The 288,358-nt window shown below is 43.0% G+C and overlaps 2 protein-coding genes and 1 pseudogene across 4 annotated transcripts; 2 read left to right on the top strand and 1 right to left on the bottom strand.

Moving 5' to 3' along the window:
- Positions 1 to 81,400: 81,400 nt before the first annotated feature.
- Positions 81,401 to 83,839, top strand: PPP1R3G (protein phosphatase 1 regulatory subunit 3G). Its single transcript, XM_047732055.1, has one exon. The coding sequence runs from the start codon at positions 82,170 to 82,172 to the stop codon at positions 83,229 to 83,231; it is 1,062 nt and encodes a 353-aa protein (XP_047588011.1). The 5' UTR covers positions 81,401 to 82,169; the 3' UTR covers positions 83,232 to 83,839.
- A 20,658-nt stretch (positions 83,840 to 104,497) lies between these two features.
- Positions 104,498 to 264,888, bottom strand: LYRM4 (LYR motif containing 4). Of its 3 annotated transcripts, none has more exons than XM_047732056.1 (3): positions 264,581 to 264,888; positions 224,920 to 225,040; positions 104,498 to 104,923 (listed from the first exon to the last, which is right to left on the bottom strand). In XM_047732056.1, the coding sequence occupies exons 1-3, from the start codon at positions 264,664 to 264,666 to the stop codon at positions 104,855 to 104,857; spliced, it is 276 nt and encodes a 91-aa protein (XP_047588012.1). In that variant the 5' UTR covers positions 264,667 to 264,888; the 3' UTR covers positions 104,498 to 104,854. The 3 variants fall into 3 exon arrangements, with proteins under 3 accessions (XP_047588012.1, XP_047588014.1, XP_047588013.1); XM_047732058.1 differs by lacking the exon at positions 104,498 to 104,923 and adding an exon at positions 158,289 to 158,471; XM_047732057.1 differs by lacking the exon at positions 104,498 to 104,923 and adding an exon at positions 210,292 to 210,372.
- Positions 216,067 to 218,076, top strand: LOC125102520 (E3 SUMO-protein ligase PIAS2-like; annotated as a pseudogene).
- Positions 264,889 to 288,358: the final 23,470 nt, after the last annotated feature.

Below are 288,358 nucleotides of genomic sequence, written 5' to 3'. Positions count from 1 at the left end.
CCCTGTACTAGATTTGAGTTTAACATATTCTTCTTTTTCTAATTCCTTAAATTGTAATGTTAGGTTATTGATTTGAGATTTTCCTTTTTATGTAAAGATCTATAGCTATAAATTTCTCCCTTAGCACTGGTTTTGCTGGGTCCCTTAAGTTTTCATGTGTGGTATTTGTTTTCATGCATCTTTAAGTAGTTTCTAATTTCTCTTGTGATTTCTTATTTGACCCATTTATTGTTGTTGTGTGTTTGTTTTTAAGATTTTATCCACTTATTTGTCAGAGTGAGAGAGAGAGAGCACACATGAGCAGGGGGAGTGGCAGGCTGATGGAGAAGCAAGCTTCCCACTGAGCAAAGAGCCCAATATAGGAATCCCAATCATGACCTGAGCCAAAGGCAGATGCCTAACCAAATAAGCCCAGGCATTCTCTACTTGTTGTTTAAGAGTTTGTTGTTAAGGGGCTCCTGGCTGGCTCAGTTGGTTGAGCATCTGAGACTAGGTTTCAGCTCAGGTCATGATTTCATGGATCATGGGATTGAGTCCTGCATGGGGCCCCATATTCAGCACAGAGTCTGCTTGAGATCCCCTCTGACCCTCCCCCTGTTTGCATGCTCACTTGCTCTCTCTCTCCCTCTAATAAATAAATAAACCTTTAAATAAAAAAAGTGTGTGTTAGTTTCCACAAATTTGTAAACTTTTAGTTTTTTCCTTCTTTTTTTAAAAAGATTTTATTTATTTAGTTGTCAGAGAGAGAGAGAGAGAGCACAAGCAGGAGGAGTGGCAGCCAGAGGGAGAAGCAGGCTCCTCACTGAGCAAGGAGCCTGATGCAGGACTTGATCCCAGAACCCCAGTATCATGACCTGACCCAAAGCAGACACTTAACTGACTGAACCACCCAGGCACCCCTCTAGTTTTACTTCTGTCTTAATTTCTAACTTTATCCTGTTGTGGTCAGAGAAGATATTATATATGATAGTTATATTGTTAATTATACTGAGAGTTATCTGTGTCTTAAGATTTGTGGCTTATCCTGCAGAGTGTCCCACATATACACGAGAAGAATATGCATTCTGTTATTTTTGGGTAGAATGTTCCATTTATGTCTATTACACCTAGTTGGGATATCATGTTGTTCAAGTCTTACTTATCCTCTGTCTGGTTATTCTATTACTGAGAGTGCAGGTATTAAGTCTTCAATTATTTTTGTAGAACTCTCTATTTCTCCCTTTAATTCTGTCAATTTTTGCTTCATATATTCTGATGGTTTGTTGTTATGTACATAAATGTACGTATGGCATATTGTCTTGCTGTTGGATGAGGTAGTCTACAAGATCTGTTCACTTGAAGTAGTCAGATCTGCTTGATTGATCATGCTGTCCCATCAGTCCTTACTGACTTCTGCCTGCTGGGTTTGTCAATTACCAAGAGAGTGTTGCTGAAGTCTCTCACCATAATCGTGGATTCATCTATTTCTCATTGTAGTTCTATCAGTTCTTACCTTGTGTATTTTGACACTTTATTATTAGGTGTGTACACATTAAGGACTGTTATGTCTTCTTGCAGAATTTATCACTGTGATATCACCTGTGATCCAGCTTGAGAAGCATAACCTCTTACTTGGACACAAAACACTGAGCTAAATGGTGCTGCCAGTGCAGAAGCAACATAGGATAACATCTCCTAACCTCATGGAAATTAAAGCATATTTTGGGATACAAAACTAGAAAAAAAATCTATTGGGCAAGGTGGTGGCTAATCAAATGGGTCTTAGAGATGTTCAAGGAAGGGAAAATCACAGAAGGAAGAAATTGAGATCTTAATGGATGGGTAAGATTTAGTAGAGGAAACACTGGCACCTTAATCATGGCAGGGCAATGAACATAGTCAAATCAGAGATATTGGTGAGTTCATTCTAGTTTTACTCACATTCATAATTTCCTACCATAACTCTGATGTTGGGAGAAATTGAACTCAGGTGGGTCGCATAACTTATTTTAAAAATTGGTATGCAAAAAAAATTAAAAAATAAAAATAAATAAAAATTGGTATGCTACAGTAACTTTAAAATATTTCACAAGGCTTTCCACTCACATTACAATAGACTTGCCTTCTATCAACTTGTTTGAGTTGGTTAGCCACACTTTTTAAAATTTAAATTCAATTTAATTAACATACAGTGTACTGTTAGTTTCAGGTAGAATTTAGTGTTTCATCAGTTGCATATAACACCAAGTGCTCATTCCATCAAGTGCCCTCCTTAATGCCCATCACCTAGTTACTCCATCCTCCCACCCATCTCTGCTCCAGTGATCCTCGGTTTGTTTCCTAGAGTTAAGAGTCTCTTATGGTTTTTCTCCCTCTCTGTTTCCATCTTTCCCTTCCCCTATGTTCATCTGTTTTCTTTCTTAAATTCCACATATGAGTGAAATCAAATGATGTTTGTCTTTCTCTGACTGATTCACTTAGCATTATACCCTCTAGTTCCATACATGTCATTGCAAATAGCAAGATTTCATTCTTTTTAATGGCTGACTAATATTTCACTAACATCTTCTTTATCCATTCATCTGTCAATGGACATCTGGGCTCTTTCCACAGTTTAAGCTTAGCCACACTTTTTAAATAGAAATAATGCACAGAAAAAAAAAAAAGAAAGAAAGAAATAATGCACAGCAGAGTATTTGGAAATCAATCAGGCCACATGAGCAGATAAGACTCCACTGTATCTAAAATATAGCTCTCTAATACCCTTGACTGTATCTACCATATAGAACAGGACCGGTTAGAAAGGTATATTCTGACGTCGCAGCCCTGAGAGCAGCACTAGAGATTTCCCTTCCTCTCGTTAACTTCTCAGCCAGGGAACTTCCTCTGTTTAAGGCCAAGGGTGGTGGATTTCACCATGGCAGCCCTCCAGAGCAAAAATGGGTCAGTAAATTGTATAAGGTAATGTCTGGGAAAGGGGTGGGAAAAGAAGAGCTCGTTAGCATAAAATAGCCCAAATCCAGTAAGTAAACGTCCTCACTGTTGATAGATCACAGAGCAGAAGTTCTAGGACTTGAAAAGTGGAAAAGGTATTCACCAGGAGAATAGTTTTGAAATCATTCGTACTACAAAAGGGTTCCTAACTCAATGTATGCCATGTCTTAAGAGCCAACAGGGAAGGAATAGGCAGCACCAGGACACCATAAATACACTGTTTTCAGTTACAGTTCGAAACTACAAATCAACACTAATGAAAATGTGAGGACTTAGACTATGCCAGAGGTATGAAGGACCAGAAGGATCAGCTTAGGAAACTGAGGCAGAGATTTCCCATTGGTATATGGGAGCTCTCAGAATAGAGCACGCCAGAACCTGGGTCTCCTGAGTCTCAAGCTGTTAATCTTTCATGACATGACATTGCTAAAGAGCCTGAGTCAAAGTCCTTAATGTTAAAAAGAGAAGAAACATGGAGACCTCCTTCCTTTATATCTTGATGTTCAAAACTAACAGCAACAGCACTGCTCTGCAAAACCACACCCTACTCTGTTCTCAAATAACTTTGCTCACAGTGGATTGGGAAGAAGGGATGAGAGGGAGAGAGAATGAGTAGTCTCCTGCTAAAATTAAAATATTTTCCCACACCCTTGGGAAAAAAAAAAAAAAAAGAAAGGAAAGAAAGCAAATATGTAGTCTCTTCTCAATTTATTCTCCTAAAACTTGGTTGGGGGAGGGGGTACTTATTAATGCTGCCCTCTCCTGGTCTCTAGTATACAATTACAAATATAAAAGATATAAATTGAGTCCTCTAAGGATCTATTAAGATCATGCAAAATAATAATTTATGAGAAATATATATTTGGTCATATTTCTCAGATATATTTGGTCTATTTCCATAGTTCCTAAAACTGCTGCAGAGCCATAAATGTGAAATTGGTGTCTTGTTATTTTTGGACCCCACCCAAGGGTAGGGGGCTGGCTGGCAGGAGGACCAACCATGTGATCAAAGGGTTGGAATTTTTAGTCTCATCTCCAGGGAGGGGTGAGGAGCTAGAGGTTGAATCAGCCGATGGCCAATGACTTAGTCAATCAGTCTATACAATGACACTTCCACAAAAACCAAAGAAAATAGTCTTTCAGTCTTTCTTTTTTTCTTTTAAAGAGCTTCCTCACTTGGGAAATTAGACTGCTTTCATGTGCCACCATTTTGGACACCAGGCTCCACGAAGATAGAAGCTTCTTTGTTTCGGACCTTGCCCTAGGTGTCTCTTCATCTGGCTATTGATTTATATCCTTTATCCCTTAATAAAATGGTAAATGTAAGGTTGTGTTTCCCTGAGTTCCGTGTGCCACTATAGCAAATTAAAGCAGAGGAGGGGTCACAGGAACGTCCAATCTGTAGTGGCTGGTCAGAGGCACTGGTAACAACAGTCTGGGGCTTGCACCTGGCATCTGAAGCGGGGGTAGGAAGCAGTCTTGGACAACTGAATGAACCCTTCACCTATGGGATCTGATGCTGTCTTCCGGTAGATAACATCAGAATTGCATTGAATTCTCAATGAATTGCCTGAGAATTTTTTTGGTGGTGTGGGAGGGGATCCACCCACACATTGGAATTGGGTCTGGGAGCCCTAAAAGAGATCCTAATTCTAATGGGATCTGCAAAAGGTAGCATGGTCTCTTTTATTGTTTGAAAACAGATCCCTCCTCTTCCCTGTCTAACCTCTGAAGGGGGTAAAAATTCCCAAAAATCTATTAAAAGCCAGCTGTACATTGTTTTGGTAAAGTCCAGAATAATGTCAACACCCAGTGGAACCCACAAATGGGAATCGACACAAGGCAGGGGACTGTGCAGGTGTACCTGTCCCACTGTCAACCCCACCTCCCAAGTTTCCATTCTCAAGTGAGGCAGACTGTGGCTGGTCACTCCACGATGAAGGCTGAGAAAGGTGAAAAGGAGGAAAAGCTCATCTGAGAGCTGAATGTTCAAGGACGCGGGTTGGACACTGCAAACCCTATGGGCAACCTTCACCATCACCTTTCCTATGTGTTCTTCTCACCACCAACCGACTTCACGAACTATGTAGATTTCTTGTCAAATAACAGAAAAAGCGTGAAATAATAACTGATACCATTAGCACAGTGACAATTAAATGAAAGATAGTAAAAAAATGTTACGTTTTTTTTTTCCTTCCTTGTTTTTCCAGGGTGGGGGTTAATCAGCTGAGTGCTAGAAAGGCACGCTCTCCCTCAAGAGTGTTGAATGCGCTCTCACCCCAGCATAAGGAATCAGGCTAAGAAGCCCCTGCATCCGTGAGGCCCCTGCATCAGGCCTGGGCTGATTTACCACATTCATGATTATGTTTTCACAAACATTTTCAGGTTTTCATGTGTGTAATACCCTTAATACCAGGCCTGGCTACCACAGTGGTTAGCGGCACTAACCAGCTGAAGTCACAGAAGAGTATTTAGAGCTAGTTATCAGAGGCTGGTATGCAAATTGATGCAAAGTATATGTAAATAGGTCTAAGTCAAAATGCTGCCTCATACAAAAGGACAGTCCACACCCCAACTGCACGCGCTCCCCACCCCAGCATCCAATGGCACTTGCACGTGGAGACACGGTAAGGCTCAGAGCAAAAGCTGCTGCTGTGAGGGCTCACTTGGGGTCTCCCATGTGGCTGGTACATCGTGGCCCAGGTTTCAGAGGGAGCAGAGTGACAAGGCCATTGTGTCTGAACACAAAGCCTTAACAAAGTGGCAAAGGAGTGAGAAAAGGGAGCCCCAAACCCCAAACCCCAAACAATCTTTAGCCCCTGCTGCTGCCAGCTACAGGGGGGAGAAACCTGACCTGTCCTGGATAAGGACCTCCAGGAGGATCTCAAAGTCCCCACTGGAGCCCTGGGGACATGAGCCATGTGAGCCAGGCTTCCTCCACAGACTTGCCAGGATTAGACTGTGCCAGGTGCTAATGATTGAGGGAAATGACAAGGGTTTCTCCCAACAACATATTAGGGTCCCTCCTCTGGAATCTGTGATCACTCTGCCCAGGGCAAGTGAGATGTCCTTTCAATCACCAGCACAGCCATGTGGGCTGCACTGAGAGCAAGCATGAGACCTGAGTCTGGTGACTCACGCATCAGAGAGAACCAGGTTGTGGGCTCTCCACGGATGGTCACATGAAATAAAAAATGCTGCAGTGAACCGTCCTGGACAAAGGAAACCTCCATGTCAAAAGATGTGTGAGCACCTTCTAAATTGCATCATATATTGGCAAACACCCTTACAAAGGCATAGTACCTGTGACTCCTTCTGACAGTGGGTGAGAAGGCACATTTGCAGCTCCTCTCTGACACTGAGCATTTTGAGTTTATTTCATCTCTGCCACGCTGATGCTTAAAAATGTGTGCTTTTATATTCATGTCTTACTGGCACTATTTAAAATCTTCATATTTTTAATTCGATTTTTGTCTTTTTTTAAAAATTGCCTATTCTCTACACTTTACTACTGGTGTGTTAATTGTTTTCTTGCTAATTTGTCAATCATGTACATTGCATACATTGGAAGTGTTTGGTCATTTCTTTCATCAATGCTTATAATTAGGAAAAGTAATCATTTGGGGCACCTGGGTGGCTCAGTTGGTTAAGTGTCTGTCTTTGGCTCAGGTCATGATCCCAGGGTCCTGGGATTGAGTCTGCTGTTGGGCTCCCTGCTCGGCTGGGAACCTGCTTCTCCCTCTCCCTCTGCGCTCTCCCGACCCCTGCTCATGCTCTCGCTCTCTCTCACAAATTAATAAATAACATCTTTTTTTTTTTTTAAAGTAATCATTTGGGGCACCTGGGTGGCTCAGACAGTTAAGCATCCTACTCCTGATTTCGGCTCAGGGTCCTGAGATGGAGCCCTGCGTCAGGCTCTGCGCTGTGTGTGTGCCTGCTTAAGATGCTCTCTCTGCCTCCAAACCTCAGCCCCCCCAAAAGAAAAGTAATCATTTAAACAATTTTATCACTACGCATAAATCATGGCATCTTTCCAAACGAATGAATAACTTTTTTATGGCTCTACTGAAAATACATTCAAAATATTTCTGATGCTTGTTCTTAGGAATCTGTTGCTTTAGCTGTAGAGAGAGAACACACCCTATGATAAACCACCAGAAATGCTTGCAGCCTCTGCTTTTCAGCAGCTGATGAGCCTTTGTACTCCTGACACTTGGAGAAGGCTGGACATGGCTGAAATCGGCCTCTCATGGGCAGGTGGGCCAGGCAGGTGGGATCATGCCTTGCCACCCGAAAACAAATTTACTTCAAGTGCTCCGACATGCGTTACATCAGCAATTCCCCTCCCTTTCTACTACAGAGGGAAAAACAAGCAAACAAACAAACACCACTGCCAGATTTTAAAACATACCCCAGAGCTGCCAGTTTACAAGGGGTTGAGATACCCAAAGGAACTGATATGCTTTGTATCTATGGAGTAAGCCAAGCAACACAGACACGTTCTTTTTTTTTTTTTAATCTAAAAAGACTAACCAGAACTAGAAAGAAACATTTTAAAAGTCAAAGCCATCTTTTTTTTTTTTTTTAAGATTTTATTTACTTATTTGACAGAGATCACAAGTAGGCAGAGAGGCAGGTGGTAGGTGAAGGGGGAAGCAGGCTCCCCGCTGAGTAGACAGACAGCCTGATGCGGAGCTAAATCCCAGGACCCTGAGATCATGACCTGAGCCAGAAGCTTAACCCAGTGAGCCACCCAGGTTCCCCCTTTGAAGATTTTATTTATTTATTTAATTTATTTATGACACAGAGAGATAGCGAGAGAGGGCACAAGCACAGGAGAGCTGGAGAGGGAGAAGCAGGCTCCCCTCCAAGCAGGGAGCCCGATATGCGGCTTGATCCCAGGACGCTGGAATCATGACCTGAGCCAACCAGGTGCTCCAAGTTAAAGCCATCTTTGATAAATACTCAAATTCCTCAAGATTTGCACGCACCAGTCAAACAGGAAGTACAAGGAACCAGATGTTTGCTCGTAACTGCTACCAAACTCCTTCCTGCCACAAACCGGCCTGTCTCTCCACATGATAATCCAAAGAGGCATGGGAGGGACAAAGGAAATACGTGGTCTGTTCTCAGTGGAAAGCCAGTGTGACTCCCCTTCAACTGAACACGGTAGCCTTTGGGCTCGTCTTCCCAGAAGCAGGACTGCAGCTCAGGGGCTGTGAGCCAAGACCGGACAGGCTGGCTTCCATCATCTGAATCTGAGACACTGAACTGTTCGAGTAAACAGCTAGATTTCCCCACCCCTGTTTGCACAGTTTATCATATACCTATGTTTGGGGTCCCTGAGTGTGCACTCTTCGTACATGGGTCAATGGAAATTCATTCCACCAAAATGGCTCAAAGCTCCTTCACCAGTAAGTTCAAAAACCATGCAAGTAGCAGAAGAAGAACTGAGAAAGGGGAGGGATGATGGCTGAGAGGTGGGAGGGTCCACACGTTCCCAGAACAGTGCAGTGGAACTGTAGCAAACACCTTGGTAGACAATCGTCATCTCCTCCATGCAGCTATCCCTGAAAAGAGCAGTGACTGGCAGGTAGGGAAAGAGAAGGTAGAATAGATTATACATTAATTGGTACAGAGAGAAAATCCCAGAAGGAAGCTGCCTATTAGTTTCAAGCAGGTAAAATGGATATCCATTATCCTCGCTCTTTTCTGAATAATTGTTCAGCCCCGTACACTGAGAGCTGCTGTCACCACAGAACCAGGGTCAGCCATGGAAAATCCTCGGTGAGGGCAGCTTTCTGCCTGCCATTCCCTAAGGCCCAGCGGTAATGAGCCCTTCACCGGCCTGGTCACTCCACTCTGGCATCCACGTGGCCAGCAGGAAATCTTGGTAAGACTCCGGGTGACTGCTGCTCTCCATCCTAGATAATCGTGTCATAACAGACACTCCTGATGAAAAGTCTCTGAGATTTATGGGACGCCTGGGTGGCTTATTCAGTTAAGCCTCTGTCTTCAGCTTAGGTCATGATCCCAGGGTCCTAGGATCGAATTCCACATCAGGCTCCTTGCTCCACGGGAAGCTGGCTTCTCCTTCTGCCCCTCCCACCGCTCCTGCTCTCTCTCTCATTTTCTCTCTCTCTCTCTGACAAATAAAGTCTAAAAAAAAAAAAGAAAGAAAGAAAAGTCTGTAAGACTTAAAAGCTTAACTCACTACTTGTGTAATTGGGGGGTAAAAGGAAACCAGCAGGAGGTCTTTTGAGCATCTCTTAGAACATTATAGAAAAATAACCCACCTTCAGAAGACCAAGCCTTGGTACATCTACTGCACAATGCAGGGTAAGTCCAAGAAGGCATGAAAGGTTGTATGACACACTATCCTGTCCTGTCACTTTACATGACCTAGTAGGTGTTTAAAGTAAGTATTAGAACATGAAGAAGAACTTTCTTGACAAGGAAAAGATTATAGATTAGAGGGAAAATTTCTAGAATTTTTACATCTTATGATAACTGGAGTATATGCTACATTGTATTCCTGTGGGTATATCATCAGCACCTCCAATAATAAATACCTTTAATTTTCAGCTCGAAAAACACAGATGCTTTAAAAAAAAAAAAACAAAACAAAGGGATGCCTGGGTGGCTCAGTCGGTGAAGCGTCTGCCTTCGGCTCAGGTCATGATCCCAGTGTCCTGGGATGGAGCCCCACATCAGGCTCCCTGCTCAGTGGAGAGCTTGTTTCTACCTCTCCCACTCCCCCTGCTTGTATTTCCTCTGTCACTGTCTCTCTCTGTGTCAAATAAATAAATAAAATATTTAAAAATTAAAAAAAATAAAAAAGCAAAACAAAGCAAAACAAAAAACCCCATCTAGAAACACAGAATTATTGTTGCCTTAAGCTCATAAAAGTAGTAATGCCCCAGTGTCCTTTGAGGAAAGAGCTTTCAAACAAAATAAGAATTTTTGGTAGGGGTTAGAGAAGATGGGAGCTTTCACATATAGAATAATAGAACTAACCCACAGTAATCAAAAGTTTGATTAATTACATAGGAGGTTATTCAGTTGAACAGGAATCCTCACTTGGAAATCAAATTCCCATCATCATCCCTAGGAGCATTTCTGGAACTTTCCCTCTGGATGCAAGTTTTGATCTTCCAATATAGACAAAACCCAAAGCAAACCAGGACCCACAGCAGACAGAGGAAGAGGAGTCCCTGCTGGGGCAGCAGAGACTTGGTGCCCGGATGTCACATCTCTAGGAGCCCCACTGGATGAGGGCTTCCACCAGAACCCTCCTCCCACTGAACAAGAGCCCTTGGGACAGTTAGCTTACTTCCCCACACCACCAAAACCAAAACCAACAACCAAGAAAAAACATACCTTAAGGCTTTAGTTTCCCATTTAAAGCATGCAAATCATCCGATTGTAAATGCCAACAATGGAAAAACAAACCTACTTGCCAGCTGGCAAAACCAGCCCCTTTAATGATAACACGCTCTCTGCTCACAATCTCACCAGTGGGGATAAGCACCGTTCAGTGGGCTGTGCGTCCATCCATAGGTGAAAGGTTAAACAAGATGTGGTATCTATAGACAATGGACTATTATTCAGGCATAGAAAGAATGAGACCTTGCCATTTGCAACAATGTGGATGGATCTAGAAAGTATAATGCTAAGTGAAGTCAGAGAAATACAAATACCGTATGATTTCACTCATGTGGAATTTAAGAAACAAATGCACAAAGGAGGAAAAAAAGAGAGACAAAATAAAAAACAGAATAACTGTAGAGAACAAACAGATGGTTACCAAAGGGGAGGAGCATGGTGGTGGGGGGGATGGGTGAAAAAGGTGAAGGGGATTAAGATGACACTTTTAAGGAGCACTGAGTAATATATGGAATTCCTGAATCATTATTTCATATACCTGAAATTAATAAAATACTGCATGTTAACTAAACTGGGACTGAAATTTAGCAAAAAAGAAAATAAGAGAAAAAGAGAAAGACAATTCACAAGGAACTCTGAAAAGTGCTACACAAAGTGGCTTGTCTCATCTCTCATATAACTAAATTACCCACTTAAGAGATACCTCAAAAGGATGTAAAAAATCAGGACTCTGGCACCTCCAGACCTGAGCCACAGGAGCCACAGAGTACTGCGTAGAGAGCACTAGCTCAGGACATGAGCTCTGCCACTCGCCCTCTCTGTGCTATCAACAAGCTGCTTACCCTCCCTCAGCGGTCACTTCCTAATCTGCTAAATTGGCATCGGGGGCCAAAATGAATTAGGAAGGCAGAGAAAGTCCTTGGACGACAGTAAATGCTACTGTTACTTGTCAGTGTTAATATCATCATTTATGATCTGCTCAAGGTAGTGACAACCCTATATTCTCTAAGACAAACACACCTCAGTAATCACCTCCAACAGTCCATCATCAAAAGCAACTCAGAATGTAAGATTAAATGCTTGCCCATCTGAATTTTTTATTTTATTTTATTTTATTTTATTGTGTTGTGTTGGTTAATTTCTATAGAACCATCTCTCCTCCCCACAAACTCATCAGCAAAGAGAAGAAGAGCAGGAAGGGGGAGAATTGCTCCAGGAACAGTCCATTCTCTGATGTTTCAGCACATGCAGGAAAGGGACTGGCCTTTCCTCGCGTCCCCCAGGGGCTCCTGAGAATGCCATAAACTTAAGCTTCAGTTAGTGTGGCTATAGCAGTTCTGAATGCCACAGGGGGGTCACATAGCTTCCTCATTGGAACGCCATGGCAGAGATCCCCACCATAGCTGGCACACATCCTTCCTCTACTGGATGAAGTCCTCCCACCTGGGCACACCAGGCACTCCGGGCACACACAGCAGCACACACACGTTGCACGGCCCACACCTGTAGCTGCTCGTGTCCAGCACCTGGCCACATCCTGCACCTTGTCTTTGGGCGCCATGGAGCTCAGGATCTTCATGTTCCTGTAAAGTGCAGGGAGCACAGCCGGCCCTGAAGTTTCTTATCATCTCTGTTCTCCACCACGGGTTGTTTGACGGGGTTCCACTCTGTCTGGAGCTGCAGGCTGCGTCCTTCCAGCTGACCTGAAACACAGGGGTCTATGAAGGTAAGGAATCCCCAGGGACCCCCTGCTGGCCCTGGCTGTTGCCAGAGGGAGAGGCCAGGGTCATACCTTCAGGCAAATTCTGTGGGTCCTGACCATGTGGCCCAGCATGGAGGGAGTTTTCTCTCGGGGCCACAGCATGGGGCAGTTGGTTCTTTCTGGGGCTGTCCCACTGCTGCTGGTGTTGTGGGTGGAGGGCAGGGTCACAGGACCACCTTGGGAGGCTGGCCAGAAGGTGGTGGTCTCCAGGCCAGGCAGGGGATTGGCAGGCACTTGGGCTGTTCTGCTGGCCTTCCGCCTGACTCCTGGTCCTCGTGGCACTTATTTTCTGTGTTCACGAACAAAGTAAAAGTGGGAATGGCAGGTTCCTGGAACTCCGGGGCTTTGAGGTAACAGAGACCTTAGCCAAAGGCAGATGCTTAACCAAATGAGCCACACAGGCGCCCCATCTGCAGGCCTCTTTCTCTTTCATGTGGCTGTGGTGCACTGGGTAATCTATCATCTTTCCTCCACTCGCACATTCCATGACCAGGTGAAGTGTTTCCTGGGACCCAATCACATCAAAGAGCTTCAAGATATTGGCATGACTCAAGGTCTTCATGCTTTGACCTTTGAGGAATCTGGAGGCTAGTGGTTAATGACCTTCATGGCTACTGTCCCAGCTAGGATGCACCAGATCAACTCCACCCCAGCGAGCCTGCCCTGGCTGATGGTGTGGAGGAGCTGGTCATAGTCAATGTGGGGTTACTCATCAGCAGAGGTGGCCGAGAGGCCCTGCAGTGTGGTGACATGGTAACTTACTAATGTACTAATGACTTTAATTAACACTAATCATAGTAAGAAGCAACACTAACAACCTAAATTTAAAAAAATAGATGAGAAAAATGGTAAAAATGAAAAAGGAAAATAAAAAATGATGCTAAGATGGGACACCTGGGTGGCTCAGTCAGTTAAGTATCTGCTTTCAGCTCAGATCATGATCCCAGGGTCCTGGAATTGAGTCCTGCATTGGGCTCCCTGCTCAATGGGGAGTCTGCTTCTCCATCTGCCTGCCATGCTCCCTGCTTGTGCTTTCACTCTCTCTCTGACAAATAAATAAAAAATCTTCTTAAAAAATTTTTTTAAAAAGATGCAAAGAAAAAAATGAGAAGAAAAAATAAGAATACGGAGCAGGAAAACACACAGAATGAAGAAAAACAAGATAATAAAAATAAAAGAATAAAGAAAATAAGATGAGAAAAAAGAAAAATGAGGAAATTAAAGAGAAAGGAAAAATGTAAAAAAAAAAAACTTTAAAAAAGAGAATAAGAAAAAAGAAAGAGCAAGAGTACAGGAAGAAAAAAAAGTAAGTAAAAGTTCAAAAAGGAACAAAGCTAACTGTGGTCAATGTCTGTCAGGTCACCAAAAATCTACTTCCTGGGTCATAGGACCAAAACTCTCAGCCCGGCACAGACTTGAGTGGATGTTGGAATTCCAGAACAGTGTTTCCTTATGAGGTCATAGCATAGTCACAACTAAGGATGACAACCACAGTGCTTTTCTCACTTGTTCTCAAGAACACTTTACTCTGAAAGAAAAAAAGGGGTGAGGACCCCCAAAGGGCTTTTTGTTTATGTGGTTGATAGCAATCAATATTAACTTATTAGAAAATAAAACCTGTAGCATGCTTCTGTCTGTGGCTTTCCTAGTTGGAAAGCTGGAATAACCTTTGGCTTTTAAAACAGTTCATGGCGGGGGAGGAGTCAAGATGGCAGAGGAGTAGCAGGCTGAGATGACATCAGGTCACAGGAGTTCAGCTAGATAATTATCAAACCATTCCGAACACCTACAAATCCAATAGGAGACCGAAGAGGAGAAGAGCAGCAACTCTAGGAACAGAAAACCGACCACTTTCTGAAAGGTAGGAACTGCGGAGAAGTGAATCCGAAGTGACAAGAAGACAGACCGTGGGGCGGGGGGGGGGGCAGTTCCTGAGGCAAGTAGTGGAGCAACGGAGCACAAAATAGAACTTTTAGAAGTCTGCTCCACTGAGGGGCATCACTCCAGAGGCTAAGCAAGGGTGGAGCCCTCGTGGGGACAGCGTGGTCTCAGGTCACAGAAGGATTGGGGTGTGTAAGTGGAGCAGAGCTCGCAGGTATTAAGAGTGGGGAAGCCAGCTACAGAGACGGAGCTGAGGAGTGAGCTCTCAGCTCCGGGTTACCTTAAACTGTGATGTGCAGCACATTCAGGCCACTGCTCTTTGAACAGGGACCCCACAAGTGGCAGATCCAGGGAGACACCCCTGGAAGAGAGGCAGGGATCTGCTGGGTTTGGAGACTCCAAGGGAGGCTGTGCTCCAGAGACAGAAGTACTCAGTCACAGGCCGGGTGAGCTCAGAGGATGGCCAGAGACCAGGGAGACGTGAGTGATTGAGTGCTTTCCTCCGAAGGCGCACTGAGGAGTGGGCCCCCAAGCTCTCAGCTCCTCCAGGCCAGAGATTTGGAGGCAGCCATTTTCAATCCCATCCTCCAGAGCTCTAAGGAAAGCGTTCAGGGAACAAAAAGTCCCAAGAGCGAACTGGAGCAGATTAGTTAGCCCAGCCCCTGGCAAGGGCAGCACAATTCTGCCTCAGGCAAAGACACTTGAGAATCACTACAACAGATCTCTCCCCCAGAAGATCAGCAAGAAATCCAGCCAAGATGAAGCTCACTGAAGAAGGAGAACATCGGAATTCCAGAGGAGGGGAAAGCAAAGCATGGAATTCATGGTGTTCTCCCCGTTATTCTTTAGACTTGCAAAGTTAATTAAATTTTTTTAATTTAATTATTTTCTTATTCTAATGTTTTTTAACTTTTACTCTTTCCTCTTTTAGCGTTTTCAAACTAGTTTATCTTAACACCTTTCTTTAAAAATCTTTTTGAAGCTTTATTATTATAGTCATATGTTATCCTTCATTGTATCTAACTTTATCTTTTGTATACACATAGGGTTTTTTCTTCTAAAAAATTTTGGGATACAACTTCTTCTAATAGATCAAAATATACTCTAATCTTGAACAGGGTTTGTTCTAGTCTCCAGCCTAAGCAAATTCTCTCCACTTTCTTTTTCTTTCTTTTCCCAACCAACTTACCAGCCCCTTTTTTAGAATTCAAATTTTCATCTTTACACTCATATTCCATCCCTTCATCGTGTTTACCCTTATCTGTGTGTGTGTGTGTGTGTGTGTGTGTGTGTGTGTGTGTGTGGTGTGTGTAGTTTAAGAGACCAAAATACTCCCAAAATCAAGTGGGTGGCTCTGTTCTATTCACCAGTCTAATATACATTTTTTCTTTCTTCTTTTTCATTTCTTTTCTTTTTCTTTTTTTTTTTAACTTCTTTTTACCCCCTTTCTTCTCTCCATGATTTGGGGTCTCGTCTGATTTGGTTAACGCACATTTTTCTGGGGTCTTTCCCATCCATTTAGTATTTTATTCTCTCGTTCATATATTCTTATCTGGATAAAATGACAAGGTGGGAAAACTCACCACAAAAAAAAAAGGACAAGAGGCAGTACCAAAGGCTAGGGACCTAATCAATAAGGACGTTGATAATATGTCAGATCTAGAGTTCAGAATGACAATTCTCAAGGTGCTAGCTGGGCTCGAAAAAGGCATGGAAGATCTTAGAGAAATGCTGTCTGGAGAAATAAAAGCCCTTTCTGGAGAAATGAAAGAACTAAAATCTAACCAAGCTAAAGTAAGAAAAAGCTATTAATGAGGTGAAATAAAAAATGGAGGCTCTTACTGCTAGGATAAATGAGGCAGAAGAGAGAATTAGTGGTATAGAAGACCAAATGACAGAGAATAAAGAAGCTGAGCAAAAGAGAGATAAACAACTACTGGACCACGAGGGGAGAATTTGAGAGATAAGTGATACCATAAGAGGAAACAATATTAGAATAATTGGGATTCCAGAAGAAGAAGAAAGAGAGAGGGGGGCAGAAGGTATATTGGAGAGAATTATTATAGAGAATTTCCCTAATATGGCAAAGGGAACAAGCATCAAAATCCAGAAGGCACAGAGAAGCCCCCTCAAAATCAATAAGAATAGGTCCACACCCTGTCATCTAATAGTAAAACTTAAAATTCTTTTTTTTAAAGATTTTATTTATTTATTTGACAGAGAGAAAGATCACAAGTAGGCAGAGAGGCAGGCAGAGGGCGGGGGGGGGGGGAAGCAGGCTTCCTGCTGAGCACAGAGCCCGATGTGGGGCTCAATCCCAGGACCCTGAGATCATGACCTGAGCCGAAGGCAGAGGCTTAACCCACTGAGCCACCCAGGCGCCCCAAAACTTAAAATTCTTACTGACAAGGAGAAAATCCTGAAAGCAGCCCGGGACAAGAAGTCTGTAACATACAATGGTAAAAATATTAGATTGGCAGCAGACTTATCCACAGAGACCTGGCAGTCCAGAAAGAACTGGCATGATATATTCAGAGCACTAAATGAGAAAAACATGCAGCCAAGAATACTATATCCAGCTAGGTTATCATTGAAAAATAGAAGGAAAATAAAATGTTTCCAGGACAAAGAACAACTAAAAGAGTTTGTAAACACCAAACCAGCTCTACAGGAAATATTGAAAGGGTTCCTCTAAGCAAAGAAAGAGCCTTAAAGTAGTAGACCAGAAAGGAATAGAGACAATATATAGTAATAGTCACCTTACAGGCAATACAATGGCACTAAATTCATATCTCTTAAAGCTACCCTGAATGTAAATGGGCTAAATGCCCCAATCAAAAGACACAGGGTATCAAAATGGATTTTAAAAAAAATCAATATTCTGTCTACAAGAAACTCATTTTAGACCCAAAGATACCACCATATTTAAAGTGAGGGGGTGGAAAACAATTTACCTGCTAATGGACATCAAAAGAAAGCTGGGGTCACAATCCTTAGATCAATTCGATTTTAAGCCAAAGACTATAATAAGAGATGAGGAAGGACACTATATCATATTCAAAGGATTTGTCCAACAAGAAGATCTAACAATTTTAAATATCTATGCCCCTAACATGGGAGCAGCCAACTACATAAACCAATTAATAACAAAATCAAAGAAACACATCGACAATAATACAATAATAGTAAGGAAATTTATTGATCTGTCTGACATGGACAGATCATCCAAGCAAAAGATCAACAAGGAAATAAAGACCCTAAATGACACACTGGACCAGATGGACATCACGGATATATTCAGAACATTCCATCCCAAAGCAACAGAATACACATTCTTCTCTAGTGCACATGGAATATTCTCCAGAATAGATCACACCCTGGGTCACAAATCAGGTCTCAACTCATACCAAAAGACTGCAATCATTCCCTGCACATTTTCAGACCACAATGCTCTGAAGCTAGAATTCAATCACAAGAGGGAATTTGGAAAGAATCCAAGTACATGGAGGCTAAAGAACATCCTACTAAAGAATGAATGGGTTGGGGTGCCTGGGTGGCTCAGTGGGTTAAAGTCTCTGCCTTCAGCTCAGGTCATGATTCCAGGGTCCTGGGATTGAGCTCTACACAGGCTCTCTGCTTCGCAGGGACCATGCTTCCCCCACCCCTCTGCCTGCTTCACTGCCTACTTGTGATCTCCATCTGTAAAATAAATAAATGAAATCTTAAATTAAAAAAAAAGAATGAATGGGTCAACCAGGAAATTAAAGAAGAACTGAAAAAATTCATGGTAACAAATGATAATGAAAACACAATGATTCAAAATCTGTGGGACACAGCAAAGGCAGTCCTGAGAGGAAAATATATAGCAATACAAGCTTTTCTCAAGAAACAAGTAAGGTCTCAAATATACAACCTAACCCTACACCTAAAGGAGCTGGAGAAAGAATAACAAAGAAAGTCTAAAGCCAGCAAGAGAAGAGAAATAATAAAGATCAGAGAAGAAATCAATAAAATAGAAACCAAAAAAACAAGAGAACAAATCAACGAAACCAGGAGATGGTTCTTTGAAAGAATTAATAAGATTGATAAACCCCTAGCCAGACTTATCAAAAAGAAAAGAGAAAGGACCCAAATAAATAAAATCACGAATGAAAGAGGAGAGATCACGACTGACACCAAAGAAATACAAACAACTGTAAGAATATATTATGAGCAACCATACGCCAGCAAATTTGACAATCAGGAAGAAATGGATGTATTCCTAGAGACATATAAACTACCAGAACTGAACCAAGAAGAAAGAGAAAACCTGAACAGACTCATAACTAGTAAGGAGATTGAAGCAGTCATCAAAAATCTCCCAACAAACAAGAGCCCAGGGCCACACAGCTTCCCAGGGGAATTCTACCAAACATTTAAAGAAGAATTAATTCTTATCCTCCCGAAACTGTTCCAAAACATAGAAATGGAAGGAAAACTTCCAAATTCATTTTATGAGGCCAGAATTACCTTGATCCCAAAACCAGACAAAGACCCCATCAAAAAAGAGAATTACAGACCAATATCCTTGATGAACACAGATGTGAAAATTCTCGCCAAAATACTAGCCAATAGGATCCAACAGTACATTAAAAGGATTATTCACCATGATCAAGTGGGATTTATTCCTGGGTTGCACGGTTGGTTGAACATCTGCAAATCAATCAATGTGATAGAATACATTAATAAAAGAAAGAACAAGAACCATATGATACTCTCAACAGATGCTAAAAAAGCATTGGACAAAGGACTGCATCCTTTCCTGATCAAAACTCTTCAAAGTGTAGGGATAGAAGGTACATACCTCAGTATCATCAAAGCCATCTATGAAAAAACCCACCACAAATATCATTCTCAATGGAGAAAAACTGAAAGCTTTTCTGCTAAGGTCAGGAACACAGCAGGGACGTCCATTATCACCACTGCTATTCAACATAGTACTAGAAGTCCTAGCCTCAGCAATCAGACAACAAAAAGGAATTAAAGGCATCCAAATTGGCAAAGAAGAAGTCAAACTATCACTCTTTGCAGATGATATGATACTATATATGGAAAACCCAAAAGACTCCACTCCAAACCTGCTAGAACTTGTACAGGAATTCAGTAAAGTGTCAGGATATAAAATCAATGCACAGAAATCAGTTGCCTTTCTATACACCAACAACGAGACAGAAGAAAGAGAAATTAAGGAGTCCATCCCATTTACAATTGCACCCAAAACCATAAGATACGTAGGAATAAACCTAACCAAAGAGGCAAAGAATCTGTACTCAGAAAACTATAAAGTACTCATGAAAGACATTGAGGAAGACACAAAGAAATGGAAAATGTTCCATGCTCATGGATTGGAAGAACAAATGGTGTGAAAATGTCTATGCTACCTAAAGAAATCTACACATTTAATGCAATCCTATCAAAATACCACCCATTTTTTTTCAAAGAAATGGAATAAATAATCCTAAAATTTATATGGAACCAGAAAAGAAGTCGATAGCCAGAAGAATGTTGAAGAAGAAAGCCAAAGTTGGTGGCATCACAATTCCAGATTTCAAGCTCTATTACAAAGCTGTCATCATCAAGACCGTATGGTACTGGCACAAAGATCGACACATAGATCAGTGTAACAGAATAGGGAACCCAGAAATAGACCCTCAACTCTATGGTCAATTAATCTTCAACAAAGCAGGACAGAATGTCCAATGGAAAAAAGACAGTCTCTTCAACAAATAAGTATTGGGAAAATTGGACAGCCACATGCAGAACAATGAAACTGGACCATTTCCTCACACCACACACGAAAACAGACTCAAAATGGATGAAGGACCTCAATGTGAGAAAGGAATCCATCAAAATCCTTGAGGAGAACACAGGCAGCAACCTGTTCAACCTCAGCCACAGCAACTTCTTCCTAGAAACATCACCAAAGGCAAGGGAAGCAAGGGCAAAAATGAACTATTGGGACTTCATCAAGATCAAAAGCTTTTGCACAGCAAAAGAAACAGTCAACAAAATCAAAAGACAACTGACAGAATGGGAGAAAATATTTGCAAACGACATATCAGATAAAGGGCTAGTATCCACAATCTATAAAGAACTTATCAAACTCAACACCCAAAAACAAATTATCCAGTCAAGAAATGGGAAGAAGACATGAACAGACATTTCTGCAAAGAAGACATCCAGATGGCCAACAGACACATGAAAAAGTGCTCCATATCACTCGGCATCAGGGAAATACAAATCAAAACCACAATGAGATACCACCTCATGCCAGTCAGAATGGCTAAAATTAACAAGTCAGGAAATATCAGATGCTGGCAAGGATGTAGAGAAAGGGGAACCCTCCTACACTGTTGGTGGGAATGCAAGCTGGTGCAGCCACTCTGGAAAAGAGCAAGGAGGTTCCTCAAAAATAGAAATACCCATTTATATGAAAATAAATATAATGAAATGAAAAAAAATAAAATAAAAAAATAAAAAATATGAAAATAGAGCTACCCATGACCCAGCAATTGCACTACTGGCTATTTATCCTAAAGATACAAATGTAGTGATCCGAAGGGGCACATGCACCCAAATACAATAGCCAAACTATGGAAAGAACCTAGATGTCCATCAACAGATGAATGGATAAAGAAGATGTGGTACACACACACACACACACACACACACACACACACACAAAATGGAATACTATGCAGCCATCAAAAGAAATAAAATCTTGCCATTTGCAATGACGTAGATGGAACTAGAGGGTATTATGCTGAATGAAATAAGTCAATCAGAGAAAGACAATTATCATATGATCACCCTGATATGAGGAAGTTGAGAGGCAAAGTGGGGGGCTTGGAGGGTAGGGAAGGAAAAAATGAAACAAAATGGGATTGGAAGGGAGACAAACCATAAGAGACTCTTAATCTCACAAAACAAACTGAGGGCTGCCGGGGGGAGGGGCGTAGGGAGAGGGTGGTTGGGTTATGGACATTGGGGAAGGTATGTGCTATGGTGAGTAATGTGAAGTGTGTAATCCTGGCGATTCACAGACCTGTACCCCTGGGGCTAATAATATATTATATGTTAATAAAAAATTAAAAATTAAAAGAAAAAAAATTGCTCATTGGGGCACCTGGGTGGCTCAGTGGGTTAAGCCTTTGCCTTTGGCTCAGGTCATGATCTCAGGGTCCTGGGATCAAGCCCTACATTGGGCTCTCTGCTCAGTGGGGAGCCTGCTTCCCCCTCTCTGCCTGCCTCTCTCCCTACTTGTGATCTCTCTGTGTCAAATAAATAAATAAAATCTTTTAAAAAAATAAAAAATAATAAAGCTCATAATGTCTAAACAGTATATTCAATTTCTACTTTCTTCAAGCTCTGAGGGATTGATCTCAAAATGATGTCACAACTTAACTCAGAGGATGACGATATAACAAAAATGTTCTGTTGAATAAGACACATTGTTGAATGTGTTGTTGTTCAACACATTGTTGTTGAATAAGGGGCATTATTAGAATCTTTGAAGCTGAGGGGAAGATGGCTTTCCTCATATTTTTGTTTCTGATTTGCAGTTTTGCCCAGACTCTTGGGGATTCCCAGCTTCCATGAGTCAGATACCCCACTATGTCCCTTTCAGTAACCTGTAAGTGTAGGGGTTACGGCTGTGGGTTGAGAAAGTTACTCTCTCTTTTTAAGACAACAAGCCAGAAAACTCCGATTCTGTATTGGGTATGGGTCCAGGCTAGGGTGTTGGGGGCTGGGCATGGCACCGGTGCCTCAGAGGAGGGAGGTGAGTATCCCCATTGTTTACTCCTTCTCTGTCTTCTTCCTATCTTTATACAGATTTGAGTTTCTGACCTGTATCATTTCCCTTCTCTCTGAGGAACTTCTAACACTTCTTGTCCAGGCAGATCTACTGGCAAATTCCCTCAATTCCCTCTGTCTGAGAAAGTCTGTTTCTCCTCCACTTTTGAAGGATAATTTCACCGACTACAGAAGTCTAGGTTGGTGGGGTTTTCTTGTTTGCATCATTTGTGAGAAGTCTGATGGAATCTCTATTCTTGTCCCTCTATAGGTGAGGTACTTATTTCCTCTGGCTCTCTTCAAGATTTTCTCTTTCATTTTTCTGCAGGTTGAACATGATACATCTTAGTGCAGTTTTTTTTATATTTTCCTGCACAATACTCTCTCAGGTTCCTGGATCTGTCATTTGTTGTTTCTCATGAATTTTGAAAAATTCTCGGCTACTATTACTTCAAATACTGCTTCTATGTCTTAGTCTCTTTCCTCTCCTCTTATATTTCCAGTATGTTTGCATTCCACCTTTTTAAATTGTCCTGCAGTTCTCGGATGTTCTCTTCTTTTTTTTTTTTTTTTTCCATTCTTTGTTGTCTTTGCTTTCTAGTTTGGGAAGTTTCTATTGATGTGTATCTTCAAGTTCACAGATTCTCTTTTCCCCTGGCATGTCCAGTCCATTGATGAGCCCATCAAAGACATTCTTCATTTGTTATAGTATTTTTGATTCTAGCATTTCCTTTTGTTTCTTCCTCAAGTTTCCATCACTCTGCTTACATTACCCATCTATTCTTGCATGTTGTCTACTGTTTCTATCATGACCCTTAGCATATTAATCATAGTTATTTTAAATTCATGGTCTAATAATTCCAAGACTACTGCCATAGCTGAGTCTCATTCTGATGCTTGCTGTCTCTCCAAGTTGTGTTTTTTTTTTTCTCTTTTACCATGCTTTATTATTTATTTGAAAACTGGACATGACATGCTTGATAAGAAGACCTGAGGTAAACATGTCTTTAGTGTGATGTTTTGCTTATCTGGCTGGGAGTTTATCTGTGTTTACTCTTTGCTGAAGCTGTAGGTGTTAAAGGGTAAAATTTCCCCTGTGTCCTTGGGTTTTTTTCCTCCTCTCTTGTCTCTGGGTTTTCTTAGAGACTTCTTCAGTAAGATCTGAGGCTTGTAGGCCTTTCAGTTGTAATCTGTTACTGTGCAGGAGCCCTGCTGCTGTGCTGGGATGGGGGGTATGGAGGGAGGGGGAGTGTTCCCAGACCTAGTCTATTAGATCTCAATTTTCAAAGAGCCTGTGCCCCGGGCTGTGACCTTTACAAAGTGTTTCTCAGGCAACCACCACCCTCCCCTGCCCTTAGGTAAGACAGGGAGTTTCATGGGGCTGTTGTTGGGTATTTTCCAGGCCTCAGGTCTGTTAGACTCTGGTAAATCTCAAGGTGCTTAGGCTCTAGCAAAGTACTGTTCCTTGAGGGTAGGCTTTTGTTAGCAAGAATAAAATGTTCTGGCCATATTTCAGAATGGCTACTTCTCCCCACCCCTCATGGAAGGCAGGAGGGAGGTTTTCTCTGATTTCCACTCTGAACACATGGTGGGGCTCCTATCCTCTGGACATAAGCTCACAAAAGTGCGGGGTCCCCTAACTAAGACAGGACAGGGCCCCTCTTAATTTCTAATTCCCAAGTTTGTGCACACTAGGCCTCCAGCAATTTGTCAATTTGAGTTTTTCTATCCCAGTACTGGCTTCAGTGGCAGCTTCTGCCCCTAGGAAGCAGGGAGCTTCAGTATTCACCAATCTCTCCAATTTCAGAGAGTAGTTTGCCCTAGACTTTACCTCTCTGATGAATCTAACAAAAATGGCTGATTTTCCATTTTTTCAGTTTTTATCCTGTTGTAGGGACCAGAGTGACAATTCTGGCTGAAAATCAAAAGTCTCATTTCATTTTTTTTAAGCTTGCATTTCATACAATAAATAATGATGCTATGCACATTCCTATACATGTTTTTTGATGCACATGTACATGCATTTCTGTTACCCCAGGAGTGAAATATCTGGGTCCCTACATGTACTAGTTTTTAGGGCTACTGTACAATGCCAAATACAATGTAGTCCCTCTAGCTGTAATTGAGACTTTCTGTTCCATTACTCACCAACACTTGTTATTGTTAGTCTTTCTAATTTTAGCTATTCTGGAGGATGTGTGAAAATCACTGTGATTCTACTTGGATTTACATAATCATTAAGGAAGTTGAAGACCATCTGGATACCTTATTTTATAAATTATGTATTCAGGTCTTCAGCCCATTTTTCTATTAAACTGCATTTTTTACTGATTGATTTATAAGAGTTCATTTCCTATCCAGACATGGACACGAGCTCTTTGTTAATTACACAAATCTACTCCCACTCTGTGAATCACTTCTTCACTATCTTAATGATAGTGACATTATCACTATCATTAGTGATATTAGTATCATTATCACTATCATTAGTATCATTATCACTATCATTAGTGATAATGATTAATGACAGAAATTCTTAAATTTTTAAAAGATTTTAGTTATTTGAGAGACAGAAAGAGAGAGCACTCACAAGGATGGGCAAGAAGAAGGAGAAGCAGGCTCCCAACTGAGCAGGAAATTCCAACATGGGGCTCAATCCCAGGACCCCAGGATCGTGACCTAAACCAAAGGCAGCCATTCAACCAACTGAGCTATCCAGATGCCCCAGAAATTCTCAATTTGAATGTAGTCCAATTTATCAATCTCTTCTCACATAGCAGCTGCTTTTTGTGATCTGTTTATCTTTGCCTACCTCAAGGTCATAAAAATAATTTATCTTATTAAAGCCTTTTTTAAAAAATTTACTTATTTATTTTTAGGGGGCAGTGAGGGGCAGAGGGAGAGGGAGAGAGAAAATCTCAAGCAAAATCCCTACTGAGCATGCAGCCCAACATGTGGCTCAATCTCACAACCCCAACATCACAACGTGAGCCAAGACCAAGAGCTGGACACTCAACTGATTGAGCCACCTGGGTGCCCCTCTTACTAAAATTAATTTTTTAATATTCCTATTTGAAGCTACTTTCTCTCTGGAGTTGATTGTTGTAGATGGTATCCAATAGGTTTCAAGATTTTTCTTTTTACATCTTACTATCCAAATGGTCAAGCACCATTAATTTTTCTTAATGTATTTTTTAATCACTTATCTACAGGACAATTGACCCTGGAACAACACAGTTGGAACTGTGTAGGTCCACTTACATATGAATTCTTTAACAGTACACTACTGTAAATCTATTTTCTCTTCCTTATAATCTTATTAGTAACATTTTCTTTGCTCCGGCTTACTTTATTGAAAAGAATACACCATGTGTTATACATATGATATTCAAAATATGTATTAATCAATTATTCATGTTGTTGATAAAGCTTCCAGTCAACAGTAGGATATTAGTAACAAGTTTTGGGGAAGCCAAAGGTTATACATGGATTTTCGATCACATAGGGTATTGGTGTCCCTAACCCCCATATTATTCAAGGGCCAATTGTACTTGCTTTGTCAAAGATCACATGTCCACATGTGTGTGGGTTGGTTTGGGGGCTCTGATATCTTCCATTGGTCTAGTTTTTTTTCTTGTCTCTGTATTACTGCCTTAATTTCTGTAGATTTGTATTAAGTCTTTGTATCTATGGAGTAGTTTCTCTTTCTTAATTTTTAAAATATATTTTGGATCTCTTGGCCCTTAGCATCTCATGTAAATTTTAGAATGAGACTATCAATTTCCATTTTAAAACCCTGCTGGGTATTTTATTTATTTAGTAATTAATTTTTAGTTGGATATTATTATTATTTTCACAATGGTCTTTTTGTTTCTGATTTTTCCTGTTATAATTATGATGTTTTGTAGGGATAGGAGAATTGCTAACTATTAGAAAGCAGGGACAGTATGTTATACAGTCTTTTAAATCTTAAAGTTATCCTGCAAGAAGAAACCTCTTTTAATTAAAGTTTATAACTGGTTGTTCAAACAGATTTGTTAGCATAAACATTCAGTCAAGATTGGTAGGTGGATCTGGAATTTCATGGGAATCTCCAAATCCCAGGAGGGACAAATGGAAATCTTGATTGTTTCCACAGAAACAAACTACGGCTGGGTTCTCAAACTCCTGGGGGGGAGGTATAGACATATTATCCATGAGCTCAGATTTCTCAAAAATAACTTTAGATGGTAATCTTAAAAATTTACATAAGAATACTCTGGATATTTTGGATGACCTTTATTTTTATAACCAAGTTGTGTAATTTCTACATCCAAAATTATAACAAAGAAAGTCAGAGAATGATATGTAAATTCCTTTGTTTCCATATCAGGTGTCACAGATTCACCAAAAACCTACAAGCCTCACTTCACACCGTTGACATGAAATAACTACTGATAAGGATGAGGGCTTTAAGCTGTCCTGTGTTTTGTACATCAGTCAGGTGTAGAGTAACACACCAGATTTCAATAATAATTTATGTTATTAGGGGTTTTTTTATATGAGGATAGATTACCACAATAATAGTGAATATGCTTTCAGAAGAATCTATGCCAGTGTTACAAATTTACTAGTGTGACAAATATTTTAATTTCATTCATGATAAATGTGTTGTCCTGAGACTGACTCCAGTAACCCGCCTACCAGAGCAGGCAAGAAGCTGCCCAGACACTTCACTCTACATGTGAGTCAGTCAGTGTCCAAAGTTGAACTACCCATCAGGTCTTTGAATGTAAGAGTGGCTTCCAGGTGGATCTGACTACTGGTTCCTCTCCTAGAGGCACAGGGAGTCAGGCACATCTTTCTACAGTGAAACTGCCGTGTAGCTCAATATTCTGGGGTGCTGACCTATGCTGTTGGGGATTACAGTACTGTCTAAATGGGGGCAGCTAGGGTAGGACTGAGGAGGGGATGTATCCACTCATTATGTACAGAAATGATCCAAGGGTCAAGGGCAAGGAGAGCCTTTGGTTGAAGAAGCAGAGTATACAGACTGTGTCTGATATGGAAGCACAGTTGGGTGCTTCTTCACCTCAAAGGTGTAAATCCACGTCACATTTTAAATAAAGGGATGTGAAAAGTGTGAGGAAAATGTCCAGGCACATGGAAAGGCTTGACTTTTGGGCTCAGTATCCTTTGTCTTGGGGAATGATGAGGTCGTCATCTGTTGGCCCTGACCGGGGGCTCGATGCTCTGGGCAACAGGGTCCCCCCCAACAGGAACGTAGGCCTTTATCAGTTCTAGGGGATGAGTTGTAGATGTCAAGTTATACTTGACATGCTTTACAGAAATCTGCTGCTGAGACTCCACAGGCAGGAGTGAGTGAGCCCTCCCCGGTGTAGAGAGTAATAGAAAAGAGGGTCCCATTCATGCGTCTGTGCTTTGGGGGTTCTAATGGATCTGTTTTAAGGGAACTACTTGGTGAGCATTGATGAATCTGCTGCAGATAAAGTAAATCAGGGATGGAAGTAGGACAAGGTCTTCCATGCTGGCCTGGGGCTGAGTAACTCAGATGGACACCAGCTGAGCCAGTAATGAGTCTTTGTGAGGGAAACTGGTCACTGCCTGAGGTTCTCATTATACATCACTGGGTTTATGGAAGTCTATAACCGGTCCAATAATTAACATTCTACTGCTAATTATTTGTTGAGGGTTGTTTCTTTTTTTCCTTTTAGTCAGGGGAAATGAGAGTGGGAGAGGAGAAAAAGGAAGAAACCCCAATGGGCGACAAGCCCACCGATGATTAACAATATCATTGTGGCATTATTCTGACTCACAGCTTGCTTCAGGTTGGAGTTTAATTGCTGTTTGCATGTTCAAATTGCACATTTGGTTGCTTAAGGTCTTTCATAAATGCTTTAATTAGAAAACTGTGGTGCAGGACATTAGGACTTACTGTTGACCTTCACTCCACCCTTTGCCCTACACTCCACTGTTCTAAAAAAATGAAAAATAGTTTGGTTGATTATATACTATTTATGTTCCAAGACCAGGGAATACGTCTGTGGTGTTTACTGCTGTATTCCCAGGGCTTAGTCTAGTCTGCAGTTGGTTCTGAATAAATTATCAATGAACTAAATACTACTTTCCATACTGCTTTGCTTCAAACTTCTGAAATAATACTAATAATTTCTAAGTTACAGCAACTTTTGGTAAGTGATATGGAGAACTAAGGCAAAAGAAATATAGAAGAAAATTAAACTTCCTTGTAAGTTACAGTCCACTGACAAGTACTTGAGACAGGCAGAGTGACCTTCCTCTAGGAGCTCAACTGCCTCCATGCAAATACTTTGCTAAGGGCAAAAGGCAGCCTTAGCTTGAACTTAGCCCGACCTTCAGGATCCAGTAAGTCTTCTTTAACATATAAAAGTACCTTTCGAAACATCCTTTATCTCTACCCCCACAAGATATATGTTAGCAATCTTCCTCCAAGCATATGGCCCCCGGATATACACCTGAAGGGTCTCATGACTAAGGGTTTACTAGATAGTAATAAATGACCTTTTCCCAACAATAGCTAGACCCCTCAAGGTCCTGGAAACTTTGCTTCCAAACTCCTTATAGACTTATGCTATCCCTAAACCCCTTCCAACTTATAGTACATTATCAGCCACTTCTCACAACCCAGTTCAGCTCTTTCTGCCCACAGGTGCTGTCCCCATGCTTTAATAAAATCACCCTTTTCTTAAAATCAAGGATTCTTGAGGCACCCCTCAAGAATTCTTTCTTGCCCACTTGCTCCCGGTCCCCAACATTTCACATCAGTAAGCTTCATACCAGTTTCCTTCACAGTGTTACACATTTATTTTTTAAGCCAACTCCTTGGAGCGCCTGGGTGGCTCAGCCGGTTAAGTGTTCAACTCTTGATTTTGGCTCAGGTCGTGATCTCAGGGTTGTGAGTTCGAGAGCCTCATCATGCTCTGTGCTCAGCGGGTCTGCTTGAGATTCTCCCTCTGCCCCTCCCCCCACTTGTGTGCTCTAATAAAATTTTTTTAAAAAGCAATAACCCTTTATTTAGATTAAGGAAAACAAATGAAAATAAGCCCTTTGTTGGCCCACTCATTCAGTGTTCCAGTCATATCAGACATCCTTCATTTTCATCCAGAAGGAATTCTGATAAAAGATTCACTGGCAATATGTTTAGACAATCCATAAATGAGATGTTCAACCAGGCTTATAGGCTTAACCCAAATATTTAGAGCAGGTCAAAAGAAATTAGCAAAGCCCAGTCTTCTCAAAATCTGGGAGGTGAGGGGCGCCTGGGTGGCTCAGTGGGTTAAAGCCTCTGCCTTCGGCTCAGGTCATGATCCCAGGGTCCTGGGATCGAGCCCCACATCAGGCTCCCTGCTCAGCAGGGAGCCTGCTTCGCCTCCCCACCCCACCCCCCGCCTGCCTCTGTGCCTGCTGGTCATCTCTGTCAAATAAATAAATAAAAATCTTTAAAAAAAAAAATCTGGGAGGTGATATCCTTCAGAGATCTAGACCATGGTGGATTTTGAAAGGACCCTCCTTGGAATGACCCACCTGACTTTCCAGGCTTCAGTGTCTACCTCTGTTGACTCAGAGAGGAGCTCCTGAAACAGGACCTCAGCTACCTGCACTGTGATCTCAGTCCATGCTTCCTGAGTAAGTTCTTCTCTCCAGCTTTTCTCCGTTTTCAGATGGAAGACACTGTGACAGGCACAGCATCCCCTGCAGGAGCCAAAACTACCCCCTCCAGCAACAAGGACTATCTGGAGCCAGTGGGATCCCCACCAGTGACTGCAAGACAAAAATGACCTGGCACAAAAATATGGAAGACCATTCCATGCTCTTGGATCAGAAGAATAAACATTGTTAAAATCTCTATACTGCCTTGAGTAATCTATACTTTCAATGCTATTCTGATCAAAATTCCACCGGCATTTTTCAAAGAGCTAGAGCAAACAATCCTAAAATTTATATGGAATCAGGAGAGACCCTGAATTGCTAAGGAAATGTTGAAAAAGAAAAACAAAACTGTGGGCATCATGTTGCCTGATTTCAAGCTTTACTACAAAGCTGTGATCACCAAGATAGCATGGTACTGGCATAAAAACAGACACATAGACCAATGGAACAGAGTAGAGACCCAGATATGGACCCTCAACTCTATGGTCAAATAATCTTCAACAAAGCAGGAAAAAATATACAGTGGGGGAAAAGACAGTCTCTTCGATAAATGGTGCTAGGAAAATTGGACAGCTATATGTAGAAGAATGAAACTCAACCATTCTCTTACACCATACACAAAGATAAACTCGAAATGGATAAAACACCTCAACATGAGGCAGGAATCCATCAGAATCCTAGAGGAGAACATAGGCAGTAACCTCTTCGACATTGGCCACAGCAACTTCTTTCAAGATATGTCTCCAAAGGCAAAGGAAACAAAAGAGAAAATGAATTTTTGGGACTTCATCAAGATCAAAAGCTTGGAAAGGAAACAGCAAAGGAAACAGTCAACAAAACAAAGAGGCAACCCATGGAGTGGGAAAAGATATTTGCAAATGACAATGCAGACAAAGGACTGATATCCAGGACCTGTAAAGAACTACTCAAACTCAACACACACAAAACAGATAACCATGTCGAAAAAATGGGCAGAAGACATGAACAGACACTTCTCCAATGAAGACATACAAATGGCTAACAGACACATGAAAAAATGTTCATCATCACTTGCCATCAGGGAGATTCAAATCAAAACCACATTGAGGGACGCCCGGGTGGCTCAGTTGGTTAAGCAGCTGCCTTCGGCTCAGGTCATGATCCCAGCGTCCTGGGATCAAGTCCCACATCGGGCTCCTTGCTTGGCAGGGAGCCTGCTTCTCCCTCTGCCTCTGCCTGCCACTCTGTCTGCCTGCGCTTACTCTCACTTCTCTCTCTATGACAAATAAATAAATAAAATCTTTAAAAAAAAAAAAAACCACATTGAGATACCACCTTACACCAGTTAGAATGGCCAAAATTAACAAGACAGTAAACAATGTGTTTTGGAGAGGATGTGGAGAAAGGGGAACCCTCTTACACTGTTGGTGGGAATGCAAGTTGGTGCAGCCACTCTGGAAAAAATGTGGAGATTCCTTAAGAAATTAAAAATAGAGCTTCCCTATGACCCTGCAATTGCACTACTGAGTATTTACCCCAAAGATACAGATGTAGTGAAAAGAAGGGCCATCTGTACCCCAATGTTCACAGCAGCAATGGCCACGGTCGCCAAACTGTGGAAAGAACCAAGATGCCCTTCAACGGACGAATGGATAAGGAAGATGTGGTCCATGTATATTATGTAGTATTATGCCTCCATCAGAAAGGATGAATACCCAACTTTTGTATCAACATGGACGGGACTGGAAGAGATTATGCTGAGTGAAATAAGTCAAGCAGAAGAGAGTCAATTATTACAAGGTTTCACTTATTTGTGGAGCATAAGGAATAGCACAGAGGACATGGGGGGATGGAGAGGAGAAGGGAGTTGGGGGAAACTGGAGGGGGAGACGAACCATGAGAGACTGTGGACTCTGAAAAACAATCTGAAGGTTTTAGAGGGGCGGGGGATAGGAGGTTGGGTGAGCCTGGCGATGGGTATTATGGTGGGCATGTATTGCAGGGGGCACTGGGTGTGGTGCATAAACAATGAATTCTGGAACACTGAAAAGAAATTAAAAATATAAATTAAAAAATAATTTTTAGGGGCGCCTGGGTGGCTCAGTGGGTTAAGCCGCTGCCTTCGGCTCAGGTCATGAACTCAGGGTCCTGGGATCGAGTCCCGCATTGGGCTCTCTGCTCAGCAGGGAGCCTGCTTCCCTCTCTCTCTCTCTCTGCCTGCCTCTCTACTTGTGATCTCTCTCTGTCAAATAAATAAATAAAATCTTTAAAAAAAAATTTTTTTTTAAATGACCTGACCTTCACCACCCACCCACACATACGCACCGACTTCTGTCCTGCATTCCCCTTACATAAACCTGGAAGGATCTGCAGCACTTTGGAGACAGTGTTTGCAATGCTAGTCTGCTCTCCTCCTGGTGTTGGCCTCCTGGAAATAAATTCCTTTCTTATTTCACTACCTGCCTGTGGATTTTGTCAGCAGCAAGTGGTTAAGCATGGTCGGTTTGGAACACCCAGAGCCAGCTGCAGTTCCGTTGGTGCAACCTGAGTGCATCCTATGCCCACAGGCTTTCTGAGAAAGTGGCTGTGCTTCTCACTATCCCAATTCAAGGAGGAGGTGCTGGCCCCAAGGGCTGTTAATTTATGGGTGGTCTCCACTGTAGGAGTAGACTGGCATGAGATCTCTGCCCAGCAAGAAGGAGAATCACTATCTTAAGCAATCGGATCCTTTCTTTGCAGGGATGTGAATTTGAGACCCTGTAGAGACCACCAGCACTTACTGATCTGGGTAGAAACATAAGGCAGGCAAGAGAAAAGTGGCAGAAGTGACCAGTCCTGACAAGCCATGACAAGCTAATGTCCAGTCTTGAAAAAAACAGCTGGTTGTGGAGTTCCCCAGATGCTGCTAGAGGACCGGAGCAAAGCTGTCCACAAATGACATTCCTGCTGGGCCCAGAGCCCCATATGGAGGGTAGTCTCTGTTCCTTCCCCTCCTATCTCCTCAGCTAACCTGGAAGAGCCTAATTAATATGCATGTAAATAAGAACTCTCTGGTTCTAAAAGTCTAGAATTACACTGAGCACAGTAAGAACTCATTAATGCAGCCCACTTGTTCCAAGTTTCTAATTACTCCATTTGGACTAATCTTAAGTTTATTTGGTCAGCAAAATTTCCTTATAGATAGCTCAAATTAAAGAGAGGGCAGAAGAATTATTTAAAATATTTCAGAGAACAAGCTATTAGTTTAAAACTACTTTATTGAAAATGTATCACCTGGGGCGCCTGAGTGGCTCCATCAGTTAAGCATCTGCCTTCAGCTCAGGTCATGATGCCGGCGTCCTGAGACTGAGACCCACATCCGGCTCTGCCCTCAGTGGGGAGTCTACTTGTCCCTCTCTCTCTGCCCCTCCCCCAAATTGTGCATGCACATGTGTTAGGTAGAATGAATAAATATCATTAATCTATATGCTTTATTTTTTCAACAAATACTTACTGATCCTCTCTCTGAGCCAGGCTCTATGCTAAGTATCAGAACACAGAAACACAGAATCAAGCAGATAGAGCATAGTATTGTGTGTTAATTTCTAAAATAAAATAAAATTCATTATAAAAAATATCTCAGTGTTGGTTTTTACCACCCACACAATATGTATGTATACACATATACAAATACCTACATACATATGTGTGTGTGTGTGGATGGATAGGTGGATGAAGGAAGGGCAGGAGGGAAGAAGGAGGGAAGGAAGGGAGAACCTTGCCCTCAAGCAGCTTAGAGCCTGCTCGGGGAGAAAGACAAATGCATGAACCATTGCATCGCTGAGGCAGAGGTATATGCGCAGTATGTTACATACAGAAGAGGAGTGTCAGTCACCCTGGGCCTAGGGTCAGAGAGACTTCTGGGGACAACTGGTAAGGAAGTTGAGGATGGATCAGGTGACCAGACAGAGAGGAAAAAGAGGGCACCTCAGGCAATGACAAATAGTGGAGCTCACATGGCAGGCATAGTGGGAAGGACAGTTCATTCTCACCATCAGCAGTAGCTGTGCTGTGTGAACTGAGTGCAAATGCCGAATTAGTGAATCCCGGAACACTGCTCCTAGGGAAACCCACGGTTAGGTTCCTGGGAGCCTCCAGGCACAGTTTTGACGATCAAAACCCCATGTGTGTTATGTAGATTTGTGTGCCAACATCCTTGCAAAAGAAGCCTGTTTCACCAGCATTGAAAACCTGCTCTTCCACATAACACCTTTCCTCCATTATGTTTAGCAGGTGTTTCTTAAAATTCTTCTGGGGTGCCTGGGCGGCTCAGTTGGTTAAGCATCCAACTCTTGATTGGCTCAGGTCAGGATCACAGGGTCCTGGAATCAAGCCCCACGCTGGGCTCTGCCCTCAGTGGGGAGTCTGCTTGAGGATTCTCTCTCCCTCTCCCTTTGCCCCTCCTGCGTGCCCTCACACACACTCACTCTCTAATAAATAAATCTTTAAAAAAAAATTCTTCCAGAGCCTCCGGATTTGCCTCACTTGCCTCCCATGCAAGTTTAATGCCTCTTTCACCGTATCACCTTTGAAACATGCAAGTGAGCCAGCCCTAGCTGAGAAGGGTTTAGCATTTCCCTGACCACAAATTTCTCTGGCTTTCTTCACAACACTGCTCATTATGCTTTTTGTTGTTGTTGTTGTTAACCAACTGTCATCGCATGAATCCACAAGTGTAGCTGTTTTTCCATCTTTTTTGTACCTTCATCACCCACTAAAGATGTTGCTTTATCACTTTCTGGAATGGCCTCATGTACGAATTGGTGATTTTTTTTTTCTGGAGGTATTATATCACTAATTCATTGACATTGAACTCATGGCTGATGGTCTTGTAATTCATCTGAAATGAAGATCATCTAACACAGTACTTTCTTGATAAAGCACATCACAGCCTTCTTGCATTTAGGAAGACCAGATATCACTTTGGCCTATGCTGGGGGGCCATTTTAAACAGTGACATCACCAATAAAAAGCACAAAAATATGAAAAATGTGGCACTAAATAGGCCATGAAAAGGACACTTGTTTACAGTATCAGCTGAAATGAAAAGCAGAGTGTCATCTGGTTCAGCCTCAGCTAGGAATGTGCACATTAAATGAGTCCATTTTCCCCCCTCTCTGCACGTATGTAAATAACTGCAAACGTGCCAGGCGTATTGATTTTGGAATTACAAATACATTGTAGAGTAGGCAACCGGCAAATATGGAATCCACAAATAATGCCGATGGGCTGTACTGCTGGCCAAGTGGATGGAGGCTGCTGGGAGTGCAGAGGCTTGCTCTTGTCTGATCGCCATGCACTGCCACCAGAGGGTTTCAAACAAGAGAGTGACACAATCTTTGCTGTAGAAAAAGCACTTGTCTCTAAATGTAAAGAACGGTTTGAAGAGGGGAAGACTGGAGATAGGGAGGGGATGGCTGTGCTGGCTGAGGGTGAGAGTGAATGAACTCAGCCAGGGCAGAGGTCTGGGGAGCGGGTCTGAGAGCTGTTAGAATCCAGGTGCCAGCATTGGTTTGGGTGTGAGTGGTGAGGGAGGAATGGAGAACAACCCCCAGGGTTCGGGCTTGGGCAGATGAGTGGGGTAGAGCCATGGGTGAGCTCTATAGTCTCCTAGTCAGAGATGCCTGAGTTTAAATCCAGATTCCACCAGCTCACTAGCTGTGTAGCCAATAGACATTCTCCTTCACTTCTCAGAGCTTCAGTGTTTTCTTCTCTAGTATACAGATTCTATACAATGGGAAAATAACACCTCAGAGTTATTCTGAGATTTAAATAAGTGCTGGTGTTTTCATTTCCACTCCTACAACAATAAGGAAAATAGGGAAAGCAGCAGCATGTGGGGTTGGGGGAAGAAGGAGAGGAGTCCCACTGGACACATAAGTTGGATATGCCTGTGGGCATCCATGGACAAAAGCTACTTGATATGCTCGCAAGAGGTCGGGAGCAAAGTAGTTAGGGGAGAGACATACAGATGTGGAAGTGATAAGCAAGCAGGTGGCTGCAACAACGACAAAAAATGGGTAGTTCCAGCCTCAGGGGTCTGAAGACGAAGCCTGAGGAATCCCGGCATAGAGGAGAGGCTGGAAAGGAGCTCAAGAAAGAGCAGCAGGAGGAGGAAAACCAGGAGAGCATGGGATAACAGAGGGCAGGGAAGGAGAGTCCCTGACAGGGAGTGAGTTCAGTTAGCGTTCTGAAAGCATAAACTGAAAGTCATAAAACTTTTCAGCTGGAAGGGACCCCAGAGATCTTTTAATCTAATCCACTTAGCTCTTCTGATGAAGAGAAAAAGATTCAAAGAGGTGAAGTGAGTTGCTTGAGGTCACACTATGATTTCATAGCAGGATCCCTGATGCCTAAGGAGTAATAAAACACTTTTTCTAACAAATATTCTAAAATTCAAAATTGTTCCTATTCAGTCACTCTGGACTTTTTCCCAATGTGATGAAATTAGATTTCATTGCTGTATAAGAATAACTATTAACCTTCCCATGTACTAAGATGCAGTACCGTCAACCAAACTGTATTTCATGGATCTGTTTATAGGGTACATTTTAGTAAATCATGCTCCAACAAATTTAAAAACATAAGAATATACAGTCAACTCAGCAACATGCAAAATGATGAAACTGGACCACTTTCTCATACCATACTCAAAATGGATGAAAGACATAAATGTGAGAGCTGAAACCGTAAAAATCCTAAAAGAGGACACAGGCAGTGAGTTCTTTGACATCAACCACAGGAACCTCTTTTGAGATATATCTCCTGAGGCAAGGGAAATAAAAGCAAAAATAAACTATTGGGATGGCATCAAAATAAAAGGCTTCTGAACAGTGAAGGAAAAAAATCAACAAAACTAAAAGGCAACCTACTAAATGGGGGAAGATAACTGCAAATGACATATCCAATAAAGGATTGTTATCCAAAATATATAAAGAACTTATAAAACACCCAAGAAATGAATAATCTAATTGAAAATGGGCAGAAGACATGAATAGGCATTTTTCTAAAGAAGACATAAAGATGACCAACAGACACATGAAAAGATGCTCAGTGGTCACTTATCATCAGGGAGATGCAAATCCAAACTACAGTGAGATATCACCTCACACCTGTCAGAATGACTAAAATCAGTAACACAAATAACAACAGGTATTGATAAGGATATTGTTGGCAAGGACATGGAGAAAGGGTAGGAATGCAAACTGGTGCAGCCACTGTGGAAAACAGTATGGCGGTTCCTCAAAAAGTTAAAAATAGAAATATCCTATAATCCAGCAATTGCACTAATTACCCAAAGAATACAAAAACACTAATTCAAAGGGATACACACACCCCATGTTAATAGCAGCATTATTTACAATAGCCAAATTACGGAAATAACCCAAGCGTCTATTGATTGATAAATGGATAAAGATGATGTGGTATATATATACAATGGATATTACTCAGCCAAAAAAGAATGAAATCTTACCATCTGCAGTGACATGAATGGATCTAAAGAGTATAGTATGATGCTAAGGGAAGTCGGTCAGAGAAAGACACATACCATATGATTTCACTTGTACTGAAATTTAAGAAACTAAACAAACAAAGGAGCAGAAAAACAGAGAGAAAGGCAACCAAGAAACATTCTTAATTATAGAGAATAATCTAATGTTTACCAAAGGGAGGCAGGTGGGCTAAGTAGATGAAGGGATTAAGGAGTACATTTGTCATGATGAGCACCAGGTGACACATGATAGTGCTGAATCATCCTATTGCACACCTGAAACTAATATTACACTGTAGGTTAACCAACTGGAATTTAGATCAAAACTTTAAAAAAAAGAAATATATGGTCAACTAATATTCAACAAAGAAGCCAGGAATGCTCACTGAAAAAAAAGACAGTCTCTTCAATAAATGGTCCTGGGATAAGTGGATGTTCATATGCAAAAGAATGAAACTGGACCCATAACATACACCACTGTCAAAAATTAATTGGAAATGGGTTAGAGACTTAAATGTATGACCTGAAACCATGAAACTCCTTGAAGAAAATACAGGACCAAACTCCTTGATTTGGGTCTCGGTCATGATTTTTTGTATTAGGCAATTAAAGCACAAGCAAAAAAGCACAGAATAAAAAATAAAGAAGTGGGATACATTAAACTAAAAAGCTTCTGCACAGCAAAAGAGATCATCAACAAAGTGAAAAGACAACCTACAGAATGGGAAAAGATATTTGCAAGCCATATATCTGATAAGGGGTTACTATCCAAAACATACAGAACTCATACAGCTCAACAGCAAAAAAATAAGAAATAAAAATAAAATTAAAAAATAGGCAAAGGACCTGAACAGATATTTCTCCAAAGAAAATATACAAAAAGACAACAGGTACTTGAAAAGATGTTCAACATCTCTAATTAGAGAAATTAAAATTAAATCACAATGAGATACTACTTTATGCCTGTTAAAATGGCCATCATCAAAAAGACAAGAGATAACAAATGCTGGTGAGGATGTGGAGAAGAGGGGCCTGTGCACTGTTGGTTGGACTGTAAACAGGTGCAGCCACTATGGAAAACAATATTTTCCTCCACAAATTCCTCCACAAATTAAAAGTGAACTGCCATATGATCCAGCCAAGTCCACTTCTGGGAATATATCCAAAAGAAGTGAAAATACTAACTTGAAAAGATATCTGCACCCCCATTTTCAGCATTATTTACATTAGCCAAGACCTAGAAACAAACTAAGTGTCCACTGATGGATGAATGGATAAAGAAGTAGTTGTGGTAAATACACATACATATAATGGAATATTAGACATGAAAACAAAGAAACTGGAATATTTGTGACAACATGAATGGATCCTGAAGGCCTTATGCTAAGTAAAATAAGTCAGACAGAGAAAGACAAATACCATATGATCTCACATGTGGAATCTAAAAATATAGAGAAGAAAAAGCAAACTCAGAGAAGCAGAGATCAGACTTGTTGTTACCAGAGGCAGGAGGTCGGGGGGAGGAGGATCCAAGGAAGGTGACCGTAAGGACAAACGTCCAGTTATAAAGTAGTACTATAGATATACAACATGATGACTATAGCTAACACTGCTGTACGATATACAGGAAAGCTGGTAAGAAAGTAAATCCTAAAAGTTTTTGTCACAAGAAAAAAATTGTCTCCTTTACTCTTTTCCCTTTCTTTTTCCTTTGTCTATATGAGAAGCTGAATGGTTAGCTAAACCTATTATGGTAATCATCTCACAATATAAGCAAATCAAATCATCATATTGCACACCTTAACTTACACAGTGATGTATGTCAATTATTTCTCAATAAAACTGGAAAGAAAACTTGAAAGCTTAAAAACAGTGGGAGTCATAACTCATGTTGAAGATAAGACAACGGGTCCAAAATGGAGCCGCTTATGCTAAGCCCCATGTCACCAAACCAAGATGTAACTACAGTTTTGGCTCTCCCAGAAATGGACTTATCTTAAGCCAGTCAATCAGGAATTGCCTTATCAGCACTAGTTAGGCAATCTGCCTGACAGACCCCTACCATCCCCTAAAGGAAAGTGATCTTGCAGTAACCAGCTGTTTTTTCACCTCATCTAACTTCCTTGTTCCTGCCCCCTCCTGCCTATAAAAGTCTTCCATTTTGTACAGTTTCTCAGAGTTCCTTTCTATCTGCTAGAGTGGATACTGCCCAATTTATAACTGTTGAATAAAACTAGTAAGATCTTTAAAATTGACTCAGAACTGAATGAGTTTTTAACCCTCAACAAACTCTACATTTTAGTTTTAATATATGTAAATTACCCCATAATAAAACTTGGTTTTAAAAACAGAGCAAACAAAAAGTTTAGACTTTTAAACTAAAAAGTAATTATTTTCTAAGTTAAGTTGTACACAAGGACCTAAGGGATAGAAACATTTAAATATTTGGAACTTGATCCTTCTTATGGCTTTAAGGAAACCACTTCTACCTTATTCTTTGTTTCCCTCACTATGGAACAGGAATAATATCATCTTGCAACTGCTCATAGTTTATTAATACCTGTGAAATTCTTGAATAAAAACATTAAATACATGATAAATATTTTCTGGTAAATATTATCTAACTACATTCATAAACAATAGCATTTTATAGGCACATTAGAATTATAAATTAAAGCCCATTTGAAAATATACACAAATATATGCATATATATACATACCAGTAGGCAAAGAAAGCCACAATTATCAATGAACAAAGACAGAAAACATCCCTTTTATTTTGATCAATATAATAAAAATACCCTGTGGCTGGTATCTTTTCACTTATTTAATGTCATTTGGGCTCTGCCTAAATCATATGAAATTCGTATATTGATTCATATAAATCATATGAAACTATAACACTGGTGGCCTTTTTCTCTAGCTAATGAAGAGAATTAGAATGATGAAATTATCCTGAAGATAAGCCATTTTTTTTATTCAAAATTTGCCTCTGGTTTAGGAATCAGGGACTATACAATGATGAGCTTTGCATTTCTAGAGGGAATGGCGGTACAAATCAGTTTCTCAATCTTATTAGCACTACTGAGATTTGGGCAACTGGATAATTCTTCATGGTGTGTGTGGGTGGGGGGGCTGTCCTGTGCATTATAGGACGTTTAGCAGCTTCCCTGGCCTCTCTACCTAGTAGATACCAATAATACTCCCATCCCAATGTGTGACAACCAAAACCGTCTCTAAACATTGGTAAATGGCGGGGGGTGTGTGTGTGTGCAAAATCCACCCCCCCCAACCACTCCTACAAAAGCCTTTCTGTGCCCAAGTAGGCTCCCTTTTAAATGCACTGAGGACATAGGTCCACAGGTGGCGGTAGGCATTTGTTCCAAACTGTCATTTCCCATCAGTTGGGCAAATACATCAGCCTCCAAATGCTTGGATGTCCCCACTTCCCACCCCTCGGCAGAAGCAGAGGCACAACAGGGGCTGCCTGCCCGGCACCCTGAATGAGCTGAGGTTACCACAAGTCTTGTCTGGTCACAGCACTGCCCAGATCTTCCTGGGGCTCATGCCTCACGTCCCTACACTCTGCAGCTAGGGCATCCTTTCCGGTTTTCCTCCGTTCTCCAAAATCCTTATCTTAAAAGTTTCCTTTTATCATTAATTATGCCATAAACATGTTGATATTTTGTACAAACAAAAATAAGATCTTTGAGTTCTTTATTTTCATACATTAGAACTTGAAAACAAGACTAGAGGAAAGAATGTGCAGAAAAACATAAAGAAAGTGCTACCTTAAAGCTGAGGAGGGCCTTAGAGCTGAGCTTCCAACACAGTCACACCTGCCACATTTCAAGGCCTCAGTTGCTGCAGGTGGGAAATGGCTGCCATATTGGACAGCACAGACATGGAACACTGCTGTCCCCATGCAAGTTCTTGCAGGCGGCACTGTCCCAGAGAGTACCTAGGTCACAGGCCTCATTTGATAGATGAGTAACTAAGTCCAAGAAATTGTATAAAATAATCCAGCTAAAAAGGGTGCTTGGCTGGCGCAGGGAGAAGAGCTTGCAATTCTGGATCTCCTGGTAGTGAGCTCATGCCCCACGTTGGTGTGTAGATATTTCCAAAATAAATAAATAAACTTGGAAAAAAAAATCCAGCTAAGAGAAACAGCAAGCTTGGGGCAGAGTCAAGACTGAAAATACGACCAGTTAATTCCATTCTTCTGCTTTCTCCCAGACGCTGCTTTCTCCCAACTCGGTAGGTCCAAACTTGGACCGCCCCAGGGCGTTCTGGCCATCAGGGCTTAAAAACGGGTGGGGGGAAGGGTGTCGGGGGGCGCCTGGGTGGCTCAGTAGGTCAAAGCCTCTGCCTCCGGCTCAGGTCATGATCTCAGGGTCCTGGGATGGAACCCCGCATTGGTCTCTCCACTCATTGGGGAGCCTGCTTCCTCCTCTCTCTCTGCCTGCCTCTCTGCCTACTTGTGATCTGTCAAATAAATAAAATAAAATAAAATAAACGGGTGTCAAAGGCAGAAAAACAATCCCAAATAATGAAGACAAGGGACCAACGCTGTGTAAAATGCTAGTCCTGTTCATAACTATGTGCTATATGCCCGCCGCCACCAGGAACTTGGCTCCGGACTGAATCCCTGTCGTAGTCAGAGCACAGACGAAGGTAAGCCCAGGGCCCAGCAACAGAGTAAACAAGGTGGGACAGGTGCTCTGGATGCCTAAAACACACAGGCGCAAACAGGAGGACCGCTTCCGGGACACTCAGTTCAGTTCTGCTCACTTGCTAGAGGCACGAAACTCCCCCCTCCGCGGGGCCCACTGCGGCCTACATCCACCTGCCACGCCCAAAGGAAGTCCCGCCCCCCCCCTTTTTTTTTTTACCACTCTACCTTCCCAAATGATATATTTGCCATTTTCAATATGTTTTTTGTTTATCAGAATAAATCTTAATTCCACAAAAAATATTTACAGATGACAGTAATAGTAATCTTCATGACTGGTTTTGAGGACAAGGTAGACAGATCTTGGAGGCCTATGGTTCAGTGAAAAGCTACAGTGATATGTATTCTGTAATGCTGCTTGTATGTCAATATTCAAAATTATAATGCAAGTAAAGGAATGATAATGCTATATATATTTTTTTAAATAGCAACAAGATTTTATGGTTAGGCAAATCAACAAAGGTTACAGTGAGCTCCAAGTTATGCACTGCGCATCACACTTCTGATGAGACAGAGGGACCTGTTCACGGCGTCACAAGGTTTCAAGTGATGCCTACTGACGGCAAAGGGGCCTCTCGTGAGCGCCCGCAGTGTGCTCCCAAATGAATACACTTAGAAGAAAACTGCAGGGGTGAGGTACATTTCCCAGAGAGCTCATGTCATAAAAAAATACATAAAACATGAATTTGTAAAAGAGCTTAAAAAAAAAATACTGTCACTGTTTTAATATCTCCATTTCATAAATGAGGCTGGTGTGTCAGTATAGACTGCTGACGTTTTGCTAAATCTTGAGCCTGAATCTCACACCAAAGGAAACCCAGACCACAGTGGAATAGATAGGAAATCAGATATTCAGAGCTTGTTGACTGAACGGGTTAATTCAACACATCCGGGCCTTCACGCACATCCGGGACCTTCCCAGCTCACGTATCCCCTCGCATGCCATGTCTCCCACTCGTTCGTTTCTCAGGCTCTGTATCTGCTGTGCTGTATGGCCCGTCCGCAGCCTTAGTGGTTCTGGGGGCCTGAGAACCAGCCTTCTCTCTCTGTCTGTCTTTCTGTCTCACCCCCGTGCCCAATCTCTCACCAAATTCCATTCCTCTTTTTTTTAAGTTCTAGAACCAACTCCATCCCCATTACCATCTTTGTTCTAGATCCCGTCATCTTCTTCAGAAATTATTTTAATTTAATTTTAATTATTTTAAAGTGTGACATTCCTTAGTTTTTAGCATATTCACAAAGTTGTACTACCATTGCCCTTGTCCAGTTCCAGAACTTTTCTCCTCCCCAGAAAGAAGTCCCACAGCCACAGCAGTCCCACAGCGGTTAACCAACCCCCCCCTTCCCTCTCTTGGCCTCTCCCTGACATCTGCTAGTCTACTTCATGTCTCCAGAGATTTGCCTGTTATAGACATTCCATATATTGGATTCACACATTGTGTGATCTTGTGTGACTGGCTTTTTTTTTTTAATTAAAGATTTTATTTATTTATTTGACAGGCAGAGATCACAAGTAGGCAGAGAGGCAGGCAGAGAGAGAGAGAGGAAGGGAAGCAGGCTCCCTGCTGAGCAGAGAGCCGGATGCGGGGCTCGATCCCAGGACCCTGAGATCATGACCTGAGCCAAAGGCAGAGGCTTAACCCACTGAGCCACCCAGGCACCCCATGTCTGGCTTCTTTAACTTAGCATGTTTTCAAGCTCCCTACTTCCCGTACACCTGTCAGTACCAGTACCATATTTCTTTGTAACGCCAAATACCCACACTGCATGTATATCTCATATTCTGTTGTTCCTTTCGTCAGTTGGTGGATTTTAGGGTTGGTTCCACTTTGAGACTATTATGAATAGGGCCGCTATGACCGATGTTATACAAGTTTCTGTGTGGACCCAAGGTTTCAATCCTCTGGGGTACCCCATCATCTCTCAATAATACTAGTGGATAAACCTTGCCGTTCTCCTTCCTCCAGGCTTATCCTCTCACTTCATTCTCCAAACCAACATTAGAGTATTTTATTTATTTATTTTTTAAGATTTTATTATTATTATTATTTTTTTTTTGTCAGGGAGAGAGCACAAGCAGGGGGAGCAGCAGGTGAAGCAGGCAGAGGGAGAAGCAGGCTCCCCACTGAGCAAGGAGCCTGATTCGGGATGTGATCCCAGGAGCCTAGGATCATGACCTGAGCCAAAGGCAGACGCTTAACAGACTGAGCCACCCAGGCATCCCAACATTAGAGTCTTTGAAACACATAAGTCTTCTATGTGTGTAAATCAGATCATCCTAAGCCTGTTTTTAAAAGCTTTCAATAACTTTCCATTGTGCAGAAGAGAAAAACAAAAACCATAAACCTCAACATGGCCTACCTCTTCAACCTCATCTCCAGGGTGAGGGTAGGCCCCAGGGTGATTGATCCCTGTTTCCCCCAACTCACTTTTAAATGTTTCTTTCTTAAGATTTTATTTATTTATTTGTGAGAGAGAGAGAGACAGGGGGACAGAGAGGGAGCAGCAGGCAGGCAGAGCAGGCAGAGGGAGACGCAGACTCCCCACTACTCAAGGAGCTCGATGCGGGACTTGATCCCAGGATCCTGGCTGGGATTGTGACCTGAGCTAAAGGCAGATCCTTAACTGACTGAACCATCCAGGTGTTCCTCCCCAACTCACTTTTAGGTAAATTGAGGCTACAGGAAGGGCCACCACAGCAGGAGCAATAATCATTGATGTAGTACATTGGCTTCTCTCCTGTCCCCCAGTCCTCTGCCCTGGGAGTGGGGTTGGGGGGTGCTTAGACAGTGGGGATTCTCTTTTCTCCCCTTGGGCCATTCCTGAAAATCCAAGCCTCAAGATCTCAGGCTGCTAGTGCTTCAAGGAGTCTTGGGAACTTCCAGGCTGGTGATCTGTGGGCTGTGCTCTGGGAGCCCTTGGAGCTGCTGGGATAGGTATGAGAGAGGAAGGCATGAGACTAAGTGTGCAGGGCTCCTTAGCATGTGGTTTTGTTTGTGGAAAATTTATATCAGCAAAATGATACTTGAGAATAAATTTATTTTATCCATTGTGATTGGTTGACATGTCTCATACATCTCACTTATATCTTACTTATAGTTTAAACCTCCATCTCTTTTCCTATATGTATATTTTGTTGATATGTGGGTCATTTGTATTGTAGAGTTTCCCAAAGCCTCAATTTTGCATCTTCATTTGTTTTTCTAACACATTCCTCTGGCCTGTTTGTCTCCTGTAAATTCTTCATTAGACCCAGAGGTTTGGGGAGATTCAAGATCTGTTTTGTTTTTGTGGTGGGGCTGGGGGAGGGATAGAGGAACTTCACAGGCGGAGATGGTGATGTTTCCTTCTACTGGGAAGATTCAGTGTTTGGTGGTCTTTCTTGTGATGTTACCAGCCATTAACGCTCATTGCCATGTCCGTGACCCATTAGGAATTGCAAATTGGAGGTGTTCTAATTCTATTACTCCTTGTCCATGTATTAGCTGGAATTCTTCTGTAACCCTCTTTGTTGACAGAGGAAGAAACCAAGGCTACAGCCAGCAGAGCTCTTCCTTCTGCAAGCCAGCCTTGCTGCGCCCCTCCTCAGGAGGGAGTGTCCCCGAACGGCAGGTGGCCCTGCTTCCCTGGGATGCCTGGAGAGGTAGGTGGTCCTGCAGTGGACTTCTGGGACACTGAACCAGGAAAGGGAGCCGCTGAAGTACAGAAGGGTGAATGCTGGCAGGAAAAGCAGACAATGAACTTTAAATCAAAGTAGTTATAGAAGCAGGCCCAAGCTGGGGCCTGGGGCAGAGGTACGGGAAGAAGAATCCTCTCGTTAATGACTCATCAGCCAGCATGCACAGGCAGGGAGTGCTGTCTCCAGAAATCTCATCACAGATGAGAAGAGGCGGTGGCATGTGACCCAGCTTTCAAGAAAGTTTGGTGGACACGTCCCAGACACAAACTTAGGGGAGGGAAGGCAAGGGTGATGCGGGCAAGGACATGGAGGGGCTTTGCTGAGGCAGGAAGCTGAGCTGTCATCCTCCTCCCATCCCTCTGGGCTCCTGACCCAGCCTGACAGCAGAGGCTGTGGGATCCAGCGGCAATTTTTCAAACCAATTAAGGAGAAGGCGCTGAGGCCCCCGGAGGGCGTGATGTCGCCCTCTCCTGAGTCAGCAGGCTCAGACCCGGACCTTTGGGGACAACATCTGAAGCCTCTAATTGATCCCCTCAGAGTAAAAAATAAAAAGTAGCAAGCAGCTAGTCTTCTGACTTTAAACTGCTGCAGGAGGGAGTCTCTTTTTCAGCAGAGGTTTTCCATCAGAGATGCCACAGGGCAGTGTCCCCGCTGGCTTAGCTGTTGGCACAGAGGCCGTGTAGATCCCCTTTCCGTTTGCACCGTCTCCTTCAGGAGTCCTCCGGTCCTGAATTCATCAATTAACCAGAAGTAAGTTCCATCTGCCATGACAATACGACCACTCAAAGCAAAGAAGCCCAAACCTCTCGGCTGAGAAAAGTCACAAAAACCCTGTGCTCCATCTTAAACCTGAAAGTCTCTCTTAGGACAGCTGAGTGAAAAGCTATGGAATAGAACAGAGAAAGTGGGTCAGACCATCCCTTTTGGTCATTTTGCAATCCGTAGACCAAACTGCTGTGAAGGTTCTACTTTTCCTCCAATTTGTCTGGCATTGTGTGCATGTTTCTTCAGGGGGAGGAAAAAAAAAAGAGAGATCCTATTCTCCAAGTATGAGAATCAGAATAGAAAGGTCTGGGCCTGCAGAGCTGAGAAGGGAAATGAAATCTGAGCATTCACTGTCCTTAGGAGTGATACCCAGACTTCTCTCTTTCCCAGAACATGAGAGCCAAAAATATTTTTCTGCTTTTCTATGAAAGTTGGACAGCAGCAAAATCGTCACTGACTATCGTTTATGAAAACACAGCTCAGTACAATGTAATCCATATAAACACAGGATCCCAATAAGGCCCTGTCCTGGCACAGTGTTGCCTTCTAAGAAATAACAGCCTGACATAAAAGTAGGGTTGAGAGGAGTCCAAATCTGTATTTAGTCTCTTGAGGGAACTTGAAAGAGGAAACAGGTTTTAGACACAGCACAACATCTACAAAAGGTTCTATTTCTTCATCTTTCTCTACCCTGGCGCCCATGCCTTCCATCAGAGCTTCCCACGGACCCTACATCTGACACCCGGACCACAAGGCCCCTCTCCCTCCTCCCCTTCTTCCTCTCCGTGGGTTTCTTCACTCTCTCTATCCATTGTGCCTTTTTGGATTCCACCATTTTCTTCTTTTATTTTCTTAGCATCTGGATTCTGTACAAAATAGCCTTGAAGAACCAGGAATCTATTGGTAAGAAAGTGGGAGGTGGCAGGAGGAGGTAGAAAGGTTAAAAGGTTTATATATGCAGTTTTGTGCTCTTCCTTTGTTGGATCTTTGTGAGCCTGGCCAGGCAGGAAAGCATAGTTACTGTATTTCCGGAAGGGGCTTTGCCTTGGCCCTAATCCCATTGCTTTTTTTTCCTCCTTCTAATTGATCAGGATTCCTGTCTGGGACTTCTGAAGACACTCTCTGGGGGTTTTCAACATTTCCCTTTGCAGACCAGGGAGCAAAGATACTGGCCTAGAGGCTTAAGCCCCCCTCCTCCAGGATCCCTGTGTCTAGCAAGATGAAGGGAAGTTGCTCTTCTTTCCAGGGGCTTCTGGCCACTAAAGGACCCATGCTGTCACAACCAGAAGCAGACAAGGTGACAGTTCCAACCTCTGAAAGTCTGAGAGCTGGAGGTGTCACCCGGTACCACCGTCCTGGGGCCTGCATCAACCATTCATTCCCACAAAAACCACAACAAAGACTCTTATCCACAGCTACCCCTCCCTCTACCTCCAGATCTACCCTGGTGCTTCCACCAGGGTAGGTGGAAGGACCCCCTACCCATGGTGTGTCCTGCCACCTCCTCTTGGGAACTGTGAGTAGTAAACTATCTTTTCAAAGGCCATTGTCAACTAATCTGTTGGCTTTAGTACACCTCAAATTTTCTATTAATACACTTTGTTTGTTTGTTTGTTTTTAACAGCTAGGAAACGTCTTATCACATTACATGTCAGGGGTTCAACTTCAAGAGCATGAGGCTTACCTTCTTCATTTCAGGATTTCCATATGCACCCTGGTGCCTAGCTCTAATCTCTTGGATTTGTTCCAGGAAGGTAGCCATGGTTTCTCCCTCCTTCCCTTCCTTCCTTCCTCCCTTCCTTCCTTCCTTCCTTCCTTCCTTCCTTCCTTCCTTCTTTCCCTCCTTTCCTTCCTCAGCCCTGATTAACTTTAACAAACGTGAGAACTTAGCCCATTCGGTTTATGATGAAATCCAGGATTGATTAGCCATTCTTAGTGCTCAGTTTTCCTGGACTGACCTGACCTAGTCACTTCTGATTTTCCAAGCTAGGCTCTTCTATCTTCCTGGTGGAGGGAACACTCTAGCAGCCTGTCCAGTCTGAATACATACACGAAGCAGTCTTTCCTTTATATTTTATCCAACTTCCTTTGCCATTCTAGAAAAATTTCTTAACTTCTTATAAAATTATTAGTCTTTTGAAATTAGATTAAAAGTCAACTTCTAGCTGCTAATTTCATAAAGACATCAGATTGGTGACCAACTCCCATTTGTGAGTATACTCTGTTTCTATCATCAGTGCATTTTCCTGGACCTCTCCTTATTTTATCACTGAAAGTCCAGTACCCCTAGGCTTGGGAAAATCAGGTTGGTTGGTCATCTGATTTTTACACATCCTCAACTTCATGAACTTATCTAATGCTAAAAGCAGACTTTCCAAACCATATATTTGCCTTAAAATTGTGATTCCAACTCTGGTGAAGTCTCCACGTATGCCTTTGTCTTTCTGGTGGTTGTCCCAAACTGTAATGGTTTGTATCTGATCCACTTGTGTCTGGAGTGCTATAAATCCAATAACATGGCAGTGAAGACACATTCTTGGATTGGCCTACAGTGATTATTTTAATCCCAGATATAGCTGAGTACCATATCTTAGATCCAACATCTCATATGGTAAGCCTTAAAAAATGTAATTCATATAAACCTAGACATTCACATGACCCATTCTCAGTAAAGCTGCCATATTAAAAAAGCAATTCCAGTTTTATTTGCATTCTAACACTAACATATTGCTCATTTTATCCTTATTATAATGCATCAAATAGCACAAAGTGGAAAGAGTTATGGGTACCATGGAGTTTGGCTAAGTAGTTCTGTGCCCTGGTGAAGGCAGTAAAGAGGGTATCTACCTCTGTCCCCTTCCCACTTGAGGTATCTTTTAGAGTCAGAAGCCTCCTTAAAAATCAGTCAGCATTGCTCTACCTCAATAGTTTTCTACAAATATACATGTTTAATAAATTCTGGATGATTAAATGGCCTTGTTAAGCTCAATCTCTCAGAGTCTCGTTGTCTACTAACATACTTTATTTTCCATTAAAGTTATGAGCATCTGTATCCTAAGATTGGTACAGAATATAGAAAATAGGCTAAAATTTTGGTGACAGACAGATCTTGATGATTCTGTAGAAACTTTTCCATATGATCAATCTTTCATGGCTACCGGGGTTCAACATTTAAAGACAGGCTCTATTCTTGACACTGTGTTTCCAAGAGTGCATTCTGAGCCATCCATCATGGACCCCTACTTCACCTTGTGATTTTTTTTACATTAGGGTTCCATATGGATGGTGATGCAAGGAAGAGGGTGGCAACCTAAGGAAGAGGGTGGGTAGGTGTGGCTGAGTAGTGTGTACCTCAAGGGAGGAAACCAATGCTTAAAGGAAGGTAAGTATTGGCCTGAAGGGGACAATAAGAAGGGACAGAATGTTGGTAATCCCTCTGAGCTCATGGAACTGGGGAGTAAGTATGGAAGAATTAGCAGAACTTGCTCCAGAGAGCTGCAAGGACAGCAGTTCCCTCAGGGAGAGCAAGGAGATGGAGCACCCTTCAGGGAAGAAGTTGAGAAAGGAGCTGAGGACAAAGGGAGTTTCAGTTATAGGGTGGGGAAGATGTGAGTGGGCTCACTGCAGAGGAAGCTTCGAAGAAGAGCCAACTTTGGAAGGAAGAGCAGTGTGGTGATGAAGATCTCATGGACATCACCACTGTGAGACAGGCCTGATGTTTGTCAGGACTATGAGACCTTCACCACCACCTCTGGCCCCAGAGGACTCTTGTGTTCCTGAAGTGGGAACCTGCATCCTCCTCTGCACAAACAACATGAAACCCCTGCCCCTATGACCCATGCTGAGAATCTGAAGATAGGCTCTTCTTTCAGGCCTGAGGGCATTGGCTAGTAGGGAGTTTGCCCTCAGAAGACCCAATCCACAGGAGGCCAACTTTTCCACCTAAGCTAGCTAATGTATACTACATGCTGTGACTGAGAGTCCCTTGCATCCTGCTATCCCCACAGAACTATCTCCTGTCAAAAGAACACAGCAGCTGAGATAAACAGTTTTGGAATTTGTAGGGCTTAATACTTAATAGCTGTAGAACCTTCAACAGGTAAGGTATTGGCTGTTGTAACTCTGTTTCCTCATCTTTAACATGGGAATAATAATGGCTCATTAGAGTAGTACATGGCCCCTTTGATTGAACACCTAATTTGGATCTCTTTTTCAATAAAAACGGTTTTGTTTTCGTATTTTTTAAAGACTTTTTTTAATTAAAGAGAGAGAGAGAGAGCACAAGCAGGGGCAGGTAGAGGGAGAAGCAGGCTCTCGCTGAGCAAGGAGTCTGATATGGGGCTCGATCCCAGGATCCTGGGATCATGACCTGAGCTGAAAACAGACGCTTAACCAACTGAGCCATCCAGGCATCTCTCAAAAGAAAAGTTTGGGTAGACCATATGAGACTCTTAATCTCACAAAACAAACTGAGGGTCACTGCAGGGAGAGGGGTAGGGAGAAGGTGGACATTGGGGAGGGTATGTGCTATGGTGAGTGCTGTGAAGTGGGTAAGCCTGATGATGCACAGACCTGTACCCCTGGGGCTAATAATAATTATTATATGTTAAGTTTTTAAAGTTTGGGTAGAAAAGTTTGAGATCTCTTTTCCAAAAGAAAAGTTTGAATGTAAGAAGGTGGTGAAGTAGGAAACATCCAGAGTCCCTCTCCCCTTTTAGACAACAACTGGACTGGCAGAATCTCTCTGATGTAACCATTTTATACTCAGGGAATCTACTGAAGGCTTGCAACACCTAGAAGAAGGCTTAAATTGTAAGTTGTAGTTAATTTTGGTCAATTTCCACTCTTAACACAGTAGCCTCCCCCACCCATTAGGCCCCTGGTATATGTTCCCGAAGAAGTTTGTGCACAGCTTGCAAGAGCTAGAATGGGTGAGAAGGACCCTGTCCTCTAAATAATAGGGATTGAGCTCTGATCACTGATTGCTGCTTCTGATCACAGAGGTGCAGACACAGAGATGGGCAACGCTGTTGTAGTCTTCAGTTCCATTTTTATAAACCCTGACTCCTCCAGCCAAAGTGCTTTTGGGGGGATTTAAATAGCTGGCCCCTGTTTTGGGAAGCTTTTTTCCCTACGTGTTCCCCTTTTTTCCTTTTGGATGTTAGACATTTAAGGACTAGGACATTCAAAAGCAACTACATAGACATTTAAAAATAGGAATACATATACATTTACACACATGAATTTAGGAAGTCACAACATGTACCTAGGGAAAGGCACAAGCTCGGAAAAGGAATGAGAAGACCTTGGGTTTACATTTCAGGCTGACCTCTATAAAAAACAAAACCAGCAAGGGAAGAATCTGAGTTCCACACTTAACACATGATAAGATCCAAATGTCCAGTGTTCAACAAAAAGAATCACAAGGCATATAAAGAAACAAGAAAATATGACACATTCAAAGGAAAAAAAGTAGAGAACAGACACCATCCCTGAGAAAGACTAGATGGCTGATTTATTAGATAAAGACCTTAAAACAACTGTCTTGTAGATGGTCAAAGAGCTAAAAGGAGATTTGGATAGAGTCAAGAAAAATGATGTATGAACAAGACGTACATGTCAATAAAAAAATAGAAAACATAAAAGAGATTCACAAGCTGAAAACTACAAAAACTGAAATGAAAAATTCATGAAAGAGAATCAGAACAGCTTTGAGTAGGTGGAAGAAGTGGTGGACTTGAAGACAAGATCATCAACATTCTTAAGTCCAAGGAACAGAAGAAAAAAAGGTTAAAGGAAAGTCAACTGAGACTGCAGGACATGTAAGATATGCAATCAAGTGGACCAGCACACATGTGGTAGGAGTCTCAGAAGGAGGAGAGAGAGAAGAGAGCAAAGAGATTATTTGAAGAAGCAATGGTTGAAAACTTCCTAAATTCGATTAAAGACATGGAGATAAACATTCAAGAACCTCAATGAATCGAAATAGGATAAATCCAAAGAGAACCACAACAAGAGACATTATATTCAAACTATCAAAAGGCAGAGAATCCTGAGAGTCAGTGAACAAATGTGTTTACCTGTGGGGTAGCACAGCAGCACATATACTAAAATAGGAAAAATGTGGAGAGGATTAACATGGTCCCTGTGCAAGGATGAGAGAATCTTGAAAGTAGCAAGAAAGAAGTGACTCATCCCATACTAGATATCATTAGTTGCAGAAAAAATGGTGATGGAGAACACAGCTTCCCCATCATCCCATGAGTGATTGAACAGCTATCCACAAACAAAAACAGCTCTGGGAGACCTCTAGAGTCCACTTAGAAAGTTTAGCACTGGGACGCCTGGGTGGCTCAGTAGGTTAAGTATCTGCCTTTGGCTCAGGTCATGAATTTGAGGTCCTGGGATGGAGTCCTATATGGGGCTTTTTGTGCAGTGGTCCCTTTGCCTCTCTCCCTGCTTGTGCTCTTTCTCTGTCTGACAAAATCTTGAAAGAAATGAAGGAAGAAAGAAAGTTAGTTTAGCAACACTGCATAACAAAAATAGGGGAGAATAATCAAGAACTGCATTTGCTTGTATCATCCCATCCCCCAAACTGGCATTGTGCAACATCAGGAAGGAACTTGCCAGCTGGAAAGAGCTCCTCTCACCAGGAAGGAAGAGCAGGGTGAGCAACAAGTTTTTCCAGGCTCCTAGGGCACTTCACGAATGATCTGCTTCAGTACCACCCCAACCAGACTAGTAAACCTGAAACACACAGAGCTAGCTAGGAACAAGGAAGAAGGGCAGTGGCTTGATTAGCAGACATACAGTGAGAGCAAATGCAGTTTAGAGAGATCTGCTCTGCAGACAAACTCAGCAAACTTTGCTACTGACAAAGCCCGTGACCTGCAGAGCTGCCACAGATCCCCTGCAGATTTTGCCAGCTTCTACCCCATAGGTAAACACATTTGTTCACTGACGCTAGCTGATTAATTCCCTCCTCATTCCCTCCCACCCTGCCCCTGCCAGAGACCTCCATCTGACAGCCATCCAAGGTCTCTGTGGCTGCAGCTGTGCAAGTGTAAGATACCAGTCTCCTGTATACCCCCCTCACCTCTCCCAGAGTCCTGGAGCTATGCCTGCAACTAACTTGGGCTTCTGCAGCTGCAGGAGCACAAGACTCTAGCCTAGACCCTCTCCCTGCTAACCCTCTCCCACTCCCTGATGTGCCCATGCTCTGGGCTAGCCTCTCCAGGGGTGCCTCTACACATCACCAGGCTGATACCTATAATCGGCCTCTGCAACAGTGTGTGTACCCTGGGGGTAGGAATAGAGGGAGGAGAGTGTGAAGGCACAGGTGAGCATGCCAACAGCCAGAGGCCTCCCACATTCTCAAGTCCAAGGAACAAAAGAAAAAAAGGTTAAAGAAAAGTCAACTGAGACTGCAGGACATGTAAAGTGCAATCAAGTGGACCAGCACACATGTTGTAGGGCCTGTGAGCCCTGTCCAATTGCGTGTGGGTCTGAGCCAGGCCCTGCCTTCTTTACTGGCCAGCAAGCAGCACTGTGCCCAGCAGTTAGCCCCCTCTGCTGTGTTACCTGCATGTCCCTTTCATGGCTACTGTCACTGACCTCCACTGCAGTGTGCATGCCTGGAGGAGGATATGCAGCCACAGGAAAGCATGCTGATAATCAGGCCCAGTTTCTGGTGAGTTCATAGTTGGCCCCAGCCCCTAGTATCTGCCTTGGCCCCATCACTATGTGTGTGTCTGTAACACCCTTACCACTAGCCAGGGACCTGCAGCTGAGCCCACAGCTGAGTATGTGCTCACTTATGGTTCTGGCCCACCACCACTGCCTGCTGAAGTTCCTGGTACGTAGAAGTGCTTCTGAGGACTCCAAAAGCTCTTGGACCCTCTGAAGACCCTTCAGAGCCCTGAAGACCTCTGAAATTCTCACCAAGGACTATATAGTTGTTAATGTTGTAGACCCCAGTGACCTGAGCCAAAGAGACAGCATGCCCCCTCAGACCCAGACCTCAGACCCATAGCCCAAACGTGGCACAATGCACCATTAGACCCAGGGTCACAGCAGAGTCCAGCATGTCCCCATCCACAGGTCAAAGCTTCCCTTACTGAAATCAGTCTATAAAGTCTAGAAGAGGTGACTACTTCAGACACCTACACAAGGCTACAGGGGTTATGAAGAGTCAAGAAGCATGTCTCCACCAAGGGAATACAGTAAACTTCCAGTAATTTTCACCAAAGAAGTGGAGATGTAGGAATTGCTGAACAAAGAATTCAAAAAATCTCTTAATGCTCAGAAAACTACAAGAAAACATAGAGAAATGATTTAACAACATCAGAAAGACAAAACAAGAACAAAATGAGAATTTCAACAAAGAGAGAGAAAACATTAAAAAGGACCAAATGTTGCAGCTGGAGAATGCAATGACTGTACACACAAGAACAGCTGTCTATGACAAGCCCACAGCTGACAGCATCCTCAGTGGGGAAAGTCTGAGAGCTTTTCCTCTAAGACAAAAAATGAGACAATGATGCTCACTCTCATCACTCTTATTCAACATGGTACTAGAAGTCCTAGCCAGAGCAATCAGGCAAGAAAAAGAAAGAAAGCCATCCAAGCAGGAAAGAAAGAAGTAAAACCATCTTTGTTTGCAGATGACATGCTATTATATAGAGAAGATCTCAAAGACACCACACACACACACACACACAAAACTGCTAAACATGAATCAACAAATTCAGAAAAGTTTCAATATAAAATAATCAACATACTAAAAACAGTTGCATTTCTTATATGCAACTGATGAATAACTGAACCTCTACCTTTGAAACTAATAATACACTATATGTTAATTAAGTGAATTTAAATAAAATAAAAATTTAAAAAATAAAGGGAGATTGTACAAAACTGTAGCTTATGACAACAAAAAAATAAAAAATAAAAACAGTTGCAATTCTATACACTAACAACAAACCCTGGAAAAGAAATAAAACCACCCCATTCACAATAACATCAAAAACAATAAAACACTTAGGAAAAAAATTAACTGACGAGGTAGAAGATCTATACCCTGAAAGGTACAAGACTTTGATGAAAGAAATTGAAGAGGACACAAGTAGAATGATATACAATATTCATGTATTAGAAGGGTTAATATTGTCTGAATGTCCATTTTACCAATGGCTATCTATAGATTCAGTACAACCCCTATCAAAATTCCAATGGCATTTTCCATAGAAATAGAAAAAACAATACTATAATTTGTGTGGATCCACAACAGAACCCACATCTCCAAAGCAATCCTAAGAAATTAAAAGGCAACATATGGAATGGGAGAAAATATTTGCAAATCCTATATCTGATAAGGGGTTAATACCCAACTTCTATGAAGAATTCCTATAATTCAATAGCAAAAAACAACCTGATTTTAAAATGGGCAGAGAAACTAAATAGACATTTTTCCAAAGAAGACATATAAATAGCCAAGAGGTATAAAAAAAGGTACTCATCATCACCAACCATCATGAAAATGCAACCACAAATCTCAATGAGATGCCACCTCACACCTGTTAGGATGGCTCCCATCAAAAAGATAAGAAATAACAAGTGTTGGTGAGGAAGAGGAGAAAAGGGAATGCGTGTGCTGTTGGTGGGAATATAAATTGGTGCAGCCACTGTGGAAGACAGTGGAGGTATCTAAAAAAAATTTAAATGGAACTACCATCTAATCCAGCAATTCCACTTCTGTATATATATCCAACAGAAATGAAAACAGGATCTCAAAGAGATATCTGCACCCTCATGTTCTTAGCAGCATTATTCACAAAAGCCTAGATATAGAAACAATCTACATGTCCATCAACAGATTCATGGATTAAAAAAATACGATATATATGGGAAAGAAGAAAATATTGCCATTTTGACGACTTGGATGAACCTTGAGGACATGAAAGAAGTCAGACAGAGAAAGACAAATACTGTATATGAAATCTAAAAAAGTCAAACTCACAAAGGCAGAGATTAGAGTGTAGGTTACCAGGGGCTGGATAAACCCTTTCCTCCACCCCAGTTCACCAACAGTTCCACAGAGCACAGAACTAAGAAAATAGGAATGGCTGGCTATGGAGTAAAGTCTCTGACTTTGGCCTTGGATCCACTAATGCAGAGGAGGAGCTTGAAGGGAGAGAGAAAGAGGGAGAGGGAGAAAGAGAGAGAGAGAGGGAGGAAGAGAGAGGAGGGGAGGGGGAGGGACTGCGGTAGGGAGGGACAAGAGAGATAGAGAGAAGAGGGATGTCACTCACCAGGAAATAAGTAGCAACACACCTGCCAGAAACAGAAGAAACAGATTTCTCTAGAATACCATGGGTAAGGACTCTGTTCTTAAATGTGGAGCAATCATCTCTGGGGGCTTACTGCAAATGATAGTAAGTGCTCTGATATACTAAAGCAACATTCATTTAACAACTGGATATTGAGGGGCACCCGGGTGGCTCAGATGGTCAAGCGTCTGCCTTTGGCTCAGGTCATGAAGTCCAGGTCTTGGAATTGAGCCCCACGTTGGGTTCCTGGCTCAGTGGGGAGTCTGCTTCTCCCTCTCCCTCTTCCTCTCCCCCTGCTTATGTTCTCTTCCTCTCTCTCTCTGTATCTCTCTGTCTCAAATGAATAAATAAAATATTTTTAAATTAAATAAATAAATAAAAGTGGACATTGAAACCAGAATCTCTGGGCAATTACTTATAAAAATTTTAGTATTGTTTCCAAGTTAACTGCACAGAAAATTGCATAAATTTCCTGTTCTGTTTGAAAGAATTTCAGCCATTTTTTTTTAAAGATTTTATTTATTTATTTGACAGAGAGATCACAAGCAGGCAGAGAGGCAGGCAGAGAGAGAGGAGGAAGCAGGCTCCCCGCCGAGCAGAGAGCCCGATGCGGGACTCTGAGATCATGACCTGAGCCGAAGGCAGCAGCTTAACCCACTGAGCCACCCAGGCGCCCCTCAGCCATTTTTTTAAAACATTTTTTATTTATTTATTTGACAGACAGAGATAACAAGCAGGCAGAGAGGCAGGCAGAGAGAGAGAGAGGAGAAAGCAGGCTCCCTGCAGAGCAGAGAGCCTGATGTGGGGCTTGATCCCAGGACCCTGGGATCATGACCTGAGCGGAAGGCAGAGGCTTTAACCCACTGAGCCACCCAGGCGCCCTGAATTTCAGCCATTTTCAATGAATCCTTTGTTGTTTTCATGAAGTCCCAAGGTAAGGACCTTATGTATCCAGTGGGCGTGTTTTGCCTATTACAGCAAAAAAATTCTAGAACTCAATGTGGGCAAGAACAGATAAGCAGTCCCACTCCCGAAATGTGTCTTAACCAGAGTTGATATGGTCTGGTTAACCTACCTCAAATTCTGTTAACAGTACCTGTGCTTTTCATTGACTTGCCATTAGCAGAAAATCATTGAAATGGCTACTTACATATGACACACACTGTGTGTTCTAGTCTAGTTAGCCTCTTACCTTCACCTAAGAACTAACGTGGGGATGGCTCTATTCTCACAATGGTTACCTGGTCATGACTGGAATCCTCATCTGAGTGTCTCTACAGGGGTGGAGGGAGGAGGTGGAAACACAAGAAAAGAAGTTAATCATCGTTACATAAGTGCCTTGTCCCAGGCACCATACTTCCACATATGTTTATGATTAATTGCCTTCATTCTGAGAGGTTGGTGCTACTGTGCCCATTTTCCAGATGGGGAAACTGAAGATTGAAGAATTGAGTAATTTGCTCAAGATCCCAGAGTAAAGACATGGGAAAGCCAAAATTCCAACTGAGTTCTGCCCTACGCCAACGCTTCTGGTTTTTTCAAAGGCTTATGTCCTCACCCAATCTTGAGCTTACTCTCGGCGTCAAGTCATTCAGAGTATTTCTAAACATACTTCTGGTAACAGTGTTATTATAAGGCATGCCAAGGAGACGGAGGAATGATGCCTGGTTATAAGAGATGTAGAGATAGAAAGCAGCGTAGGCAGGAGACAAGAACTGACTCGCTCTTACCGTGATGAAGTCAGGGTGTCTAAGATTGTTTCAGATCTCTGCAAGTTACATTGAAAGGCCAAATACAACATGTCCCTCAAGATTTGCCCCAAATGCTACCTGACCCCATGCTGTCTCCATTTTAATACCCCACTTTTTAATCCCCTTGGTTCAGCTAAAAGGGTTTTATTGACCCAACTGCCGTCCCAGGACTGAATATATTCTACCTTGTCTCTCTCCACCTCTACCCTGTCCAGGCAGAGATCTTTGAAGTAGGAGGAAGGGATCCTGAGCTCAGTGGGTCTCTGGTTACCACACCAGAACCTACTCAGAGGCCCAGATTGTGGCTTCAGTTCAGGGGGCTGGAGAGAAAGCATCAAAGGGGACTTACTAAAAGGTAATTTTAGAAAAGTTGAAAGCCATGCAGATCCTGCCAGATGGACCTCCCGGTGTCGCACCCAAATCAGCAGTTCAAGTTTTTGGTCCCCAGGGCCTCTTTATTGTAACTATTATTGTTGTCATCATTGTTGTTTTTGAAGACCATGAAGGGGCTTTTGTTTATGTGGGTTAGACCATATTTACCATAATAGAAATCAAAACAGAAAAATCTAAAATATTGATTTTTTTAAAAATTATGTTAACATAAAAAAAACTTCTTTTGTGGAAAACCCCTATATTTTCAAAAACAAAAAGAAATTAGAAAGGCAGGACTGTTTTATATATTTTACACCTCTTTTTAGTGATGACTTAAAGAGAAGACAGTGGGTTTGCTTATCTAGCTCTGCACTCAATCAGTTGTGATATGTACTCTGCTTGAAGCATATGAAGAAAATCCAGCCTCAACTTGATATATAGTTGAAAGAGGATAGTGTACCTTGGCTAACTGAATTTAAATAGAAAGAAAATAAGGAAAGAAAGAAAGAATAGAGAGAGAGAGGAAGGAAGGAAGGAAGGAAGGAAGGAAGGAAGGAAGGAAGGAAGGAAGGAAGGAAGGAAAAAGGTAGGAAGAAGGGAAGGAAGGAAAAAAGGGAGGAAGGAGGGAAAAAAGAAAGAGGAAAAAGTTATTTTAATAGCCTCTTTGGATGAATTAGACATTCTTCTTTGATACTACACCAAAACTCAACTAGATGTTCTTTCTTTCATGTAGTTACAGTGTGGAATCTGAAATCTTGCTAATGAGCTTTTCTTTTTCTTTTTCTTTTTTTAAAGATTTTATTTATTTATTTGACAGACAGAGATCACAAGGAGGCAGAGAGGCAGGCAGAGAGAAAGGAGGAAGCAGGCTCCCTGCTGAGCTGACCTGAGCTGAAGGCAGAGGCTTAACCCACTGAGCCACCCAGGCATCCCACTAACGAGCTTTTCACACTCTGTTACATTACAATTAGGTTTATCTCACATTTTGCAAGGATCTTTTACCCACATGTGATTTTGTAACATCACTCATGGTTGTTTGGAAAATCAGATTTCAAAATTTCTATGTTTCTTCTGAAGTTCAAATTTTAAATCTGGCCACACATTCTTTCTGATGTTTTCCTTGAAGTCAGAAGCTCATTTTACTGGTTCTCCAGAAAATGTCTACCAAATACCGGTGTATGTTCATAGTTTATTGGTCATTCTTTCAAGTAAAAATGTGTTGTGAGAAAAGCAGCTACTTCAACTCACAAGCCCACTATCCCTAAAGTGCTTTCCCTCACGGCAGTCATCAAACTTAGCAGTAGAAGTGCTTTATAATTACTCCCTCTTTGTCACATAGACTATCAAAAGCCATGTACTTAAAGGTTGAGATTTTACTGGATATTACTGATTTTGACTGGTTTATCTAGGATATTCTTAAATGTTATTGGCATGGTTTTACCCACCATTGCTTTTGCACACCAGTGCAAGTGTTCTCGAAGTGAAAAAAGGCAAACAATGTCTTAATGCTGTATAAAAATAGTTTTGACTTCAGGAATCCCCAGCCCCTCCCCTGGAGTCTTGGAACCCCTGGAGACATTAAGTCTGCTGTCCTGTCCTGTAACAGTTGCTAAAGCATGGCTTATGCTCTATCCAACCTAGAGGGGGAGCTCAAGGCCTTCTGATCTCTTCCCCTCCCTCTCCTCCTTCCCTGTCCACCTTCCATCCTGACTTTGGAACCAAAGGGGCCAGTACAGAAGACCCAAAGGGATCTTAGCTTTAGAGCTTAAACTTCTCTAATTTTAGACAATACCCTTCCTTCCTTTTCTTCATTCAATTATTTATATGACCCCCTTCTCCTTGTCAGGTTCCAAATACAGTTACATCTCCTTTATTGTTAATTACACAAGACCCAGTGTCTGTTTCTTTAGGGTTTCACCTCTCTGCAGAGTCCAGATAGGGCTCTCTCTGCCTAGAGAGAGGAGATGGCTGAGTTCAATGAGACCACTTGGGCCACCACTTGTCTTTGTCACATGGGTCACTAATGAAAATAGGTTCTGCCCAGCGGGACAGAGGACGCTCCCTAGATGCTGCTAGCTGTCGGCCCAGACCCACTTCCCCAACAACCTGCCCATACCCACTGTCTCCATGGGAACAGGATGCTCCAAGTGCACAGCCTCTACTTCTTACCCCGTACTCAGCCATCATTCTCCAAACCACAGCACCAGCACTCACGAGAGTGGACCTAGAGGAGCTTCCCTGACATACCCTGGTCCTACCCCTACAGCATGCACACCCTCTGTCCTTCTTGCCTTTTTCTGCTTCTGGGTCTTCTGGGATCCTGTGTTTGGCTCAGCTTCAGGCACTTTTGTGGGTACTCAGTGGGCATCCACTTCCAACCTACAGACTGCACTGACGACTCTTGGCTTTGCCTGCCTCCAGAGGTTATCTTTTCCCTTCCTCTTTTGTAGTCTGCTATTACTTTTCCTGTTTTATCAATGGCATATTTGATTTTACAGCTCTGTATAGCCACATTATTTGAGTATATCAAATTGCCTAATGTCTGCTGTTTGTTTTCCATTTTATCTTTCTGCTTTAATTTCCTTTATTTTTTTAAGGTAAAAATGTCATGCTTCCAACTTGTTTTCCTGGATTTTCTATTAACTACTTTTAATTGGAAAAGTAATAAAAGCACATGATGAAATGGAAAATGATAGAAGGGTAAAAAATGAAAAGCAAGCAAGACCTCTGGTCTGCTAATCCCTGTCTCCAGAGGCAACAGTGTTACCAGCGTCTGGTGTTTTCTTCCAGAAATGGATTGCATATAACAGGCATACTCCTCCCCCTTTATTGAACCAATAGAAGCTTGCCTTTCACACAGTCTGGACCTTCGGTTTTCTTTTTAACCTCCTATCTTGGAGATTGTTTTATATCAGGATGCAAAGAGCTACCCCAATATATGTATATTGTGTGCGTATGTAATATTGTGCATATATATATATATATATATATAGCCATGAAGAAATGATGGATTTTTTTGGAAAGATTTTATTTATTTATTTATTTATTTATTTATTTATTTATTTGACACAGAGACACAGCAAGAGGGAACAGAGGAGAGGAAGTGGGAGAGAGAGAAGCTGGCTTCCCGCTGAGCAGGGAACCCGATGCGGAGCTTGATCCCAGGACCCAGGGATCATGACCTAAGCTGAAGGGAGACGCTTAATGACGGAGCCAACCAGGCATCCCAGAAATAATGGATTTTTATACAAGCAATTTTTTTTTAGGCTTTACAGGTAAATTCATGTATGGCTTTTGATCTGTGTTTCTTCCTTAACTCAGGTCTTCTCCTACCTAAGATTTTTTTCCCTGTACTGTGCTTTTTTCTGTCTCTTTTGCTTTCAATTTTGACATTAATATTTTAAATCTCTCTGGGATTTATTTTGAGAATTAGAATCAAGGAAGAGCTTTATTTCTTCCCAAATGGCCAACTCCCTTTACCAGTAGTAATTTTTTATACATTTTTAAAAAAATATTTATTCATGCATTTTAGAGAAAGAGAATGAGGGGGGAGGGGCACAGGGTGAGGAGAATGAGAATTCCAAGCAGACTCAATGCCAAGCATGGAGCCCGATATGGGGCTTGATCCCAAGACCCCAGTCAGGACCCAAGCCGAAACCAAGAGCCAGAAGCTCAACGGACTATGCCATCCAGGCACCCCCCACCAGTAGTAGTTATTAAATAATTTGTCTTTTCTCCACTGATGCCAAATACCACCTTCATCACATAGTTCCTATTGTTATTTGCATTTATTTCTAGGTTCTCTGTTCTGTTTTAGTGATATGTCTTTTTAGTCACATGTCAGGATCAATCTGTTAAGTAAATAGCTTTAAAATCTACTTAAACATGTGTTAGGACCAATTGCCTACTCATTATTTTTTTCTTCTCAGAATTTTCCTGGCTATTTTCATATAAACTTTAGTATATAGTGCTCCAAAATAATTTTCATTTTATTGGGGTCCCAGTAAATTTGTGGATTCTCTTACGAAGAATGAATACCTCTCTACTATTGTCTCTTCCTCTTCATGGACAGAGCCCTTCTTTTCATTTATTTATGTATTCTTTTGTGTCTCTTAATAGAAATGTCGTTTCGTTCAATGTGCAAATTTGAGCTTATGGTTTTTTTGTTAAGTTTTTCTGTAGGTATTGTACTTCTTGTAGCTTTTATTAAATGGAATATTTCTTCCACTAAATATTCTGTCCTCCTTGCCCTAAGTTTTTAGTTTCATTATATAAAACAGAATTAGGGTCTTTATTGGGGGGGCATTATTTTACTTTTAACTCTTTAATATTTAATTCATTCTTAATCTTTCAATCTTTCTATTCTTTTTTAAGATTTTATTTATTTATTTGACACACATAGAGAGAGCACAAGTAAGCAGAGTGGCAGGCAGAGGGAGAGAGAGAAGCAGGTTCCATGCTGAGCAGGAAGCCCAATGCGGGGCTCTGTTCCAGGACCCTGGAATCATGACCTGAGCCGAAGGCAGATGCTCAACCAACTGAGCCACCCAGAAGCCCCCAATCCTTCCCTTTTTGTGATTTAAACTTATTCCTCAGGCTTCAACTTTTAGTCTTCTTTGTCCCTAATATGATCGATAAGCAGTTTTCTGTTTCATGTATCAACTATTGCCCAATGTAGACTTCCCCATTGTCCACTAACACCTACAAACCACCTTCCACATTTGACAATGAACATCTCTGTCTTCCACGTAGGCCTGACTTTCAGTCAACATTTCAGTTCTGGCTGCATTGCTCCCTCTGCCTGTAGATTTCCCAACTACATGAATATTTTATTTTATTGTTGCCCTTTTTTAATATAAAAGAATGAACAACTCTAAAATAAAGAGGGTTGATTTTGTTGTAACACAAATGAGATAAAGAGAGAAATATTGGTTGTGCCCCAAACTTTTAGCTTCCTAGGCTTACATAGGTTTAACATGTGTTCATTAGAAGGGTAAGGGGTTTGTGTGTGTATGTGTGTGAGGTGATGAAAATGTTTACATATATATATTTTTTTGGTGGGCAGCAAAGCAAAGTTCACCAAGCAATAGTAAAGTTTATTGAGTGAGAGTACAAAACTCCCAAAGAGGGAGGGGACCCGAGAGGGTTGCCTTGATGAGAATATTCTAAAACTGGCTGTGGTGATAGTTGCATATATCTGCGAATATACAAAAAAAAACACATTGAATTTTACACTTTAAATTGATGAATTGTATGGTATGTAAATTATATGTCAATAAAGATGTTTTCAAAACAGTAAAAGCAAATGAAAGGAGCTGTTAAAAATGTGGGAAAAAAGAACATCAAAGATTATATCCATAAACCTGGAGTAGGCGTCTGGGAAATGGAGAGAATTTGAACACACGGGATGACAGTTGTCATAAAAAATTCTTTTGATCCAAATGCAAAGAGTTTTTCTGAAGAGGATTTAATAGGCTTTAAAACAACTACTGATAGGGGTATCAGTAGTGTATTTATAGAGAAGATAAGAGTATTGATAGGATACCGTCAAAATCCCCTGCTCCGCCTGTGCCGATTTACCCAAACTAAATCCATCTCTTGTCTTTGCCTGTGTGGCTCTCTGACTACGCTGAGAGAACCAGCTTTAAGGGAAGAATCACTTTTCAAAAAAAGAGCTCCATTTGGATGTAATTTACATGTCACAAAGTTCACCCATTGTATAGGATTCAAAGGTTTTCAGTATAGTCACAGATACAGGCAATCACCACCACGGTCAGTGTGAGAATGTCTCACCATCTTAAAAAGAAACCTTATGCCCTTTAGCTCTCATTCTTGCTTCTCCAGTCTCACAGTCCTAAACAACCACCAATCTACTTCCTGTCTCTATGGAGTTCCCTACTTGGGATATTTCATATATATGGAATCTTAGAATTTGTATTTGGTCTTTTGTGGTTGGCTTCTCTCATTTAGCTTATTTTCAAGGTTCACCCAAGTTGTAGCATGTGTCAGAACTTTTTGTGCCCTAACAATATGCCACTGGGTATAGATACCGTATTTTGTTAATCTATTCACCTGTTCATGAACACTTGGGTTCCAGCAACATGGCGGACAAGAATGATACCCGTGACTCCTCTCCTGGTACCAATGCATAGATAAAGCCTGAATAAAACACACACACATCCCCATTACGTATGTTATCTCATAAAGTTGATTGTTTTAAGTTGGAGAAAAAAAAAAACCCCACATACTCCCTTTCTTTTTAATCCATAACCAAGTTTGGGAGAATGAACTGTAAAGCCTTGGAATCAGAAATAGAGAGAGAAAACAGAACCCAAGTGGTAGGAAGCAGCTGATGCGGGAGTGTGGGCTGGATACCTGCGGGGGGTTGTGGGGGGCTGAGGGCTACAGCAGATGCCCAGGATTTCAGAAATGTGGTGCTCGGTGCATGAGTCAGACGTACTGAGAAAGTGTGACAGGTCCGGGCCATACATGGGGGTGAAGTGGATGGGGTCTGAACGCAACACCTGCACGGTCCAAGAACTGAAGCCTGAGAAGATAATACAAAATCAGACCTGTGACCATTGACATCTCCAGAGGTACGCACAGAAAGAAACTTCATACTCTTCTGGACTGTGCCCACATTTTTACCATCAACGGTTCACAGAACTCCCCCAGAAAACCATGAAAATGAGTTTGCTCACAAAGTCTTACACAAACCATTGGGAGAAATAAGCATTATTCAGAGCTGCAACACCCAGAAACGGAATGTTTATCACATTATTGAGGACGTTGTAATATTTGTAGCTCCCTGGAAATGGAGATCTTTTATACATGTGTATTGCTCAACTGTTGGATAATTAACTCTTGTACTTTTGTGTAAAAGTGAGATTTGAGTACTGATATTTTGCTCTTTTTTTTCCTACTCTTCTGGTTTAAAAACATAAGAAAACAAACAAAACAAAACCTGCGTTCACCACCTCCCTAGCCTAGGTAACTCTCAGGACAAAACACAGGTCTCTGTGCAAATGGACATGAGTTCCTGGCTCCAAGAGTTGATTTCTGAAGTCATGTGCTTATGGTGACACTGCACAGTTCAGAGTCTGTGAGTCCCCATGAGTAGATAACTGCTGGACTGGGGGCAAACCAAAGCCCGCTGCCACCGGGAGGGGAATGGAAGAAGGAAGTTACATGGGAAGGGACCTTGGGAGGAACCATGTGACACTGATGTCTCCATGGTCAAGGAGACCATGGAGATGGATGGCCTCTCGAACTGCTAGCTCACAAACCAGCCCTCCAACAAAGGCATTTCCATCTCTCCTCTTCCATTCCCAAGAGGCACAGGAAGAATCTCTGTGGGAATTTCCCCTTCGATACAAAGCTATCCTGAGTAGCATTGTTTAAATGGGATAAGGTGGGCAGTATGCTTAGACTTGTTTCACAATGGTATCTAAGAAGGCAGGGAGGCCTGTTTCATCTATCAAAGCCTTGGTCCCATGATGCAATAGTGCAGTGGGAGATGGCTGAGGCTGGGCTATATGGCTCCACTGGACCCCCAGGGAAAGCCAGGTCCCTCCCCAGCAGCCACATTCATCAAACTTCTGTTTCCAGTCCCCATGCCTTCCCATCATGGCACCTTCTGCTTGTCCTATCCTTTCCCTCCCCCCTTACTTTGTTTTTAACAAATATCATCATTCACACTCGTGTGAACATGATCCAAACCCCTCTAGAATAAAATCCACAACAATCCCAGAACTTTGGGCTGGCTCAACTCTGTACCCCAGCACCAGCGCTATGCTATCTGTTCGGCGAATGAGCAAGAAGGCTCCCAACTGTGTGCCGTTACTGTGCCAGATCTCATGCTGGGTACCACCGTGGACAGTGATGCGGGAGCCACCTTCCAGGGCTAGATCAAGCCTTTTACGGATGGCTCAGCTTCTCTAGGCAACATGCCCCTGGTATCCTTCCAACATTGGGAGGGCTGTGCCCTCCAGCTGCCCCACTTTCCCCAGACCCTGAAAAATCCCTTCATCTCTGTTCACACCAGCATGTTGGTAACCTGACCCAGGGACTGCCATCTGCTTCCTAGGAACTGGCTGGCCACACTTTGCCTCTCAGTAAAGGAATGTGACCTGCTCAGTGGAGGCAGTGGTCCAGTGGGAGCTGCCTATCTTAGTGGTCTGAAACTCTGCAGTGAGGCTTAGAGCCACATTCTTTCAGATCTGGTGGACTCTCCGTGGCCCAGAATCTCCTGGAAATTTACAGGAGTCCCTTCTCAATCTGCTTTTAGCTTTTGGGGCATGTTTTAACAATACATGCCTATTAGGGACCTGGGGTTTGGAATATTCTCCATTCCAAAGTCAAAGTTTTTGAACTTCTATCTGCTGGATGGAGAAAAGAAAAAAAAAAAAAAAGGATAGAAATAAGGGTGACAGATGAATTATTCTTCCTACCTTGCTCACACAAGTTGCCATCCTAGCTGGCCCTGATCTGTCCTCTGGCAAATGAGAGGTGATATCTGTGTTTGCATATTTGTCTTTATTCATCTTTTAAAATTTGTTGTATTTTTAAAATAATTAATAGACTTTATTTTTTTTTTAATATTTTACTTATTCAAGAGAGAGCGAGAGACAAAGCAGGAGTGGAGGGGGAGGAGTGAGGGAAGAGGAGAAACGGGCTCCTCACTGAGCTGAAGAGGGAGCTGGATGGGGGGCTCAATCCCAGGAATCTGGGATCATGACCCAAGCTGAAAGCAGACACCTAACTAACTGAGCCACCCAGGCATCCCTAGACTTTATTTTTTAGATCAGTTTTAGGTTTACAGAAATATTGAATGGAAAGTGTAGTTAGTTCCCATATATCCATAGCCCCCCATCCCACTTTTTCCTGTAATATTAACATCTTGCATTAATGTGGCACACTGGTAATACCTGAGAAGCCAGTGTTACCACACTATTATCATTCCAAGGCCATAGCTGACATTAAGTTTCGCTTTTGGTGTTGTACTTTGTATGGGGTTGGACAGAGGCATAATGACATCTTGCTGCTCTTACAGTATCATACAGGATAGTTTCACTGCCCTAAAAATCCTGCTTTATATATCCCGCCCCCCCCAACCCTGGCAATCACTGATCTCTTCACTGTCTCCATAGTTTTGCCTCTTCCCATAATCCCATAGAGTCAGAATGATACAGTATGTGGCCTTTTCACATCGGCTTCTCTCATTTAGTTTCCTTCTTGTCCTTTTGTGGCTTGATAGCTCTTTTTTTTTTTTTTTAACTTGCTGAATAATATTCCTTTGTATAGATATACCACAGTTTTCCATTCACCTATTAAAGGACATTTTGATTGCTTTAAAGTTTTGCCTTTAAATTTATTTCTAATCATATAATTGAAACATACATATATTCATCTGAAGAAAAAAATAAGCAATATAGATAAACAGTAATTTCCTTGTTAATACTCCACCTCCTTCAGGTTTAACACATTGCCACGTGCATCTTTTTAGATATTTCTTCTGCGTTTATAGACACTTATGTACATCGACTACATTAACGATCTATTGCTATGTAATACAATTACCTCCATTTAGTAGCATAAAACTATAAACATTTACTGTTTCACAAATTTTGAGTGCTAGGAATTTGGGAGTGGTTTAGTTGGGTGGTTCTGACTCAGTTTCTCCTGAGGTTGCACTGAAGATATCAGCCACCACTACAATCATCTGAAGGCTTAGATCCATTTCCAAGGAGGCTTGCCCAGAGGACAGGCAAATTGACATTGGCTGTTGCCGGTGGCTGTCTGAGTGTTCTCACCATAGGGTGGGTGGCTTCCCTAAAGCAAGCGGTTCAAGGACAGCCCTCACTGGCTTTGATAACCCAGCTGGGAAGTCGTGCACAGTCACCTCCACAGTCTCCTACCTTACACAGTTCCAGAGGTGGGGGCGGGGAGTGGGGGGCCAGGACGTTAAATACCAGGACACGACGATCCCTGGGGGCGATTTACGGATGTGTTTTGTGACTCTTGTAGGAAACTTTATATTTGACAAAGGGAAAAATTACAAATTTTAATCACTTTAGGCTTTACCTATGTAAAGTTAGCAATTATTAAAACAAGTGGGGGGGGGCGCCTGGGTGGCTCAGTGGGTTAAGCCTCTGCGTTCGGCTCAGGTCATGATCTCAGGGTCCTGAGATCGAGCCCCGCATCGGGCTCTCTGCTCAGCAGGGAGCCTGCTTCCCCCTCTCTCTCTGCCTGCTGCTCTGCCTACTTGTGATCTCTCTCTATCTGTCAAATAAATAAATAAAATCTTTAAAACAAACAAACAAACAAACAAACAAACAAGTGGGGGGTGTGCCTGAGAGGCTCAGTCGGTTAAGCATTTGCCTTCAGCTGAGGTCATGATCCCAGGGTCCTGGGATGGATCCTGGCTCCCTGCTCAGGGGAGGAGTCGGCTTCTCCCTCTGGTTCTCCCCCACACCCCTTTTCCCCTCTTTTCTCCCTCCCCTCCCCCACTTGTGCGTGCATGCACACGCACACTCTCTAATAAATAAATAAAATCTTTAAAAATAAATAAATAAGCAATCTTAAAAAAAACAAAAACAAATCCAATGCCAGTTTGTAGCAATTTGTGTGGTGGAATTTTCACCATCATAATAATGGAATAATAAAATTACTAAATATGAGTACACAATATGAAGATGTAAAATTTGTGTGAACACTAATTAATGCTTGGATATAGGAATATTGTAGTAATAAGTTAAGTTCCACATATTTAAAATCTTCTAACAAGAACACCTTACATTTATCTTACATGTTGGATATGCTCTAAGTTTTACTTTTTTCCCTTAAAAAAAAAATCACAGTTCCTCCCACTCTGATTTACTTTAGGTTTGGGCTCATAGACAACAGATGTTTGCCTTACCATAGGGTCTAACTATATCCCCACCCATTTTGTGAGGTCTGAGTTGAGGCTCCCGAGGGTTTCGAAAAGCAACACAAGTGGCTTGGGGAAGAAGCAGAGGACAGGTCAACACCTGTCGCAGCACAGGGCGAGAAACTTCCCGGACAGGAGCTGCTGCTTGGCGACCCAAACGGTCAAACACTCTCCGGCCAGCACCTCCCAACCCCTCACCCCTCCCAGGGCCAGAGTTACTGTTTACTGTCCTGACTCTCACAGAGCAGCAACTATTGATCACAACTGAGTGCAAACTGCAGAGTACAACCGTGTGCTCATCCGGAAGAAAACTCACGTCAAAACATGTACTGGTGTCTCCGGATGGCAGAGGTACAAATGTTGCATGACCTCTGGCCTGATTTTTCCACGCTGCAGCCCTTATCAGTCCTATGCCCGGGATCCCCTGCAGGTCTACACTGCAGGTCTGGAGAGATTAAGCCCCATGTGTGTTATTTAATCCCATGGGAAAGCAGGACTCAGGACAGAGAGAAAGTGGGGGGAGAGAATAAATAAATAAATACGTACAATAAGTACTCACACGTAAAAATTTTTTTCCTATAGAGCCTATCATTATCAGATATGCTGTATATTTTGTATATGGCCTCCACTCCCAGCCAGACAGTAGAATGGGAGCTGCCCAAAGGCAAGGTTTTGTGATTGTCTTGTTGACTGCTGTGTCCCTGGCACCTAGAAGGATGTCTGGCACACAATCGGCATGCAATAAATGTGTGCTGATTGAATGAATGCACTGTGCTAATAACAGTCATATTAGAAAACAATCATTGAAAGCAATTTGCGTGGATTATCTTCTTTAAGTAGGCATTAACATTATTCCATTTTACAGGTGAGGGAACGGCCCAGGGACATCACATAATTTGCAGAAATAGTCTCCCAGGTCCTTATGCAGACCAAGCCTCCTATCTCACACTCCAGGAAAATTACAAAAACCAGCTAGACACAACCCCTGTTCTCCAAGCAGAGATGTGCTCGCTGGAGAAAAGATCTGAAAACAAGTCAGACCCAACCAGGGCAGTAAACAGTTAAGAAGCATACCAGAGAAGCAGGCAGTAAACTCCGGGTCTGAAGGAGTAGAAAAGGGGGCACGTAGAGAAAGAAAAATGCCGAGATACTAATAGGATTATTATGGGATGAGATTATGAATGTTTATACTTTCTGTTTCCTAATTTACCTGTATTTTCTAATTGTTCTCTAGTAAGTATCACTTCTGTATTAAGGAAAACAATACATTTGTCTTAGGAAGTTTTCCCTTAAAAATTGAAAAACACAGGGCGCCTTGTGGCTCAGTTGGTTAAGTGTCTGACTCTGGGTTTTGGCTCAGGTCGTGGTCTCAGGGTTGTGAAATGGATCCCTGAATTGTGCTCTGGGGTGGGTGTAGAGTCTGCTTGGGAGTCTCCTTCTCCTCTCATGCTCTCTTTCTCTTTCAAAAAAAAAAAATTTCTAAGGCAAGTTTCTTCCTGTTTTTGCCATTTTGCTTCCCCTGTAGCATGCTCTATTACAGGTTTTTTGGATAACTTTTCTTCTCTTTTTAAGATTATTTATTTATTTATTTGACAGAGAGAGAGAGCACAAGCAGGGTGAAGGGCAGAGAAAGAAGCAGCAGACTCCCTGCTGATCAGGGAGCCCGACATGGGACTAGGTCTCAGGACCTGAGATCATGACCCAAGCCGGAAGTCAGACGCCTAACTGACTGAGCCACCCAGGTGCCCCTTGGATAACTTTTCAATGATACTCTGTATATGTAGATATATGGCAATATATTTATGGTTAAGGTTTAATTTAATATGGTTTTGAGACAAAAATTTTTCAATATACATGTATTTATATATTATGTAAAATATGCTATATAAAAATATATTAAACATCTTTTTCAAAACCGTATTAAATTTAACCTTAACTTAAGGAGTCAGGAAGTACTGCTGAGGAGAGAAATGTATCTCAGATTACTTTCCAACCACTTCCAACAAGCAGGGTCAGGACTCAGGTAAGTGAGATAGGCACTTGTTTTGGGCACAAAGTTTAAGGGGCATCAAAAAAACTGGGCAATCAAGATAAATACTATTTTAATTCAATATTTCAAAAATCAAAATTATGCAAGAAATTAATGAAAAACAAAATATCAAAATGTTCAATAAAGACAAAACCAGTAAAAAGTTGGGGGGAAAAATCCCAGTTGCATGGGGGCTGAAACTTACATAATTGCAGGTGTTACAGGATTTTTCCTTTAGGCCCGTTGTTCTTAGTCACACTGCTTTAAAGAATGAAAAGGTAGACCAGACAGAGTGGTGGGCAGCAAAGCAAAGTTTACTGAGAGATAGCAAAGAGATAGTACAAAGCTCCCCAAGAGGGAGGGGACCCGAGAGGGTTCCCACCAGTGTTTCTAAATCTAGGGGTTTTTATGGACTTGTTGGCAGGCTGTTTTAACCTGATTAACCCTCCATGAGCCTGTCACCCAACACAGGTTTTTGTCATCTACCTATCACATGGGAAAGGGTGGAGGGTTCCTTCCAGGATGGTATAAGATCCTTTTAAGGATGGTTTCCTTTTAAGGCAGGGGGGCCCCTTGTCCCTGCTTGCCTTCCTTCCAATTATCCTTCATTATAGGGTGGTAGAGAGGGACAATTTTGGAAAACCCCCACTCAGTTTTTTTCACATAACAGCTGTAAAAGTTGTATTATAGGTTTGTGCCTACAAGTACAGGAAGCTAATAAATTCTAGTTCACATAATCACCATAAAAGAAAAATCTTCCTTTCCCCATAAGCCTCTTCCTTCAGAACCTCTCACAACATGGCATCTGGCTTCTTCAGAATGTCAGCTAAGACAGAGAGCCAGAGAGTGCCAACAGAAGACCTGATATGGGAGTGACATCGTATCACGATTCCGTAGAAAGGAGGCCTTGGAGTCTACCCACACTCAAGGAAAGAGATTACACAAAACTGGAGGGCATCAAAATATGTCACTTTGGCATAAGGATTATTTTGAGTTAAAGAAAATTAAGAAATAGTAGACAAAGATAAAAGCTCTCTGCCCTCTGCCTATCTGGTTAGAAGCACAACATAAATTTCCATCTGCATAAGTGTCTTCTCTTCACCAGGAAGAGGCCAACTCTTAGACTCTAGATTCACATCAGCTCAGTACTGGAGGAAACGTATGAAAACAATACTATCTTCTGTTAGTTTTCCCTGCACATTTACCTTCTCAGGTTTGAGACCTCTAAAAGGGTTTATCCCATTTCCTTTGTCTTGCTCTTCTCTACAGATTTATTGTTCTTTGTTAAGATGATGTTTAAGCCTGAGTTCTAACCACTAACCACCCCTGTGAGTTACTTATCACTGAGTTTCTCCCTTATGAATGAGGGCTACACATGTAAATAAACTGTTGTCTTTTCTCCTGTTAACCTGTTTTTTGTCAGTTTAATTATTAGGGCCCCTAGTAGTTTAAACATTTATTTATTTATTAGTTTAGGAGAGAGAGAGTGCACACAAGCAGAGAGGAGGGGCAGAGGGAGAGGGAAAGAAGCTGACTCCCCACTGAGCAGGGAGCCCAACACGAGACTCAATCCCAGGACCCCAGGATCATGACCTGGGCTGAAGGCAGTTGCTTAACCAACTGAACTACCCAGATGCCCCAGACCTAGTAGTTTAGAATAAAATTTTCTTCTCCCTATAGCCTGAACATCAGGAGGCAGGATCTCTGGAAGCTATGTGGGAGCTGTCCATCACAGCACCATAGGACACATTCATGGGGTTCTGCTGATGCTGGCCTTGTACCTTCCTGTCACATCACTGGCTGAGTGGACAGAGTGGGCCACAGTAATATCCTAGAAGCCATTCTAACACCAGACATCTTTTAATACCTTAGATAGAATATGCAAGCCATTGCACACCACCTAAACATATGCCATTAAATTGAGAGAAGTTGTGTCCCCAACTCATTTGCCCCTCATCTGGATCCCAAACTGCTACTGGACACTCTAAAACCACCTCACATGAGTGGTCTTAACTAATTGTGGTTAAAACACCTTACTCCTGCAAATTTTACAAAAGCATGACTTTGAGTACTTCAGAAGGGGGTCAAAGAACACTGAAGCTTTTGGAGTTTCACTGTAAATGTGCCTCAGAGCAAAAGTCACCATTAGTGACTAGGTTGACCCAAAAAAATGTCATAAAGGAGGCAAAATTTGGAAATTGCCTTAAAGACCAGGTCACAAAGTGGAGGAGGGGGCAGGATATTCCAAGCAAGGAGAAGAGCAAAAGCACTTTAAGAGAAGAAATTTTAGAAGTTTTCTCTAGAGCACTGGTTTCAAAATATGATGGTAACAATAATGGTGACAATGATGGTGATGATCATAGGGATGGTAAGGATGATGGTGATGGTGATGATGGTTATGGTGATGATGGTCATGGTGATGCTGGTGATGATGGTGATGATGATGCTGGTGATTACGATGATGGTGATGATGATGACATTGTTTTACTGTGGAGATCTTTGCTCAAACAATATGGTGGGGAATGCCAATATGTAACACAGGTAAAAGTATGTTTCTCAGCTAGATTTGGAGCAGAGGGCCTAGGGCTCTGTTGTCTCAGCTCACATCAGCCCAGAAGTTGCCTAGAAGAATTTTGCAGAACATAATTTCTTATAGTGAATAGAAGAGAGGGGTTGGAAAAGTGGTTGGAGTCAGATTATTTCCAGGTAAGGCATTTGAGCTATACTTGGGAAATGTATGTGGATGGTCTCAAAGCAGGGGTCAGGTAAGATTCGTCCATCAGGGCTATGCCAAAGGACTGGGAGAGGTCATGTTAGGTGAGTAACAGTGACATGGGAAAGAAAAAGATGGCCTCATATAACAAAAAGAAGAATGGGCAGAGGAATAAGACAAAGCAGCCAAAGGTAGCCAGTGAGAGGGAAAAGTCAAGTGCTATAATGAATCCAATTTTTAGAGATTTTATTATATTTATTTGCCAGGAAGAGAGAGAGAGGGAGGGAGAGAGCACAAGCAGGGGGAGAGGCAGGCAGAGGGAGAGGGAGAAGCTAACTCCTTGCTGAGCAGGGAGCCCAACGTGGAACTCGATCCCAGGATCCTGGGATCATGACCTGGGCGGAAGGCAAACCCTTAACTAACTGAGCTACCCAGGCATCCTGAATCCAATTTTTAAATATTGAATCCTGTGAATGCTTTTTTTTATATCTTTAAGATATGGCAAAATATGTGTAATACAAAATTTATCTACAAGTGCTTTAAGATTTTTACTATTTAATAAAATGAAAAGATACTTGCGCAAGACAAAGAATTCAAACAGTACAAAGGGATCTACAATGAAAGTAAGTTTCCTCCCATCTCACAGCCCCAGTCCCTTAGCTCCACTCCCCACAGACAACTCCTGTAACAGGTTTTTTCCAGAAATACACCACGCATAAGCAAACAGATATATGTTTTGCATATATTAATTTTTTCCACATAAAACTTCCGTCCTTTGTTTTTGTTCATTCATTTTTTCCCACTGAGCAAACTAACCACATTCGTTCTTTTGGAGGAAACTGTCAGGAAGGAGAAAACAGAATAGTAAAGTTCGGAGTAATGTCCATGTGACTGGAGAGAAAGCAAATAGGGAGGAAGTAGCCAAGCTTTGAAGTTAGATGTGGAGCCAAATGTTGGCTCTGCCACCTGCTCATTGATACCCTTGGGCACATTCCTTCACCTCTTTGAGGCTCATTTATTCTTTCTTTCAAAATTATTAAAATAATGTCTTCCCGTTAGGAGACCCTGGGCTACAACCAGCCAAAACTCAAACTGGTTTAAATCAAAACGTTGTATTGTAAGAGGTCCAAACACAGGGTGTCATGGTTCTCAGTGGGGGGAGGGTGTTTGGAAATAAGAGTATGGATTTTTTTGGTTGTCACACTCCTGGGGATGCTAGTGGCATTTTGAGGGTAGGGCTCGTGGATATTAAAGTCTTAAAATGTTTGCCACAGACGGTCACAGCAAAGACCTGCCCCGTTCACAAAGCCAAGAAGCATCAACTTAGCAGCTCATGCACAAAACCATGTCAACCTTCCATTTCCCATGCTCAGTTAGCACCTCACCTCTGACGGCAGTAGGGTGGTTGTGACTGTTGTGGGTCCAGGGGACTGAATGAGACTGAGTCATCTCTTGCTCTCTCTTGGGGAAAAGGAAACATCCCTTGGAAGCTTCCCCTCGGACTTCCCCCTCACGTCTTAATGGCCGGGTCACTTGCTCATTTCCTGAACCAGTCATGGGCAGGATGGGGGTTCCTCCGAGATCAGACAGATGCTACTGTGGAGGGGATAGAGGTAATAGAGGAAATGTGTGTGGGGGAGAAGTGGGATACCGCTAGAAAGGAAGAAGAGGGGTGTGTGTGGAGCTGGCCAGCCACATGCCCACTACAGTCCCTCACAGGTTGTCACGGACCCTATTAGGAGACTGAATCTCTGTCACATGGTGAGAAGGTAAGACATGTGCTCCTTACTTCCTCCCCCAAAGAAAGAGGTCAAACTCAGTTGTTCCCTAAAACTTTCAGTTCTGTGTCACACACAGAGAAAAAAGTGGGCAGGCTCTGGCAAGAAGATGGAGAGGGCAAATGAAGGGCCTCCTTCTAGAAGCTGATGGAGGCTCTGCAGAAGTAGTAGATTGGTATCAGTCCTTCACTCCTAAAGTTTCGTAGGTTCACTCAGAATTGTGTCACATATACTGAGAACTTTAAGCTTTTACACATTAGTTTATGCTGTGACCATGACTGGTATTTACAGTCATCCAAAGTCAAGTGAGAAAAGTCACTAAATATAAGTGAGAGGACTTAAACGTGGCAGGAAATTGATATGAGAATAAAAAGTTAACTGAAGCTTGAAGTGTTAATAGATAAGAAGTCAACTCAATTCTGTTGGGCTCTTTAAAATGTAATATTTAGGGGCAACTGGGTGGTTCAGTCAGTTAACTATCTGCCTTCAGCTCAGGTCATGATCCCAGGGTTGGGCTCCCTGCTCAGTGGAGAGTCTGTTTCTCCCCGCACCTTGTGTCCTTTCATTTGCTCGCTCGCTCTCTCAAATAAATAAAAATAAAATCTTTAAAATGTAATGTTTAGGGCGCCTGGGTGGCTCAGTGGGTTGGGCCGCTGCCTTCAGCTCAGGTCATGATCTCAGGGTCCTGGGATCGAGTCCCGCATCGGGCTCTCTGCTCAGCAGGGAGCCTGCTTCCTCCTCTCTCTCTGCCTGCTTCTCTGCCTACTTGTGATTTCTCTCTGTCAAGTGAATAAATAAAATCTTTAAAAAAAAAAAAAGAAAGAAAAAAAAAAGATATGTGTGATTCTGAGGCACGGTCTCCAAGACTAAGAATCAAAAGACTGTTCTTATTCCGGCTCCGTTCTTGCCTTGAGTGAAAAGTTTGAACAACTTTCCTCTTTGAGTGTCAGCTTGCACATCCGAAAAGTGAGAGTTTGAAGCTAAATTCTCTTGAGTCCTTTCTAATTTGTCCTGTTCTATCACAGTTTGGTGCAATTTCATGGACACTCTTCCATCAAAGGAAATCTAATTCCTGTCTCTTTGACCATGTTGGCATTCGTGACTCACTTCTGAGGAAGACAGTGTAGCAAAAGAGACACCAGGAGGCTTCTGAGACTAGACCAGAAAGTCACGCAGAATCTCTGTCTCTCTCTCTCTGAGCCAACAGGTGACCAGACAGGCACTGCAGCCACTGTACTGGAGATCGCACAGAGATGCCTAAAGACCGCCAGGGGATCCATCCCGGCTGTCCAATCCTCCAGCCCAAGCATCAGAGAAGCCCTGCCCGCCTTGCAGATTCATGCAGAAAATAAATGCTGTTGTTATTTTAATAAGCAATTATGTTTGGGGGTGGGCTGCTATGCAGCACTGGGTCGCGAGAACTGATGGTAAAGCTAGGAGCCTCTGAATGTCCGGAGTGAACATTTTAGCAGCTGAGGCATGTAGTATTTTACGTTGGACTAAACACATTTCAGTGCGGTGGACGACAATTTTGAAGTGATTTTGCAGGCTGCACCATTTTAATGACTGACTTTAGGCATCCAGATCCCTGGGTAGAGAAGACATGGGCCCTGTCCGGCGTGGAAGCTGAGGGGAAAGGGAGTTGGGAGCCAGAGACCACTCCCTGGGTCCCTCTTTTTCAGGAGACAAGAGAGAGGATCCCAAAGTCCCTGTGAGCCCGAAGTGGGAGGCTTACCTCTCCTGCTTCTGAAATCTTCCCGTGGCTTCTAAGAAACAGAACTCTCCTGTTTTCTTCAGTCCTTCTGACTGCTCATTCTCTATCCCTCTGCAGGCTCATCCTTTTCCTCCTGGCCTTTAAATGCCCGAGTTGCTAAGAGCTCAATCCTGGGCCCTTGTCCTCTTCTCAGCTCTACACCTGTATATACTTCCATGGTGTAATAAAAATATGTATTTGGCCTCCGTCCCCAGTCCTGACATGGAACAGCTACAACCCTGCAAATTTCCTGAGTGATGGAGTCCATTATGTAATGAGCCCCTTTTGCTCACACCTATTTATGCTAATGAGATGATTTAGGGTAGGGCCCCTAGATGGCCTCAGTGTAGCCCAGGGAGGAAGAGGGGGCTGGAGATTGAGCTCTATGAAAGCTCTGGAACAATAAAGTTTAGAGAGCTTCTGGGTTGGGAAACACACTGATGTGTTGGGAAGGTAGTGTACCTGGAATGGGCTTGGAAACTCTGAACTCCTCCCCCCACACTTTTTTTAGGTCATTGTTCCTGAGTTGTATCCTTTACAAAACTGGATAAACTGATAAATGCAAGTAAAATGTTTTCCTGTGTGGGGAAGGAAACACTTTTCCTCGAACCTTCTTAGGTTCAGTGACAAGAGCCTGCAAGTGAAATTGACAAAGACAGATGAACAGGGGAAAAGTACTTCTCTCATATGCACTTGGCACTTCACTAGAGAGAAGTGAAAACCCCAAAAAGCTGTTGGGCCAAGGAGTTTATATCCCACTTTAGCAAAGGGTGATAAATTATGGATAAGTGACAGAGGAAAAGGTGCTTGGGCTCCTAGGGGCAGTAATTTTGGGAAGGTAAATATAAGGGGGAAACAAATGGAAGACAAAGGGTATTTAGTCAGGTTTATGTAGGTTACACGGTTTACTAAGTTTATGTAGACTTAAATCAGTATCATCTCCAGGGTCATTTCTGGTGATGAAGAGAGGAAAACGCATGTAGAAGTGGATAGTTATTATGTTACTTTTACAAAGGGAAAATTATTCCCTGCTTTTAGGCAAAAAGTGGAGGAACAGAGATCTTGAGCCGGCTGTCTTCAATCGGTTTCTCAAAATAATCCTTATGATGAAGTGGCATATTTGCAATAGTGCATTCTTATCCCCTTCACCTGAGTTCTGTGAACCATTCTGGTGGATTATTGAACCCAAAAGGAGGGACTGTGGGAACGCCCAAATTTGTACTTGGCTGGCCCAAAGTGTGGTGGCCTGGGGACACCACGTGTGGCTGGTATCTGAGAGGGAGCAGTCTCACAGGAGGGAGCCCTTTAACCCCACAGGATCGGATACTACCTCTAGGTGGCTATAATCAGACTTCAGTTACTGGAGACCCAGGTGGTATCAGAAAGAACAGAGAAATCTACTAAGCTCAAAATGCCCAAAATGGGATTCATGATCTCTGCCCTCCCTCCATCCTTCTCCTTGGTGGTCCCCAGCCCCAGGGACTGCAACCACTTCTAGTAACCACTTCTGTCCAAATCCTCAAGGCACCTCCACCCCTCCCACTTCTCCTGTATGGGTCCATAAGCACACTGTGCTGGTTTCACTCCTAAATAGCTCTCAGAATGTCTGCCCCACCACCGTCACCACTACTCTTGTCCTAGGGATGGTCACCTTTCCCTTGGAAGATGGCAATAGTCTCCTAACAGATTCGTCCACATTGCCTCTATCCCTCACAGTCTGCTCGTCAACCTGTTTCCAGAATGAGCTTTCAAAACTTAAATCTGGTTAGTCACACCTCTGATTCAAAACCCTTCAGTGGTTTCTCATTGCTCAAGATCCTGAGTGGCTGGCCCCTTCCTACCCCCTGCGTCCTCAGCCCTCCGCCCTTGGGCCACACAGTCTTCTTTCAGCCTCTCCCTATGACCCATATTCCCTCCCATGTGGGGCCTTGTGTGGGCTGAAATGTCCCCTCAGGGCCACTCCCCTTCCTCCCGGAGGCCTCCCTGACCAGGCTGCATCCTTCACAGCATCTGCTAGAGTGGCTGAGTCTGTATTTGTGTGGAGTTCTGGTTAATGTTGGTCTCCTCCAATACATTGAGGGCTCCTTGAGGGTGGAGTCCTCTATCATTTTCACCAAAGAGTAGAGTGACAGGGCTGGACCCAGGCCCTGCACGACCCTGAGAATGATGCCTCCTTAGGTCCCAGTCCTTGGGCACCTCACTTTCTCCTGTCCCTGTCCCACAGTGGGCAAATGCTCTGAGAGGATCACCACAGCCTCAAAATCTCTTTGAAATCCTATTTCTATCTTCCAAATAGTTTGCAATTTTGTGTTTAACTCCATAATACATAAATGTTTATCTAAATGTAAAAATAATGTCTTCTTCCTCAAATCTTAGAATTGGTCCAGAGGGCAAACCAGGATATCTGGTGCCTCTCGTAAGCTCCCAAGTTGACATGCAATTATGGTATTCTATATTGGGTATAGTAGGACTTACCATTCCAGCAAGAGGAAGGCAGAGCCCCTTCCTCATGAACACCATCCCCAGCTGTGGCTTCCTAGCAATGGGAGAAATCTTTCTTCTTAATCATTGGGGTTCAAATGTCACCACACCTAGCTGTGAGGCCTGGGCAACGAACAATCTTTCTATGCCTTCATGTCCCATTTGTAGAGTGGAGATGATGATCTGAGAATAAGATCGTGCTAGAGGAGTCAGTTCAAACGAGCACTGTTGATGGATGGGTGCTCCAGGAATATGAACCATTAGTATAGACTACTCACTACTTTCTGCTTGCCCCCTCACCAAAATGCCTAAGGTGCTGGTCCCTTTTAATTTCCCTTCAATTTCTGCCAGACAATAAGGTGTTTTAGTTACAATGCCTCAGTTAAATGACTTGGGTAGGCTGGCTTCTTTCCTTCCTTCTTTTCCTTCCTTTCATTCCCTCCTTCCTTCCTCTCTTCCCTTCCTTCCTTCCTCTCTCTCTTTCTTTTCCTGAAATACTGGATCTAAAAACGCCAGAATCCCTAGCTTTTTACACAAGGAACCCCACAGGTCCACACGGGTTTAGACGTAGCTCCGAAAAGGCAGACCCTAGAGCCCAGCATCTGTATGTTAGAGATACTTTAAGAAATACCGACCCCCGCGTGGGGCCCAGGACCGTTTTCACAACTCCAGGTGACACTGACGCTCGCTCATGTTTGAGAACCACTAACTCCAACCAAGGTAAAGTCAGCCTGAAAAAGAAAACCGGACAAAACCAACCCCCAAAGCCCACTATCGAAAGTCTCCCCGGGGCCCCGGCCCGCGCTCCGTCGGCAGAGCCGCGGGTCGGCCGCCTCGCAGCCCCAGCGAGCGCCTGGGCCCCTCGCGGCGGCGGGGAGAGGCTGTGAGCGCCGCGCGGCGTCGGTCCCGCGGGGCCCCCAATCCTCGGGCCCCGAGCGCGGCGGGCGGGACCGGGGGAGGAGTGGGGACGTGCGCCCGGGACCCGCGCTAATGGCCTCCGGCAGCTCCCGGCGCGGGCCTGCGTCCACTCCGCGCCGCCCGGCCCCGTCCCCGCCCCGGCCTCGGCCCCAGCCCCCGGGGCGCCGCCACCGCGGGAGCGCCGAGGCGAGCGCGCCGGGCGGGGGCTGGCTGGCGAGCGGGACTGGAGCCACGGCGTCCTGAAGTTTGGGAAGGAAGGCAGGAAGAGAAAGCGAAGGAGGCGCGCTCAGTCCGCGGCCCGCCGCCTCCCGGCTCCCCCGCAGGGCAGCTTCCTTAATTGCGCGCCTGCCCCGGGGACTTCCTGGGCGGATGCGACCGCCGGGAGGAGACCGCTCCGCGACCCGCCGGAGGGCAGACCCGCCAGGCCCCGGGGGCTGACTGTACGGGCTGGAGGAAGGCAGTCGGCGTCCGCGAGAGCTGCGCGCCAGTTCACCCCAGGAGCTCCGGAGGCAGGACGGACGCGGGCCCCGCTGGGGTGGGCGCGAGGGAACAGGCGGGCCCCGACTTCCCGAGGGCAGTCTCTCACCTTGCCCGAGCCTTCGGCAAACCCGCCCAGTCGCTCCGGCCCGCGCCGCCCCGCTTCCAGGTGTTCCCACGGCGCGCGCCTCCCCGCCCCGGGCCCTCCCCCGCTGCCGGCAGGTTCAATCCCCAGAGCCGGCCCCACGCCCGCATCCTCCTCCCACTCCGGCCCTGGCCGCCGCCGCTAAAACCCGAGGTTCCCGGGTAGGGACTGCCTTCTCCTCTTGGGCCCGGGGCGGGCTCTGCGCGCTCCTGCAAAGACCCAAGGTGTTAAGTCTCCAGGGGACCCCTGAGCTGGGGGGACGCGATCCGGAGCCAGGCGACGTCATGGAGCCCCAGGGGACGCTAAGTTTGGAGAAGCAGGGACCCGCGCTCTTGGCAGAGCCCCCGCCGGCCGAGGGGCTGCCCGCCCCGGCGGTCCTCTGTGCGGAGAGTGGCGGCGACGGCGGCAGCGGCGGCTCCTCGGAGGCCCCAAGCCGGGACGCTGAGCCCTTGTCCGCGGAGGAAGAGGCTGCCCCCCGGGAGCAGGAGGAGCCGTGGGAGTGCCGCCGCCGCCTCCCGCGTTCCTTCTCGCTGCACGCGGACCCGATCTTGGAGGCGGCGAAGTTGCTGCAGCAGCGACAGCAGCTTGGCCTGGGGCTGGACCCGCAGGGCGGCGAGGGGGCCGAGGGCGCGCCGCACAGCCCCGGCGGCTGCTGCGCCAAGTGCAAGAAGCGGGTGCAGTTCGCCGACGCGCTGGGGCTGAGCCTGGCCAGCGTGAAGCACTTCAGCGAGGCGGAGGAGCCGCAGGTGCCTCCAGCCGTGCTCTCCCGCCTCCGCAGCTTCCCCATGCGCGCCCAAGACCTAGAGCAGCTCCCCGGCCTCCTGGCCGCGGCGGTAGCGGCCGCGCCCCTCTCCGCGCAACCTCCCCGGCTTCGGCCTCTTTTTGAGCTTCCCGAGCCGGGCGCCGCCGCCGAGCGCCTGCGGCGGCAGCGCGTGTGCCTGGAGCGCGTGCAGTGCTCCGCGCCCTCGGGCGCAGAGGTGACGGGCTCCGGCCGGGTGCTGGGCTGCCCCGGGCCGAGAACCGTGGCGGTGCGCTACACCTTCACCGAGTGGCGCTCCTTTCTGGACGTGCCGGCCGAGCTACAGCCCGAGCCGGCGGAGCCACAGCCGGCAGAGGCGTCGTCGGGGGAGCCCGGGGACGCCGGGGAGGAGCCGGGAGCCGAGCGCTTCCACTTCTCGCTTTGCCTGCCCCCGGGTCTACAGCCCCAGGAGGGGGAAGACGCGGACGCGCCCGGGGCCGCGGTCCACTTCGCGGTCTGCTACCGCTGCGCCCAGGGCGAGTTCTGGGACAACAACGCGGGGGCCAACTACACGCTGCGCTATGTGCGCCCTTCCGACGCGCTCTGAGCCCTAGGCCGGGGCCCAGGCAGCGAGGTGACCTGCCGGGACGTCTTCCTAAGCACCGTCCACCGGGGAATGAGAGGAGGAAGCCGCTCAGCTGTAAACTCGCACCAGGACAGATCCTTCGAGCAAGCATCGTGAGCCCGGGCAACGCACCCAACCTCCCCGGCCCGTTTTCTCCTCGCTTAGGCCTCCCTAGGCTGCTTCTAGAATTCTCACCCTGCGCCAGAACGCGAAGAAATTCTTGACTGAGCCGTAGCTTCCTTCAAGAAAAAGGTCCTGACCCCTGTGCACAGCTGTAAGACCTTGGGATTTGTTCTCAACTGTGGACCTCGTGTTTTAGCCTTTGCAGCTTGCTGGAGACGCCTCGGGTCTCAGGGAAAGGACAGCCATCCTGCCACGTCGTGCCTGCCGAGAGAAGGCGCAGGACCCGGGGCGGTCGCCGGAGCCTTCACCCAGGGCCCTGTTTCTCCATGAAAACCCAGTGGGGCCTTGGCTGGGCTGTCCTTTTCTCTTAACTGGGATCTGGGGGATGTTTGCACAGACTGGACGTTATTTACTGAGTTCCTGTGTACACATGTCCTTTAAAAAATAAAGGCCACTTGCACACCCTTTCTCGCTGTATTTTCTCTTCCAGCTCCTGGGGGCGTTGGGGAGGTCTTGATCTTCCTCAACTCATCGTGCTGGCCCCTTGACAATAATTAAACAACAGGATTTCCAAGTTGTTCTTCAGTCTTTCCTCTCTGATGCGGAGAGGCCCAGGTTTCCGGTTTGGGGCAAAAAACATTCTTTAAAACGTTTTGTAGAAAGCTTCTCTTCCCTGCCAAAAGAAGGTGCTTAGTGAGTTGAAAGAGCAGAGTTGTCTGGTTGGCTTGCTGTAAGCTGCAGGGTTGCTGACCCTCAACCCCCTTGGTGTAGGCAGAGCTCAGAATAGCTTAGCTGCTGGACTTCTCTGGGCCTTTAGCAGCAGGGCAGAGAAGCTGGGCTCTCAGGCCTGGTGATGGGGGGTGGGCAGAGAGGGAATGGACAGGTGTCTTTCTGTCCCCACTGGGAGCCCCAGTGGGTACTGATGACCTGACAGATGGTGAAGCATGCCCAGCGAGTACATCAGAACCAGATAGGGGCTCTGTGGGCTGACCTTCTTCACGCACCTGCTGATGGCGGTGGATGCCAGGATGAAGTGGCTTTGCGTTAGCAGGACAGGTGAGCATGCTGGGTGACGGCCTGATCTTTTGCCACACCTTGTTTATCCTTTGGTAGTTTTTCTTTCTTTCGTTTTCATAGTTCCCAGCACACATACAATCAATGCATTTTGCAGTGGTAATCTTTAAGGAAGGATGGTTTCTAGTGGTGCTCTAGGGGAACCAGAGTAGGCATAGCACAGCCCATGGGCCTAATTCAACCTGAAGTCTCTTCTTATAGACCCTGAGAGCTGAGAATGATTCTCGAGTTTTTAAACAGCTAGAAAAACTCAAAAGAAGAATACTGTTTTGCGACACATTAGAATTGTATGAAATTCAAATTTTAGTGTCCGTAAATAAAGCTTTATTGGAACGCAAGCCGTGCACATTCATTTACATATAATCTCCGACTGCTTTCCTGCTACAAGAGCAAAGTTGAGTAGATGCAACAAAGACCATATGGCAAAAGCTAAAATATTTACTATCCGATTCTTTATAGAAAGTTTGCCAGCTCCTGCTCTAGAGAAGTATTTTTTAACACTATATGCTGAGAGTTACACTTAATAAAGCAGCTAAACTTTTAGTAAGGTTTGCCACTTGAAATTAACCCCCGTTGTTGAGAAATGATACTGTTTACATTACTTTCAGTAATCTTGGTTAGAATAAACACTAAGATGCCAAATGTACAATTATTACTATACAGGGGAGGAGAATCTACTTGTCTTCTTTCATCTAAGAAATAATAATAAATCAGTAAAGCTGAAATATAGCATCCATCTGAATGGACATCATAGGAACTGCCGGATGCTTCCATGCTTCAAAATGAGATGTCTTAAGCCACAACAATATTTAATTTAACTTCTGGTTTGGAGACATCGCTTTTGACTATAACAGTGTTTGCCAGAGGTAATTCATTGGTTTGGGGAAAATATTTAAATAATTATTAGTGGAAAGCCATCAGAAGCTAATACATTATAATTTACACTTGGAGTAAAGCAGACTAAAAAATAGCCACGTCTATGAAATAATAACATTTAGTTCCCATCTAGTTATAAAAAACTTTATAACAATAAAAATAAGCAATGTTTAGAATTACATCATTTTTCTGTTACAAAAATAAGCAATGTCCCTTTTTGGTTTCGATATACTATTTCTTTTTTAAAAAGTGCATTATTGGGGCGCCTGGGTGGCTCAGTGGGTTAAGCCTTTGCCTTTGGCTCAGGTCATGATCTGGGGGTCCTGGGATCGAGTCCCACAGAGGCTCTCTGCTTAGTGGGGAGCCTGCTTCCCTTCCTCTCTCTCTGCCTGCCCCTCTGCCTACTTGGGATCTCTCTCTGTGTGTCAAATAAATAAATAAAACAAAATAAAAAATCTATTAAAAAGTGCATTATTGCATAATAATACTTAGATAAATGTATTTTGTATTTTTCTTACGTGTTTAGGAACACATTTTAGCTGAAAAGTATTGATGGTGTGTGTAGCCTCCGGCACAGTTTGACATGCTAGTTCCTATGATAATTGTGCATTATTTTGGATTGTTTGGGATTATTTAAAATTACACAAGGATGAAATTAGGAGCCCAATATCATGATCAAAATAGAGATCCCCTTGTCTGGCATTCTTTAAAACAGTAACCCTTCAAATCTGGAATAAAAGAAGAAATGGGTTCTAAAGAAGTGTGAAGTGCAAATTTTCTATTCTTTTTTTTTTTTTAATTTTTTTATTTTTTCAGCATAACAGTATTCATTATTTTTGCACCACACCCAGTGCTCCATGCAATCCGTGCCCTCTACAATACCCACCACCTGGTGCCCCCAACCTCCCACCCCCCACCCCTAAATTTTCTATTCTTTAAAAAAAATTATTGACTTTCAAAAATGTATTTTGGAATTCAAGCAACTAATTTTAGAAGTACTTATTTCATAATATAACAAATGTCAAACGTGGCTTTTAGGTGAGGAAATCTGGCTTTGCTGTCTCACAAATCGTGGAGAATAGCTTTTCTAAGGTCCAGAATTCTGTGGAATATTTGGAACAGCCCAGTCGTGTGCATGCGGTTATAGCCTTTCGAAGTACTGGGCAATCTTCTCAATGTCTATTTTATTTTATAAAGTGCTAACTTTTCATCCTAGACTGATAGCAAACATTTTGTAAAGAAACTTAAGGAAGTTAAATAGGTTTTGATTTTGAAAAGGCAGTTTCAGAGGAAGGGGCAGTAATCACGAGGCAAGGGAAATATTTAAGAGTATATTTCCCGAATGGAATGAAAACTCACACACTCATCATCCCCCAAAGCAAAATTCCAAAATTCATTGTTTTTTGGCAGGAATATTTACCTCAACTCGAGGAAGTGGGGGTCAGTCTGGTTGAAATGTAACAGCTGAAATATCTTGCCCTGCTCTAATGAGACTCACTTCTGCTCAGAGCTCATTTAATGATGTTGACCTCCACCAGAGAGGTTCCAGTCTCTTCTTTATGGCCATGTGAGAGCATGGGTCACTGGGTCAGGGCATGTTGAATGAAGCGTGTGTCCTTTTTTTTTTTCTTTAAATTTTAAAGATTTTATTTATTTATTTGTCAGAGAGAGAAGGAGAGAGAGCACAAGCAGGAGGAACAGGAGGCAGAGGGAGAAGCAGGCTCCCCGCTGAGCAAGGATCTGGTTGTAGGACTGAACCCCAGGACCCTGGGATCATGACCTGAGCCAAAGGCGGACACTTCACTGACCGAGCCACCTGGGCATCCCAAAGCCTGTGTCCTTACCTGAAGAGTTTCAGAAACAGTGGCAGGAAACATGACAGTTTATAGGGAACAGAGTTTCCCCCTTAAACCCCCAGTCGTACGAAGACTTCGCTTAGGGAGGTCAGGATCCTGCTCCAGGGAGTGGGTGCTGGGGGGCTAGAAAGCCACGGAGCTTTGGGGGACCCTGAGGCACGACTGTTCAGGGACAGCTTTCCTGCAGCGCTTGCGGGGGGTGGGGCGGGGGCAGTCGTCATCCAAAACCTAGGCTGCAGAGGCGGGGCATCTTTCTCTCAACCCGGGAAGAAAGCAGGCGCCCAGGGGGCTTTCGATCTGACCACACCCTCTCCTGCTGTGCCCTTCCTTCTGCCCTGCCTGGAGCTGAGGTCTTCTTCCCTGGTGACATGGTGGTTCCTGAGCTCGTTCACCTGTCAGCTCACAGCAAAGCAGAGCCTTCTGCTACTTTCATTTTGGGGAGTTGTAGTGTTCCTCTCTGTACGTTATCTCACGAGTTCCCCATATTGCTGCTTTCCAGCACAGCGGGTGTGCATATTTTAGTAGGACACGTTCTTCCATTCCCTGACTCAGTCGTGTTCCTTAGGAGCGTGTGGCTTGGAGCCACTTGGAGTAGTGTGATCTACATCACATGTGCTTTGTCAGGAGGGCAAGGAACAGCCTTCGGGAGGAAACGGGATGCTTTCCTTTTCTGTGGCATCATGGCACTGAATCAAATGTGTATTTTTGATTCACGCAAGGGAGCATGGGTTTGGGTTAAAGACAGCCCTGTGACGTGTGGGAACTTAATAAGCAACCCTGACAAACGGTGAGCTGTTTGCAGTCCAGCCTTTGCACAGCCAATCCTCGTGAAACCAGGGCCGGGAAGGTCTTTCCAGAGATCTGCAATGTGCTGGATGCAGCCACAGGGGCAAAGGGCTGGGAGCAGGGTGGAAACTGACAGTCCCGGCTCAGCCCAGTGACCCCGGCTTTCCCTCAGCAGAGCAGTCCTGGCCATCCTGTAGATAACAGGCGGAGCCTGAAACCCGCTGGGAGAGGCCAACCCAGATTTCTCTTCCCACTGCATAATAGACACAGTCCGCTAGGTGATCGACCGTGTTTTCATGTTCCTCTCCAGACTCCCTTTAGCTGATCGGGGAGACTACCAGAAAGCAGCCCTAAGGGGTCCTTGAATCCTCCGAGGTATTCGGAGCTAAATAATGAGCTTAATAACTTTGGGCTCATTAGGATTTATGCTTTCTTGAATCTTTCGGATGGACTTTGTATTTGCATTTTGTGGAGTCTAGTTTTTTGACCTTGGCCATCTCTGCGGGGACAGATCTTGGCAAGGAGAGACCAGAGTCACATTTCAGCTGAATATCGGTTTTTGAGATGGTGAAGATCAAGGGCTTACTTTTAAGATGTGCTGGTGAGATTTGCTAGTGAATCTAATAGAATACTTTAAGTCATGAGTTCAGAGCCAGTTCAACGGGGAAATCGACATATCTACAAACATCTCTGGTAAAGCAAAGGTATTTTAGACTCACACACAGACATTTAGCGAAATTAGACCAGTATAATTTCTCCACGATTGCATTTACTCATCCCATTCTTTTTGTTGGCATCACTCGGGTCCTTTGAAACTTGCTACCTGAGGTCATTTTCCGAGAATAGTCAACAGCATCTTAATGTGTCCTGAAATGGGAAATTCTGTCTGAAAATCTGAATTGAGTAAAGATGGAAAACAGGTAGATTTTGTGAACTAAGCTTGAAACATTTAATCTCCAAGTTGAAAAATTCATGAGCGCATCCTACAGATGGCTTTTCTGTAAATAGCTACACACGTGTAAATTTGAAGAAGCATTCACTCCAGCAGACGAGGAGTTTATGATCGCGGGAGACTAATAATCCTTCAAGGGGCTCCCTTGCAGTGCTCTCTAGAGGACATGTCCTTTCAGCTCCTTCCTCGACATCTTTTGGTAAAACATCCTATTGTCAGGAGGCTGTTCTTGTGCAGTGAAACAGGTTACACATTTTTGGAGAGAGTTAGGTTTTTTCTAATTTTACATTATTTAAAAAGAAATGTGAGTTTATATTCAGAACGGCTTAGAATAGTCCAGAACATTCCATTTGCGTATTTTTAGGCACAGATTTCAGGCATGTTGCTGAGACCCCAATGTAGGGCTCGATCTCAGTACCCCCAAATCATGACTTGAACCAAAGGCAGTTGCTTAGCCACCTGAGCCACACAGGTGCTCCAGGCATGTTAGTTTTGATATTACATTTTTCAGCCAGAACAATCCCAAAGCTGATGTGTTACTCATATCACAATTAAATTCAGACCCCAAGATTAGTGAGGTCTATTATTTTAGGATTATAAGTCTAGATATCAAATTGAGTTTGAAGGTCCCTGAGATATCCATACATTGATATAAATGGATAATTGTGGAAATAAATGGATGTTAAGTTGCAGACAAGTCCTTAACAGTGAAATACAGGACATATTCTTTTGCAAATAATAATAATCAATTTTTTTGCAAAAATAAATAAATAAATAACAGTAATAACAGTACCTATTTAGAAAGGTTTGCAAATAAACCCTTTGTCCCCCATTTCCCCAAATCTGAAGTAGAGGTGGCTTCTGTTCCTAGATCCTGAGTTACTTGGGACTTTGCTATTTACCATAAAGTCATTAAAAATAAATTTATGTATTGGTACAATACATGCCCAGAGACAAGAGTTTTCTGGCAGAAAAAACAACAGGTTCAAAAAGTAGAAGGGTCGCCTGGGTGGCTCAGTTGGTTAAGTGTCTGTCTTTAGCTCAGGTCATGCATGATCCCAGGGTCCTGAGATCGAGTCCCGCATTGGGCTCCTTGCTCTGCGGGGAGCCTGCTTCTCCCTTTGCGTGCTGCTCCCCCTGCTTGTGCACTCGCTCTTTGACAAATAAATAAAATCTCAAAAAAAAAAAAATAGGTTGTAAAAGCGTTGAATTCTGAGGATCAGTCCTGTCCGCCTGGCACTACCTACCACGGCCGAGAGCCCTGAGAAGGTGGAAGGGATGAAACTCCTGTCTTGAGTCTCAGGCTTGGACCATGGCTTGTCCCCTCCCAACCCCGGCCGGCTCTGTCTGGAGCAGGCAGAAGCAGCGTGCTGATGGCCACTGTGAGGTGAAAGGCATAGCTTTTTGAGCCTTGGCTTTTGACTTTCCAGTTGGTTCAGAAGATCTTACAAATGAAGTCTTCACTATCCAGAGAATCATGTGACAGCCAAGGGCTTCTAAAATGATTCAGCAACATTCTCCAATAGGAGTTGGCGTAAGACGCAATTGCAGATGCCTGGGGTATGGGATCTGTTATGTGATCACAGAGGTTTGGGGCTGTGGGCAGGGAGACCCAGCGGGGTTTGCAATGGCAGCCTCCGTGAGGAAAGATGGACTTGGGTTTCGTGCGTCAGCTCCGAGCCCGATGTTGTTAAGGTTGACTGTCCCTGGGTTGTCACTGACCCACCCAAGTCATTTCTCCAAAGTCTAAAATACAATGTAGCTTAAGTAGGTGTGTGTCCGGAGTTCCCAAGCTTTCTAGGGATACTGCCTGTGGTGGGCTCTGACTTCCCATGGGAAGTTGGCGGGTTCCCAGCCCCGTATGGGGGCAGGGGGCAGTTCTCAGAGCCAGGGAAAAAGAACCATCAACTTTGATTGGCCAGGGTCTGCCCTCTTTAGCTGAAACAAGATGGTGCCCAATGCTCCTTTCTTAGCCAGACAGCAGCCGCAAGAATGGGCCACTATTTCAGACAGTAGATTGTTATGTGATTCCATAGAACTTTTTTTTTTTTTTTTTTTTTGCAGTTCTAATAATGGGAGAGAAAATAACCTCATCAGTCTCTGAAGATTTGCTTGAGAAATGTGTGCCATGGGATGTTGGGGATGAGTAACAGGTTTCTGTGAATGTGATTTTTGTTAGTGTTTATTTAAACAGAGAAGTGTAGTCAAGACACAGCCTTCATCTTTCTCTCTGATTTTTTAAAGGATAGTGATATTTTTGTAGTTTGAAAATGTCTTTTAAATTCTGAGGATTTAAAAAAAATCGTTTACTATGTTTATTTTTCTATATGTGGTACGTCTAAAAAATGCTGAACCCAAAGTCATATTTTGAATAAAGAACGTAAAGCAATTTGGTACTTTAAAAGCCATCATGGTGTCTGGAAACATTTTTGGTGGTCACTACTGGGACTAGAGGTGCTGCTGCTTTGACAAGGCACAGGACAGCACTCCCCCAGAATAATTCTCTGGCCTAAATCCTCACTGCAGAGGTTGGAAAACTCTGAGCTCGGGGCACCTGGGTGACTCAGTTGGTTAAGTATCTGCCTTCGCCTCAGGTCATGATCTCAGGGTCCTGGGATCGAAACCCGAGTCGGGCTCTCTGCTCAGCAGGGAGTCTGCTTCCCCCTCTCTCTCTGCCTGCCTCTCTGCCTGCTTGTGATCTCTCTCTCTCTCCGTCAAATAAATAAATAAAATCTTAAAAAAAAAAAAGACTTTAATGTAGAAGATATTAGTATAGGGAAAGCTGTGCAAAAGATATAGGAGAATCCTCTGTTCTATTTCTGCATTTTCTTGGGAGATCTAGACCATTTCCAAATAAAAAGTCATAATAGTAAGAGCAAAATTAAATTAAACCTTCCAAAAAAAAAAAAAAAAAAAGTCCCCATCAAACCCTCCTACACTGTTGGTGGGAATGCATGCTGGTGCAACCACTCTGGAAAACAGCATGGAGGTTCCTCAAAAAGTTGAAAATAGAACTACCCTATGACCCAACAATTGCACTACTGGGTATTTACTCTAAAGATACAAACGTAGTGATCCGAAGGGGCACGTGCACCCAAATGTTTATAGCAGCAATGTCTACAATAGCCAAACTATGGAAAGAACCTAGATGTCCATCAACAGATGAATGGATAAAGAAGATGTGGTACATATATACAACGGAATACTATGCAGCCATCAAAAGAAATGAAATCTTGCCATTTGCGACGACGTGGATGGAACTAGAGGGTATTATGCTTAGCGAAATAAGTCAATCCGAGAAAGACAACTATCATATGATCTCCCTGATATGAGGAAGTGGAGATGCAATGTCGGGGGTTTGGGGGTAGGAAAAGAATAAATGAAATAAGATGGGATCGGGAGGGAGACAAACCATAAGAGACTCTTAATCTCGAAGAACAAACTGAGGATTGCTGGGGGTGGGGGGTCGGGAGAGGGTGGTGGGTTTATGGACATTGGGGTGTGTGTGTGCTGTGATGAGTGCTGTGAAGTGTGTAAACCTGGCGATTCACAGACCTGTATCCCTGGGGTTAAAAATACATTATATGTTTATAAAAAATGTAAAAAATTAATTTAAAAAATCCCCAGCATTGAGAAGGGTATAAAGCATTGTCAGGTTCTATGCTAGTAAAATCCACTTAGATGTCAGGGTGGGAGGCATGATGTGGGAAACACAGGCTCCAAGGGACCCAGACCTGCATGCAGTTGATCCCAGCTCAGCTCTCTGCTTTCAAACAGGTCCCTTAACCTTTGAGTGTGAGTTTGGGGTAGTAATTCCCACCTAACTAGATTGTTGTGAGCACAAAGGGAAATTATTTATGAAGTACCAAGCAGACAGTTGGTTCCCTTTGATCTCTGGCAGGTGGTGTCTATTGATTTCATTCTGACGGTAAATGTTGTCTATCCTCGTCTGAATATAGGAAGAATAAATGAAACTTCCAACTTGGGAGACACATCACATCGGCTGCCACTGCACTAACCATTTGTTTGTGGTTTGTTTCCTATTAGTCACATGATGTCTTTATAGGTTGTTATAACATATACAATGTACCTATGTTCGTGTGAGGTAGTTCTTTGTATTTCCTTGAGGCAGCTTCTTCAAAGATTATCCACCCTATGTTAAGAAACTAGTCTTGGAGGGCTTCCTGCTTGTAGACTACTGTTTGATATTGTTGAAAATCCATTCTTCGGGTCCTATCTTGATTTTTGTGACCACCCTTTTCTGATTTGCCTCCCTTCCCTCCACACTGTTCCATGTCAGTCCCTCTGAGACTGATTCTCCTTCTGTCTGCCACACAGTCCTCCAGAAATCCACCGCTAACTCTTTTTTCTCTTATAAAGATGCTGCAAAGTCCACAAGAGGAAGACGGTGTATAATTCTTCTTCCTCCTCTTCTTCTTCTTCTTTCTTCTTCTCCTCCTCTGCCTCCTCCTCCTCCTCCCCTCCTCCTTTTCCTTCCTCTTCTTTTTTTAAGATTTTATTTATTTATCTGACAGACAGAGATCACAAGTAGGCAGAGAGGCAGGCAGAGAGAGAAGGAAGCAGGATCCCTGCTGAGCAGAGAGCCCAATGCGGGGCTCGATCCTGGGACCCTGAGATCATGACCTGAGCCGAAGGCAGAGGCTTTAACCCACTGAGCCACGCAGGCACCCTCCTCCTCCTTCTTCTTTCTTCTTTTCCTCCTTCTCCTCCTCTGCCTCCTCCTTCTTCTTTTTAAAGGAGGCTCCTTGTCCCATATGGGGATTGAACGCACAACCAAGAGTTGCATGCCCTAAGGACTAAGCTAGCCAGGTGCCTCCTCCAGTGGCCACACCCTTCCCACAGTCACCTCATTGGAATCTATCCATTCTTTCGTCAAGAGGCGATGGAGCCCTTCCCTCATGGCTGGCACAGCTGTGGCATTGGGATACATGGGGATGAAGACGTACAGGGGACGTGGCTCTCCAGGAGCTTGCATTCAGGACAGTGGGCCCCTTATGTGACAATTCCAAATCTACAGGCACATTGTCCGCACTCATGCTCCCATCTTCCTTTCTTCTACAAACCCTAGCCAGCTCCACACACACACACACGAGGAAATGTTTTCCTCAAAAAAATCTGACCCTCAGAATCCCCGGAGTTGGTACTGCAAGAGGGTCTGGTAGGGGAGGGCTGGTGGGGGGGGACTGGTAGGGGAGGGCTGGTAGGCCTTGGTGGCTCTGCCTCTGCTCCCGTCAGATGATCCTTCCTCATGGCGGAGGGTGGTCTTTGGACAAAGGCCACTGCCTCCCACAGCAGAGAGCTGCTCCTCAACCACTTGATGTCACCCCTATTCTCATATGCATGCATGTGTAGACATCCCAGGAGTGGGCCTGTCACATTGCAAACCAATTTGGCTGTATCTACTAGAGCGGAATACACACATAACCCCTCCCCCATCAGAAGTTCCACGGATGTACGGAAGTATACACACGCGGACACCAGGAGGCACGTCCAAGAAAGGCAACGGCAGCGTTGTTGGTAGTAGTGAAACCTCCCATCGATGCATATGGCAGTTGCGGCTAGCACATGGAGACCTTCACAGCCCATCTGAAGCAGGGTGGATGGAACAAGTGAGAGACTTACTGGCGCCCAAGTCCCATCCCACATGTCCCCGAGACATGCACCCCTCGAGCCCAGTTGTGGGCAGAACTTGTCAGTGGGGTCCTAACTTGTCAACCATGTCCTCTTGCTGAAGACAATGGCTGATTTCAAGTTGGTTAGATCCCCATGGGACGTGAGGCCACATGCCAGAATTAGTTCACTCAATCCTCACAACTATGGGCTGGGAGCTGCGGAAGGGAAACACTGTATCTCCACGCCTGGTCACCCGGAGGGATTTCGCCCTTACTGGTGGGCTCTCGTGCCCTCCTCACTGCCGCCCACAGTAACCTGCTGGGTGGGTCGCGACCATCGGGCCACACTTTCCGGTTGTGTGAGATCCTGTCACAGGTTCTGAGGGTGTCCCCTCTCACACCAGTGGGAGGTCACAACCTGGGCAGTGTGTACTCTGCAGACTCACACTTCCCTGGTGGGAAGTGTCTCGTTTGGAATGTGGACGTATGTACCCATTTTGACTCACACATTTGCAGTGTTGTTCACTGGAGTCAGCATCAATGACAGAAGAAATTCTATTTCTACTATTTGACCTTCATTGTTCTTATTTCTTAAGGGGTACAGAGCTTAGACCACTGGGCCCCCTTAGAGACTCCAGCACAACTCTGGGAGAGACTATTACTCCTGTTTTATAGCTAAAGAAACTGAGTCTCGGAGAGGCTGAGTGATGTGCCCTGTGAGTAAGAGACGGAGCTTGGGTCTGAATCCAGGACAGGTTGACCCAGATCCGTTGCTCTTAACTGTGTACAACCACAATAAACACAGACACAACTGTAGAAAGATAACATATCTGGAGTTCATCCGTGAGAAGGAGAGTTTGCCTTGGGTTCTTTCCCTCCTTCTAGGTCTCCCAGGAGGGTGCAGCGGTAGACATCTAGACCTTTTAATATCAGGACAAGAGGTCAGCCTCCCTCTTCTTCCGATTGCCTGTCATCAAAGTTCCAGTTACCTACTTCTTCTGGGGGACTGGCCCAGGGACTGGGTCCCCCTTTCATTAGAGAACTTACATACCCGAAAATGTGAACTTCTTGTAGTCTTCAACATGGCCCCATAGTTCAAGAAACAGCATGAGTCAATGTTCCAAACTGCAAGTTACAGGAACTATCTCAAGCCAACTTGAGCAAACAGGGGTGTTCGCTTGATGGAAATCAGGCTATGACACGAAGCTATCACACAGCGTCCGAAGGCAGTCAGGCCTGGAGCTACCAGAGTCAGGAGGGACTCTGTCTGCTTCCCCTTGCTCCGTTCTGCTGCATCCCTCTCTCCCTGCAGACTAGAGATCTCCTCCTCTCTGTCTACATGATAGATGGAAGGTGGCTTCTCCTAGGTCTGTGCCTCTTGAGTTCCAGCAAATAGGCCGGATAGAAATAGAACTCTCACTCCTAAAAAAAATTTGGCCCCCTTTGGGTCAAAGAGAGTATGCAGCCCTGTTCCATTAGCTGTGGTTGGAAGTGGGGTTGAATTATGGTGCGAGATGGTTGTCAAGAATGCCTGACTCCTGTTGGGGTCCCGGGAGATGGGCAGACACCCCAGTGTCTCTACTGCAACTCCAGGCACAGAGTGGAGCCATGCGGTATACGTGTGAGGACGTGAGCTTGCCTGAAGGGGGCTGTGTCGTTGCCCTGCACCTTGTTTCAGAGAGAGGCAACCCACCCGGCCAGTTTTTCAGGACCCAGCCTTCCAGTTATCTTCGCTTCACTCCCATTCTTTATTTTACGTATCCAATCTCTCCTCAAATGTGTCATTTGGAAATAACTTTTGGACTCATGCTTTCCTCTCTATCCAACCCACACCACTGCTAACCCCAGCCAGGACTTAGACTGTGCATCTAAGTTATTGCAACAATTTCCCGGCTGTCTCCCCTCAGGGACATTCTGTATGTCACTATGCAGTTAATCTGCTGTGTATCGCTGTTCCCTTCTTAACGGCTCCCTTTCCCACCAAATAAAACTCAGACTCCTTCGCTTAGAATTTACAGCTCAGGCAGAAGTAATTTCTCCTTTTGATCTTACCTCCCTTCCTGCATCTGGCCCTACAAGTAGGACCCTCCTAGGTAACTTACCACTTTAGGCTTTGCAAAGGTATTTACATGTCTTAAGTACGGTGTGAAATGTGCTGTCATTAAGTATATTAAGGGAAGAATCCACAACTGGTCCACGTCTGCATCCCCTGAGGCGTCTGATACAGTTTCCAGACGAATGATAAAACAGCTGAAGTTTGCTGGCTTATTCTGCAACGAATACGGCAGAAGAACTTTATGTGTAACCAACAGCAACCCTGGCAGGTAGGTAGGAAGTCAGATCCATTTCAGAGACGGGGACACAGAGGTTTCGAGAGGCTGCTTACCTGGGATCTCACTGCCAGGAAGAGACAGAGCTGGATGATGGAAAGAAAGAAGGGCTGTCTGGGATGTCTGCGGCTTGGGGCGACCTTGCAGACCTCATGCTTACTTTCTCAATCCCAAGCTCCCACAAACCAGGATTTGCTCTCTTTTCCAGCATGTGCTCAGTGTGTCTGCCTCATACCGTGCGCTCACGGCAAGGCTCCGCATCTTCCCAGTCCCGACACTGCACTCACACTCTGATCTCTGGAGTTCTCTCCAATCCGCACTGTTTTCCTCTCATCGCCAGGCTAGCCCTCGGTCATTCCCTCATTGATCTACACGTGTTCAGTTGTGCTCCCCAAATAATTCTCGGGGGCAGGAAGCCCCTCGCTCAAGCTGGCCCACAACCACAAGCCTCTACCCCAAAGTTCTCACTCTTCTTTCAGTACGTTCAGGACGTTCTTTTTTAACCACGTGCCTGGTGGGAAAACACGAGCAAAGCAGGAGTTACTGCTGGTACAGTAAGCGTAAGCAAGAGGCAGATGTCCCCTTTCTTTTTCAGCCGGCTCCAAATGTTGCTTTAGGAATCTCAGCAGCCAGCAGGAGCTCAGAGTCTTCATTTATTTATTTATATTTATTTTCATTTTTTAAAAGTAGGCTCCACATCCAGTGTGGGGCTTGAACTCACAACATGGAGATTAAGAGTCGTGTGCTCTAATGACTGAGCCAGTCAGGTGCTCCCAAGAAAATGTTACCAGTTCAGAAAAAAATGGAAACCCACTTATTTGGACAGCCACTGGACTGGAGGCTGAGGAGGATTCTGAGGGGTCAGGGTCTGCCTCTGGGACTTCCTTGTGCCTTTGCAGAGGGCCCAGCGGGCTGCATTGCCCAGTTTAACCCCAAAGCCACATTTTCATGGACCGTGGGCTGGACTGAAAACTATGCCCCCCAAATTGCACCGAACCCTGATACTAGGGGGATGGGTCCTGATTTCCTGCTAATTATTCCCAAAACAAACATTCAACGGTCTCCAGGATAGGCTCTTTCCTTTGGGTTTAACTGGAATTACAAGATTTTACAGCTAGAAAGATTAGGGGTCGTCTTGGAATCTGACCATCCCACATTGCCTGGAAGGAGCAAAGGCCCCAGTTGGGAGACTCAGGCATTATTGCAAAGTCATTTAGAGGCCCAGCTGGAGTTAGAGCCCCTCGTTCAGGTGGCATCCCCAGGACTTGGGCTGTCTGGCCCCGGTGGCCAGTTTGTTTCCACCTTCCTCATTCCTCCCATTGCTCCATATTCCTGTCTTCCAAATTTTTTTTAAGAAAAAAAAAAAGTTTCTTTTTTTGCGGTCTGAGTTACTGATATATCCTTTCCCTCCCTTGAACAAGCTTCTATTTACCAAATCCCACAAAGACTCGGGGCTTTTAAAGTGAAAATACATGCTAACATTTGGCCCCTTAGTCATCTTCAGTATGTTACATGTTTGAAGCATGAGTGGAGGAGTAGCTACGGCAGATCTTGATGAGACAGATACTTGGCTTTCATATTGCGGTCTGTGATCCTACATCCTGTGTGTGCCTATATGCGTCTAAGGGAAATATTCCTTTAAAAACCCAGAACCAATTATATTGTTATTAAACTGTCTCTGTATTCAAGACAGATGAAGTCACATGAATTCACTGACTGATGGGAAGTTTTTCTTTTTTTTTCCTTAAAGATTTTATTTATTTATTTATGTATTTGAGAGAGAGAACACAGGGAAGGGGAGCAGCAGAGGGAGAGGGAGAAGCAGACTCCCTGCTGAGCAGGGAGCCAGACACGGGGCCCTGAGATCATGACCTGAGCAGAAATAAGGAGTCAGACACTCAACCAACGGAGCCATTCAACTGCCCCCAATCAGAAGTTTCACTGAAATGTTTTAGAGATTAAGTGACAGCCATTTAAGTGATATTCTCAACAGAGTAAATAAAGTTACTCTGGGACTAATGAAAAAAAAAAAATGGGTCTGGTACCATCGAACATTCTAAGAACACGTAACAGGGCAGTAGGAACAGACCAGCTTTAGGAAGCTGTTTTCCTCCCGAGCCTGCGGATCCCCAGAAGTCCAGCTTCTCTGGGAGGGGCGACCTGAGTGTTTTAGTGACAGACACAGCCACACTGGTCAGCACAGAAATGCTAGTCTGCGACCAGCTGGTTCAGAAAGACCCCATCACGTGCAACTCCAGCTTTATTGGTATCTACATTTGTGTGTGGTCCCAGTTCAAGATGGCAAGACACTGACTGCGTTTGCTGCTGCCGTTGTGGTGTCAGTGGTCCCCTTAGGCAAAGAACACAGTCAGATTCATTTCTGCCAGTCCTCCTTCTTTGCACTTAAAACTTGGCCCTGGGGCAAAAGCAAGGTTATCCATCTTATTTCTCACATGGATCTCAACACGAGAAGCAATTTTCACGAGTGGTTCCCTGAGGTACTGATAAGGGCTGCAGAAAGATTGAAAAGCAAAGATCTTGTTTGTTCTCAGTGGCGAGGGGAGCCGCTCTCTGGAGAAGGGATGGGCAAATGGTCACAGGAAAAGCCTGGTGGGTCCTACACAAATCATTGCTTTCCCTACCAAGGTCCAGCTATCGTCTAGATCGTTCTGTAACAATAGGCCAATACTAGATTAGCGATGAGGCGTCTGCCAACTTGGGATGTGAGAAGCACAACTTCCCGTGGACAGTTTTTTTGTTCGTAACAGTGAACATCTGCATGGGCTTCCCCACCCTCACTGGTGTGACCTTACCAGATGAGTCTATTCCAACGATCTAGAAAATGTGGCCACTTCTTGTGGCTTCTGAATCACACACTGGGCTGCTGTCCTAAAGCGACCAGCAGAGTTTAATGAGTTGAACTCTTAAAATGTTCTTTGGTTCATACGATTGTGTTTAGTCAAGAATTGGTCATCTAGGGGCTCTGGGTGGCACAGTCAGTTGAATGACGGACTCTTGATTTTGGCTCAGGTCACTATCTCAGGGTCCTGAGATTGAGGTCAGAGTCCAGCTCTGTGCTCAGCATGGGGTCTGCTTGGGATTCTCTCTTTCCTTCTCCCTCTGCCCCTCCTCCCACTGTCTCTCTCTCTTAAAAAAAAAAAGAAAAAAAGATAAAGAATTGGTCATCTGGGTTCTGGCCGTATTTACCAAGGAGAACTTCTTGTTCGTGACTGTGGGTAGGTCCAGAAGAAGAGTTCCCAACTCAGAGAACATCATTCTTGGCATAGGAAATGCTTTCTCCTTCTGTGTTTTGAGTGCTTATCATTTCTTCTGCTATTGCTATATTTGTAGCCTGGCCTCGGTACCTGTGATATCCTTCAGTCTAAAAAGCTAGTGGGCAGTCCTAAGCAGCTCATTCTGTAATAAAACATATTGGTGCATTTTCCATGCACCAATTTGATATTTTACTGTGGATTTTAGTTGCGTTCTTAGAACCATAGTCTTAGAATATGTAGACCAACCTTCCTCCGCCTTTCTAAAAATCTTGTATCACCTTTTGCAAAATATGGAAAAATTTCCCCCTACTTCTCCTGTACCCAGAGAGAATATGTATCTATAGGCTTTACCTGTAGAAGGAATATATTTATTTTACAGAGAGTTATGGGTAAAATCTCTTTTTAGCAGTCTTTTAAATTGTTTTCTTCCAGTAGATTTTTTTTCTTTGTTTGAAAAAACCAGAAATATTATTTTCAACCTTTGGAAGTAAAAGATACATTGGTAGACACTAGTCTTTCTGTTTGAACTTGAGGTTATTTGAACCTGGCAGGAGGACAAAGATTCAGACCGTGCCCACTGCTGTCTTGTCTTAGCAGGTAGCCCAACTTCTCTACTCAGTCACCCAGGCCCCAAACCTGGGACCCCTCCTGGACTCCCCTGACACCCTCTCTACACTTTACATTTAATCAATTACCAAGTCTGTTGACTCTATTTTCTTTCTCTTTTTGGTCCTGTTTTGTGCTCAATGCACACATTAATGGGGGCCAGTAGCTGGCAAGCCCTTTTGTCTGTAAGACACGTGACACCTGTACTCTGCAGGTGCTTGTGGAAAGAGCTGTACAAAGGAACCCCACAGTTTCATCAAGTTTGCCTACCTACTCTTTGGTTTGCTAAGTGGCCCTGAAAAAGAGACCCATTATCACTTTAGCTCTCTGTATTAGCTTGTCATTGCTCTGTAACTACCCATAAACTCGGTGCCTTAGACAATCATTTGTTCTGCATCCTTGGCCTGAGGGTTGGCCGCAGTAGAGTGACCTTAGTGAGACTCAGATGGGAGTTCTCCTCCTCCAAACCAAAGCGAGTTCTTCTCAGGGTGATGTTGACGCTACTTTGCAACCGTCACCATCCTAGGTGAAGTCACTACCATCTCTTACCCGGATTAGTGTCCAATCTACCCCTATAAAAGTTGGTCTCCATGCTCCTCTCCCAATCTATTCCCCCATAAACTTCATCCCGCTGGAAAACTTCAACAGCTTCTTACAGCCTGAGGCCAAGGCTCCCTGGGTCTCCCACACTGTGCTCCCTGCTTTCTGACTCATCCTTGCTTGCCAGCCACCCTGGGCTGCCTTAGTTCCTTGCACAGTGCTCTCCTCCTCCTCCCTTCCCCTTACCCCCCATTCAGGCCTTTGCATATACTGTTCCTCCTGCCTGGAGAGCTCCTCTCCCTACCCTTTGTGCAGCCAACTCCTCATTTCATCTTCAATTTAAATCCCCTTGCCTCGGGCGCCTGGGTGGCTCAGTGGGTTGAGCCGCTGCCTTTGGCTCAGGTCATGATCTCAGGGTCCTGGGATCGAGCCCCGCATCGGGCTCTCTGCTCAGCAGGGAGCCTGCTTCCTCTCTCTCTGCCTGTGATCTCTGTCAAATAAATAAAAAAAATTAAAAAATCTTAAAAAAAAAAAATCCCCTTGCCTCAGGGAGGGCCTTCCAGACACTCCCATCAGCTTCTAGAGGACCTTTTTATTTCACCCTTTGTAACTGTCCTCAGATGTGTCCTTTCTCATCCACGTCCCCTGGACTGCAAGCTCTGTGAAGGCAGGGGCTGCCTTGTTCACTGGTGCCGCCCCCCCCCCCCCCCCCCAAGGAACCAGGCACCCACTGGCTCACAGTCAGTGCTGAATGAACGGAAAGATCAGCGGAAGGGGCGGCAGGGAAGGGTCCCCAGATGACCTGGGGATGCTCAGGGTCTTGGTTTTCACACCTGCAGTTGTGGGGGTTGGATGAGGTGGACTCCAATGCCAGGCAGCTCTGTCATTTTGTCATCTCTGCAGATGTCCCCCTAGCCTGTCCCCTTGGGGGGGCAGTGTTGGTTGTATTCAGGCGCTGGAGATGTTGGATGAAGCTCTGGACGAAGGGGGTTGAGAGGGGCTGCTGTTGGTGGCAGGGCGGAGGAGACGGGAAGCCAGCTATGACCGACCCACGATCTTCTTTCAGTTCCAGAGTCCAGAGAACTACAGCCGTCAGAACAACATAGCCGTGCCGGTGCTCAAGGAAGCTTTCCCAGCTATGAAAGCACGGGAGCCAGACCAACCGAGTGTCATCTCTGAAGGTCTGGAGAATAGCTGTGCTGGGCCAGTGGCTGCATCTCAGAGGTTAACTCGTCCTGGCATTTCTCACTTGCTAAATGCTGACACCGGAAAGTCATCTCCAGACCCCAGCCTGAGTCCCTCCTTCAGAACAGCCAAGCACACTAGAGGTCTGTGAGGGGGAGTGTGATGTGGGGCTCCAGTCAAGCATGGGGAGCGCTTAACAGTAGAAGCAGAGACCACTCCCACGGGCACGTCACTTCGTTCAAAGTGCCAGAGTCCACCTGGGTCCTCCAAGTTGAGGAGTGTCCAGTGCAAGGCTCTGTCTGTCTCACCTGTGCCTGCAGGACAGGCTCAAGACCATGGATTTTATGGGACAGGATTCTTTCATGTCTTTCTATATATTCCTAATGCATAGTTATTCTTATCCGAGTGACAAAAATTAGCTGTTTAAGGCTTTGGGCCTGCTTAAACCCATTCGTGGGCTTTAATTAACATAAAAGCAACCCGCTGTTCTGTCCCACAGAACGAGCTAAGTTAGCTTGGGCCACTCCCTCTGAGACTCAAATCTGGGTCTCCTCTGGAGCAGATACCCTCTGGTAACCTGACTCTTCTAGGGGAGAGGTTCAACCCTGGACTTGGGTTTCCAAGTAGCAGCAGCAGCTGCTTTAATTCATTAGGTGTAAATCAGAGGTGACATCCAGGAGCTAGTCCTTGGACCATATCCTACTGACGCAGAGTGGAAAAAGTGACCCAGAGCTGCACATCCCAGGGTGGGTGACTGTCCTATGACAGTCAGCCGAAGGGAGACAGCACATTTCTCACGTCACCTACATTCACTGCCAGCTCCACGCTGTGGCGCTAACATTGTTTACCGGGGTGTGGGGTGGGGCGGCGGGGGGGGGGGGGGGGGGCCAGGTCCAAGACCTACCAAAGTGCGGGTGTACAAGACTATCCCTGGGCAAAACCTTTCTGAAGTCCCAAGTTGAGCTGCCAACCAGGAGTACACTTGTAATCTCTTCTGAACGTACAGTCACAACAAAATCCACGCTCTATGGGTGAGGAGGGCAGATGCGATCTCTTCGCACGGGAGTGGATGAGGACCCAGTCTGTTCTCACTTGACTCACAGGACTGTAAGAATTAGAATGCCAGGGGCCCTGGCTCAGGGGCAGGCTCGGTGACACTGTCACAGTGATTTTAGGATCTGGAAATGTTCACAGGAGCCTGTTCCAAACCTTAACACCTAAGTAATGAATTCACATAGTGCCGTTTACAAAGGGAAACAAGGCACTCTGGTAGTATCTGGGTCCCCCGCTAAAATCCCCAGAAATCAAGTAAGTTATTTAATACCCTCTTTTTAGGCTTTTAGCTGATGTGTTTACAAGGCTAAACGCACAAAAATGTCTCTATTACCTGCAACATCTTCAAGGAGCAGAGATTCCTGAATTGACTAGACAGTAAAAACGCTAGGGGGCCTAGTGATCATGCCTCCCCTCTCACTTACTGAGTCAGAATCTGAGGGCAGGGAAGTGCCGAGAAATTCCTCTTATAAAACTCTCCAATTCTGCAGGTGCTTATGGCTCTGTGAAGGGAGCTCGGGGAAGCCAGCTTTGGGAAGCAGAGCCGAGTGGCCCTTCCCCAACCTCAGCATGGGCTGGGGGCACCTGGATGTGTTAGACTCAAATTCAAAGCATTTGGGGTGAAGCCCAAGATTCTGCATTTCCAACCAGCTCCCAGGCAGGGCTGCTGGTGCCCATCCTCAGACCAGACTCAGCAGGGCCGCTAGCATCCTGTCTCCAGGTGGGGAGCTCCGGCCGGGCCCCTCTGTGGCTGCACCGGGCCCAGGCATAAATTGCGGGATGCACCCTCTACCTCTTTGGTGTTGCCCTACTCCCTGCTGCCCTCCAAATCTTGGGTGCCTAGACTTGCCCCCACAAAGGGAGCCTCCCTCTGGGTCCCCACGGCCCTCTGCAGGCCCCGCCGTCAGCAGGAAACGAAGGCGCATTCATCCTCGGGAGCGCATCTGGCGTAAGAAGGCTTCAGGAGACAATTCTGTTTATTGTCAACGAAGATGCAGAGGGTGGAGGGGCTCTATATGGGCGGTGATGATACAGAAGAGGAGTGGGGCGGAGAGCAGACACAAGAATACACAGCACTATTCGGAGTGAGCTCCAGCTCCTCGCTTGAATCAAGGAGACCCTGCCACCCTTTCTCACTAGGGCTGCAGAAGAATGGAAACCGGCCTCAGTTTATCAGCTCCTACTGGGCAGGCCGAGCAAGAGGCTATTCTAAGCTGATGGAAGAGGCCCCTGTGGTCTGGGGGAGCCCCCGCCCCAAGTGCAGCATGGATGCTGAAGCTGGTCCACGGCTGCCGGTGGTGGCTGGTCCCGGCCCCCTAGGTCCGAGGCTTCTCTTGATTCTCAATGATAAGCTTGTCAGTCGAATACATTTGGCCAATGAGGACCTGAAGGCAAAGAAAGACAAAGACTCCATTAGCTGCAAAAGATCAGAAAGAGCATTGCTAACATTTCAATGCCAACGTCTGCCATCATAGGGCTGTTCCTTGTGGGGAACTGCATCGTGGGGCCAAGTGCAGTCACGGGGTTGGCCTTTGCTAATTCCCCACACCCTCCAAATGTAACTTCCTTCACTGTGAGAACAAGTTCACGATCCACACTCATTCTTTTTTGGCCTTTGAAATGGCTAGCAGGCACAGCCTTGGTTCCTTGGGCTGTCCTGAGCCAGCTGAGACCATCCACCAGGCTCCTTGGCTGCTGGCTGGAGGGAGAGCCACCTGGATGTGTGCACAGCAGCTCCTCCCCAAACACAATCCCATCCTTTAGAACCGGTTCTCCCGTTTGGAGAGCCTTCAGCATAAAGCAGAAACGTGTCTTGCCTATGTTGGGCTAGAACATGGGTTCCATTAAGGGCACTGGAAGCAATATGGCTGCCTGTCTGGTCCAGGCGGGGCTGAGGACCGTGGTCTGGCTTCCTTCGCCTCTTGCCTCTCGACTTTCCCACCCTTTCCTAAGTGTCCTCTTACACGGAGTGTTTCTGCTAGTGCCCAGATGTTCCCGCTGTCCCAGGTGGATGCTGTAGCCATGACCTGGGGCTGCCGCAGATGACTGGTCCTTCCTTGGGAACAAAGGGTCTTCACGAGTTTTCTCCAAAAGCATTTCCTAAGTGATACTTTCTTAGAACCTGGTACAACTGGTGCGGGAAGGATTTCAGAGCAGATGGTCGCTATCTATGGGTAATTCGGGGTCTTTGCTCTTTGAGTACATGAGGATGATTGAAGAGATTATTAATGGCCACAGCAGCCACCAGAGTGGCCAGGGGTGAGAATCAGGACCCTCATGTGGTCTTCCCATCTTGTTTTAATATTCTATTCTATTTTAAAAAGAGGTTTACTTGAAAGAGAATGCATCCAAGTGGGAGAGAGGGAGGGGCAGAGGGGGAGAGAGGATCCTCAGACTCCCCAGTGAGCTCGAATTCTGATGTGGGGCTTGATCCCAGGACTTGAGATCCTGACCTAAGACCAAGAGTCAGACACTTAACCCACTGAGCTACCCGGGCGCCCCATCTATTATTTCTTTATTTGCATATAGTTGACACATCCTGGTACACTGTTGCAGGTGTACAACATAATGATTCAACTTCTCTAGATCTTATGCTAGATCTAGCTCTAGATCACAAGCGTAGCTGTCATCTGTCACCACACAACTCTATATTCCCCATGCTGTACCTTTTATCCCCATAACTTATTCACTCCATCAACTGGAAGCCTGTATCTCCTGCTCTCCTTCCCCCATCCTGCCTATCCCCTCTCCTGACCTGCAACCATCTGTTTGTTCTCTGTATTTATAGGTCTGATTATGCTTTTTGTTTATTCATTTGTTTTGGTCTTGAGGTTTCCCATACAAGTGAAGTCATTTGGTATCTGTCCTTCTCATCTAACCCTCTACGTCCATCACCGTTGTTGTGAATGGTGAGATCTCATCCTTTTTTACGGTTAATACTCTATTTGAAAATGATGGCCCATGAAAGGGGAAGATTTTGAAACTAGTAAGGAACAGTGGTGCTCTCTCACCAGTGACACCCCGAGAGACCACCTCAACGTTCCCATCCTCCCATGCTGCTAGTGACATCTTCTGGCGCACACCTGTACAGAGGTGTCCCAATGGCCTGGGGGCTCTAGTAACTCAGGGCATCACGGGGATGCCAAGGGAAAGTGAAGGAAGAGGTCAGAGCCGCCAAATGATGGACAAAGAAAGCTGAAGAACAGAGTGGAGATTTAAGGGCATGAGGATGATTGAAGAGATTATTTTCACTGCAAGTGAATTCCTTAATTTGATAAAAGAGAAAAGGGGGTGGTGATGGTGGGGAATGAGTGTTCTGCACCAGTACCAACAGAAGTCAGTGATGAGCTCTGCTCCCATGTCTTCAGCCTCCCCTCCTCCTGTCCATATAAAGAACACACATGGCTTCAGATGCAAGCGGGAAGGGCGGGTCTGGGATTCCACGGAGCACGATCTGCATAACATAGTCATAAACCATCTTGAGGGGTGAGACTAGCTGGACGCGGTTTCATGAGGAGTGGAGCACAGAGGCTCTTCCTGGCCTCCCTTCTTGATGACCTGGAGTAGCTGTGGGGTGAGCGGGAGCCAGATGCACCCTACTCCAGAGAGGGGGCCGAGAAGCAGTTTCCGATACTCTCGGTATTATACGGTTTTACTTTCAGATGCTAACCTCAACAGACAAGTGGGCCCACTATCATTGCTTTTTAGAAGAAAGGCTAAAATACCAATTATTGTAAAAGCAAAAACAGAATTGATATGTTTGGAGAGGATGTCTAGGTTAATAAAAATAATTTTATGTAACAGCTTGGGTGCCTGGGTGGCTCAGTGGGATAAACCTCTGCCTTCGTCTGAGGTCATGATCCCAGGGTCCTGGGATTGAGTCCGGCCTTGGGCTCTCTGCTCAGCAGGGGGCCTGCTTCCTCCTCTCTCTCTGTCTGCTTCTCTGCCTACTTGTGATCTCTCTCTGTCAAATAAATAAATAAATAAATAAAATCTTAAAAAAAATAATTTTATGTAACAGCTCAAATGATTCATTTACCTGGGAACTTGGTTTATATTTCATGGATGTAGGGGGAGTTTATCAGGAGCCCCTCTTAGAAGTGTTGACAATACCATGTTCCACAAGTGCTTGACTGAGTTTATCAGGGTTTTCTCAGGGCTCTAGTGGCAGGCAGAAGTTATGATATGGCCTAAGGAAGAACTCTTTCACACAGTTGGCAAAAAATGGAATCAGCTGCCTTGGGAAGCTGTCATGCTCTGGAAGGGGGAGAAGGTGGGGATGGAGAAGGAGTTTATGCAGACAGAGGTGGAACAAGATGGGCTCCTTCCACATCTCAGCCTCTGTGATGACTTATTGGGCCAGGACCCATCTCTGACACCTCTCAGAGCAGCTGGGTGGCCCCCGAGTGGTCCAGAGTCGAGCCATGTGTTCTGAGGCCCTGGAAGAAAAGGTGGTCTCCTTGGTGGGCTGTTTGAAGATCCAGCAGCATATTTATTACACCGCAGAATAAATACGTCTCCTCCCACACAATTCACTTTGTGAACACTGTGTTAACAGCCACCTTCTTGACAGATGGGCTACAACAAGGACACAGGGTTCTCTTGTCGTGTGGCCTTTTTCTCCTGTGCTCCTAGGCTTCCAGGGACAGGGTGAACATAGTAGTGGTCCTCCTCGTCCACTGACCTAAAGGATGGAAGTTTGAGGGGATGGGTGCTCTCTTGAAAGAAATGCAGATATGATATGGGGTGACTAGTTTGCAAGCAGCTCCATGTAAAAGGCTCCAAAGAAAACTGAAAAGTGAAGAGTGAGGGGCGATCCAAAGAACTCAGGTTGTAGGAGCGTCATTCAAAACAAACCTTCAGAAAAATAAACCAAGAAGGAAACAGAGAGGGAGGCAAACCACAAGAGACTTTTAACTCTAGGAAACAAACTGAGGGTTGCTGGAGGGGAGGTGGGTGGGGTGGGGTAACTGGGTGATAAGCACAAAGGAGGGCACGTGATGTGATGAGCACTGGGGGTTATATGCAACTGATGAGTCTCTAAACTCTGCCTCTGAAACTAATACTACACTATGTTTTAACGAACCGAATTTAAGTAAAAAAAAAAAAAAAAAAAAAAAAAAAAACCGAAAAAACCACCAAAAAACAAAAAACCCTTCGAAAAGCCTATCCACCCTTTGAGCTAATGGCTGAAGCTTCCCTGGGTCCCCTCTGCAGAAGGGGCTCTCTGGCTCTCTCCTGGGAGCCTCTGTGCCTGGATGGGTTCCTCTGCATGAGGCCCAGTGGCCGCTGGGGAGAAAGGCGGACTCATGTCCTACTTGTTCTGACGTAGCTGCTTTCACAGCATAGTCTGGGACAGTGCTAGGCACACAGAAAGTGCTCAGTAAGAACCTGGTAACTAAAAATGCCAGTATTGAGCATTCCCAGTTATAACCAAGGCTCTATTGTCCACTAGTTCTAAAACCTAGATCTGTACGTAATTAACACAGTGCTTTGGTGGGGAGCTGCTAGTGGAATTACGGAACTGATCAAGGCAATTCGACAGAAGTAGCCACAGGACCATTTTATTGTAACAAGAATGCTCACTCGCTGTTAAGGAAAATCAAATGATTTAAATTTGGCCCAGCAGAAAGTTTAAAGCTGTAATTCAGGCCTATAAGGGATTAACCCAGAGCAATTACAGAAGATGGAAGAGAAATATTCAGTTCACCCAGGGAGGAAATATTAAAAAAGTTATCTCAACGAGAGCTACAGAGGCGAGGCAATAAATGTTTGTGCAACAGTGCTGTTGCATTTATTTTGGCTATAAAATGTGTCAGCACACACAGGGAGGGGACAGCCAGGGACGGATGCCGCGGTGCTAATGACAGAGCATGTTGCTTCTAAGCTGGAGGTGAGAGGAGCCGGTCAATGAAGCGAGGAAGTACAGTTACTGCCTTCAATTTACAGCCCTTCCAGAAGCCCCAAGGGGCTTAGCTAGCCACATCTGACTATTACCATGCATAAATTGGTCATTAAAGCTGATCACACTTTTATTCTATAAACTTCAGGAACTGGCATTAGAGTCCATTAGAAAAATACACAGCTTCCTCAACTGCAAGTAGATGGGCTGGCTGGCTGGCCTAGAAACACTTATGAGCTTGGAGACTCATTAGACAAATAACCTGCTGAGGAGGAAGGAAGATCCAAGAAAAGAAAATTTAGTCCAACGTTTGAGGTCTCCATTGGTCACTCAGCTGCCGCAGTGTGCTGTCTCCCGTGCAACGTGTCTCAATCTGACTTGGACCCAGAGGAACTGGGCTCCATCACGAGGAGTGGGAGAGCCTTGGCTACTTCCTGCCTGTTTCACGCCATTGTTATGAGCATCCAATGCAATAGGAGACTGGAAGAAAATGTACCAATTGCCCCAGATACTTCCTGGAGTTCAATTACATTTGCTGTCTTCATGTTGCTGAGAGGATTAACTAAGAACAGTAGTGGGCATGTGGTCAGGTCTCGTTCACTGTTACTGATATGCATGGCCTTGTGCTTCGCCAGTCTGTTGCTGGGAGCAGCACTACAGGGTGTCAGATCCTGACCTCAAAGATCTTGAAGCCTCCTCACTCTCTGGCTGTAAAAGTCTATGAGTCTGCAATGGTGAAACACACCTACACTGTGGAAAGGATGTCAGGGATGTCTGACACCACTTCCTGGTTTTGAACTTGAGCTTCCTGGGCTAGACTTGAGGACTGAAGGACCCTCTTCATCTCTGCTCTGGGCCTAGCCTCCTGTCCAGTAGGCCCATGATGCTTACCAGTGGTCTAGTATCAGGAGGTTGCCCTGGGCACTGAAAAGTTACGGGAGAGATGCTGACACCTGGCTCTGCTGGAGAAGCCTAGGGAGGGACTGTCTCTGCTCTCTGCCCTCTCTAAGGATGGTAAAACCATCCAGGCAGTGATGGTTCCCTGTCCACTGGGGACAGTGACAAATCCTGCCTCTGGCATTGTAGTGACCACACCACTACTACCAATAATGATAATGCTATTACTACTAAAAAATTACAATGGTAATGATGATGAAAGGTAGCAGTCACATTTAATGAGCATTTACTGTGTACCAGGCTCTGTTCTAAGCATTTAATTAATTAAATCAATTAATTAGAAGTATTTAATTCTTTCTATCACACAACAACTTTATGAGGAAGATACCATTATCATCACCAATTTATAGGCTTTCTACAGGCAAACCCCATCTTTGGATTTCCACATTTGGAAGGAGTGTAAATGCTCAAATGGGAATGCTCTTCATTTCACATATAAGAAGCCAGCATATCAGTGGATGACACTGAAAATATGATGAGAAAAGAAAGTAACAAGAGTCACATCAACAACAAAAACAACACACCTAGACATAACCTTAAAAAGAATGTGTAAGGCTTTAAGAGAGAAAACGACAAAACTTAAAAATATAAAAGAGTTTGGATGAAATAAGATATACCATGTTCATGGAAAGACTGAATCATATAAAAAATGTCAATCTTTTGCTAAATTAATCTGTTTAACATGATAATGAAAATCCCAATGGGTTTTTTTTGAGATATTTGAGGAAACAACTATCAAGATTATTTGAATGAATACAAAGTCAAAGATAAGAAAACGTATTTTGATGAGGAAGATATTAAAGCATTTTTGAGATAAAGCTGAAACACTTGGCACTGGCCCAAGGAGAGAGAAATGAGCAGAGTAAGAGTTAGAAACCAGATCTGGCCGAACAGAGGTAGTTAATACACAAAATCATACTCATGGGGGTTTGGGACTTAGCTTGAAGAGGATGTGGTAACTAGAACATTTCTTTGAAGTCTCCTATTGATCTTCACATAAATAGTATATTCCGTTCCATAATATATTTATACTAATTTTATAAAAATGATTTCCCAAGCTGTCAAGTAACTCTGGCCCTTTGGGAAGATGCACTTTATATACCCCATGCCTTTGAGTGCCTCCTGACACCCAGTTGAGAGGCATCTTTTTAATTTCCTAAGGTAGTTTACACTTGATAGGGACTTTGGAAAGTCCCCCCAATAACTATGCACCACCAATCTAAGTGAATCTTTGATAGCAGAATTTCAGCTTTTGGTCTACTGTCCGCTTATCCCATGGAAGGTGGGCAGGACATCTGTGCCCCTCCTCTGGCCTATGATGATGTCAGGCAGTTTCCCATGTTGCCTGTAGCTCGCTCTGTGATTCTCCCAGTGATATCCCAGTGTGGAGGGTCACTGTCACAGCCTAGCCTGAATAGAACAGCTGCTGTAACAACCATTTTTATCATACTTGGTTTCCTAATAAGTTTTTAAAGAGGCAAACTGAAATATGGATATATGAAATTATATATAATTCTTCTATTTAGCAGTAAGAGGTAAAATCTAAACTTACGAATTTGGTTTTCTTCTAAAATATCACTCTTGATGCATATGCTCTTTTTCTTTCTAGAATTTCGTAGCCTAAGTTGTTTTTCAAAATGTTTTACATATAGTAACATAATATTATTACTTTTGAATTTGCCATCATTTTATGAAATAGAAGAATGCCTGAAATGGCCAATGTAGATCTTTGAGAAGTCAGTCCACAATTAGGTGTATAGCAGAGGAAGAAGTCCAGTCCAAAGAATCCAGAGTGGAATCTTCTTGTGTTTCCTCTCTCCACACATGCTCCATCTCCATTCAACTCAGTGAGCCTTGAATTTTAGATACTGGATATTCCTAATATGGACGGTGGTGGTGAGGACCTGACTTCTTATTTTCTCTGTGATATTCCTAGCAGAGCGGTGAACAAATTCCTATCTTCTCTAAACCCCATGTCACAATTAATACTTAGTGTGTTTCCTCCTCACTGGTAGGGACAAGAGACACCCTAGATGCAGGGCTGTGTCCTCTCATCAGTGTGACCAGATACCTGGCTTACCCCTATTGTCCCAGCATGATTATTAATAGAGCTTTCTTTCAGTCTTAAGGGTTCCCCTTTGTGATGATGAATTATATGGTTGCCCTATCTCTTGCCCACCATTGTCAGATTTCTAGGCCATTCCGTTGTTTTTCTGCATGTCTGATGTTCAGGTGAACGTTTTTTAAAAAGCCCACCAAGAGACAGCCTCTTTCTTTTGAATCCCAGGCCATCAGAGTAAAGAAAATCAAACCATTGTAATGGGTCTCAGAAAACTGTGGCCTCAAAGGGCCTGAAGTGATTTCTACCAGCATACTGTCCCTTCTGCAGGAATGCGGCCCTTTTGAACAAATATACATGTAAGGCAGTGGTTCCTAACAAGACAGGGTCAGCTTCCAAGGATACACATGGCCCGGCCCCACTCATGGAGTTTCTCTTTAGGGAGGTGGGGGTGGGGGTCTAAGCATGTCACTGTTCTCTTGCATCTGATTGGCACCCCTGAGTGAGGAAGGAGCACAAACATAATGGCATTCAGGCTCAGCATTTATTATTCATATTTAAAAATAATCAGTTTTGGGGTGCCTGGGTGGCTCGGTGGGTTAAGCTGCTGCCTTCGGCTCGGGTCATGATCTCAGGGTCCTGGGATCGAGCCCCGCATCGGGCTCTCTGCTCAGCAGGGAGCCTGCTTCCTCCTCTCTCTCTGCCTGCCTCTCTGCCTGCTTGTGATCTCTCTGTCAAATAAATAAATAAAATCTTTAAAAAAAAAAAATAAAAATAACCAGTTTTTTTCACCCCAGTGGATGAATATTTTTCCAGAAAACAAACAAAAAACGAGGGTTGATATTTACCCACCTGGCGCTCTTTGGGCACAGCCCTTCCAGAAGGTACGGCCATGGACGACAAGACCAGGTTGGGGGAGGGAGATGTCTTTGTTGCTCTGGGATGGCACAGGGCTGATGAAGGCCAGGGAAGCCTCCCACACCTCTTCTTCAGAGCTGCTGGGGCTGGTGGATGATTTCTACCTGCTAGTCTGGACCACTGCTCGGGCAAACACTTATAAGACAGGAGACAGGTACTAGCTGTCTTCCCACCCTATCAGGATATTCTTGCTCCCCCCGCCCGAGGCACAGCTGACCCCGTGGGGACACTGGATACAGACGGTCTGTCAGCCACCCCTCCTCCCGGAGGCCACAGTGAAGCATTGCATAACAGGCTCTGCGAGACGAAAGCAGCGCATGGCAAGCACGCAGGTTAGCAGCACTGCGACTAGGTCACCGAGCCCTTCTTGGAACAGGGCGGGACTCAGGACCCAAACATCACGTCAGAGTGAAACCTGGCCCTTCCTGGGGATGGTGACAAGAGCCCAGGCAAAGCGCCAGAGACGCCGGCCTTCCTGCACTCTGCTCGCTGCACCCCAGCCCCTCAACTCAGTGCTTCAGGTCGGCCCTGCCATGGCAGCAAGACCAGAGTCCCGGCACTGCTCTAATTAGTTACAAGGTGACACAACTACCTCGACGGGAGATTCCCAGGCCAGTGCTGGGACCAGCAAGCTCCTGACCAGACGCTTACCAACGTGCTTGAGCAAGATCCCTGACAAAGTTACTGGGACCATCAGGAGTTGTTTTATCCCTTCAGGGACACCTTCTTTCAGGGTCACCTTGATTCATTTCTGAGTTTACTTTTTTTTTTCCTCCTTAGAGAGAGAAGGAGAGATGGATGGGAAAGGGCAGATGGAGAGAGAGAATCTTAAGCAGACTGCATGCCCAGCGTGGAGCCCGATGTGGGACTTGATCTCACAACCCTGAGATCCTGACCTGAGCTGAAATCAAGAGTCTGATGCTTAAGTGACTGAGCTACCCAGGCACCCCTTAATCCTGATTTTACATTTGCTTTAAGCAAATATAACTGAAAAGGTCAGGGTGGCAAAAAAAAAGAGAGAGAAAGAAATACTCAGTTACACGATTACCTACCACTTCAGACAACTGTTTCCAGACACTTGCAGATCGACTGTGTTTCATTTGGTTTGTCTTTGTCACCCTCCTCAGATGGCTGACAGCACCACAGGGGTCAGACGGCCCAGAGCACGGCCGCTCACACTACTCTGTTTGATCTGACACGTTCTTCACTCTGTGGGCTTCCAGGCTCTGGGAGACCACCGAGGCACCTGCCACTGGAACAGATTCTCAGTTTCCACGGTAGATCCAAAGTCAAGGCTACAGAGCCAAAGAAAAGGCTCTTGACATGGAAAAAAGTTCTAGAACCAGGAGGTACACTTGTAATTCTTTTTTAAAATTCAGGCTTGTGACGTGCGTGGATTTACTGGCTTATTATATATATATTTTAGATTTTATTTATTTATTTGAGAGAGAGAGAGAGCACAAGTAGGGTGAAGGGTAGAGGAGAAGCAGGCTCCCTGCTGAACAGGGAGCCCCATTTGGGGCTCGAACCCAGGACCCTGGGATCATGACCTGAGCCAAAGGCGGATGTTTAATGACTGAGCCACCCAGGCGCCCTACTGGCTTCTTCTAAAAAACAAGGGTAAGTTTGATGCCATTTGGTGTTCAGAAGTCAGTGTCCCCAGACGAGACGATGAACATCCCCTCCCCTCACAGAGCCAGGCTGGCCAGAACAGTTTCTGTGCAGCACTCCCACGCTCAGCAGCTTCTGACGGAACCCCATGGCCAGCGGCAGCTGCCCTCCCCAAGAAATGATGTCAAACAAGAGAAACAAACAAGTCAAACTCCATCCTCTTCGTCCAACTTGCCCTTTGTCAAGCTCAGCATCTTTACCAGTCTGGACGCAGATTTTCCTTTCAAACAGCTGCCTTGCTTTCCTTTGCGTCCAGCCCTGCAGGGACCTGCTACGTCATGTCCAGGGACATTAAAGCAGATGACCAGCAACATGCTTACTTTCCCAGGGCTTGGGAATCTTCTGGGAATGATATTAAACAACACCGGGGTCAGCCATTTATCAACACATTTGATCGCAAGGCTCACATTTTCCCGTTTCTTTCTAGCCTGCTGCAGGGGAGATGTGAGCACAGCTGAACAGTTTTGCTCCTGGAAGTTACTGTGGATAAGGGAGAAAGGGAAGGCCTGAAGCTAAAGCCTGAAATGACACCATGAGTCTGATGAGACGGGGGGTGGGGGAGAGGTTCTGTCTTACCAAGCCTACCTCCCTGATCCTTAGGGCTCTAGTAGGACACGGGAAACTTGCCTTCAGCTTACACGGCCTCCACACTGTCCCTGAAGCCCAGGTGCTGAACATATTTTCCAATTAAAAGCCTGGAAGGCCAAGAATTGCCCCCAGAAGGGCTCTACCAACTCTTAAACAGAAGCACACACGCCAGCATTGCAGCATCACCAACGCCAACGGGAAGGATGGGCATCTTTTCTTTTCTCCTGTGGCTGTGCCCACTACTGAGCTCCACGATGGGACAGACAGTTCAGATTTTTGACACTTGCAAGAGAGAGATGCCGCGCTGGTGGAGGAAATAACCAGTCCCGAAAGAACCTGTCGAGGGAATCAGCAGTCAGGAAGTGAACTGTGGTCTGTCTCCCAGGCAGGGGGAGAGAACCCGGCCATTGAATGGTGAGCTGCGGACACCCTGCCAGCATTCAGTCGTGGCCAGGACACACGGCTCTCCTGCCCGGGTTCCACTTTCCCTTGCCACAGAGCAGGGCAGGCTGCAGCAGGCGGGACTATCTGGGTGGACCACCGTCCACCTGCCCCCTTTCGGTACCCTCCCAGACTCCCTGGGAAGGAGACGACCAGCTCCCTGCAGCTGCAAAGCAGCCTCCCCGAGCAAATGGCCTCAGGGGAAGACACCACGTGCAAATAAATGGTGGCTTTTCTCTTAACAATATGGACTTCCTTTAAAGGTGCCCGTCCTCAACTGCTAAGGGGAAGTGCAAGGAAATTAATCTGCCTGCCCAACTTTGTGCCATGGCTGATTTGAAAAAGAGCCTGTGATCATTCTCTTCCATCAGGGCCACTGCCATTCAGCCTTCTCTTTACCTTCACTTGCTTCAGTGAAATCACACTACAGCCATTTTAGGCAGACTGTGACAACCTCATACTCTGTGTAACTATTACAGCAACAACTAATTTCTGTCTAGCACTTTACAGTTAGTTCATAAGGTATCTGTACGCTTTACTGGCTTGTCTGATCCTTGTACATAGAGCAGACACCATCCTGTTTTTTATTTTTATTTTTTAAAGATTTTATTTACTTGAGAGACACAGCGCACAAGTTGGCAGAGAGGGAGGCAGAGGGAGAAGGAGAAGCAGGCTCCCCACTGAGCAGGGAGCCCCATGTGGGGCTCGATTCCAGGGTCCTGGGATCCTCATCTGAGCTGAATGAAGGCAGAAGTTTAATCGACTGAGCCTCTCAGGTGACCCTCATCCTCTCTGTTTTAGAGACCTAGGATCTAAAGGGCAAACTAATTTATCTAACATCACAGGGTCAATACTTACGACTCTGAGTTTTAGCAAAGCTCTAAATTCTATACCTTTTTTAAAAAATTTTATCTATTTATTTGATAGAGATCACAGGTAGGCAGAGAGGCAGGCAGAGAGAGAGGGGGAGGCAGGCTCCCTGCTGAACAGAGAGCCTGATGCGGGGCTCGATTCCAGGACCCTGGCAGACAGAGATCACAAGTTGGCAGAGAGGCAGGCAGAGAGAGGAGGAAGCAGGCTCCCCGCTGAGCAGAGAGCCCGATGTGGGGCTCGATCCCAGGACCCTGGGATCATGACCTGAGCTGAAGGCAGAGGCTTTAACCTACCGAGCCACCCAGGTGCCCCTAAATTCTATTCCTTTAAATCTCAGTGTATTCCATGAATACAGTGTGGTTTGTTTTTTAAAACAGTATTAAAAAGAAACTAAGAACAAACCACACTGTACTCACGGAATACACAGAGATTTAAAGGAATAGAAATAGAATTAGAAATTAGAAATTTTAATTAGAAATATAAAAAGAGTGGGCACCCGGGTGGCTCAGTCATTAGGTGTCTGCCTTCGGCTCAGGTCATGATCCTAGGGTCCTGGGATGGAGCCCCACATCCGTATCCAGCTCCCTGCTCGGCGGGAAGCCTGCTTCTCCCTCTCCCTCTGCCTGCTGCTTGTGTCCTTCTCTCACTGTCTCTCTCTCTCTGTCAAATAAATAAAATAAAATCTTAAAAAAAAAAAAAGAAATTTAAAAAGAGAAATAGAAAATAATAGAAAATTAAAATAGAAAAAATCTTTAAATTAGAAATTTTAAATTAGTAATTAAAAAAAAACACTGTACTCATGGAATACACCAAGATTTAAAGAAATAGAAATAGGATTAGAAATAGAAAATCTTACTACTTCAAAATCACCTTTATTTTTATTCCTGCAAACTCCTTTTGTCCTGTTTACCCACGAAACAGAGTCGCTGTCTCACACTGTCGCGCACGTACTATTTGGCACTTGGTGCGACTGACCGAGAGAGTCCTGACGGCACCCGCCCCCTCCAGTCACGGCTCTACACACACAGCCTTCCCAACTGTGTTTTGTAAACAGCACGTTTCAACAGATCCGGGGTCAGCCCCACTCCCAGTAGCTCAGCTGAAAACACAATCAATTCTCTTGGCTATGGTTCTTTAACTCCCCCACCCCCTTCTCAAACGTTTTGGAGAGAAGACTTTCTTCCTAGAAAACATATTATTACTTTGATGAGTCATGTGTCTTTTGCCTCTTTTTCCTGCTCTTTCCTCCCCTCTGCCTCCGTCCCTGTGCATCTCATTGGGCTGTAAGAATGGCTTGAGAAACGTGCGTCCCTCACGATGGATCCCAGAGAATTCTCTCGGTCCAGAGGAGTGGGGATACCCTTTAAATAACCACGACTGCCCCAAGGCAGCCATTCAGCAAAGAATACACATTGCCTTGAGATTGGTTTCTCTGCCTGGGGAGGGGGAGCGGCAGGGGGGGGGGGTCTTCCCTGGCCCACATGCAGGCCTGGCTCCCCCTCCTCCCACCACGCAGGCTCACAGCCTCCGGCCTGGCCAGAGCTTCCCTAACTGCAGTGCCTGGGAGTCTGCCCAAGGGCTCTGTGCCAAGCCCCAGAGACTGACTTAGCAGACAGGGCTGAGGCGTCGGCCCGTGTTTGGAAAAGCGCTCTGTAGGCTCAGGGCCTTCTGCTCTGCCTGCTGCAGTCTCAGACACACGGTCCTGCCTTTATATTTTACGCAGTGTATGTGTTTGCTCTAATGCAAGGCTGAGAGCTACTCGAAGTCAGGGGCTTTGTCTGTGCATTAGCTTCCTTCCCATCCCCGGAGGAAGCCGCACTCTCAGAAGAGGCTGGGAGCGAGTCCTCATCCCACGGCCCCTGGGAGACCTTCTGTGTCCTTGCTGTGTGGCTGGCAGAGCCACGGGAGGAGAAACGGTGGGACCCTTGGCTCCCACCCCCCACCCCCAGTCCATTGCACGCAGCTGCTAGAATCTTCTCTGATCCTCTCAAGGTTCTTGGCATAGCAAACTGGTTTCTTCACTCCTACTGAATCCTCAACCCCTGGCCGGGCTCTAGGGCCTCCACCAACTCTTCTCCACCTTCAGAGCAAGTGGGTGGAGCCAAACACTTGATTTTGTTGCCTGAACATGGAAGCCCGGGTCTACGCAGGCGGGGTCTGAGCCCATGAACCATTCTGGGTGCCGGCATCCCCATGAGCCATCCCCAGTGCTCAGGAGTCTCTGCTGAACGAATGAGTGACTCCTGGGAGCAGGAGGTGCCTGGGCAAGGTCTCAGGGCAAGGCCTGTCAGAGGAGGAGGAAGAGACTAGTGGTGGGAGCCAAGCCAGGCAGAGGAAGGATTTCTCCTCAGGCAGCCCCTCCTCGGGAGTGTTCCTTGTGCTATTTAGGAATGAGACCTTCTAGTTTCATTCATCTGAACAACAGAAACATCACCAACCGAAGCAGTCAGCTGTTCCCTAGGAAGAGTGAACCTGGAAGCCCTGGAGGATGGCCCAGCGGTAAAAGCTTCCCTGTGGATATTCATTTTGACCCCCGAGTCTCAAACTTGACCTGCTGTAAGTTGCTTTCCTTGGGATTGACTTCTGATTTGCTTTTTGGTTCGAGCACGATGGCTGCTCCATTTCATCAAGGTGAAGGGACCCTCACACTGGAGTCAGCCCAGCCAGTGGGACGAGCCCCCCTTTTATTTACTTATTATTTGTTTATAGATTTTTAAATTTATCTTAGAGGAGAGGGGCAGAGGGAGACGGACAGGCAGAGAATCCCAAGCAGAACCCTGCTGAATGCTGAGCCTGATGTGGGCTCGAACCCAGGACCCTGAGATCATGACCAGAGCTAAAATCCAGAGCTGGGTGCTCAACTGACTGAGCCACCCAGGCTCCCCCACAAGCCCCTCTCTTAGAGTAGTTTTTTACCTTTCTCCTTTCCCTTCCACCCAATGTCTTAGAGTGATGTGTTCCTGGCATGTAGCTTTAGCAATCGACTACAGAGTTTACCACAAATTTAACCCTTTTAGATTTCTTTTATTTTTTGATAGGAATATCCCACTCTTGTAATGCACGAAGGAAGATTACCCAGGGCTGTGAGAACACAAAGAAGGTTGATAAAAGCTGTTTATGTCCTTAGCCATTTGGTAGTGACCCTGACAGAGCTGGGCCACCAGCACTAAGTCATTATAATGTGCTGGGGAACGGAGACAAGTCCTCTGAGGCCACAAGGAGATTAACAGTGTCGCTGCTGTAAATGCTCAGTTATTTGAAGAATGTAAACAACAGGCAGATGGCCAAGGAAAATGTATAAAAAAATTAAAGCAGGGGAGCCCCTGGATGGCTCAGTTGGTCAAGTCCGACTCTTGATTTCGGCTCAGGTCATAATCTAAGGTCTTGGGATCAGCCCTGCATTGGGCTCTACGCTCAGCGTAGAGTCTGCTTGAGATCCTCTCTCTCCCCCTCTCTACCATGTGTGCACGCACTCTCTCTCAAATAAATACATATTTAATAAAAATTGAAGTGAAAGTGGTTTTATGTAGTAATGCCACTTCTGGGTGTATGTTCATGAAAAATGAGAACAAATGTCCATGTGGAAAGGTGTACAAGAATGTGTATGGCAGAACTATTCACAATTGCAAAAAGGTGGAAACAACCCAGTGTCCATGATGAGTAGACAGATAAAATGTTGTATATCCAAAGGGCGGATCCATGGACTGGAATATTATCTAGCCAGGAAAGGGGTGAACCACTGACACATGCTACAACAGATGACTCCTGAAAACATTACGCCACGTGAGAGAGGCTGGACATGAAACCACACATCATCTGACGCCTTGTATACGAAATGTCCAGAAGAGGGAAATCCACAGAGACAGAAAGTAGGTCAGTGGTTGTCAAGTGCGTGAGTAGGAGAGATTGTGGGGTGACTCCCAGTGGGTGTGGGTTCCTTTTTGGGGGTGCTGAAATGTTCTAAAAGTGATTATGGTGATGGATATATTTTATGTAATGCTGAATATACTAAAAACCACTGAATTACATACTTCAGAAGGGTGAATTGCATGGCATATAAATCTGAATATATACATTAAAGGTGTTGAAAAAGACATATGTAAAGATACATTAAAAATGCTGTCGGGACGCCTGGGTGGCTCAGTAGGTTAAGCCGCTGCCTTCGGCTCAGGTCATGATCCCAGCGTCCTGGGATCGAGTCCCACATCGGGCTCCTTGTTCTGTGGGGAGCCTGCTTCTCCCTCTGCCTCTGCCTGCCACTCTGTCTGCCTGTGCTCTCTCTCTCTCTCTCTCTCTGACAAATAAATAAATAAAATCTTAAAAAAAAAAAAAAAGAAAAAAAAGTGCTGTCTAGGGGGGCACCTGGGTGGCTCAGTGGGTTAAAGCCTCTGCCTTCAGCTCAGGTCATGATCTCAGGGTCCTGGGATCGAGCCCCACATCGGACTCTCTGCTCAGCAGGGAGCCTTCTTCCTCCTCTCTCTCTGCCTGCCTCTCTGCCTGCTTGTGATCTCCGTCTCTGTCAAATAAATAAATAAAATCTTAAAAAAAAAATGCTGTCTACACTTCTGCTAGCCTATGAACCTCACAGCAGTTTAGCACCTGAAATATGGCTAGTCCAAACTGAGATATTCTGGAAGTATAAATTATACACTGGGTTTCAAAGACTTAATAAGGAAAAAAGAATGCAAAATTAACATTATTTTTTGTATTGTAGGATGAAATGACAATATTGTAGACACACCAAATTAAAGAAGATATATTAAATTAATTTTGCCAGGTTCTTCTTAATCTTGTGAATGTGGCTGCTAGATAATTTAAAATTACACATGCAGCTTGCATTTATAGCTTATATTATACTTCTGTAGAATAGTGCTGGTCTATATCATTTATTTTTTTATTTTTTAAAGATTTCCTTTCCTTTTCTTTTTTTTTATTTGACAGAGAGAGAGACAGAGAGAGAGAACACAAAAGCAAGGGGAGTGGGACAGGGAGAGGGAGAAGGAGAAGCAGGCTTCCTGCAGAGCAGGGACCCTGATGCAGGGCTCGATCCCAGTACCCCGGGATCATGACCTGAGCTAAAGGTAGACGCTTAACGACTGAGTCACCCAGGTGTGCCTACCCAGGTGTGCCTCTATATCATTCTTTAAAAAAAAAAGTTCTACTTATTTACTTATTTTTAGTGGGCTTAAAAATTGTGGTAAAATATATTTTATATATCAGTAATATACTAGTGTAAATTAGGTTGTGTTAAAATGTTATCCCTTTGACCCCTTTTATCTTGAAATAAATATATAGTCCCAGGGAACTGCAAAAGTAGTACAGGGAGGTCCCATGTACTCGTCACCCTACTTCTCCCAAAGGCAGCTTTTTGTTTAACTCTAAATAGCACAATACTAAAACCAGGAAACTGACATTTATACCTCCCATTTACATTTTTTAGGTTTAAGACTGATCAACCCTTGCTGAGGAGAAATCTGGGTGTGCAACAAGAAATAGTATCTTAAGGGGCCTGGGTGGCTCGGCTGGTTAAGTGCCCACTTTTGGCTCAGGTGATGGTCCTGGGGTCCTGGGCTTGAACCCCGAATAAAGTCGGCTTCTCCCTCTCCCTCGGACCCTCTCCGCTGCTCTCGCGTTCACTTGCTCTCTTTCATGCCCACTCTATCTATCTCACATGAATAAATAAATACAAAAATCTTTAAAAAAAGATTATCTTAAAGTTGTTGATCCTCTACAAAATGAACACTACTCCTGTTGGAATAAAAAAATTAAGTGGAAATTTAGATTTCTTGCTGTCTGCACAGAAATCTTTCATAGAGCCTGTGAACATGACGAGGACCAGTGGTTACATTCATATTCCAGGTGCAGAGTGCCTGCTGCCATGCCTCCCCCCCTCCCCCCGGTCCTAGCTGAGGGTGCAGGAGGCCCCCTGCCCAGTCACTCAGTTACCACATAAGGGCACCTTGTGGCCTTGTAGGTACAAGTCACATCTTAAGCTCACCAATCACGAAGGGCTAAATTAAGCCGTCAGGCTTGATCACTGCTGAGTACACTTCCTTGGGGAAAGTCAAAGTTACAAGGCTGCTTGGCTAACTGACAGCAGATAAAAAGGAGCCACCCTCATCTTTCCCTTTTCAGGGACCTGAAATCACACCTGAAGATTTCAGAGGCCACTTTTCACAAACTGGCTGTCACACATAAGTGTGTTTGGAGATGATGCTCCCCTCCCTTCCCTCCTCATAACCGTTTTGTGACTTTGTCTTCTGGGCCCTCTATTTTCTGTCTTCCTCTCTCTGTCTACACTTGATGTTCTGACACAGCTTTGGATGTAAACTACTAATGTGGGGGAAGATGATGTTCGTCCATCTTGCTTTTTACTTACACGTCTGAGGGAGGCCCCATCTCTCCAGGTTTAGATGCTCCCCCAGAGAGGATGTCTGGAATTCTCTCAGACAGCCCATGCCACACTGAGCCCTGCACACCTTTGAAAGCTTGGCTTGGCCTCATCAGAGCCTCTGATGTCCAGCTCACATACGTACTCGCTCAATGAAGACCTCATTCCCCCTAAGGGACTTCTCTTGGGCACTAGTAGAGAATATGTCCACATGGGTATCATCTTTAAGGGCTTAGAGGGACCAATCAGCCTCAATCTTCCTCATCCCCAGCAATGCTCCCAGGAGCTCAAGGGTCACATGTATGTATGTGGTGTGTCTCAAGACTGTGTCTATCCCATTCCTTCCTGGGGACTGGGGACAGAAGAGATAGTGGCACTGGTCTTATGGGCTCTCCAAAGAGGGAGTTCCCAAATAAAAGAGGAGAAAAAGGAACGAATCGCTACTTGATAAACCGCAAAAATAAGGAAGGGAAGAAGAGAAAACAAACTATAATAAACAGCAGAATGAGGTGGAAGGAATAAAACTGACCCTGTCAGCCATTATACAGACATGAATGACCTACCTGGGATAGACAACAAAACTAACACCTAACAGCAAGTGTGATAAAGACTGAAAACCAAGGAGTGAATTAAGACACACCAGGCAAACTCTGGAGAAGAAATACCAGTTTATACAAACATTAGACAAGGCAGAGCGGAATCTGAAATCACTACATAAATAATGAGCAACATTTACTAAAAAGATGTACCCATGAACTCCGCACAGTACGTAGGATGGTCACTAAGTGTATAAAACCTAAACTAGCAGAAATGACAAGAGAAATTGATAAAATAATTATCAAAATCAAATAAAATTATACTGGAGGACTTTGATATTCTTTTTTCAAAACTGGAGAAAGCCAGTACATTTAAAAAGGGAACGACATGTAGGATTTGAGTCATACAGTGAGCAAACTAAATACTCATACTCGTGCCTCCAAGAATATATAAAAAAAAAGTGTCCATAAAGTATTTATAAATAATAGCATTTACTAACATTGATCGGACTTGGCCAAAGAAAAGTCTTAAAAAGTTTTCCATTTCTCAGATTAAATTACTTTTCATTAGATTTTCAAATTAGCCGTCACGGAGTTGCCCATAGCTTTCTCTTAATGACATATCCTTAATATGTAATCATTAAAAATGACATTACTGAAGAATATTTAATGGCCTGGAAATTATATTTGAAAGGGAAAAAAGGCAGGTATGAATCATAATTGAAAGGCAATCATTATATATCTTGGCCTCATAACTTTATCCCTAACTTATATCTTTAAGTAGTCATGGATCCCCAGTTGATAGATCAGGATTTCCCAGCAGATCCTAAATTGTAACCTCGCTGAACCTCGGGAAAGCTTCCTCGATTGTACCCAACTCCTGTGGCTCTCAGGCCACTCCCACAGGAAAGAGAGAAGGCAGTTCTGCATTTGTCCCTCGAAGCCCCTGGCCTTATGGATTAAGTCTGAGGATCACTTCGCAATACGTATTTAGGAAAGTAACCTTTGCTGGGCATGCCCCAAGCTTAGAAGGATTGGTTGCTCACTTCGGTTTTTACATATACCCTATACAGTATGTAATACCTACATATATCTTATGGATGATGAGAACATAGAATCAGAGAAATTTATTAGTGAATAATAAATAAATAAAAAATGTAGAAATTATCTACATTTTCACAACTGGTATAGGAGTTCTAGAGAGCTGCCATATTCCATTCCAGGTCTCCTGACTCCAAAATCTTTTTTTTTAAATATTTGCAACCAAGCTTTATTACTTTATTAGAGCTACACAAGCATAGTGAAGGTCAGGGCATGGAAGGGAGGACGCAGGGCCTACTTCTGGGCGGGAGATGAACCTAAAGGTCGCTGCTGAGGAGAATCTGATTCAGAGCCGAATCTATGACCTTTTACAACACACGTCCTTGGAACAGGTATCTTCTATTCTTTCTAATTAATGTTTTTTTTTTTTTAAGATTTTATTTATTTATTTGACAGAGAGAGAGAGAGCGAGCGCAGCAGAGAGAGGAAGAAGCAGACTCCCTGCTGAGCAGGGAGCCCGGCGCAGGACGCGATTCCAGGACCCTGGGATCACGACCTGAGTCGAAGGCAGCTGCGTTTTAACCGACTAAGCCACCCAGGCGTCCCTCTAATTAATATTTTAAATGGAAACCCCATGTCATTCAAACACAAGAGTCCTTCAGTCACTTAGGTTGGGCTACGAAAGGCTGAGGAAGACGGAGATTTCATTTCGCAGTTTACCGTGTCGTTCTACAGGCACACGTCTCAGCCCCTCGGTTTTCAGAAATGGGAGTTTCAGATGTTCATGGAATGACACCGAGCCAAGAACAGCACCAGCCATCCATCTCCTGGAGCTCCTGAAGAACTGATCTTTGTGAAGCTCCATGGGCAGCAACGCCCCACTTGCCCAGTGTCTGTGAGTTGATTCAGGTTTTGCCAAAAAAGGAAGCTGGCTGAGGCAGAGGAGAACAAGAACTCCCGGTCTGCACTCAGCCCGCTGGAAGCCCTGCCAAAGCCCCAGAGCTGGCAGCCGCTGCGGCCTGATCCACGCTCACGGAAGCGAAGGAAATGGCATTTTCCTCCCTGAGGTAGGGAAGCAAGCCCTGCTGAGACTCGAGGGGACGGATGGCAGCACAAGCCATCTCCGGATTAGAACGATGACAAGACAAAGTTCACTTCCCTCCTGGACATGTCCGTGGGGTTCTCTGGAGTATGGCCGTGAGGTTTGCTCAAGAAGAGGCCAGGACAGCACCTACTCTGGCAGGGGGTGCTCTGGGGGACGGAGCGGCCACTGTCACACTGTTCCCACCCCCAAGGGCCACACTGCCTGCTTTATATATCTCAGTGGCAGTAGGAAACGGAGGGCCTTTTCCTCACATTAAAAAAACCCATTATTGGGGCGCCTGGGTGGCTCAGTGGGTTAAGCTGCTGCCTTCGGCTCAGGTCATGATCCCAGGTCCTGGGTTCGAGCCCCACATCGGGCTTTCTGCTCAGCAGGGAGCCTGCTTCCTCCTCTCTCTCTGCCTGCCTCTCTGCTTACTTGTGATTTCTCTCTGTCAAATAAATAAATAAAATCTTTAAAAAAAAAAAACCATTATTAAATTCTCTCATATTAAAAAAACAAGGCTGAATCACTGTTTTGTACACCTGAAACGAACATAGCATTGTTGTCAACCATACTTCAATAATCCAGGTTTAAAAAAACCCCCACTCGGGCTCCTGGGTGGCTCAGTGGATTAAATGTCTTTGACTCAGGTCACGATCCCAGGGTCCTGGGATCGGGCCCGGCATCGGGCTCCCAGGGAGTCTGCTTTTCTCTCTCCTGCTGCCCAACACCCCTTCCTCGGCTTGTGCTCTCTCTCTCTTTCAAATAAATAAATAAAATATTTAAAAACAAAATAAAACAAAAACGTCACACAGGCCCATGTAAGATGATCGTTTTCTTTTCTGGTTTCCCAACATTTATTTTTCTAAAAAAAGAGAACATTTTGCGCAACTCTAAGCAGCGATTTCTGACAGCATCTGCTGAGTCTAGGAGCTGAAAAGACATAGCTATTCCCAAGAACAAGTGAACAGACTGGCACAAACTTAAATATATCACACCTCCACTACCACCTACAAAGAAGGCTTGAAACCCAGCCTCTATCAAGGATTCCAAGCCTCAGCTGTACACTGGCATCCCTTGGAGTGCATTACTGTTTGGGTCACACTTGAGATGAGGGTTTACTTGGCCTGGGGTGTGGCTTACACGTCAGATTTATACAAAATCTGTGGTCAAATACATAACAGAAAACTTACCAGTTAAGCCACATTAAAGTGCACGTTAATGACATTTACAGTGCTGTACAACCGTGACCGCTATCGAGCCCATAGATCTTCCACCGCCCCATATCCACTGAGTTGTTCCTCCTCTTGTCCCCCCCCCCCCCACCCAGCCTGGCGCCCACTAACCCACCTGATGTCTCTGTGAATTTCCCTAGTCTGGACAGTTCGTATACATGGAACTGTAAGATATATGGACCTTGTGTCAGACTCCTTCCACTTAATGTGTTTTCAAGGCTCATCCAGGTTGAAGCACATAACGGTATTTCATTAATTTTCCATTAACGAAATGGGTTCCGTTGTATGGGTATACCATATTTTGTTTATCCATTCCTCCTCTGAAGGACAGTTGGGTTGTTTCCACCTTCTGGCTATTGTGAAGAATACTGCTACATTTGTGTAAAAGTTTTTCTTTGAACACCTGTTTCAATAATTTTGCTGCATCACATGATAACTTTATGCTTAACATATTTAGGAACGGACAAACTATTTCCACACGTGTCAGGTTTTTTTTTTTTTTTAAAGCTCCCTAGGTGAATCTAACATCTAGCCAAGGTTAAGAACCTAGTGGGTTAAGATTCCACTACCAGTTTTTATACAAGGTAAGTGACAATACAGCAATGAAATCAGCAAAACCCAGGCATAAGAACTTAACTTCTTTAGCAAATGAATTATAAGGAAAAACAAGAGTGAGGAAAAAAAGGATGTGGGCAGACCTCTACATTAAAGAAAATTTAAGACATATATCATCCAGAAGCTGATTTGGATCTTAAATCAAACACACAAAGTTTAAAAGATTATATTTATGAGACAGTTCAAAATTTAGATACTGTATATCTGATGATATTTAGGAATTACTGTTAATTTGTTAGGAACAATAATGGTATTACAGTTATGTTAAAAAACACTTTTTGGATTTGTACTAAAATAAAAAATAAATATATATATGAAACACAAATTTTCTTAAGATAATATGGGAGGGCATATATTGGCCATGAGTATAAAATCATTCAAGGTGGTCAATTTAGGGAATTCATTATACTATTCTGTATACTTTTGTGTTATATATACAAAATATATATATTTTGATATATTCATATCTTCCCATAATAAAAAATTAAAAAACAAATTCATATGACCATTATGGAATAACAGTATGGAAGTTCCTCAAAATATTAAAAATAGAACTACCATATGATCCAGCAATCCCATTACTGAGTCTGTATCCGAAGGAAATAAAATCAGCATCCCAAAGACATATGTGCACTCCCAAGTTCATTTTGGCATTATTCTAATTGCCAAGATATGGAAACAACCCAAGTGTCCATAATAGGTGAAGGGATAAAGAAAGTGTGTATATAAATGAATACACACACACACACACACAATGGAGTATTATTGAGCCATACAAAGAAGGAATTTCTGCCATTTGCAATTACATGGATGAACCTGGAGGACCTTATGCTAAATGAAACAAACCAGCAAAAAAAGACAAATACCGCATGATCCCACTAGTAAAAATCAAATTCACAGTAACAGAGAGAATGGTAGTTACCAAGGGCTGGGGAAAGGGTGGAGGATGGGGGGGGTCAGATACTGATCAAAGGGTATGAACTTTGAGTTATAAAATGTGTATGCTCCGGACACCTGACATACAGTATGGTGACTGTAGTTATAACAACAGAATTTGCTGAAGAGAGGGATCTCACCTGTTCTTGCCGCACACACACATGAAAGGGTTGATGGCTATTTTAATGAGTTTGTGGTCATTATGTCCCAATTTATACATGTATCAAAATATCATGTTATACACTTATAAACATAAAATTTTTATTTGTCCAACAAACCTCAATAAAGCCGGGAGCGGGGATTGTAAAGAAACAAACAAAAAGTGCCAGCCATTGTAAACGAATATACGGGAAAGAATGCAACCCCATGTCAGTTTGTTTAAGAAACCTCATCCCTACTTACTCTCCTCTCCAGCTAACTACACTGCTTGGGACTGTGTGTGAACCGAGTGCAGATTCTCTCCAGGTGTGGCTCGTACAGTCAGGGGATTAGCTCCTTTGACGGGGTTCACTCTGGGTGCCTCAGGCCTTGTCTCCTTTCCAGATAAGGATTGTCTTCTACATTTTCCAGGTTAAACCACTCAAAAAAGCTTTCCTGCACTAGAATTTGAAACAAACCCAATACTGTTTTTTATTGTGGCAAAGTACACGTAACATAAAATCTGCCGTTCTCACCATTTTGAGGTGTTCGTTTAATGAGCATTAAGCTCACTCCCAACGTTGTACAAATGTGACCATCACCCATGTTAACTTTTTCATCTTCCCAAACTGAAACTCTGTCCTCATTAGACACTAACTTCCTGTTTCCCCTTACCCTGGCAACTACCCTTCTACTTTCTGTGAGGCCCTCATGTAAGTGGAATCATACAATGTTTGTCCTTCTTGGCCTGTGTTTCTTCACTGAGCATAATGTCTTCAAGGTTCCTCCATGTGGTAGCCTGCGTCAGAAGGGCCTCCTTCTTAAGGTGGAAAAACGTTCCACTGTATGCACGGACCATTCTGTTTATCTATTCATCTGCTGATGGACACGTAGGTGGCTTTCACATTTGCGGATTACGAATAATGCTGCTGTGAACACGGGTATATTGAGTCCCTGCTTTCAATTCTCTTTGGGAGTATACCCAGAAATGGAACTGCCAGATTATTTGGTAATTCTATTCAATACTTTTAAAACTAAGTCAATATTTGGGGCGCCTGGGTGGCTCAGTCAGTTAAGTGTTCTAGCCCTCATTTTGGCTCAGGTCATGATCTCAGGGTCTTGGAATGGAGCCCCAGTTTGGACTCCCTGCTCGGCCTGGAGTCTACTTGAGATTCTCTCCCTCTCTTTCTGCCCCTGCCCCTGCTTGTGCACATGTTCTGTCTCTAAAATAAATAAAATCTTAAAAAAAAAAAAAAACCTCAAACTGCGCCAATATTCTTCTAAATAATAACTTGTCCACAATTCCCTGCTACCTGTTGGAATTGGCTGGACTAGGGGTGGAGATGTGGGAAGCAGGAGAGATAATCTATGCTGAAGAGCCTGGGGTTTGTCATGCAACAAACCTGGTTTCCGTCTTTGCTCTCCAATCACTAGCTCTGAAACTCTGGTTATATTACATAACCCTGGAGCCTCAGTTTCCTTACCTGCAGAATAAGATGACACCAATCTTATTACCATTAGTATTTATCATGTCTTAGCATAATGCTTGGCCCATAGCATTCAGTGAGTGGCTTCTAGTCTTTATTTCCACTTCAGTCTTCCCAGGTCTTGGCTAGGCAAGGAGCACCCACATCAAGGTGAGTCCCACAGGTTCTAACCACAGCCTCTTCTAATGGCTTACTAAACTGCCCTGAGGGTAATGACACCCGTGGGAAGACTGGTTAGACTTTCTTCATTTCTTGTTGCACAGAACTAGGCACAGAAAGACCTGGTCTCTTCCTGGTGCTTCTTAACATCTTAACATAACTCACATACATAAAAGATTTCAAAATATACAGTCCTGTGGTTTTTAGTATAATGAAAGTTGTGTATCCATCAACACAATCAACTTTCATTATCCACAAAAGAAACTGTACCTAGAAGTTGTCACCCCTGCAACCTCCCATCCTTCCCAGCTCCTGGCATCTACTTATCTACTCTCTGTCTCTACGGATTTGCCTATTCTGGCTATTTCATAAAAATGAAATCACACAGCATATGTCCTGTTGTGCCTGGCATGTATCAGTGCTTCATCACTTTTTACGGCTGAGTATTCTCCACTGAATGGATATACCATATTTTATTTATCCATTCAACACAGTTGAGGAGCACTGGGTCTGTTTCCACTTTTTGGCTATCGTGAATAGCACTGCTGGGGACATTCCTGGTATGCCTTTGTGTGTGGACACACGTTCTCAGTTCTCTGGAGCACAGTGTTTTGTCTTTAGAAGGCCAAAGTAGGACTGTTGCTGCCAGGATCTGTCAGGAGAGCGCCAGACCAGCAGAAATCAAACTCCTGGGGTTGGCTCCACTCCATGACAGTCTTGGAAAGCTGTTCAAGTTTGCAGCTTGTACTCTTGCTGCGTGGATGTATCTTTTTTGAGTTCCTTTTCCTATGAACTCTAGGGAGCTTTACTGTTGACTTTGCTACTTAGCTGGTGACAGTCCTGTGTATGCCCACCTCTCCTTAAAACCACCTTCCTCGGACATTTTCATATTCTGCATCCAATGTCCTGTTTTCCTACTATATAATTAAAACGACTCAATTGTTTGTTGACCTCTTCTCAGAAAAGACAGAATTCCTGCTCCCTTTGGGTAGCTCCCTCCATTCTAGTCACAAACTGGAGTAAGAGTTGACAGGCTTTGTCCTTGCAAGGTGCCTGAGCAGCACCAGCCAAATTCTCTTCATCAGAATCTATTTTTTAATGCAAAAAAAATTTTTTTTACATAGAAGTACAGTTGACATATATTGTTACATTAGTTTCTGGTATATATACAGTGGCTCAGCACAACTGTAGCTAACTGTCCCCACACATGCTATTCTAATACCACGGACTATGTTCCCTATGTGGTATCTTTTTTTTTTTTTTAAAGATTTCATTTGTTCATTTTAGACAGAGCAAGAGAGCTAGAGAGAGCACGAGCACGGGAGGGGCAGAGGCAGAAGGAGAGGCAGACTCCCTGCTGAGCAGCGAGCCCGATATGGGACTCAATCTCAGGACACTGGGATTATGACCTGAGCGGAAGGCAGATGCTTAAACAACTGAGCCTCTCAGGTGTCCCTCTTATGTGGTATCTTTCATCCTTGTAACTTATTCATTCCATAACCAGAAACCTGTACCTCCCATTCCTCTTTACCCATTTTGCTTCCTTCCCTCTGGCAACCACGTTTGTTCTCTTTATTTACGGATCTATTTCTGCTTTTTTGGGGGGGGGTTGTTTTGTTTTTTAAATTCCATTAAAATTTTTAAATAAGTGTAATTATATGGTATCTGTCTTTGTCTTATTCACTTAGCACAATACCTTCTAGGTCTAACCATGTTCTTGCTAATGGCAGGATCCCATTTCTTTTTTATAGATGAGTAATATTCCATTGTATATATACACATTTTTATCTATCAGTGAATACTCAGGTTGCTTCCATATCTTGGGACTGTAAATAAATAATGCTGGAATAAACATAGGTGCATATATCTTTCCAAAATAGTATTTTTGTTTTCTTTGGGTAAAAACCCAGTAGTGAAATTACTCGATCATATGGTAATTTTAATTTTTTTGAGGACCCTTCAAACTGTTTGCCACAGTGGCTGCACTAATTTGGATTCCCACTAACACAGCACGAGGGGCCCTTTTCTCCACTTCCTCATCAATACCTGTCTCTTTGATATGAGCTATTCCGTCAAAATATATTTTTGAAGGAAGATATGGAACATTACTCCTGCAGTTTTGCAAATTCCAATTTCTGCTTCTCTTTCTAGCAGCAACTTGTATAAGAGAATTCGGAATTCACACTGGCTGCAGAGAAACAGTCACCTCTTCTGCATAAAATCTGACCTCTGTCAACCTTGTGTTACTCACATATTTGAGGTGCTGCAGACTTAATATTGCCTCTAGTCAAAGTCTACTGGGTATGGTAGCAGCTCTACAAGTTACAAAGAGAAAAAACAAGTTTGCTGTCTTCTAGGGGATGAAAAAGGATTCTAAGAAAGATTAAGAATAGATAAGGGGCTCTGAGAAGGTATCATGAAAGTAAATTCCATGAAGATGAAAGAAAAATGCCTGCTACAATTTTATATACAGAAAAAATGACGTTAAATACCTTTCCTCAGTTAAAGAATCGGAGTCAGCAGTCAGTGAGAATGAGTGTTCTTTATGAGTGATTTCCAGACTGTGCCACAAAAAGGCTTCTATATTTTGACATTTGTGTATTACACACAACCCAAACTCAAAACCCAGGAAAACAACCCCAAGATGCAACAGAAAACAAACCCAGTGACAGATGTGACTTTGGACTTAAGACTCGGGGCAAAAGAGAAAAAAAGTATGAGAAAGGTAAGAACTAGAATTACAAGAAAGGAAAAGTTCTCTGGGATTTTGAATAGAAGCAAGTGCTAGAGATGCTTAAAAGTTAAGAGCTAAAAATGAGATTAATCCTTTAGACACAGAAATGCTGCTCTCCACAATCATGCTAATGTTTTAAAGTCTGAAAGAAATAAGTCTTTGACAATCAAAGAAGGACTTCGAAGTGGTTGTTATGGATAAAGCCTGAAGGAGTTTAATCCCAAAGAAGAATATTAATAGTCTTTGAGCACCTACTAAGTTCCAGGCACTTAATGGAACTGAATGTCGTTATTGCCTTCTTAGAAAACTGGTATTAAAATCTCTGTTGTAGGGACGAAGACAGAGGCCCAGAAAGGCCGGAGAGTGGCAGAGCGGCGGCTTAGCCCTGGGCCGATGGTGGGGGTGGGGGCAGGGCACTCGCCGGCTGCCCATGGGGAAAGAGGGTCAAAGTTGAAACCGGCTCCTCACTGCGGCTGTGTGGCTCTATAAACACAGCGAAAGCGTCATAACAAGAACTTTGATTGAGGATCTACTTCGAAGTTAGGTAACAGAATATCAAGTTCAACTCACGACACAGGTCACACACTCTATTTACCAAAAATACAAACTGGAGTAGGAGACTGGAGAGTGTTATGTGAAAGTAAATGTTTGGTTTTGAAACAGTAGTGGTTTGCGGGCTTTTGACACTTTTGATGTAACGGTGTTTAGTATGACCAAGATACTCTTTAAAACGTAAAAGGTAACTAAACATAAAATGTAACTAAAACTTGACAAGATCTGAAAAAATGGTGGGAGGAAGGGGAATTTATTAAGTAATGATGAGTATATCCAAACAATGTAGGGCTTTAGCATTCAAAAAGGTCAATATATACAGGCTTAGACAAACCATGATGGGCTGTAAGTATTTTACAAAGCAAAACTTTTTCATAGTATTTTAAGGTATCTGCCATTGTGGCTACGGACCTTCTCTATGCAGGTGGAGCTGGGCCCGGGAAAGTTACCTTGTGCTTCAACTTGATTTGTACTTGTGAACACGTAAGGCCTAGCATTTCTTACCACATCTTATCACAATTAAAACAAACATTTAAACCAAAATGTGGCCCCCTTCTTTCCTATGCTGTAAGGTAGCGGTAGGCTTTTCCTTATGCCTGTCAGCCTGTATTTAAAATACCTGGTTCTACATGGATTCACACCTTGTTGGTCCCCACAGACATCATACCAAGAACCTCCATGTGTGATCATGATTACCTCTCGTTAAAATTATTTTGGACTTTGTTTTTTGATGTAGCGTTTTCATGTCTCAAAAATCTGTACTTTTAGGAAAAGTGATTGAACATTTGTCACATCTGTGGAATTAAAAGGAAGATGGCACTGTTACCTAGGGTGCACACATTTACATATTTTTGATCAACAGAATGATGTCGCACAGACAGTAAGGTGTACTGCCTAAAGTGCTAGGATTTTAGCCCACATCGCCTCCAACCCTGGCCCTTGTGGTGGTTAATTTTTTGTCAGTTGAAAGGGGCCAAGGGATGCCCACATCAAGTAGTATTTCTGGGGGTGTCTGTGATGATATTTCCCGATGAGATAAGCATTGGAGTTGGTGGGCTCAGTAATGAGAATGCCCTCCCAGTAATTAGGTTTGTGCTCCCCAGGAAGAATTCACCCCGGTTCCTTGACTGAGCTGGGGATGGGATCTCGTTTCACCCTCCTATTCTCAGGCCTTCAGACTCGGACAGAATTACACTCTGCCAGCTTTCTCGGGTCTCCTGCTTGCAGATTGAGGGACTTCTCAGCCTCTGTATGGATGTCAGCCAATTTCGCAAAGTAAATCTTTTATATCCAACTGGTTTGTTCTTCTGTTGAACCCTGACTAGTATATCCTCTGACCTCGGGCACATTGCTTCACCTCTCGGTGCCTGTTTTCTCAATTGTAAAATGGAGAGTTTGATGATTTCCAAGTCCTGTCACAAAGCCATTTTGTGATTCTACTGTTCCACTCAAAGGAAAACATCTCAAACGGCCTGAGGGGGGAACTTATAAACACAGGAATCCTGTAGACTCAAGTGTCCATACAGCAAAGGAACCTCGTGTCAAATACTAAAATCATGCATTTGAAAGCTGAAGAAGTTTAACTGATAATATAATAGGCCTTTTGTTTTACAGAGCAGGAAATAGTCTTTTGTTTGTTTTTTTGGAGAGAGAGTGTGTGCAGCGGGGAGAGGTAGAGGGAGAGGGAATCTTAAGCAGATTCCACGCCTAGCAGGGAGCCCCACACAGGGCTCAATGTGTTTCAGGATCCTGAGATCATGACCTGAGCAGAAATCAAGAGACAGATGCTCAACTGACTGCGCCCCTTGGGCGCCCCAGGGGCAGGGAACTGAAACCCTGAGGAGAGCAAGCAACGCTGCAAGGTTTCAAGACTCATGCTCAGAGCTGGCAGAAGTTCTAGAGATCATTTAACTTGGGATTCTCAAGGTGGGCAGGGGGATTACAGTTTCGTGGGGAGGGGGAGGCTTCTGCAAACTTTGGCATCAAACCCCACTACCACTGAAGCATGTGTATCAGGCTACTAAAAAGCAGAATAATCACTGACTCAGAGCTCAGTGTTTGCTTTCCAGGAAAGGAAACTGAGGTCCAGACAGACTAAGATCAGGTCAAACCGCAAGCCGGAGAGAGAACCAGAACTGAAGCGAACCCACGGACCCGAGCATTCGTCTACGGCGTACCTGTCCAGTGTTCCCTGAGGACCCACGACACGCTGCACTCTGGTGCTGTACATGTGTAAGTATGGAATTGCAATGAGGAGACACATATGGCCAAAGTTGTTTCCCAACACATGACTATATTTCAGTTCCCTCTCTTTGAATCCAGGCAGGTTCTCTGACTCCCTCGACAGATATGACCTGTGATAGTGGCAGTGACAGGGCATGGCTCCAGAGGCTTAGTCAGAAAGGCAATCTATCTTCTGCCTGGCTCTCCCCTTTGGGCCTCCTGCCCTTGGAATCCAGACACCATGTTGTGAGGAAGCCCAGAGTACATGGCGAAGGCATGGGTGCATGTTCGGGTGACTGCCTCAGCTGAAAGCCGGTGCCAACCACCAGACAAGCAAGTGAGTGAGATGATTCCAGGCGCTTGCTTTTGTGCCTTCTGCCTGAGGTCGAGTCACCGCAGAACATTCTCCACAAGACACGTGCAGTCTCAGGATCTGAATATCTCCCCATGAAGCTGGGAGTGGCAATAAATGAAGGCTGCTGTTTTAAGCTGCTCAATTTTGATAATCTATTATGTGGTGATAGATAAGCAATACGTCCAGTTCTAGAGTTTACAGCCTTTGTTAGCGTTCTCGATGCTCGTCTCTACTATTCTATCATTCCACATGGCTTCCATGGTTCACAGTGAAAGTGAAAAGCCATCCGCTTTATAATTTTCCCCTAAATTTGCAACATGAGCCCTCCCCCTTTAACTTAGCCTTTGTATTAGGAGAGACTGTTACCTCACAACATCTTTTTTGGGGCTATACCCATGCCCAGATTGGAAGAGCCCAGTATGCTTTCGTAACTGCCTCTTAATTTCAGTCTTTAGAACGCCTTGGCCTAAAAAGAGCACTGTCATCTCTGGCCATGGCTCCTCAGCCTGCTCATCTGTCACAGATGCCTCACAGAACATCTGCATCGTGAATGTCCCACACTTCAGTTGGCATCTCTGTACCCCTGCTCTACCCCAAATCACCACGTGGCTACATTTTGGATATTCCCCATCCAGCCTTTCACGAAACTTCCAGGAGCTGAGATGCCAATGTTTCTGAACTGGTATGACATCAGTGATGCCACTTCAAGTTCAGAAGGGCTCATGGCCATAACTCAGCTGTATAATTCAGATCAGTCACTTGAGAATGCTCAAGTGACAGCTGTTAGCGCTCCCAAAACCCATGGCTACATCAGAGGTCTTCAGTTTGGACAAGAGTCTGATGCCTGGTTGGCACACCACTGTCACACAGGGTATGAGGACTTGTTTTGAACTGGTGTCTAAAAGTTACACAATCATTTCACTATGTCTTGCACAGGTGACCAAACTTACCTTCTGGTTCTGGTGTCTCATGGCAACCTCTGGGGTAAGGTTTCTGTACTGGGAATCATGTGAGCTCATGCTGATTTATGGGTCTTACTGCTGATACTAATAATTCCTACTCCTTTGATGTAACTTTGGTGACTGTGACATACAGACACTGAGAGGGAGACAGCTGAGAAGATAACAGGGTCCTATCTAAGGACAGATGGAGTACTGAGTCTTCGCCCTTGATATGCAAGCTGACTGGGGACCTCCCAACAGAAGCCAAGGTCTCTCTCCAACCTGTTCTCTCTGGCCTGAGTTCTAAAGTTTACTATGGTTCTCTTCTGCAGTCCTTAAAAACAAGGCGTTTTGGTTTGGGTGGGGGCAAATTTTACCCCAGAAAAACCTGAGTTGCCAAAGGACTATGAAGAGGCTCAAGGAAGGGAAAATAGGAGTCAGATTTCACAGCATAATAGCACAATCGACCAGCAGGTGGCAATAGAGCACTTTGCGAGCAATTCCGGCCTCAGTTCTGAAATGCTGGAAGGTAGCTTTTAACGGCTATTGTATAAGTGATTTATGTATTTGGATTCCGCTCAATGTTATATATGCATTACTGAATAAAACATTCACAGTGTATTTCCCACCAGCAGCTGAGCTCCAGTTCCAAGCTTCTGAGTCCTAATTCCCAAGGCTCAAAGGAGCCCCTGACATCAAATTGCTTTCCTTCCAGAACTGCCGCTCTACACCCCAGAAAAAGAAATGCTCAGGGAGAGCTGAGGGAGATCTGATGTGACCACATCATCAGAATGGCTTAGCAAGCATGTGTTAGGAAAAGCAAATGTCTGTCAGATGGTGTCCTCAAGGCAAAGCTGCCCAGGGTTTCCCTGAGCTCCACTGTTATTCCCTGGATTTCCTTCCCCCTTGTTCTGCCATGCTCAGCACCACTGAACTGACAGGCTTGGACAAGACAGGGACTAGCCTCAGCATGGGCAAGGAAGAGAAATGCCTTATTTGTCAGAAATATGTCAAGTACATTAAAAAAAGTGACATTCGCATATAGGGTATTAAGTCATGGGGTTTTCTTCCTGTCTTTTCCAGGGAGTCCCAGCTAGCCACAGCTCTGAGAACGGGGAAAGGTCTTAAGCATCCCAAACAACCCTGAGCTAGAACTGTCTGGCAACGCTGGGGCAGGTGTGGGGTGCTTGGTCCCAAGGCTCTCGAGCCATTCCTGGCCACGCTCTGCAATCCCTCCCCCTGTGGCTTCTCGGCCAGGGTTGTGCCACCTGACTTCTCAGGCCTCTGAGGTCTGATGAGCTGTGACGTTTAGATGGGACACTGTAAGTGGGTACGGGCCATGGAACTGCTAACCAAAGGGGTCATTTGTCTTGATGAAGTGGCCCCCTGAGAAGGAAGTACTTCTTGCTGGGAATGCGTCTGAGAGGCAGAAAGGTGGCCTCCGTCACCAGGCTTAGAGCTGGGACACGGTTCTACAAGAAGTCCAGTGGGGCGGGCCCATTCCCGTGGTAGATGCCAACCTACCATTTCAAGTACAAGACGAGCAAACCGGCAATTTGGCCTCAGTCACTGATATATCGTATTAGCTGGGGTCTGAAGCAAGCTTTCCCTGCTCCTTCTCCTATTTGCCTCTTCTTTTGTCTCTCTACTTGAACAAAGGAAAGGCAGTTATGATAAGTGGAGATAATATTACTCTCATTTTGCAGGAGAGGAAAATGAGGTTTATAAAGATTAAGAAATGTGCTCAATTTCACACAACTCATGTGGTGAGGAGCCAGGACCGAAACCCAGAGCAGGTCTGACAATGAAGTCAACGCTCCTCATCACAACGATGGTGAGGGCTATGGGTGTGATATTACTTTGTAACAGCTCAGGCCCTCCCGCCCACAAAGGAAAAACAAGCTTCATCCAAAGGGAAGATGATAGGATTCTAGTCATTATGAGGGGGAAGAAAAAAGTCTCAGGAGACATGCTGCCAAGGAGGAGAAAAGAACATTACATTTCCTCATTGCTCATGCATATGGATATGAAATGGCATAAAATGTCAGTAAGGGCACTAACAGGTCATTAATAAATACTTACTACATGGGCCCTCATTTATACCTGTGGTTCCCATGTGCTGAGAGCACTGCCTGTTAAGTCTCTTTTGCTAGACCAGCCCTCTCCTGAGCTCCCGACCCAGCAGAGTCAATCTCCAGTTTACCTCTAGAGTTCTTCTGTCCTTTTCCATTCCCACGGTCACTTCTCTCCCTCAACTCTGAAATTCTCTCCTGCTTAGAGTATCCCTACGTGGACACTCTGCCTCCACTCTCAACACTGTACAATTAATTTTTTTCATTACTGCAATCCCTCCAGCACATAAATTTGATACTATCCCTTCACTGCTTACAATATTCTAATATGCCCTTGCTACATAGGGGGCTTATCACACGGGTATTCTGCCTGCCTCATTAGGCGGTGGGCTGCTGCAACACAGGCCACGCCTTCTTTCCCTGTGTGAGGCCAGCCCGTAAGCTCAGAGGCTGTGTCGTAGCATCTTCCCTCATCAGCCGAATAAACCAGTCTCTGCGGAGTCGGGATCCCTGATGAACACCTTGTCCTCCAAGAGCTTGGACCTGACTGGGAAGGGCGAGCAGGCCTGTGTACTTATCTTTCCTCTCATGTCATCTTCTGAGGCAGACGCTGTTATTATTAGTGTGAAGAGTGCGACGCACATATGAGACATGGGGATTCATCTCAGGTCAGAGAACTGGCAAAGGGAGAGCAGGGGTCTGACCCAGATGCTTGCCCAGTCAGTACTCTTAGGCAATACCCAGAGTGCTCGTCAAATGCAGGTGCCCAGGCCCCACGTGTTAAACCCACTGCGGATGAGACTATTGGTTGCCTGTCCATAGCTGGCCCTTCTTTGGCATCTTCCCTCCCAACAAAGCCCCAGGTTGTTTAGGCCCCTGAGAGCCTCAGGGCTCAGGGGAGGCCGGTCTCACTCTAGCTCCACGTTGAGAACCTTGACTGATCTAGGCCAGTCACTGTGGTCTCAAACTATCTGACAGGTGAACGGCTGGCAGACAACCACGTGACACAACTCTGGCCAATGTCACTAAACTCTGGCCAATGTCACGGGCTGAGGCCCTGTGGAAAAGACGTCCCTGTTCTCAGGAGAAGACAAGGCACCAGGGACTTTTCTTTTTTTACTGTTGGACAACGTCACGCTGGAGCCAGGAGGTTTATGGGCCACTGAATTAACCCACCCAGGATTTGTTGTTGTAAGAAATGGTCCCAACACATTCTCATGTCAGGATTTGTGGACAGAGATCACCACAGAGTCCATTTTGGATCTTCACGGAAAAATGGAACAGCATGGCAGTGGACAGCACAGAGATGAGGGAATAATCTCACCACCGCTTTCTTCTCCTTCCAGAACATGAGCCTAACCCTCACAGCCTACGAGAAGCCATGGTCAGGTATCACTGTGTGGTTTGGATATATTGGCATATATCTTTAATGATGTTCCTAATTGAGTGACAGGTAAGCTTTGCTATGATATTTGTGTTTGAGCCAAACTTTTTTTTTTTTTTAGCAACTTAAGTGTTAATTTATGTTCTATGTGAACTCCTTTTATTATCTTAATGAAACAAGGATATGTGAGATTTCCCTTTAACTAGAAAGCAAACATATGAGTCATAGTCCAGCTGATGTCCTGACATTTTAACCTGGATCTAGGGGTCATTAAAGATGATAATTAAAGTGCTGATTAGGCTACTAATGAACAATCACTTCAGGTTTCACCTAAAACACCAGTAATCAGAAGCAGGTAAATGTCCCTTTCTCTGAGAACTGTGGCTTATTGTGAGATTATGGTTTAAATATTGGGTTATCAGTGTCTAGGAAATAGGCTATCCCAGGTTAAGCAAAAAAAAGTCCTTGGATCTGCTTAACTGGATTTTATATGTGCTCATACAATTTCATAAATTTGTTGTATTAGTATGTAACTGTAAATATATTTGGCTGTTTTATACATGAATCCCCCTTTTATTTTTTAAAGATTTCATTTACTTATTTGAGGGAGAGAGAATCTGAAGCAGACTCTGAACTGAGCACAGAGCCTGAAGCAGGGCTCGATCCCAGAGCCGATAGATCATGACCTGAGCAGAAACCAAGAGTCGGATGTTTAACAGAATCTTAATCTTAATCTTTGTTTGAAGGAAGACAGCAAAGAGATATACAAAATCTCATAGTCCCAGAACCATCCAATGCAGAGAACTAGAATTTACTTTCTTTCCCCAATGCCTAAGTTCCTCGTTTTAGCAAGTAAAGTTAGGCACCAGGGAACAGGGTTGTGGGGGAAGACACAAAAATTATGTGCTGTTTCACTTCTCGTTTTTCTTGTGCTGCTGCTGAAGCCTCTTCTCCCATAAGCTCTGGAAGCTCCAGTCTCACAAATGAGCGACGCTGATGAAGAGATGACTGCCTGCCTTCTCTTTCGTAAATCTGTTGGCATTGAGGCGGCGGCAGAGACAACCTCTCTCACGGACAGAGTGGCTGGCAGTGGGGAAGCCAGGGCAAGGGGCTTTTCACAGTCTAAATGCAGCAAATAGTCCCTATCTTCCTGGAACATGCCTGCACCGTCTGCTGCCCCCCACCGCTCCAGGACACCTGCCCTTCTCCACCCTGACCTTAATACACCTCTCCTTATCGCCAGGGACCAGACCAAATGTCCCTTGCTCCGAGAAGACACTCCTGACTGGTGCATCCCTGGTCATCCTCTCAGGATGGTAGCCCTCCTTATCAGCACTTAATGTGGTCTGTAACAGATTCACCTGTGTGATTATTTGCTTAATGTCTCTTATTGGACTGCCAGCTCCTGAGGGTAGGGGCTAAACCTGCTGTTTACCCCACCGAACCCCTCACTGTACAGAGAAACGATGAAGCAGAGCTGAAGGACTCCAGAAGCCCCAGGCTCTTAAAGACTTGCAGTGGAACGTGGGAGGACTGCACAGGGCTGCTGCTGCGAGCTGTGACAGCTGGACTCCGAACTCAGGTCCTGATCCGGGTGTCCATTGGAACTGAGGCCCTGAATGAGTCACCGTATAAAACATGGATGTGAGGGGCGCCTGGGTGGCTCAGTGGGTTAAAGCCTCTGCCTTCGGCTCAGGTCATGATCCCAGGGTCCTGGATCGAGCCCTGCATCGGGTTCTCTGCTCGGCGGGGAGCCTGCCTCCCCCTCTCTCTGTGCCTGCCTCCCTGCCTACTTGTGATTTCTGTCAAATAAGTAAATAAAATCTAAAAAAAAACCCCAAAAATCAAAAAACAAAAAACCAAAAAAACCCCCATGGATGCTAAAGTGCGAAAACTGATTAGTCATGATAGTTTTTATTTTTTTAATTTTTATTTATTTATTTTTTAAAAAAGATTTTATTTATTTGACAGACAGAGATCACAAGTAAGCAGAGAGAGGGAGGAAGCAGGCTCCCTGCTGAGCAGAGAGCCCGATGCGGGACTTGATCCCAGGACCCTGAGATCATGACCTGAGCCAAAGGCAGAGGCTTAACCCACTGAGCCACCCAGGCACCCCCCCCTTTTTTTAAATGAAAGAAACATTTTCAGATTAGTTGATAGGTGATCAGCTATACTCAGTGAAGAGAAGGGAGACACAGATGGGGACACACACATACACATACACCCCTTACAGTCACCAAGAAGTCAACTCTTCTAAAACCATGCCAACAACAATTACTGAAAATGACAGCTTCTCATTTGGAATCATTTCATTTCATTTATATGAAAGACATAATGAAATAACTGCTAATTAAATCTATAAATACACATGGGGAGATTACTTTGTCATTTCTAATGTACTTCCAAATATAAAATTAAATATAAGTTTTGGATTTCTTTCAGAACTCAAGTTTCATTTCTGATTCACCTAGAATAGCTCCTTTGCCAAAATTTCATTTCTGCCACAATGCTTATTTGTGCTTATTTGTTATTACAAAGCTTTCCTTTAAGCTTGAGTTTTCGTATTCATTATTACATTTTTTAGGGTTGTAGAATGACACCATGTTTCAGATAAATGATTGGGTGAGTAAAAGTTAGCCAATTTAGCTTTGGATGTATGGTCCTGAGTGATCATTAATAATTCAGTGAAACTTCCATTATGAAGTGTGGTATTTTCAGGTTTTTAAAAACTGGAGGTGAAAGAGGTATGACTGTGTGATACTGAGTAATACCCTGGGTACGTGTAAAATGAGGATAAATTTACAACGAGGACCTGACAGGAAACATGCCATGTGGGAAAAGCCTGCCAATGGAGAAGCAATGCAACAGAAGGTCTTCCTCTGAGAGCTCCTTCAATCCAAGACTATTTTAGTATGTTATGGTCACTAGCTCATTAATTCTTCCAGGTCTCGGGGACACAGGTATCAAGGCCAGCAACTGGCTTGTTATCTTGGACTCTGAAGTGGAGGCCAGGCTGGTGGTGGTGGGATTAATCAAGGTCATACAGCGAGTTACAGAGCTGGGACCCCAGCCTTCCTAGAAAGTCACAGCTCAAACCAGTGGCTGGTCCTTCCTGCTCCTCCAGACAGTCTCCAGGTGCTCTTTGTGGGGGCAGGGTGGAGAGAACCCGAAACTGCCAAGTGACCCTCACAGCCTGATTTACTTATCTATTTGGTTATTAAATATGTCAGGATAATAAGCAATATACTAAGGTTGGTGGGAAAAGTAGACTAAAAATCTTGGTAGGTCTATGGAAAAACAAACAACAACAAACAAACAAACAAACAAACGTATCCCTGACGTCTTTCATTGCTGTGAGATCAGGACATCATTGGGCTTCTTGTATCTTAAATTTAGGTGAGTCTTCCCCACTGAGACATGATTGGAAAAAATGAAAATGGAAAACTTGGAGCCAATGTTCCCCTAACTTTAAATATAAATATTTAGAAATGTAAGCATCAGATAGCCAATTCCATTGAAAATCAAACGTGTGCACGGACACACACAGACACACACATGGTGTCTTAAATCATTCTAGGACAGGTCAACTTACTAGCAATCACTGTGCTGAGTCTGTTACGCCTGGAAGTAAAACATCAGTCACTGAAAAATAACGTAGGATGAACGTAAAGAAGGGCACAGGCCACCCGTCAAACCTTCATGCGCAGAAGCAGCTGTGCCCAGCAGCTTGCCTCTGGTCTCCCAGAGCCCTTGCTGACTTTCAGACATCCGCCCTCCTTGCATGCTGCGGCAATAAGGGGTAGTGAGAGGCAGTAACGTGCCAGAGCCCATCTGCTCTACTGCGCAAATGGAAAATCCTTGCACATCAGTTAAGAAACTCAGTATGCAGGCTTTGTGGGAGGCGGGTGAATGTTAATGGGGGTGAACCAGCACCTGTCCTGCAAAGTCACTCCAGTCCCTACCTTTACTCTCCAAGGATCCAGCGGCAAACTGATAAACAGCAATCAGCTGTCTCTCTGCCCTTCTTACCATTCTTTCCTTTTTGGGGGGGGGGGGCGTCAGACTTTCCCCGATTCTAGTACCTCTTTCTTTTCTCTCTGTTTAACCAAGTCTGGGCACCTAAAGGCCATTGGACTTGGTCCCGAACCCCAGTTTTGCCATTTACTAGTTGGTTTTTTTGTTTACCCTTATCTTAGCTCCTTGCTATGAAAAATGATACCCACCTCAAAGGGATGTGAAGACTGAGGTACGTACAACGCCGAGCGCAGTGCCTGGTATACAGCAGGCAGTTAATAACTGTTAGCTATCAGCATGGCTGTTCTTTCTCTGCGGCTCTCCACATAGCCACCACAAAAAGTGCACGAGATACCAACTGTGTACATGCTCTGTAAATAGGAGAGTGCCAACTCACGTGGACTCCTAGCCTCCAGTCCCCCTACAAAAGCCTGATGCCTGAGTGTGCCAGCTCTGACCATTTCCTCGAGATCTAGAGCTGAACGAATCGCATACATCTCATGCTCACTGAAATCAGTCCTCCTCATGCCTCTCCAGTCTGCTCCTGCTCCTGGGTGTGGAAGCTCGATGACAGAACCTTCAGGGGAAGCCACCGTATGCTCCGGCCACCGTATGCTCCAGTGTCTCCTCTCCCTTTCCTGCTTCTGACCTTCAGTCTCAGCCCGTCGGCTCAGCCCTGCATTCCTGCAGAGCTTGCCAGGGAGGCCAGCAGACTCCAACCTCATTCCTGTTCACACGAGTACTCACCGAGATGTATGACTTCTCACCGGAAGTTGGAGTAATGCCAAAATGCCTTTGCAGTAACTCTCGAATCTTTTTTGCGCCTTACCCACTCTGTTGCCAGTCCCTCATAGGTGTTGCTCACACGGCAGACAGCATGTGCAGGGGTTCCTACCTGCCCACTGCCTTCTCCCTCCGGTGTCCTTGCTGGAAACAGACTCCCCAGCTCACATATACCAGTTCCGCCATCTTTAAGTCCTTGAGCGAATGGTTCCCCTACCAGAAGAGGCTCATCTTGTCCCCAAAAGTATCCAACCACTGATTCCCCTAGCATTTTATCAGAAGGCAACATGATCCAACAGAAAAAGCCTGAGTTTTGAATTCAGAAGGACTTGTTTCTGAATTGTGGCTCAACATACTAGCTGCATGACTAGGGGCGGGTTACCTATTCTCTGAATGTTTGCTTCCTTACCTATAAAACAGGATAATAATATCTACCACCCAGGATTATCATGATAATTACATTAAATCTATATAAAGATACAAGAAGAGTTCCTAGGGCACACAGAGAGGCTTAATAAATATAAATGTCTTTCTCCATGGCTTTTTTTTTTTAATTAAAAAAAATTTTTTTTAGAATATAATTTTTTAAAAAGATTATTTATTTATTTATTTGACAGACAGTGATTGCAAGTAGGCAGAGAGGCAGGCAGAGATAGAGAGGAGGAAGCAGGCTCCCCGCTGAGCAGAGAGCCCGATGCAGGACTCGATCCCAGGACCCTGGGATCATGACCTGAGCCGAAGGCAGAGGCTTTAACCCACTGAGCCACCCAGGCGCCCCTTTCCATGGCTTTCTCAACTGATATTTTTCCTTTCACTTTCTGGGAGATTTTTTTTTTTTTTTTCAAGATCTTATTTATTTGACAGAGAGAGAGCACAAGCAGGGGGAGCAGGAGAGGGAGAAGCAGGCTCCCCATTGAGCAGAGAGCCCGATGCGGGGCTCGATCCCAGGACCCTGGGATCATGACCTGAGCTGAAGGCAGATGCTTAACCAACTGAGCCATCCAGGCACCCCCACTTTCTGGCAGAATTATCTGTGATACCCTTTCCTCTCCGTGGCTGGTTGGTAGGCTGCAGGAGGACAAGTCTTTGTGGGACTTCTTGTTGCATTCTCCACAGCATCCAGCGTAACCCCACCCCCAAGACACAGAAGGTGATATACACAGATATTGTGAACGAATGACAGCAGGACTGTCATATTCTTGCCAACACGAGTCACAGGAATCATTGAGTAAGAGAACTGGAAAGGACCTTAGAAATAAATCACTAACTCAATTTCATTTTATAGATGCAGAAACTACAGAACCCAGAGACGTTAAATGACTTGCCTCCGGTCGGCATGCATGTAAACAGTGGCAGACTCTGAGCTCCGGCAGTAGGTGATGCCCAGAGCATTTCTCAAGAAAATGTTACCACCCATATAACTTATACCACTTGGGGAAATATCCGCAGGAGATAAACAACTTGTAATCTGACAACACATCTGTAGTATCTCAGTGCCTGCCATGACACAGTAGATTAAACAAGGAAACAGAGCTGGCTTTTAGTCATCTTTCAGCCTTCTCATCTTAAAAAAGAGAAGTATATCTCTGTGTTTCTTCTTTGGTAAGAATGTGCCATCAGAAGGCATGGATGGTGGAGGTGAGTGGGGAGGTGAAGGCAGTGTCCAGCTCCCTCCCTCTGACTGGCACTGCCACGCTGCCCCTCCTTCTGCTGGCTGTCCACTCCTGTAGGGACCCTTCTTCCTCTAGTCCTGCCTCCAGAAGGCTGTTTCCTCACTGCCTGAGCTGACTACTAGCTAATCTCATAACCCAGCTCAAATGAACATGCCAATAGGAACTGTTCCCAGATAATGAGGTATGAACTGTGTCCTTCTGCAGAAAGCCCTCCTCTTTGGTTCTATTAATGGCTGGGGAGGGTTTTCAGGGTAGACTAGAAGGCTAACGTAAATGTGTGGCTGGGCTGATGCTTCACCCCTGCCTTCTAATGGTGAGCTTGCTCGTGGGTGGAGGATGCTATAAAGGGCTGATTAGACAGTAAGAGTATTTAGTGTTTTATTTACCTACAGATTATACATGTAACAACAGTGGTATGGTATGTCCTTAAAGGATACTTAAGACCTCTGGGCTTTCAGGCTCCTTAAATGAGAGGATTATTCGCCTAACTCTGCCTCTCTGTGGTCCCATGATTGTCACAATATACTGTGTTTTTCAGTTTTGCATCTGTTGAAACTGTGATAATGTGAAACACAGCTAAGACCTCAGGTTACAACACAGTGGGTGGGTGGAGAAGTTGGACGCTAGGAAAATAAGCAGATGAGTGTTAGCTCGGGCAGCTCACTTAATCCGAAAGCCTCAGTTGCCTTCTCTGTGAAAGAGGGGATCCTCAATAACACTTGTTATCTTTCTCATGATGAGTGATAGGGACATAAAACCTAACAGTCTTGGTAAATCTGTGGTTTTCAATAGGGATGCTCAGCAAAATCACCCATGTGATCTTAAAAAAATGTATTCTGATGTGTAGGCAGAACTGGGAACCACTGTTAATGATACTCAACAAATGTGAGGAACTTCTGGTATCTCTAGAGTCATTCATGAACACTTGAATGAAATGATCACGTATTCTGTGAATACTGAAAGATACAAAAGAAAGATTCTAGTAATTCCAAAGGAGAAAACTGCTTGTCCCTTAGAAGTAGAAATCCCACATAAAAATGCTAAATTGCAGGAATAAAGCCTGAAAATTCTCCCTACAGGGATACACAGAATGCTCTGATTTTAAAATTATTGATTCTTTCCTAAATCTGATAAAGAAAATTACTTGCTAAATGTTGTCATAAATACTGCTGCTACAATTTTTACCCAAGTTATAAAATAAACCAAAAAAAGCCTCCTGTAAATTAGATATTCTCTATCTTTAAGCCAATAATTTTAATCAATATTAGTCTGTGAGTTTTAAATGACTTTCTACTGAACCTCCCCCCATCAAGTTATTATCAGAAATATTGATTTCACTTCACACATTTAATCTTACAAGTTCAAAAAATGTTAGTCTATTAAGTTAACATAAAAAATATAATTCAGTAGAATTAAACAGCAGAGTGAATTCTCTATAATACCTGGAAATTGGGCCTATCTAGGGAAGATTTTTAACATATTAGTGACACTAGCCTTCTCAGTCTCAGCCCTGGAGTGGGTGGGAAAGGAGTTTACAAAGGGATATAATACAGTACATAGTACTGTGTAAGACCTAAGACCATGCTGCACATAGATGAAACATCACTAAACAAAAACTCCAACACCACTTTATAGATTTAAAAAAAATCAGTACAAATGTACAGTAACTTAACCCAAATTACATACTTAGTATTGGGGGGCATCAGAATTCAGGTCCCATTGCCCCAGGTCTGGGACTTTTTATGGATGATGTTACTCTGACAGGATGGCTGGTTGGATGGATGCAGGTTAGGAAGAAGAGTGATATGGAAACACGGATTCTTTTCTGTTTAGAATCACTGACTTGCCTGTACTGCCTACCGTTAGACTGACTGCTAACAACACTACAGAAACATGGGACAGGTTTTCAGACTCTGACTTTACTAGGCTAATAATTAATTTCTCAGCTACTGAGATCACATACAGAATGGAAGTTCTTGATGCTGGTAAATTCTATCATTTTTCAATAACCGAGTCTCAACAGCTGTGTGTACGTGTGCTTGGTGGGGCGGGGTGGGGAGCCATACATACACATATCCTTTAATAATCATGCACTTCTGTATCAAGATGTTGTGAAACCAATCAGAGAACTGGGATTCTAATACTGATTCTATCTGTTGTGTTAGGCCTGTTTTCTCAGCAGCAAAAAGTGGATAATAGCCTCTTCTAGTTTCTCTGAAGATTAAAATGATAATGAATGGGACAGCGCTTAGAAAAGCCTAAAGCATTAAACAAAGTAAAGCAGAGATTTTTGGTATGTTATAGCTTCTGTTCATACCATACTACACACACACACACACACACACACACACACACACACACATTTGTATGTTATACTTCGTATGTGTCCCAAAGCATTATACATGTTCCCTGTGAAGTATTGGTTGGTGCATATGTATAAGAAAAAGGGGCAGGGGGACCTGGGTGGCTCAGTGGGTTAGGCCTCTGTCTTTGGCTCGGGTCATGATCCCAGGGTCTGGGATCCAGCCCTGCATCGGGCTCTCTGCTCAGCGGGGAGCCTGCTTCCCCCCGCTCTCTCTGCCTGCCTCTCTGCCTACTTGCGATCTCTCTCACTCTGTCAAATAAATAAATAAAATCTTAAAAAAAAAAAAAAGAAAGAAAAAGGGGCAGATGGAGAAGTCTTGAGAGATCTTTGGAAGCAGGTGGGACAAATCAGATGTTCTCAGTTCTCATTTCACATGGAGTTCTCCAGAGGTAACCAAACAGGTTGTCTGAAACACAGTCAGCCTGCATCTGGCAGCAGGAAGAGTAAGCAGTGGGGTGTGGGGGTGGGGAAGCAAAGAAGGGGCAGCAAAGCAATGGGAAAGGTCAACTCTGAGAGTTGGACCTCCAGTCTTGCTGAGACAGGATGGGGAACTGCTGGGGATCTTTGCTGAGCTGCCCCATTTCTCCAGGTGTTATTAGAATAAACCCCCATCTCAGATCTATTCTATGCAACTGGCACTTCTGAACCTCCTATTATCTGTTTTGTACAAACAGAAAAAGCCCAACACCAGGAGATATTCTGGTCCCCTTAGGGAGAGAAATCTTGACTGCTGCACGGCTGTCCGGACTTCCCAGAAGTCGCCCGGCAGTTGCTCGCAAACCTCTTAAGGATTTCAAATCACAACACACATCGCGGTAATATCACAAGACCCTAACCTCCCATGGCAGCCCAATTCCACCTTGTTGAAAGAAAAAGAGGAAACACCCCGCCAGCATTCTGAATTTTGCCTTGTGAATAACAGTAAAGTAATGCTCAGTCTTCTTCCAGAATAATCCCCTTGAATTCAGTTAAACAGTACAGAATGGCAAGTTCAAGTTCAGAGTTCGTGACTTTTACAAAAACAGAGAAAAGTATCTTTCCATTGTCTGGAAATCATAAGGATATCTGCTCATTTATAAACAGATACTGAGTGAAAGCCCACAACATGGAGAAGTATTTTACCCTAAATCACCAAGAATAACCTAGCATGGCAAAAGTTACCATTTAATGCTTACCCTTTATGACTGGTAACTTCACTTAAATAGTTTGGGATGCCTGGGTGGCTCAGTTGGCTAATTGTCTGCCTTTAGTTCAGGTCATGATCCCAGGGTCCTGGGATTGAGTCCTGCCTGCATCGGGCTGCTTGCTCAGCAGTCAGCCTTCTTCTCCCTCTGCTTGCCGCTCCCTCTGCCTGTGCTCTCTTTCTCTCTGGCAAATAAATAAAATCCTTAAGACAAAACAAACATTTAAGTGAATAAAGACGTAGGTATCTGCTAAGGACTATGACGCAGTATTCTGGTAATCAGTACTTTATTACCAGGCTCAGGCTGCAATTTCTTGAACACATGAAGGTAGAGATACACAGCAACTGTTTCTCACGATTAGATATTCACAGCCAGTTAACAATATAAAATGTTCCTGGTATGAGCTCTGCAAATAGAAAGCAACTTAAATGGTGTCTAAAGTTAAAAAAAAAAAAAAAGAAGACTACTGAAATTTTACATTTACAACATTATGTTTTAACTAAAGGAGAAATCCTGTAGCTTGCTTTAAAATAGAAACAACACAGCGAAATTCCCAAAGGTGGCATTTAGCAGTGAGATTTGGTTTTCATTTCACCTGGCTTAATAATGAAAACATGAAGGACGGCTCCCGATTTCTCCCAGATCAACATATTAATCCATTTAAAGAAATACCACAGGAGGCTGTTCCTCCTTTTCTTTAGAGGGCCGATTTAGTTTGCTCTTGCATAAAACTGAATGTAGCTCTCAACTGCAACAGTGCCCCAGCCTGAGCGCTGTAACGTGAGCTGGATTTCAAGCAAGCCTGTGGGCTAAGCCTGCACTGAGAGCACCCGGGGCTTCGGCTCCATCAGCAGCCCCTGCTGCCACCTGTGGCATTGGAGGAAAAGGGAATACGGGCCTTTGAACAAGAATGTCAGCACTGAACTCCAAGGTGACAGCACCGCAAAGTACGGCCCTCTCTGTTGACTACTGGGACAGAATCAGAGAGAAAGGAAACAAAGAAAGAAGAAAAATGGTCCCCATTCCCCCAAAGTTTTATATATACGTATGTTGGGTGTTATGCGAATGTGATTGTGTTCATGTATGTATGCATGCACGTGCACATTTTATATGTACACAGATACATGTGTGCACAAATGTATTTATTCATGTACGTAGTCATAGACACAATATTTGTACAGAGTAGGAGTACTTATCAGTATTTCAAAGTATTTCAAGCACAAGCGAATACGAGCAGGAAAACCTCTGGCTCATACTGTCAGCAATGAAAACTGACCCTGAGCATAATGTCATAGGGCACCTTTAATAACGATATTGTTTTCCAAAGTGCTGCCACGGAGTGAGACAAGCCGGCTCTATGGAGGGGTCTTTCCTCTGGGTCCAGCTCTTGAGGTTACGCAGGTTGATAAGAAATCTAAATGATCATTGCCACTGCCTTTGCTCGGCTGGAAGAGGGTCAAAGCTGGAAGAAGCAAAGCTTTCTAGAGGCATCATTCCATCTGTCTGAGTGGGAATTTTTTAAAGGTCCATAATTATAGTGGAGTGTGGGTGGGAAGAAGGCCGAGGTACCCTCCTCGTGAAGGCAGGTTCAGAATGCTGCCCTCAGCTGGGCCACACTGGGAAGTGGGGAGCACACACGTTCTAATGGCACTGCATGGGACAGTCACAGGAGTTTTTAACAGGTCTCTGTCCAAGCAAGAGCCGAGCTGGAGACAGCAAGGCTGACAGCAGATGTCCTAACCACCCCGGGTGACAGGTCAAGCAGGCAGGTCAGTGTGTGGTCTGGAGAGACGTGTGGGCGCGAGACACATAGTTAGGTGGTCAGCCACTCAAGTCGTCCCTGAAGAGGGTGAAGGTGAGCGGGGGTGGGAAGAGGGCAGACCATAGTAATGCAGGGACATAAGGAGACGGGTGAAGAAAGGAGCCCACAGAGGGGACTGCCTAATGGTGGGAGAGAAGGCAGGAGAGTGGGGACATTCTGAAAACCAGGGCAAGAGAGTTTTTAAGAGAAACAGGTCACAATGGTTGAAAGTCAAGACAGATCATGGGAAGTAAAGGATGAAACTTATTATTTTATTATATTTAATATATATATTATATATATACATAAATATATATAATGTATTTAATTACAACAGAGAGGTCAGTGAGGGTAGCATTGGAGCTAAAACGCTTTCAATGGCTCCTCAGTGCCTATTAACCTACATCAGGGTCTCTCTCTCTCTTTTTTTAAAGATTTTATTTATTTGACAGAGAACACAAGTAGGCAGAGAGGCAGACAGAGAGAGAGAGAGAGAGGAAGGGAAGCAGGTTCCCTGCTGAGCAGAAAGCCTGATGTGGGGCTCGATCCCACAACCCTGGAATCATGACCTGAGCCAAAGGCAGAGGCTTTAACCCACTAAGCCATCCAGGCGCCCCTCAGGGTCTCTCTCTTAAAGCAAAGCTGTCCTCTAGGTCTCTAACTGGCAATCATACCTTAGATCTTAGGTCTTCCCATCATTACATTTTGTTCAAGAATTTTCCTTAAAATTCACACCAATCTTATCAACCTCAAATCACACCTCTGCTGTGAAGTTTTATGGGACCACCTCAGTTCAAAAGTTCTTGCTATTTCCTTTATAACCTAAAAGCGTTTATCTTAATATTTTACAGGGCGACTATATTAACCTAGCCATGCTCATTCAGCATGTCTCTCAGAATCTGCTTTTCCTGAGGTTCATCTATTTCCCCACATCCTCATTTACCCCTTCTCCTTGGCTCTCTCCTTCTAAGCCATCATCTTTCCCTGGAATGTTCTTTCTATTTTGTGTTTTTTGTCTGCCGAAATCCCTTCTTTATTGAGAGCAAGTGAGCGAGCAAGTGTGCACATGCGGGAGTAGGGAGTGGGCAGAGGCAGAGGGAGACAGAATTTTAAGCAGATCCCCTGCCGAGCCAGAGCCTGGCCCAGGGCTCCATCTCACAATTCTGAGGTCATGACCTGAGTAGAAATCAAGAGTGGGACGCTTAACTGACTGAGCCACCCAGGCTCTCCCTGAAAGCTCTTTTCTTAAACTTCAGCATGGTTGAAGTGATCAGAAATGATCCTTTGTTTCTTTGGAACACTTTAGCTGAATGACTACTCTTTCTGCAACTCAGAACAGTAAATGGTATTTAATTTCAGGTATGTCCACTTATGAACGTAATTTCCCCTCCCTCCCAATTGGATCAGAGCTCCTGAAGAAGTAGCAAACTAGGCATTTCAGCACCTGACAGATCTGGGTCCCACCCTCTCGGATTGGCGAGTAGGTTCCTTGAATCTCCATTTCTTCAAATGAAAAATGGAGGCCAAGATGCTGCCTTTGCAGGTGTGTGGTTCTCGTCCAAGTCAGGTATGAGCGGCATTCTGCTCCATGCCTGAGGTCAGTGGCAATCACTGATGAGTACATACACTCCTTCCCTTTTTCCTTTCCTTCCTCTGTCTCCCAGGCAACTGGACCATAAATTAATAGAGATGAAAATGCTCCCCGAAACTATATGGAGCAAAGGACTTAGATCAGAAAAATGGGATTACAGTCTAACTTCTCTGGACTTCGGCTTTCCTTTTCTCAGACAAATGAAAAATACTACCACTGGTCCTGTCCAACCTACTGAAAATGCTGAGAATCTGCATGGGATAATATATATTATATATGTAAAACTACAAGAAATTGCTAAAATATTGAGTAATCACAATATTCCAAATTATGGTTCATAGTACAGAAATTTTGGTCTTTTATTATGTAACAATATCCTCATCTAATACAGGAAAAACTATGCTAAGAGTAAGAATCAGATTAAGGGTTGTAGGTTAAGATTTTATCTCCCATTTGCTCATTGGTTGGTAGAAGACATAGGTAAAGCAACAGAAGAAATATAAAAAAAAAAACCTACTAGCTAAATAATAAATTAGTAGGATTTACCTTTAAAAGTTTTCCTTTACCTTTTCACTTTTCTACTGCATTCTTCAAACTACTGTATATAACCCATTTCCCCCCCACATCTCACAACCTTAAATAGATTATCAGATGAGTATAAAATAACCTTTGTGGTCAGCATTTGGAATAACTTATGAAATCAATTAAAGCAGTACAAATACTAAATATTAAAATATAGTGCATCAATTATTTTTGGTTACTGAAGAGGAAAGTAAATAAGATATTAATCATGAAGGAGAGCAGCTACAAAAGGCTGTATGAATTATGTAAAAATCCTAGTGATGTATTTTCATTACAGTATAGCTGTATTCACAATGGCATTTAAAAAAAGGAAATTTCAACAGCCACTAACACCATGTTTCTCTCTGGAAGGAGCTGCCAGGGCTTTGTGCTTTCACGGTCCTGAGACACTGGAGTTACAAACCTGAATTCTTAATCACTGTGGTGGGGCCGAGGAGAAGGCAAGAGGGAGGAGGGCCGGATGTACCAGCCATCTAGGCCTTTCTTGTCTGCAGCAGCTTCTTCTGCTGAGCTAGCAATGTGTGTTCATTATCTTCAGTGAGGTGCTCACGGGGTAATTAGGAAGGGAGGGAAATCTCTGTCTGTAGGAAATCTCAGCATCTTCTTGGAAAGAGAGTTTAACCACTTCCTATTAGGCATCCCCAGGATTCATAACCCTGGAGAAGAACCCTAAAAAGGGGGCGCCTGGGTGGCTCAGTGGGTTAAAGCCTCTGCCTTCGGCTCGGGTCATGATCCCAGGGTCCTGGGATCGAGCCCCACATCAGGCTCTCTGCTCAGCGGGGAGCCTGCTTCCTCCTCTCTCTGACTGCCTCTCTGCCTACCTGTAATCTCTGTCTGTCAAATAAATAAATAAAATCTTAAAAAAAAAAAAAAGAACCCTAAAAAGAAGAGGTCTCCCTCCTTCCCAATCAAGCCAAAACACAAATGATGCAGTCCATCATCATTTGTAGCGCTTTGGGGGCAATCAAGGGAGTATTTCAGTTGTAACTGTGCCCCGGACTCAAGCACCAGCAGGGGTCATGACCTTAGAGGCACATCAGAATCACCTGGGGAGCTTTTTAAAACTCCCAGGGTCCAGACTGCAACCAGAACTCCAGGTGTCAGCAAGTTTTCAGAGCCCTCCAGGTGATTCTAATTAGTATGTAGCGGAGGCAGAACGCTTTAACTGGGTCAAGTTCACACCTACTTCATTTACCTAAAAAAAAAAAAATTATATCTTCCGCTTTGAACAGTTTCCAAGCAGAGAACGTAACAGGCCTCTGCACCCTTCATCTATCCCTGCCATTTACGTGTCCCTTCATTATTTCCCTACAGATGACACTCGTGAGCAGCAGTAGTGAACTTGATACGGCTCTGGTTCAGGGAGGAGAGGTCCACAGCTCAAAGACAGGACTGGGCTTGGGCGGGGATGGCACAGAGAGGGAGACGGTGGAGGATGGAGCAGGCGGCAGGGGAGATCTGTTTGCTTACATTTCATGGTAATGGAAAAGCTAATTTTTTTTTTTAGGGTTATAAGTATGTGTGAAACCATCTGGTGTTTCCTGCTGTTGCATCCTTTAGATTTTGCATGTTTATATGTCCATGGCATCAAAACATCATGAACCTAAAACGGTAATATTTAAAGGACATCACGTTTTATTGTAATTATACATATTATTGATTTTTTCTAGGCATGCTGTTTTAGAGTGTCAGTAGTAAAGAAGTAGCTGAAGTGTATCTCCTCTTGTTAAAAGTAAGGAGAAAAGGAAAAAAAAAAACCAAAGAAATCCCCCCCTGCCATGTTAATTGGCCATCTGGATATCACCTTTTATGAGAGTTCGTATTTTTTACCCATTTTTTAGAAGCTGGTGTCACTCTTTAAAAAAAAAAAATTGATTTTAGGAGTTTAGAGTTTACACAAATATATTCTGGATGTGGATCTTTTTTCAGACATTTTCACCCATTCTGTTTTTTCATTCTCTTAATAATGGTGCTCTTGCCATCACAATTTTAACATGGCCCAATGTATTAAATTTTTTCTTTTATGGTTCACACTTTTTGTGTCCTGTTTAAGAAATCTTTGTGTACTTCAAGGCAATGAGGTTTTCTTTTGTTTTCCTCTAAAACACACACCCACACACTTACTTTTCCCACTTTAATCTATGATCCGCTTTTATGCATGAAATGAGGAAAAGGCTAAGATTCTTTTTCCTTCCAAACAGCTATCCAAATGGCTGAACACCATTTACTAAAAGGTCTATCTATCCCTTTCCCACTGCACTGCAGTGTCATCCTTGCCATAAATCAGGTGACGGTATAGAAGTGGGTCTCTTTCTGGACTGTATTCTTTTCATTGATCAGTTAGCCTAGCCTTGCACCAGTAATGCAATCTTAGTTACCAAAGCTTCTGAATAGGTTTTATATACAATAGTGGGGGTACTCTAGGTTTCTTTTCTTTCTTTTTTTTTTTTAAAGATTTTATTTATTTGACAGACAGAGATCACAAGTAGGCAAAGGAGCAGGCAGAGAGAGAGGAGGAAGCAGGCTCCCTGCTGAGCAGAGAGCCCAATGCAGGGCTCGATCCCAGGACCCTGGGATCATGACCTGAGCCAAAGGCAGAGGCTTAACCCACTGAGCCACCCAGATGCCTCTGGGTTTCTTCTTTAAGAATTCCTTGGCTAGCCTTGGTCCTTTGTATATCCATGTGCTTTTTTTTTTTTTTAATTTTATTTGCTTATTTAATAGGAGAGAGAGAGAACAAGCAAGGGGTGCGGAAGGCAGAGGTAGAGGGAGAAGCACATTTCCTGCTGAGCAGGGAGCCCGCTGTGGGACTTGATGCCAGGATCCTGGGATCATGACCTGAGCTGAAGGCAGACATTTAACCAACTAAGCCACCCAGACAGCCCTCCAACTGCTAGTAATTTAACTGGGATTGTATTATATCTATAAAGTCAACCTAGGGAACATGGACAGCTTTATAACGGGTGTTCTAATCTCTGAACATGAAATATCCCTCTATGTACAAATACATGAAAAGTGGCTCATCTTCTGAGTTATTAGAAAAATCAAAATTAAAACCACCATATATTCCCTAGACTGGTTAAAATGAAAAACAAAAACAAAAACAAAAACAAAAACAAAACAGAAAACACCAAGTATTACAAAGGATGTGGAGTAACTGGAACATATATTGCTCATGGGAATGAGATCTAGGACATCTATTTTGGAAAACTGCTTGGCATCATCTTCTAAAGCGGAACAGATGCAAAACCTATGACCTAGCAGTTCCATTCCTAGAATGACTATTCACTAAAAGGTAAGTACCACAATATATATATTGGCACCGTTCAGTCCGAAACTGGAAACTACCCAAATACCTACCAACGGTAGAAAGGGTAAATAACTTTAGTAGCATATTCACACAACGAAAGAACATAAAGCTCTGAGGACAAACCTTCTACATCAGCACGCAATAATACGGACAAGTCTCCGACAATACTGAGGAGTAGCCGGTTCCATTCGTAGAAAGCATGACAACAGGAGAACCAGTCTGTGGGATAAATCCCAACAGCACTTGTCCTTGGTGGGGTACAGTGGTGAGGAACTATAAAGTCTTCTGGAGTGTTGATAATGTTCTCTTCATTGATTTGGGCTCTGAGGACATGATACCTTCAATTTACAAAAAGACAATGAGCTATACTCTTAATGACAGTGCACTGTTTATATATTTTAACAAAAAGTGTTTTTTATTTTTTTTTAAAGATTGTATTATTTATTTGAGAAAGAGAGGTCACAAGCAGGCAGAGAGGCAGGCAGAGAGAAAGGAGGAAGCAGGCTCCCCGCTGAGCAGAGAGCTCGATGTGGGGCTCCATCCCAGGACCCTGAGATCATGACCTGAGCCGAAGGCAGAGGCTTTAACTCACTGAGCCATCCAGGTGCCCCACAACAAGTGTTTTTAAAGGAATTCATAATTGGGTTTTCCATTGAAAAAACGATTCACTTTTAAACAATTTCCTCGCCCCATTTGCCCCGCCCCGCTCTGAAGGCATTTATATGACCAATATAATTTTCTACAAATTTATACAGGGAATTTTCTTTTCTTTTTATTATTCTTAAAAACAAAACAGACAAAACCAGAATAAAAAAAAAGGGAAACTATGCTCTGCAGGAGTTCCCCCAGTTGGAAATGAGTTTAAATGCAGTGCTTTTGGGAATTCTATCATTCAACTAATCATGTTGAACTCTTTGTGAGAATCTAATTAGAAACATTTTCTTTACCTTCTTTAAGATGAGAAAATGGAGAAATGAAGGACAGAAGACACGGCTAGTTTTAATGAGTTTGTCTTAATTCCTCATTCAGATCATTACTTATTATCCCTGCCCGTTAGAGTGATTAGCAATAGCTTTAGCCTGGACACAAGTGTATGTCTGTGTTTATTTTTCCATGAGCGGCATCTGTAATGGTCTCTTTACCCATCTTTTGTAAATCTGTTACGCTGACATCCAGTTGCCCTAATTTGTTTTTCTCTAGTTTTGTGTTGATACTAATCAGTGGATGCAATTACAGAATCCCAGGGAATTCATTTTTTAGATGCGACAAAACATAATTTCCCCCAAACTTGGCAACGAATGCTAGCTTACTTCCTTCTAGTCTATTTCTAGGAAACAGGTTACTGAGATTTGAGCCTTACATTTCTATAATCCACCAAATGAAAAGTGTAGAGTGAAACCAAGAATTACAAAGCTGAGACTGTTTAATAAAACCAGTAGAGGGAAAGGCCAGGAGGACAGTTTTTAAAAATTATAAGTATAATACAATTATAATTCATGTTTTAATAGAAATACCAAAAAAATGATTATAGTGAGGAAAAAAAATCTCACTCAGTAGTGAGTAACATGTTAGTGCTATGAAAGTGCTATCTGAAGAACAGTTTGTTCTCTGTTTGTATCTACCCCAGCGTTGGTCATACATCAAAAAAATAAGAATTTTTAAGGGACACACTATAATATCACCAAACAGATTTGTGGTAGTGTTGAGAGCTGTCTGTGGAAAACTTTTTTTTTTTTTTTTAATATCCCCAAACCATTTATTTCTTGTTTTTTTTTAAAATTTTATTTTACTTTTTCAGTATTCCAAGGTGGAAAAACTTTTTAAACCACCTTAAATATTGCAGTTTTTGTTTAAAAAGCTTAGAAGCTCCCCAACATCATCATCTAAACAGTGTGGAGCTGAGAGGGTGACACTTGTTTTAAAAAGCCACACCATGTGATTTTGGGGCCCAGTTTCTATGCTGAATATACCATGCAGACATTCTTCATTTTTTCCCAGGGTTTTCTTATTGCCTGTGTTGATTCTAGGGGGTGAAGTAGGAAGTGGAGTAGAAAATGATGTTATATCTGAGCCATTTCCAACTTGTCCCTAATTTATTCTAGGATATCTGTCAGAGAGTAGAAGGGAGAAAAACAAGTTCTCCAAGGCCGTAAGTGACCCATATCAGGATGAACACCCCATCAGCACCACCGAAGACTTAAGCACAGGTAAAACAAAACTGGCTTGAGCTTCCTATGCTTATTTCTGGACTTACAAGGAAAGTAATAAGTAAGTGGCTTAGAGCAAGGAGGAATAAAATACCAGTTTTTAAGAGCTCACTTGGATGAATGAATTATTGAGAACTGGGACCATTTGTACTTGAATGAGTATAAATTGAATTTATTTTGAGAGTCTGAGAATTATCCTTGGATACAATTTGTTATATTCAATGGAGGCAAACCCAAAAATAACCACTCCCACCCTACCCCTCCCAAACACCCAAACCGAACAGAGCACAAAAACCCTGTCATTGGAACAGCTGGCTTTATAGGGAGAAAGGAAAGGGTCATCCATTTACAGAATGCCTTGTACATATACGTTCCTCTCCATTCTTAACCTGTGCATAAATCATCACAGTGAAGCGTGAGGAGTAAGTAGAATCCACAGTTGGAACCAGCCCAGTATGTAAGTATAAAACTGATGAACCCATAAAAATCATTTTACTATGGCATCCTGTCCCCAAAAGCTGGAGCATTAGAATTTGACAAGGCGCATGGTCTACCCTGGGGACATGATTATGTCAAGATGGTACCATAAGCAGATACATGATCACTGGCACTTAAACCTTTGTGGTAATTTAAAAAAAAAAAAAAAAAAAAGATCTTGGCAAAGCCAGAGAATCAGTTTTTGAGGAGGGTCATTTCATAAATGATAGATCAAAACAAACTGTTTGAAGATGTCATAAATACGCACAGGTATGCCTTGACTTATTCAAAAGACCTATCCCAATGACTCTGCTTTCAAAACTCTAAGTCAAAGTATATTTTAAATAAACTAGAAGCAATTAAGCTTGATTATAAAAACCACATATTCTTTTCTGAATAAAGGCAAAAAAGCCTTTGGTGTGTGTGTAAATTATTGTTTTGCAGATTAGACCCCTCACCCCCAACAAGGAGTGCCTACTTTTGTCACAACCTTTCGGGAGTCCCCCATAGTCTGAAAGATCATTTCTAACTTTGCTCTCACCCCCAAACAGCCCATGCCTGGGCTTCGACCCTTACTCATTTGGCATAGACCCCTCTACCTATCAGTCAAAACATCTTCAATAAGTAAAATCTTAAATTTGTCTTTGTTGTTGTAAGAGTTTGCCCACTATGCACAGAAGGGCATAAAATAAAAAGGTTGCTTCCTTCTCTCTGTCCCTCTGGCCCCCATCCCCAAAGATAATCACTGCTAACAGCTTCTTACGTCAGAAAAAGTCTCATATCATGACTCCACAAACGCACAGAAACACAACCACTGATCCAAAGTTCATTTTTGCTCCTTCACAGACTAGTTCCCCCACATTCTGCTCTGTGCTATCTCTTCCCCTATTAATTCCTATAACATTAATAAGTACACTGTCATGTACTGATCTCTTTCTATTTCTGAACTTGCTTCATCTCCTTTTGTCTTTTCAACAATATATCCTTATTTATCTATAAGAGCACTTAGGACAGTGTGGGGCACACGATGTAAGTTATAAAAATACCTGTCCGATGAATGACTTTACATTCTGAATTGTAAGTACAATTCGCCTTCCTTTTTCTGCTGTCATGGAAGAGGCTGTTCACACACAATGCTGAGTCAGATATTTCTTAATGGGCTACTCTTTGCTGGGAGGAAGCGCCTGTTTATTTGGGTTATTAGTAGCTGGGCTCTGATCCAGAAATCCACTTCTGGAGAAATAGGCTGCATTTTATTTTTAGCTATGAATGGGGTATACATTTTGTTTGCTTATTTAAAATAGTTGGCTGCTCTGATAAAATAAAGCTATGGACAGAAAATAATAGATCATTGTTTCTTATATCGTATTATTGGGAAGAAACAAAGGAAAAAAACACACTTTGTGTCAGAAAACAAGGAGGTGCTCAAAGACTAACCAGGCCACGTCAAAGGGACAGAGGAACTGCATAGAAAAAGCTCTCACTGGTAAATGTGGGACAGTGTGGGCATCAAAGGAACAATGATGGTAATGGACTACACTTTGAACAGACAATAAATTTCTAGTGATATTCAAAAAAATAGGGGAAGAAGAGTTAGGGAGGAAAGAGAAAGCTCTTCTGTACAGAATGCCAGCAAGCTGGAAAATCACCTTTTGCAACCACTCATGTAATAATTAATTCAGGCAAGGGTCATCACCAATGGATGCTAAAACCTGGATGAAAAGTTGCTGCAGAACAGATTATTCATGAGGCCTTAAATATCACTTATTAATTATAGGGCGAAGGGGAGATCTCAAGCAAATGAGCAAATGGAGCATCCCCAATAAACGGGGTGCCTCCTGATGTGACAAAATGAGAACCACTGGTCACTCATGTAGTATCGTGTCAGAATATTTTACCCGAATCTAAGGACAATGAGGTAAGTCCGTGTGGCAGGACATTATCCAAGACAACTGGCCAGGACTCTCCAAAACTGAAATCTCACAGAAGACACAAAAAAGGGTGAGGAGAGGAGCTGATGGCCCAGATTTAAGGAGACAAAAGGAAGAGGGTGGCCAGTGGGTGGACCCTTTATTGGATCCTGATGGGAACCGGGAGAGGAAAGAGGATGATGGGGGAATATGGAGAAATTTGTACTAGATTGTATTTTACGCTAATTGATAATATTAGGGCATCACTGGTAACTGCCCTGGATGTAATATTGGTCTCTTGGCTCTGTGGGAGAATGTGCTTGTTCTTAGGAGACACATGCTGAAAAACTGAGGAGCAGAGTGTCATCAGCTGTGCAAGTTACTTTCATGGGACTCAGGAAAACAGAGAGAGAATGACCATGATGGTGACAGGGAAAGGGGGAGGAGAGCAAGAGGGTGGGCAAGTCAGTGAGAGGGAGCAAATGTGGCTAATGCTAACAACTGGGACGAAGGGTATATGGGTTATTGCTGTATTATTTACAAAAAAAATTTTTTTTTAATTTTTGAAGAATTTCAACATAAATAGGAGAAAAATCAGACCAACATATTTTTGGCTCTTTCTTGCTTGAGCAACAAACCTTACCACTTAGATGACAGCAATTAGGTCTGTTAGGTCTGGTCAGTTTGGGAATCAAAGCAGAGATAAAACTGGTCAGTTTTTAAAAGGGTACAAGGAGCCAGCTGACACATTGTAAAAGGCGTGAGCAAAGCTTATCGGAGAGGGCACATGAGAGCATCTACAAGCAGGTGCCTCTTTTAAAAACAGAGAGTTAACTGAGAGTTAACAGAGCACTGTTAATGGTGTGGCCAGCAGTATAACTTGGTAAGTGGAACAGAGCAGATAACCAACCACTGACTGGTGAAGGTCACGGGGTATCAAGTAGGAGAATTCTCAAATACGGAATCTGCAAATAATGAGGATCAGCTCTATGAGAAACATATACCTACCTTCATTCCTACACACTACAACATATTCTCCCTGAAGGTTAAAACCTCTTTTGCAGGCTTGAAAGTGCTTCCTGTCTAGGGTTGTGATGCTGATTTATCTGCCTGCCTTTTCCCAAAGGTGTCTCTCAGTATTCTGTAAGCCCTGTAGGAAACAAACCCCGTTCTATTTTATCCTGTCACCCTGCACTCTGCGTCCGTTGTGTGACTTCTACTAGTCTGCAGGCAGAAGAGATGACCAGTGTGATGCTTCTGGATAATATTAACATTTAGATCAGAGGACTGAGTGCTGAAGAAGGTCATCAAGAGGACGTGGCCACCAGTTGACCTGTGAGCTGGACCCTGGCAATCAGAGGCATCTCACCTCCTCCCCTGTCTTGGAAAGTGTGTTTTGCCCACTGTTTCCACAGTGGGAGCGGATTTCAAGGACATCACCTTGAGAAAACAAAGTATTTTTGAGACTATCTAGATGGTATGTGACTGGATCTAGTTCAGGCCTCTATATAAACTTTGAAGATTCTGGCAGGCAGGAAGGTACAAAGATCTATTGCTCTGTGGCCACTCAATATAAGCCCTGTAAGTAAATCCCTTGCTTATTAAACACACCACCTACCAATCTGGAGTAGTCTTCCTCTTTCTTTGGTCTCTCCCTGCCCTTCGTGTATGGGGGCCAGTTCATGAAGCAACACTGAACAAAACAGACTGCCTTCCATAATGTGGGTGGGCCTTATTGAATCAGTTGAAGGCCCGGCAAGAACAAAAAGGCTGACCCTCTCCTAAGTAAGAGAGAATACTTCCTGCCCGATAGTCTTAAAAGGAGTATCAGCTTCTATTCTGCTTTTGGACTCAAACTGACAAAAAAGACTCTTCCTGAGTCTTGAACCTACTGCCCTTTAGACTGGAACTTAACCATCAGCCCTCCTGGGTCTGCAGCCCACTCACCCTGCGATCTTGGAACTTGCCAGCCTCCAAAATTGTAAGCCAATCCCTTGTGACAAATCTCTCTCCCTTTCTCCCTCTCCCTTCTCTTTCTATACACTAAATATCCTCTTGGCTCTGTTTTTGTGGAGATCCCTGATTAATACTTTGGGCAAGGAAAAGCTCAGGCTCAATCTAAAAAGTTTCCCTCACGAGTGACTGGAAGAAGAGCGGTATGATTAACAGAAATTTGGATGCAAGGAGATGGAACACGTTTAGAGAAAGAAATGATGAGTCTGGCTTTGGTCATGCCAAATGGGACAGTGAGATAGTCAGTTGGATAAATCCTGCAAGCAGGAAAAATGCATGAACAGATGGGGCAAAGTGAAGCATGTGAACATCACATCCTATATGTTTAAAATGGTCTCCCCCAAATGCCTCAAATAAATCTTTGATAGCCATCTGCCAAATGGAAGTCTAGAGTAGTAGGGGCAGTCTATCTCTCTTCAGAATGATTTCATTCTTGATTTCAGCAGTATTTTATAACAGTCCAGTATAAAATAGACTATACATGGAAGAGCATAAAATATTTATTAGACTGGAACCAAAACAATAAATTAACTTCATTTTTAACTGGTTATGAAAGTGGTAATAATTAAAAACAAAAAAACTAAGAAGTACCTGTAATCCAGAGACTGAACCACATTCAGGAGCAGAGGGACCGCTGGCTTTGTACATACATGTGCATTTTTTCTAGGGGAACATCCAAAGCTTTTTCAGATTCACAGAGGTTCTGTGACCCAAGAAGGAATTAAATGTGAAACGGCTTTTCTCACTTTGTTCCTTTAAATATGGCCACATGGCAAGAGTTCATCTCATCTCACAGCACAGGAGCAACACAGTAGTAGAGTATTAAATACAAACACCTTCTCCTCCCAAATTGGGCATATATAAAATCTCCATACGTTGTGCATGAATTCTGACCTCTCAAGTCTATTTCCAGTTATCGATCCTAAAGGATGAGCTAGATAAGCGAACAAAGATATATCAGTCACAAGGATGTTCGCCAGGGCATTGTTTAAAAAGTGGCACACAGGGGCGCCTGGGTGGCTCAGTGGGTTAAGCCTCTGCCTTCAGCTCAGGTCATGATCTCAGGGTCCTGGGATCAAGCCCCGCATCAGGCTCTCTGCTTAGCAGGGAGCCTGCTTCCTCCTCTCTCTCTGCCTGCCTCTCTGCCTGCTTCTGGTCTCTGTCTGTCAAAATAATAAATAAAAAATCTAAAAAAAAAAAAAAAAGTGGCACACAGGGGCGCCTGGGTGGCTCAGTGGGTTAAGCCTCTGCCCTCGGCTCAGGTCATCATCTCAGGGTCCTGGGATCTAGCCCCACATCGGGCTCTTTGCTCAGTGGGGAGCCTGTTTCCCCCTCTCTCTGCCTGCCTCTCTGCCTACTTGTGATCTCTGTCAAATAAATAAATAAATAAAATCTTAAAAAAAAAAAGTGGCACACATCTACAGGCCTAACAATAGGGGATTAGCAAAATAAATAAGGTTAGTACACTTGGTGACACCTTATGTGCCCATTTAAAAATGAGGATGTGTATTTCTACTGACTTGAAAACTGTTAATTTTAATTAGGAAATCGCAACATTATACATGATTAGTAGGAGTCCATTTAATGAAAAAATATACCGTCATATGTTATCTATCTGCAGAAGTCACACTCTGGAAGGATGTACATGAACACAAGTGTTTCATTCAGGACATAAGAATTACGAATGATTTTTCTTTCTCCCCTCAAATATTATTATAGTAACTATAGATTATCCATGTAATAAAAAATGCAATATTTCCCTTGAACCAACCTTCCCAATGGCAATAAACCCACTAATCATTCATCAACGTCATATCTGTCTCCAGCTCCTACCCCGCTCTCCTTGTCACGCAAAGCAGGAAAACACTGCTCTTTGAGAGCCCTCCATCCCTTCAGTGCCTCTGCGTGCAAGTGTGAATCACGAACGCCATCCAGCATCTTGTACTCTGAGGGCTTTTCCCAGTTCGCAGCTGACACCTCTTAGTGAGAAAGAAATACCGGTGCCACAGAAAAATGAACAATGGGTGGGGAGTCAGGGACAATGAATGCTAAGTGAGAGCCAAGAGTTATTTTATAATCAGGAATAAATCTGCAAGTTTAAGCCGTCCACAGCCGTGATATAGCAATCAATAGCAGTTGTTATCATTTTGCTGATGCTTGATAACCAACCGTATACACATTTTTTAAGAGTCCAGGAAGGAGGGCAAGGGGAGGGGTGGGGAAAGGAAAAAAAAATATTTTTTTGAGAGCCCAAAGTGATGACAAAGCAAACTCTTTTTGTGATGAAAACTCTGCCGGAGCAAAATGTGGATATTTTATGCCATTGTCAAGGTAGGTGATGAGATCCCCTGCCAACACTGCTTTTATCAAACACAGCAGATTTACACAGAATGTTTAAATTGTTTATTATTATTATTATAGGTTAATAGGGTAAGGGAACAGCAATGAATTGGGGGAAATTGACTCAGAGGTAATCAGTTTCTAGAAGAGAGCACTGTAAATCAGAGCTTCATTGGAAGAGTCCATAAACCTCACTGTGACACCCACACGGCCATGTGCGAATGACAGGAGGAATGCCTTCTGTCTGTAACTCTAGGTTGTGGACTTTAGGAGAAGCACCGTGAGCTAAATGGCCGCATGAGGAACTCTAGTCCATGCCCAAAAAGGGCTCTGGAGACCCACTAACTATGTGATTACAGGCCTGCCTGAAAGCCAAAGGTTGGCAGTGGATCTAAAAGGTAACAAGTGAAAACATGTGCTGTAGACCCATGCATTCTAACATGCTGGGAAAGCATGCAGAAACACGGGCTGCCGCAGCGTGGAACAGCGCACGGTCCGAAGAGCAGCAATTTTCAGAGAGCCCAGAGAAAGAAAGAGCTGGGGAAAGAGCATTTCTGAACACTCTGAGTGAGAGAGAGCCCAAAAACAATGACCACGTGTTCAGTAACAGCCTCTATTCCTCTCAGTTCTGTGCTAGATTCACACAGCTGCCCTGATATGTTTTGCAGAAAGCCTCTCTCCTCAAGCACAGGCCACCGTGGGATTCTGACATTCTGACCCAGAGGGCGGAAAGTTTCCCTCCGCATGGAGGGGACCGCCAAGTCACAGCACTCGGCCTAAAGCACCTCTTTCATATCCCAGATACACAGACCTGAAACGTAATGGAAATTGGGGTGCCTGGCTGGCTATGTCGGAGGGGCGAGTGACTCTCGATCTTCAGGTTGTGAGTTCGAGCCCCACATTGGGTGTAGAGATCACAACAAAACGAAACAAAACTTACCAAAAATCCACTGAAATTATTCTCATGCTCACCAAGTCCAAATACTAACGTTCTAAATTTTAAAGGGATTTGGTGAAGAACTTGGGGGATTAAAAGTACTCAAAGTTCACAAACTGGTTGGTTATTCATGGCTTTTTAAAAATGGGTTTTTGAGGGGCGCCTGGGTGGCTCAGTGGATTAAAGCCTCTGCCTTCGGCTCCGGTCATGATCTCAGGGTCCTGGGATCGAGCCCCGCATCGGGCTCTCTGCTCAACAGGGAGCCTCTTTCCCCCACCCCTCTGCCTGCCTCTCTGCCTACTTGTGATCTCTGTCTGTCGAGTAAATAAATAAAATATTTTAAAAAAGAAAATGGGCTTTTGATAACTTTCAGAAATGATAAATCTGCCCCTTCTCCATCTTCCCAGATTATACCAAAGAAACGATATGGTATTATTTCAGTAACCTACGGGGTTAGCACCTAATTAGTGTTTCACTCCTTAAATGTGAAAAGGTAGGAACAATACCTCCATAAGTGATGTGGAGCCAAGTTTCACAGCAGCTTCTTTACTGTCAATAAATCCATTTTCTAATTATGTACAAAGACATGTTTGTCTTTGACCCTGATTACATTAAAAATACCAGAAGTATCATTGCTTTAATGTGCATTACAGAAACATGACTCCCTAAGTGAATCTGATCCATTAATAACATCTCTTTAACTACTAATGATTTTTGCAGACATGTAATAAAATATTTTATGGCTGTTTTGAACCATCTGTCCTTCTTTCTCAATATGAATTTGTCAGAGATGCAGTGAAATTTCCTGTGCTTTGTGCCATTAAGATTTCGTTACTTCCAGCACACAAATTAGACAAAGTCACACTGTCACACATGCTGTACATGGAGCTAGGCTCTGGGCACTGCTCAACAAACCAGAACATTCTGTTTGCAAGATTTCCTTAGGCCACTCCTTGAGCCAGGAAGGGGTCTATCCTATTGCGAAGCAGCACATTCAGGTATGTACCCAAGATGAGCAGAGTTGATCAATCATGAGCTAATCAGTTGCAGAACAAGAACAACCAGCTGTGTTAAAGATGCCACACTTGAAAGAGTTAAATGTGACAGTTAAAACTGCAATCTTTTTCTTTGGAACTGATGACAACCTATATTAACATATCTGAAATGCCACTAATTATGTTACTAAAGAGAGCACTTGAGTATGAGTGACCAAGAATACATCGGATCTAGGACATTAAGCTTTCCTCATTTATAAACTTACTTTTTACCGAGTGTGTATCATGTTCTGAGCACAGAGAGGGCTCAGATTTAAATAATATGCAGAAAAGAAATTCACTCTACAAAGAAGCAGGTCTTAAAGTCATCAGCCAGCTTTCAAATGATGGTAACCTACTTTGCAAGCTGCTTTGACCAGCGAGCTGTCCTAGAGCTGAGGGACAGATTCCTGCCATACCTCTTGCTGTGGAAAAAGGAGGCTCTGAGCGGACACTGGCAGCTACTGGAAGGATCTATGTCAAGGCCTTGGGGAAAAGGTCCTGGTGACTGTTAACGTCATTTCTGGTCCCGAGCTCCAGGGTTCTGTGATGAGAGAACTGTGACCCAGTACGCAGACTGCAGAAAACCACCTCCTCTATCAGCAGACCTGGGGGTTTCCATAGTATGTGCTCAGGAAAGATTCCCTGCCACAGAAGGATTCCCAGATGCTGCTCCCTGCACCGCCCCTCCCCCTGCCACCATGTTAGGGTTAAGGAGGAATAAAGAGTTTCCCATACGAAGCTGCCTGTTTAGATCTCACAATGCATTTTTTACAAAGAGCAAGGAATGTTCTGGAGAATATCGAAAAAGCATTAAAATTTCACCTTCGTCAAGAGAAGAACAACGAATTTCACCCTGCCAGGGCACCAGTCATGTTACTAAGGATAGTGTCATCTTTAAAATCAATTACTGTGGTTAAAATGAGGAATATATCCGTCTTTCCCCACTCATGGCTTCACCCAGAGGTGATAATGAATAGAGCCTGAGGGACTATATTGCACAGGGACCTTTTCACACAGACTCAGGTTATACGAAGGAAAATAAAGATCCTTCACTGTGCTCATCCTGTTTGTGTTACTAGGACATTTCTTCTCAGAGGAAGGGGGTTATTTATAAACTTAGCCAATGATTAGTTCAAAGAGGGCAGGAAGAAAAAGTTTTAGCTTTGGATTTCTTAAATTTCTTCTTGGTCTATTTTCCTACACTTTTATTTTGTTTTTATACTTATAATTGGTAATTCTTTTTTTTTTTTAAGAGAATTTTTTTTTTAAAGATTTTATTTATTTATTTATTTGACAGAGAGAGATCACAAGTAGGCAGAGAGACAGGCAGAGAGAGAGAGAGAGAGAGGGAAGCAGGCTCCCTGCCAAGCAGAGAGCCTGATGCGGGACTCGATCCCAGGACCCCTGAGATCATGACCTGAGCCGAAGGCAGGGGCTTAACCCACTGAGCCACCCAGGTGCCCATAATTGGTAATTCTTAAGTCCCGAATTCTAAATTGAGGTACATATATGAAGATATATTTTTCCTTCTATTTTGAACAGATATCATGCCCAGGACACGTTTAAATTCTAACCAATATTGAGAAAAGCTGAGGATATGAAATATAAGTCAATCCTTCTTTGATTTTATACAGCTAGTCATTAAAAGTCTGTTCCTTAGCTAGTCGGGCTTAGAGACATCCCACACATAATTAATGTACTAAAATGTTGCCATTCCTATGCTAATACAGATGGAGGAAGGATGCCTTTCACTTAGTGAGAACCTAGATTCTTTTATTTTTTTTAAAAAGATTTTATTTATTTGACAGAGAGAGAGAGAGATCACAAGTAGGCAGAGAGGCAGGCAGAGAGAGATAGGGAAGCAGTCTCCCCACTGAGCAGAGAGCTCAATGTGGGGCTCGATCCCAGGACCCTGAGATCATGACCTGAGCTGAAGGCAGAGGCTTAACCCACTGAGCCACCCAGGTGCCCGGAGAACCTAGATTCTTGAACAGAGGCTCTGCAAATATTACTTATAGTAAGCAGTATTAAAAAGAGGGGCATCTAGACCCCAGCGCACAGATTTTTGTGAATAAATGTAAATGTGCAATCTTAAATATTGCTTTGCTTTATGCCCTTTATAAGAAGGGCTCAGAGCCCGTGCATAGATAATAGTATAAACCCAGATCGCAGGAAGGTCCAGAGGTCAAAAACTGGGGTCCGTGGGTTATATGCAGCTAGCAAATGTGTTTGGCTAGCCCACAGCGTGTTTTTAAAACAATGTAAGCGAATTCAAAAATCCAATTTCACAGTACAATGGAAAGATGTGGAAATACAAAGACTTCATTCTTTCCTTCATTTAGAACTAACAGCTGTCCCTTTAAAATGGATGAAGGCTTTCCAGTTTTCCTCCACTTGATTTTTTAATGTGTGCTTATTCAACCTTTTCTTTCCTGCTCTGACCTAGGCATTTAAGTGGTAATGGGATAGGGGTGGCCTTTATTCTTCAGCTGGATGATGGTGGTGGGGGGTGGGTAAGAGCATATAACTCTAAAGTAATATAATAGAAGAATTATAATTCTTCTGAGAATTCCAGGACAATAGGCTGCTGTAATACTAAGGAAAAGGGGCCTGTGGCTATTTTAAAACATGGCCACAAATTTTGTGACACTCTTACCATTGAGAATTGGGGGTCTATGTCCCCATTCCTTGAATCTGAACTTGGAACTGTTGTGACCAATAGGATATGGAAGAAGTGATGCTATGTGTCTTTCAAGAGTAGGTCATAAAGGCGACACAGCTGTGTCTTATCTTCTAGAATACTCTCCCATGCAGTTCTTGTAGATGTTCTATTCAACAGTCCTAACAGTCCCAGCCCAGGCACCAGACCTGTGTGAAGGAGCCTCCAGGTGATTCCAACTCCTAGCGGCAAGTTATCCCCAGCAGTTTAGGGTTGCCGATGAAGGCTGACATCATGCATCAGAGACAAACATTGTCATTGTGTACCACCAGTTCTCTATATTTATGAGTCTGTTTCTGTTTCATTTACTTTGTCTTTTAGAGTCCAAATATGAGTGAAATCATATGGTGTTTGTCTTTCACCGTCTGACTTATTTCACTTAGCATAATGCCCTCTAGTTCCATCCACGTCATTGCAAATAGCAAGATTTCATTCTTTCTGATGGCTGAGTAATATTCCATTATACATATATATATTGTGGTATATATCAGAAGGAATGAAATCTTGCTATTCACAACAACGTGGATGGATATGTGTGTGTGTGTACACATACCACGTCTTCTTTATCCATTCATCTATCGTTGGATACTTACGTTACTTTCATATCTTGGCTATTGTAAATAACGCTGCAACAAACATAGGGGTGCATGTATCTTTCCAAATTAGTGTTTCACTTTCCCTTTGGGTAAATACCCAGCAGAGGAATTACTCAATCCAGACCTGTCTTTGAAAATGAAGTTTTCATCTTTGTCTTGAAATTAAGGATAACATCAGCTGATTACCTATTTCACAGTGTTTCCAAGGTTGGGTGAATATGAATCTCAGATTCCCCAAAGTGAGAGAATATTATTTTACCTCCATTGGCATGGAGACAAAGTATCACTTCCAAAACTTCCTGTATGTTTCCCCAACTATCTCACCACTTAATTACACATAAGCACTGTTGTCCTTAGGAATATATTTCTTTGATGCTTTACATGACATGTTTCATTTTGTTTAGGGTTGTTGGCTCTTTGAAAATACCTCAAAAATCCTCTGTTTAAATGTTCTAAATGTGGGTCAAACTTGAGAATGACAACATGAAGGGGAACTATGGAAGCGTGCTAATACAGCCACGTCATTAATAATTGAAGGAGGACTACCGAGGTCTCCCATTTCGCTGTGTGTTTAGGGGGCCGAGTGCTCTTGACAGCTGTGACTATTGCTGAAATGTAAGATCTGGCACAAAAACCCTGTATTTCACTGCTAGTTGATGTATCTTCTTAAGGCTTTCCTTAAATGGCATAGTTGATGTATTCTTAAGGATCTCAGAAAGAAGTTTTCCTAGTAATGCAATGAGAGTCAGGAATAATCACATCCTTGCTTGAAATGAAATCTCCTGACCAGAAAACTCTACCCCTGTTCTCCACGATGATTTCTTTTTAAGCACCAACTGCTTCTTTAAGAGCCTAATTCAGTGATGCACAAGCTCTCTGGTGCCAACACAATTATCACCCACATGAAGGATGCTTGTTTAATTTACCTCTCGAGCTACACTCCCATGTTGTCTTGTTATGACATGTTGTTTCTGTCCTACTGCTCTGGCTTGGGGGATATTTTACTTCAATGTTTTCTTCAATTGCTGTAGCTATGCTTATCATATATATCCTTATGGTGCCAGGCTATTTCAATGACTTACAAAAATATAAAATCCAACCAGAGTCATAAGATGCTCTAACTTCTGTTCGTTGAGTGGTTTGAAGGGCTAAAGAACAAGTTGTCACACTACAGTGTGTTTTCTGTCATTCCGAACAAGTGAGGCCAAATGCATTTACTATTTATTATTATTTATTGTAACCATTAGGAAATGAAGATAGTCTTCAAGAAATATATGTATATGGGACCTCACCCCTTTCTTAAGACTGTCATTTTCAGAGATGATAATGTATTCCAGGGATGGTGTCTTTGTTTAAAACATTTCTGATGGGGCCCCTGGGTGGCTCAGTGGGTTAAAGCCTCTGCCTTTGGCTCAGGTCGTGATCTCAGGGTCCTGGGATAGAGTCCCGCATCGGGCTCTCTGCTCAGCAGGAAGCCGCTTCCCCCTCTCTCTCTGCCTGCCTCTCTGCCTACTTGTGATCTCTCTGTCAAATAAATAAATAAACTCTTAAAAAATTTTTTTTCTGAAAGCCACTCCTCGCCCTGGGCCCCTGCTATACCCATGTGTGCCACCACTTTTCACTATATACTTAATTGCTCGAGAATGTATGTCTTCCTCTAAGACTGTCAGCAGCTGAGGAATAAGGACTGAAATGGTCTGTTCATTTTATATCCCTGTTGTCCCACAGAACACTTGGCAACACAGTAGGTATTCAATATTTATTGAATGAATAACTCATACATTCTCTTGCATACTGTCTGAGTTGTCAAAATTTCATCCCTTGAGGGTAGATTTACCTTTTGGAAATAGTCAAAAGTGATTCAGAGTCAAGTCTGAAGAAAGTGGCCATGATACAACTCAATTTTCTTATGTGCACTGGAAACTAAAACTGATGGCAATTCTGAAAAGGATGTTTATTGAGGTAAACAGGCAGGCCCTCAAGGCAAATAATTTAGAGTCACACTTGGATGTAGAAATTCTCATGTGTTTCTTAAAAATCATTGTTCAGGATTCTTAAGTGTAACTTAAAAAAAAAAAAAAAAGCTTCTAAAAGTGAACTCCTTGTTTTCTGCAGACGTGTGTGTGTGTAGAAATGAAAAGTACAAAAATCATTTGCATCCGTGTTTCTTAAACGGACATGTAAATATGAACAGACTTCATATTTTGGCAATCTGTGTTAGTGTAAAAGGGACCAAAAATACACTTCGCTTTTCCATCTTGGCTTCCTGTTCCATTTCCTTCCCATTTCTCTACATCTCAGCCTGAGGCAAGGCACCAGTATAGGCAGAAACTGACTACCTGGCATTTTCCCTGGCTCACATCGTGGTGGTGACTGTGCACTGGTGTAAAGCTCTTCCCCTGATGCCTGCGGTTTGCAGAACTGTGGAGAAATGCAAAAATGGGGATGGAATGAAAAGACAACCCAGGTCAACTGAGGAATGAGGAACGTCCACATAAGGTTGGGAGTGAGATCTGCTGAGGGTGGGCGTCACTGTGAGTTAGCAGGAAGCAGACAGTCTTGGCCCAATGTGATACCGTTAACCTTGACTTCAGGCCTGAAGCTCAGCCTCCCTTCACACCTATAATTCTTTACTCAATTGCTATAAAGGCCAACTTTTAATCCAAATAGATGTGTTGCAAAACTGATCTAGCCAGAATTTCTTCTTAAGAAGAAGAAGAAGAAGAAGAAGAAGAAGAAGAAGAAGAAGAAGAAGAAGAAGAAAGCAACCTGATGTATAACTTACGTATAGTAAAGCATTTACATCATTAATGAATCACACGATCTTTGTTATGGTTGCAAGCCCAGCTAATTCTACTTCAACTGTCTGCTGGAGCCACCTTTTCACTGCTTCACTTTGTAGGGCTCTGCCAGGCTAAGGCTTCCTGAACACCTGTATTTCTTCATCCTGCTTCACAGGCTCCTGCTGCTGATGCTTACATACACGTAATTCCCTCGAAAACACAGAGGCTCCAGAGCACCTTCAGTTAGGACATGTGTATACACATGAACTCTTGCCCTCGTGTCTATGTGGGCTCACTGCTTCTGAAGCAGATCTGGGAGGTAGTCTCCCTTCCTTACAACGCACACACACTTCCCAACACTTACTCCACACATCCCGAAACAAGAGGTCAGTCATGAATGTATGAGATCTTACTGATCTCTGGGAGTCTCCCTTACAGAAGAGTCAGTCGTGGCTCGCTGAGGCTCACACTTCAACCAACTGAAGATTTAGCTGAAATTTATACCCAGTAACTACTCGCCCCTCATCTTTCCTTGGAATGCTTAGTGAAACACAAAATAACAACACAGACTGCAGCCATCCAGGCAATGTGCCAAGACTCTCTGAGGAGCAGACAGGGTACAGAGGGGGCTGAATATGAGCCCAGGCCGAGGTGGAGTGTCAGGTAATTCTGGGCAACAGGAAGAAACTGGAGATCAGCGAAAAAATGGGAATGAGGAAAACAGCTTTCCCCCAAGCTGCACAGTGAACTTGGGGCAAAAGTACAAGGAGCAGTGAGAGAGGGGAGCTGCCGGCCCTGCAAGGCGGCCAAGGTTGTACGGTGGCCTCATTCCAGGGCTGGCCAGCTCTTAGGATGGAGTTCTGACCAGGTTATATGGGGAAGTCTAAGACACGAAGCTGAAAAAAAGATTATCAAAGTGATTAAAAGGTGGTATTTCCAATGAAGATTTCCTTTTCAGAGTCCTCCAGATAGGAGAAAGAATGAAGCAGCTGCCTCCACCCGAATCCTGCTTCGCTTGTCTGGAGGGGCATGATGACTTAGTCCCAGTGGGGGAGGTTGGAAGAAGTGCTACCCACATTTTGATGGCCTTACGTCTGCACTGTCATGGTTTTGAAAGACCAGTCTTTCATACCTATATTACCTTTTCTGACCCGGACAGAAAGAGGAGCAGAAAGGAATAAAATGGGTGGGATGAAAGAGTTTTCCCTGGCTATCCTCCGCTGCCACAGAGGATTAAAATAAAGTGAGTTCTTTTAAAGGAAGAGGGCTTACTGGCAGTTCAGATTTGCTGTTTCAAAGCTGAGTAAAGCATGGATTTGCAGGTGTGCATGTGCACGTGTGTGTGCATGGTTATACACCGTTTTAAGATTAGAAAGGGATGCATTTTCATCACTAAGAACATGCTCTTACTGACCTTCTGAGAGAGGCACAACTGAAAAAAAGGGGAAGCAAATACCCCTCAACAATTCCAAGTCAGAGTCCAAGCCGGTATTATATAAATAAATAACTATAAAGTTGTGGGAAAACGTAAGATTCATCACTTCACCCACTTAATTGGAAAATTATATTCATACATTTTTATAAACTGGTAGTTAATTATACATAAAATTTATCATCTAAACCACTCAGTTCTGTGGCATTAAATACATTCTCACTGTTGTTCAACCATCACCATCATGAACCTCTAACTTTTTCATCTTCCCAAACTGAAACTCTGAACCCATTAATTGAGTCACAATTCCCCTGGAAACCATCACTCTACTTTTTTGTGTCTATGAATCTAGTTATACTAAATACCTCTGTAAGTGGAGTCATATGAGATATGTCCTTTCGTGATGGGCTTATTTCACTGTATATACAGACCACATCTTGTTTATCCCTTTATCCATCAGAGGACACCTGGGTTGTTTCTACCTTATGGCTATTAGGAATCATGTTGCTGTGAACATGGGTATAAAATATCTCTTCGAGACTCTGCCTTCAATTTCTTTGGGTCTATACCCAGAAGTGGAATTGCTGGATCATACAGTTACTCTATGATTACTTTTTTTTTTGGTTTGAGGAACAGCCGTACAAGGTGATTTTTTTTTTTTCCACATTTAATTTTTTTATTTTTTCAGCATAACAGTATTCATTATTTTTGCACCACACCCAGTGCTCCATGCAATCCGTGCCCTCTACAATACCCACCACCTGGTGCCCCCAACCTCCCACCCCCCACCCCTTCAAAATTCTCAGATCGTTTTTCAGAGTCCATAGTCTCTCATGGTTCACCTCCCCTTCCAATTTCCCTCAACTCCCTTCTCCTCTCCATCTCCCCTTGTCCTCCACGTACAAGGTGATTTTTGTATTATCTTACCCCATCGTGCTTATAATTCACTTCTGGCTCTGGCTCTGCTTACCATTAATTCCTTACTGTGCTTAATCACAGGCGATGTGACTGTATTAGATGGAGTCTTATTATGCCAGTCACACAGGCTAATCAATTTCCTCTACTTCCAGCCACACATCACAGTTTCTTAGGTAGAAACAAAAAAGCTAAATCTCAATACAAAACCACAAATGGTGATTCAGCTAAGAGGCAGATTGGTCTCGTGGGCTAACCTGAGAATGCTAGCATCTTTCAGGAGATGGTCACTGAGGAAATCTGAAGAGCCTACAATCCCAGAGGCCCCGGTAGAGCCTCCAGATTGTTCTCAAGTTTTTATCATCTGCTTACCCCACCTTCTCTGGGGCTACCGTGTATGTATGGTAGGTATACAGGGAGGTCGCCCGACCCTCTTCCCGAACTTGTAGCTGTTAGCCTTTCTCTGACAACTTCTGTCCCTAGCTCAGTTTTCCTCTCCCCTCAGTCCTCTGCCTGCATTCTTATGCTAATGACCTTCCAAACACCCTGCCTTATACCTGTCATCCTCAAGTCCAGTGATGCTCACTATCTCCCTAACGTCACCTACCCTTGGATATGGACCTCACTGACATAGCCAAGCCCCAGACCTTGACTCAATATCCCATCCTTGTGCTTTCCTCAGTCTGTTACCCTGAGCTTGCTCCTCCTCCTCAGTGTGGCGTTTAGTTGAGTGGCCTCCCCCATTCTCATAGCCCACCAGCCCCTTCCAGCCCCACAGCTGTGCCGACCAGGTGGGGTATGGGGCCCAGTCACTGCAGTGACGCTTGAGTGGGTGCCCTTGCTTCTTCATCTGATTTCTACTGCTGCATTCTCCTTGCCAATCCCAGCCTGGCAGATGGCACTAACCTCTCTATCTGCTCCAAACGTTGCAGAACCAGGCTGATTGATCTCGCTGCCAAAGTGTGTGTTTGACTTTCCCTCTGTCACCTCGGTTGCACAATGATCCTTGTGCGCATTGCTAATGGCCTCCCTTTGCTTTCTTTATACCTACTCTAACAACCCCTCTTCACCTCTCTTTTCATGGCGATGCATCTTAGTGCTACAACCTGAACTGTGTACAGTTTTGCTATTTTTTTTTTGGAAAGAGTCAAGAGCATGTAAGATAGATGAATTTTCCTGCCAAGAAAAACAAAAGCATTGAAGAAACTGTTGATATGTTTGATGCCATATTACAAGTTTTTTATAGTCCCAAATAGAAACCAGCTCGAAAGATGAATGACAAAGCAGGAAAAAGAAAATGTGGGCTTCCTCAACTGCTTCTTCTTTGCCTCAGATTTGTCTGACCTGTCTTTTTATCTATTCTGGTCTCTTTCTTTCCCATCCCTAACGGTACTTGAAAATTCTTTAGGAAAACCACTTTCCCCTGGATGCGTTGGGGCCTTGCTCCATTAATTTTTTTCCTACTCTTTATTGCGTCTCAATGATTTCTTTGCATTAGTTTCTTCCTCTTAGTCACCAAACATAAAATCTTTGCGTCCTGAAAAAAAACCAAAAAAACCCCCCTGAATCCTAGATGGACCAATCTACTTATTCCCCCACTTCTCAAACAGTTCTCAGCAGTTCTGACTCTTTGCTACCGACTTGCCCTGCTGATCCTGTTCTCTCCCATTAAGCGGCTCTCAGACATACAAATGGCTTCCCAACTGCCTCTTCACAAGACAGCTTCCTGATGAGCTCTCTTAAGTAACGGACATGGCAAACAGCATGCTTGGAAACTCTGTTCTGTATGCTCTTCTCAGCCTCTTCTCTCTCTGACTGCTCCCTCTTGGCAACACAGCCCAGTGCTGGGTTTTTTTTTTTTTGCCTCTTCTCAAATGACTTCCAAACTTAGGTCTCCTGCCTAAGTGGCCTCCGACCTCTAGGTCTGCATTTTCGCTGTTGGCTGGACATACGTAGATGGTAGAATGCTGGCGTGTCTGACTCGGTAGGACTCTGGGAGAACATTCCCTTCCTTCCCATGGTCCTTTGTTCCCTAGTGCTCATGGTAGTTGTTCCACAAAGAAACAAATAAGCACAGGAACACACAGTTGCATTGATTTAAGAAATGAACTTTACCCATAAAAGGGCAGCTGGGATTGGTGCCCAGCGCCCGGACAGGAATCAGGTGGCTGGTAGCTACTACAGGTCCTGCAACCTCAAGTATTCTTTTTCCTTTGTTAATAAGACTGAGATAGGGTAGTAATCACTGTGACATTTCTGAAACCCGAGGATGTTGTATAGAAATAATGGCGTCTTGAACTAAACCAACAGTGTTAATATTCTGGAAGAGGATTAGGAGTAAGGGCAGTAACTGATTTTGTAATGAGTACTTTTTAAAAAAATTAATTAATTAATTTGACAGGGGAGAGAGAGAGAGATCAGAAGTAGGCAGAGAGAGAGGAGGAAGCAGGCTCCCTGCTGAGCAGAGAGCCCGATGTGGGCTCGATCCCAGGACCCTGAGATCACGACCTGAGCCGAAAGCAGAGGCTTAACCCACTGAGCCACCCAGGCGCCCCCGTAGTAAGTACTTTTGTGTTGTTGCAGATTCTCTTGAAGATGTTTGGAGAGTTTGGGGGCACCTGTGTGGCTTAGTCAGTTCAGCATCTGACTCTTGATTTTTCGCTCAGGTCATGATCTCAGGGTCCTGAGTTCAAGCCCACACTGGGCTCCCTCCTAGGCATGGAGCCTACTTTAAAAAAAAAAAAAAAAGATGTTTGGAGAGTTTAAAACCAGCAGCTCTATTAGATTAGTAACTGCTTTTTAAATTGGTTAAGAAAATAAAATTTAGCTTTTAATCGATGCATAAATGTTTAGCGAAGATCCACTTTGAAGTTTCAATTATTGGATATATAAGATTAATAAACTGATCATTAAATTGAGAATAAATTTCCATGGCCGTAAGCCCCCCGGATATTAAAAGGCAATCGATACTTTAGACGTATGTCATGCATGTCTCCTTTTGTCTTAAAAGTGGTTGAGCGCCATGGCTTTATCTAGGAGAGTCCAGGTGCTTAGAACCTACAAGCTCAGGCACGTGTATTTTAAAGAGGTGGTCCGAGATGTGACCCTGTTTAAGAACCACTATATAGATTCGTCCTTTAATCAGCACGGTACATAGAGTAGAGAAAGCAGTCAGATTACGAGGCACTTAAATTACTAGTCAAATCACATTTTGCTTGACAGAGATGGACTTTCTATATTCTTTAGCTGAAATGCATCAGCTTTCAAGGAGGCCATAACCTAAGAGTGGGGAATTTGTTATGTTATAGAGATATTTCTTATTATGAAAAGATTTAGTCTGCATGTGAGTTTTATTTTTATAATCTAGCATTTGCCACACGAAGTTGTAGAAACTATAATGAAAGCATAAATCTTCGATTTTAACTGAGTACCCGGCACTCACATATTATTTCATTACTAAAGTCTTTTCCTCAGCTGGCTTAGTTTCCGTGTAGAGAAATGTTAACCCACAGCCAGTTGCGTTTATTTAGAAAGGCATCTGGGAATAGGGTCTCTTGCTGGCTGATCCAGAGCTTCTGGGCTAATGGCTACAGGGGAAAGAGAAAATAAAATATGCAGCTTTGTAATTTCTGCCTTTCTTATGATGTATAAACGAAAGGCTCCTTGTGCTTTCAATCCCCGCACAGCATTCCCCATCTGCTGCTGGGGCAGTAATCTTAAATATTGAAATGTGGGATTTTGTAGCTTTGAGTGGCCTGCATTGTTCCTTTTCAGCCTTAGTGAAAATATGTTATATAGTGTCTGGCATTAAGAAATCAAATGAGGGACGCCTGGGTGGCTCAGTTGGTTAGGCAGCTGCCTTCGGCTCAGGTCATGATCCCAGCGTCCTGGGATCGAGTCCCACATCGGGCTCCTTGCTCAGCAGGGAGCCCGCTTCTCCCTCTGACTCTGCCTGCCACTCTGTCTGCCTGTGCTCGTGCTTTCTCTCTCTGACAAATAAATAAATAAAATCTTTAAAAAAAAAAAAAAAGAAACCAAATGAACAGTAGCTGTCATTATTATTATGACTATTATTACTCCTACTATTATTATCATCATTACTATATTGGAGCTATTATTTAGTGAAGCAAAGGATTTCCATCCAAAAAGGATTAACATGTACCAGTAGAATAATCCTACAAGATCCCAGTTGTTAAGAAATGTCCAATGTCCAGAGAATGAGTCCACTACTGAGTCAAATTCTGCTACGCATATATAATCTTCTATTGTGAGTTTCACATCAGACCTCATTTGTCTTTATTCTACACCCTAACCTTCCCCTTCTTCAGATCCACTGAACCAAGTATGTGGTACAAAAGGGGGTCATTGCTCATCTTTTGGCTACATGAGTAGATAGAAAGAAACAAAACAGGCAGGGAAAAGAAGCTGACCACAAGATAAGAAAGACTGGATCTTATTTAAAGCTCTGCTTGAGACATTAAGAGTAATAAAAATCAAGCCTTATTTTCTCTTCTTGTGTATCATAAGCTTTCATTAAAGGGCCTAAGGGGTAAATCTGGTCTGTTTTCCTGTCTCCAGACTTGCCTTCCTTGATGACAAATAATTTTTCATATATATTTTTGATGTCTACATTATAGGTCCTGTGTATTAAAATAAATAGGCAAATTAAAAAAATCTAAAGCAGGATACAAATGGCAAATGGTGTGAAATTTCACAATAAAGGGATTCAGAATTATGAAATCCCTGGGATAGTCTCCTCTCCTTTCTCAAAAGAGCTGTCTCTTTAAGAGAAAAAAAAGCTGTACTTTTCTTTCCCCCTATAGAAGGCAATTGATATTAAACAACCTAGTGTTCACACTTCTATTAGGGCTTGATTTCACTCCGAGGAGATGTTAGAATCCTACAAAAACAAAAAGGACTTGCTTATATTTTATAAAGATCAACCATATTAACATTTTAATAAACTGATTTAAGCCATCTGGTGTTTAGAAAATGGGTCTGGTTCTCCAAAGAAAATAAACAAGATATAAATAACCCTTGAGTTCATGCTTTTTTTTATCTTAAGAAAAGGAGACTCTGGACTGTGTAGCCTGCATTAGCATTAGCTCATTCCCCACCAGCCCTGCTGGGCGCCCACTATTCTAGGTTGTCATGTTAAAGAAACAATCTGCTCTTAAGGTGTTTCCAAAGGGCAATAAACAGACAATCCGTGCAGACAGCAGCAGAGTGAGCTGTCTGGGAGCTGTGTGGAAGAAGGAAAGGACAAGTGTGATGGTGTCGCACCTCCTGGGAAAAGGTGAAGGGTCCCTCCCTCTGGATAAAGCCCAGGTCTCCGGCTGGGGTTCCTCTCTGCAGTTTTCCCAAGCCTCTCTTCCTTTATGCCCTGGCCTTGTCCTGGCTAACTCCTGCTTGCTCCTCGGCTAGTGCTCCTGGAAGCCTCCCCTTGAACTGGGCCCTGCGCTCCCCACCTCCCACCCCGTGTGTTCTATGGTCCTTGTATGTCCTTCACCTCATCACTCTGGTGTCCTGCACCAGTGCCTCCAGGGCCGCGTCTGTCTTAGCGCCACTGTTGTCATAATGCCCGGGGGATTCTGGCACGATGGACGAACGAGGGAAGTCGTGCCTGTTGGTGACTGAACGGTGACTGAGCGCTAGCCCTGTGCTGGGGTTGAGGGGGACAGAAGGCTGGCTGAGGCAGGGAGACGACATGGGGGAGGGAACAGCACAGGCAGCTAATGTGGCCGCAATAGGGAGTTTTTTTGGAACAGAGCTTGTCTTTCTGATGGCGTTTAAGCTTCTGAAGACACACCAGCAGGGGCCACCTGGGTGGATCAGTTGGTTAAGCAATTGCCTTCCACTCAGGTCATGATCCTGGAGTCCTGGGATCAAGTCCTACATAGGGCTCCCTGCTTCATGGGGAGTCTGCTTCTCCCTCTGACCTTCTCCCCTCTCCTTCTTTCTCTCTCTCTCTCAAATAAATAAATAAAATCTTAAAAAAAAAAGATACACTAACAGATAATGGGAAAAGAAGGGTTTTGCCTTCAAATAGCCTTGGGTTGAAATGAATACAAACACACACTACTTTGTCAAAGTGAGCTGTATAAAGCCCACAGTATGATACCTGACGTGGAGTGGGCTCTCAATACAGCAAAATCTAATCTTATCTAGAATACAATATAAAACACAATACTATCAGGTCTCTGTCCATACCAAACCTAGCACCCAGGAGGAGAGACAGATCCACTTAAGTAAGTGGTCCCCTAAGGATCACATGGCTGGTAAGGGGCAAACACGTCGTAGCGGTGAATGTGATCACAGGGAAAGACAGGGCCAGTCAACGGGACTGGGGCAGGCCTGGGGGCTGGAGGTCGGAGTGAGGAGTAAGAACGCCAGTAATGCAGAAGACCATCTAGAGTGGCCCTAGGATGCCTGCCTGGACAAGGGCACCACAGTATTTGTGGCCATTAGGAATCTGGTTACTTTGCAAGAGCCAGCCTATCGTTGGGACAACAGGGGTTGAGGTGTGGAAGGAAGATGAGGAAGTGGAGCTCGTGAGCACCAATGGCCCTGTAGAAGCAAAAGAGAAACAAGTGGGACAGGAGCTTGACACGGAAGCAAAGAAGCCAGTGTACTTGTGTGTGTGGGAAATGAGAATGTGCTTTTAAGAAGGGAGCAGTGGAGCTAGCAAAAGGGGACAGGAGGCATTTGACAATTAGTGGGATTTCAGAGGTAGGAATTGTGGTCATGGACAGCAATGGAGAACTGCTAACTTGGGTAAAAAAAAAAGGTGCTTCTCTACGACATAAGAACAGAGGCGACGCAGGATTTTCTAGCCTGGTAGTCTGATTAGGACAAAAATGCCTACTTAATGGATAAATGGTTCTAGGACAAGGGAATATCATTTTAGATAAAGTTAAGCTGAACCCATACCTCCATTCTTACACCAAAATAAATTCTAGATGCATCGAAAATTAGACACTATAAAAGCGCCAGAGGAAAATATGAGAGAATTTTGGAATTTGGCATGATGTAAAATTTAAAGGCAATAAAGTAAAAAGTAACTACATACAAATTAAAATCTTCTGTACTAAAAAATATAGTAAGGAGGGCCAAAAAATTAAATGACAAATGGGGAAAATATGTTTGTGATAAATATGACAGGAAACAATAAAACAGTGAATAAATTAACACAGAAAAGAGACAGAGCTGGCTAACGTACATTAACTATCCTTCACCCACAGCTAAAGAGATACCACTTGTACAAGTTGGATTGGTAGAAAGGACAAGGTTGGATGTTCTCAGGGCTAGAGAGTGAGGTGAAGACAGGGTTGCTAGGATGGCAGCCTGCTGGGCAGTGTGGGAATGCTGATGTGTGTTTTTAATGCCCACACCTTTGACTCAGCTCTACCACCTCTTAGCCTTTATTCGAAACGAAAGGTACAGGGGTGTCTGCCGCTGTGTTGCTCATGATGGCAAACAGTTGAGCTCAGTGTAAATGTCCATCACTAGGGGCCCAGTTAGTAAAGTCACCACATACCCATCCTGTGGAATACTATCCTGCCATTAAAAAAGGGCAAAAAATGTTATATGTTTTGATATGGGAGAATATATTAAGTGGGGAAAAAGAGGCTTGTAAAAGCATATTTTTAGTGTAATGTCATCTGTTTTAAACAGACACATATACTACCTCTAAATGCACAGGAAATTTCTGGAAGGCTACGTAAGATTCTTAATGTGGGAAGTCAGATTCGGAATCTAGAGAAGAGAGTGAGAGCAACTTTCTTCTGCTATGTTATCTTGAAAATGTAGTATTTTGATTAAAAATTTTAAGTAAAGAGATGTACATCTCTGAAAGATCAAGTTACCCAACTTGCAAATTACAGGGGGTTATTGGTTGTGTTCTACTCCCCTTCATTCTAGCATTTGACAATGTTCATCATGTCAAGTAGATCCTTCGGAGCTAGGGCTCTCAGTCTGTGTGAATCCTGGGTCCCTTACTTATTGATGACAGTGGGTATACATAATTAACTGCTCTAGACTTCACTTTCCTCATCTCATAGTACTGGCTGAAAGATTAAATGAGACCATGCAGGTAAATCATTTAGCATACAAAGTAAGTGCTCAATAAATGTGATCTATTATCATTATTAATAAAACTCTTTCATCTTACAGTTTGCCATTGCCCTTTTATAAATAATTCTTACTTGACTCTTGCTTTTCACTATAAAACATTATTACCCAGTCTTCATTTTGCAACAGACCCATTTTTACAGAGTTTCAGAGATATTAAGTGGTTAGCCTAAGATCACAACCTAGAGTTTAAAAGCAGATCTTCTGACTTTAAGAGTCTTCTCCCTCTTGATCATAGCTGTCTTAACCAACAAGCCCATGGCTTCTAAATGTTGACATGAATCAATGTTGATTGTAAAATCCTAGGCCTTAGGGACCATGAAGCTCTATATTACTTCATATGATACTTTGGACAGAGAAAACCAAACACAACTCTGATATGTACAACTTTCCTTAAAAAGATTTAAATAAATCTGTCTACATGGTTAGCAATGATAGCACAAAATGTTCAAAAAGTGCAGAAAAGAAAAAAAAAAACTCACAAAGATGGCTAAATCACCTGTCCAAAAAAATCAATACATGCTTCATTTACTCTATGAATCTGATCAAGTAGTCCCAAATCTAGGCATTTTATTAGAGTACTATCATGTTTAATAATTCTTTACATAACAAGTTGACCTGACCTAAGGAATTTTTTTTTGCTGAACTAGAAAAGTAGGCCGATATTGGCATTTCATTTAGTAGCCAAGACAAAGAGCATTTATACAATTTTCCCAAGGTCCTTCAATGATTTAAGGGCAGAAACAGATTTGAGTTCAGTCGTTTGCTTTCTAATTTGCTTCAAATACCACACACTGAGATCATACTCTCCCCTGCTTTAATTTTTTCATAGGATTTTTCTGGAATCAGTTCTGAGTTTATTTTGGAATAATAAAGTATTACCCTAAGCACACAGAGTAGACAGTATTGGAGTCTCAGTAAATTCCTTAATAGACTCAAAATAATTGATTTCCTTGAGTTTTGTTTGGTGTGTGTTTTTTAAACAGTTTGGCTCAAACTGAGAATGCATATTTTTTAAATAGCTGTAACTTCTAAATGCTATCCTTATGTATAAATGTATTTTAACACAATGTAACTCTGTTTAGGAAAAATCCACTTAAAAGGAAATTCATTTGGTATTCTGTAGTAGCACCATCTCTGTTCTAAACTATCCTAATGAGGAATGAATGAATGATGGCTCTAATAGGCTGTACATTGAAAATTAATTTAATGTTAGTTATTTAATTGAAATCACCCCCCCAACACACACATGCATGCATGCACAGTATAACTACCTCTGATGTGACTGAAACTCTAACCTAGAAAACACCATTTATACTTACATTCTTTTCAAAGATTTATTTAATTATTTCAGAGAAAGAGAGAGCGCACACGTGTGGGAGTGTGGGAAGGGGCAGAGGGAGAAGGAGAGGGAGAATCCCAAGCAGATTCCACCTTGAGGGTGGAGTCTGACACAGGTCGTGGGATCATGACCTGAAATGAAACCATGAAACCAAGAGTCAACCAACTGAGTGACCCAAGTGCCCCAGAAAACATCATTTAAATCAGTTCTCTTCCTCGGACATCTTTGGAAGCATTTTGGGACAGACTCGTTCTTGGAACATGATACAGTTAGAAATCTCTGTGCCACGTCTCAGCTGCCCAAAATTGAGTACTTAGAGGGAAGAAGTTGACAATGTAAGTTAAAATTCCTACGTTTTCACGGTGAGGTGGAAGGACAGCTATTGATTTAAGTAACCTCAAAATCCCAATTTTCCCCCAGTCAATTCACTGGCATGTTCCAGCCCAACTGAAAGAAAGATTAAAAAATGTCTAGGTTGCAACTCCCACAGTGTGGGATGTTCTTGGTTTAGAGTTCCAACAGTCAAAATCAAGGGTCCTTTATCATGGTATAGTCTAAGATCTTAAGTGAAAAAGATACATCAGAGCGGTGGACGGATCAGCCTAGGTTCTCAAATTAGTCCTCCATACAGTATTTATACACTCAGTTGGGAAATTTAAACCCAAAGTGCCATTCCCAAAACTGCCATAATCAGAATTACTAGCATCTAGTTAAGGAGAACAAATGGTGAGTTATTGATTATAAGAGGTTAAGTGTTCGCTGTACGGAGGATTACAAAAGAAACTGCAGGAACTCATTATGAATATAAAGTATCCCAACTCTGCTTTCAAGAAGTGAGAATCTCAGATGTGATCGTACATATTTCTCATCAACAAATAATGGAAAATCTCCTAACAGTCTCACAACGACTTATTAGAATTAAAGCTAGTGTTTGGAATCACGAAATGATATGAGCAGAGTAGGCCCGAGAGAGCTTTGTGGAGAATGTGGTCTTGGATAATTTTCATACTTCCATCTTGCAAACTGGTTTCTGAACTGGAGCCCACAGCTTCAAGAAACCCACATATCTTACACAAAACTTTGTATGTATAGGATATATATTTCTGGGGTAAGTGTAGAGAACTTTTATCAGATATGAGGCACTGTGTTTAAAACCTGCCTCAAGACCAGATTGTTGGGAAGAAGACAAAACAGGAGGACCTGAAGCTCGCCTCCTCCCAGGGATACAACTAGATAACACTAGTATCAGTGTGAATAACCCAAAAAACAACCTGGAGACTGGCAGAACAAACTCCACAAAAAAATGTAGAGAAGAGGCCACATTGAAGAGACTCAGCAGGGAGCAAGACATGTCTGCAGGGCTCATGGTGGGAGGGAGGGAGGGGCCCCCAGGAACAAAGAGGGGAGAGAAACAGACCCCCACACCAGGAAGCCTGCACTGGGAAGGTGAATCCCTACAACATCTAGCTTTGAAAACCAGAGAGGCTGAATATCATGAGTTCTTACAACCAGTGGGACTTAAAACATTGAATTTTTTAATATCAGCCGGCTCAGCTCTGGGAGAGCAGGGAGGGGAAATGAGTCCTTGCCCTTAAAGAGACAACACAACAAAGAGCCCACAGAGATATAGCATAAGAAGAGCAGTTTGAAAACCCAGTTGAGGATTACAGGCGGAAGAGCTGTTTACTCACCTCAGAGCTGTTCTGGGGGGATTCCTCAAGGAACAAAGGAGCTAGCAGGTGCTATTTCTCTCCCCTGCTCCCCAGCAAGATACACAGGCACCTGCAGGAACCAGCTACCCAACTTGCTCTCACTGTCCCTCCCTCCACTGCTGCACTTCAGTGGATCTGTCCCTCCAGCCAGGTCTGCCTCAGCCCCTATGCTGCAGGTCTGCACCCCTGGAAGGCCTGCTGTGAGCAAACCTTGCAAACATTGTTCATCCAACCCTGTACGTTGCAGATCCACCTCCTCCAATACGCTCTTGGCCAGAGCCCATTTGAAGCGGTGTCCCAAGCCTGGCAGTGTGCCAGCAGCCCCAAAAGGGGTCAGCATCATTCCAAAGACACTCCTGCCCCGGGGAGAGGGAAAGATAGACCCACACACCAGTTAGAGTGTGGCCCTAGCAGGGAACAACACAGGGAAAGCACCCTGCCATTTGGTGCTCTGACCTTTCACAAATGCCTGGTCTGTCTCAACTCAAGACCAAGAAAGTCCCAGACTGGCCCATTAACACCACGGGAACCAAACACTGCACACGGCAGGTAAAGAGAACCACTGCAGATGACTGGACTGAAGGAAAAAGCACAGCTACAAGAGCAAGGTGCACACAACACATATGAGACACCCCTGAAAGTCAGGTTCCCATGAAGAGGGGACATTGCACTGCAGGGCACTACAGGACCTCTTCATAATGCCACTACTTTCAAGAGCAGGAGATGTGGCTGACTTTCCTAACACAAAGAAAAAGAGACAGACAACATCAGGAAACATTGGAATATGTATCAGAGAATAGAACAGAATCAAGGCAAGAGCCCTAAGCAAAACGGAGATAAGTCATGAGTCTGATAGAGAATTTAAAATAATGATCATAAAGATACTCACTGGACTTAGGTAAAGACTGGAGGACATCAGCAAGACCCTTAACAAAGAGATAAGAAAGAACCAATCAGAGATGAAGAAATAAAAAATAGGCTAGATGGGATAAATAGTAGACTACAGGAAGCAGAAGAATGACTCCATGACCAGGAGGGCAGAGTAATGGAAAGTAATCAAATGGAGGAGGTGAGAGAAAAAATTGAGCAAAAAGAGAAGAGATTTAGGGAACTCAGTGTCATCATCAAGTATCATAATAGATGTATTATAGGGACCCCAGGAGAAGAGAGAGAAGGGGAGGAGAAAATTTATTTGAAGAAATAATAGCTGAAAATTTCCTGAATCTGGAGAAGGAACAGAAATCCACATCCGAGAGGCACAGATACCTCCTAACAAAATCAAGCCAAGCAGATCAACACCAAGGCACATAGTAATCAAAATGGCAAAAAGTAGTGACAGAGAATTTTAAAAGCAGAGAGAGAATAGCTTCAAAGGTGAATTCTACCAAACATTTAAGGGAGAGTTCATCTCTATTCTTCTCAAACTATTCAAAAAATAGAAGAGGAAGGAAAACTTCCAAATTCAATCTATGAGGCTAGAATTACCCTCATACCAAAACCAGATAAAGAGTCCACTAAAAAAGAGAACTCTAGACCAATGTCTCTGATGAACAAAAATGCAAAAATCCTCAACAAAATATTAGCAAACTGATACTAAAAAAATTTAAAAAATCATTCACCACAATCAAGTGGGACTTATTTGTGGGATGGAAGGGTAGTTTAGTATTTGCAAATCAGTCAAGGTGATACATCACATTAACAAAGGAAAGAATAAAAACCATATGTTCATTTTAAGAGATGCAGAGAAAGCACCTGACAAAGTACATCATCCATTCATGATAAAAATCCTCAACAAAGTAGGTTTAGAGGGAACATACTTCAATGTAACAAAGGGCATATATGAAAAACTCACAGCTACATCATACTCAATAATTGAAAAAGTGAGAGCCTTTCCCCTAGGGTCAAGAAGAAGACAAGAGGTCCACTCTTACCAAATTTATTCAGCATAGTATTAGTAGTCCTAGCCACAGCAATCAGACAAGAAAAAGAAATAAAAGGTATCCAAATTGGTAAGGAAGAAGTAAAACTCTCACTATTGGCAGATGACATGATACTATATATAGGAAACCCTAAAGACTCCACCATAAAAGTACCAGAACTGATAAAGGAGTTCTGTAAGAATAAAAAATAATATACAGAAACCCACTGTATTTCTGTACACTAATAATGATGCAGCAGAAAGCAAAATTAAGAAAACAATCATATTTACAATCACAGCAAAGATAATATAATACCTAGGAATAAATTTAACCAAGGAGGTTTGTATTCTGAAAACTATAAATCGCTGGTGAAAGAAACTGAAGATGACACAAACAGAAAGATAGTCTATGCTCACAGATTGGAAGAACATCTATTCTTAAAATGTCCGTAACTACCCAAAGCAATCTATATATTTGATGCAATTCCTATCAAAATACTAACAGCATTTTTCATAGAACAAACACAAATAATCCTAAAATTTGAATGGAACTACATAAGACTCCAAAAAGCCAAAGCATTCCTGAAAAAGAAAAGCAAAGCTGGGGGTATCACAACAGATTTCAAGTTATATTCTAAAGCTATTGTAATCAAAATAGTATTGTACTGGCACAAAAAAAGACACAAACATCAATGGAATAGAACAGAAAGCCCAGAAATAAACCCACGATTATATGATCAATTAATCTTTGATAAAGGGGGCAAAAATATGCAATGGGAAAAAGATGGTCTCTTCAACAAATGGTGTTGGGAAAGCTTGTCAGCTACAAGGATGGAATGAAACTGGACCACTTTCTTACACTGCACACAAAAATAAACTCCAAATGGATTAAGGACCTAAATGTTGAGACCTGAAACCAAAAAAACCCTTGAAAAGAGCACAGGCAGTAATTACTCTGACATTGGCCATAGTAACATCTTTCTAGATATGTCTCCTGAGGCCATGGAAACAAAAGTGAAAATAAGCTATTGGGACTATATAAAACCAAAAACTTTTGTACGGCTGAAGAAACAATGAAACCAGAAGACAACTTAGTGAATGGGAGAATATATTTGCAAATGACATCTGATAATGGTTTAGTGTTCAAAATATATAAAGAACTTTGACTCAGCATACCCAAAACAAATAATCTAATTAAAAATGGGCAGAAGACATGAACAGGCATTTCTCCAAAGAAGATATACAGATGGCCAACAGGCACATGAAAAGATGCTCACATCACTCATCAGAGAAATGCAATCAGAACTACAGTATTATCTCACACCTGTTAGAATGGCTAAAATCAAAAAGATAAGAAACAATAAATGTTAGCGAAGATGTTGAGAAAAAGGAACTCTCATGCATTGTTGGTGGGAATGCAAATGGTGTAGCCACTGTGAAAAACAATACGGAGGTTGCTCAGAAAATTAAAAATAGAACTACCCTATGATTTTAGTGATTGCACTAGTGGGTGTTTGCCCAAAGAATATAAAAACACTAATTCAAAAGGATACAAGCATCCCTATGTTTATAGCACCATTATTTATAATAGCCAAATTATGGAAGCAGCCCAAATGTCCATTGATAGACGAATGGATAAAGATGTAGCATATATATGTAATGCAGTATTATTCAGCCATAAAAGGAATGAAATCTTTTGCCATTTGCAACAGATAGTATATTGCTAAATGAAAGAAGTCAGTAACAGAAAGACAAATACCATGTGATTTCACTTTCACGTGGAATTTAAGAAGCAAAACAAAGAGAAAAAAAGACAAACCAAAAAAACCAGACTTAACTATAGAGAACAAACTGATGCTTAGCAGAGAGGAAGTGGGTAGGGGATGGGTAAAATATGTGAAAGGGAAGAAAGAGTACACTTATTATGAGAAGCACTGAGTAATGCGTAGAATTCTTAAATCACCATATTGTATGCTTAAAACAAATTTAATACTGTATGTTAACTACATTGGAATTAAAATAAAAAATAATATTTAAAAAACCTACCTCAATACCTTAAAAACCACTGATTTTAATTTTTAGGAATTTGCTTTAAGAAAACAGGAATGTACATAAAGATATTTATGGCTACATTATCTGTAATATGGGAAAATAAAAAGAAACAAGTAAATTTTCCACATTTGGGGGACAGAATAAAAAAGTCACAGTTAGGCATAAAATGGAATACTGGAAGCCATAAAAAAATCATGAGGCGAAAGAGAATTGATTCACATGAGAACTGTTCACCATACCTTATGTAAAAAGAGGTTATAAACCCAGTGTGTAGTTACGATCCCCAGAGGGGCTAGAAAGGCAAACCTGGTCTCTATTTTTATTCATGCCAGTGGTCCATGTAGGTTGAATGATTGTCATAGGCAATTCAAGGAATGATCTGAAGTCCTTCTGAGACCAGACTGACCCCCAAGCCTCTGAGTGTAAAGAGTAGAGGCATGTGATTCTGGGAAGAACACAGCTCCAAGATAAAAACCTCAGAATGGGTTAGTAAGAAGTATCTCCAATGAGAATTGGGTAAGGTAAAGGAGTTTGTTAAACTGCAAGAATTAAGACAGACTAGTGAGAAATGTACCTGAATGTAACTTAGGTTTTATCCTCATTAAAAATGCCCCCCCTCTCAGTGATATGTTGGAGCAAACTAGGCGACGAGGGAATAAGAAAAATCAAGAGTTTGTAACCATTCAGTAAATAACTGATTTACGCAAGGTATGTTAATGGGTCTGAAAACCACTGGGGAAAGGTGAAAGGTTGATGGGGCACAGGTAATTTTTTAATTACAAAGAGAAACAGGATGCTTACAATGGAAATATCTGGACAACTCCACTCTAACAAATGATCAGATTTAGCATAAACAAATAATGATACAATTGGCATTAGGGGCCTCCTGATATGATGATGCAAAGGGAGAATGTACCAAAGAAGTGTTCCTGCCAAGGTGATTACTCTGAGTGTAATAACGGAGAAAGAATCTCACACATTGGTATTAGGGAATGTTCTAGACTAAATATATTAGTATCATGAAATTTACCACAAGAAGGGCAGAGGAACTCTTCTCTAAGTTAAAGGAAACTTCTCTGTTAAAGAACGTGACTACAAAATGCAGTGCTTGATCCTTAAATGAATTCTGATTAGGGAAAAAAAAACTTATAAAGGTATTATAGAAAAACTGGAAAAATATGAAAATGGACTGCATATCCCATAATACATATCAGTGTTCAATTCTGACATGTGAAAATAGTGTTGTGATAATACAGAAGAATGCCCTTGTTCTAAAATATACAATGAATATACAGAGGAGGTATTATGCCTATAACCTCTTTTCAAACAGTTCAGTAAGAAAAAAAAAAAGGAAGCAAGAGATAAAGGAAACACAGCAAAAAAAAAAGTGTTAACACTGGTGTAATTCAGTACAGGATAAAATATTCATTCTTTTACATAAATTGTTTAAGTCCAAGTAAAATAATAATTAAAAATTATTATTATATTATCAAATTATTGTTAAGAAGAAAACTATCCAGAAGAACAATATGCTACTTTCTGTTCCAAGAAAACATGCTTGGGATGCTAGTTTTAGTAGTCAGCCCTTAAACTATCCTCGGTTCCTACCACAGGTACTGGGGCAATGTGTACTAAGTAGAGCACACATTTAGAAGAGTGAATCATCAACTTCTTCAAAGTTAAATTTGCAAACCTCCCATACATGTTATCAGTAAATATTGCAGCCATTATAAAACTAAGATGAGATTTTTATCAAACAACAAAATGCTGGTGCACCCCCACCCCCAACATTAATAAACTAAGAAATCACATCCACTCAAAATGCAGAGCTAATGAAAATCTGAGGTTTAGAAAAAGCAATGAGTGAGTCTATAATTCACTTCTTCAGAGACACGGTCTATTTCCTCGATGAGCAGTATATTCTCCACAGGACCCTGTGAATGACTTTTAACATGCTGTCACTTCCAACTGAAGACTACCAGGGATGAGAGAGCGGAGGGGGAGTTGGGCAGAGAAAACTGCGAGGACCAGGAAGGAGGGACCCAAGGGCAGGGTTCGGCCCTGTCATACAATGATTCCCTTACCAGGTGAGCAGGGTTAGAAAAGTACAGACTAAGGACACTCTGTTCTCACCTCCCTGAACACGCCCTAGATGTGTTCTGAAAAAGCACTCCTTACACTCTTCCAAATGTGACAAGTAGCAAGGGTCTATTAGAAAGAAAAGTTAATGCAGACATTAAAAAAAATTCTGAGGGCCTAATCATGACTAGACTGTTGGGACAATTAGACCTTTGTGCCTCATGCATCCCCCTCTTATTAGAGCAGAGCATACTGCCCGTGGGGGGCTTGTCATGGCTCACGTGGGAAAGTGCTCTGTGGGAGGGGCACTGCTGCTCTCTCCTGTGACCAGATCAACTTTTTGAATTGGTGCAGTTGAAAGACATCAAATCCACAAGCTATACCCATAATGGATCCAAAGTGTGTCCAGGCATAAAAGCTTAATAATCCCCATCTGTAGTTTGGTAGACACAATAATGAAAAGCACGGTGTTCCACAGGAGAAAGCCTAAAATGCAAGATCCGTGAACAAGAAAGTGAAAGGGTTGATATTACAAAAGAAACTCTGAGTGAAAGAGGACAATACTTTCTCCTCCTATTGAGCGTAAGTTCCATTTCAGCATCTCCATGTACTGCATGTGATTATTTCTCCTTAAAATGCATTTAAAGAATGTCTTAGGGGCACTTGGGTGGCTCAGTTGTTTAACTTCTGCCGTCAGTTCAGGTCATGACCCTGAGGTCCTGGGATCCAAACTCACGTCAGGCTCCCTGCTCAAAGTGGGGAGCCTGCTTCTCTTTCACCCTCTGCCTCTCCCCCAGATTGCACTCGCTCGCTTGCTCTCTCAAATAAACAAATAAAATCTTTTTTAAAAAAGGCCTTAATAGCTTTATTAAAAGCAGTATTTCTGAAGACTATCAAGTTGGTCATTAGCCACTCCAACTGAAGAAACACATGATGGAAGGGCAGGGCTCTTCGACTCTTTCTTTCTAAAGCATGTACTCTTACAGATAGAGTAGAGAAAATGGCCACAAGGAGATTTGGTAACATTAGCAGACAGATTCTGTATATAGTGTTTCTGTTCTTCCTGTTTTAGTCTTTGAAAAAGAGGCATTGGGAATCTTAGAGAAGAGAAATGGGGGAGGGGGAAGTAGAGTAGAGTTTCTCGGCTAAACTGCTAAAATGGTAAATTGAAGTTGTTTTCTAAATTACCTAACAATCTAAGTAACAAGAGATCCCGTCTATGGCTGAGACGGACAGAAGCAGATAAGGAAAGAAGACCAAAGACCATGACAATCCTCTGGCCAAAACCGGTAGTCAATCAGTAAAGGCCCTTGGAAAGTCTGATTATAGGATTACAGGTGTCTTAAAAGGCGCCTACTAATCAAAATCTGCATATATGGTTTGATTAGAAGGTACAGGACAAAGGTAAGGAAATAGAAAATGGACATATAGCACCAAGATACTTGTAATTGACATTTAGGCGAGAATATTTGAAATTAATGGTTTATGTTTAATTTCAGGGGCTTTAACAGAAATACAATCTGATAGTTTAAAAGGATGTTAAGCAGGGCATGAAAACCCACAGAATGTGTGTGTGTGTGTATAGGTAGATGTAGTACATGTAGATATAGAAGGAGATTTATGTTAAGGAAAAGCAAGTAAGGAGTAGCCTACCAGACTGGAGACTCAAGAGAGAAAAGTTGCAGCTTGAGTCCAAAGGGCATCTGCTGGCAGAACTCCTTGCCCAGTGAGGGGAGCAGGTGGGGAGGTATCAGCTTTTTATTCTACTCAGACCTGTGAGCGACTGGATGAGGCCCACGCATATCACAGATGATATACTCAAAACCACCAATTTAAATGTTAACCTTATCCAAAAAATACCTTTACAGAAATATCTAGAATAAAGTTTGACCAAATATCTGGGCACCTTGGCCCAGCCAAGTTGACACATAAGATTAACCATCACAAAACCCTATCTTTGGGACCTAAAAAGAAGTACTTCTATCACTTACAAGTACTAAATCAGATTCCAAGGAATACTTCTAAGGAAGGAAGCAACAAACTGGCTGCAAGGGCTAAAAGAATAAATCTGATGTTATGAAACAAGATAAAAATTCTCAGTAAAGTAGGAATCGAGGGAAACTTCCTCAACTTGATAAAGAGTATGTACAAGAAACCTAGAGCTAACATCATACTTAACAGGGAGAAACTAAGAACTTTCCCACTAAGATCAGGAACAAGGCAAGGATATTCCCCTGAACACTCTTTTCAACACTGCAATGGAAGTCCTAGTTAATGCAATAAGACAAGAAAAAGAAATAAAAGGTATATGAGCGAGAAGTAAGAAGTTATGAATACTAGGTGTCACGTTTTATGTACGGATGTTTTCATTCACTACCCTTCATCTTTACCAAAAACCAATGAATAAAATCCTCCCAAAACCTAAGGAAAACTACAAGATACCTGTAATTTTGTAGGATCGTTGTACTGATTCCATGTAATAAAGGAATAACTAATGTACATGAAGTGATTTTATATTTACAAAGGGTTTCACGTTTATAATCTCATTTGATTCTTAAAACTTTGTATGGTAGATAGGGCTGGTATATTCATGATTAGTGGTGCCAGAGTTCAAATTCATTTCCTTTAACTCCAAACCTTGTGCTTTTTATATTATTTATGTGAATTTCTAGAGTATGCTCTTTTCTCCTGATGTACAATTAGGTATTAAAATATGAATGTAATTCTTCACCAATGTCAAGTTCTGAGTTTCATTTTTTCTACCTTCTAAGGCCTATATCTCATGATACATAAACCTACTGAATCCAGAAAAATCACAGAATGCTCTAGAATATACTGTCTGATATGGCAGCCACTAGCTATAAGTGGTGATTTAAATTTAAATGAATTAAAAGTGAAAATTCAGTTCCTTAGTCATAACAGCCACATTTCAAGTGTTGAATCAACAGCCACAAGTGGCTAGGGGCTACTGTGTTAGGCAGAGCAGACATGCAACATTTCTATCAGCAGAGAGAGTTCACATGAAGACTTAGAGATTAATCCATCATTTCATCCATATCCTAGCAGAAAGGACCGAGACCTAAAAGATATGTAACCTATTCAAGATCACACAGCTCAATAGTGGAAAATGTAGGTCTCTGAACTCCAAGTTATTTGTTTTTCATGCTACAGAATAATCTTACTAGGTGAAATCCAACAGATCCACATAAATCTTTATCAACCCACAGTTAGCAGATAACTAATTTCTAGGCATTCTTTTAGAACATACTGCCCCACTTTCCTTTCCAAGCTTCTAAACTCTTTGTCCCCTTTCCCCTAAAACCTTATCCAGTAATGGGAGTAAGGAACAGACAGGAGGAATTCGCTGTTCATTAATTGAGCACATATTTAATATTATGTGTTCTTTGTGTTGAAATTAACTAGAGTTGTTTTTTGTTGATCACAACTAAGGATCCTGGGGATGGAGAGGGAGAGAACATGGAGACTAAGCTGAAATTTGCCTCTAATTAAAAGTCAACTTCACACTCCCGATTTGGGGATTAGAGAAGAAAAGTCACCTCCTCTGGTAAAATGAAAGCGCCTTGAAGGCCTGGCTCATTCCAGATTCTGAATAAATCCTGTTGAATTTATTGATAGGTTGAATATTTGATAGGGTTTTGCCTTTGAGGTAAGAGCAAAGGATGGCAATAGTAAGAAAAAAAATAGCTCCTATCCTTCTTCTAGCAACAGGAGACTGGTTAGCCTTCACCTTGACCCAGGCTAACAGGTACTCCCTGGTATACTGCTAGTAACAAGCATCAGCTTTATAGTTCTTAATTTTAAAATTTCTGTTCCCTGGCAAAATGATTAGTTGCTTAAAGTACTGGGTATAACCTCTAAAACTGCTCTGTTCCTTCCTCTCCAAAGTGGGTAGAACACCTAGCTCATGAGCTCAAGAGAAGATTACTGCAATAAAACTATTAACTCCCACAAAAACATTTAGGACTATCATGACTGATTTTTAAGTTCTTCAGTAGAGGTCAAAGTATGTCTTAATTTTCCATTCATGTGGAAAACCATTACCTCTACAGGTGAAAACTACCCATAAATGACCACATTAGAAATAAGGAAAACGTAAAAACACTGTTTCATTATTGCAATAGCTTCTGACTTTAGAAAGCTCCATTCATTTTGGTAAAACTTAGAGCGGCAGACTTCATGCTTTTTAAATCGTTTACCTCATTAGCAAAGTAAGTTTACGCATGCAAATTTAATGTTATGTTTGTATTTATTTAGATGTTATCCACATGTGCTCCTGTGCTATTAAATTACGTACATTATAAAATGCACACAATAATACACATTTAAAAAGAGGAGATAAAAATTATAAGTAGTCCCACATTTCCTTTTTGTACCTCACAGGATTGTCCTGCATGACCTCCCCACCTCACCTCACAACAGACAGTTTTAAAGTAAAGCAATGTTGGAATTGATGTTTTAATCAGTTTGTTTTATAAAGTGATTGTATTATAAAGTGTATGTATAAAGTGATTGTAATCACTTTACAGAGGGATGTCAGAATATCATAAAATCCCAGAGTGGCAAACCCCTCTCATGATGATGTTGGTCAGCCTCTGCCTGGACATCTTCAGTGATTACTGGGGAAAGGGAGGGGGTCACAATGTCAGAAATGGTTTATTCAGGAGTTGAATGGCGCTTTATTGATTCATGCAGTAATTTCCTTTCTCCCTAATACAGAATGTGAGCAGCATGAGGACAGGGGCAGGGACTAGATCTGGCTTATTTATTGCTGCGTCCCACTGTTTAGAACAGTGTCTCATACATAAAGATTTGCAGAATTAATATATAAATGGTGAGTGGGTTTTGTTTTTTTAAGAGACCCCTTTCTCATACCTAGTCTGGCTTTAGTAACAGCGGCCCTTTTCACACTTAACTTTGTGCCAAGCATCTTTATCAAAAGCACTTTTCACATTACTAACGCACTGGATCCTCACAACCACTTAGCTGAAGAAAAGCATATAATGTAGGTACTGTCAAAACTCTCATCTTAGCTGAAGAAAGTGGGACACAGAGTGGTCAAACGGCTTGGCCAAGGGTGGGCACTGGTGAGTGGCTGAGCTGGGATTTGCTGGGGCCAGTGTGACTCCTGGGTCCACACTTATAACTACGATATGCACAGAAGAAAATGTCTAATCTCCTTCATGGGAAGGGCCTTCAGGTATACAAGGACAGGCCTCCTGAGCCTTTCACATTCATCTTTTTTCTGAGCCAAACATTCTGGAGTCTTCAAATGCCTAACAGATGATGTGGATTCAGTCCTTCGACACCTGTGGGTCTCCTTCTCCTTTGGGAGTCTCTGAAAGGTAAAGGATCCAGCCATGGGCTCCGTGGGGCCCTGGGTATGAGTCCTGGCACCGCAAAGTCACTAAGTGACTCTTTGCAAATAACTTCAGCTTACCACACCTCAGTTTCCCCCCCTGAAAAATGAGTTGATAAGAGTTCCTTCTTTGCAAGAGGGCAAACTGTCCTTTTGTTCAAATTTCTCTCCCAGGAAGAGTCTTGGCATAGTACATCACTCACAAGGGAGACATATTAGCATTCACTTGGACAGTAACGCTGAACTTTATGGGAACGTATTGTACTGACCTGGGGAATAGCTTTCTTCTCTTTTCATTGGAATGATTTGGCCCTTTAACTTAATTTTATATGATGACACCAACTCAATTCTCTCTGTCTCTTGCTACACTGTTCCTCCTTTCTTATACGAAAAAAAATCCTCATAAAAAATTTATAATACATCAAAATATTGATACGAACCTTAAACCTTAATGTCTGAAGATATCTGTAGGCAGGATTTATGGCAGAAGTTCCACTGTTATAACTTGGCAATTAGGAAATATTGATAAATGCAAACACATTATTGATGTCAATTAAAAAAAGCACAAGATTGATGAGCCTCCCAGAGTGCTTTGACACAAACAGTTAGAGAGTAATGTCCATCAATACACATCTAACCACTATAAATGCCCAGGGAAATTAGGCTGCCAGGAAACAAAGGGTGCTTTCACATTAACAGTGAGATTATTTAAACAGATGAGCCTCTAGTCAACAGGAATACCTAACAGAACATCAAGTAAAGTTCTACAGAAAAAAACAGAATGCTTACTGGTGATTCGTGATAAGGTAGACAAGCAAAGTATTCAAGCGGAGTCAAAGATCGGGATACACATTGACTTAGCTAAAGGCTGGGCCAAGTACCTGAGTTGGTTAGACCTGATTATCCAAGTGAATAGCATGTACCAAGCCAGAACCTAAAGAAAAAGGTAGTTTTTAGGGTAGTACCTCAGAACAAATTTTAATATTCCCGTGTACCCTATTTTAGAGGAACCAAAAAGAGGCTTAGATTTATTTTAAATGGGTGACATAAACGATCAAGGCTCCATTCTCCATGCATAGGGGAGAGGAAGGATTCTAGCTTGCATTACGAAGAGAATGGGAAGTACTGGGAATTTGCAGAGGAGAATTAGTTTAAGGGAAGGTAAGATAACTCATTAAGTTTTGGTCATGATGGCTTTCAAGTGCTGGTAAAACCCCCAAGTGCAAATATCTACTAAACGGAGGCTAACAGTTTACATGAGAGAAAGGACCAGATATGAAGTTTCAAGGAGTAAGTGACATCAGATCTGTAAAGAATAAGGTTATAAAAAAGACTGACTGACTTTGGGGTAAGGAGGTCTATGCTTTTGAGACAGCAGCTGAGTTTTTGTACGGAAGAAGGTAGAGTTAAAAAAAAAATCAACCAATATGCACTGTGTTAAAGAATTCTGAAAGGGAAAGCACATTACTCTGCTCATCTGGGAAGTTCATCTCTTCGATGAAGCTCAGGGAGGGCCTTGTGGAACAATGGAAGACAGCATTCTCATCCAGAGCTTCAGATCATCTGACTCAACCCCCGGCTGCCCAGTGCACACAGCTAAGCCACACCTAACTCCTATATACACTGTAAAATCAACAACATCTTAAACTGGTTCTCACAGAGAGGTGGGGTTTAGATCTAGAGAAGGACTGGCCTGAGCTTCATGCAGACAAAAAATTAAAAGCAATCTTAACCTTCCCTTGAATGTTCCAAGAGCGACTAGGTCAACATTAGCTTCCCAAGTTAAATTTAAAGCTAGACCATTCCCAGCCACTGGGATGGCCGCAAGTATTTGCAAGAATGTGGCAAAATTAGAAGCCTTACACACTGCTGATGGTAATGTACAGTGGAGCACCTACTTTGGAAAACAGGCTGGCGGCATTCCTCAGAAAGTTAAACAGAGTTACCATGTGACCCAGCAATTCTGCTCCTAGTACATACCCAAGAGAAATGATAACATATGTCTACACTAAAATTTGTACACTAGTACTCATAGAAGCATCACTGATAATAGCAACAAAGTGGAAATGGCCCAAATGTTCCTCAGCTGATGAATGGATAGATAAAATGCGATACAGTCATACAATGCTATTAAAAAGGAATGAAGCATCAACACATACTATGAATGGATGAACCTTGCAAATATTACATTAAAGAAACTAGTCACAAAAATAAATTCCATTTATATGAATGTCCACAGTAGGTAAATCCATAGAGACATAAAGGAGATCGGTGGTTTCCAAGTGCTGGGGGAGAGTGGGTTGGGGAGAAATGGGGTCACTAATGATGTGTATGGCAATTTCTTTTTGGGATGACTGAATGTTCTAAAATGATTGTGGTGATGGTCACACGACTCTGTAAATATACTAAAAGCCATTGCATGGTATAGTTTAAATGGGTGAATTTTATGATATGTGAATTAAGTCTCAATAAAGCTGTTATTTTATTTTTTAAAGATTTACTTATCTGAGAGAGAGAGCATGAGCTCAGGGGGTGGAGGGTGAAGAGAGGGAGAGAGGGTGAGATAAAGAGCGTTGCAAGGGGAGGGACAGAGGGAGAGTGGGGAGGGGCAGAGGGAGAGGGAGAATCTCAAGCAGACTCCCTGCTGATCATGGAGCCTGACCAGGGGCTCGACCTCATTACCCTGAGATCATGATCTGAGCTGAAATCAAGAGTTGGATGCTTAACTGACTGAGCCACCTATGTGCTCTTCCTTCTTTTAAAAAATATTTACTTATTTACTAGAGAGAGAGAAAGAGAGAGAGAGAGAGAGAGACTCAAGGCTGTTATTTAAAGAAAAAAGGCATACACTGAATGTTCTAGCAAGTTAAGGAACACATGATTTAGTGAAATCTACACAATATTGGCCTTCACTAGGGAAGAACAGATTGAACTGCCAGATTTCATCAGAAAGTTTTACCAACGGGCTGAATCTTGATTGGTTCTGGAGTTGAGAAAAATCAGACTAGGAAATTTCCAGACAATAGCCTGAGAAAAATTTGGTGTACCAGCAGGCCAACCCACCCCAATTTAAGCCCTGATAATCCAGTGCTAGAACATTTGGCCCAGTGCATTAGCATTTGTCACCGGGCTGGCTCCCAAAAGCTGCTGCCCTGTTCTGCTTCCACTGGTCTCTTTGCTGTTCCCATGGTGATCTATCTGAGAGGAGATGCTGAGGACAACTTGTACATCCGAGGGCTGCGGTGTTTCACAAAAGACCAAAGTAAGGAACACACTCCTATCAAATATCCTGAAAGGCTGAACAAATCTTACAAGTATCTATCTTGGTCTAGAGCTCAATTAATCTCCTTTTCTTTGCATCTATTCCCCCTGAAAGGAGAGAAGGTGCATGACTTCCTGAATAATTTTACCTACACTTGAACTATGGGTGCTATGAAGACACGGACTCTCTAGATCTTTTTATCGCCAGGGTTTATGTGACAAGCAGAAACACAGGACGGATGAGCTACAATTTACATGAGCAGGAAACCCTCAGCTGCACTAGAAAATATCCCCCAAAAAGTGTTAAATAACTTCTCCCTGAGATGAAGACTGCATTCCTGAGAAGATGTCTCTGCTATTCTCTTGACATTAAGCCATGTTACTCTACTTGGTTTCTAAGAATGTTGTCTTGCACTATCAGCCGAACCCCAAAGAACTCCAACAGGCGTATGCACACTATGGGAACACATGAGATTTCCAGTTGTAATAAGAGAGAGTTTCATTGTTCAATATAAAAGAGAACTTAGAGTCTGAATCTCTGTGAAAGTGTAGCAGAACGAAGATGGTCCCTGGGGCAAAGGTTAATTTAGAGAGACCCAGAGATCAGTTGTTACAAAAATCAAAGACAACTTGCTGGCCTTCTGGAGAACAGGCACTCAGTGCAGGGTGAGAGGTTTGTGGGGACCTGTTCAGGGGCGCAGTATCAACTCCTGGTTCTCGACGTTGGTTGCATGTTGAAATCACCTGGGGAATTTTAACACTGCTGATGCCTGAGTCCTACTCTCAGAGTCTCTAATTCCATCGGCCTGGAGTGGGCTGGTCCCTGGGACTTATGAAAGCACCAGGTGGTTCTAATGTGTACAATCAAGATGAAGAACCATGAGCAGAAAGTGAGAAGTCTTGTCTTTGAAGGCCCCACTAAAGATCAGGTAGACTTTGCTTCCTCCAGTAATAGAAGACGTAAAATATAAAGTTGAGTGGAACTGTATCCCATGTGTACTGCAACATACAGGCAAAAAATGTGTTAAAATTAAGATGAAAACATTCTTCTTCTCAGGGAAATGTATGGTTGCTTTGAGACTGATGATAGTTTTTCTTCCAAACAGTAGAAAGTGCTTAGATAGTGGAAAACTTAACATGTGTATGGTTACAAGTATTTGAGGTGATTAAGTAACACGGGTATTTGATAATGGAAAGTGCCAGTCTTCATTTCTTTTTAGTATCAAGGAAGGGCTACAGGTAACCTGGCAAACCTTGGTAATATATGCCTAGAGGTCCCTCCTGCATGCCCAAGTGCATGGACAAGCATATGTCCTCCTTCTTGATGAGACAAAAAACTTTACATCCCTGACATGGCCTGGAAATATATCAAAGCCTCAAATGGCCCTGAACTGCGGGGGGAGGGAGGAGGAAGTTTAATTTGCTCAAGACACAAACTATCCCTTTTCTTTGAATGAGTCATTTCACTGGTCAGATTTAATTCCCTTCTCTGCGTTGCACTCAGCCCTGGGTCAGGCCTCTGGGTCTGCCTCCAAAGGGAACAATCTGTCTTTCAGATCCCACCAGCAGTGAGGCTCGAAAAGCTCTGAGGACCTGGGGGCGTGGTGCCTCATTCTGTGTGCCCGAGGACCAGGGCATGGAGATCCAAGAGTCACAGTGTTATGGGCACCTTCCCCAGAAACCCGTTCCTTGATTTTGAGCACCCACTGATTTTTAGTTGAAAGGGGTTTTCAGGGGCACCTGGGTAGCTTAGTCGGTTAAGCGTCTGCCTTTGGCTCAGGTTATTATCCCAGAGTCCTGGGATGGAGGCCCGCATGGGACTCCCTGCTCAGCTGGGAGTCTGCTTCTCCCTCTCCCTATGCCTGCTGCTCCGCCTGCCTGCTCATGCTCTCTCTCTCTGTGCCAAATAAATAAAATCTTAAAAAAAAAAATTACATCATTAAAAAAATGGGGGGGTTTCAAGGCTACAGAAGTGTATCTAAATCAAATTTTATAAAATCATTTTACTAAAATGCAATCAAAGATCGTACTGTCAGGCCACAAGGAATGGCGATAAGAGACCTCAGCTCAAATCCTGCCTTCAACCACTAAGGCTAAGGAGTCTCCCTTTCCTTAACCCCTCTCTCTGTGCCTTGGTTTCCTCACTGTAAAATGAGGATGTGCTGCAGAGTAGTTGTAAATGAAATCACCCATTGCCTGCAGCACGTAGCATAGAAAAAGAGATAAAAATGGTAACCCCTGTAGTCTCCATAGTCATTGGGTAACCATAACCAGAATTAATTTTTATAAATGTTCAGTCAACCTCTAGTTACATTTTTCTGGTAATCTAAATTTTCTTTCTTTCCTCTTTTAAAGATTTATTTATTCATTTATTTAGAGTGAGAATGCATGAACAGGTGGAGGGGCAGACGGGTAGAATCCTCAAGCAGACTCTCCATTGAGCACAGAGCTGGACATGGGGCTCACTCCCAGGACCCTGAGATCCTGACCTGAGCCAAAACCAAGAGTCAGATGTTTTACTGACTGAGCTACCCAGGTGCCCTGGTAAGCTGCATTTTCATAATGGTTTTGTTTAAACAAAGAATCCTGGCCAGAATATGACTGCTTTTGACCTTCCTACATTTCTGGGCATGTCTGAATTCACATGAAAAGAGTTCTCCCAAAGGGTAAAGGTGAATAAGTCATAATGAATTGAGAACCTTTTTTTATAACACCTGCATTCCCGAAAACTCTGGAGAACTGACCAGAGAGGCAAAGGGGAACCTGGCTCATTACGCAGTATTTGGTTCCCCAGCCTTGCCTTTGATTCCCCACCTATCACGGACAGGGTGATTTCCCAGCTTCTAATTTCCTTACATATAAACAGAGGAACATGAACCTAATGCCATCCCAAGATGCTACCAAAGGAAGATGCAGGCAATGGAATAAGCATCAGACTGACCTGCCAGTCTTTTTCATTCAGATATTTGGACAAGAATGACTTGCTCTAATAGGGCCTCTCCAGAGCAGCTACAGTAATCTCCACTCTATTTCTCCCAATCCTCCGCCCACAATATGAATAGACGGTCATAAGTTTGTATGTATGGCAGGACCACTATCTGTCCCAGAGAGAGCTATTATAATTGGTTATGGTTCTAGAAGGTTATGGTTTATGGATTAAAACTCTGCTAGCTCAGGTAAGGTTTTTTACTTTGTTGATAAAGGTTATTCCATAAACAGAATGAATGACACCAAACCACTACTAAGATACTCAAACATATATAATTTAGTCCTTTAGAATTAAAGCTTTTTTTTTTTTTTTTTTTTTTTTTTTTTTGAGAGAGAGAGAGTAAGCGAGCAAGCAGGGGAAGGGCAAAAGAAGAGGGAGAGAGAATCTTAAGAAGGCTCCATGCCCAGTGTGGAGTCTGACGTGCGGCTTGATCCCAGGATCAAGCCTGGGATCCTCTGTTTACTGTGGTACTCCCGGTACCTTGTAGATACCGTGAGCTTTCCATGACCCTGAGATCACGACTTAAGATCAAATCAAGAGTCAGACGCTTACCTGACTTAGCCATCTGGGGGCCCCAAAGCACATAATTCATTCAGCAATATTTTCTAAGCATTATCAGTGTGTAAGGCACTGTGGTTAAGTGTGGGGCTAGACATGGTCCCTGCCCTCAAGGAAACAAGGAGCAAAACCCCATTAAATGAAGAATCCACACATGCAACTCTCATGACTCATCCACCTTTATGTAGCTTGTGTTCCAACATGAATTCTGTCATTCATTTGTCATCACAAAACAAGTTCCTCAAATACCGATCATTCTTTTTTTTTTTTTTTAAGATTTTATTTATTTATTTGACAGAGAGACCACAAGTAGGCAGAGAGGCAGGCAGAGAGAGAGGGGGAAGCAGGCTCCCTGATGAGCAGAGAGCCCGAGGCAGGGCTTGATCGCAGGACCCTGAGATCATGACCTGAGCCGAAGGCAGAAGCTTAATCCTCTGAGCCACCCAGGTGCCCCGATACCGACCATTCTTAGCCCTCTCTGCCCCTACTTTGGTAGTTCGTTCCAGCGGACGCTCAATAGCGCTTAGGAATAAATATGGATTGCCTGAGATGAACATTACAGAAATCTATGGAAAATTTCCCCCAAGCTCTGTGAAGACATGCCTTTTGATTAGGCACTGTTCTCTGTGTATGAGCGTGAATGTAAAGACAATGGTGGAACCAAATCTTTCTACCTGTATAGTTGCTTTGCTTGCTGGGCCCATTAAGGGCTCCTGGTTCTGCCTTCCCATCTTCTGAATTTAAGGACACCTTTATTTATTCAAATTAAGGCACCCCCAGTTTCCACTTACAAATACCAACTGGTCCTATCTGCTCTTTTTATTTTCCTATAGCCTCTTCTTCATTTTATTGCCTGGTAGTCCGCAATGTGACGGGAACATCTAAAATAAGAAAGTAAGAATATGGGGACTGCATTTCCCTTTTGCCCTCCCGGTTCCATTTGGTGGATATGCTTTTATCCACATGTGATAAATATTTCATACAGAAACTGTCACTTGGAATCTAGTCTTCGCAGCTTCACTGAAACCACCGAAAAGCATTTCGGAGAGTCAGACCTATATTACAACAAGTACCATATGCCAAGAGCTTGCAGATTAGCAAAGCCTCTGGTGTCGCCACGGAGGAGAGTGGAGAACAGAGCTGCCTGAGAAAGGGACTGGCGGCAGCTCCCTTTCTGCACGTTTAGAGATCTAGAAGCAAACTGTGACACAGCTCCGTCATTTCAGCCCTTGAGATTTTAAAAGAAGTCTGGAGAGAAGCAAGCTGATGCATGGACGTGGGTGCAACCATCTTTCATTCATCTGAACATTCACCACGGGCCAGGCGCTCTGCTGCTGGCTTCACAGACACACTTCTCACCTCCCAACAAGGTGGGACCAGGAGAAGGAGTTCCACAGGAAGTCACCTTCCTAAGTTCGGAAAGCTAGGCAGTGACCACCAGGATTCGAAACCACTCCTGACTCCCTGGTCCCGTGCCCCAGCAGGGTGGGGAAATTGGAACGGAGTTTAACAGCCTTGTCGCCTACTGTTGGAATTCACCTCACCAGATTGGCTTTTGTTTTCAGCTTCCTCTGGCAGAGCCAACACACTAATTTCCAGAAGGAGCTCCTGGCTTCCTTTCTGGTAAGAGCAGTAGCCACAACCTCAGGCAAAGCAGGATACTTAGTTTGAGGGCTGAGTGCAGAGTACTGAAGGTTAACTCTATTCACTGGGGAGCGGCTTTGCTGATGTTAGAGGGTGTTACACAAGTTGTCTCCTTTCGTATTCACGAAGATGCCAGGAAGACTTCTTGTCAGAAAGGCCAATCTGCTGCTCTTGCCCTGAGGCCTTCTGAGTCTTCCTACCAAGCCATCATGACTCTATGAAGGATTTAATGAAAGGCTCACGATATCTACAAGGCACGGGGAGTACCACGGTGAACAAGGAAACAGCCCTGCCTTTCTGGAAGGTCAGAGGCTAAGGGCAGACATGCCTTATGAACACACCACTGCAGTGCTTGGTGGCCTGGTGGACAAGATTTTGGCAGGCAAGGAAGGAGGAGGAAGGGCTTTCAAGGCCTCCACATGGGGAGCTGGTGAACACAGAAAGGTGTTGCCTGGGCGTGTACTGTGTGTCTTGTGCTGTGCTGGTCCAACGGACACAGCAGGCCCAGCCCTCAAGGAGCCTGCCGTCTGGCAGAGGAGAGACTCGGCTGCTCCACCAAGTCGTGATGAAATGGCAGGGCCATGCAGGCAGGACATCCAGCAGGACCGTCTGTGGGATGGGCTCTCCCTGGCACACAGGCAGACAGGGGCAAGCTGTCTTACTAACGTCCCTAAACTGCCCAGTATAGAAAAGAGCGGTCCATGTCCTATGGGGAAAAATGGACTCTGTTCTATAACACATTTCAGTGAGAAAACTACTAGGTATTATGAAAAACATGGATGTCTGTAAATTTCCCATAAGGGTGGATAAATGAAAAAAACAAAATGAAGCACAAAGTGTGGCCATGCTCAGAACCTAGTTCAAAGCAAGAGGAACATCTGGTTTTGCTCTTTTTACTGGTCTCTTCCTCTCCATCCCATTCCTTCTTAGAGGCCTGTCGAGGCCCAGTGAAGAAAACCTCTTTAGTTAAGTGAGATGTTTACAATCTGTCCGCTGTCCGAAAGGGCAGCTTCTGTGCACGGTTCCAAGACCCCTGACCTCACCATGATTTGGGTAACGGTCCCGCCTTCAATGGTATTAAAAGCCTTTACGAAGTATAGCCAAAGGGTTTTCTCGAATCGACCCCGCTGCTGGGGCCGGCGACAAGAACGAACATTACATAACTCAGCGTTACATAACCCTGTTACTCCCCCACACCCAACAAAACACACTGTCTGTGAGCGCAGGGCAGCTCGCTTTTCTTTTTAAAGTCAATTCAGTAAACAGAGGAGGTCGGTGACATAATTCGCCCTTGGTCAACATCCAACATTCCCAGGTGTGTTTCTGGGACCTAACAAACGTTAGCAATTATTTTCTGAGTCAGAAGGTGTCCGGTGTGAGGGAGACGCTGGAGCGTCACGGAGTAGCCCCCACCCGAGCCCCAGGAGGAAGGGGCCAGGAGAGGACTTGCCTGCCCACTGGCAGTGACTGTGGGCAGACCCCAGGGCTGCCAGCTCCTGGGCCCCAGCGTCTGGGTTTTTATTGGGCTCCAAAGGCAAGTCCATTTCTGTGGAGGCAGTTCCGGAACACGCTCACCTACCAGTGAGACGGAATGACCTGTTGAAAGAAGCCCCAAGTCCGATCTCAATAATGCCAATTCACACACAAATTCCTGTGCCCCTGGAGATCTGGGAAACAAGTGCCCGCAAGTCCTTACTTTTCATGGATGAGGCCTAAAAGGTCATGGCCTTAGGGCGGTGCTACTGCTAATTTCTGACAGACTGAGGGGGAATTCCACGTGGCCTCTGGGTTGGTGCTATTTTCACTGCATTCTGGAGTCGAGGTGGGTGGGGAGAAGAAGACGAATTTAGGCCGCGAGAAGTGGAAATGTTTGAGGAAAAGGAAACTATTTAAAATACTGACTTAATTGTACACAAGCATTAATTGAATAAAACTAAGATTATTCCGGTGCCACATCTCAGAGAATTTTTAGAGCCTTCTGATTATTTATAATGGACCATTTCATGACATGACAGCCTTAGTTACCAGATTGGGGAAGAGAGAAAATTTCTGACACAACATTTGGCTTTGGTATTTCAAAAACAGAGCTGGTACAAAACTAACATTAGCTTCAGAATGGTACTCCTTGGCCTTGAGTAGAAAAATGGTGTGATGGTGATATTTTAAGAGAAATTAAAGAACATGAACAAGGCCAGAGAGGCTACTGAATAAGTGCTAGGATTTCAGGTGAGGTGTATTTGGCTCTGACCCTCTTCCCTTCTCATGGCCATGACTCCTATTATGTCTTTGCATAAAACGACAAGAGTTTTTGGACTCATAGATGTATAATTAGGAGGTCTCTGTCCAACAGCACCAATGAATCTACCCTTCATATGTATACACAGATGAAACACATCAAGTTTGAAAAAATTCAACTGCAAATAGCAAGTGCTCAGGAACCGAAGGTATTTCTCGCACATGCCCTGGGTGTGCGGGATCACTGGCTCCCTGCCACCCCAGGGGATGTGGTACAGAAACACAAATAAATATAAATGGGGCGAGCCCCTTCCACTGCCCTGCCTAGAAGGTGTGACATTGTTCCATTGTCATCCTAGAAGAAGATCTTCTGCATAAGCATGGCTGAAATTAACTTTGAATACTTGAAAGGACAAGCCAGGCAGCAAGGCATCAAAAGGTTTCCAGTGAAGGGCACTTCAGTGATAGCTTGTCAGGAAAAGCACAGTTGGAGCTGCAACCTTCAGATCTATGGGGAAATTCTGAGCAAACACTTCTTAAATAAGGTGGCTGAACTTTAACATTTTTCAGACTGTGGTTTCTGTATTTTTTTTTTTCTTCTTTTGAAGGCAGGGAGAGAATCAGAGTTTTTTGAGAGATGCTAAAGGAGATCAGCTCCTAGGGATAAACTATTCATGAGCCTACAGAAGATAAGCTGTTACCTTCTAACATGAATTCTAAATGAGCAATTAGAAAAGGAAGCCTACCTCTTGCCTTCTTCTTCCAACTCCAGTGTCTTATTTATCCCTGTTAAGATCAGACCACCCACAGTTTGATCTCTCTTCTAAGAACTGGCTGAAAAGTGAGACTAGATGTGGGCCCACCATTCCCCTAATTGTGTGTCCTTGGGGAGTTATTCCAACACTCAAAGTCTCAATTTCCTCATCTAAAGCATGAGGAAACCAGCATTTTCTTACAAGGCTGCCGTTAAAAACTGAGACAACTTGTTCAAACTGCTTTGTAGTGTCAGTGCGGGAAGAGGACCCAATGAGCCAACACTGACAGCAAGCACACAATCATCACCACCACCACCACTACCGACCGGCATCACCTTCATCAATATTTATCAGTAAAACCATCTCTTTACACATGCGGTCGATGAGGCGAATAAACAAGGACCCCAAGATCACACAGTATGGTCCTACCAGAGCTGAGATTACAACTTCCACTCTTGCTATGGATCAGTGTACTTTCTGCTCCAGAGTTCATGGTATCTACTTGACTTTGGATGCTTCAGCAACAAAAATGGTTCTTTGAGGAATTCAAGAGTGAAAAGCTCAGTAGGCTGCATGGGAAAAGGATAATAAGAGTTCCCAAATGAAAACCCAAGCAAAACTTTCTATAAATAGCATTACTGTTGCCTTCCTCATGAGCTCTTCTGAACACACAAGTATGAAAAAGAACTATTACTGTATATGAAAAATGCAGAAAGAAAATGGAATCTTGTTTTGTACATGTCGATCTTGGAGGGGTCAAGCAAATTGAAGGCACAATTGTTGACAGGCATTTCTTCTACAGGAATGTCATCAGTATTGCCCCAGACTTGAGGATTTACTGGAATTTCTAGAAAATGCAGGGAGGGAGGAAATTAGCTCAAATTCTTCTATGAAGTTTTTTTTTATAGCTGCAGAAAAACCATATATTGAACAGATGGAAAAAAAATGAATGTCATACATTGGCCAAGCTATAAAAATAATCAACCCTTCTCATTTGACAGGGGTTTGGGGAATCTTTCATTCATACTGAAAGAATTCAGATATCTAAAAGATTCAGGGTTGACTCAGGGGGCAATTCCAGTCACTGTATATAAATTCATGTTGATTTCCTGAGGATTTTTATTGAAGTCCAAGACAGAGTGCTTAAATCTCCTTTGCTTCTGACTGCTTTATTAGTTTTTAAATATGAAGATTGATCTTTTGATCTAATCTTAGTTGATCTATATAGGCATGGGGAAAAGTATTGCTGGGGTACCCTTTTAGAGTCCATATATTTCTGTTCTATTAAATGAACAAATAGGTGTGATCTAGAATGAAGACGAAAGGTTTGCCTCCTGAGAGTCAAAATGAGAAAGACCATCTACAAGGTCCTGATGGACTTCAAGGTTCCAATCCCAACTCTGCTTCCAAAGAGCTTATAAAGTCAACTCATAATTAGACTGCACAGACTAGGTGCTTGATAAATATCTACGGAAAGAAACTGTGGGCATGGAATTACAGAATATATAGTGTCATTCGATTTATCTAACAGATCATGTTTCATGCAGCTGAGAAGCCAGCCAGGGAACAGGGAGAAGTAAAATCAAGAAGAAACTAGCATTACCATGAAGGTGGGGCTAGAGGAGACCACCTTAATCTTTTTCTTGCCTATCAAGTTAATGTATTATTGCTCTTGAATTGCTACTTAATTTTCTTTGAAAGAAAATGTTGTGCTCAGAGATGTGCTGTAGTACTAGTAACACATCTTCTATCAGAAAGGAAGGCTAAGAGCAGAGGTTCTAGCAACATTAATAAAATAATTCAATTTTCTGACTGTTCTTGTAGCAGAAAGGTTTGACCAGGAGAAAGTCCTGAAATTTATGATGGTATAAATACATAGCTGGCTTACAACTTTACTTATCTATAGCCCAAACTCTGTTAAGATCTTAGTAAAAATTGGTCAAGGAAAGCTGAGCATAGAGTAGTTTATTAAAAAAAAAAATGTATTAGGTAGGTTTCTGCAAAAAAAGAAGGGGACAGATATTTATGTGATGTTAAACCATGGGATTTTAGAACTGGAAGAAGCCTTAGAAATCATCATATAATCCTTTGATTTTACAGATAGGAAACTGAAGGTTCACAGATACAAATCCACTTGTTCAAGCTTCAAATGACTTAAGTTCCCCACGCTTAAATACCAATGTCTAAAGCACTTAATTTTATTTTTCCCGATTAAGGAAAAAATTGATGACCAGCTGTAATTCTTTTTTTGTGGGGGAGGGGCAGATTTTTTTTTTTTTAAGATTTTTATTTATTTATTTGACAGAGCTCACAAGTAGGCAGAGAGGCAGGCAGAGAGAGAAAGGAGGAAGCAGGCTCCCCACTGAGCAGAGAGCCCAACGCGGGGCTCGATCCCAGGACCCTGGGATCATGACCTGAGCCAAAGGCAGAGGCTCTAACCCACTGAGCCACCCAGGTGCCCCAGGGGCAGATATTTTTTATTGTGGAGAAAAGTCCCTTAAAATTAACCATTTTAACCATTTTTAAGTATACAGTTCAGTACTGCTAAGTACATTCACACTGTTGTGAAAAAAAGCTTCAGAATTCTTTCAACCTGCAAAGTTGCAACTCTATACCCAGTTAGCAGTAACTCCAGGTACCCGGCTTCCTCCAGCACCTCGCAACCACCACCTACAATCTGTCCTTCCATGACCCACTTCACCCACTTCCTTCATTTGTGTAATGTCCTGGAGGTTCATCCATGCTGCAGCATGTGTCGCAAATTGCTTCTTTTTTTAAAGCTGACTAATATTCGGGGCTCCTGGGTGGCTTAGTGGGTTAAGCCACTGCCTTCGGCTCAGGTCATGATTTCAGGATCCTAGGATTGAGTCCCGCATTGGGCTCTCTGCTCAGCGGGGAGCCTGCTTCCCTTCCTCTCTCTCTGCCTGCCTCTCTGCCTACTTGTGATCTCTCTCTGTCAAATAAATAAATAAAATCTTTTTTTTTTTTTTTTAAAAGCTGACTAATATTCCATTGTAAGTATACACAGCATTTTGTTTATCTGTTGACCCATTGGTGGGAATCTGTGTTGCTTCCACCCCTTGGCTATTATGAATAGTGTATATAATTTTTTTCATGTTATTTTGCTTTCTCACTTTCTCTTTTTTAAAGATTTTATTTATTTATTTGAGAGAGAGAGCATGAGTACGAGCAAGGGGGAGGGGCAGAGGAAGAGGGAGAAGCAGACTCCCCGCTGAGCAGGGAGCCCAGTCTAGGACTTGATTCCAAAACTTTGGGATCATGACCTGAGCCGAAGGCAGATGCTTAACCAACTGAGCCACCCAGGGGGCACTCTTTTCATATATTTTCAATGTCCCTAATGTAGGAGTTGACTTTTCTTTATTCCATCAAAACAACTGTCATGTAAATCTTAGAGATTCCCCTACACTATCAAAATGGTACTTACGCCAAAGGTATACACAAAGAGAGACAGACAGTGTGCTGTTACTTTTCTTCCAAAGGATCTAAAACCATCCTCCCTTTTCACAGGCTTCTTCAAAGGATGAGAACCGGGCGCCTGGGTGGCTCAGTGGGTTAAGCCGCTGCCTTCGGCTCAGGTCATGATCCCAGGTCCTGGGTTCAAGCCCTGCATCGGGCTTTCTGCTCAGCAGGGAGCCTGCTTCCTCCTCTCTCTCTGCCTGCCTCTCTGCTTACTTGTGATTTCTCTCTGTCAAATAAATAAATAAAATCTTAAAAATAAAATAAAAAATAAAAAAAATATTAAGATCCCATTTAATATATTTTTTAAGATTTTATTTATTTGAGAGAGAGAGAGAGCGCAAGCATGAGAATGGGGATGGTCAGAGGGAGAAGCAGACTCCCTGCTGAGCAGGGAGCCAGATGCGGGACTCAATCCCAGGACTCCAGGATCATGACCTGAGCTGCCAGCAGTTGCTTAACCAATTGAGCCACCCAGGAGCCCTTTAATTCAAGTTTTACCCACTATTTAGGGCACTGGAATGGATGTTGCAGTGACTGACAGTGAGAGAAGACAGACATTGTTCATGAGCTTGTCATTTCACAACCAGCACTCTAAAAAAGTTATTGGTGGTCATCTCTCTTGATTGGCCATTGAAAGACTAAACCATAAAATAGCAAACAAAAGTTAAAAAAAAAAAAGTTTCAGAGACTCTCATCTATCACCATCCAAAATGCCAATAAACTGGGCAATTACTTTGCTTTTAGTGACCTACAAATAAAGTAATTAAGTGTAAGCCAAGAAACACTGAAAATGTTCACACATACACACAGTCAGGTTAACTAAAATGAGGGCTACCTGGAACATCAACCCCGTTCCTACTATTTTTTTTTTTTTTTTTAGGATTTTATTTATTTATAAGAGAGCAAGAGAGTGAGATAGAGTGCACAAGCAGGGGGAGAGGCAGGCAGAGGGAGAGGCAGGCTCCCCGCTGAGCAAGGAACTCCACGTGGCACTCGAACTCAGGACTCTGGGATCATGAGCTGAGCCAAAGGCAGATGCCTAACGGACTGAGTCGCCCTGGCATCCCTTCTACTATTTTTAACGGCTGCCTGGAATCTGCTCTGAATGGCTTGATACTTATGTTTGAGGTGCCATCTTCCCTAATTCCTCTTGTCCATCCTGATAGGCAGTTTAAAAACTCGCCCCTTTGTGATGTTCCTGATGTTCTCATCAAGCCCACGATTTTAGCTGAAAGCAGTAGCCAACAATTTCAAGAGAAGTTTTTATTTATTTATTTTTAAAGATTTTGTTTATTTATTTGAGAGAGAGAGAGAGCACAAGAAGGCAGAACGGCAGGCAGAGGGAGAGGGAGAACCAGGCTCTGTGCTGAGCAGGGAGCCCAATGTGGGGCTCGATCCCAGGATCCTGGGATCATGATCTGAGCTGAAGGCAGCCGCTTAACTGACTGAGCCACCCAGGCGCCCCTAGAGAAGTTTTTATTTTTGTTCTGACACCTTACCAAGTTAGAGAGAGAAACATATCCAGGTATTTTTTTTTTTTTCCTGCCAGATGCTAGGAAGGATTATATAGTCCAAGTTCAGCTGGTACTTTGCCTGGCAGAGTCAAGTTACTCAAGAACAAAAGTATCCCAACTGTCTTTGTATAAAAGCAAATGGGAAGCTGTTTCCTTTGCCTGGCTATGCATCACCACCTAAAAATGGAATTGAACATAAATACATCTTTGGTTGGGTTATCTTCAGCTGTGCCAAATCAGATTTCCATTTCTTTGGCAACAGAAATTGGAAAGAATTACTCCAGTTCTGTATATCTTGTGTGAAAGCTCACATCAGCCATGTCATTATAGAGACTAGAAAGGAAGGGTATTGGAAACCTTGATCATTCCAGAAAACTAATTAAAGGAAAACTTACTGCAGCTTCTGAGAGTAAAGTTCCTTCAGGTATCCTTGATGTGCCCTTTAAGGAAAATGAGGCCGGCAATCCCATGCCATGCAGTGACTTACACACATCTATAGTGTTTTGATGCTGCCCTTTATCTGCAATGAATGAGAAGCCCGCTTGGATCTGTCCTAAACAAAAAAGCTGCCCATGAAGAGTCTAATTTTAGATGGGCTTTTTCGGAAATTCTCAATGACTGTTCTGATGTGTATGAGGTCACATTCCAAGAAGATGGTTCTTGGTGTCCAATGAGACAGAAGAAAGAAGCTATGAAAGTACCCAGCAATCACGTACAAAAACAAACATTTCAATGTTTGTTTGTCTTCAAAAGCCTTCTTCAGTGACTGTAGCCAATGAGGCAAGAAGGAAGTGGATGTTACTGACCTAACACCAGACCGCTCTTCCCAGGATGAGGAAGACCCTCTCTTTTGGATGGATGCCCAGCGTGACTGCAATGGACCCCGCTGTTCTTCACCTTCGCTAACAGACCGTTCAGTACCATCCCGCCACAGGCCAACATAAAGCTCGTCATCAGCTCTGCCAGGTTTGGATTTTCCTCTTCTTATCCGACTTGATGCCCAGTACTGTCCTCTTATGGTTTTGGGTAGTATCACCTCACCCCTAACAGCAAGAGTATGTCTGTCACTGCCACCAGCCCCAAGAGCGGTTTCCACGTGAGTTCATCCAGCAGCAGGGTGACACAGGGGTCATCACCAGCAGTGGAAGCATCAGTCCCGACATCAACCCCTCATCGGATGAAAGGAGGACTCACCTGACCCTAGGACTCATTCATTGAAGCTGCTCTTTTTTGGGTCTCTCTGTGGAAGCTGTTTTTTTTTTTTTTTTTTTTAAACAACTACTTTGATATTTACTGAAACACCAAATGGTTTCTTTTGCTTTTCAAGAGATGAATACAGATGACCGCACCAAGAACCAAATGACATGCAAGGATTTTTCTTATTCGTGCTGTACTCTGAACACCAAATACATTCAGCCATAACTGTATCTTCTTGAGAGATGGATTTCAATCTCCTATGTTACTGAATGGATTCTACAAATCAGTTTGAAACTTTTTTGTTATAATAAACAGCAATCAAGTTACACATAAATATTCAGGTAAAACTTTTTTTCTAATTAAAGACGTAATCATTGATTCTAAAATGACAGCAACTTTTGTTTAATGTGATTTGGAGAAAATATATGCAAAGAACTTGTTTGCTAAAAACAAAACAAAGCAAAACAGAAAACCCCTATCTCCCTCCACACCCCAGCCAAAAAAACCAAAAAACCAAAACAGAACAAAACAACAACACAAAACACACCAAAAACACCCTGCACTGGCTTTAAGAACGACCTGTGTGGCATAAAACTGTTATCACTGAAAAGCTCCGAAACCTTGCTGTTACCCAGCATGTACAATCCCATACTACAGCATCAGGTACCATCGCCCAAATACTGAAGTTGCACAGGAACCTCCTTTTGTGGAATGCCTTCCTTACTTTAGTACATGTACAACCCGTCCTTGGTGGGGGGGAGCCAAACAGTATTTGGATGGAAATTTAGTGCTAAATCTGCTAGCCTACTTAAGCTGGTGGTTGGGAAACTTTCTTGCTTTTTTTAAAAATTAATTAATTTATTTATTTTAAAAAAAAGATTTTATTTATTTATTTGACAGAGTTCACAAGTAGGCAGAGAGGCAGACAGAGAGAGAGAGAGAAGGAAACAGGCTCCCCGCTGAGCAGAGAGCCCGAAATGGTGCTCGATCCCAGGACCCTGGGATCAGGACTGGAGCCAAATGCAGAGGCTTTAACCCACTGAGCCACCCAGGCACCCCGGATGGGAAACTTTCAACAGGGAATAGTTGTTCCTCTCCTAGAGATTATGGTTTTACTCAGTTAACTGTGTAAGGAAAGGGTCTATAACACACGCGCATGCACTTGTGCACACACACACACACACACACCCCTTCTGTTACCCAGAGTGCTTCTTCCTGAGAACCCAGGTAGCACGGCCTTCATTGGACGCACTCTGATGAACACGGAGAGCATCACACAGCTGGAAAACTCTGGAAAACCCAAACTCTGCAGAGATACGTGTTTTCACTGGGCTTCTAGATAAAGCTGCTACACATTTAGGCTATAGCTGAGTATTCCTAAAGGCACAATCTTAATTGGCATATTCAGGGAAATTCTGTCAAAGTACAGAAAGATGGGTCTGGCAAGGCACGCCCACTGTAGCCAGAGCTTCCCACCCTCCACTGCTTCTTCTGTATCTTTTCTCATAGACATGTGGCTGGTTAGCTAGGCAGTTAACAAAGGTGACCGCTCTACGTCAAAACGCTTGGAAAATACTTCTGCTTTGAAGAACACAAAATCTCTGTGACCTACACAGGGAGAGGAGGCCCCTGGGTGATGGCAATGGTCTCTAGAGGTCACCTTGAGTTGCAAGAGTACAGAACATTGAAGTAGTGACAACAAATAAGGCAGGCTCTGCTTGTTTAAAATCCACAGTGGCATGACAAACTCTAATGAGTGGGGGTGATTACTGAGAGCTATTCTAATTCATGCCTTATAAACAGAAATCAAAAGGAATACCTTTAGAACAGCAAAATGGAAGAAAGAACCAAGATGAAAGCATGCTTGACCTTCTTGCTTTTGTTTCTGATATGAAAGACCCAAGGGGCCTTGTTTACTGTCTGAGGTAGAAAGTACTTAGGTACTTCTTTGCTGCCCAGATTGTGAGAGAGCTGTTAGCCCAACTCTATACACAACCCAACTTCTGTGCACCCTTTCTGGCACCATCTGGCACATACACAAAAGGCCTCTCCAACTTTTTTTTTAAAAAGATTTTATTTATTTATTTGAGAGACAGAGACAGCACAAGCTGGTGGAGAGGCAGGGAAAGAGGGAGAAGCAGACTCCCCACTGAGCAGGGAGCCCAGTGCAGGGCTTGATCCCAGGACGCTGGGATCATGACCTGAGCCGAAAGCAGAAGCTTAACCCACTGAGCCACCCAGGCATGCAGGGTCAATCTATCTTTACAGAACCATTTTATATGGACATAATAGGAATTTAAAGAAAGCGGGAAGGATGCCTCTGCGGGTTATAGGATATGAGAGGATGTTTGTCCCTGGGAAGAAGTTAGAGACTGAGAGACTGGATTATAATTTTCAGGGAAGAGTTGGTCTAAGAATGTCAAAGAAAGAACAAGTGTATGCCAGGCTTCTACTGAGTGGGCCATAATTATAGAGAGTGAGCAAAAGGAGTCTGACTTGCTCATAATGGAGGAAAAATGATCTGCCATGCTACTTCTTGAAATCAGAATAATCCTTAGGAGGGTGTGAAAGGAGAATGGAAAATACTAATGCTAAGCAGAACTCTGGGTTCTGGCTGAACCCTGGTAACCTGGGTTGCCACAATGAAGCTGAAATCTCTCAGCGTAGTAGTGAGGACACGTAGGAAGAAGGGCCTCTGAGGAAAGGCTGCGCTGGGTTTATCTGATCCTGACCTATCTTGGGTACAAAATTGGGGAATGACTTAAGAATATCTTTATCCTTCCATTTCTACTGACTCAGGAGTGCATGTCCTTGAACTTCTGAGTTTGCTCTAAGCTATGGTCTGGCCATGTGGCCATGGATAAGGATCCAGCTTATACCTTGGTTTCTCTACCTTGAAAAACCAGAAGAAAATCTTTGCTCAGAGACTTCTTTAAAAACTCACATTCTTAACCGTGTGCAGTTGTATTATTAGCAGCACAGCTGATGGAAGGGACTGAAGACATGTCCATAGAGAGCCAGATCCACTTTCAAGACAGACTAGACAGCAGGGAAGAGGTAAACAGTGTCGGAAGAGGACAAGTCGGGTGGAGGGTTCCACTTTGAGCACTGCCTTTACAGACGTGCATATCCAACAGCTGCAAAGATGTCTAGGGGCTTTGTCATCCTCGCAAAAGTGATGCTGAGATTGATGTGCATCTGAGTGGATGGTCTTTGCGTCCAAGTATGCAAGAGGAAGAGGGATCTGATAGGAAGGGTATTAGAGCTCATACCAGTTATGTCTTGTTAGATTAGAGGCTAAGGGTCCCCTCAGGTTTCCACTTTCCCCTCATGATTCATTCTCTTTGAGGAGAGGTTCTAGGTGTAAGGACCTATTTAGCAAGAGGCTTTTATTAAAGTTAAACTGCCCCTGCTCTCCTTCCCCCAGGGGATTTACTTAAAAACAAGTCCCGGAAACCAGCTCCAGGTAACAAAGCCCAGATACAAGGGTGGGTCAGGCCAGGTGGAGACATCCGATCAGTGGTGGGGGGGTTGCACACGGTCTCCCTAGCTACCAAGGAGTAGGGCCCCACCCTGCCTTTGGGAGCCTTTTTGGCGCCAATCCTAATCAAGGTGTAATAGGCTGGTTCAAAAGTCTACTAGGGTCAATTGTAATTCAGTTGGTCACCTAGCATCACTGTGGAGTTTCCTGTGTGTGTTACAATCTCATTGGTTACCTGTGCATGGCCAGGCCCGACCGCATGGCCTTTGCCCTTAAAAGCTAGTCTGTGAAACAGAGAAGAGTCGCCCTCTCTTGTAAGAGGTGCGTCCCCGAACGTTCGGTCTGATTCTTGATGCCTGGCGCGAAATAAAGCTTTGCTTGACCTTCGCTTTGTATCAGTCTTGCTCCTTTAATCACGGACCCATTATTGGGGCATAACAATGGGTAGCCAGCAAGGTATCATGATTTGGTGGCTCAGACCCCCTGCCTGAGATGTATGATCTCAGGGGCCAAATATATCTTCACACACTCCTTTGGCCCACAGAGGATTATGAGAGTCCACCATAGGGGGGGCTTTTCTAGATACTCCTGATGACAATAACAGCAAGTATTTACTATGTGCCAGCATCCTTCTAGGGCTTCACATGTGTTAATTTACTTGCTGCTCATCATAACCCATGAGGTTGGGCCTAGTCTCATCTGCATTTTATATTAGGCACGGAGAGGTTAAGTATCTGCCTCAAGTTCCAAGTCAGAAGCCTGAGGCAGGATGTGAACACAGGCAGGCTGGCCCCAGAGCCCACGCTCTGGCCAGTCAGGCACTGGTGACCATGACAGGGGAGATCCCTATCCTCACGGAGGAAGAGAAAACAGACAAGGCAATAAGTGATGTTATTTTCAGGACTGATAAATGCTATAAAGAAAATCAAAGCAGGCTGTGGGACAGAGTGACAAAAGGAAGGCAATTTTTAGACAGTGTGGTCAGGACAGCCCTCTGAGAGAAGGTCAAATCAGAATAAAAGTCTGAGGGAAACAGGGAATCAAGCAACAGAAGGTCTGGGGAGAGAGTACTCCAAGCAGAGGGGACCAAGCCTCCACGATGGGAACAAGCTGGGGTGTTTCAGGGACATCAGGAAGGCATCCCAAAGTGTGAAGGAGACGAGCAATGGAGAGTTTTTGAGAGCTTCTTAAGGATTTCAGATTTTATTGCCATCGTGCTATGAAGGCTCTGGAGGATTCTGAGCAGGGGTATAATCTGCTCTAATTTCCCTTTTAAGAAAAGAACACTCTGGCAGTATGTGGAGAATAGATCACGCAGGCATGGGAAATCAGGAAGGCACATCAGAAGGCTATGAGGGGGGCGCCTGGGTGGCTAGTTGTTAAGCATCTGCCTTCAGTTCAGGTCATGATCCCAGGGTCCTGGGATCGAGCCCCACATCGGGCTCCCTGCTCAGCGGAAACTTGCTTCTCCCTCTCCCACTCCTCCGTCTTATTTTTCCCTCGCCTGATGTTTCTCTGTCTCTATCAAATAAATAAATAAAATCTTTAAATAATAATATAATAATAATAATAAAAGTAAGTACCACAAATTAAAAAAAAAAAAAAAAAAAGAAGGCGGTGTCTATGAGAGCTTCCAGGGTGAAGAAAATAGACACTGCTTTATTTCAGGCCTTTAGGCCAAGGTCACCTCATACCAGCCTACAGCAGGGCAGCTGGAGGAGTCACTAACATCTCATAAGCTAACCACGGTAAGTGTTACACCTGGATTCAGCAAGAAAGAAAGGAAGCCAGCAGGAACTTCCCAGTTCTTGACCTGTAATTGGCTAACAAGTTCTCTAATGGAATAGGAATGCTTTCACTTGTCAAAACCTTTCTGAGCAGAGTTTTCAGGGCCCAAATAATCATCCGCTGCTCTCCTGGCAAAGCGCCCTGGGCCCCAAAGTAGGCAACCTGTCCCCAACTGGCAAGGAAGGTGCCCTTGCCGGGCTGTCCTGAGGAGGGCACCCTGGCTCCCACAGGTCCAGAGGTTGCAGCATTTTGAGCTGGTTTTAAATGTGGGTTCCCTGGGGATGTCTGACAGTCGAGAATCTTTGTGTTCTTGAGAGGGCGGTTTTAGCATTTCAAACCGGGAGGGGACACAGACAATTACATAACAGAAGAAATGGCCGCACAAAGTACTTACAGGCACCTTTTCTAAGCAGTTTCTACTCTGCAACTCTATGCTAAAGGATAAAGCCAGTCTGTTTGGGAGATGCTTGCCAGCGTCTATATCAGAAAGTGCCAAAGAATCGAATCTGAGTTTATGTGAAATGAGGACTCAGGCTGCTTGTTTTTTCCAACTTCCAATGCTAAAGCATCCCATAAAATTCAACCAGTGATGCCTGCAAAATGCCATCATCCTGCAGTTTTCAAAATGAAAACTCATTTACCTGCCAATATCAAAGTATATGCAAATACGCAGATCAGTTTCTTTTTCTAACTATCCTATTATCTCTCCATGGCCTTCACTGAAGATCATTTCCTAGGTTTGTCTGAATGTGGCAAAGTTATTCTGTGGCTAGAAAACTGGAGAACTCAAGGACGGTTATCAGAATCTGAAAAGTCATTTTAGAAGGGATTGTTTCATTACCTTGCAAGACTTTTGAATTTGACATAAAGAGAAAACTACGGTAGTTAATATTGCTTCTTTTTTGGAGTTAAGCATGAGGAAGGGTTAGGGATGTATGTATGTATATCTACACATATATATGTCACATAGTATGATATGATTTGCTGTCAGCCGAGCTGGTATCTCCTGAGGATCCTAAACAAGCCCTTTCTAAAACTCGAGGCAGAACTGAGGGAAATGGTAAGGGATTTCCCTTCTATACTTTATAAACAACTTTACTGCAAGTAAGAGAGATAAGAAACAGAAATAGAGCTTATGGTACGATTGTTGCTAAATCAAAGAAAAATAGTGAAAAGGATGATCTTTTCTTAGAGGACGAGAAACCAACTAAGAGCAGACTACTCAGCCTCTGACTGTCTAATTAATTTTGCAGAAAGAGGGACATATCACACTACCCAGGAGACCATGCTGCTGCAGATGTTCTGGTCCGCTTCCGGAGGAAGAGCAAAGCAAGCAGAAATCAAGGTGATCCCTGGCACTTCTACAAGACGAGACAAAAACACCTTCCAGGGTCTGTTACGGGGTCAGTAGCTAAGCAGCTGTGCTCTACCCCATTTGCACCTGCAGATACACCTTCCAAGTGGCAACAAAATTCAGGTTCCTCACCAACAATGGTGTCTCCAAGGAAAGGGCAACAGCATCTTGAATTATGATTTTAAAAATACTAGGAAAAGTACAACATATTTATGTTCTCTGACATATGTCAATGGATAAATGTGTAAATATATCTCACAAAGGGACATTTTTTAAAAAGTGTCATATTTAAAGGTCAGCCTTTAGTGAACGATGAGAATGCAGCAGGGAAGGCTGCATTCCCGAGATTCTGGAAAGCTGATATTTTCCTTTATGTTCTCCTTGAGTTCAGTAATATGATAGGTCATCTTTCTGTGTCTATATGAGTAAGAGGAACAGTTTCATGACCCCATGGTATAAATCATAAATACCAAAAGCAGTGATGGCCAATTAAGGGGGATATGTCAAAGTTTACAGCTTTTAATGAAAGACAGTACATCATCGAACCGTCTTACCTGTCGACGAATTATTCCAAGGTCTCTTTTGGCTTTATTCACTAGGGCTTGAATTTCTACGGGATCCTTTACATTCTTATTTTCTCTGAAGGCATCTCTTATCCTCCTGACAGCATAAGTCCTAAATGAATTCAGGAGAAAAAAAGAAAAAGTGTCAGCAGTCTGAAGCTATGCTTTTAAATGAAATCAAAAGCCTTTCCTTATGAATTAACTGTCTGTATTCCCCTGTGGATAATCCACTTAGATCTTGGCTCTTGGGACAGGCCCATTTATTACTATTCTGGGATGACTAAGCAAACAGATTAGGGGAATAAATCCAGCACAAACAATTCACATATACAAGGCAAACTGCTACTGAATTGCTCCTCAGACTCTCAGTTCTTCAGTTATTCATGCCTGAGTTCTCTTCATTAATGTGGCTAATTGAACCTTTAATGTACAGGGACAAGGCAAGAATTAAAAGAGGTGAAACGACGTGCCACATATTCATGCACCAAGATGGTGATCTATGCCTGACTCGGGTCAGCTCCCCAATCTTCTCCCATCTTTTAGCTGTTTATTCCTCTTTTGAAATATAACACATAAGGGTCGTACTACAGTCGAGAGTGGAGATCATAGCAAAATGCTTTCCTCCATCTTTTTTTTTTTTTTTTTAGATTTATTTATGAGAGAGAGAAAGCAAGTGAGAGAGCGAGAGCACAGGTAGGGGGAGGGTCAACAGGAGACTCTTCAAGCAGACTCCCCGAGTGGGGAGCTGGACATGGGACTCAATCCCACAGCCCATGAGATCATGTCCCGTGCTGAAACCAAAAGTCGGATGCTTAACTGACTGAGCCACCCAGGCACCCCTGCTTTCCTCCATCTCTATAGTGCATACATATGCACACGTAAGCACATACAAACACCCCTCCCCACCAAATAAATTGCATGCAGCAAAGGACAATAGTTCAAGAGGACGGCTTTCAAATCAGACAAGCTTGGCTTTGCTCCAGGCTCCCATTGTTTGTTGAACTTGGGCAAGATTCTTAACATAAGGCCACGTTTCCTCATCTGTCAAATGGGCATACTACTACCTACCTCTGAGGGTTACTGGGAGGATTCAGCTTTTTTTTTTTTTTAAAGACTTTATTTATTTGAGAGAGAATGAAAGTGAGGGAGATCACAGAGAAGGAGAAGCAGACTCGCTGCTGAGTGGAGAGCCTGATGTGGGGCTCGATCCCAGGACCCTGGGATCGTGACCTGAGCTGAAGGCAGTCGCTTAACCAACTAAGCCATCCAGGCACCCGAGCAGTCAGCTTTATCACATAACCCAATCAATGAAAGCTCTTCCTAATAACTTCACCCTTCATCCTCAGGGTCATACTATGGTGTGTGGACAGACGGCAGAATGGTCTGGATAACCAAGAGTCCTTAACCTGATGTGCCCCCTACATAGTCATGGCTTTGTCCCATGCCCTCCGCATGTACGCAAGACTGAAGACAAGAGAAGGAGGAGGAATCCAAGTCAGTCATAGCAAACACCATTTTCTCCAGTCCTTTTATGATCTCAGATGGCTCTGCTTTTAACTTTAAACATCAGTTAAAGAATCCCTGTGAAACTGTTAATAGCATTTACATACAGAGGCAAAGAGATGAGAAAGGAGAATATACCTTCTTAGGGAGTTGGGAACGTGTTTGGGGAGATGGATATAATTTCCTGGGAAAACTTGTTTTAGAGAAGACTACTTTCATTTTAGATCAACTTCCCTAAAATAAAAAGAAATTTTAAATTAAAAATCCAAATGGCAGGTTCCTTGTGTTTAAAAGCAAAAGTAAAATGAAATCTTGTGCCATTAAGAATCGTGACAGAGAAAGGCAGACATTTTTAGGACATAAGCCCCTGGACAGTCGCTCATCTGAAGCCTCGGTGAGCCAATGGGAGTATTTGCAGAGATGGTCCTGGGTACTCAGGATCAACCTTGGGGCAACCATGACTGGAAATGGAATCCCTAAACTAGCAGACACTATGTAACAGGGGCTCCTTCATTATGAAGACTTGGCAAGGATTTTTACTAGTAGACTTGATCAGATATTCTCCTGGATAGCTGCTAATCTAACAAGATTTTAGCCAGGAAAGCTAAAAGCAATTTCTAGGCTATTTTCTTGCACAGCATGATGGTTATTAACATAATACAATATCACTGTCCTTCCTCACACCCACCCATTCCTCAAAACAGTTTCTTTGTCAGTGGTGATGAGAGCAGAGCAGACACCACAATTTAATTCTAACATTCTGTTCACATGTAGGACTGGTTTTGGAACAGGAATTTACCCCAGGAGTCATCTGTTGTTTTAGTTCTTCACTCAGGATGCTGCATGGGCTTTTTGGAAAAATGAAATGGTCAACAGAATTCATTACTAAATTCATTTTTCTAGAAGCCAGTGACTAGCCCAGAATAGCTAGCAAAAAAAAGGAGTACGGCTTGGAACATGAAGTCTGAAGTTCCTCTAAAGTTGAAGGAAATCAGAAAATAACTTACGGCGCTCAATGATTTCTATCAGCTGAGCTCAAGGTCCAGCCTTTTACAGTCGGCTGTGTTTTCTTTTCTTTTTTTTTTTTTAAGATTTTATTTATTTATTTGCCAGAGAGAAAGAGAGAGAGAGAGAGAGAGAGAGAGAGAGTGAGTGAGCACAGGCAGGCAGAGTGGCAGCAGAGGCAGAGGGAGAAGCAGGCTCCCCGCCGAGCAAGGAGCCCGATGTGGGACTTGATCCCAGGACGCTGGAATCATGACCTGAGCCGAAGGCAGCAGCTTAACCAACTGAGCCACCCAGGCGTCCCTCGGCTGTGTATTCTTGTTGCCTCCCCAGATCTCCAAAGTCCACACCTAGAGGAGCAAAGTTCTAGGTGTTTGAATTAAATGTGTCTAAAGTAATCAAAAGTCGTCTTTTGATTACTGCACCTCTAACATGAACGATGTGATGATGGCTCTCTTCTTTTCTTGTTCTACCTCCTCCTCCGTCGTCTAAAACAAAGAGTTTTTCTTCACCCAAGGAGGTCACTGCACTGGCTCAGAACCATACAAGTAACTACTACTGCAAGGACAATTTTTCAGTTGTATGAATTATTTTTTTTCTTAAATAGATTTTTTAATTTGGGGGGGAGGGGCAGAGGGAGAGGGCAAGAGAATCTTAAGCAGGCTCCAAGCCCAGCACACAGCCTGTTGCGGGGTTCCATCTCACCACTCTGAGATCGTGACCTGAGCCGAAATGAAGAGCTGGATGCTTAATGGACTGAGACACCCAGATGCCCCAGTTGTAGGGATTCTTTCAAGTGATCATAACTTTGTGAAGGTAATCACAAATCTGCCCGAATCCTCAAATTTCACAGGAGAGGGAGATCCACCAATGTTTCGGTTCTGTCCCCGCCTGGTTTTTTACCCTTTGCGTTTTTATCCTTTGCGCTTTTTCCACCACTACAAGGGAAACCGTTTATCCTTGAACACATTCTGGCTATTGGTCTCTTGACCCTATCACTGAACCAGAACATTCCAAAGGAAAATGTGCAGCTGCCACATGATGCCTGCCTCAGGATGGTCCTAGGAGGAGTCAGATGCTGTTTGAAATAAGGCGTGAAAAATTAACAAATAAAAGGCAACACAACAGCCAGAGCTCCCAACTCTGAGAAAGCGACCCCATCCACAGAAACAGTAAGGCTATGCTGCTCCTATAGTCCCTCTCCCTCCACCCTCCTGAAGCCCTGCAGTTTCTTCATGCTTCTTCGTGCAGATTTCCATTTGGCTTTTCTTCTCTACCCCAGCCTTTGCCCTCTGGTCCACCGTGAGACCTCCGCATGGACACAGGCTCTACTGACTATCCTTTCACCGCTGCAAGGATCAAACTCCTGTATGGGATTCTCCCACCCATTGTAATTTCCCAGCTGCCAAATAAACCGCACACAGTAATGGAAGCTCTGTGGTGCCCGAGGTCTTGCTTTACTCCCTCCCCGCTTCCAAGGCAGGCCCTAATAATCACAGTACTTGGAGGCTCACGTTGGTTGCAGCCTCAAAAAGGTGCGTTTGGAAACAAGCTGATAGAGTACTTGCATCATCCTTCGTCGCCGCCCCACCCCACAATCTGGTCTCTCTGCTTACCCATCCTATAAAAAGCACTGGGGCTTTTTCCTTCCTTTCCCAACCCCAACTCAAGTATCTTGAAAACAAAACAATGTGACCCTTTCTTTAGCCTCTCTGGGGCCAACTCCTTCAATGGCTTGGTAGGACATGTGTTCCATCAACTCGCTTTAACTCAAATGGGCCTTGTCTCTGAAGACAGTGCTTCCTTTATAGCCACTATGAGAAAGCTGCTTAATTTAGCCACGTCCCCAGATTCCAAGGGACTGAGAGGAGAGTGCCAGTGTGTTCTGCAACCCTACTGCTGCTTACGGATCGTGGGTTCACCATTACACATCTTTGAGGCCACGCTACTTAATGAAACCATGTTGTATGTCCCCATGACACTGTCGGCTGCTGACTTCTTGATGTCAAGTCTCAAGATTCATCAAGGCTTAGTATCCAAACAGCACTCAGTGCATACACAGGTCACTTAAAAATTTAAACTTAAACTTTAAAAATTATAATTTTTAATAAAAATAAGATCCCTTAAAATCAGTAATTTTAATAATGAGATAGATGTCAGTGCTTGCCACTTTTTACTGAGTTATCTCTGTTTGCTTTACTGATGGAGAGTTCTACAGCAAGTTGGTCTCTCTTCTCTCTCTTGATCTATTGGTTATTTCTTCTTAGGCTACTTTGTGAGTTCATCTTATTCTGCTGCCTCTTCTATGTTGTACTCTCTAGGGCTCCCTACTGGACCTCTTTTCTTTTAAATAAAATCTCCTCCATTAACTAAATCTGTGCCCAAGGTTTACTATCATATATATATGACACTGGCTACCAAGTCTCTCAAGTCCATGCCTGTTTTCTGAGTCCCAAATCCATACAACCTAATTAATTGCCTTTTGGACTTGCTAACGCAAGACACCCACTACACCTCCTACAGCTTCTTGTACTAAACACTTTCAAACTGAAGTCACCATTCTCTTTCCTCCGTGGCCCCAGTGCCCAAATTTTCCTTTGCAGGCAGGTGCATTTTCACACAGCTAACTATCTAAGTCAGCCATTTGGGGATTCATCCTAAATTTCCTCCGTTCCCTTAACTCCTTATAGTCAATCAAGCACAATATTTCATTGTTTCAACCTTTTATATCTCTTCCGAATCACCTTCCACTCCTTCAAACCTTCAGTCCTAATCTTGGCTCAGGTTCTTATCTCTCACACTAATGTAACAGCCTTGGGATTATGGCTTGTGTGATGTACAATAAAATGGATACTAATAACAAGAGAGAGAAAGCTCAAGGACCATTTGAAGGTCATGAGTACTCTGGGTGGATAACAGGGTGAGGGGACAGATCAGAAAGCTTCCTTCTTATGAACGTAAGTTCTCACTAGAACATAAGCCCCACACAATAGGGACTTTTCTCCTTGTTTACCACTGGATCTAAAGGGCCTGGCTCAGAAACCGCACTCAGTAAATACTTAGGGAATAAATAAACTTCTCAAAATATCAGAGGCAATATTAAAAAGATCTTTAGGAAAAAGGCCAATAATCAATAAGGAAAACACAACAAAGAATATGAAACTGGAAAGGAAATGGAATGAAAAGCATTTGCAGCACCAAGATTGAAATAACCTCTGAGAGGCAGTGGTTACAAAATGTGTACTGAGAATTCACTGAAGAAGTACATACTGAATTCCTATTATACAAGCACGATACTAGGGCTACAGTGGGCAGCAACAGGGTTTTGGACTCGGGAACTAGACAGGATCTACAGAGATGAAAGAGGCGGTAGAAGTTATTTAAAGTGACCACAGAAGGGCTAAGGAGAGTTTGGAGGCAATGAAATAATTCTTAGCTTGACTGGGGTGGTGTTTTCACAACATCTACATTGTCAAGACACTGAAATTGTACACTTAAAACAGATGCATTTTATTTTAGCTTAATTATTTCTCAGTAGCGTGACCTTTTCTTTAAAAAAAAAAAAAAAGATTTTTTTGGGAGAGAGAGTGCGAGTGTGCGCGTGAGCGGGATTGGGGAGAGAGGAAGAGGGAGAAGCAGACTTTCCACGCAGCAGGGAGCCCAATGCAGGGCTCTATCCAGGACCCTGGGATCATGACCTAAGCCGAAAGCAGACGCTTAACTGACTGAGCCACCCAGGGGCCCCTCTCATTTGGGTGACTTTTAAGGAAAATTGAAAAAACTAGGTAGTATAGGAGTTATATTTGCCCACTTTTAAGAAAAGCAAAAAGATACCACCAAAGACTGCAATGTTAGAAAAGGATTATGTACATGGCTGAAGTAGAAATTAATGCTGTACTACAGAAACCAGGACAGAGGACAAACTGGAAAATCAAATTTGAAATAGAAAAACTATGTAAGTTGATGAGAAATATGTAAGAAAAAAATTAAGCTTCCGAACAGGGCAAAGGTGTATAACCTATGAATAATAAGTGTGAACAAACTGAACTGGGTAGGTAATTAGAATTATAATGGAAGAAAATGTCCCAGGAGTGATTATGAAACATTGGGAAGACTCACTGAGGTTTAACAACCAGAGTACGATGCCAAGAGATTTACTTATAAAACCCTGAACTCCAAGGTCAGAGAAAAAATTTTAAGAAAGGATAAAGAAAGACCTTGAAGTAGGTAATAGAGAATGGAATATGGATAGGTACATACTCAGACTTCTGTTCTCAAGACTAAAAGAAAAAGGCTGCTCTCCACAGTCATTTGCTGTCTCGAGGGCCCAAAGGGAGAAGAAAATAATATCTACGATTGATGGCACAAGTACCACGCTCAGGACACTGTGCTGAGTACTGGAGAGACACGATCTCATTTAATCTTCACAAACTATGGCTCAGAGAGATTCAGAACATTTAGGCCAAGATTACATGTCTAGTAAGTGGCAGAGATGGGTCCTGAACCCAGTGTGATTTTCACCTCTAAGCTATGCTTCTTCCAGAGGTCGATAAACTCCATCCAAATTTTGAAAAATACTTGGTATAAGCCAAGTAGTTAATCGTTTGAAAAGGCATTAAAAAAAATTGTCTCTTGCTTCACAAAGCTTAAAAAGATCATCTGGTCTCTCAACAGTGCTTCGAGTGTTCCTACAAATAGTTTGAGCACCAAGAATGTCTTATGAGAAGTAGCTCCGGGCATTACGAGGGAAAGAGCTATTGATATAAGCAGTAAGAGTGAGTGAAATAATTGAGATTAATTGTTTTAAAAAGGTGGATAGTGATCAATAAGAAGACTTGTGGAGTGAGGAGGTGAAATTACTATCAGAAAACCTACTTCGGAGACCAAGGCTTCTTACTCTTGGGGCAGCTATAAATAAAACCTATTACGTACTTCTCTGTTAAACTCCCCTCATGGCTTTCCATTAGCTTCAGGATAAGGATCAAATGCAGAGACGGTGTACTCCTGCTCATCCCTTCTACTCCATCCAGCACCCCTTGGTCCACCAACTCCGGCCATGTGGGAAGACTTGTAGTGTCCTCAGTCCCCTCTCCTTTAGGCCTGGTCCTCCATACAAGGAATGTCCTCCCCCAGCATGATTCCTTGGCTAACTCCTACTTGTCGTTAAAGACCTAACCCAGTTAGAAACAAATATGACAAAAGATTAATATCCTTAGCATATAAATAGCACCTATAAATTGAGTGGAAAAGACATTAGGCCTACAGTAAATAAATGAGTAAGAGTCCAGAAACAATAATTCACAAGAGAGCACAAAGAGGGACTAAATTTAGAGAGATAAATGGACAGAGATACATGAATGTTCAGCCTCAGTCATAATCAGAGAAATGCAAATTTAAATAAGGTACGATTTCTGCCATCAAATTAGCAGAATTAAAAAAAAAAAAAAGCCAGAAGGCCTTTATATCGGGCTGGTAGGAGTTATGAACTGTACTTCCTTTGGGGAGAAGATAGCATAGTAATATGTAATAAAGTTGATAACTCTTTATCCAGTAATTCTACTTTTACTAACCAACAGAAATAACCCAAAGTATGCATGAAGATGTATACTGAAAGATGTTCATTACAGAACTTTTTGTGAACATTAAAAATAAAAACAACCCTAAATGTGTTCAACAATGGAGAAGTGGCTACATAATTTATGAAATTATGCTTTTAAAATTAATGTTTCACAAAACTTAAAGTCCCAGGTGCAAAAGTCATAGGTATAAAACAATATAAGGAGAAAGATCATTCTCTCTCCCAGTTCTTCTCTGTAGATGCAATCAGAGCAGTTTTTTATTAGCCTTTCAGAGGGTAGATTCTTGTTAAAACCTCTGTATTTTTCTCCCCCCACAAGTGGATGCATTCTAAACATACTGAGTACCTTTAATTCTTCAATCAAAATGTATCAGTAAGCATTTCATACCAATACAAATGGAGCTGACCCATAAATAGTTTTGTCATATTCCACTGTATGAATTAGAATTCATCTGGCCAGGCTTTTATTAAGGGATATTTAGTCACATACAATCTTGCTATTACAAACAGTGCTGTAATTAATCAATATCCTTGTTTACTGTAGCACTGCGCGTCTCTGAGATGAATTCTGAAAAATGGAACTTACAGGGCAAAGGACATGTGTATTTATGATATTTAAAATGTGTATTTAAAATATTGTCCAAATTCTGTGTAGAGGTTCCGCCAGAAATGTATTAGCGTGACTGTTTCCTAACACCTTTGCCAAAACGATGTGTTATCTAACTTTCCAATCTTTGGTCATCTAACAGGTGGAAACAGTATCTCATTTAGAAATTTTTTGTTGTTGAGGTGTAAAATGTAACATTATACTGGTTTCAGGTGTGCAACGTAATTTGATACCTGTATAACACACTGAAATGATCACCACAATAAGTCTTGTTAACATCTGTCACCATACCAAATGAACTTGGAAGGACTTACCCTCTTGGCAACTTTCAAGTATGTTCTGTATTACTGACTGCAGTCAGCATGCTGTCCATTACTACCCCATGACTTATTCATAACTCTAAGTTTGTGTCTCTGTATCTATGATTTTGCTCATGTTTTGTTTGGTCATTTGGTTTTTTAGATTCCACATGTTAAGTAAAATCATATGGTATGTCTTTCTCTGTCGGACTTATCTCCCTTACCATAATTCCCTCAAGGTTTGTCCATGTTGTCACAGAAGGTAAGATTTTTGTTCTTCTTTATAGCTGAGTAGCATTTCATTGTGTGTGTGTGTGTGTGTGTGCGCACACCTCCCCCCCGCCACCTTCTTTGTCCATTCCTCCATTGATGGACACTTAGGTTGTTTTCATACCTTGGCTATTACAATGCTGTAATGAACAAAGGTGGGCACATATATCTCTCTGAATTACTGTTTTCACTTTCTTCAGATATGTTCCCAGAAGTAAAATTGCTGGATCATATGGTATTTCTATTTTTAATTTTTTGAGGAAACTCCATATTGTCTTCCATAGTGGCTACAACCAATTATACTCCCACTAACAGTGCATGATGATGGCTCCCCTTTTCTCCACATCTTCACTAACACTTGTTATTTCTTTTCTTTTTGAGAAGAGTCATTCCGACAGTTGTGTGGTGATATCTCATTGTGGTTTTGATTTATATTTCCCTGATGAGTAGTGATGTTGAGCGTGTTTTCATGTGTCTGTTGGCCATCTGTAGGTCTTCTTTGGAAAAATGTCTATTAAGATCTTCTGCTCATTTTGGGGGAATGAAGCTGACCACCTTTTCACAAACTTAAAGCCATTTACATTTCTGTTTATATTCTTTACCTTTTTTGAATTGAATGATTTGTCTTTTTGATTCATTTGTAAGATCTATTGTGAGAAGTTGAAATGCTCTCCCAGTCTATCATTTGGCTTTATGATATCTGTGTATTTTTGTCACATAGAGATGTTTTAGATTTTACAGAGTCAAGTGTATAATTTTTATGTTATGGCTTCTGGGTTAATTATCATACGTACGAAAGTCTTCTCTACTGTAAGATCACAAGAAAACATTCACCCATGTATTCTTGAGACCCTTCAAGGATTAATTTTTTGTTTCACTCTTTCTGGAATTTATTTTAGTGGAAGGTGTTGAATTTGAATCTAACTTTAGCCTCTAAGGTTAAGTATTTTAAAATGACGCTATAACTGTATACTCAGAATGACGTCAATTGTGGAATATATAGGCACAGAAGAACTGGAAGGAAATACAATGGCATGTTAACAATAATTGCTTTCGGCTACTGGGGTTTATGCTTTCTAGATTATTATAATAACCATAATTTCCTCATAATTTTTAAGTTCCTAGTGACATCATAAAATCAGTAATATACTTCAAAATAAAGAAGAGTCAGCAATAGAGAAGGCTCAGTTCATGGGAGAAGAGACTGGGTTTTGAATTTCTGGTGAGACCGACCAGGCTGGCAATAAATATGAAACTCAACAGTGAAGAATGAGGCACAACCAGGGTGGGGGGGGCATGCGATTGTTCAGAAGAAAGCAGTAGGATGGGAAGAGGAACTAGCTCTGGAGACACAGTAAATATTTAAGAGCAGGCAGAGAGGGTCAGAGGAGAGACAGAGAGAGAGGAGACAAGAAGGCATTCTTTACACACAGAGCATAAATAAGATTGCTCCAAGTCCTACAAAGGGTAACACCATGGCTGAAAAGGGCTCCAATGAAGTTTGTAGGTAGGATTTTTTTTTTAAGATTTTATTTATTTATTTGACAGAGAGAGAGAGAGAGAGAGATCACAAGTAAGCAGGCAGAGAGAGAGGCAGAAGCAGGCTCCCTGCGGAGCAGAGAGCCCAATGCGGGGCTCGATCCCAGGACCCTGAGATCATAACCTGAGCTGAAGGCAGAGGCTTAACTCACTGAGCCACCCAGGCGCCCACAGGAAGGATGTTATTTAGTAACTTTAGCAAGAACAACATCAGCATATATTTACTGACTATAATGTAGTAAATATATAGAAGAAAAGAAAACCCTTAAATTCTTGGAAATACACTCATAAATAGTAACTGAGGCTAGAAAAATTTCATTATACACTAAGAATATTTTTAGAATAATGAAAAAGATTATGCATAAAATCTCTGGAATTAGGTTAAAGCCATACTTAGATGAAAATTAATGGCTTATATAGCCTTATTAGTAATAAAATAAAAAGTAGAGTTTAATATTTCTTAATATTTTAAAAAAGATTATATTTATTTGAGAGAGAGAGGAGGAGAGGTGCACCTGTGTGAGTGTGCAAAGGGAGGGGCAGAGGGAGAGGGAGAGAGAGAATCTCAAGCAGACTGCACTGAGCCCGACATGGGGCTCGATCTCTCGACCCTGAGATCATGACTTGAGCCAAATCGAGAGTTAGATGCTTAACTGAGTGAGCCACCCAGGTGCCCCTTTCTTAACATTTTAGCAAGGCAAAAGAGTATCCCATGAGAAAATAAGGAGAAAAAAGCTATTTTTAAAATGTGTCAAACAAATTAAAAATGAAAAAAAAAATCAGGGGAAGTAGCTAAGACAAATGTGTTTATTCTTTCATGTTATGGTTTCCGGGATATACATACATTAGAAAAAAAAGTGGTGAGGAAAAGAGAGTAAGGAAGATGGGAAGTGTGAGAGGAGGGGTTTAAAAGAATCATTTCAGAAAATGAGAGCATGTGCAGACTCCAGAACCTGACAACCAGAAGGGGCCTGCTGAGGTTGGAAACAGCCAGAATGGCGGTACCAACTTGCCAAACACCGTGATTCTTCTTTTTCTCCAGTTGTGGTTGGTTGCCCACGTCGTTATGGAAAAGACAGATGTTTGAGGAAATCCGTATTTGCAGGTTTGAGAGATGAGGGTAAGAGAAGGGCAAGACAGATGGTGAGAGAGAGAGAGAGAAGAGAGAAAAATGCTCCAGGGCTCAAAGGAGGTGGTGCTAGGAATTTCTTCCCCCATGGCCTGAACCGCTGAAAACTCCAGTTCTTAGAACTTAGGCTATCACCCCACTCAGCAACCTTTTGGTGGGATGTAAGTCCTAATCTAAATGTCTAATAATACACAGTCAAAGAAATTATGGCAAATTAATGGACTATATCTATTAAAATAATAAATACAAAAATTATGTACAAATGAGAAAAAATATGTTTGAAAAACATGATTTAAAAAAATGTCATATAACTACAGATTTTCAGTAAGTTTCTATGGAGAATTTTTAAAAGTAACAGTCTCTTTAAAAAGAAAAAAAAAAAAAGCTAATAAAATAACAGGAAGCAAGAATGGCTCCACCGTTCTATAGGAGGTATTCTGAACCTCAGGCCCCGGAGGAAAGGTTTACAAGCATTCTGTCTGGGTTTCCTCTTTGGTGCTTAAAAACATTTAATATTTTTAACCTGTAATTCATCAAAATTGAACTTGTAATTATCACTTGGATCCTTCCTCACAGCCACTGACATTTTGTTGCAAACAAGATTTTTCAAAATGCAAACCAATTTATCAAAGTAAAGGCCACCTATAAAAGTGGGGTCGGGTTTTTTGCAGTGAGGCATACAGATCGAGTAGCTGGGAGGTCCTGTCTTCTCTTTTATTTGGTTTTAGATGTGGCTCTTTGGACAGCACGGTCCCACAAAAGCTGGACTCTAGGAGCTGGCAGCTGGGAGGCTGAGATCTGCAGTCCGTTCTTCACACATTCCTGGCCTGAAAGATGACCAGGTCCTTCATCTGTGAAGTCCTGCAACTATTCTCGTTAGGGGAAACACAAGATAATACTCAAGTATTAATTGTCCTCACATCCACAGATCCCCTTCTTATGGAACTAGTCATCTCTCTTTTATAAGTTAGCCCCATGGCATAAAAGGCTCTGTGTGCAGGGATACGGTTTTCTGGCTGTTTTTCCCTGCATTTACCAGAAACAAGCCTGACCTAGGACCACAAAATCAAGTTCAAGTTTTCATTATGTAATAAGGGATAAAAGTCAGGCTACCCAATACAATTTTAAAAATTTTATTTTAAATTATAGTGTGAACTAGCCAGTGTAAGACTTGACCTTTAGATGATTTAAAATTTATGGAGAATAACTATCCACAGTAAGAATATTCAATTAATTACTTCTGGATTTTCCACTGGGAGGGGTGGGTGTAAAGCAGGAATGATGGAAATTCCTCCTGGTCATTAAACTCAAATGTCTTCATTAAAATTTCCTATCAGTGCTGCTAAAAAGGAGCCAAATAAAATGCCTTTTATTTCATTCTTTCCTCCTGCCATCATTCACCAGCAACAATAAATGAGCAAGGAAGGAAAGACAAGAGGGAACAGATTAGTCACCTACCTTGTGCTCAATGTATTAGTAAGGATAATTCACATACCAAAAAAAATGCAGAATGATTCTCCCTACCACTTCTTACAATGTGCGAAGCAGCAGAATATTTGCTGGGCTATTCAGAAGCAAAGAAAAAACTACATAAAAATATTCCAAGTATATAGTACTCATACCCATCCATAAGAAAACCAGAAACCAGGAGATAAGATAGGTATCAGGCCCTGGAATCATAACCGCAAAGTACAGTCAAAATCCTGCTGAGCTTCCCCTGAGTATCCTGGCTTTGGAAAGGACAGCAACGGACAAGCTGGGTCTCAGTTCCCTCAGGCCCTGAACACCGGATTGATTCCAGGGTAAGGGAGGCCATTAGCTAACTTTACTTTGCTTACTTGGAGTTAAAGGGTTCTGAACGCTCTATGTAAATTTATGCAAATGAAAACATTAATCACAGCCCTAGATTTACTGACAAAATCTGGTAGCCCTTTCTCCCTTTGGAGAGCTTTAATTTTGCTTTTCATAGAGAAGAGGCATCTCTAAAGTCTTGTCTAGTCTAAAAATTCTATGAATTTAAAAATGCAATTAACCTCGATGTCTCCTGGGATGTCATAAGCAGCATGAGGCATGGAATATCATGTACCATAATAAAGGGATGGTTATTCTGATCTAGGTGCTCTATTGCCTTGAAACAAAGTTTGTTTGCTTGGCCATCTATAATACAAACAGCTTATTACTGTATCTTTCTTCCAAGTAGGTCAAAATATTTCCATGCATTATGTAATTTATTGCCATAACATCTTTGTGAATCATCTAGTAGGTGTTTATGTGTTAGGATTTAATTTTATTTTAAAGAATTTGAGGGCTTTAAGACTAAAGAGAATTGAGCAAACATTTGCATTTACAAATCTGGTTGCTGCTTACCATACTGCTTTTTCACATTAATACTGACTAAATAATATTAGAACGATGCTTGCCATTTATTTGCCCAAGCGACAATAAAGTATACACAGAAGGTCAAACCACAAATGCAGTCTCGAAATAAACTCTGTGATGGATATAAACCTAAGTCTTCTCATTCTGCCACAGGACTGGTGGCAATGGGCATCTTTAGCTGTGGCCATACCACATCTCTCCCTTCAGGGCACGTGGTGGCTAAAGGAAGCTGGCCTCAGGCTGTCCCTCTAACCTTCCATGTTTTGCTCACTACTTATAGCTCCTGTCCAAAGTCAAGTCTTGGCAATTCTCTTGGGATACAGATGATTCTCAAAGGTGGTGACACTTTCTGGACACTGAGGTGCATACGCTGGTTAGGAAGACATGGTATTCTAAAGATAGGCAATTACAAGTTATTACACTGACAGAAGCCAAGACGCTTTGCAGAAGTGTGAAGCAGTTCAGGAGAGGAATGCACTGCATGGCTAATAAAAACCCTTCACCACATGGCACTGGGCCTTTGCCTTTGAAATTTGATAGTCTTCTTCTAACTGCTTAAGTCCAAGGTCTTAGCACTGCTGCTCTTCAGATACTGACCACAGTGTGTAGACACCGGGTCTGACTGGGAAGATAGGAAGGGCTTTCTGCCCCATCACTTAGAGTTTAGTACTGAAAACTCACGGATCAGAAATCTGCAACATACTTTTGATTTTGAGTTGCATGAAATTTTTATTACTTGGCCTAAACCTAAGGCCGACTTTTCAATATATATAAATGCTCAGAGCATAAAAGCATTTGGCTTCAGTGTGGTCTGGAATTCCATGATCCAACACGCCCAGCCCATAATAACAAACAGCATGTTCATAGTAGATACTGAGCAATGTTTAATGTAGGGCGTACAAACTTAAATGAGTTCCACCTTCTTTACCTCCTAAAATTGTAAAACTGTCCACCTTACATTAAAAGCCACAGGAGTGTGATAAACTGTATTTACTTAGAACTATTATCGATGGATTAACAGAAAAAGAGGCCCCAATCTCTCGGCCCATGTTCAACACACTGAGGTTCAGTCGGGAAGCTTTCCTTGCAGCATCCCTTTGCAAAACATGTTTCTTAGAAATAAGGAGCTCTCGTGTGTATGATCAACCATAGCAGGCAGAAAACGGATGATCTGGCAGATTTGGGGAGGACCTACCTTCTAATTGCCTAGTTGTGCTTTCAAGAGCCCAAAGCAGGTGAAAATCAGATCTGACAGCATTTTCCAACATGTGTTATGTGGGGAAAAAAAAAAATCCTAGTAATCCCCTGGGAAGAGTTACAAAGAGTATTTGCATATTAAAGCAGTAAAGAAACCTGGAAACATGGGAAGACAAAGTTAGGCACCCAGATTCATTCACAGAACCTCTCCCCACGCCCAATAATACACACTACATTTTGGGAAATGCTGATCTTGACAAACCTTCTACTGAGGCTGCTGCTTTCAGGTTCAAGAGCTGGAGACTGAATGGGCAGGTCCCAGGCCCTCTGCAAGTCCTGCTCAGTCATCAAACACTTCTTTCGCAACAACCACTTACTGGTCCAGCACACTGCCTACACACCAGACACAGCCTTGTTACTTTAATTGTATCTTCTTTAATCCTCTAGCAACCCAGCCTAAGAAGGGCATCAGCTGCTCTTAGGTATATGAACTCCATTATAGCAGAGATACTCGACAGAGATCCCCAGCTCCTTCTCCCACAAAGTCCCCTGCCACATGGATCCCACAGCCAGTCCAAAGTCAGATCACAGTAGTAAAGGGGATCAGAACATTCTGTCCCCAAATATGTCACTCTGGTATTTGGTTATTTTAAATGGCAGGCAATTGAGAAATAGCAGATGCAGGAAGGGCTGTCCTTTCTGCCCAAAAGGCAGGGGATAATTTCCCACGAGAAAGATGTCCTCCCAGTACCAGTAGAGAGCAAACATTCTTATCACTGGAGATGGGGAATCTCCATCAGGATGAGTTTGCACAAACAAGCCATACTAAAACAACCCTTATGGGGTGCCGGGGTGGCTCAGTTGGTTAAGCGTCTGCCTTTGGCTTAGGTCATGATCCCAGGGTTCTGGGATCACACCCCACATTGGATGCCCTGCTCAGTGGGGAGCCTACTTCTCCCTCTCCCTCGTTTTCTTTGAAATAAATGAAAAACAACAACAACAACAACAACAAAAACCCTTATATTCCACTAGTTTCCTCCATATATTTCCTACTTTCCTACAATATATTACCCTCCAAAGCTACAATCCTTTTCTGTGCCTCATCTGCCTCATCACTTCTGCACAGTTTATCACCCTTTGTAAAAATGGTATTACTAGTCCCCAGGTCTAACTTCTTCTTGGGGAGCTTCATTTTTCTATATAGACATGCATATGCCCTATAAAAATGTTAACATGAGGGGCGCCTGGGTGGCTCAGTGGGTTAAGCCGCTGCCTTCGGCTCAGGTCATGATCTCAGGGTCCTGGGATCGAGTCCCACATCGGGCTCTCTGCTCAGCAAGAAGCCTGCTTCCCTCTCTCTCTCTCTCTCTGCCTTCCTCTCCGTCTACTTGTGATCTCTCTCTGTCAAATTAAAAAAAAAAAAAAATGTTAACATGAAACAGAATTTGTATGCTTTGTCTTTTGTTAATCTTTTCACAGTTTATTTATGCAGGTTCCTGGTACAGAACATAAGGATTGTCTTCTGTTTTTGCTCTGCTACAGTGGCCTGTGGGATAGTTCAGGACCGTGGATAGTTCTGGCGTGAGAAGATGCCTACAGATCTGTCGCTGTGGTCCCAGGTCTTGCCTGATCAGGTTGCAATTCTACAGCTCTTTCCCTAGCTTGTCCCTTCACTCCTCCATTGAAACTAACCACTTGCTTTGCTTAAAGACGGGTAATAAAAAATTTAACTTCAATTTCAACCCCTGATTCTTAAAATGGCCTATACTATATACCCTTCTATCATGATGTTTAAAAAGAGTACAGAACAGTATTCTGAGAAATACCACATTCATATACCCTTCCTTACAGCATATTGCCATAGTTGTTTTGTTTTATTAATGGTTATTGTTGTTACTCTCTTACTGTGCCTAATGTATTAAATTTTATCGAAGATATATATGGATAGGAAAAAAAAACTTCATGTATACTACAGGGTTCTGGGCCATCTGTGGCTTCAGGCCTCCACTGGAGGTACTGAAATGTGTCCCCCCACCACGGACAAGTGGGAACTAAAATATTGTCCTCCCAGAGCATAAGGGAATGGGATACCTGTATGCAGATACAGAGGTCTTGATAAACAGGGAGAGCAGTCTTAAGAGACAATGGTTTTAAGCTCAAAATATTATTCTTAAAACTCAGCCTCAGAAGAAATTTTCTGAAATCGAAGTCATGATTTTTGGTACATGTTAAGTGGCTTATAGCTCAAAATAACCCCGTAGGATAAACCATTTTTGTTATATAGGGGTTCATTTTATCACTGATTTATTTGAATATCTCATCTGAAAGTTTTGTTGTTTAAGAAAGATGGTCCCGGGGGTACCTGGGTGGCTCAGTTGTTAGACGTCTGCCTTCGGCTCTGCCCATGATCCCAGGGTCCGGGGATAGAGCCCCATATCAGGTTCCCTGCTCAGCAGGAAGCCTGCTTCTCCCTCTCCCACTTCCCCTGCTTGTGTTCCCTCTCCATCTCTCTGTCAAACAAACAAATAAAATCTTAAAAAAGAAAAAGAAAGAAAGAAATATGGTCCACCGTAACAGCCTTTTTAAAAAGTCTTGAAGGTCCAGAACTGGAGTGGATGCAGAGCTCTTAGAGGCCTCTGGTTCTGTCCACAGCAATTCCCTCAAGGTAAAAGTGAAGCTTTCCCTTTCTATTCAGTTTAGATTTTGCCTGGGAGTGTAATTTTACTCCCTGCTGCTCAGAACATATCAAGTCTCTGACTGAAGTGAGTACTATCTCTGTAGGATGACTGAAAGCCCAGCCCTCTATCTATTGGCTACTCAGCTGGATCTGTGGGTGGCACCAGGGATCTACAATCTTGGGTCTCTTGTGGAGCTGGCTTTCTTCCCTGTGGTCTGGTGCCATTAGCCCATATTAAGAGATGCCAGAAGAAACTCCTTTGCAACGGACCGTATTTATGTTAAGAATGTTTCCCTTCACGAGAAAAATCTCTTGAGTTTTCATGCCAGAAGAGTTTTATTTCTATGCAACTGGCTGTTTGTATATCATGGACACTGACTCACGTAACCATTCATGATCTTCTCTTTGGATAGGCTCCTGAGAAGCTCGAACCAGAGGTTGTTCCTGGCTGCCTGTTCTCAGCACTCACCTTGCTTGTTAACCTCATTTCAGGTCTCATTTTGGTTTTCCTACCCTTATGTTCCAGATTTTCTCAATTACAGCACACATAAAATCTTGATTCACTGGTAAAAACACACTGAAATAAATCAGGAATAAAATTCAATGCAGCTTGTTTTCAGCTCATTTGAGAAGATATAAGGTTGCAAAATTTCTGATTTGTTAATTGAAAATTTGGAACAACAATGCTAAAAGACAGTAAGGTTCCCAGGCTAGCCCAAGGCAATTTAATATAACCCCAATACAGCATGAGATAGTATTAAGAAAAGCTACTGCCATTCAAGATAAGCTCTGTAGGGTAATTCTATATTCATGTTAAAAAAGAAACTTTTCTTATTAGAGAATTTGTATGTAAAGATGCATCACTGATTACCCAAACTCATATAGGCACAAGATATACAAGTTAAGAGTGCTAAGAAATTCATAAGCATTTATGTAAGAGAAAGTCCAAGGGCCTTATAAATAATCCATATTTTATTCAGTCAAGTTGACTTGCTCTTTTTCCCTTATATAAACAAATAACTAAAAGTAATTTAATTCAGTGAGAGCAGTGAAGTGAATACAGATCTTTGAAGAACAATAAAACGTTAATTTTATGATCCTATTTATTTTCCTAATGCTTCTTCATGAGAGGACACAAATGCAAATTTTGACTCAGGGTCAATTCTTAATTTTCCAGCATCAGAAAACGAAATCTATATGAATACTTGAATTTTACAAGCAAATTCAACATATGTCATATAGATAAACATAATAATGTCTTGGACATAGTTATTCATAGGTCTAGATAAGGTTTATATTTTGGGGGCTCTCATTTAGCATTTATGCATTTGAAATCTACATAGTCAAATTTTCTTGACAAATCTTGGCTTCTAAGGGAAGAATTCCGCTTCTATGAACCCTTGGTGCTGCTTTTAAATGCATGACTTCAGAGAGTGGCACCATCGGATGTGGATTTAGAAAACCACTCTGGTGCGAAGGTAAAGGATGCCTGGTAGCATTAAGAACTGGCTGTTATGATGGGGCACCTGTGTGGCTCAGTGGGTTAAGCTGCTGCCTTCGGCTCAGGTCATGATCTCAGGGTCCTGGGATCGAGTCCCACATCGGGCTCTCTGCTCAGCAGGGAGCCTGCTTCCCTCTTTCTCTCTGCCTGCCTCTCTGTCTACTTGTGATCTCTGTCTGTCAAATAAATAAAACTTAAAAAAAAAAAAAAAAAAAGAACTGGCTGTTATGAAATCCAGATGGAAACTGCTTAGGGCCAAAAAAGGCAAACACTGTGGGAAAGCAAAATTTCTGCTGGTAAGAGAAATATGGGAGCGGCAATCCATGGGGCAAGAAGACAGACTATGGGTAAAATAAGGAGAAAAAGTGAAGGGATTTCCGGCTTGAGAGCTGAACACCCAGACAATGAAATGAAATGCAGGAGGCCATGTTTGCTGGGACAGATGTGGAATCTTGTGTAGACACACTCAATTTGGTAGCATACCCAGAGGATGAAGGAAGGTTTTGGAGAGAGAAGGGTTTGCAGGAGGGGAGAAAGGATAAACCAGGGTGAATCATCAGAGCACACACAGGGTTGAAGCCACAACTGATAAGCACACTTCTAGAGGGTGTGAGAAGGTCAAGATGTAAGAGAAGGAACCTCCCATACTGAAAGAAGAGGGGTGGAGGAGGAAGAGTGTCCCAAATAGGGAGGAGACCAGGAGACAGTGATGTCCCACATGCCAGGGAGGGAAGGAAAGAAGGAAACATGGTGGCAAATGGGCCAAAGACAAAAAAGTAACAGAAGGAATTTGGCAAGTCAGATTGTGGTGGAATGAGGAGTAAGTTGGAGCGGACAGGGAAAGCACGTGTAGACCACTCCTACCATGAGCAAGCTATCAGGGGATCATCTATACTCCAAAGAGCACAACCACACTGGTCTCTTTTCTACAGGGTTGGCCAGTGGCTCTTTTAGAGTTATGTTTTCCTATAGAAGCTAGCTGGCTGTTCTTTAAGGTTCCTTTTGGCAGAGGCTCTCAGACACCATTCTAATCATCCCCATAAAGGAACAGATGCAGACACAGGGCAAGACAAGAGCATGAGCAGACAGAAGCGGGGGAGGAAAGGTGATGATGGCAGTAGGACATTCACCTCTCCACAGCTCATCACCAATCAGGAAGAAACTGGGGTCTGTGGTCCAGAAACATTTCCTTCCCTTAGGGTAAATGGGGCTATGTGGTCTTGTGTCAAATGAGACTCGTAGCACCACAGATTCTCCTTGGGAAAATCACCGCTATGTCGTCAATCCAGCTCTGCCCAAGCTAGTCTTCATGGTGTTCTACTGTTGAAAACCTCTCCTCACAGCACAGTGACCCTGCCACTCTTTCTCCTCTTCTTGATTATTCTCTTTCTGATAAGATCCTGCCTCCTATCTTCCTTTCCTCCTTTTTTCCTCTCCCCTTACTACTACTGGCAGAAATATTGTTTTTCATTAATACTGCTCCTTCCCCTCATTGATAGTTTGGAATATGGTATGTACCCAAGTTAATTTATTTTCAGTTTATATCTATCACCCTTTGTGATAATATTGTCTTAGGGTATGCGCACACATTATGAAATATTTACTTAAGAAATCTAAAACAGCGTATCAGTTGGGAGCAACTATTAAATCTATTAAAATATCAACTGTGAAATGACAATTTTAAGCATCTGTTTTATCCTCTGTCTTAAAAGGAGCACACAAAGGGATCACCAACCTGTTCCAAAGTGAAGGGATCCCTGGGAGATTTCCCCAGGCAGGACTATATAAATCCTCAGTAGTAGTATTCAGTGTGGGTTTTAGCTTTGTGAGCAAGGCCAATGGCAAGCAAGGACAGCCAAGACCATGAAATTGCTTAGGGATATCAAAATTATAGAGCCCAAACTCTGACGTGTACTTTGAAGTCAAGGGATGGTAAGAACAGAAAGAGATCCACGGTGATGTTGGCAGTAGCTCTCCAGTAGGGGTTTTTGGAGAGAATTTACTTTGCTCCTTTATTGCTCTGAGCTGTAGCTTCCTTAGTTGCAAACTGGGGGAAATTAGAAGGATCTGCTTTGTGGAGTTTTTATGATGGTTAAATGAGATAATGCAAGGAAGGGCCCAACATGTGTCTGGCCCATGAGAAATGTTTAAGTATAAAAAAGCTATTACTATGACTGTATTTGTAAAATGGAGTAATAATACCTATTTCACGGTGCTTCTACATTGAATGAGACAAGTACATGTACATGAGACAAGTACATACTCAAGTACATGATCTACAGTGCTAACACACAGCACGTGACCCATCAATGTTGATTCACTTTGGAGTCCCCCTCTCTTCTTCTTTCCCTCTAAACACTGGGGGGAAGCTCTGTGAAGACGGAACAGAGGCAGTAAACAGCCTCAGTGGCAAGGACTGATTTTATTAACATTATTTTAATCAGAATTTGAATAAAATCAGTTCTCCCAATGCTTCTCACCCCTGGAATGAAAATATAATTAAGCCTCAGCAGAGTGCAGAGTTTGGTACAATGAACGTGTGTGAGACGACTGCCTCCAGTGGATCTAGTGATCCAAGTGTTAGAAGGCTTCTGTTGTGACACAATCTTACTAGAATGAAAACTCTGGGCAGGACTCTGTTCAGTTTTATTCTCTGCTGTATCTCTGGTGCCCAGCAGAATGCCTGCTATATAGTGGGAGTTCAATAAATATTTGTTAACTGAATGAGTATGGCTCCCAGGGATACGTTATATGTCAGTGCCTTTGTCAAAAAGTTATTATCCACAAGGATCATGGAAAGGGACAAAGGCATGGGAGGCCTTAAGGCAGCTATGGTGGTGGTGGTGGACAACTGACATACCACAAAATAATGATACACGGCATCGGTCTGACTCAGGAATAATGAGGATTGTAACAGAGCCCTCATCCTTAGCAATGTCATAAAATAAAATAATTTCAACCTAAGTAGGACAAATTGAAATACTCCCAACCACATTACCACTATCTTAATTTGTAAGTGCTTCATAGATCACAAAGCCTTCACACACAAATTCTGATTTAACAATCTGCTGGCCTGTTTGCACTTTTTGTTAGAGTCCCTATTATAGGCAAAGTCGGGGGGAGAGAGGAGGTTTAAAAAAAACACGAGTATGACAAGATTTCTGCTCTTCAAAAACTCAAAATATAGCGGCAACCAGCAAATCCTTCAAGGGCAAATTCTGTTAATTTCATCTGTCTGCTCTTGACACTTGACCCAGGTGTTTCGCCTCAATCACAGAGTCAGAGAAGCAGGACTCCTGAGAGATTTATGACCCTGGGAGCACAGAATGAGGGTTCCGAGCCCTGCTGTCCACAGCTCCCATTCTCTTGCACATGTTAAAGGCGTCAAGAATAGAAAAGAAATCAGCCAGATTCTCTTTTCTTAGGCTCCAATATTCTGAACACATTTGTCTTCAGGGTGGCAAATGAAAATATAAAGGAACTGCAAAGTCAAAACAGGCTGTGCTCCATCCTTAAAGAAGAAGAAAAAGATGGAAGATACAGTAAAAATAAACACTGGATTCCGTCTTATTCTTCAGGCTTAGAAGGATGCCGGGGAGATAATCCTCTGTGATCACTGTATGCCTGAAATACATGAGGTTTTCCAGGTGACTGTGGACTGAAGTTAATTATTGTGGAAATACCATTATAGCCAGGAGACGACTACCTAGGTTAGTAGTAGAGGTTATGAAACAAGTAGTTTTTTGCATTTTGGTTATTTTCAATTAATGAAAACAAAGAGGCTTATTTTCTTCTCTACTGTCTTACACTGGTTCTTCTGATCTTTGAAAATCCTTCTCAGTGAAGCAGATGGTGGCATCTTAAGAAAACAATGTGTCCGCCATCCCTACCACTGACAGACATTTCTGACAACATTGACTTTTCTTCCCATACCAAGTTTTGTTCATCACCTGAGATGTCTCAATGTTTTGGAGCATTTTTCCTTGTGTTTTTATTTTTTTAGAAGGAAAAGGAAGTGGTTTTTAAGAAACCATATGGCCCACACGTCTTGCTTTCTGAATTGAGTCTACCTCTTAATGCTACAGACAGGATATCCCTGTGATAGAGCCTGTTTCCCCATCCCTGCTCATCCTTTAGGGGACAGACCATGTCTGAAGGTTTCAGGGCACAGAGAGAATCCTGTCTGATACAGCTCATGTGTTTAGGCAGAATGTAGGAAGAAACTGTCCGAAACCTGAGATCCTCACTCTGCGGTGAGAAACAGTTCTGCCAGAGCTTGGGATAGGAAGTTGGGGCGTGTTCTCTCTACTCTCACCCAGCTTGAGCCTGAGAGGCCTTAGCAACTGTCGTGACGTGGACAGGCAGGCCGGTAATGACAGCATGTGCAGCTGAGCATTCCAAATGGCAGACCCAGAGAGCCAGCGTCTGCCGCCAGTGGGCAGGGGAGGGCAGGCTGATGACATGGCTTGGGAAACTGCCCTAGTACTGTGTGATCATTTGTTAGTAATGGGCTTGCCTACCTGTACACCTTACAGCGATCCCAAAGAGAAAGAAATCAAGCTGGTTTCATTTGCAGGAATGCATTTTAAAATATAATAGATGAATTTCTGGGTGTAAAAAAAGGTTAGATTTAAATTTGGTTGGGCAAGCCAAATGCTATCTTAAAATTCTCTGAGATTCCTCTGTATTCAGATATGTGAAGGCGGAGGAAGTTAAAGAAAACTCCATGACCATCTGCGCCCTAAACACGGTCTCTCCGGTAATTAATCCTTTCACAGATCCTTGTTAATAAGCAGTTACCTGTACACACGGCATTCACTCATACATTTCTTTTGCTTTTCCAGTGTGGTATCACTGAGAAAGCAAAGCTGACTCAAACACGGGGCCTACACTCTGGGGATGACAATATAGTGAACAAGGACAAGAGTGGGGGAGGGGATTAACATGGCAGAATTTTGCACAAAGTGTCCAGAAGACAAGGGAGTAAACACCATACATACGACCCATACATTTGCCATGTACTAGTGTATGTATCTGGGCCTGGCTGAGGTGACAGTGTTGAGCAAAACCATGCATATTCCTTGACTTCCTGCAGCCTTCGGGCAGACCAGAGGGGCAGCTGTTACACAGACCATGCAGAATTACACCTGTCGTGTGGTCACGGGGCTGAGAGAGCTTACAGTCCTGGGGCGCGCCCTGGTGGGGTCCAGGTGAGTGAGCAGGGAGGAGGAACCTAAATGAACACAGAAAGACCTTTGAGACAGAGGAACGGCATGGGTTCAAGGCAGCAGAGTATTAAGGAAGTTGAGAAAAGGGCAATGTGCAGAGAGCCCCCCAAAGAGGGAAGATGATATAAGGCCAGAGAAGCAGGAAAACGGACCCTATGGCAAACATAGGCCATGGTAAGGATTTTGAACTTTATTAAGGGCAATGAGAAGCAACTTAAGTTTTTTTTCTTTTATTTTTATTTTTTAAGGATTTTATTTGTTAGAGAGAGAGAGAGAGAATGAGTTGGGGCAGAAGAGCATGGAGCTGATGTGGGGCTGGATCCCAGGACCCTGGGATCATGACCTGAGCCAAGGACAGATGCTCAACCAACCAAGCCACCCCAGAGCCCCTTTCCCTTTTTTTTTTAATTTATTTTTATTGTTTAATAAGGAAATAGAGTGGGACTGGGAGGTTTCAGGGAGCTTATCAAGAGTCAGCCTATTAGCCGAGTTTTGAAGGATGATTAGGGATTTGCTGTACAAAGGGAGGAAGTGTGTTTCAAACACAGGAACACGTATGTGATCATATGAAGGCCTAAAGCCACATGACACCATTAGGAAAATGGGAGAGGTTTGATCTGGATGAAGTGAAAAGAGACAGGAAGAGAGGAGGCAGAACACAAAGAGGGCGATGTGAAGCTGAGAAGGACTTTTACTGCAGAAGCCATGTCCAGACCCTGGTGCATTTAGACAGGGGGAGTAGCATGGCTGGGTGGGAGCAAGTATATCTCAGAGCCAAAGTTTTGGGGGGTTCAGATTTTGACTGCTCCTTATAAAGTCCTTCATCCTTCAGTTGGATAAACCATGGTGCTCCTTCTGCACAGAAATCACCCACCTACCATGCTTAGCCCAGTGCCCAGCACCCCGCTCAGTGAGCTAGCCACCTGCACGTAGAAGGGACCAACAGCAGAACATGTGTGCGGCCTCCCAGATGAAGAGTAACGCTGGTCTGGGCTAATCTAGTGGGATGAAGAGGAGGGGATGGGCCCGAGCGTTGTCCACGCAGAATGTGGAAGAACAGGAAGCCCGGTAAAGGGAAGGAATCTTAGACGAATGCCCAGTCCCCAGCTTAGCTGGGCAGGTCTGGATGTGTGTGAGTTGCCTGCTGCATCTGGTGCTTGGGCTGGAAACAGACTGGTAGTAAACACCAAATTAAGGTGGCAAATGAAACTATTGATTGTGATAAAATTATAGAAGGGGTCCAAAGAGGGAAAAGAGGAAGGACCAAGCACAGGAACCTGGGAACGGATAGATCTTCGGGTACATTAGAGTCTCACAGGAAGGAGAGGTGCCAAAACTAGCTGCTGAGGCTGAATGTTCTGGTCAGGATACTGGGGCCGCAGCGGGCAGAGCCTGTGAGCAACATCCCTTCTGGGAGGCTGCCCAGCAGGGTCTGTCCTAATTTACTTAACACCTCCCGGGATTGCCTTCCTTTAGAGTTTCAAGTTCAGGGTTAAACCTTTAGATTGCCACTAAAAGCTGGGCTTACTATTTCATGTCTCCATGGTTTAGAGGTTCACAAGTCCCAAAATCTTTTCATCCTTGATCTGAGAAGGGAAGAAACAGAACACTAACTTGAGTCCATTGTGAATCCTCAATAAAGAACTGTTGAATGAATAAGAGACAACTGGACCAGGATAGAGATCAAGGGCTTGTTCTGGCTCCAGCGCAGCTGCAAGGAACTACGTTCTCAATTAATTTAGCATTTTACTTGGTAAAGGGCAAAGGAGGTTTTAGATGAGATGCTTTGGCCAACAGAAATGATTTCTAGTTAAGACAACATCACTGTTAGGGATGAGATGCCAGGGAGGGATAATTGTATAGGGAACACATTTGTATTTATTCTCAAACTGTGGATGCACAAAAGGAAATGACGAGGGCATTAAAGGAATAATTATGCTATAGAATAATAATTGTAATGAATTGATCACATAAGTAATTTTCAACTAGGCAAAAGGGGTTGTACTAAATCCACTCAAAAACTACCCTAGAAACAAAAGAATATAAGGCTAATAGATGCAGTAATGACATCTAATGAGCCATCTGGTAAATAAAACAATTACCCTGAGAACAAATAAAATGAATTGAACACTGATGAATATTAACTGGCAAATAAAGAAAATATATGAAAGCTACATAATTGGAGAAATAATAGTGAAACAAGCGTATGTAGTGTTGCAGATTAAGTTAACATCTAGGGCCAAAGAGAGGCTTTAAAATCATGTCTGAAGCAGTGCCTCAGTGGTTACTTCAGCTCAGGTCATGATCCCAGGGTTTGGGATTGAGTCCCACATCAGCCTCCCCATGTGGTAGGGAGTCTGCTTGTCTGTCTCCCTCTGACCTTCCCCCTGCTTATGCTATCTCTCTCAAACGAATAAATTAAAAAATCTTTTTTTTTCTTTTAAAGATTTTATTTATTTGTCAGAGAGAGTGAGTACACACAAGCAGGCAGAGAGGCAGGCAGAGAGAGAGGAGGAAGCAGGCTCCCTGCCAACCAAGGAGCCTGATGTGGGACTTGATCCCAGAACCCCAGGATCATGACCTGAGCTGAAGGCAGTGGCTCAACCAACTGAGCACCCAGGCGTCCCAAATTAAAAAATCTTTAAAAAATGTGTCTAAGGGGCACCTGGGTGGCTTAGTCAGTTAAATGTCAGCCTTCAGCTCAGGTCATGATCTTGGGGTCTGGAGATTGAGTCCCATGTTGGGCTCCCTGCTCAGCAAGGAGTCTGCTTCTCCCTTTCCCCCTGTGCTCTAATAAATAAATAAAATCTTAAAAAAAAAAAAAAAATCGTGTCTGAAACCTCCAGATGCTCTCCTGAAGCTGTATCGCCACACACAAAAGTGCTCACAGGCAACGTCTTCCTTGTACCACTAAGGCACTGTCCCTGATACGTAATGTTTGATTTTGAATGGTCTCTCTCCTTCCGACTATATTCTGCTTACTGAAGTCTGAGTCATTCCCTCTAATCCAACATATTCAACCAGTCATGAAGACCAGCTAATTCTACTTCTCAGTATATCTCAAAACCAGTCTCTTCTTTCCATTCATCACCATTACTCTAGTTTTACCTTCACCATCAGGACTGAACGGCACCAACGCCATTGCCTCCTAACTGGGCTCAGTGTCTTCAATCCGCTTCATTTTTGGGGTGATCCAGCTAAAGCTGTACCTGTAGTCTACTTTAAATACCTAATGGCTTTTGCTGCCTAGCAACACGACCCAGCAGTCTGGCAGGGCACACAGAGCTTTGTTGTCTGCGGTGCCACTTCTGTGATCTGTCTACTCTCCTCTTTGCCCTCTGTCTGCCATCTGGGTAACCAAACTGCGGCCAGTTCTTCAAGTCCAGCAGCAAGTACACTTTTTTTTTTTTTTTTTTTAAAACATCTGTCCCCTCTGCTTCTGCCTCCCTTCACCAGCGAATTCCTACTGAACCTTTACAGCAGACAGCTACCATTGCTTTCTACAGCACACTCCCCTTCTGGACAGGCTATGTTGCACTGCTACCACACAGCCTTAAAATTCCCAGTGAATGTACTGTTGTGAGCACTGAACTACAAAGCTCCTTAGGCAAAGATCACAGTTCTGTTTATCTCTGTACCTCTAGCAGGGAGCCAAGTTTCTGCCACATGGCAGGTATCCAAAGAAGGTTAGATGAATGAAGGCTCAAACCAATCTCATCACATTGAAACTATATATTTCGGAGAGAGAGAGTTTTTTGGTTAGCGATTAAATAAGCCGGCACAGAATGTGACTCCACAAGTTTAACTTGAGCTGGTTAAATTGCGTTAGCTATTGCAAATTTTAATGATTTGGCAGTTGGACTGCCAGCATAAAAGATAACTATGTAGTAGCTAATTTACTTGTATCTGCTGAAACACAGAGGTGACTTTGGAACACCTGTATACCAAACATTCCCCAAAGTACTGCAACTTTAGCATTCTCATTTTATAGAGGACATATTGGGGAATAAATGATTTATACCAAGGTCATAGAGTTCGTTGACCTTAAATTTGAAACATGTTTCCTTTTTCTTTTCTTTTCAGTAATCTCTACACCTAACATGGGGCTTGAACTCACAACCCTGAGTTCACGTGGTTGCTCTGGGGTGCCTGGGTGGCTCAGGTGATTGAGCCTCCGACTCTTGGTTTCGGCTCAGGTCATGATCTCAGGGTCCTGGGATCCACCCCGGGGTTGGGCTCCATACTCAGTGGAGAGTCTCCTTGAGATTCTCTCTCTCCCTTTGTTCCCACCTCACCAATAGACATATCTTTAAAAAAGAGTGGTATGCTCTACCAGCTGAGCCCCTAGGTGCCCCTGAAACAAGTTTTCTTGAGTCAAAGGCCAGGAATCTTCCTACGTCAGGACGGCCTTGCTCATGATTCTCATTTACAGAACACTGAAAACAGTATTTGAAGCAAATTAGTTCAGGAAGGATACCATTAGTTCAGGAATGATAAAAGAAGAGAGAAGTTCTAGCATCAAGTCATTGCAACTTTCATTTCTCTTTTTTCATGAAAGACTTTTCTGTGAGTTATTTTTTTTTTGTTTAAATCTCAGAATATTTGAGTTAAAAAAACCTGCTATCCTTTCAAAGACAATTCCATTAAGGAGTGGTTATGAAGCCACACAGATAACCAAGATGTCACAGTGATACATTACTAGGTCATAACTTTGGAAATTCCAAATCTGCTTCTTAAAAATGGGAGGGTAGAGATCATCTGAAGGAATCCTAGTCAAGGCACTGCTATTATAAACACAAACAAAAGCCAGGAGAACGCATCTTTTTTCAGCTGACTCTTGTTAAATCTAGAAATTCAGAGCTTGGTTCATGTCACTGATCTAGTTTTATTACTTAATTTGGTTTCTGTAAAATTTTCCTAAATTGGTGAGATACCACCTAATTGAGAAAATAAATGCTAAGATATATGTAAAAATCTATTACCTGATGAAATGGGATTCAGTGTCAGGAAAGGGGTCAGGAAAGGGAAATGAAGTACCTTTCACCCATGACAAAGTAGTCATATGCCTATTGATGCAAGTCATTAAGAGGAAGGCAATTTTCTATGATGCTCATTACAGCAGTTCTCAAACTATGTTTTGTAAGTATACTTGGGTTTAAAAAAAAAAAAAAGCATTATCCTGGTAGAACAGAGTAATTTAAAGATACTTTACGGAAATCCTATTTATTTATTGCATTTTGTGGTCTAGCTTACTCCTTTGTTGTCTTACAACATTCTCTACCTTTATTTTTTCTTTGCCTTTATTCTCTCATTTATTATTTTTTAATTATGATAATTATTTCATCTTACTGTATTTATTCTTATAAGTTTTTTAAATGCTTTAGGGGCCAAGATGAAGTACAAATAGAATAAGTGGAATCTGCAAACTCTTATAAACTAAACTCAGTAAGTCAACAATGACATAGACCTAAAAATTTTTAGCACTTCGCTCTACGGTCAAGAGTAAAAAATGTTATTTTTCCCCCAATTCAGGGTGCTGAATATGTTAAATATTTTCTTCTCAAAGTAAATTGTACAATTTTTACTTATTTTCAAAATCATTATCACTCAATATGGCAGAACTTAGCAACCAAAAAAAATTTTTTTTTGTAATTTCAAGCATATTTAATTGTAATAAATAATCCTTCTTTGAAGAGTCTAAGAAGCTGTTTTTCTTCAGTACAAATGAACTGTCTCTAGTTGTGGGGACCCATAGAAAGAAGGGATCAAGTACAATAGTTCTAATACAGTGCCACAGGCTGTCCCATGAGTTCAAAAGGAGATACTCAAAATAAATTTAAGAGTAAATTTGGGAAGAACTTAGAAAATTCGAGAGTTATCTTTTTCTCTTTTATTCCTCTCCCCCTCCTCTGTGTTTTTGCCTAGCCTGTGACAGAAAATTAAAAAAGTTTTCACAGAGAGGTATGATTTGTTCAACATTTTATAGTGAGCAAAACTCTACTTTGGCTGCTTATTACAGAAGTCTGTGGTTTCTTTGATTGCTCATAACATACACATCCATTTCAAGACTTAAAAAAAGAGAAAACTTTTTACTGGGGGGAAAATCCTAACAATCTTGTTAAGAATGCCAAAAAGCTGCTGGACCACCCGGTGTTTGTGTTCTATCTACTCCGAGGCTCTAGTGCAATAATATACATGAGTTTTCAAGAACTGTTAGAAACAAACTGGATTGGGCCATTTGTTCCATGGCCAGAGAATATTTGGCAGTTAAGGTCTTCAGTGTGGCTGTCCCTTTTTAGAAAGGGAAAGGTGCTTGGTGTTGATGCTATTCACATTCAAATTAGCACTATTCAGCTTGGCATTCTTGATCAATCAGTGGCACCTGGGGCAAAAGAGGGAGTCAGTGTCCAAAGATCTGCAACAGTGAGTTTAGAACTTGTGGAGGAAACCCTGTGTGTGGGAGCTCAAGGTTTCACGTCCTCAGCTTCTATGAGAGAGAACAGACCTCTCTTTTCTAAGAGAAAACAGACTCTTCTCTCTTCTTAGAGAACAGACGACTAAATAGGAACCATTACGTAATCCATGCATTAAGACTTGAATCAGAGGCTTCAATCATGCTGCTTTCAGTGGTGTAGCAGGTAGTAATTAAGTTCTGACATTACCAACAGTTAGTAATTTACCAATCACAAAACGAGGGTCAGCCTGTTTAGCTACTTCAGTTGTAAAGAGAAATTGTGAAAGTAAGTATCTTTGGATTGATGTTTCTAAAACTTTTGAAGGCCAAGTCAGAAGATGCACAGCGTGTTGGGGAGGGGGGGGGAGACTGCCCTGTGGGCTGGGAGGCATTCTAGTTCCCATTCTGTCATTTACCAGTTGTAAGACCTTAGTCAAGCTATTTATCCTTTCTATCCTCACCTCTGTTTGAGACCCATTTGATTACTTGCTGACTATTTCGACTGGCACTCAAAATTATCTGTGCTGGAACTCCAAACCAGTGCTTCTGGTTCCAAAGTGCCCCTTGTGTTTTACTTCCCTGACCCCTCATTGTCTATGCCTGGAATGCTTCTCCACTCATGCCTTCGTGTCCCTAGCTGTGGCAGACACTAACTGGTGGCTGGCTCACCAGTCATTGCCAACTCTTTTCTCTGCTGCCTTCCAACCACAAAGGCTAGAATTAGCTACACCCTCATTTTCTAACCCCATGCCCAGCTAGTGGGAAAATGTAAGAGTCCCGGTCAATGCTATAACCAGAAGTCCACTACAACGGTTCCAAGTTTACTCTTTCCTTATGAAACAAAAGCTTACTTTTTCCTGGTTGGGGCACCTTTCTTTCTGCTTCTTGCCTTGAATAAGGATATACTTGGAACTTCCAATAGCCCTTTGCAACCATCAGGCATACGAATGAGAAGAAAACGAACATTCAGACACCTTGACATCATCTAGTGACTAATCAGTTCGAGCAGCTACCTACCTCTAGACTTCTCTACATGAAAATAAACCCCTCACATACTGGGTAAAGGTCTTCTATTACTTGTAGTCAAAAGCATTCCTATTGCTATCTATTTTTAAGGTGGCGCTTATGAGGTCAGCTCCTCTACACACCTTTTCCCCCTTTGAACTTTACTGATAAACTTTTAAAAAAGATTTTATTTTTTTATTTGAGAGAGAGATAGTAAGAGAGAGCACAAGTGTGGGGTGGGGGCAGGTGGGAGGAGGCAGAAGAGAGCCCAGCCCTGGGATTGATCCCAGGACCCCAGAATCATGATCTGAGCTGAAAGCAGATGCTTAACCAACTGAGCCACCCAGGCACCCCATGAACTTTACTGATAAACTTCTAATGGTACTATGAAAATTAATAAAGGGAAGTCTCATTTGAAATGTAGTGAGGAAGCCCTGAGGGGAACTCTGACTCTCAAACTTTCCATCCAGCTTACCTCACCCTAGTGGATGGGAAGAAGTTCACTTCACTACCCCAGTAGAAAGGTTTTCTCCTTGCCCAACAACCCAGCCAAGGAGAAACTGCCAGGACCCCAACCAATGAGAAACCATCACCACCCTGAACTCCACTTTCATCCAACAGTCTTTTGTTCCAAGCAGCCCCTACCAATCTCCTCCTTTTTCTCTATAATATTCTTCTCCTTTGTTCTCCAGACAGGCCTACCGTTTGACATGGCCTTCATGTCCTGAATTGCAATTCCTCTGTTCCTAAATAGGTCATTTGGCTGGTAAAATAATGGGCTCTTTTGTTTTTTTAAGGTCAACAATCAGTTACCACTCTCTAGCATTAATGGGAGATTCATTTTGATTTGCAGCTTTCACTACAAGAAGTGTAACATTCAAATATTTAATGAAGAAAGGAGGAGTTCTGATACTTAATTTGGTAAGCGTTTGGGCATTATTTTTGCTTTTTCTCACATTTTACATTATTTTTAACCTGTAAGAGGAGAAATCGCTGATAAAAATTACCTCTGAATACAATTTCATCTTACTTTTTAATAATTAATTATAAATACATACTGCATAGTTACTGTGCTAAGCACTAGGGATAAAGACCTAAAACAGAATTTCTGCTTTGAAGGAATGAATGGCAGACACAAGTAAACCTACAACAATAGTGTTTGACATGTGTAATAATAAATCTGAGAGCACAGTGCTGCCTTCACGTCCACTTACTTTCCACTTTATCCAGAAACTGGCTGTTAGGTATGGCATGAATCACCTCAATTTTCTATCTTTTCTTATCTTCACCTCCTTCACCCCACTGATGAAAAAGTGTCTCTCCTCCTGTCCTAAAACCAACTGTGCTCTCAGACACACCACTTCTTACCCCTTGTGGGGTCTGCCTCTAGCAGTTATCCAAACTCTCATATCACATTAACCAGACTTCCTGGGGTGGTGGGTTGGTTTACACTCACTGTGGCTGTTTACTTCCTTCTGACTCACTTCTCAACCCCCACAATCCAGGTTCTGCCTTAACCACCTCACTAACACTGCTCAGGTAAAGGTCCCTAGAGATTTCCATACTGCCAACACCAGGGACCACATTTCCATCTTTCTTTATTGGACCTTGCTAAAACAAGTGGCCCTGACCACTTTCCCGAAACACGTGACTATGTTGACTTTTGTGACACTACTCTCCTTGCTTGTTCTCTTCTCATTTTTAGACACTACAGTGTTATCCAAGTGTGGGCCAGGAGTCAGTGGGGGGGGGGGGGGGTCTCTGGGACCTTTCAGGGGATCCACCAGAAAAACTGTTTTATAATATAATACCAAGACATTTGCCAGTTCTACTCTCATTTTCTTATGAGTGTATAGTGGAAGCTCCCAGAGGCTAAATGACATGTGATATAGCAACAGGCTGTAGGCAGACACAAATATAAGAATCTACCCTTCTTTTACTAAGACAAACATTAAAGAGATTTGCAAAAATGTCGAACGTCACTCTTGTCACTAATTTAATGGTCACTTTTCATAAAAATGTTATTTTTGTATGTAATGGGTTTATCAATTCATTTAAAAATAGGTATTTTAATGTTTTAGTTTTTGATTTTTTAATATGATATTGATAACTATGGCACACATACACAAAGCTTTTGGGTCCTCAGTTACATTTAAGAATGTAAAAAGGATCCTGAGACCCTTAAGTTGGAGGACCACATTCTTAGACTATATATCTCTCGGCCTCCTTTAGTGGCTCTTCTTTGACCAACCCCTTCTCTAGAACAGCATCCTTAGCCCACTGGTTTTGTCACCATATACTAAGATTTCTCAGTCTTGGTATGTTTGACATTTTGGGTCAGGTAATTCTTTATTAGGGGGGATTCTGTGTTTAGCAGCATCCCTGGCCACTAGTATCCTCCCACCCAAACTGTGACAACAAAAATGTCTCCAGATATTGTCAGATAAAATTGTCCCCAGTTGGGGCGCCTGGGTGGCTCAGTGGGTTAAGCCGCTGCCTTCGGCTCGGGTCATGATCTCAGAGTCCTGGGATCGAGCCCCGCATCGGGCTCTCTGCTCGGCAGGGAGCCTGCTTCCTCCTCTCTCTCTGCCTGCCTCTCTGCCTGCTTGTGATCTGTCAAATAAATAAATAAAATCTTTAAAAATAAAAAATTGTCCCCAGTTGAGAACAACCACCCTAAATGCTCTTCCTAGAAATTTCACATAATATCAAGACCTTTTTTTTTTTAAGAGAGTGTGTACACATGTCAGGGTGGGGGACCAACGGAGGGAGAGAGAACCTTGAGCATGCTCCATGCCCACCTCAGAGCCCATTGACATGGGGCTCCATCTCACAACCCTGAGATCATGACCTGAGCTGAAATCAAGACTTGGATGCTTAACTAACTGAGCCACAAGGTGCCTCAAGTACAAAAAGCACTTGACATGTATTAACTCATTTAAACTTCAACCTCTGAGAGATAAATTATCTGTTTCACAGAATTTCTGTTTTACAGATTAAGAAACTGCCAAACTGAGAAGTGAAATGACTCTTCCAGGGTCATACAGCAAGTAAGTGATGATGGTAACTCTAGCCCTGTTTGCTTCCCTGAGCTTTACACTCTTGTGAGTAACTGCCTTTGCTGGGCATCAGATGACATTCACTCAAGATGTCTGAAGATGTATTCGTAAGTCTTCTTGTCATAAGACCAGCTATTTCTGTACTTAAGTCAGTTAATGGCACAACTTTACACTTAATCTTTCTGTGCCTCAGGTTAACCAGTAACCTGGAAGGGATTCTAGACTCTGTTGGATTCTTTCTTCCTTATTCTTGAATCCAATCATTCATAGGGTTCTAACAAGTTTACCCTATAATTATTAATCGAATATGTCTTTTTTCTCTATCTACCACTATTCTTGCCTTCATTAGACCCTAATCTCTGGGATGCCTGGGTGGCTCAGTTGGTTAAGCGTCTGCTTTTGCCTCAAGTCATGATCCCAGAGTCCTGGGATTGAGTCCTTGCTCAAAGGAGAGCCTGCTTCTCCCTCTGCCTTTGTTGCCTGCTTGTGCCCTCTCTCTCTCTGACAAATAAATAAATAAAATCTTAAAAAAAAAAAAAGGACCCTAATCTCGCCTCAGCATTGGTATATCAACTCCCATTTGGTGTCTTTATATCTAGTTCTCCAAATTATCTTCTACGCTGCTGCCAATGATCTACCTAAAATGCAAATCTGGCCATGTCACTTTCTGTTTTAAAATGTTTTATTAGGGGGGCGCCTGGGTGGCTCAGTGGGTTAAGCCGCTGCCTTCGGCTCAGGTCATAATCTCGGGGTCCTGGGATCGAGCCCCGCATCGGGCTCTCTGCTCGGCAGGGAGCCTGCTTCCTCCTCTCTCTCTGACTGCCTCTCTGCCTGCTTGTGATCTCTCTCTGTCAAATAAATAAATAAAATCTTAAAAAAATAAGTAAATAAATAAAATGTTTTATTAGGGACGCCTGGGTGGCTCAGTTGGTTAAGCAGCTGCCTTCGGCTCAGGTCATGATCCCAGCGTCCTGGGATCGAGTCCCACATCGGGCTCCTTGCTTGGCAGGGAGCCTGCTTCTCCCTCTGCCTCTGCCTGACATTCTGTCTGCCTGTGTTCGCTCTCTCCCTCTCTCTCTCTGACAAATAAATAAATAAAATCTTAAAAAAAAATTTTTTTTTAATTTTAAAATGTTTTATTAGCTGCCTGTTAGATAAGAATAAAACCCAAGTTCCTTCGCATGGTGCCTAGGCCCCTGAGTCCACCCTCAGTCTCATCCTCTGTCACCCCCTGAATCACACTTAACTCTCTAGCAATTAAATAATCTTCTACTGTTTGTTGTTATCTGAGCATACTATGCTGATTCACACCTTTGACCCAATGTCTTCTTCTGGGACATGTTCTTGGTTCTACCCCTGTGCATGCCCATCACAGCACTTAACACAGTTTGTGAAAATGGTTTCTTTTCTTTTTTTTTTTAAACATTTTATTTATTTATTTGAGAGAGAGAGAGACAGTGAGAGAGAGCATGAGCGAGGAGAAGGTCAGAGGGAGAAGCAGACTCCCCGTGGAGCTGGGAGCCTGATGCGGGACTCGATCCCGGGACTCCAGGATCATGACCTGAGCCGAAGGCAGTCGCTTAACCAACTGAGCCACCCAGGCGCCCGTGAAAATGGTTTCTATAACTGTGTCCCACTGGGGTTTGTTAAAAAAGCCATTGACGGTAGGTGCTTTGCTGAACCCAAAGCTCTCCAGGTTTTGCACACAGGGCAAATTAGTCTTCAGACAAGTTTTTGGAAGCACTGAAGTAAAATGGACCTGTTTAGATGGAGGCTGGGGTTGTGGATGAGGAGAATTAGGAAAACCTTTGTCCTGAGAAGGTCATGATTGAGCTGAATCTCAAAAAAGGATGAACTCAAGAGTGTTTAAAGGGCATTGTCCAATAGAGAGAACTTCACAAAGGAAAAGGGGCTCTTTTTGAAATTCACAAGATACAGCTTTAATACAGAAGGACATTATTTTTTAATAAGTTAATTAGAGATCATACTAATGGGAATCTCAGGTTTTAGGTCCATGATTTCAAGAAAGTATAAAATGATTACCAGATTCCTATAGTTAATAAAGTTACATGTGTATAATAAAGTTAGTTCAAAAACAACTCAATGTATAATTTGAACAATTATTTTCTAAATGTAAATTACCTTACAGTGGCTCATACAAAAACTTGTTTCCAATTTTCTGCCCACCAGTTACAGCTTTGAATGGTTTTCCTGCAGTCTACTCCTGTTGACTTGGCATTTATTCACTTCATAAAAATTTTGCCTCGAATGTGGATTTCACCACCTGGCTCATAAATAATTTCCAAATGGATTTTTAGTAATGTAAGAGTCCTCAGAGATTACCTAGTCCAACAAGCAAATTTTGTAAACAAGAATACTGAACTACTATGGTTGACTGACTTGTTGAAGATTACATATTACATATTCTCTGAAGACTCCTTCTTGGTGATATGCTTTCATATCCACCCTAGATACGTGTGGGATATCTAGGGTGGATATGCTTTCATATCCACCCTAGATACGTGTGGGATATCTAGGGTGGATATGCTTTCATATCCACCCTAGATACGTGTGGGATATCTAGGGTACCCTCCAGTGTGTGATCTGTGTGCTGATTCCCAGTTCTTGTTCATTCTTAGTAAATTTAAATGACAAAATATCTTCTTCCAGACTGCAACTAACTGGTTACCACTTCTCACTTGCATATTTTGTCAGTGTCTTCAACAGACTTGGTGATGCTCTTGGTGCTAAGAACTTGGTTAATTTTTCGTCAAAAATTTCACCAGTATTGCTAATATTTACAAACTTTACCTTCCAAAGACAAAGTCATTAAGTAAAATCATGCTCTCCCATGAAATGTTTCTTTCAACCATTTGACTGGTCTCACTGGTAAATACTGTTTTCAAATTTACAAGATGAATACCTTTTCTTTTCTTTTTTTTTTTTTAAAGATTTTATTTATTTATTTGACAGAGATCACAAGTAGATGGAGAGGCAGGCAGAGAGAGAGAGAGAGAGGGAAGCAGGCACCCTGCTGAGCAGAGAGCCCGATGCGGGACTCGATCCCAGGACCCTGAGATCATGACCTGAGCCGAAGGCAGCGGCTTAATCCACTGAGCCACCCAGGCGCCCTGAATACCTTTTCTATGCAGGTATCTAAAAATTAGTCACTGCTTGAGAGGTTTAGTATTCTGTCCCATAACCAACGGTGTAATGGGTCTCCTTATCACAGGGCCTGCCAACTCATATATCCATTGGGAGGGTTGTGCCTATTTGATCAGACTCTCTCCTAGGTCACTCAATCCCTAGGCTGGACAGTCACCCAAAGTGAGACCTGGCATAAATATGGCTCAACGCTGAGAAGATCAGGTAGTTAGTAGGAAACACCAAATCTGAAAGGATGCAGAGAGAAAATCATTAAGATACCACAGCAACGATGGGTCAGAAGTTATAAGGAAGCAAAAAAGAAAGGAGAGGCTGTGAGGCAGACAGAAGATATAGGAAATCAATAAGGGACTCAGGAGCAAATATGAGAAGGGGGCAGGCATGAAGCAAGTTGTGTGCTACACTGAGGGACGGAAGTTTAGACATTCATTCTCCTGCCGCAAAGATCCTTTAAGCGGTATCCCATCTGATGAGGCCAAGATAAACGTTTCCCATCCCAGAAGTTTTTGAGTTTCTTTCCTTTACAGCTCTTTGAATCTCCTTCTTATAAACCCTGTTTTCGCCCCACGAGCTCCTCAAAGCCAGTGCCCTAAGTAGAAAGAATTTGATTCCTGCAACTAAAAAAGCTAATTAAGCACCTAGGATAGTGGCTAGAGCGAGGCTTCAGCTTTCGGACATGTGCTACTGGCTGCTCGCTTCCTCTATCGTCTCTTTGAATCCTAGGGCAAGTTCTATGCATGCGACACAGAGGTCCCAGCGTGAGCACCTGCAGCTTCCACGTCTACTCTTCTCATGGTAGAAACACACCAGTAACCACGCTCCCAGAGAACCAGGGAGTTCGACGCGGGGGAAAACATCACAAGATTTGAACGTCTCTCTGATACAAGGAAGGGCAAGCCCACCCTCCCTTTTCCCCTCCGAGGTTTCAGAGAGCCACGCTGGTCGATAGGCGCACGCTTTCCGGCGGCGGAAACTTTGCATCCCCGTCCCGAAGTCGCCGGCGCAGGACAGGAGCTCCCCGCACCCCGGACCTCCCGGCCCCCGCCGCCCGCCGGGTCACCTGTAATTGTAGGCGCTGAAATGCTTGCTCTCTCTCAGCATCGCCCGGTACAGATCTAATACTTGTGCGCGGCTGGAGGCTGCCATTTTGGAAGGAAAAAAATAAATGGGTCCTCTTCGAGAAGGTCCCGAGTTTAACCTAACCCACGAAACTTCAGTCTATGCAAAACCACGAACGAAATAAAAGAAAATGCGGTGTGGCTCGGTCTTGCCCGCGGGCCGGGCCTGGGCCAGGATGAACACCGGCCCGCGCCTGGAGGCGCTGGGCGTCGCGCGCCGCTTCGGAGGCGGGCTCAGGCGGGCTTCGGACAGCTTAAGGGGGAGGCGCCGACCCGGAGGCGTTCCCGTCCTCCGCCCGCGCCTCCGAGGAACCGGCGTGCAGCACCCCTACGGGAGGGCTGAGGCGGAGATGGGGGGACAGCCGCAGGGAAAGGACTGAGCCTGTGGAGGGACGCAGGCCGGAGGCCCAAGCACTAAGTGCGTGCAGCCCGTCTAGGAGCGCCTTCACGAAAAGCTTGGGGTCGTAGCGGGGACACTTAGTTTCCCACCGCAGCGCTTAGTCGCACCTCCGCGAGGCCCGAGGGCGCGTTGCCAGGGTTACCGAGTGCGCCCCAGGTCGACGCTCCGCCCCCGGCCGCAGATGACCCGCCCCTTGCGCTGGGGCCGCCCTCTGAGCTGCCTGAGAGGCCGAGCGGGGTTTCCTGGGCGCTTTAACGTTACCGAGCTCTGTCTGTGGGCTCCCAGGGCCGGGCGCTTTCTGAGCGCAAGGACGGGACGCGCCGAGGGGGTCGCAGAGGCGATGAGTGAGGGACTCCCTGGTCCTCCGGCTACGCTCAGGGCGACCCGCTAAGGGCCTCAGGAGCAAGGACCCCCTTCTTGTCAAAATGGCAGCGCCCAGCGGGCTGTGAGGGTATCTTTAAGGGAGGGGGTGCGTCGGGTAAGAGCCTTCCCCAGGAGAGTAGGCAGCGTGCCACGCTTCAGAGTTTGAAACACCCAGGTTTGGGTCTCCTGGGCGAGCGGTGGGTAAGTGCCTGCCTCCCTGCAGCGTGGGGTGCGACGCGGGCAGTCAGTCCTGGTGGTGGGGAGATATTTGGCCACGGGATTTCCCCCCTTTAGGGTGTTAACTTTGAGTTCTGGAGGTTTTGCTTTTGAGTTTTTCAGTCTCGAAGAGTTTTGTCATCTACTGTATACAAAAGGTGGCGTGGTGTGGGTAATTAATTGGGAAAACTTAAGAGATTTAAGGAGTCTCTTCACACCCAAAGCAAGAAGCCGAGCAAGTTTTCTCTTGAAGATCTTCGTGGCTAAGTTTTCTCTCTTGGTCTTTCTCTGAAGACGTCAGCTTTCCAGAATCACCTTGTTACAGTGGTGAATGAAGTCGGTCGTTGTGATCCTTGAACGTAGGACTGGGCGCAGAGAAGCCTGAGCTAGTTCTAGTTACTGTGTTTGCAAAGCACCTGTCTTATTTTGGGACTTTCTCTGTCTATAGTCAACTCTAGGAAGAGCCACGGTTTTTTGCTCAGAATACAGCTAGGAGTGACTTTAGATGTCAAAAGCAAATTTGCCTCAACATCCGTTTTTCTTCAGCCACTGAGTTGTGGTTGTATGTCATCTCTTTAAATTTACGTGGTTTTAAAATGACCCTTGCTTTATATCAAAGTCTCGTATTTTCTGGAACTTTAGGAGCAGGAAACACTTTTCTGCTCTTGCTGCACTTTAATGTACTTGCAACGTGGTGTCCTTGCACCCAGATATACGTGTTAATATTACTCGTTACAGTGTAATAGCATTTTTTTAAAAGACGGAAGAGAACATACTTTTTTAAAAAATATTTTATTATTTATTTGAGAGAGCGAAAGCAAGAGAGATCACAGAGAGAGGGAGAAGCTGACTCGCTAATGAGCAGAGAGCCCCTCTCTGGGTTTGAATCCAGGAGCCGGAGATCATGACCTGAGCTGAAGGCAGAGGATTAACCGACTGAACACCCAGGCCCCCGGAGAGAACGAACATACTATCATTATTAAACTAACTTTTTCTTTTCTTTTCTTTTCTTTCTTTCTTTCTTTTTTGTTTTGTTTTGTTTGTTTGTTTTTAAGGTCTCCCACAAATATGAGTATCAAAATAAGGTTTTCTACAGGGTATCTGAACTTTTGTCACTCTTTTTTTTTTTTTTTTTTTTAAGATCTTACTTATTTGTCAGAGAGAGAGAGCACGTGCGTGCACAAGCAGGCAGAGTGGCAGGCAGAGGCGGAGAGAAAATCAGGCTCCCCGCTGAGCAAGGAGCCAGATTTGGCGCTGGATCCTAAGACCCTGGGATTAGGACCAGAGCCGAAGGCAGGGGCCTAACCTACTGAGCCACCCAGGCATCCCAACTTTTGTCACTCTTGCAGGATGCTCAGGTCATTGGGCAAGTCTTACCTCAAGGTTACTGAAAGAGATTTTAATATTTGAGTTTTTCTTGGCATTACTTAAAGGTTCAAGACCAAGGGAATTGCACCTTACCACAGAGTAAGATCTGGAGCCATTTTCTCTTAATATGGTACAGGAGTGCTAGTGATATAAAATGCAACACCTGGGAAAACTACAATAATAAAGCTATCAAGGTAAAAGGAAAAAAACCATGAAAGTTATTTTGGTTTGTTTAACAAGTGGGGTGCCTGACTGGCTCAGTTGTAGAGCATACTGACTCTTAATCTCAGGTTCATGAGTTCGAGCCCAAGATTGGTGGTAGAGATTACTTAAATAAACTTAAAAAAAAATTAGTAGGGCCTGCTTTATTATATATTGCTATCATCTACAAAATGAAATTGGAGTAATTATTCCTGTCGGCAGTCTTTATGTCTAATTATCGGGCAATTTAATCATTAATGTATGCAATTAATGTATTGCAATGACCTTAACATCATAATCAATAAAGCTTTTCAAAGAAACACATAAAGTTTAGTTTGTTTGGGTAGCCTAGTCATCTGTTAGTATAAAGAATAGTTGAGATTAGGAAAGTGGTAGATTCCCAGTAGATTCTATGCTAAGTCCTCACAAAAATACTTTTACTGTATTTGAAATAATATACCAGTATCTTGAAAATCATTGCTTGAACAACTAATAAAAGAAATTACATTCCAAAGCTTAATTTCTATTTTTGTACACCTTTATTGTAGAGGTGACTAGTTTCAATAATAGCTCCATTGAGGTTAAAACTGGAATTGGGTCAGTACCTGAGAATTACTTATTTATATGTCCTTTAATATGCATCTATTCTGGGCTGAATATTGTTTTAGGTACTGACTATAAGCTAGCAGTACCTACTTTTTACCATCTAGGCTTCAAAATGTAAAAATTGCCTTAGTATTCACCTGTCCATCCTTAAGAAATATTTATACTTCTTTACCTACGGAAAAGGATGTATTACCTTGTATTAAAGTTAGATTGCTGGATTACTAATGAGCACTTAATGCTTTTTGAAGGGAAATTTCTCCAAACATAATAGTAGGACAGAAGTTTATTATCTTAGGCTTAAATATTAAAACAATGCGTAAAGAAAAATCTTGTATAAATGACCAACTTGTCACAGTATGATTTAGAAATTAAACATGGATCTAAATCTTTATTATATGTAGTTGTCATTTGTTTTTATTGATCATTCTAATAGACTACGAAGCTGGCAGAGACCTTGGATATCAATTTCTTTTTAAGATGTAGAAACTGAAGGCCTCATTCTCATTCACTCATTTAGTCAACATTATTGAACACTTCCTAAGTGCTGTATATTATCCAAGATGATGGAGTTACCATGCAGAGAGTCCTTCTCTCAAGAAATGGACAGGGAACTAGACAAACGAAATATTAATTTGTTGTGACAGGTGCTATGATAGGGATAATATTACCAGGTATCTGGGGAGTGCAGAAGAGGGCCATTCAACTAAGACTTTGATCTAAGGGGAGACTTTCCATCATTGAAGGTGTTTCCACAATGAGCTGGTAACAACTAGATGAAGAATGTGGTAAGAGCTCGTAGTGTATATTCCAAGTGTGGAGGCATGAGCGTGCATGACCCATTCAGGGAACTCTGGGAGAGGGGATGGGAGAGACCATCTATGAAACCAGACATGGTTAGTCTGCACCTCATTCATTATAATGACGTTTCTTCTGTTTTGGTGGTAAATTATTTCTTCAGCGTTGGCTAGTTCACCCAAGTAGAACTTAACATCTGAACTATTGAAATGTAGGTTGGTTTTTCAGGTGTTGTTTTAAACCATATTTTTGATCATCTATTCTAGGAGTGCTGAAATTCTGTTTACCTCTGCATTTAACATGGTTGACCAGCCTGGTAGATCAAGCCAACGTTCTTGTGGGTATTTGAGGGCTATAAATCAAGTACTGATCCCATTTTCCAAAAGTTTACAGTTTACTTACAATCTCTATGTAATTAAAATAGAAAGTACAAAGTGCTGCAGGGGAAGTACTGGGGAAGTGTTGTGCGGTCTTAGCATGGGAGGTCGCTTCCATGGATGGTGCCTGGGCCACACCTCAGATGGACAAAGTGAATGTGGCTGATGACCAGGCTTCAGGGAAGAAATTTTTTTTTCTTTTTTTTAATTTTTTTTTTTTTTTTTTTAATTACCCAGGTGATTGGTTGCAGCCTGATAGAGAAACATTGATCTCTGGGAATTAGGGGCTTTTTGGAGGTGGTAGTGTTCTTGTTGGACTTGAGAGAATTTAGGTTTGAGCTGGGCCTTGAATGACAGGAATTTAGATGTGTGGGTATGGTGGTAAGATGGTTACTGCTGGATGAAGGTTTACCCTTAGAAAGGATAAAGAAGAGAAAGTCTGAGTGAGGTGTAGGGAAAGATGATCACAGCCTAAGGAACACCGAGGGAGGGCCTTTTGAGGGAGAGAGTTAGGAGAGTGCTTGAAGGTGCATGCAGGAGATGCAGCTGGAAAGGCCATCAGGGTGGACACTGAGTCCTTGTAGGAGCTCAGTTAATCCTCTGGAGACCTGATGGGAAAGAAAGCTGCGCACTGCATTTAAGGACAGGGACGCTGAGAAGTTAGATTATTGAGCTAGAGTTAAGAAGCTAGGAAGCAGGGAGTGTGGGCATTGGTCCAGGATGTGATCTGTCTAGCCATGATGCTACACTGCCTCACAGATGGTCTTCAGTGGAAGCTTTAGGAGTTTGAACTATATTAATTTTTCTTGGATAATATGGGTAAACTTCAGACAGATTTGAATTTTAATTTAGTTGGATTCCCACTTATTTGTAAAAGCTAACTGGTTAGCTCCTAACAAATATTCAGAAAATCTCAAATGTTGAATTTTATACTAGCTTTTTAGTCTTTTAAGATAAATTTCATTTTTTTTTTCTTTTACCATGTCTTAGAAAAGACCTAAATTGAATAGTTTTTTTGGTTGTCTGTTCTTATGTGCCACAGTCATTATACCTCATGGGGGATTTTTGAGACTCGCCTTTCTGTAGAAGCTCTTTTCAAATATACCTAAGAAAATCAGTTCTCTGAGAAAGTTAGAAAGCAGTTAGATAGTCTTACTTCATTGACTGGAGGCTAAGGGTTCCCCTACTTGTGGGCAGCAACAATAAAACTGACAATTGATTTTGTGTAAAGTGTATCAAATGTCACTTCTAGAGGATTTTTCTTTTAAACAAATTTTTTGCTTTCTGAAGGAAAGAAATAATCTTTTCCTAATACAAGGCCCCACCAACATGGGAATTCTTTACAATGTGATTTATGGCAATATTCTACAGATCACCTTCATTCTTTTTCATACTAATTATAAGGGATAACTTAAAGGAATGTTTTTTTCTTGTTTGTATGTTTTTGAATGTTTGTTAATCAACTAGTGACATTGATGGTAATGACAGTTATTGTTTTCTCCTCCAGGAGCATTGCCAGCTAGTTTGCAAACATCTCATATCCGTAATTCTTTTTTTTTTTTTCTCCCTAAGGATTTTTTTTTTTTGACTATTTTAATTTTTTATTTTTTCAGCATAACAGTATTCATTATTTTTGCACCACACCCAGTGCTCCATGCAATCCGTGCCCTCTACAATACCCACCACCTGGTGCCCCCAACCTCCCACCCCTTCAAAATTCTCAGATCGTTTTTCAGTGTCCATAGTCTCTCATGGTTCACCTCCCCTTCCAATTTCCCTCAACTCCCTTCTCCTCTCCATCTCCCCTTGTCCTCCATGCTATTTGTTATGCTCCACAAATAAGTGAAACCATATGATAATTGACTCTCTCTGCTTGACTTATTTCACTCAGCATAATCTCTTCCAGTCCCATCCATGTTGCTACAAAACTTGGGTATTCATCCTTTCTTTTTTCTTTTCTTTTTTTTTTTTTTTTTTTACAGCTTTATAAACATATATTTTTATCCCCAGGGGTACAGGTCTGCGAATCGCCAGGTTTACACACTTCACAGCACTCACCATAGCACATACCCTCCCCAATATCCATAACCCCACCCCCCCTCTCCCAACCCCCTCCCCCCATCAACCCTCAGTTTGTTTTGTGAGATTAAAAGTCACTTATGGTTTGTCTCCCTCCCAATCCCATCTTGTTTCATTTACTCTTCTCCTACCCCCTCAACCCCCCATGTTGCATCTCCTCTCCCTCATATCAGGGAGATCATATGATACCCTCTAGTTCCATCCACGTCGTCGCAAAATGGCAAGATTTCATTTCTTTTGATGGCTGCATAGTATTCCATTGTGTATATATACCACATCTTCTTTATCCATTCGTCTGTTGATGGACATCTAGGTTCTTTCCATAGTTTGGCTATTGTAGACATTGCTGCTATAACATTCGGGTGCACGTGCCCCTTCGGATCACTACGTTTGTATCTTTAGGGTAAATACCCAGCAGTGCAATTGCAGGGTCATAGGGTGAGTTCTATTTTCAACATTTTGAGGAACCTCCATGCTGTTTTCCAGAGTGGTTGCACCAGCTTGCATTCCCACCAACAGTGTAGGAGGGTTCCCCTTTCTCCGCATCCTCGCCAGCATCTGTCATTTCCTGACTTGTTAATTTTAGCATTCTGACTGGTGTGAGGTGATATTCATGGTGGTTTTGATTTGTATTTCCCTGATGCCGAGTGATATGGAGCACTTTTTCATGTGTCTGTTGGGCCATCTGGATGTCTTCTTTGCAGAAATGTCTGTTCATGTCCTCTGCCCATTTCTTGATTGGTTATTTGTTCTTTGGGTGTTGAGTTTGCTAAGTTCTTTATAGATTTTGGACACTAGCCTTATCTGATATGTCATTTGCAAATATCTTCTCCCATTCTGTCAGTTGTCTTTTGGTTTTGTTCACTGTTTCCTTTGCTGTGCCAAAGCTTTTGATCTTGATAAATCCCAAAAGTTCATTTTTGCCCTTGCTTCCCTGCTTTGATGATGTTCCTAGGAAGATGTTGCTGCGGCTGAGGTTGAAGAGGTTGCTGCTGTGTTCTCCTCGAGGATTTTGATGATTCCTTTTCTCACATTGAGATCCTTCATCCATTTTGAGTCTATTTTCGTGTGTGGTGTAAGGAATGATCCAATTTCATTTTTCTGCATGTGGCTGTCCAATTTTCCCAACACCATTTTATTGAAGAGGCTGTCTTTTTTCCATTGGAGATCTTTCCTGCTTTGTCGAAGATGAGTGGACCATAGAGTTGAGGGTCCATTTCTGGGCTCTCTATTCTGTTCCATTGATCTATGTGTCTGTTTTTGTGCCAGTACCATGCTGTCTTGATGATGACAGCTTTGTAATAGAGCTTGAAGTCCGGAATTGTGATGCCACCAACTTTGGCTTCTTTTTCAATATTCCTTGGCTATTCGAGGTCTTTTCTGGTTCCATATAAATTTTAGGATTATTTGTTCCATTTCTTTGAAAAAAATGGATGGTACTTTGATAGGAATTGCATTAAATGTGTAGATTGCTTTAGGTAGCATAGGACATTTTCACAATATTTATTCTTCCAATCCAGGAGCATGGAACATTTTTCCATTTCTTTGTGTCTTCCTCAATTTCTTTCATGAGTAACTTTATAGTTTTCTGAGTATAGATTCTTAGTCTCTTTGGTTAGGTTTATTCCTAGGTATCTATAGTTTTGGGTGCAATTGTAAATGGGATGGACTCCTTATTTTCTCTTTCTTCTGTCTTGTTGTTGGTGTAGAGAAATGCAACTGATTTCTGTGCATTGATTTTATATCCTGACACTTTACTGAATTCCTGTACAAGTTTCTAGCAGTTTTGGAGTGGAGTCTTTTGGGTTTTCCACATAGAGTATCATATCATCTGCGAAGAGTGATAGTTTTGACTTCTTCTTTGCCAATTTGGATGCCTTTAATTTCCTTTTGTTGTCTGATTGCTGAGGCTAGGACTTCTAGTACTATATTGAATAGCAGTGGTGATAACGGACATCCCTGCCGTGTTCCTGACCTTAGTGGAAAAGCTTTCAGTTTTTCTCCATTGAGAATGATATTTGCGGTGGGTTTTTCATAGATGGCTTTGATAATATTGAGGTATGTGCCGTCTATCCCTACACTTTGAAGAGTTTTGATCAGGAAGGGATGCTGTACTTTGTCAAATGCTTTTCAGCATCTATGGAGAGTATCATTGGTTCTGTTCTTTCTTTTATTAATGTGTTGTATCACATTGATTGATGTGCGGATGTTGAACCAACCTTGCAGCCCTGGAATAAATCCCACTTGGTCGTGGTGAATAATCCTTTAATGTACTGTGAATCCTATTGGCTAGTATTTTGGCGGAGAATTTTTGCATCTGTGTTCATCAAGGATATTGGTCTGTAGTTCTCTTTTTGTGGGATCCTTGTCTGGTTTTGGGATCAAGGTGATGCTGGCCTCATAAAATGAGTTTGGAAGTTTTCCTTCTATTTCTATTTTTTGGAACAGTTTCAGGAGAATAGGAATTAGTTCTTCTTTAAATGTTTGGTAGAATTCCCCCGGGAAGCCGTCTGTCCCTGGGCTTTTGTTTGTTTGGAGATTTTTGATGACTGTTTCAATCTCCTTACTGGTTATGGGTCTGTTGAGGCTTTCTATTTCTTCCTGGTTCAGTTGTGGTAGTTTATATGTCTCTCGGAATGCATCCATTTCTTCCAGATTGTCAAATTTGTTGGCGTAGAGTTGCTCATAGTATGTTCTTATAATTGTCTGTATTTCTTTGGTGTTTGTTGTGATCTCTCCTCTTTCATTCATGATTTTATTTATTTGGGTCCTTTCTCTTTTCTTTTTGATAAGTCTGGCCAGGGGTTTATCAATCTTATTAATTCTTTCAAAGAACCAGCTCCTAGTTTCGTTGATTTGTTCTCTTGTTTTTTTGGTTTCTATTTCATTGATTTCTGCTCTAATCTTTATGATTTCTCTTCTCCTGCTGGGTTTAGGGTTTCTTTCTTGTTCTTTCTCCAGTTCCTTTAGGTGTAGGGTTAGGTTGTGTACCTGAGACCTTTCTTGTTTCTTGAGAAAGGCTTTACCGCTATATATTTTCCTCTCAGGACTGCCTTTGTTGTGTCCCACAGATTCTGAACCATTGTGTTTTCATTATCATTTGTTTCCATAATTTTTTCAATTCTTCTTAATTTCCTGGTTGACCATTCATTCTTTAGAAGGATGCTGTTTAGTCTCCATGTATTTGGGTTCTTTCCAATTTCCTCTTGTGATTGAGTTCTAGCTTTAGAGCATTGTGGTCTGAAAATATGCAGGGAATGATCCCAATCTTTTGATACCGGTTGAGACTTGATTTAGGACCAAGAATGTGATCTATTCTTGGAGAATGTTCCATGTGCACTAGAGAAGAATGTGTATTCTGTTGCTTTGGGATGAAATGTTCTGAATATATCTGTGATGTCCATCTGTCCAGTGTGTCATTAAGGCCCTTGATTTCCTTGTTGATCTTTTGCTTGGATGATCTGTCCATTGTCAGTGAGGGGAGTGTTAAAATCCCCTACTATTATTGTATTATTGTCGATGTGTTTTCTTGATTTTGTGATTAATTGGTTATATAGTGGCTGCTCCCACGTTAGGGGCATAGATATTTAAAATTGTTAGATCTTCTTGTTGGACAGTTCCTTTGAGTATGATATAGTGTCCTTCCTCATCTCTATTAATAGTCTTGGCTTAAAATCTAATTGATCTGATATAAGGATTGCCACTCTGCTTTCTTCTGATGTCCATTAGCATGGTAAATTCTTTTCCACCCCCTCACTTTAAACCTGGAGGTGTCTTCGGGTTTAAGATGAGTTTCTTGTAGGCAACATATAGATGGGTTTTGTTTTTTTATCCATTCTGATACCCTGTGTCTTTTGATTGGGGCATTTAGCCCATTAACATTTAGGGTAAGTATTGAGAGATATGAATTTAGTGCCATTGTATTGCCTGTAAGGTGACTGTTATTGTATATTGTCTCTGTTTCTTTCTGATCTACTACTTTTAGGGCTTCTCTTTGCTTAGAGGACCCCTTTCAATATTTCCTGTAGAGCTGGTTTGGTATTTGCAAATTCTTTCAGTTTTTGTTTGTCCTGGAAGCTTTTAATCTCTCCTTCTATTTTCAATGATAGCCTAGCTGGATATAGTATTCTTGGCTGCATGTTTTTCTCATTTAGTACTCTGAATAGATCATGCCAGCTCTTTCTGGCCTGCCAGGTCTCTGTGGATAAGTCTGCTGCCAATCTAATATTTTTACCATTGTACGTTACAGACTTCTTTTCCCGGGCTGCTTTCAGGATCTTTTCTTTGTCACTAAGACTTGTAAATTTTACTATTGCGTGACGGGGTGTGGACCTATTTTATTGATTTGAGGGGGGTTCTCTGAACCTCCTGGATTTTGATGCTTGTTCCCTTTGCCATATTGGGGAAATTCTCTCCAATAATTCTCTCCAACATACCTTCTGCTCCCCTCTCTGTTTCCTCTTCTTCTGGAATCCCAATCATTCTAATGTTGTTTCGTCTTATGGTGTCACTTATCTCTCGAATTCTCCCCTCGTGGTCCAGTAGCTGTTTGTCCCTCTTTTGCTCAGCTTCTTTATTCTCTGTCATTTGGTCTTCTATATTGCTAATTCTTTCTTCTGCCTCATTTATCCTAGCAGTGAGAGCCTCCATTTTTGATTGCACCTCATTAATAGCTTTTTTGATTTCAACTTGGTTAGATTTTAGTTCTTTTATTTCTCCAGAAAGGGCTTTTATATCTCCCGAGAGGGTTGCTTTAATATCTTCCATGCCTTTTTCATGCCCGGCTAGAACCTTGAGAATCGTCATCTGAACTCTATATCTGACATATTACCAATGTCTGTATTGATTAGGTCCCTAGCCTTTGGTACTGCCTCTTGTTCTTTTTTTTGTTGTGAATTTTTCCGCCTTGTCATTTTGTCCAGATAAGAGTTTATGAAGGAGCAAGTAAAATACTAAAAGGGTGGCAACAACCCCAGGAAAATATGCTTTAGCCAAATCAGAAGAGATCCCAAATTGTGAGGGGGGAGAAAGGGGATAAAAAGGGGTTCAAAAAGAAAAAAAAAAAGAAACTATTAAAAAAAGAAAGCCGATAAAGAAAAAATATAAAAAGAGGAAAAAATATATATATTAGATAAACTATTTAAAAAACGTTAAAAAGAAAACGGTAAAAGTTAAAAAATTTAGCAGAAGAAGAGAAAAAGAAAAAAAAATTGAAAAAGAAAAAAAAATTAACTGCAAGGCTAAAAAATCATTGGGAGAAAGCCATGAGTTCCGTGCTTTGCTTTCTTCTCCTCTGGAATTCCGCCGCTCTCTTTGGTATTGAAACTGCACTCCTCGGTAGGTGAACTTGGTCCTGGTTGGGTTTCCCGTTGATCTTCTGGGGGAGTTGCCTGTTGTAGTGATTCTCAAGCGTCTTTGCCCCAGGCGGAGTTGCACCGCCCTTACCCGGGGCCGTGCTGAGTAGCTGAGTAATCAGCTCGGGTTTGCTTTCGGGAGCTTTTGTTCCCTGAGCGCTTTCCGTAGAGTTCCGGAGGACGGGAATGAAGATGGCTGCCTCCCGGTCTCCGGCCCGGAGGAGCCGAGAGCCCGGGGCCCCACTCCTCAGTGCGCCCTCAGAGAACAGCGCCCAATGAACTCCCGTCACCCTGGCCTCCGGCCGCGCTCCGAGCTGACCGAGCCTGCGACCGGTTCAAGGTAACCCGAGTTTAGAGCTCACTCCTTGGCTCTGTCTCTGTAGCCGGATTCCCGGTTCTAATACCTGTAAGCTCTGCGACACTCAGACACCCCCGATCCTCCTGTGACCCTGTGGGACTGAGGCCGCGCTGACCCCGCCTGGGCTTCCAGTTAAGCCTCTGGAGCGATGTCGCTCAGCGGAACAGACTTTTAAAAGTCCTGATTTTGCTCCGTTGCTCCGCCCGCTCGCCGGGAGCCGGCTCCTCCCCCCGCGGGTCTATCTTCCCGTCGCTTTGGATTCACTTTTTCCGCCAGTCCTACCTTTCAGATAGTGGTTGATTTTCTGTTTCTAGAATTGCTGTTCTTCTTCTCTTCAATCTCCCGTTGGATTTGTAGGTGTTTGCAATCTTTAGATAAGCTATTTAGCTGATCTCCCGCTACCCGAAGTAGTCTCAGCCTGCTACTTTTCCGCCATCTTGACTCCTCCCCTCCTCCCTAAGGATTTTGTTTATTTGTTTGACAGAGAGTTGGAGAGAGAGAGCACCAGTAGGCAGAGCGGCAGGGAGAGGGAGAAGCAGACTCCCTACCGAGCAGGGAGCCCAATGTAGGGCTCAGTCCCAGGACCCTGAGATCATGACCCGAGGCGAGGGCTGCTGCTTAACCCACTGAGCCACCCAGGCACCCCTCATGTCCGTAATTCTTATAAAGACAAATTTGAAGCTCTGATGGACTTCTTTGAGTGGGGAGTAGTAACTGCCATCTCGTTTGTCCAGATTAGTTGGTTGTTTACAGAAAACACTTAGGATCTGCAGTGTTGACTCTGTTTAGAAGGAAAAAACAGCCTTTGCTAATCACTGATGTGTTGCTAATCACTGATGAAACACCAGGTCAGTGTTTCATCATTTCAACCTCCTGTGAGGTTGACTGTTACCTTGGAAGGCTGGTATATCTTTTTTTTTTTTTTTTAAGATTTTATTTATTTGAGAGAGAGAACACAACTGGGGGGAGTGGCAGAGGTAGAGGGAGAAGCAAGTTCCCCCCTGAGCAGGGATCCTAATGTGGGGCTTGATCCCAGGACTCCAGGATCATGACCTGAGCCGAAGGCAGACACTTAATAGACTGAGCCACCCAGGTGCCCCAGGATGATATATGTTTGTAAACGAAAATCCTGCTGTGTGTTTCTTTCCTGTGTGTCTCCTTAACTATGCAAACAGAACATTTCACCTCTAGTCACCAGATGTGTGGTGGGTTTTACTGACACCAGAACAGTTCTCTGTAACACCAGCTGGGTGTCCTCCAGTTAAGCTCAATTCTGACACTACCTGAAGGTAGCATCACATTTCATAGGTAAATAAGGGCTCATTCCTGCAAGTCTGACCTCCCTACCCTCCTACTTCACATGCCATTTGCAAATAATTGGTTCCCAGGTTACCCACACCTTCTGTCCTATTTGGCTGCAGATTGGAGGTTCCCATGACCCCTCCTTTGGTTTGACTAATTTACTAGAGAGGCTCACAAAGCTCAAGGAAACACACATACCAGTTATTAAAGACTGGATTAAGAATACAGATGAACAGCCGGGTGAAGAGAAACATAGGATGAGATCTGGGAGGGCCCTGAGTGCAGGAGCTTCTGTCCCCATGGAGTTGGGCTGCATCACCCTTCTGTGGTTGTGTTAACCCACCTGGAAGCTTTGCAAACTCCATACTATTGAAATTTTTATGGAAGCTTCCTCATGTAGGCATGATAAATTAGTAGCAACATTTCCAGCCCCTCTGTTCTCTAGAGAAGTGGGGTTGGGGGTGGGGTGGGACCAAAAATCCCAAGTGTCTAATCATGACTTAGTTTTTCTGGTGACCAGCTCCCTTCAGGAACCTTACAGGAGTCCCTCCAAAGTCACTTCTTTAGAACAAACGATGCTTCTAGTGCTCTCATCATTTAGGAATTTTCAAGCATTTTAGGATGCCCGTGTCAGGGCTGGGGTCAAAGACCAAATTTCAGAACAAGAGATGCTTCTAGTACTCCTACCATTTGGAAAATTACAAGGGCTCTAGGGGACGGGAACTGAGGTCAGAGGCCAATATGTACATATTTTCTGTTATCTTGCAATCTTTGATACTTGTCTTAGTCTGTTTGGTCGACTACAACAAAATACTATACACTGTGTAGCTTATAAGCAACAGAAATTTATTTCTCACAGGTTTGGAGCCAGGGAAGTTCAAGACCAAGGTGCTGGTAGATTCAGTGTCTGGTGAAAGCTTACTGGTTCACAGATGGCTGCCTTTTTGCCGTGTTCTCACATGGAAGGGGCAAGTGATCTCTCTGGGCATAAGGGCACTGTTTCCATTCCTTAGGAATCCTCATGATCTAATCACCCAAAGGCCCTGCCTCCTTGTACTAACACCTTGGTTTTTAACTTAGGATTTTATTTTATTTTATTTTTTAAGATTTTATTTATTTATTTATTTGTCAGAGAGAGAGAGAGAAACAAGCTCTCTGCTGAGCAAGGAGCCCGATGCAGGACTCGATCCCAGACCCTGTGATCATGACCTAAGCTGAAGCCAGTGGTTTAACCTCCTGAGCCACCCAGGCGTCCCTAACTTAGGATTTTAATATGAATTTGGGGGGGGGGGCATATGCATGCAGTCAGTTGCAGTATTATGCTGGAGAATGTAATTAACAATAGAAGCTCAACAGAATTCATGATTTCTTTGCCATTATAATGAATACTTTTATATGATTTAATATTTCATAGCTTTTAAATTTAGAAATTATCTGCTGAGCACAACTAAAGCAATACAGCTTGGCAAACCTGTGTCCTGTATATTGTGTAATTGTGAGCTTGAGTTAACTAATAGTAGTTAAGACTATAAAAGCCTGGCTTGTGTGAAATGGATTGCGGTAATATGGGCAGACAGTGATACAGTGTTAGCTTCAGTTAATAAAGATTCGTTTATTGGGAGAAGTATCTTTGTAAGGGTTCCTGGAATTCTGGACTGCAGGGGAGAGTGAAAATGGGGAAATCATGAAATAGAACAAGACTTATCAGGCATACTTTCTTCCCTCCTTGACATTTCCAGGTATGGTCATTGTTCTCTATTTCAAGTCTTTGAGCAGTATGAGATAAGTGCCTGGGCCCGAGCATTGATGGTGTGAAGCTCTGTTAGAAATCCCATGCACACCTTGGCTTCCAGGTGCAATGAGAGCCCCTTCAACCTCCTGAGACCGGGTTGTGATGGTAGTTATGGGGCTGCTTTGATTTGTAGAGTCCTAGTCTTCTTTTTTTTTTTTTTTTAAGATTTTATTTATTTATTTGACAGAGAGATCACAAGCAGGCAGAGAGAGAGGAGGAAGCAGGCTCCCTGCTGAGCAGAGAGCCTGATGCGGGGCTCGATCCCAGGACTCTGAGATCATGACCTGAGCCGAAGGCAGCGGCTTAACCCACTGAGCCACCCAGGCGCCCCGAGCCCTAGTCTTCTAAGAATTGCCTATACTCCCTACTTTTTAAAGCCTCCGGGTAAACTGTCCTGGATTAATACATTTCCTAACAATAAGGTCAGTTTCACCACAATGTCCAATCTGAGTTGGAACGTCATTCTGTTAAACGAGAGTTCATGGGTGCTAAGTTATAGTGTTTTCTGAAAATCCTCTTCTGTGGTCTTGACAGCTACTTGAAAATAAAATGTTGAGTATAGATTAATGTGATAGTAATTCATGCTAATCTTCCTTCTCCATAAAAAAAAACCCCTCTGCATCACTTTTATTATTAATTTTTTAAAAGTTTAATTATTTTAGGGGCACCTGGGTGGCTCAGTGGGTTAAGCCTCTGCCTTCGGCTCAGGTCATGATCTCAGGGTCCTGGAATCGAGTCCTGCGTCCGGCTCTCCGCTCAGTGGAGAGCCTGCTTCCTCCTCTATCTCTCTCTCTGCCTGCCTCTCTGCCTACTTGTGATCTCTCTCTGTGAAATAAATAGATAAAATCTTTAAAAAGAAAAAAAAAGTTTAATTATTTTAGTAATCTCTACACCCAACATGGGGCTTGAACTCACAATCCCAAGATGGAGAGTTTCGTGGTCTTCCAACTGAGCCAGCTAGGCATCCTTCCCCCATTCTCGCACACCACCCCATCATTTTTAGAATAAAGTCTAAAAGGTCTCTGTAAACTCACTAACACTGCCATATGACTCTGAGGAGCCATCGCAAATGCTGATCTAGCTGCCTGGAACATTCCACCTTTCCTAATTTGTCTGGTATGAGTTTAGGAGATAAAAGATACTTAAGGACACCTTCTCAAACTTTAAGCACATCATCCTCTTTTAAGCCCTCTTAATGTTTTGAGTGTAATTTTAAACTGAGAGTGACTGCAGTTGCAAGTAACAAAACCTAAGTCAAGTAGATTTGAACCAACATAATTGCTTTATTTGTCTTGTGGATCTTCATAGTTCGGAAGTCAGATGGGCTTTAGAATTGAGTGATGTTGATCTTGGAGTCCTGCATCAGGCTCCCAGCTTCACGGGGAGTCTGCTTCTCCCTCTGACCTTCTCCCCACTCATGCTTTCTCTCACACACTCTCTTTCTCAAGTGAATAAGTAAAATCTTTGAAAAAAAAAATGAGATAAGAGGAAGTTGGCTGGAAGTTTTCTGGAAAAGATTTTGCTTCCTGTTAAAAGATAGGTATTCACAAGAGAGAGTTTGCTTATGCTACCTCTTCTTTCCTGCTTGGAATGCTAACGTGAGGACTAATGCTTGAAGATCAGCAGCCATCTTGCAACCATGAAAAAATCCTGCAAGAAAGGCCAAGAGAATACAAGAGATTCCAACTTACCGCCTTGACTTTTCTGAGCTGGAACTGGGTACCTGTACCTGTAGACTTCGTGATGAGTAGACAATAACTGTGTTTCTTTTAACTATTTGGGATTTTTTTTTTTTAAAGATTTTATTTATTTGGGGCGCCTGGGTGGCTCAGTGGGTTAAGCCGCTGCCTTCGGCTCAGGTCATGATCTCAGCGGTCCTGAGATCGAGTCCCACATCGGGCTCTCTGCTCAGCAAGAAGCCTGCTTCCCTCTCTCTCTCTCTCTGCCTTCCTCTCCGTCTACTTGTGATCTCTCTCTGTCAAATAAATAAATAAAATCTTTAAAAAAAAAAAGATTTTATTTATTTATTTGATAGAGATCACAAGTAGGTAGAGAGGCAGGCAGAGAGAGGGGTGGGGGAAGCAGGCTCCCCGCCGAGCTGGCTGCCCGTCATGGGGCTCGATCCCAGGACCCCGAGATCACGACCTGAGCTGAAGGCAGAGGCTTAACCCACTGAGCCACCCAGGTGCCCCAACTATTTGGACTTTCTTACAGCTCAACACATCTTGATACAGTAGTGCCAAAAATAGTGTTTCATTCTTTCAGCCTTGCCAAAATTTTTTATTTGGAATTTATTGCATTTGTTAATTTAAGATAATTTCTCTGCTATTTGTGAAGCTTTCAGATTTTTTCCATGTAATTTCTTCATATAAATCTGTTATGTGCATATGGAGGCTAAGCCTTCTTTTCTTTTTTTTTTTTCCACCTCAGGAATTTTGTACATCAGGGTCCCTCTCTAGAATAATCAGTCTTTTCCCATACTCTTCATTTGACTAGTGACTACATAGATTACATACATGTTCCATCTTCAGCAAGGTGTTTCCTAGCCACAATTTAAATTATACCATCTTAATTTTTATTATTCTTTCTTATAGCATCTTATTCTTTACCTTAACTTTTTGTAACATGAAATTATATTGCTGTGTAATTCTGAGACACTGGTTTAATGTTGATTCCTCCCATTCGAAGTTAGTTCCATGAGGGCAGGGACTAGATCTGTTTTGTCTTGTAGGCAACGTGCCTGGTAAGTGCTCAGTAAATATTTGTCAGATGATTGGGTGGAAGAAAAGAAGACTGAAATCCTTAAATTTCTGCATCTTCCAGCTTCCTGCCTCATCACCACCAATAACTTTCGGCAACATGAGATGTTCAGTTCTGGCACAGAGTCTGTTACACTTGTTTAAAGGACATTGTTCCTGTTGGTCAGACTTTCCTTTTAGATTTTATAAGGGAAGTAGGGTAGTCACTTAGCATATTAACTGTGCAAGTTTCTTGTCAGTTTCTTTAGAAGAGTAATACATATTTTGGACCCTTTTTCTTGTCTTAGGATTTTTTCTCGCCGAATTTTGCATTATCTAAAAACAAACTTTATTGGCACTATTTTTCTAATTTCACATCAAGAACCTCTGGTAGCGAATTTTTTTATTTTATGTTTTAGGACACCCTGGAAGCATGGAAATGATTCTCATTTTAGCAGGTTTTTGTGCTTGGTTACTAGTCAGTTAGAATCTCTGAATCTTCTTTCTAAAAAGTAGTCTCAGGAGAGGCCGTGTGAATTATTGACACAAGCTATTGACTTACAGTGGAGATGCTTTTAAATAAAATTTTTGAGTTTCAGCAGGCTGTAATCCTAGACTGTTGATAATAGTTTTATTGTTTATAGGGAGAGTTGCTGTGAACTTTTAAAATTATTGTAAACACTGAGTATGTGAGTGACGGTAAGGGAGAAAACTTGACTCAGATTTTGTTGATTTGGTTATATTTCACAGCTATCACAAAGTTTTTCCATATCATTTTAGGTAAGTCACTTAATTTGACAGTTGGGTGATCATATAATCCACTTCCTAATTCAGGATGCTGTTGAGATAGTTGAAAGTGGGTGTTGTTAAATAGTGATTCTGGGACAAGGGGCATAAAGCTGAACTGCTTTGGGGAAACGGAGTTGTGTGGTCACCCTCTTTGGTACGATAGTCTGTGATGATGATGTTACTCTGCACATCCTGGTTTCTTAAGACCTTGCACAATGAGGGAGGCCTTCCTTCTGCTGACAAGGCTGTAGATTGTTTTGTTTGTGCAGAGATAGGAATTGCGAGAACCAAGATTCTGAAACTCCTCAAAGCCTCCATTTCCCTTTTATTCCTTACAGGATCCCTGCATCCTTCCTGTTAAGAGGTGGGATTCTTCCATTTTCTCGATTGTTCTGGATCCCCAGTTTGCTGTGGTTTCATCAGCAATAGGAGATTGGGGGTGGGGGTTTGGTGCAGTAAAGTTTTTTCCACTTTAGGGTTGAGTCTCTGTGTGTAACTAGTGGGCTATACTAAGGTGTGGAAGTAAGGCAAGGGTTCATGGTTATATCTAATCATAGTCTTATTTTATGTTGTTTGGACTTCTAGACAAAAGCTCCTAAATATTAATAGGAACATAAAAAAGCAATCAGACATTTCAGAACAGGAGATTTGTGCACTCTTGGGTTTTCTTCCTCTGTTGCAACTTTGCAGCCTGTTCCTTGGAAGGGGCCGTAGTCCAGCTGTACCTGGGTTAAGATAGCTAGTCTGGAAACTCAGTTGGCCCCCACGAGAAAGAAGAAAGATCAAATGCCAGTGTGATGTGGTCTTGAGCTTCATGGCACAGATTTTCCTGAGGGTCACAGACCATGCTTAACAGTTAGTTCTCTTTCTCTCCAACCATTTCCACTCCATTTTTCGGTCCTACAAAGACATCTGACATAACTTTTTTACTTGGTTCTCATACTAATTGAGTGAACTAGACATTGTTACTCCAGTTTTACCAAAAACCCTGAGGCTTAGAGTGCTTAAAATAAGTGGCCCCAGTTCACACAACAGATTTATATTTGAACTGTTTGTTTCCAAAATGTTTGTATTTTCCAGATTGTATTATGCCATATTGATTTGGTGGTAAAAGAGCAGCCTTGAGAAACTAGCAGATAATTTACATAGATACTTATTTTCTGTTATTAGCGTCCTCTACAGTGTTTTATTTACCTCTGTGTGAGCTCTCATTCTCGTTGTCCCAGGGTTGGGTTATTTGGCTTTCTGTTTGGTTCTTTGCTTAAAAAAGTACAATTAGTGTGTAAATGCTTAAATAAATATGATTAGAGTGAATGATCATTACTTTGCATACAAAATGGATTCAATATTTGCTATTTGATAGTATTTGAGAGAATTTGTGCTTTGGTTTTATATTTGCTAGAATCTCTCTGGACCCTGGTTTTTTTCAACCTTGCATGTCAGTTTTTTTTTTTCCTCCTAGAAAATGCTGTACTGCAGGTTCTGCAATTTTAGAATGAGGAATATGAATTTTAAAAGATTCATGATCTGTCAGTTAATCAGAGCAGTGGTTTCCAGTCCATGTATAGACAAACTATGGGAGCCAGAGAAAGAAAAGGCATATGAATCCCTATGTTTCTAATGTGCTTGTTGTCTTATTTTTCAAACACATGCACATAGCATAGTGATGGGAAAAATATGCAGTGATAAAAAGCTACTGTGACTTACTAACGCTTTTAAGTAGTTTTGAATTTTACGGTGGATGTTAAGTGTTTGTTGCTGAGAGAGTGGATCTTGAAAATTCATGACAAGAAAAAGTTCTTTTGTAACTATACATGAAGGTGGTTGTTAACTAACTAGACATTCTGTGGTGATCATTTTGCAATATCGAATTATTATGTTGTACCTGAAACTAATGTACTGTTATATGTCAATTATGCCTCAATAAAAAAAAAAATCAAAGTCCTGTATCCCAGGCTGTTGTTATCATTAAAGGAATTAATAATACAAGGCATTTAAAATAGGACTGGATTCATAGAAAATGCTGTAGAAGATTAGCTGTTGTTATTACTGATTTTTGGGTGGAGAGCCTGGTGTGATTAGGCACTCTGAGTATAGATTTTCGTTAGGAACTAACCATCCTTATCATTGGGTAGCCATTCATTCATTCAATATCAATCTTTAAAAAAGATATATGTCTGATCTTGTGGAGATTAGATGATTTTTCAAAGTTAAAATTTATTCTTAGACTGAAATAGGTTGGGAACCCCTGGTCTGGTCATAGTTATGCCAGAATGTGTCTGCAGTGTTAACCATTCTGTTTCTATCTCTTGCATGGCTTCAGAGCACATTCCCAAGCCCTGCATGTGGCAGAAACATGTCCTCTCATCACTCAGTGGACATTTCACTGTCCTACGTCAGGCCAGTCTTGGCTTCCGCTCTTTTTTGTAAATAGAAGCAATCCGTCAGTTCCACCTAGTTTACTGCTAATTGCCCTCTAATTTTGTCTATGTGCTGGACACTATCTTATTAGCAGATAGATGTGAAAATAAATGATTAGATTTTACTTCGCATAGCATTCAATAAATATTTGCCAATACACTGGTCATCAATTCAGTGGAGTTTTTGGCTAGGGCTATAGTTTCATGATTTACTCCTGTCCCTTGATTTTCTTACATCTTTCCCCTCAAAACTGGGTTTCTTTCCTGCTGCAGGATGCTTGTGTTTGAAGCTAAGTAATGTGAATTTTAAGATGTGGATGTCTCTCTTCTGAGGGCTCAGGTTTTTCCCGCCACCCTGTTGGTTCCTGGTCTGCGGCTCATCAGCTCCCATGGGCCCTGAAGGGACTAACTACGCCTGGAGTACTTACTGAGCTGGCTGTTTTATGGGTTATCTTATCTAGTACTCATCACAGTCCTATAGAACGAGGAGACAGAAATGGTAAGTGGCCCAGCTAGGATTCACAGTTAAGCACATTCTATTGACTCAACTGCCCCCAGACTTTCAGCTTTTAAGCATTTCTCTAACTCTGCTGTGCCTATCGTCCCGCTTATTCCCTTCGCTATCAGGGCTGCACAATTATTTATTCCCACCAGGACTTGGGATCTACGGGACTTTCCACTTTTTTTATTGTGTCACACCTGTTTCATATCCTTGCTTCTTCCCTCCTTATCCAGCCTAGGCTTCTTGTTCACTGCTTAATGTCATCTCATTGGTCTGCTTCAGACCAGTCTAGTTCTCAGTCCTAATGATTTCCCTGCTCTGCTTTGTTGATGTGCTTTCATTCCTGAATTGACTAACAGTGTAAGGACCGAAACAAGACAAGCATCTGTACACCATGGCTTCCCACTGGGTATTTTTTGCCTGTGATCAGCAATACTGCGTCTGTAACCAATGTATGTTGAACTAGCATGACCTTTGGGATATAGGTCACACACATTCCTCCCGCTAGTACTTCTTGAAGATTGTGTTCAGTGGCCTAATCATCCCCTGCTTTGGCTGAAAACTTACTTCTTCCCTTACCCACTCCTTCTGCAAAGAGCCCTGTGATTGGAAAAGGCGGTGCTGTGTATATGGCTTTTTCCTCCCACTGTAGGTATCCTTTCGCCCTGAGCTGGTAACTTTACTAGGCTATTATCGTTGACCACTGCATTGTAATTTTCCTGGAGCATGGGCTGCTCTTGATTTGCAGACTCAAATATGTCTTAATTCTAGGAGGGAGGTTTTTCTGTGATGTTTTCAAATACTTTCCTGTTTTTTTTTGTTGTTGTTGTCGTTAGGAGTGCCAATAATGTGAAATAGATCTTTTGTCTTATGTGTCTGCCATTTTCTTTCTGGTCATTTTTGTATTTTTACTCATTTATGTTTCATTTTGTAAGGCTTCTCAGACCTGGCCTCCCAGTCCCTGACAGGTTTTCATTCGTGTTTATTTAATATCTTACTACTTCTAACTCATTTTGTGTGAGTTTTGTTTTTCTCTCCTATTTCTTGAGCTAGATCAACTCACTTTTTATCTTCTGTTGTTTTGTAACCTTTTTTTAAAAAAATCTTTTGTATACCTTCCTTGACCTTCACTAAGACCAGGTTTTATCTTATTTTAAAGTTTATTTCTTTTTAAAGTCATACTGTATTATTTGTTTCACAGGTAGAGGTCTGTGATTCTTTAGTCTTACACAATTCACAGCACTCATCATAGCACACACCCTCCCTAAAGTTTATTTCTAATTCCTTGGTTTGGGGAAGCAGTTTGGTCTGAACACTTTCTTTGTTTCTTAACCCACTGAACCACCCAGGCGCCCCTACTTTCTTCGTTTCTTAGAGCAAATTCTCTTTGGTGAACATTTTCTTTTTCTTTTCTTTATATTTTTAATTTTGTTTTCATTCATTAGTTTCTTTGGATAGTTTCTGGTTTGTTTCTTTTCTGGTAGTTACTCATGTCTGGATCAAGGCAGTGTATCTGCCAAACAGCCACTCTGCAGCCTCAATTCAGGCTGGTTATTTCCCTGTCTGAGCCCACTTCAGTTTTGGATGTTCTGGACAGTGTGCTTTGCGTTAAAACCTCTGTATTTTATAATGTGGTGAGTGCTGGTTCGTTTGTTTCCCTTCATCTTAACCCTGCCTCCCCATGGCAGTGACTCACAGGTAGGTTCTAGACGTTAAAGATGGTTGTGTGTCTTTGCTGTTTCTTCTCCTTCCTTTAGCTCCACTTCCCCCTGAGTTCCCAGGGTCATGTTATAACATGTACATATGTCATTCTATTGCTCCACTAAGAATACTGGCCTAATTTTCCTGTAGGATAACGATCAGGATCTTTCGCTCCTCAGAATGTGGCTTGGAGCTCCCTTTCTCCTGTTCATCACTACTCCCTCCTTTGCTCCCCAACACTCCTCATCCTGAGCTCCCAACTCTCTCAGGGTCTTCACACTCTTACGCCGCTGGTCCTGTGCACGTGTGGTCTCTCCACAATGTGGAAGTTCGCCATCCAGATCATGGGTGTCCTGGTC

The sequence above is a fragment of the Lutra lutra genome, chromosome 6 (assembly GCF_902655055.1).
Source record: "Lutra lutra chromosome 6, mLutLut1.2, whole genome shotgun sequence".
Classification (NCBI taxonomy): Eukaryota; Metazoa; Chordata; class Mammalia; order Carnivora; family Mustelidae; genus Lutra; species Lutra lutra.
This window is presented reverse-complemented; position numbering and strand designations above follow the sequence as displayed.

What these genes read in the sequence shown, in the direction of transcription:
- PPP1R3G (XM_047732055.1), top strand. Translation starts at nt 82,170, where the DNA reads ATGGAGCCCCAGGGGACGCTAAGTTTGGAGAAGCAGGGACCCGCGCTC.
- LYRM4 (XM_047732056.1), bottom strand. Translation starts at nt 264,666, where the DNA reads ATGGCAGCCTCCAGCCGCGCACAAGTATTAGATCTGTACCGGGCGATG. An exon ending in TTCAGCGCCTACAATTACAG is followed by an intron (nt 225,041 to 264,580) that starts GTGACCCGGCGG and finishes GAATTCATTTAG; the next exon opens with GACTTATGCTGTCAGGAGGA. An exon ending in TTGGAATAATTCGTCGACAG is followed by an intron (nt 104,924 to 224,919) that starts GTAAGACGGTTC and finishes CTTTGCCTTCAG; the next exon opens with GTCCTCATTGGCCAAATGTA.